At 62.0% G+C, this 240,483-nt stretch overlaps 13 protein-coding genes and 1 non-coding gene across 16 annotated transcripts; 8 read left to right on the top strand and 6 right to left on the bottom strand.

The window, feature by feature from the left end:
- The first annotated feature begins 4,127 nt into the window (after positions 1-4,127).
- Positions 4,128-7,681, top strand: RFC5 (replication factor C subunit 5). The gene is made up of 11 exons (XM_054172998.1): positions 4,128-4,182; positions 4,423-4,487; positions 4,634-4,770; positions 4,867-4,946; positions 5,381-5,454; positions 5,562-5,721; positions 6,549-6,630; positions 6,736-6,865; positions 7,077-7,154; positions 7,250-7,304; positions 7,410-7,681. The coding sequence occupies exons 1-11, from the start codon at positions 4,151-4,153 to the stop codon at positions 7,504-7,506; spliced, it is 990 nt and encodes a 329-aa protein (XP_054028973.1). The 5' UTR covers positions 4,128-4,150; the 3' UTR covers positions 7,507-7,681.
- Positions 7,682-8,716: 1,035 nt separating this feature from the next.
- Positions 8,717-14,461, bottom strand: WSB2 (WD repeat and SOCS box containing 2). Of its 2 annotated transcripts, none has more exons than XM_054172955.1 (9): positions 14,261-14,461; positions 13,939-14,110; positions 13,085-13,320; positions 12,766-12,897; positions 12,320-12,420; positions 11,212-11,384; positions 10,897-11,010; positions 10,379-10,486; positions 8,717-8,933 (listed from the first exon to the last, which is right to left on the bottom strand). In XM_054172955.1, exons 1-9 carry the CDS (start codon positions 14,274-14,276, stop codon positions 8,771-8,773), a joined length of 1,215 nt encoding a protein of 404 aa, XP_054028930.1. In that variant the 5' UTR covers positions 14,277-14,461; the 3' UTR covers positions 8,717-8,770. The 2 variants fall into 2 exon arrangements, with proteins under 2 accessions (XP_054028930.1, XP_054028928.1); XM_054172953.1 differs by having other exon boundaries at positions 13,085-13,317; positions 14,261-14,329.
- A 2,317-nt stretch (positions 14,462-16,778) lies between these two features.
- RASAL1 (RAS protein activator like 1) lies at positions 16,779-24,543 on the top strand. Its single transcript, XM_054173272.1, has 19 exons — positions 16,779-17,038; positions 18,549-18,605; positions 18,695-18,808; positions 18,897-18,958; positions 19,041-19,170; positions 20,161-20,242; positions 20,323-20,460; positions 20,635-20,723; positions 20,861-20,987; positions 21,070-21,223; positions 21,443-21,507; positions 21,644-21,756; positions 21,952-22,144; positions 22,229-22,366; positions 22,889-23,033; positions 23,421-23,593; positions 23,685-23,822; positions 24,193-24,328; positions 24,419-24,543. The coding sequence occupies exons 1-19, from the start codon at positions 16,974-16,976 to the stop codon at positions 24,541-24,543; spliced, it is 2,244 nt and encodes a 747-aa protein (XP_054029247.1). The 5' UTR covers positions 16,779-16,973.
- Positions 24,544-26,200: 1,657 nt separating this feature from the next.
- On the bottom strand, positions 26,201-36,912 carry DTX1 (deltex E3 ubiquitin ligase 1). Its single transcript, XM_054173120.1, has 10 exons — positions 36,753-36,912; positions 34,547-35,312; positions 29,695-30,355; positions 28,943-29,004; positions 28,351-28,512; positions 28,116-28,177; positions 27,797-27,955; positions 27,520-27,681; positions 27,343-27,432; positions 26,201-26,481 (listed from the first exon to the last, which is right to left on the bottom strand). The coding sequence occupies exons 2-10, from the start codon at positions 34,803-34,805 to the stop codon at positions 26,257-26,259; spliced, it is 1,842 nt and encodes a 613-aa protein (XP_054029095.1). The 5' UTR covers positions 34,806-35,312; positions 36,753-36,912; the 3' UTR covers positions 26,201-26,256.
- A 4,670-nt stretch (positions 36,913-41,582) lies between these two features.
- Positions 41,583-52,534, top strand: EMID1 (EMI domain containing 1). The gene is made up of 15 exons (XM_054173040.1): positions 41,583-41,763; positions 44,688-44,801; positions 44,904-45,010; positions 47,278-47,364; positions 47,468-47,529; positions 47,653-47,779; positions 48,250-48,348; positions 48,507-48,644; positions 48,823-48,909; positions 49,021-49,073; positions 49,174-49,227; positions 49,315-49,359; positions 49,440-49,484; positions 51,199-51,289; positions 52,402-52,534. The coding sequence occupies exons 1-15, from the start codon at positions 41,627-41,629 to the stop codon at positions 52,530-52,532; spliced, it is 1,377 nt and encodes a 458-aa protein (XP_054029015.1). The 5' UTR covers positions 41,583-41,626; the 3' UTR covers positions 52,533-52,534.
- Positions 52,535-54,552: 2,018 nt separating this feature from the next.
- Positions 54,553-81,965, top strand: EWSR1 (EWS RNA binding protein 1). Of its 2 annotated transcripts, none has more exons than XM_054173009.1 (17): positions 54,553-54,634; positions 58,787-58,823; positions 59,822-59,873; positions 61,481-61,604; positions 63,960-64,146; positions 66,876-67,043; positions 68,460-68,674; positions 70,323-70,503; positions 75,541-75,578; positions 76,170-76,202; positions 77,771-77,889; positions 78,602-78,731; positions 79,041-79,163; positions 79,249-79,426; positions 79,710-79,807; positions 80,231-80,504; positions 81,803-81,965. In XM_054173009.1, exons 1-17 carry the CDS (start codon positions 54,559-54,561, stop codon positions 81,840-81,842), a joined length of 2,073 nt encoding a protein of 690 aa, XP_054028984.1. In that variant the 5' UTR covers positions 54,553-54,558; the 3' UTR covers positions 81,843-81,965. The 2 variants fall into 2 exon arrangements, with proteins under 2 accessions (XP_054028984.1, XP_054028985.1); XM_054173010.1 differs by having other exon boundaries at positions 63,948-64,146; positions 75,544-75,578.
- A 1,463-nt stretch (positions 81,966-83,428) lies between these two features.
- On the top strand, positions 83,429-91,277 carry GAS2L1 (growth arrest specific 2 like 1). The gene is given in 7 exon segments (XM_054173011.1): positions 83,429-83,606; positions 84,887-85,549; positions 88,753-88,860; positions 89,064-89,160; positions 89,425-89,569; positions 90,076-90,291; positions 90,293-91,277. Coding segments are annotated over 6 exon segments (2,145 nt in total). The 5' UTR covers positions 83,429-83,606; positions 84,887-84,898; the 3' UTR covers positions 91,221-91,277.
- A 2,524-nt stretch (positions 91,278-93,801) lies between these two features.
- Positions 93,802-124,902, bottom strand: AP1B1 (adaptor related protein complex 1 subunit beta 1). The gene is made up of 23 exons (XM_054173049.1): positions 124,878-124,902; positions 118,427-118,489; positions 117,244-117,349; positions 115,479-115,614; positions 112,617-112,862; positions 110,650-110,840; positions 109,595-109,816; positions 107,439-107,559; positions 107,113-107,208; positions 106,255-106,370; positions 105,000-105,165; positions 104,118-104,216; positions 102,332-102,591; positions 100,762-100,963; positions 99,920-99,940; positions 99,544-99,573; positions 99,283-99,435; positions 97,898-98,043; positions 97,301-97,430; positions 96,658-96,742; positions 96,150-96,236; positions 95,397-95,551; positions 93,802-93,987 (listed from the first exon to the last, which is right to left on the bottom strand). The coding sequence occupies exons 2-23, from the start codon at positions 118,461-118,463 to the stop codon at positions 93,913-93,915; spliced, it is 2,880 nt and encodes a 959-aa protein (XP_054029024.1). The 5' UTR covers positions 118,464-118,489; positions 124,878-124,902; the 3' UTR covers positions 93,802-93,912.
- Positions 97,727-97,831, bottom strand: LOC128898550 (small nucleolar RNA SNORD125). The gene has a single exon (XR_008462884.1). It is a non-coding gene; the product is annotated as a small nucleolar RNA SNORD125 (small nucleolar RNA).
- Positions 124,903-127,490: 2,588 nt separating the features above from the next.
- On the top strand, positions 127,491-132,166 carry NEFH (neurofilament heavy chain). The gene is made up of 4 exons (XM_009909663.2): positions 127,491-128,303; positions 129,329-129,528; positions 130,104-130,228; positions 130,577-132,166. The coding sequence occupies exons 1-4, from the start codon at positions 127,505-127,507 to the stop codon at positions 132,153-132,155; spliced, it is 2,703 nt and encodes a 900-aa protein (XP_009907965.2). The 5' UTR covers positions 127,491-127,504; the 3' UTR covers positions 132,156-132,166.
- Positions 132,167-133,566: 1,400 nt separating this feature from the next.
- Positions 133,567-146,695, bottom strand: THOC5 (THO complex subunit 5). Its single transcript, XM_054172908.1, has 20 exons — positions 146,620-146,695; positions 145,830-145,936; positions 145,304-145,447; positions 144,478-144,591; positions 143,782-143,879; positions 142,751-142,897; positions 141,815-141,929; positions 141,284-141,416; positions 140,252-140,329; positions 139,902-139,942; positions 139,038-139,137; positions 138,580-138,688; positions 137,021-137,122; positions 136,764-136,860; positions 136,332-136,446; positions 135,319-135,422; positions 135,107-135,194; positions 134,226-134,341; positions 133,860-134,050; positions 133,567-133,670 (listed from the first exon to the last, which is right to left on the bottom strand). Exons 2-20 carry the CDS (start codon positions 145,923-145,925, stop codon positions 133,607-133,609), a joined length of 2,052 nt encoding a protein of 683 aa, XP_054028883.1. The 5' UTR covers positions 145,926-145,936; positions 146,620-146,695; the 3' UTR covers positions 133,567-133,606.
- An 888-nt stretch (positions 146,696-147,583) lies between these two features.
- NIPSNAP1 (nipsnap homolog 1) lies at positions 147,584-153,062 on the bottom strand. Its single transcript, XM_054173185.1, has 10 exons — positions 152,980-153,062; positions 150,390-150,517; positions 150,197-150,242; positions 149,803-149,897; positions 149,573-149,643; positions 149,325-149,465; positions 148,734-148,765; positions 148,528-148,622; positions 148,347-148,430; positions 147,584-148,001 (listed from the first exon to the last, which is right to left on the bottom strand). Exons 1-10 carry the CDS (start codon positions 153,021-153,023, stop codon positions 147,937-147,939), a joined length of 801 nt encoding a protein of 266 aa, XP_054029160.1. The 5' UTR covers positions 153,024-153,062; the 3' UTR covers positions 147,584-147,936.
- A 5,028-nt stretch (positions 153,063-158,090) lies between these two features.
- NF2 (NF2, moesin-ezrin-radixin like (MERLIN) tumor suppressor) lies at positions 158,091-214,321 on the top strand. Its single transcript, XM_054172992.1, has 16 exons — positions 158,091-158,303; positions 167,875-168,000; positions 169,415-169,537; positions 172,487-172,570; positions 178,621-178,689; positions 179,734-179,816; positions 180,470-180,545; positions 181,082-181,216; positions 184,163-184,237; positions 185,576-185,689; positions 191,210-191,332; positions 191,689-191,906; positions 193,907-194,012; positions 200,153-200,283; positions 203,035-203,194; positions 214,218-214,321. Exons 1-16 carry the CDS (start codon positions 158,190-158,192, stop codon positions 214,266-214,268), a joined length of 1,788 nt encoding a protein of 595 aa, XP_054028967.1. The 5' UTR covers positions 158,091-158,189; the 3' UTR covers positions 214,269-214,321.
- A 9,019-nt stretch (positions 214,322-223,340) lies between these two features.
- CABP7 (calcium binding protein 7) lies at positions 223,341-234,206 on the top strand. Its single transcript, XM_054173050.1, has 5 exons — positions 223,341-224,048; positions 230,325-230,468; positions 231,995-232,107; positions 232,990-233,143; positions 233,273-234,206. Exons 1-5 carry the CDS (start codon positions 223,940-223,942, stop codon positions 233,398-233,400), a joined length of 648 nt encoding a protein of 215 aa, XP_054029025.1. The 5' UTR covers positions 223,341-223,939; the 3' UTR covers positions 233,401-234,206.
- The last annotated feature ends 6,277 nt before the right edge of the window (positions 234,207-240,483 follow it).

Raw genomic sequence — 240,483 nt, 5'->3', positions numbered from 1 at the left:
GATGATGCAACAAGGGGGTGCTGGTGTAAAGGGGGGTGCTGCTGCAGTGATGGGAGGGGGAGGGGAACAAGAAGAAGAAGAAAAGAAGATGATGATGATGAAAGAGAATGAGGAGGAGGAGAAAATATTAAGAAGATGAAGATGGACAAGAAGAAGAAAAGATGATGAAGAAGGAAATGGAGAAGAAGAAAAGACAAAGATGATTAAAAAGAAGATTAAGATGGAGATGAACAAGAAGATGAAGATCAAGAAGATGATGAAGAAGAGAAAGAAGAAGATGATTGAAAAGATGAAGAAGATGAAGAAGAATAATGATATGCTCTGATATACAGAAAACCAGGATGCCAGACTCTCATACCTGAACTGAAAACATCCAGGTGGGATGGAAATAAAAAGGGGGAGTCAGAGGGAACTGCCCAGAGCTGTTCCCTTGAGCCCAGCACAGGTGGCCAAGAAGGCCACCAGCATCAGCATCCTGGCCTGCATCAGCAACAGTGTGGCCAGCAGGAATAGGGCAGTGATGGTGCCCCTGTACTGAGCACTGGTGAGGCCACAGCTTGAATACTGGGTTCAGTTTTGGGCCCCCAGCTCCAAGGACATTGAGAGGCTGGAGCAGGTTCAAAGAAGGGCAACAAAGCTGGGGAAGGGCCTGGAGAACAGGGCTGAGGAGGAGCAGCTGAGGGAGCTGGGGTGGTTTAGTGTGGAGAAAAGGGGGCTGAGAGGAGACCCTCCCTGAAAGGAGTTTGGAGCCAAGTGGGGGTTGGTGTCTTCTCCCTAGGATCAGGTGACAGAACAAGAGGAAATGGCCTGGAATTGGGCCAGGGGTGGCTTAGGTTGGAGATGAGGGGAAAAAAATCTCTTTGCTGCAAGAGTGGTCAGGGACTGGCACAGGATGCCCAGGGAGGTGGTGGAGTCCCCATCCCTGGAGGTCTTCAAGAAATGTGTGGCCATGGTGCTCTGGGGCATGGTGTTGGGTTGATGGTTGGACTGGATGACCTTAGAGGTCTCTTCCAGCTGAAACTATTCTACACTTCTACATGTGGATGGGGCTGGGACACAGTGGGGCACTCTGCAGACCACACAGGTCCAGGGCACAGGTCCACCAAGCAGGTCAGCAGCAGCTGGTGGGGACCCTGCTGCAACCATGTCCCCCAGGGAGCCAGTGTCAGCCAGGCTGTGTTCCCAGATTCTGGTTGTACATCCATAGGATATAGCCATACAGATAGGATATGGCCATACAGATAGGATATGGCCATACAGATAGGATATGGCCATGGATATCCATGGATATCTCTATGTTCCAACTGGGTGTTTTGGATGAGGTGGGTGGGCAAAAGCAGTACTGCAGCAGCTGGGTTGCACTGGAAGGAACTGGTGGGCACTGGCAGGTCCCAGGGGAGAAGCATCCTCCTGCTCTACTGCCTTTTCCTCTAGGAAGGCCAACAGGCACTGGGGGGATGCTTTTCCACTTGGCCCATGGTGGGGATGTGATGAATGCCAGTGGCTAACTGGAGCATGGGAAAAACCCACCCCCCACCCCGCCATGCTGGGAACGTTCCCTCCTGGCTGCTGTGGTGCCTGGAGCCTCTGGATAAAGAGCTGGGAGATAAGAGCTGGGGCACTCTGTGCTCAGCTCATTGGCAAGCACAACAGACCAGTTCTGGCCCTCAACCATGCCAGCCCTAAGCCCACCGCTGCTGGGGCTGCTCTCCCTAGTGCTGGGCACGATGGGGTGGAGACATGGGAGGGGAGAGCAGGGGAAGGGGAAAGGCAGGATGCTGGGAGCAGGCGGATCAGGGCTCCCCTGGGCATCCTCTGCCTGCACTGCTGCTGCTGCCCCTCACCACCAGCACCACTGCTGCACAAAGTGTCCCACAGCCCAGTGTCTGCCCTGCAAAACACAGACACAAAGGGAAGCACAGGAGAGCGAGGTAAAGGGGAATTAAGGGGGTGAGGGGGTAAGGAAAGGGAGATAAAGGGGAATTAAGGAGGGGAGGGGGTAAGGGGGAAAAAAGAGGGGGAGAAGGGAATAAAAGGTGGAAGAGTGGGAAAATGGGAGGAAAAGAGTGGGGAAAAGCAGAAAATGGGGGGGTAAGGGAGGAGAAAAGGGGAAAAGAGAGGACAGGGGGAGAAAATTGGGGAAGTGGGGAAAAAGCAGGGGAAAAGGGAGGGTAAGGGGGGGAAGAGGACAAAAAGGGGGCAAAAGGGGGGGGAAGGGGAAAAATGGAGAAGGGGAAATGAAGGGAAATACAGGGGAAAAGGGGGGCAAAATAAAGAAAAGCAAACAAAAACAATGTTAAATAAAGCAAAACAAAGTGAAACAAAACAAAACAAAACAAAAATGAAGGGAAATAAACCAAAGCAAAACAAAAATGAAGGGAAGTAAACCAAAGCAAAACAAAAATGAAGGGAAATAAACCCAAGCAAAGTGAAGTAAGATAAACCAAACCAAAGTGAAATAAGAGAAACTAAAGCAAAATTAAAGTGAAATAAAGCAAAAATCAAATCCAAGAAAACAAACCACAGCAAAGCACAGCATCACCTTAGCAATTCCTGGGGCCTTGCTGTCCCCAAGAGCTCGGTCACCACTTTGCTTTGGTGAACTCCAGCACCTCACTCTCCCTAAGCCCATGCCCACAGCCATGCTCCAGCAGCTCCCAGCACAGCACTTCCCTCAGGAACATGCCCACAGCTTCATTTGAGCAACTCCCAGTGCTGTGTTCTCCTCAAAAGCACAGACCTGACCTGGCCTTGGTGAGTGCCAGCACAATGCATCCCCCGCCAAACCATGCCCACAACCCAGTTTGGGGGGGCTTCACTACCCTTACTACTGAGGGGCTGGAGCATATTCAGAGAAGGGCAATGAAGCTGATGAAGGGTCTGGAGGTCTGCTGAGGAGCAGATGAGGGAACTGGGGGAAAAGGAGGCTGAGGGGAAACCTTCTGGCTGTCTACAACTCCCCAAAAGCAGGTTGGAGCCAGGTGGGGGTTGGTCCCCCAAGGAACAAATGACAGGACAAGAGGAAAGGGCCTCAGGTTGCACCAGGGAAGGTTTAGGTCGGATGTTGGAAGAAAATTCTTCACTGAAAGGGTTTTGAAACACTGGAACAGGCTGCCCAGGGAGATGGTTGAGTCCCCAGCCCTGGGGGGGGGGGGGTGGTTAGAAGAGGCAGAGATGTGGTGCTGAGGGGCACCAGCCGTGGCAGCTAGAGAACGGTTGGACACTATGATCTTAAAGGTCTTTTACAACCAAAAGACTTCCATCGTTCCATGACTCCAAACACTCCTTTAGCACTTCCCACCGCTGCTCTCTCCCAAAAGCACATCCACGGCTGCACCCGAGCAGCTCCCGGTACCCAGCTCTCCACAAAGCCCTGCCTTTAGCACTGCCCAGCAGCCAGAGTTTACCCCAGCCCTGCTCCACTGCCCCCCCAGCCTCCGCTCCAGGACTCCCCCAGCCCTGCTCCTGCCTCCCCCTCGCCGCGCTCCAGCCCCCTCCCCCCCCCGCAAGCCCTGCTCTATCTCCTCCCAACCCTGCTCCGGTTCCCCGCCCCCCCCAACCCCACTTCAGTTCTCTCCCAAAGCTGCTCCGGTCCCGCCCCAAGCCTGCTCCGGTCCCCCCTGAGCCCTGCTCCGGTCCCGCCCCAAGCCTGCTCCGGTCCCCCCCGAGCCCTGCTCCAGTCCCGCCCCAAGCCTGCTCCGGTCCCCCCTGAGCCCTGCTCCGGTCCCGCCCCAAGCCTGCTCCGGTCCCCCCCGAGCCCTGCTCCGGTCCCGCCCCAAGCCTGCTCCGGTCCCGCCCCAGCCCTGCTTCGGTCCCCCCCGAGCCCTGCTCCGGTCCCGCCCCAAGCCTGCTCCGGTCCCCCCCGAGCCCTGCTCCGGTCCCGCCCCAAGCCTGCTCCGGTCCCCCCCGAGCCCTGCTCCGGTCCCGCCCCAGCCCTGCTTCGGTCCCCCCCGAGCCCTGCTCCAGTCCCGCCCCAAGCCTGCTCCGGTCCCCCCCGAGCCCTGCTCCGGTCCCCCCCCAGCCCTGCTTCGGTCCCCCCCCAGCCCCGCTCCGGCTACCCGGCAGCCCTGCTCCAGCCCCTCCCCGCTCCGCTCCCCCCGCCCCCGGTCTCGCTCCGCCCCGTCCCGCTGCTCTCGCGAGGCGGCGGGGGATGGCGCGAGCGGGCGGCGGGAACCTGCCGTGGTACGACCGGGACCGGGGCCGGGGCCGGGAAGGGGGAAGCCTGCCCTAGGAGGGCCGAGAATGGGACCGGGACTGGGATCGGGATCGGGATCGGGATCGGGATCGGGATCGGGATCGGGATCGGGATCGGGGTCGGGAGGGGGAGCCTGCCCCGGAACCGGAGCGGGACGGGGGGGTGAAAGCAGCGGGAACCTGCCCCGGGCTGAACTCCCCCTCCTCTGCCCATCCTCCCCGGTGCAGGGTGGAGAAGTACCGGCCGCAGGCGCTGTCTGAGCTGGTGTCCCACCAGGATATCCTCAGCACCGGTAAGGAACCCCCCTCCCGGTAAACAAATAACCCCCTCCCCTCCCGGCAAGTAACCACGGCCCCAGCGAGTCCTCCCCCTCGCAACACCCCGGTGGGGGGCACCGGGCACCCCCCAAGCCCATTGCCCCCACCCCCCGCCCCCTAGTTCAGCGGTTCATCAGCGAGGACCGGCTGCCCCACCTCCTGCTCTATGGCCCCCCCGGCACTGGGAAGACTTCCACCATCCTGGCCTGTGCCAGGCAGCTCTACCGGGAGCGGGAGTTCGGCTCCATGGTGCTGGAGGTGAGCTGGGGTGGGATGGCATGAGATGGGATGGTGATGGTGGGGTTGCCCCCCACCCCTGGGTACATCCTCGGGACCTACCTCCTCTCCCTGCAGCTCAACGCCTCCGATGACCGGGGCATCGACATCGTCCGGGGGCCCATCTTGAGCTTTGCCAGCACCAGGACCATCTTCAAGTGAGTTGGGGGCCAGGGGAAGGGTTGTCTGTGGTTCCCCAAAGCTCCCTCTCCCCTTGTCACCACCACAACCTGCCCCAGCACTCAGCGTGGGGAGTGGGCTTGGGAGTGCTGCCTGGCTGGGCAGTCAGGGTGGTTGGGAGGTCAGTTGGACTTGGTGAACTTGGAGTCTCTTCCAACCCGGTTGTTGATGCTGTGATTTGACTCTGATTCTGTGGAAGGAGCCAGGGGTGCCCAGCAAGCAGGGAGGATGATGGTGGTAAGGATGAGTGATGAAGACGGATGCTGCTCTGGAGAGGAAGGAAGGGCTCCTTGGGAGCGCTCAGTGGAGGGGGGGTGGGGGGAATCACGCTGGGAGTAAGTGTCCCTCACTCCCTTTCCAAGCACCAAGCCACCCAGGACCAAAGCCACCCCTTTTGCTCTCCCTCTCTAAGGAAAGGCTTCAAGTTGGTCATCCTGGATGAAGCTGATGCCATGACCCAGGACGCTCAGAACGCCCTGAGGCGAGGTGAGGTGAGGGGCTGCCGGGGCCCCGGGGCTGCTCCACCCCTTCAGCCCGGCAGGGGCTGGGAGCCCGCCTGAGGCCCCGCCTCACCTGCCCCCTGCTCTTGGCAGTCATCGAGAAGTTCACAGAGAACACCAGGTTCTGCCTCATCTGCAACTACCTCTCCAAGATCATCCCTGCCCTGCAGTCCCGCTGCACTCGCTTCCGCTTCGGGCCCCTCACCCCCGAGCTGATGGTGCCCCGGCTGCAGCACGTCATACAGGAGGAGGGGTGAGCCAGGGCTGGCAGGGCACAGACCCTGGCTTAGGTTGGAAGGGACCTTAGAGATCATCTACTCTGACCTCCCTGCCACAGCCAAGGAGGCCTCTCAGCCAGACTTGGGTGCTTGAGGCCTCATCCAGCCTGGCCTTGAACACCTCCAGGGAGGGGACATCCACAGCCTCTCTGGGTAACCCATTCCAGAGTCTCACCACCCTCAGACTGAAGAACTTCCTCAGCTCCAGTCTCACCCTGCTCTGCCTCAGCTTCCAACCATTCCCCCTTGGCCTGGCTCTAGACACCCTTAGGAGCAGTCCCTCTGCAGCCTTCCTGCAGGTTCCCTTCAGGCATTGGAAGGCAGCTCTCAGGTCCCCCCAGAGTCAGGCTGACCACCCCCAGCTCCCTCAGCCTATCCTCACAGCAGAGCTGCTCCAGCCCTTGCATCATCTTTGTGGCCTCCTCTGGACTCACTCCAGCAGCTCTGTGTCCTTCTTATGATATGGACACCAGAACTGGACACAGTATTGGAGGTGGGGTCTCAGCAGAGCAGCCTCAAGAGGCAGAATCCCCTCTCCTGCCCTGCTGGCTCGTGAGGAGCTCCTCCTCAACCAACAGCCCCAAGGCTTTCTCTTCAGGGCTGCTCCCCCTCTGCACCCTGCCTGGGTTTGTGCCTGGGGTTGGCCTGACCCAGACACAGGACCTTGCACTGTGACTTGGGGGGTGCCCCCCTGGCATCCTCCACAGCCCCATTCCCTGTCACAGGGAGGAGCAGTGGGCTGGGTTCTCTATGGTTTCATTTCCCTCTGGCTCCCTGGCAGCCCCCAGGTCTTGTTTTCCAGGGTGGATGTGACGGAGGATGGGCTGAAGGCTGTGGTGACCCTCTCGAGCGGCGACATGCGCAGAGCCCTCAACATCTTGCAAGTAGGGACCACGGCGGCAGCCCCCTCCTGCCCTGCAAGCCAGCAGCTGCCCTGGAGGGGTCACTAGAGGAGCCCTTCATCCTTCCTCCACCCTCCTCTTCCTCAGAGCACCACCATGGCCTTCGGGAAGGTGACAGAGGAGAATGTCTACACCTGCACAGGACACCCCCTGAAGTCTGACATCGCCAACATCCTCGACTGGATGCTGAACCAGGACTTCTCCACTGCCTACCGCAGTATCCTTTCCCCTCCACCAGCCCTGGGCTTCCCTCCCTGCTGCTGGAAATCCTTTTTGCTGGGGTTTCCCCATCCTGTGACCTCCAGCTCTGGATGGGGGAGGCAGGGGAGTGGTCACCAGGGAGGGTGCTGTGGGTGGTGGTAGGGATGAGGAGCAGGACCTCGCAGGGAAAGACCTGGACGAAAGCCCTTCACTCGCTCTCACCTTAGAAATCACAGAGCTGAAGACACTGAAGGGCTTGGCCCTGCAGGACATCCTCACAGAGATCCACCTCTTCGTGCACAGAGGTGAGGACTCGTGGGGAGGGCTTCTGGCTGACCTCGAGGATGCCAACCACCTCTCCCCATGCACACCACCACACCCCCTGTCCTTCTCTCCACAGTGGATTTCCCACCCTCCATCCGCATCCAGCTGCTGATCAAGCTGGCAGACATTGAGTAAGCATCTGCTCAGCCCCACCCCAGTGCTGCCCCCCAGCACCCCCAGTGGGTACACAACCCCCTGAGGGAAACCCCCAAACCTGCCCTTGCCCCCTGCTCCAGGTACCGGCTGGCTGCTGGCACCAGTGAGAAGATTCAGCTGAGCTCCCTCATCGCAGCTTTCCAAGTCACCAGGGACCTGATCGTGGCCGAAGCCTGATCCCTGCTGACTGGCTCCCTGCTTGCAATGCCAAGAGGTGGGAAGGGACCATCAGCCCTGTGCCCAGAGCTGCTCCCTGCAGCGCTCTGGTGCCTTCTTACAAGCTTTGAGCCCACACTGAGGGCACACAAAGTTGGGCAATGTGTTTGAGCTTCACCCATAAATAAAGCCTCCTCTAAAGCCCACCAGGTTCCACTTGTCTTTTCCCCACCCCCCCTGTACACCAAGGATCAAAGGGGCGTGGTGGAGGCTCACCCCCTGCCCTCATCCTGCTCCCAGTGGTGCCACACAGGCCGAGGTCCAGCTGCTGTCACCAAATCCCCAGGTGCTTACAAGCTCCATCACTCATGCAGCCATGCACAGCAAGCTGCTCCCAAAGCAGCTTCACAGGAGCCACTCCCTTTCTTCTCCATCAGCCGGGGTCACAACTGAGCACTTGCCATGTAGGGGACTCGAAGCACATGCTGTCACTCCAGACACCAGGGAGACAACCTTCCCATCACCCTTGAAGTGTGGAGACTGGGCTGCTGGAGTGCCAAGCTCCAGGGCAGAGCAGAAGGAATGGGAGCTGGACCTGTGTCCCACCTTCACAGTGGACTGATCCTTCCCAGCACATCACTGAGCACTTACTGCTCTGCTGCCCAGTGAGTGCTCACTGCCACCATGACATCCATGGCAAGAGGGCTGGAGCAGGCCCTGCCAGCTGTCCCCAGGCCACCTCTACCAACCAAGAGGAGGAGACGTGAGGAATCACTTTTTATTCTGTCCTCGCTGTCATCAGGTCCACAGAGACCAGCTTGGGTTTGTCCAGCTCCTGCCCAGCCCAGGAGTGGCTGGGCCTGAACTCTGGGGACTAAACTGCAGGACAAGCTGGTCCCACTTAGGGAGGGTTTTCTGGGGCCAGCTGTAGCCCTGTGTGCTCATCCCAACGACACAAACTCCGCCGGGTCTGCAGCCACTAACCGTCACCCCCACAACATTGCACTTGGAAGCAGAAGCACCTGACCCAAAGCTTGCAGATCACAGAGGTGGGGACAGGGGGACCTGTGTCAGGCCACCACAACCATGCCCCTTGCCCTCTGCATGCCTGTTTTCTGCTGGGTTCTCCTATGATAACACCCCCAAATCCCTCCACATTGACAAAGACAGCCCCGAAACGAGGGCCACAGCAACCCTCCTGCTCCACGGCTGTCGGCGAGGCGGCGCTGCGGAGGTTGCCTCCTCTTGAGCCCGGCCACAGTGAGCCTCTGCTTCCCACCTGGCCTCAAAATGTCCTGTAAGTGAGGAATTCCTTCAGCTTCTTGGGAATGGGGAGTGCCAGGACCTGGTAGGTGGTGAGGAAGGTGCGCAGAGCCCTACGGCACAAGTGCTTCAGCGACGACAGCACCCTGGGAGCAGTCCAGAACTGCACGTGGCCATCTCTGGTCCTGCAACGGGACCCAAAGGAGCTGTGAGCACAGGGCAGACAGACAAGAAAGCTCCATTGTCCCCCTCCACCCCCCAGATATCCCCAGCTTGCAGCCTGGGGGTTAAGGCTGAGGGAGCTGGGGGTGTTTAGGCTGGAGAAGAGGAGGTTCAGGGGAGACCTTCTTGCTCTCTACAACTCCCTGAAGGGAGGTTGTAGCCAGCTGGGGGTTGGTCTCTTCTCCCAGGCACCCAGCACCAGAACAAGAGGACACAGTCTCAAGCTGTGCCAGGGGAAGTTTAGGCTGGAGGTGAGGAGAAAGTTCTCCACTCACAGGAAGAGTAATTGGCCATTGGAATGTGCTGCCCAGGGAGGTGGTGGAGTCACCCTCTCTGGAGGTGTTCAAACAAGGCTTGGATGTGGCACTTGGAGCCATGGTTTAGTTGTCAGGAGGTGTTAGGTATTAGGTAACAGGTTGGACTTGATGATCTCTGAGGTCTTTTCCAGCCTGGTTGATTCTATGATGCTTCTCCAAAGGGGCAAGCAGAAGAGGACCAAGTTGCAACCAGGGCAGTTTTAGGTTGGACATGAGGAACAATTTCATCCCTGAAAGGGTTGTCAGGCCCTGTCCCAAGGAAGCAGCTCAGTGTCCTTCAGGATGTTCTTTGGGATGACCACAGGTCAGCCATAGCCATGCCAAATGGAAAAGGACCTGGGGCTGTTGGTCAAGAGCTGGCTAAAGCTGAGCCAGCTTGTGCACAGGCCAACAGCATCCTGGCTTGGATCAGAAACACTGTGGTCAGCAGGAGTAGGGCCCTGTACTGGGCACTGGTGAGGCTGCACCTCAAATACTGGGTTCAGTCAGTATTTGGAGCCCCTCACTCCCAGGAGGACATTGAGGGGCTGAAGCCTGCCCAGAGAAGGGCAACAAAGCTGGTAAAGGGTCTGGAGGACAGGGCTGGCAAGAAGGAGCTGAGGGAAGAGGGATGGTTTAGTCTGGAGGCTTAGGGGAATCCTCACTGCTCTCTACAGCTCCTGAAAGGAGGCTGGAGCCAGGTGGGAGTTGGTCTCTTCTCCCATGGAACAGGACAAGAGAAAATGGCCTCAAGTGGAACCAGAGGACACTCAGGTTGGAGATGTGGCACAGTTTCTTCCCTGAAAGCATTGTCAAGGCCTGGCCAGGGCAGTGGTGGAGTCCCCATCCCTGGAGGGGTTTCAGAACCAGAGAGATGAGGCACTGAGGGCCATGGTTTAGTGGTGCCCTGGCAGTGCTGGCTGAAGGGTTGGACTCGAAGACCTCAAAGCTCTCTTCCAAACCCAACGATTCTCAGATCCAAGGATTCTAACCACACCTCCCCCAGCTCAGGAAAGCAACCTGCAGCCCAGGGAAGCCCAGCAGGTGCTGAGAAGACCCAGAGCTGGAGGAGGAGGGAAGAGATCCGTGCTTCTCCTCTCCCACATACGCACCCCGTGGCGATGAATCCGCCGTGTGGGAAGTAGATGCAGCACAACCCATTGGTCATGGGCGCGAAGGCGACCGGAGAGCGCAGCTCCAAGGCCCAGATCCTCAGCAGCCTGGGGAGACAGGGAGAGGACACCCTGCCAGGCCCACCCCCACGCAGTGCCTGCAGCTAGAAGAGAGCCTCTGGAGAAGGATTTTCAACCCAGGGGCTCAGAGTGTGCCAGGAGAGTCCCAACACAGCAGCAAATGCCCTGTAGAGCTGAGCTGGAGGCAGAGCTTGTGACTGTGCCACGGGGCACAGCGAGGGGGGCAGTTCATCACTGAGAGGTGACCTTGCTCCTCTTTGTCACAGCCAAGCTGCCATGTCCCAGGCAATCCAGCCTTCCCCTTTCTGCTGGGCACTGGTGGGGACCTGGCAAGTGACATCTGCGCCCCACCAGCACATCCTGAGCTCCTGGTTTGTTTTAGAGGCGTCCTCCTGGGACCTTCTTTCTGCTGAAGGTCCCCAAGAGGGTTCACTCACCTGTCATCTGCCACTGTGGCCAGGTAGAGGCCCTCAGGAGAGAAGCAGACAGAGCGCAGGGAGCTGGTGTGGACTTCGCCGCTGTAGTCCACTGCTGAGTGCAAAGGGACGTGGCTGTGGAGGGAGGAGAGCAAGCCCAAGGTCAGCCCCAGGCCGACCTAATCCCAGCAGGTCTGAGCCCCCCTTCAACTGCTGGAGACAGGAGGGAGGTGGTGGCTGTGCCCAACTAGAAGAGAAGGCCACGGTCAGCCCCAACAAGGCCCCCCCCAGCAGTGCTCTGCGCCCCTTCCCCGGTCCCTCAGCAGCCCCCCGTACCGCAGCGTCCGCAGCTGCTCGCCGGTGTAGGGGTCCCACATGATGACACAGGCGTCATAGGAAGCGGTGACAAGGAGGGCCGAGTCTGGTGAGAAGTCACAGGACACCACGCTGCTCTGGTGGCCCTCCAGCCTCCGGATGAGGGTGTAGGACTTCATGCTCCACAGCAGCGCCTGCGGGACACAGGCGGGGGCTGAGGCTGGGCGCATCCCCGGGGTGGGAAATGAGGGCTCTGCTCTCAGCTTCTCCATGCGAGAGCAGGCTGGAGAGGAACAACCCCAGGCAGCAGTACAGACTAGCAGTCATCCTGCTGGGAAGCAGCTTCATGGACAAGGACCTTGGAGTCCCAGCGGACAGTAAACTATCCGTGGGACAGCAATATGTCCTTGTGGCCAAGAGGGCCAATGGCATCCTGGGGTGCAGCAAGGAGAGTGTGGCCAGCAGGTCTAGGGAGGTTCTCCTCCCTCTCTACTCTGCCCTGTTGAAACCACACCTGGAATACTCTGTCCAGTTTGGGGTCCCAAGTTCAAGGGAGACAGGGAACTGCTGGAGGGAGTCCAATGGAGGCTACAAGGGTGGTGAAGGGACTTGAACATCTCTGCTATGGAGAAAGGCTGAGAGCCCTGGGGCTGTTCAGTCTGGAGAGAAGGCTGAGGGGACCTGATCAATGTCTACAAATACTAGAGGGGTGGAGGTCAAGATGAGGGTGCCAGGCTCCTCTTCAGATGCCCAGTGATGGGACAAGGAACAATGGGGCTAAGCTGGAACCCAGTAAGTTCCACCTCAGCATGAGAAGAAACTTCTTTGGTGTGAAAGTGCTGAAGCCCTGGAGCAGGCTGCCCAGACAGGTTGTGGAGTCTCCTTCCCTAAGGATTTCCAAACCTGCCTGGATGTGTTTCTGTGGGACCTGCCCTAGGAGATCCTGCTCTGGCAGGGGGCTTGGACTGGAGATCTCTGGATGTCTCTTCCATCCCCTGACATTCCAGGATTCTGTGCAGAACCAGAATGGAGGAGGGCCTGTCCCCTTCTCTTGATGGGGACTTGGGAGGAGGAAGGGGAGCCCTAGATTCAACGGGACACAGGACAGCTCCCTCCCAGAGAGACTCACCGACTTCTCTCCAGCCACAGAGCAGAGCATGCTGCAGTCTGGGGAGATGGAGCAGCAGTAGACCCACTGCACATGGCCTGACAGCACCTGGATCTGACGCCCTGGGGACACACGAGTCATGAGAGGCAAGCAGGACAGACAGCCCTGGGCCCTGGCCCTGCTCTCCCCTCTCTCTCCTGAGAGGGAGCACATATGGGGCTGGGGCTTTCCCTTCAGCAGACACCAAGCTCTGTCCATCTGCATCTTCCTCCTGCACATCCCAGGCCCCACCTGGGAGAGGATGGTCCTCGTCTGTGGTGCAGAACTCTCCCCTTCTGACTCAAATACTGTCCCCAAAGAGCTTCTCCCACCTACTGAGGCAGTTTTCTCCCCAGCCTTTCCCACAGCAAAGCCCAGTCTCAGCCAGGCACGACCTAGCACCTGGGATGTCTCCTTGTGCTCCTTACCATCTCTGCTCAGGTCCCAGACACGCAAGGTCTTGTCCCGCGAGGCTGACACAAGGATGAGGCTTCCATTGGGAGCGAAACTCAGGTCTCTGACAACGTCCTGGTGCCCCAAGAGGCTGAAGAGGAGGTGTCCTGCAGAGAGAGCACATGTCTTGCCATGGGAAACAAGGAGGGGCCCTGGGACAGGGAAGTGTTCCCACACACTCCAGGGAAGTGTTTCAGGGAAGGATGGAGACAGGATCTCCTTCCCAGAGGGAGCAAGGGGAAAGAGAGCAGCCCGAAGCCAGGACTGCTCTTGCTGTCAGCAACAGCCACTCACCCGTCTGCACCTCCCAGACCTTGATCTGCCCATCATTGAGCCCAGTGGCCAGGATCAGACAGGGGAGGCCCACGGTGCAGGTGGGCTCTGTCCCTCCTGCCTCTGCTGCTGGCCAGGCACTGAAGGCCAAGCCCCACACGATCTGGCCGCACTCCAGCGTCTTCTCCTTGGCCGCCCCTCGGCTCCTGGCCTCCGCCTTGCCCCCGCGGCTCTTGCGCTCGGAGCTTTTGCAGCTGCTGGGGGAAAGGTGAGCAGCACAGAACCACAGGCTGGAGAGGGTTGGAAGGGACCTCTGGAGATCATCCAGTCCAACCCCCCCACTAAAGCAGGGCACCCACAGCAGCTTGCCCAGCAGCACAATGGCATGGGGGGGTTGGAAGCTCTCCACAGAAGGAGACTCCACAACCTTTCAGGGCACAGCCTTCTTCATGAACCCCAGGAGCCCATTGGCCTTCTTGGCCACGAGTGGACACATTGCTGGCTCACTGATGAACTTCTTGTGCCCCAGCACCCCCAGGTCCTTCTCTGAGGAGCAGCTCCCCAGCAGGTCCCCCCTCACTTGTACTGGTGCAGGGGGTTGTTCCTCCCCAGGGGCAGGGCTCTGCGCTTGCCCTGCTCGAACCGCATGAGGTTCACCTTTGCCCAGCTCTCCAGCAGCACAGCCTGACAGGGTGCCAGCTGCTCCTCCCAGTTTGTCTCAGCAGCAAACCGGCCGAGGGTCCGCTCTGTCCCCTCGCCAGGTCGCCGGCGGGTTTGTTGAACAAGCCCGGCCCCAGCGCCGACCCCTTACTCACGTACATCCACCCAGGGGCCCCCCAGCACCCCCCTGCCCATCCAGCCGCCCCCTGACTCACAGCTCGGCCTCCTCCAGGGGCCAGGGGATCAGCTTGACCACGCAGTGTCCCTGGGACCACGCGAACCAGGAGCCATCGGGAGAGAAGGCCACGCTCCACGTCTCGCAGCTGGACTTCCAGTCGTAGCGCTGGGGCCGGCCCGGCTTCAGCTCGGCCAGCAGCACCGGCTCCTCTGCGGCGGGACACGCACTGAGCCCCGCAGCGGCACGGCCCCGCGCCCGCGCCCTCCCGGCCGGGGAAAAGGGGGTCCCGGAGGGGGCTCCCCCGGCCCTCGGCCGGCCGGCCGCGGTCACGGCGCGGCCCTCCCCCCGCCCTGCCTCACCTCCGCTCGGCTTCATGGCGGCTGCCAGCCCGGCGCTGCCGCTCCGCTCGGCCCCAGCCCGGCCCCAGCCCGGCCCCGTCGCTCCGCCCGGCCCCGGTCCCGGCCCCGGGAAGGCGCCGCCGGGCGGGCCCAGGCCCACGACCCGGCCCAGGGCGGCGGCGGCGGCGCGGTGAGCGCAGTGCCCTGCTTCCTCCTCCTCCGGCACCGCCCCGCCGCGGCCCGGCCGTTACCGGGGGGACCGGAGTGCCCGCGGCCGCGCCGTGCCCGGGACCGCGCCGTGCCCGTGCCCGGGACCGCGCCGTGCCCGTGCCGCTCCTCCCCGGGCTGGGGTGCGGGCACCGGCGGAACAGGTCGGACGGCAAACAAAGGGCCGGACCGCGGCTCCGGGGACGCCTCGGTCCTCCTGTGCCACCCCACGGCTGCAGGCTGGCACGGACACACGGGGGCACAGCGCCCACACAGTGACCCCCCCCGAGAGCGACCCCCCCAGGGACCCAGCACCCACACAGTGACACCCCCGAGAGCGACCCCCCCAGGGACCCAGCACCCACAGAGTGACACCCCCGAGAGTGTCCCCCCCAGGGACCCAGCACCCACACAGTGACCCCCCCCGAGAGTGACCCCCCCCAGGGACCCAGCACCCACACAGTGACCCCCCCCGAGAGTGACCCCCCCAGGGACCCAGCACCCACACAGCGACCCCCCCGAGAGTGACCCCCCCCAGGGACCCAGCACCCACACAGTGACACCCCCGAGAGTGACCCCCCCAGGGACCCAGCACCCACACAGTGACACCCCCGAGAGTGACCCCCCCAGGGACCCAGCACCCACACAGTGACCCCCCGAGAGTGACCCCCCCAGGGACCCAGCACCCACACAGTGACCCCCCCGAAAGCGACCCCCCCAGGGACCCAGCGCCCACACAGTGACCCCCCCGAGAGCGACCCCCCCAGGGACCCAGCGCCCACACAGTGACACCGCCGAGAGCGACCCCCCCAGGGACCCAGCACCCACACAGTGACACCGCCGAGAGCGACCCCCCCAGGGACCCAGCACCCACACAGTGACACTCAACCTCCCCAGCAGTGGCACCCCAGCACCCCCATGGTGAGACCCCCCCCCCCCCGTTCAACAATGGCATCCCGCCAGGGACCCAGCACCCACGCAGTGACACCCTTCAACAGTGACAGCCCTGCTCCCTCAGGGACCCAGCACCTGCATGGTGACATCCTCCTGCAGTGGCACCCCCCTGGCTGTGGAAACCCCAAGGACCCAGCACCTCCAGGGTGACACCCACCCCATCAATGACCCCTCTTAGTGACCCAGCATCCACATGGTGACACCCACCTGGCAGCAGCACCCCAAGAACCCAGCACCCACACGGTGACACCCCACTTGACCCCTCAGGACCTGGCACCCACGCGGTGACAACCTCATGGCAGTGACTCACCCAGGACCCACCCAGTGACGTCCCTTGGCAGTGAACCCCCAAAGGACCCACCAGAGACCCCCCCACATTCCAGCAGTGACACCCCTGGCACCCAGCACCCACAGAGTGACCCCCCCCCGGCAGCGACGTCACCACGGACCAAGCACTTGCGCAACGACTCGCCCCTCCCTCTGGGACCCAGCACCTGCAGGCTGACACCCACCCCAACAATGACCTCTCCTAGGGACCCAACACCCACATGCTGGCACCCTCCTGGCAGTAGTACCCCGAGGACCCCCCACCTCCTGGGTGCCACCCACCCTGGCAGTACCTACCGTGAGTCACTGCAGGAGACATCTGGCCAGCCACCCCCGCACCCCCGGAATTCTCCACCATTCCAGCTCCCCCCCGCAGTGCCCCACACTGTGCCAGGCGGCGGGGGAGGGGGGCTACACCCCAACAGGACAGCAGTGACAAAGGGGAGCTTGCCCCCCTCCATCTCCCCTGGCTTGGGGTCCTCATTGCAGAGAAGCCAGGGTGGAGGGAGCCGGGGGGGGCGGGAGCATGGGGGTACGGGGAGCACCACGGTGTTGCACCCACCCACCAGCACCACAGCATGGGATGTCCCCGGTTTGGCTCAGAGTGTCCCTCGCAAGGGTGGGGGGCACAGAAATCAGGGAACGAAGTCCTATGGGGAGCCTTGGGGGATCCCTGTGCCAGAAGCCCCCCTCAAGCGGGTTGCTTCCCTTCCCCTACCCCAAGACCACCCCGTGCCTCCCACTACTACTTTGGGGTGCAGGCAGAGATCCACCCTGGGGACAGTCCCTTGTGCCCCTCTGCTGGGAGGGGACAGAAGCTGTCTCTGTGTGTGTGCCCCCCTCCCATCTGGGATGACCTTGTGCCTCAGTTTCCCCATCACTAGAGCCGGGGCGGGGGGAGCTTTGCCCATGCTGCTGCTGCGGCTGGCACACGGGGAGACCGCAGGGTGAGCGACGACCAGCGGCTGGCGGCGGGGTGGCACCGGGCCAGTGGGCACCCATCTCACTGGCTTCTCACTCGCTGCTCGGGCGCAGGTGGGGAGAGAAGCAGCCAAAAAAACAACCCAGAAGAGGAAAAAGGAAGAAGCGACGGCGAGAGAGACGGTCGAGGAGGAGGAGGAGGCGGAGGACGGTGCCCGCAGCCCCACCGGCGGCGAAGGTGGAGGGGCGGCAATCAGGACACCCCCGGGGGCGCCCGTCGGGGCACCCCAGGGACTCCTAGGTGCTCGCCCCGAAGTTCTCCGGCATGGCCAAAAGCAGCTCCCTGCACTGCCGGGTGCTGGAGGGGAAGGACCTGCCCGCCAAGGACGTGTGAGTGGCTCGGGGTGGGGTCCCCCTGTCCCCCCTGCCGGGGGTTGTGATGGGGGGTGGGGTGCTGGGGGCGCTGGGTGCTCTGCTCCCCGTGCAGTTTTGGGGATCCCAGCTTTCACCCATGCTGGCAGGGACACACTTCCCTGAAGTGGGGGGCTGGGGGTGGTAGGGGGGTGCCAGCCCCCCAGACCCCCCAGAGCCTATGCCCCCCCCAACCCCCTGAGCATCCCCTTGCTGCCCCCCAGCAGGGTGGCTACAGGGTATCACCCCAAGGCTGTGGGGAGCACTCGGGGGGCACAGCTCCCCACAACCCCACATACTCACTGAGCAACCATGCTCTTGGGCAAAGGGGGTAGCAAAGGGGGAAGGGGAGAGTGGGAGGGGAGGCAAGGAGACCCCCTGCCTGCTCCTGCCCCATGGATACGCCTCAACAGACCTGGCAGTCCCGGACTTGTCCGGATGTGCCAGCCTGGCACCGCTGGCCACTCCCAGGGCCAGGCAGCCGGCCATGGCACACACAGCAGGGTCTCCCTGCCTCAGTTTCCCCACCCAGCTGGGGTCACAATGCTGTGCTGGGTGCCCTGCTCTGGGGGTCTGAACGCAGTGGGGAGATCTGGACCTGCCAGCATGGTACCCCTCTCAGTCCCCCAAACCCAGCCTGGGGCTGCAGGGGGATTCAAAGTGACCTGCTCCCGTCCCAGGGCTCCTGGGGCAGTGGGAGAGAGGAACTGCCAGCCCCACAGTGCCCTGCCACAGTGTGCCCTGCCAGACTGGCTGGGTCATGGACTTTGCTCTGCTGGGAGGTGCTGAGATACCCCTGGGGATTACCACCACCATTCATTAGCCACCACCACCACCCACGGAGCCCACAGCTGTGACCAGCACCTTCCTGTGGCCGGGACAGAGAGAGGCTGGGGTCGCCTCCCCCGCACCACTCAGGCTGTGGCTCCGTGGTGCAGCATCTCCTGTCACCCCCTGCCACCAGCAGCAGGGGATTTGGGGCTCCAGCACCGGCCCTGCGTGCTGAGCCAGGGCTGCTGTCCCTCTCTGCTGGCCCGGGTGACACAAATCAGCGGGGAAGTGGCTTTTCAGGGACCAGCTACAGAGCCCCGGATCCAGCCCTTGTCCCCTCCATGTCCTCCCCCGCACAACAGGCTCTGGGCCAGGCCAGTGTCACCCTGACATCGTGTGTTGCCACAGAAACTTGGGCTTGGCTGTGCTGCTGGCAAGACACCGGTACCCACGGGTGGGGGGCGTGGGGACGCAGGGCCATGGCTCAGGGTGGCCCTCAGCAGGTCCCCCTAGGTCAGGGAGCAGCAGGAGAATTCGTGGTCCCCATCCTGGTGTCAGCTGTGAGGCTGGGCTGAGACTGGGCAGCTCAGCTCCCCACCTAGAGCTGGTGCTTCCCTGCTGGGATTTGAAGTGGTGCTCAAATCCAGCCCCCCCGGGCCGGGTGTGGGGACCCCCAGCTCGGGTGCTGAACCTGTCGCACCCTCATCCCTCTGCCCAGGTCTGGCTCCAGCGATCCCTACTGCGTGGTCAAGGTGGACAACGAGGTGGTGGCCAGGTAGGGGGGGGAAACACTGTGGCACCCTGGGGAGGGGAGGTGTGGGGATGGGCACTCTGCCTGGGGGTGCAGCCAGCTCTCCATCACAGGACAGCCACGGTGTGGAAGAGCCTGAACCCTTTCTGGGGTGAGGAATACATCCTGCGCCTGCCCTGCGGCTTCCACAGCTTCGCTGTCTACGTGCTGGATGAAGACACCATCGGGTAAGGCAGGCGAGGTGGTCCTGGCGGGCACCGGGGTGGCACGCCCCCATCCGTGGGCTCAGTGCCCGCCGTGTCTCTGCCCTGGCAGGCAGGACGATGTCATCGGCAAGGTCTCGCTCAGCCGCCAGCAGATCTTGGCCGAGCCGCGGGGTGAGTGGGGTCGTGCTGGGGAGGGGGCTGCTGGGGGGGCCCAGCCTGGCGCCATAGGGTGCCCACCTCGTTCCCTTGGCAGGTGTGGACAGCTGGCTCAGCTTGGCACCTGTGGACCCAGACAAGGAGGTGCAGGGTGAGATCCACCTGGAGCTGCAGGTGCCTGAGCGGGGCCACCCACGGGTGCTGCGCTGCCACCTCATTGAGGCCAGGTAGGGAGGGTGCTGGCAGGGCATGCCAGGGGGTATCACCACCCCTTGGGGTCTTACTTTTGGCTGGTGAGGTCTGGGCAGCAGGAGAAGGGGAGGGGATGAGAAGAGAGGTGGCACAAGGCTCTGAGAAGGGTCCCCACTCTGTCCTGCTTGGGGGCATCGATGATGCCAATCCACACGTCACAGTGCCACGGGGTCTCAGCTGGGAATGAGCAGCTGTGGGCACTGGCAGCCTTGCTCTGGGTCAGGGAGACAAGGAGCAGAGCAGGGGAGCCCAAATGGGCCCTTTCAGACCAGCTGGCCCTTGCACCCAGTTTCTCCCCTTTGGCTTCTCCTTTGCTGGAGCCTGTCCAGCCCCATCTGGATGTGTTGCTGTGTGACCTGTGCTGGATGCTATGGTCCTGCTCTGGCAGGGGGGGTTGGACTCGATGATCTCTGGAGGTCCTTTCCAACCCCTAACATCCTGTGAGCCTGTGGGGAGCAGCTGGGAGCAAAGTGGGGTGAAACCCAGTTTCTTTGGCTTCAAAATGGGGGGAAACTGAGGCAGGCCCCAGGATTCCCCTCTGCTCTTGGGGGGGAGGGGGGGTGGGCACACGTGTGCCCGCATGCATGTGCCTGTGCCCACACACGTGGCTGCCAGCCGGTGGGGAGCAGGGAGCAGAGGCAGCATCCCACTGCCATGGCAACTGAAGTGGGTACCAAGGCAACAGGATGGCCACGGGGACAACAAGGAAGGACAGCAGGGCCCCCCTGCCATCCCCATTCCCACCCCAGTCCCCAGTGCTATGCCATTTGTCCCCAGGGACCAAAGGAAGGGGTTGGGGGCAGGAATGATGGAGACCTACTCTCACCAACGTCCCCCCCCAGCACCCCACTGGTGCCCAGTGTGCCCAGATGAGCTGGGAGAAAAAAGGAGACACAGGGCTGCAGGGACTGTGCTGGTGGGGACCTGTCTGCTGCAACCCCCCTGACCCTAACACCTCCACACAGGGACCTGGCCCCCCGGGACCTCTCTGGCACCTCAGACCCCTTCGCGCGGGTGTCGTGCTGCGGGCACACGCTGGAGACGGCCGTGAGTCAGGGCGCTCGGTGCTGGGAGCCCGAGGCTTGGACACCTCATCCCCCGCAGCCACTGGTCGCTGTGCCCAGCAGGTGCTGAAGAAAACTCGCTTCCCCCGCTGGGACGAGGTGCTGGAGTTCGAGCTGGCAGAGGGCGAGCTGGGGGAGGCCGTGCTGAACGTGGAGGTGTGGGACTGGGACATCGTGGGCAAGAACGACTTCTTGGGACAGGTGAGGACCTCGGGGCACGCTAGCATGGGGCAGGGGCCTGGGGGAACCCCCATTGCCTCCCTCTGCTTGGGGTCTGGGTGACCCCCGGAGGAGGGGACCTCACTAGGGGGGTGCAGCACAGGGTGCTCTGGTGCGTGTCCCTCCCCACCCATGACCTTGCCTCTGGCCTCCCAGGTCGAGTTCCCCCTGGACACCATCTGCAGCAACCCCACTAAGGGCTGGTTCCAGCTCCTGCCCTTCCCCAGCACTGCTGAGGACCACGGGTAAGTGCAGGGAGGGGGCAGGCAGCTGCCTGCACCCTCCACGAGCAGTCCCCCAGGACAGCTGTGACAGGATCCCTGGGGGACCTCTCCGATGGCTGATGGAAGGCCCTGACCCAGCCCCTCCTGTGCCGTTGCAGGGGGCAGCTGGGTGCCCTGCGGCTGGCAGTGCGGCTGGTGGAGGACAGGGTGCTGCCCACCCCCTACTACCAGCCCCTCATCCAGCTCCTCACCGAGCCCATCCTGTGCCCAGGCCAGGTGGGTGATGTGGGGTAGGAGGACCCTCAGGGGTGGCTGAGGACCACCCCGGCATGGGGGCCCCGCCGTGCCCACCCTGCCCTCCCCACAGCCCCTTGCTGGCACTGCTCTGGCCGTCCTGGAGGAGGTGACCTCGGGGGACAGCCGGCAGGATGTGGCCACCCAGCTGGTGAAGATCTTCTTGGGACAGGGGCTGGCCGTGCCCTTCCTGGACTACCTCACCACCCACGAGCTGGCCAGGACCAGTAAGTGCCAGGGCTGAGAGCACCACCTGCACCACCACCCCAGCAAGGAAACTGGGTTCTAGGGTCTCCCCAGACCCCCACGGGGAGCAGAGTGGGGGCCAGCAGGGGGGAGGCAGGATAGGTGGCACATTTGTGAGGGGTGGGGCACACCGGGGGGGCTGGGACACCAGTGTGGGCACAGGGTGTGCCCACACTGCCACGGCCTCTGTGCTCCTCCAGCGGACCCCAACATCCTCTTCCGCTCCAACTCGCTGGCTTCCAAGTCCATGGAGCAGTTCCTGAAGGTGAGCAGGGGAGGAGATGGCAGCCAAGCCCCTGCTGCCCCCCTCCCGCCAGGGCATCAGGGCACAGAGCTGGCTTGTGGGGAGCAATCCGGGGGGCAGTCTGGGGGCAAGGACAGTGACCTGCCATTCCTTGCAGGTGGTGGGGCTGCCCTACCTGCAGGAGGTGCTGAGGCCCGTGGTGAACCGCATCTTCGAGGAGAAGAAGTACGTGGAGCTGGACCCCAGCAAGATGGAGCTGAGCCGCGGCAGGTGCGCACAAAGGGGCGGCTGGTGACACACCTGGTGCCTGGCACGTCCCAAGCCACCTCCATCCTGATGTCCCTTGCAAGGAGGGTGTCACCCGTCGCTGCTGAGCCCGCGAGTCACCTCGGCAGCTTGCGGCCGGCTCGGGGCGGTCTGTTCTTGGGCAGCAGGTGGCCCCCTGACCAGGCGGCGTTCCCGCAGGAGGATCTCCTTCAAGGGGTCCCTCTCAGAGGCACAGGTGCAAGAGAGCAGCCTGGAGCTGCTGAAGGGCTATCTGGGGGACATCGTGGATGCCATCGTGGGCTCAGTGGAGAAGTGTCCCCTCCTCATGAGGATGGCCTTCAAGCGGCTCCGCAAGAGGGTGGGGGAGCGATTCCCCTCGGCACAGCACCAGGTGGGACAGGCACTGGGGCTGGGACTGGGGGGGGTCCACAGGCCACTGGGACCACCGGCCCCAGCTGTCCCTGTCCCTGGCCAGGAGGTGCAGTACTTCTCCATCAGTGGCTTTCTCTTCCTTCGCTTCTTCGCCCCTGCTGTCCTCACCCCAAAGCTCTTTGGGCTCCGGGAGCAGCACGCTGAGCCCCGCACCGGCCGCACGCTCCTGCTGCTCGCCAAGGTACGGGCACTTGGGGGCACTGCGAGCCCAGGGAGGGATGGAGACAGCCAGGAGAGAGGGAGACCCTGGGGAAAGATGGAGACCCTGGGAGAAGGGATAGGAACCCTTGGGAGGCATAGGGATTTGTAGGGAGGGAAGTGGACGCTGTGGAGAGATGGGGATCCATAGGGATGGGGGGTGCTAGGGAGGGATGGCAAGACCAGGTAGGAGAGGGAGACCCTGGGATGGGGACCCAGGGAAGGGGCGGGGATCCCAAGGAGCACAAAGCCATTCCTGCCCTCATGCCACATGCCACAACCTGGGTCCTTCCCTTGGCACTCAAGGCCAGCCCTGCCCACCATCGGGCCATGCCACCACGAGTTGGGGCAGTGGCTGGGTCCCATCACCCCCTTGGCTGCTCTGCTTTTTCACTCTCCTCCCCAATTGCCAAGCCCCTGGAGTTGAGGGGAGAAGCCAGGGAGGGGGTTTGCCCCCCACACCGCGGTGGGTACATCAGTGTGAGCCCTTCCTGGCGCTGGGCAGGCGCTGCAGAGCATTGGCAACCTGGGGCTGCAGCTGGGCCAGGGCAAGGAGCCGTGGATGGCCCCGCTGCACACTGTCCTGCTGCCCAGTGTCACCCGTGTCAAAGCCTTCCTGGACAGCCTGGTCAGCGTGGAGAGCACCGAGGGTGAGCGGGCACCATGGGCTCAGGAGGGGCACAGCCGGGGTCAGGTCTAGCTATGCCAGGGCCCAGCACAGGGTGGGGACATCATCCCTGCTGTCCCCTGCATCCCGGGAGCACCCCTGGAGAGGGAGCCCCACTTGGTGCCATGAAATGGCCAGGGATGGGCATCCTGGGACTGGGGGAGGTGGTGACACTTGGGGCACCACTGGGGTGGGTCCAGCCGTGCCAGCACCCAACACGGAGTGATGCCATCGTCCCTGCTGTCCCCTGCATCCGGGGAGCATTCCCAGGGAGAGGAACCTGCTCCGTGCCGTGAATGGCCGGGGTGGGCTGGGGGAGGCGGTGGCACTTGGGGTGACGCTACTGCTGGCCATGCCACAGCCACAGCAGGCGAGGGGCTGGTGCCACCAGCACTTTGCCACCCTATGGGCACCATCAAGGAGGGGTACCTGCACACCCGCACAGCGGGGGGACCCAGCCTGCTGCCCCGCTTCGCCTTCAAGAAGAGGTACTTCTGGCTCAGCTCCGAGGCCCTCACCTACTCCAAGTCCCCCCAGTGGCAGGTGGGTGCTGCCCCCTCCCCGTGACCCCCCCAGCCCCGGGCTGGCGTGGGGACACGGGAGCAGTGAGCAGCGGGCGTCTGGGGGTCCCCAGGTGCGCTGCTCCATCCCCGTGCCTCAGATGCGGGCGGTGGAGCGGGTGGACGAGGCCACCTTCCAGCACCCCCACGTCATGCAGATCGTGGCACAGGATGAGGCTGGGCAGCTCCACACCACCTACATCCAGTGCAAGGTGGGTGCCCCCCCAGTGCCACTCTGCACGCCAGCCTGAGCTCCCTGCAACCCTCCCACCCCAGGACCCTCCACACTCCCAGCCCTATGTACCCTGCAGCCACTGGGGTACCCTGGCTCCCATGGTGCCATCTCCACACCAGGTCCTACTTGGACATCTTTGCCATCAAACTCTCACTTCTAGTCACCTTGCCCTGGTGCCCATCACCATCCCTGGTGCCCACCATCACCCCTGATGTCCACCTCTGATGGAGACTCCATTGGCATCACTCCTGCCCACCCACCCCCTCTTCGTCCCCGCCAGCAGCCCCCAGCACAGTGAGCCTGTGGGTGCCTGTCAGGAGTGCCACCCTCCCTCCCTGTCCCCACAGAGCGCCCAGGAGCTGTGGCAGTGGCTCTGGGCACTGCGACAGGCCAGCAGCACCAACGAGGCCATGCTGCCCACTTGTCACCCGGGCACCTTCCGCGCAGGCCGCTGGACCTGCTGCCTGCAACCTGCCTGCGCCGGTAAGGCCGGTGGGCAGCCCGGGGCGGGGGTCCAGCTGGGCAGCAGGGGCGGGGAGTCCCCAGCGTTTCAGCTGCCGCTGTTGTTGGCAGCACCTGGCTGCAGCCGGACCCACGGAGCCGTGGCACTGGGCGAGTGGAGTGAGCCCCTGGACCCCGCGGCAGCAGCACAGACCCTCTACGGGCACCTCCGGAGAGCGGGGGCCCGCCTGTGGTGAGGCTGGGGGGTGCCCAAGGGACCCTGCCTGCTGGCAGGCAGCGTGCTGAGGGTCCCTCTCCTGCAGGGCACAGGACTCTGAAGGCAGCGCAGCCGCTGAGCCTCCCTGCCCGGGGCATGCAGGTAGGGGCAGGTGGAGGGGAGTGGGCATGGGGACCATGCAACCCTGGGTGCTGCTGGGGAGACCTCTGCGTGGGGCTGTGGGTGCACGTGGGCATGGCTGGGCACACACAGGCACATTCCTGTGCACACATAGAGCACACGCTTGCACACACCTGCCCATGCTTGCACAAGCATTTGCATGCTTGCACACACATTCGCATGCTTGTGCATGCTTGCACACGCATTTGCATGCTTGCACACACATTCGCATGCTTGTGCATGCATGCACACACTTGCACACGCATTTGCATGCTTGCACACACATTCGCATGCTTGTGCACGCATGCACACACTTGCACACGCATTCACAGGCTCGCACACACATGCACACACTTGTGCACACCCGCATCGCTCCGCGGGTCCCCTCCAGCAGGGGACAGCAAATCCGCGGGACACAGCCACGAGGCCGCCCGCCCAGATGCGCGCACACGGGGACGTGCACGGCCGAGCGCGCACGGAGGCAGGCGCGGCGGCGAGCACGGGCGCACCCGCACCCGGCTTCAGACACAAACACGGGGGCACCCCCAAACACACTCCATCCCCACTCCCCCGCGGGCCACTGCGGAGGAAGGGGCAGGGAGAGGTGGTGAGACTGGGGAGGGGCAGTGGGACAAGCTGGGGGCGGGGAGCAGTGTGTAGTGCGGTGGGATGGGGGGCGGGGGGGATATGAGGGGACATAGCAGTGGGGGGGGACGCTGGAGGGGGATGTCAGGGATAGGTGCTGGGAGGGTGCTGGGTAGTAAGGATGTACCCCAAACGGTGCTGGTGAAGGTACCGTGGGTGGATGCTGGTAGGGGTAGCTGAAGGTGGGCCGGGGCGGGGGTGGTGGTGGGTGCTGGAGAGAGGTGCTGCGGGGGTGCAGAGGGTGGGTACTGGAGGGGTGCCAGGGGCTGAGTTCTGACCTTGCTTGTGGGGCACAGAGGACCCCTTCAAGGGGCGGCTGCAGGCTGTGCTGCGGGACCTGGACATCGCCCATGACACCTTCGCCCGCCAGGAGACCCCTGGGACAGCTCTGAGCCCCTCAGCATCCCCGAATCCCTCCCTGCCAGCCCAGCATCCCCACAAGGAGTGACCAAGACCCACCCTCGGCATCGCCCCACGGGGACCCACCCTGCAGCGACGCCACACGGCACCCCGGGAGGCGCAGGGACCGGAGCGGGGACGCGCTGGGGACAGGCTGGGGACAGTGGCCCAGCTCAGGGTGTATTCTGTAACACAGAGATGTAACACATGGCACCGGCTCTACGCGGTTCCCTGGGGCAGCGGAGGGTGGCACGGGTGGCACGGGTGGCACGGGCGGCTGAGGCGCGGAGAGGCCACAGGTAGAAAAAAGAAAAGCACCAGGCCACGATGCTATCGCCACGGGAGCAGGGCGGACGGGACGGGGGGAGGGCGGACAGACACGGGGCCGTGGGGGCAGGTGGCACAGGGCGGCCCAGGACGCGGGACGAACCCGCCCGGCAGGGCTGCGGCGTCGGCAGCGAAGCGGCGCGGGCGGCACGGGCGGGGGCGTGGTGGGACGGGGGGCTGGGGGCCGCCCCTCGCCCTCGCCTCAGTCCTTCAGGTTGGCCTCGGAGACACCCTGGGCCATCAGCTCGGCCAGGACGTTGTCCAGGTAGTTGGGGTCGGGGTAGCCGTGGCCCGTCAGGTTGGAACCAAACTCGGTCTTGTGGTGGATCTCGTTCCACACCACCGTGTCCGACTCCCCCGTGGTGTTGGAGGTGCCGATGGTGAAGATGAGCCGACGGTCCCAGGCCACGATCAGCAGCTTCAGCACCTGCGGCAGGCGGCCGCGGGCGTCTCTCGCCCACCCGGCACCCCCGGCCCTCCCCCAGCCCTCCCCCTGCCTGGCACTGCCCAGCCCCAGCACCCCGGGGTGCAGCAGCCAGCCCCAGCATGGTGCCTGCATGGGGCCACCCTTCCCTGTGGCACAGCTCAACCCCTACCCCGGCCCTGCTGCAGCCTCCCCATTGCTTTCCATACTTTCCTATTCCCTTTCTATCCCACACCATCCATTCCCTTCCCATCCTGTCCCGTCTATTCTCTTTCCATTTCATCCACATCCCATCCCTTTCCCTTTCTCCTCCCATCTCATTCTCATTCCCATTCCCATCCCCATCCACATCTCATCCCATCCCATCCCTCCCCATTCCCTTTCTATCCCTTCCCATCCCTTTTCTTCCCATTCCATCCTCTTCCCATTTTATCTGCTTCTCTTTCCCCACCTTCACTTCCCCTTCCTCATCTCTTCTGTTCCCGCCCTGTCCCATTCCCATCCCATTCCATCCCATCCTATCCCAACCCACCCCTTCTCTTCCTACCTCATCTTATTCCTTTCCTATCCTATCCTATCCTATCCTATCCTATCCTATCCTATCCTATCCTATCCTATCCTATCCTTTCTCTTTTCTCTTCTCTTCTCTTCTCTTCTCTTCTCTTCTCTTCTCTTCTCTTCTCTTCTCTTCTCTTCTCTTCTCTTCTCTTCTCTTCTCTTCTCTTCTCTTCTCTTCTCTTCTCTCTCTTCCTCCCTCATCCCATTCCTATCCCATTCTATTCCACCCCTTCTCTTCCTCCCTCATCCCATTCCCACCCCCTCCTCTCCTCTCCCGCCCCGCGCCGGCGCTGCTGTGCCGCTCACCTTCCTTCCCTTCTCGTTGTCGGGCAGGTAGCAGTGCCGGGGGAAGCCACGGGCTGTGAACTTCTTGCCAGGATTGGGATGCTCCGGGCCCTGGGTAAGGGGACAATGGGCTGAGCGAGTGGCACAGGGTGTGGGCACCCAGCCCGGGCAGGGGAGGGTCCCGGGGTCAGCACGCACCTGGATGCCAGTAGGAATGTCGTAGACGATCCGGATGGTTTTGGAGTCGGTGTAACCAGGGAGGGAGTGGGGGATGAGGTGGAACTCCATCTTCCCGGGGGGCTGTGTGCCAGTCTTCTCTCCATAAATGGCCTTACAGGTGGGGCACTGCAGGCTGCCATCCTGCATAGGTACCAGAGTGGGCATCGGGGAGGGCATCCACCCCCAGCACCCACACTCACAGGGATGGGTGACTCTGGGGAGGGTGTCCCACCTTGGGGTGAGGGTCCCGGCTCACCTTGTTGCCGTTGTTGTACATGGCCAGGAGGCAGAGGAGGTGGTACATGTGCCCACACTTGCCCAGCTTGCCCACCAGCTCCGGCTTGATGCCCCTGTGGCTGAGGACACCCTCGTAGCCAGAGGAGGTGACCAGCCGCTCCATGCAGATGGTGCAGTCCTGACGGGCACACGATGGGCATCAGTGTCCAGGTGGAAAGAGGAAATTAGCTCCCAAACCTGTGCCCACCACAGTGGGCTGCCCATTCCCTGCCCCCTCCTCTCTCCATGGCCAAGCCCCACAGTGGGCTGAGCTGCAGTGCCCAGGGGTGCCCGCTCACCTCATCCGGGGGGTTCTTCACCTTCTGGATGTAGCGACGCACCACGTCCTCGGGGGTCTTGCCTACCATGGGCAGAGGGGGGGAGAGGAGGAGATGCCATCAGAGCCCCAAACCCTTCAGCCAGACCCTTGGGGGTGCCACCCCTGTGGGCAGCAGCAGCGCCTGCGCCTCAGTTTCCCCTCCTGGCAGGGGCTGGCAGGGCCAAGAGCGCACAGGTGCCCTGGCAGCTCCTTACTCTTTTTGAGGTGCTTCTTTTTGGTTTTCCTGCAGATGCCATTGACTCCTGGCACAGGTTTGATGTCGCTCTTGCTGACAGGCGGAGGGTGCAGGATGGGCTTGGGGGCACGGGTCAGGCAGACGGGCAGCCCAGCGGCACACATCAGGATGCCAGTCATCCCTGCACCAGGGAACAGCTGCTGTCTGGCCAGCCAGCCCACCAGCCAGCCAGCCACATGTCTGTCTGTCCATCCATTTATCCACCCACCTACCCATCCATCCATCCACCCAATGTCCATCCGTCCATCCAGCCCTCCAGCCACACATCCATCCACAATATCTGTCTGTCCATCCATTTATCCACCTACCTACCCACCCATCCACCCACCCACCCAATGTCCATCCATCCATCCACCCACCCACCCATCAACCCATCCATCCATCCATTCACTCATCCATCCACCCACCCACCCATCCACGCTTCCACCCAACATCCATGCATCCTTCCCACCACCTGGCTGTGCCTCAGCCCAGTGCCCTGCTCCTCCTGCCCTCCAGCCCCATGATGTCACCTCCCAGTGGCACTCAGCTGCTGGCAGGCTCCCCCTTACCTGCGAGGGCAGGATGGACAGGGCCAGTGCCATTCAGGTTCTTCACTGGAAGGGCTGGCACCCTGTGAGGAGATGGGAGGGGATAGGGCTCAGCTGGGCTGGCAGGGTTGGCACTGTCCACCCCCACTGGGCTTGGGGCTGTGGTGACAGCCTGGTGCTGAGAGCCCTGAGGGGACACCAGGTTGACCCACCAAAGAGGTGTGGCCATGAGGGCTTGGGTGCCAGGACAGGGATACTCACTGGGATGCCCCACTGGGGGTCTGCTAAACAACTTGCATAACTCCCCAGTTATTCCCATCTGTGCAGGGGACACTGAGGCTGTGGTCCCCATGTACTCCCAAGAGACCTGCCTGGTGGCACCAGGCCATGGGATGGTGTCATTCACTCTCTGCAGAAGCACAAGTCCCCTGGAACCAAGCACTCCATCTCCTGCAGCTGGCATGGCATGGTATGGCACAGTGTGGCACAGCATGGCACAACACAACTGCACAAATCACCCCAGAGGCAGAGATCCAGCAGATCACCTGAGACAAGATGAGCCAGCCGCTGGGGTTGTCCCCAGGGTGGGCATCCTGGGGCTGGAGGTGACACAGGAAGTGCCAGGGCTCCTTGTGCAAGCTGACAGCAAGGGACAAGGCACCTTCGTCTTCCCTTTCCCCCCATCCTGCGTACCCACTCCTGTGCCCACCTCGCCTGGCATCCCCCACAGCCTCGCTGACGCCACCACCATCCCCTTTCCCCAGCCTCCTTACCCCGGGGGGACGGTGGCCCGGGCGCCGAGTCCAGCCCCGCGCTGGGTGCCAGGCTGGTTGAGGTTGTTGAGCCCGGGCAGCGGTGCCCCGGCAGGCACGCTCTGGCCGGGGGCGAAGGCTCCGCCGGGCACCCGCAGCCCTTCCCCCTTGGCTGTTCCGCCCGCCACCGCCACCGTCCCCGTCCCCGCCGGCCACAAGGCCCCCCCGGCAAAGGTGCTGCTCTGGCGGACGGCTCCCGGGTAGAGCTTGCGGCGCTGGGACGCCAGGATGGCGTTGGAGGCGGCGCGGGTGCTGTTGACCAGCAGGCACTGGGGGCAGGAGCAGGGCGTCCCGGTGCTGGAGCCCACCGGCCACGACTGGGACTTGGGGATGGAGCCCATGGTGAGGGGGTAGGCCAGGTCCATGCGGCGCCGCAGCCGCCGCTTGCGCTGGGTCTGCCGGTTCATCTGCGACATGCTGCTGAAGTAGATGAGGTAGCAGAAGCCCAGGGAGGAGAGGTCCAGCCAGGGGTGCTGCTTCTCGTAGGCGTTCTGGATGGTGATGCAGATGTCCATGTCGTAGGGCGTCCAGGAGTTGTTGTCGTTCTCCCATTCCCACACGATGCCCTTCCCCGGGGCTGAGGAGGGGTCATAGAAGTTCCTCCGGACGGGGCGCATGGTCCCTGCGGAGACATGGGGGAGGGGGAGAGGGAGAGGGGAATGTGGTGTGAGCAGGGCTCCAGCACTCTGGGGTGCTGGCAGAAGGTGCTGCAGGTGCTCATGTCCAGTGTCCAGCCCAGCACCCCACGGGGATGGGGACAGAGAGGTACTGTGGGGTGCAAGCAGCTTGTTCTTGCCCTTCATAGAGCACCCTGGGCTGCTGGTGCAGGGGCCCACACCTCATCCACGTGTGTGTGTCCAGTGCCCACCCAGCACCCCACAGGGATGGGGACTCAGAGGCACTGCGGGGTGCAGGCGCCCCCTCTCACCCTCCTGAGAGCACTGCGGCGTGCCAGAGGGCTGATGAGCAGCAAGAGGCAGCCCTGGCCGCGGCGTGTGGGGGATCGATCGGCGTCTGCAGGGCTGAGCCTCCCCGGGGGAGGCTCAACAACCCTCCCTCAGCGGTGTCGGCTCAACAACCCTCCCTCAGCGGTGTCGGCGGTGTCGGCTTGGCTGCCCGCCGGGATGTTGGGATCACAGCCTCAGCCGCCACGGGAAGGGCGATGCTGCTCAACCTCCATCATCTTTTTTTCCATCCCTCTGATCCAGGCCCACCTCCACCCTCCCTGGATGGGGTCCCCTCGCTCTCCCTGCGTTGTCAGGAGCGTTTCCCGGTCACCAAGGGTTTCCTGCCAGCTGCTGTGGCTCTGGCTGGAGCTGGCAGTCACGGGAGCCCTGCGTTGTCCCACATGCACCGCCAGATCCTGGCCCCTCGCTGCTTGTTTTGCAAGCCAGCAGGATGCCACAGCCGCGTCTGAAGCTCTGCGTTGGGGGGGAGGCTCCCCAGCCCCTTCCTCCAGCCCTGGCAGTCCCCCTGCAGCATGGTGCCTCTCTATCCCCTCAGCAGCACCGTTTGCCCAGCCCGATTAACGACGCTAATAATGGTCATTAATCATCAGCTGCATTGGGCAGCAGAGCCTGGCCCCAGCTGCTGGGTTGTGCTGAGCCAGCTCGGCCCCATGGCTGGCAGGGAGTCTGCTTGTCCTGCTCTGGCACCCACAGAGAACCCACTGCCCGCTGCTGGCCCCATCCTAAATCCCACTGCTGGCTCACATCCACATCCCACTCCTCACCTGGCCACATCCTGCTCACAGCCCTGCCCTGCATCCCATTTGGGTTCACATCCACGTCTGCCTCTTTCCATCTGCGTCCTCCATCCTCCTGCCCATTCAGGCCCCCATCCTCCAGACCACTCACATCCATGTCCCACATCCCAGCACCCTTTGGAATCGCATCCCACCGCTCCTCGCATCTGCATCCTGCAGCCCACGGCCTGCATCCTGCTCACATCCATATCCTGCAGCTCACTGCTCCTCGCAACTGCATCCTGCATCCATCCTGCTGCCCACTCGCAGCCACATTCTGCATCCTCCTGCCCACTCACGTCCACAACCCACTCCTGTCTCTGTCCTGCACTCCCCCCTTGGTCCTTACAACGGCCTCCTGCATCCCACTGGTCCTTGTACCCTGCCTCCTGCTTCCTGCTCGCAGCCATATCCCACACCCAGGATCCCGCTCAGGACCCACAGCCGCTGCTCCTTGCAACTGCATCGCACATCCTGCTGCCTGCTCACAGCCACATCACTCCTCCCACTGCCCACTTACACCCATGGCCCACATCCTGCAACCTGCTCACATCCATGGCCCACACCCACTCACCCTTCCACTGCATCCCTCATCCCCCTGCCAGCTCACATCTACATCCCTCATCCTGTTCCTTCCATATGCATCCCACCAGTCCTTGCACTGCATCCCATGGCCTGTGGTCCACTTGAAGCTGCATCCCATATCCCACTGCTCCTTCCATCTGCATCCCACATCCCAGCAGTCCTTGCACTGCATCCCATGTCCTGTGGTCCATCTACATCCTGCATACTGCTGGGCCTTTCATCTGCATCCCACCAGTCCATGCAGCTGCATCCCATATCCTGTGGTCCACTTGAAGCTGCATCCCACATTCCACTGCTCCTTCCATCTGCATCCCACATCCCACCAGTCCTTGCATCTGCATCCCTCATTCTGCAGCCCATTTGCATCCTGCATCCCACTCACCTCCATGTCCCACGCTCACTTGTCCTTGCAGCTGCATCCCATGTCCTGTGGCCCACCTGCAGCCACATTCTTCATCCCACTCACATCCATGTCCTGCATCCCACTGGTCCTTGCAATTGGATCCTGCATCCCCCTGCCCTCTCACATCTACATCCCACACCCTGCTGCTCCTTCCATCTGCATCCCACATCCCACCAGTCCATGCAGCCGTGTCCCATGTCCTGTGGTCCACTCACAACAGCATCCCACATCCTTCATCCCACTCACATCCATGTCCTGCATCCCACTGGTCCCTGCAACTGCATCCCACATCCCATTGCCACACTGCAGAAGAGGAGAAGGAGAGGCCACCCTACCACACACAGCTCTGTGTCCCTGAGTGCCACCAGCTGCCCAACCACCCCTGTCCCCTCCGCCGACAGAGCCCAGCATCCCCGGGGCCACAGGGAGGGGACACACGTCCCGGCTGCTCAGAACAGGTTCACCTCATTTCACACTGTCTCTGTTTTACCTTCAGTTTGTCCCTCCCCAGCCATGGCACAGACCAAGCCCTCAGCCTCCTGTGTCCCCATGGCACAGCAGGCACTGGGAGCACCCTCATTTGTGTCCCCAAGTCCCGCAGTGCCCTGCTGCTGCCAGAGAGGTGTCACCCCCCAAACCCAGCCACGGCCTCACCATGAGGAGCACCCAGCCTGACGGCCATGGGCTGCAATGCCAGGTGCTGCTGGCAGGTGATGGGTCCTGGCTGAAGCTGACACGACCTGGCATGGAGACAGCCAGGGTGTCCTGGTGGCACCCACAGCCCTGAGTCAGCACAGCCACGGCCACTGGCACGACCCATTGGGTCATGCCCGCAGCGCAGCCACGCTGACACAGGGCCGCAGGTGCCAAGTTGCCCTTTGCCAAGCCCGTGACTGGCAGGAGAATGATCCAGAGCCAGGCTTGACGACAGAAGCAGGGTGGCAGGTCCCTGGCTCAGTCCCCAGCGCGTCATAAGAGCCATATCCACACGCAGGGTCATTCACCGTGGCCGGTGACCAGGAATGATGGCATCGGAGGCTGGATAAAGCGGCATGGACAGAGGGGTGGCCCCTGCGTCCCCCCAGCCTAGCCTAGAAGTGTCACCTGGTGTGTAGGTGACACACCGTCCCTTTGCCTGGCCTGGGGGTCAGATCCTGCCCTCAGCTCCCCAGGGATGGGGAGGAACAGCCAGGAATGAACTGGAACTGTCAAGTCCCTCGTGGCACAGCTGGCACGTGCTCATTTAGTGGGTCACACCAAGATGGGGACACATTTAATGGGGTCTGGGCTCAGTGCTGGCGCTGGGACTGGCTTTGATTTCCCCTGAGGACACGTGGCCTGAATGCATGCTGCACCACAGCACCATCAGCTGCGTGGCTGCAACCATCCTGGTGCCCACCACAGCTCCCAGTGCCCGAACTGGGGCCTCCTCAGTTCCGTGGGAGCCTGGACAGGAGAGATTTGTGGAGCATATGGGTGGCCAGTGGGACAAAGCACCTCATGGGGGATGGGAGGGGATGGAGAGAATCTGGGACATGTCCCACTGGGACAGGGGTCCCTGGTGCCAGGGGATGGTGGGGAGAGGGAAAGGCAAGGCCAGGAAGGGTCTTGCTGGGGGAGCAGAGCCCAGGACGAGGAGAGAAAAGGAATGAGTGAGACAGATGGACAGAGAGGAGGGGGTGTGCAATGGGATGGAGGGACAGATGGACAGGCAGATGGGTGGGAAGTTGGATGGGTGGATGGATAGATAGATGGGTGGATGGATGGAAGGATGGGTGGATGGATGAATGGATAGATGGAGAATGAAAGGACAGAAGGATGGATGGATGGAAGGATGGATGGATGGATGGATGGATGGATGGATGGATGGATGGATGGATAGATGGATGAAGAATGGAAGGACAGAAGGATGGATGGATGGATGGATGGATGGATGGAGGGATGAAGAATGGAAGGACAGAAGGATGGATGGATGGATGGATGGAGGGATGGAGGGGTGGAGGGAAGGAGGGATGAAAAGATGGCAAGATGGCAGGATGGAAGGATGGGTGGATGCTGCAGGCTCAGCACCATCCTCTTACCCGTGTCCTGCCGGAACTGGTGCATGGACTGGAGGTCGATGACGTAGGGCGCCAGCTGGACGTCGACCTGGCCCAGCACCACGCTGCCGCGGGCGTCCTCCTTCAGCACGTTCTCGATGTGGTGGCAGACAGCGGCCGAGTAGGGCCTCCAGCGCCCGTGCTCGTTCAGCCACTCCCACACCACCACCCGGGCCAGGTTCTGGGGAGGGAAGCCCAGGCCGCCGGAGGCCAGCATGGCCCCCGAGCCCTGCCGTGCCATGTCAGGGCGACGGCGGCTCAGCCCCGAGCCGTGTCCCAGCACGGGGGCGTGGGGGTCACCCGGAGCCCCTCCGGACCCGGCTCCTGGCTCCCGCTGCCTGCAGGCTCTGGAGCTCAGCAGAGCGAATGCTGCGGGGCTCTGCAGAGGAGGGTGCTGCCAGCCAGGTCCCCGAGGTCCCCAAGCCGCCTGGCTCTGCTCTCTCGAGGCCACTGCGCCGGGCCGGGGCCATCCATCACCCGGCACGTCTTCTTCGGCCCTTCCTCCTCCTCCTCGAGACGCTGGCAGGGCTCAGGCTCCAAAAAGCCACCAGGACCCCCTCGGGTGGCGCTGGCTTGAGGGTGGCTGGTGGCTGCAGATGCTGGTGGGGACACACACCAAGATGCTGTCCCCGAGACACCCCCCTCCTCTGTTTCCTCCTCTTTGTGTCCCACCACCTATGTCTTCGGTGGCTCCAGAGCCGTCCCCACCACCCAGCACATCGCTGGTGGCGAGTGAGTGGGGTATCACCTGCAAAACAGAGCCACGGCAGCCGTCACCCTGGGTACCAGCGCACGGGTGGCAGCTGGGGGACAGACCCCGTCACCCCCCCAGAGCCGGCGAGGCCGCTGTGCCCGCAGCCCTGGCAGTGTGGGCTGCCTGCCAGCCCTGGCCAGCTGCCGGCCTTCAACGTGACAGCAGGGACAAGGGGGACGAGGGGACCCTCCTCACGGCCCTGAGGGGCTGGCAGGGGTCCTACAAGCCCAGGGAGCTCTACAGCTCCCTACCCAGGCAATTTGGGTGCCAGGGGACCCGCGGCCCCCCGAAGCCCGCTCCAGCCACCGCTGATTTATGATCTGCACTGCAGGCATTGGGCTAGGGGCGAGCGCAGGCCACTCGCTGCGCCCCCCGGCTCCCTCCGCCAGCCTCTTGGCCACCCACGGCAGCCTTCAGCCCCACGGGTGGGTGGTTGTTGGGGGGAGAGGGGGGTGGAGCAGGGCGGGAGCGGGGCGGGGGGGTTGTTGACAGCCAGCTAGCCAGCCGCACGGTCACGGCCAGGCACACACAGACACACGGACACGGAGCCACGCATGGGCACGCGCGCTGCCACACGCACGGTGACACAGGCAGGGGGACCGGCAGGGACAGACAGACAGACAGACACTGGGACCCACAGCAACAGCAACACCACCCCACCCCCCCGCCGCCCCCCCGCCCCGGGCCACACGGACGCACACACACACACCACATGCACCACCACGGGTGGGTGCAACACGCAGCCTCACCCCGCCACACGCGTGTGCGCCAGCCGTGACCCCGAGCACCGCCGGCTCCCCAGCCCCGGGACGCCCCCACCCCCGACTCAGGACCGAGCAGCGGGGATGAGCCCCGGTGCGAGCCCCCCCACACACACCGTAGCTCGAGGCCCGGCTCCTCGGGGAGGGGGGAAAGGCCAGGCCTGGCCCCCGGTGCACGGTCTGCCCCGGTCCCCTCCGTGCACGGTGCCCCCACCACCACCCCCCTCAGTGCATGGCGCCCCCAGCCCCACGGTGCACGGCCGTTTTCGTCGTGCCCCCTCCGGTGCACGGCAACCCCCAGCTCCCCGGTAGCACGGTTCCCCCACGGTGCACAGTCCTTCCCACCCTTCCCGGATGCACGGTGTGTTCCCCCCCGGTGCACGGCAGCCCCCAGCCCCCAGCGCACGGTTGCCCCGGTGCATAGTCCCCTCCTCCCGGTGCACAGTCCCCGCCAGTGCGCGGTTCTCCCTCTCCCGGTGCACGGTAGCCCCCCGGTGCACGGCAACCCCTAGTCCCAGGGTCCATCTCCCCCCCACCCCGTGCACGCTTAACCCACGGCACACGACAGCCCCCGGTGCACGGTCCCGCCGCCGCCCACCCCCCCGATCCGGTCCCCCCCGCCCCGCCATGGCCGCCGCCGCCGCCCGGCATCGCCGGCGCCCCGCGCCGTTACCTCCGGCAGCCGCAGCCGCAGCGGGACCCGCAGCCGCACCGGGAGCAGAGACGGCGGCAGCGGCGGGAGCGGGAGCGGGAGCGGGACCGGGCGGCGGCAGCGCTCCGCCAGCGTCAGGCAGCTACGGCCACCGGTTGTGGCGCGCACGGCCGCGCGGGCACGAGCAACGGGCACCCGCACCGAGGACACGCGTCAGGATCGGGCATCTGCACCGGGCATCCGCACCGGGAACGGGCATCCGTGGAGGGGAACACGCAACTGGCACCGGGACTGGGCAGATGCACCGGGGACACGCAGGAGGGACCGGGCACGCACACCAGGCACGGGCACACGCATCAGGGACGGGCACACGCACCAGGGACGGGGCATCGGCACTGGCCACACGCAGCAGGGACCAGGCAGATGCACCGGGGACAGGCAGGAGGGACCGGGCACCCACACCAGGGCCGGGCACACGCACCAGGAACGGGGCATCTGCACTAGGACCTGTACCGGGATCGGGCACCCGCACCAGGGCTGGGCAGCCACGCTGGGCACCCACACTGGGGACATGCAAAGGGAACTGGGCACTCACACCGGGTACCCACACCAGGGCCAGGCACCCATACTGGGGATGTGCACAGGAGACTGGGCGCCCAGCACAGGACCAGGCAGTGGCACCCACAGGTGTGTGCTCAGACACGCAGGGGGTGACATGTCCCCGTGGGAGGGCTGTGCCCTGGCTTGACCCCCCCCGGGCCGGGGGCCACACACTGTCCCTGGCTCAGGGGATGTGGTTCCTGCACAGGGGCACCTGAGGCACAGTCAGTGGCAGCAGGTCCTAAGCCACGGTGACATCCCAGTGTCTGCCCTGCTTGCACACATCAGCCCTGGCCCCAGGGGCTGTGACTGCTGAGGGGCAGCTCTGGGGACAAATCTGGGGTCAGGGACTTTGTCAGCTGGATTCTACCTGCAGAGAGGAGAGATTTGGGGACAAATCTGGGGGCAAAGGGACTGCCACCCTGCCTGTGCTTGTAGAGAGGACAAACCCGGGCACAGGGGAGCTGACGTTGTGTCCGTGGAGGGGCAGGCCTGGGGACAGATCTGGGGACAGATCTGGGGTGGAGGGTTTGTGAGCCTGCCCCTGTCCACGAGGAGGGAAGATGTGGGGGGCACAGGGACTGCCACTGTGGCCAGGGTCATACAGAGACACATTGGGGATGGGTGGGGGGACAGAGGGGTTCCACCTGCAGAGAGGTAGACTGGGGACTGGGACTGGGGTCTGAGGGGCTGCCACTGACTGTGCCTGCAGAGGGGACAGATCCGTGGACAGGGCAGCTGGCACTGCCCACGGAGGGACGCGATGGGGACAGAGGTGTGGTCACCCCGGCTGTGCCCGTGGAGGGACAGCTTTGTGGACAGAGTTGGGGCAGAGGGTTTTTCATCCTGGCGGTGCCCACGGAGAGGGCAGACCCGGGGTGGGGGACAGAAGGGCTGCCGCTGGGGCCAGGCTTAGGGAGGGGCAGACCGGCGACAGATCTGGCGACAGAGGGGTTGTTCCTTTTGGCCTCTGGTCGCATCCTCCCCCCTGACGTGAAAGGGACACTCGGGGAACTGGGGCTGGCCCTGCGGGTGGCCAGAGGCCAGGCAGAGATGGCCACGGCGGACTCGCAGTGCCACCTGGTGGCTCTGGCCGTGTCTCGTGGCAGCCCAGGGTGGCACCGGGCGGGGGGAGGGGGGTCCCCGCTGAGGAGGGCAGCAAGCCCCCACCCCCTGGGCTAAGCAGAGGCTGAACATGGTCCAGCAGGGGGACATCCACCTGTCCCTGTCCTCATGGAGAGCCCGGACTGGGCTCCCCGTCACGGGCAGGAGCCACCCGCTGCCCATCCACGCAATGAGCTGCATCCAGGTCTCATGCTGGGAGCCAGACCCAGGGGAAATGGGGCCGGGGGCTGGCACCCTGTGCCGTGAGTCAGGCAGGGGTGATGTTCATGAGGGCATGGAGCCGGGGCAGGGACATGGCATGGGGACCTGGAGTCAGGGCAGGGAGCTGGAGCTGGGACATTTTGTGAGATACAGAGCTGAGATGGGGACAAGGAGCGGGGGCAGGGACATGACAAGGTGACATGGGGACGTGGAGTTGGGCCCCAGTCCTGGGGCAGGGACCTAGAGCTAGGCATGGCATGGGGACATGGACAGCAGCATGGACATGGCACAGGGACCCGGCAATGGGCTGAAACCCACCTGAGGAGTGCTGGAGGGATTCAAGGCACTGAGCAGAGGGGTGAGGGGACCTGGAAATGAGTGGGGGGCACTCAGGGTTACCCATGAGAACAAGGTCTTGGGCAGCCTGAGGCAGGGTCCCCTGTGTTCAGCTCTGGAGTGGGAACAGCCTGGGATGGTGCCCACTTTGGGGGACAAGATAGGGGACACCAGTGCCTGATACAGCCTGTCCCCACCCAAAGGCCCCCCCTGGGTGCCTGGCAGCAGCCTTGTTTAGTCTGAGGAGCAGAGTGGGTGGCCTTGGGCTCCTCCAAGCACCCACCAGGGCCACCAGCACGTCCCAGGCCCTGTGACAAGGACATGCTGGGGGCCAGGCTGGCAGCAGCGCTGCAGGGGGGCGTGGGGGTGTCAGGGAGGCACTGAGGACACCCTGTGCTCTAACCACCAAGGGGATGGGTGCCATCTTGGCAGGGAGCTGGGGAGATGGGTGCTCCCAGGTGTGGGTGTGAGCTTTGGGGGTGCTGTGCCAGCTCCCCACTTTGCCCCCGTGCCCACAGGATGGTGGGGGAGGGCAGAGGGTGCACTCCCACCTCCACTCCTGTATAAAGTCCTCCTGACCCACTTGTCACCCCCCCCCCAGCTCAGCTCCACATGCTGGGGGGGCAGGCAGAGCACTGGTCCCCTTCTCACCCCCACCCCCACCCCATGGGACCCTGCTGTCCCCTGGGGAAAGGACACCCCCCCACCCCCACCCCCCCCCACCTGGGGCTGAGGATGCTGAGTGGGGAGGGAGAAGAGGGATGAGCCCCCCCCCACATCTGGCAGGGTAGGGGGATGGGGGGCTCCTGGGGTGCTGTGGGTGTGGGGACATGTCCCCAGACAGACAGACACACACACATAGACAGACATGGGGACACACACGGTGCCTGTAGGACCCCCCCACACGCATACCCCTCCCCCCCAGCAGGACCACCCACGCGTGGCCATGCAACACACACCCTGACACGGGGACCACACACGTGCACACATGGAGGGCCAGCTGCAGACAGACAGACAAGCAGACAGCCAGCCAGCCATGTGTCTGTTGGCACAGCCATGCCGTGTGCACATGCATGAGCACACGCGTGGGCACGCAGACACGCATGGCAGCGCAGCCTGGCAGACGTGGGCACACGGCTGCGGGTGAGAGGACAGCCAGGTGTGCACACACGTGATGTGTGTGTGATGTGCACAGGCAGGGGGGCACATGTGTGTCCCCAGGCACAGTGACACACACGTGTGTGTGTGCCCAGGCACAGTGACACACTCACATGTGTGCCCAGGCACAGTGACACACACGTGTGTGTGTGCCCAGGCACAGTGACACACTCACATGTGTGTGCCCAGGCACAGTGACACACTCATATGTGTGCCCAGGCACAGTGACACACTCACACATGTGCCCAGGCACAGTGACACACTCACACGTGTGCCCAGGCACAGTGACACATTCACACGTGTGCCCAGGCACAGTGACACACTCATATGTGTGCCCAGGTACAGTGACACACTCACATGTGTGTGCCCAGGCACAGTGACACACTCATATGTGTGCCCAGGTACAGTGACACACTCACATGTGTGTGCCCAGGCACAGTGACACACTCATATGTGTGCCCAGGCACAGTGACACACTCACACGTGTGTGCCCAGGCACAGTGACACACTCACATGTGTGTGCCCAGGCACAGTGACACACTGACACGTGTGCCCAGGCACACTGACACACTCACATGTGTGTGCCCAGGCACAGTGACACACTCACATGTGTGTGCCCAGGCACAGTGACACACTGACACGTGTGCCCAGGCACACTGACACACTCACATGTGTGTGCCCAGGCACAGTGACACACTCACACGTGTGCCCAGGCACAGTGACACACTCATATGTGTGCCCAGGCACAGTGACACACTCACATGTGTGTGCCCAGGTACAGTGACACACTCACACATGTGCCCAGGCACAGTGACACACTCACACGTGTGCCCAGGCACAGTGACACACTCACATGTGTGTGCCCAGGCACACTGACACACTCACACGTGTGCCCAGGCACAGTGACACACTCACATGTGTGTGCCCAGGCACAGTGACACACTCACACGTGTGCCCAGGCACAGTGACACACTCACATGTCCCCAAGCACACAGAGGCACACAGGTGAACCCTTGCACGCCCACCCACACCTGCAGACGCAGACACACGTGCAAGCGTGCCTCCACGCACACAATCACGCACACACCCGTGCACCCTTGAGTCTGCACACGCGTGTACCCCGCGCACATGCGTGCAGCCAAGCACACATGGAAGCACACGCGTGTACTCACGCATACACACGCACGCATGTCACACAGGGGGTCCCCATCTGTGCCCCCTCGCCCCCTTCCTGCACCGTTCCCCGCCAGGTTTCCCTGCCCCGATCCCGGTCCTCCCCTGCCGGTACCGCCAGCGGGATCCCCGGGCCGGCGGGGCGGAAGACGGGGGGCGGGGGGGCGAGAGGGGTCCCTCCTCCTCCTTCATCCCTCCTCCTCCTCCTTCATCCCTCCTCCCCCTCCGACCCTCCTCCTCCCCGTCCCCTCCCGCCGCTCGGTGCCGGTGGCCGGGCAGCGCCGAGCCCCAGCAGAGCGGCCATGGCGGGGCTCTGCCGCCGCTGCCCTCCCCTGCCCGTGCCCCTGCGGCTCTGCCCGCTGCTGCTGCTGCTCCTGCTCCTGCCGCCTCCCGCCGCCGGCTCCTGGAGCCCGGCCCTGCTGCAGCCCGCTGCCCGCAGGTACTGGCACCGAAGGGGGCACCGGGGAGGCAGCGGGTAAGGGAAGCGTGAGGCATCAGGGAGCTCCGGGCACCGAGTGCCGGACGCGGTGAGACATAGGCTACCGTGGGGCTCCGGTTACTGGGTACTGGCCGCGGGGGGCATCGGCTACCGGGAGGCTCCGGGTACGGAGTACCGGAGACGCAGGGAACATCGGACACTGGAGCTCCGGGTACCGGGCACGGAAGGGCATCGGGTACGGGGGGGGGGGAGGGTCTAGATGCCAAGTACCGGTCACGGGAGGCATCAGGGATCCCCCCGGCACCGAGGGCTGCGGGTGCTTGGATGCTGGGTACTGGGTACCAGGGAGCAGCAGGCACTGGGTACCGGCGGCAGCAGGGCAGGGGCTGCTCAGTCCGTTCCGGGAGAGCTGGGAGTTACTGGGGGGGTACTGGGGCCAGCAGGGTTGACTGGGGCTGGGGGTTGCTGGAGGGTTACTAGGGACAGCAGGACTTACTGGGACTTACTAGCGGGTTACTGGGGCTAGCAGGACTTACTAGAGGGTTACTGGGGCTAGCAGGACTTACTGAGACTTACTAGGGGGTTACTGGGGCTAGCAGGACTTACTGGGGCTGGGGGTTACTTGGGCTAGTGGGATGCACCGGGGTTGGAAGTTCCTGGAGCCAGCAGGACTTACTGGGATTTACTGTGAGGTTACTGGGACTAGTAAGACTCACTGGAGCCAACGTCACTGCTGGGTCACCAGAGCTACCAGGGCTAGCATAGCGCTGGGGCTGCCTGGGCACACTGGCACTGCTGGGGCTACTGGAGCTGCCTGGGCACACTGGCACTGCTGGGGCTGCTGGGGCTGCCTGGGCACACTGGCACTGCTGGGGCTGCCTGGGCACACTGGCACTGCTGGGGCTACTGGAGCTGCCTGGGCACACTGGCACTGCTGGGGCTACTGGAGCTGCCTGGGCACACTGGCACTGCTGGGGCTGCCTGGGCACACTGGCACTGCTGGGGCTGCTGGAGCTGCCTGGGCACACTGGCACTGCTGGGGCTGCCTGGGCACACTGGCACTGCTGGGGCTACTGGGGCTGCCTGGGCACACTGGCACTGCTGGGGCTGCTGGGGCTGCCTGGGCACACTGGCACTGCTGGGGAGTGAGTGGCTCCAGCCCTAGGGTCCCGCTCCTGTCTGGGGAGTAGTGGCGGCAGGGGCAGCCGCGGTGCCCTGTTTAGGGGGTGCTCCGTCGTCCTGCCGTGGCAGAGCACTGCGGGTGGGGGGTGCCGGGGGGGGCGGGGGGGTTGTTTACAGGAAACCCTCGGCCCTGGCCGTGTCTCCGGCTCCGGATTGCCGGGACCTCCCGGTTCCGCCCGGGTCGCGAGGAGACGGGCAGAAGCTGCCTCATTTCCCCTTCCCCTCCCGGCCAAGCCCAGGAAGCCCCCAGTGCCTTGGCACCACCCTGCTGTGCCCCCATAGTCTCCACAGTCCAGCACCCAGCTCTATCTCACCACCCAGCACCCTGCCGACGTCCCCTTCACTCCCCCACAGTCCACCACCCACCACCCTGATGCGTCCCACCTCGCAGTGCCCCCCACCCTGCCGTGTGCCCCCCACCCTGCCCTGTGCCCCCCACTTCCCCAGTCCAGCACCCAGCACCCACCACTCCGCCACTGGCACCAGGGAGGCCCCCAGCCCCCATCGTATCCATCCCACTGGGGTTCCGTGTGCCAAGCTGGGAGGGGGGACCATGCCAAGAGGCTGGTTTGGGGAAGGGGGGAGTGGGATTTGGAGCCAATCCCACCGTGGGCTTTGCCCCAGGCGGGCACGTGCCCTGGCAGCAGAGCCCAGGCCTGCTCGGTGCACCAGAGCTGGCACAGCAGCCGGGGGGCTGGGTCATGCTGGGCCATGCGAGCTCTGGCATGCTGATGCCCGCCAGCTCCTGCCCCGCTCTCTGGGAGGGCAATTTCCCTTCCTGCCTCTGCCAGGCAGGAGGTGAAACGAGCTGGGACCCATCCTTGTGCCCGCGGGCACCCGCCACAGCTGGCGCTGGCATCGCCACTGCATCCTCGCCCCAGGATAGTGTGGCCACGCGCCAGCGCGGCACCCGCGGCATCCCCATGGCGAGCATTGTCCGCTGGCTGGGTGCCCACCCAGTGGGCACAACGCCAGGGGCTGCCACCCCGGATAATGGCATCTGGAGGTGCCAGACTGGGCTTACTGGGGGACACTGGGACCTCACTGAGCACGGTGGGGCAGCAGCAGAAGCGCGGCGACAGCCTCGGTGCTTTCCTGCTCCTGGCACAAAGCCTGCCTGGGTCGTTGCCCGGCCGGAAAGCCCTGTGCCACCCTGCTGTGCCCGCCCCCCTTCCCGGCACCTCCCAGACAATTGTCCCTGCTGTCACCGCCTCCCTGCTCGCAGCGCTGCGGCCGTCCCAAAACCCTCAGATTTTGACCCAAATTGCACAGCCTCAGAGTTTGGGGCCACCAAGGGTGCAGCGAGTCCCTGCCAGCTGTGGGGATGGGGGCACTCAGCCTCACGGCACCGGTGGCACGGGTGTACCCCCTCTGCAGGCGGGAAACTGAGGCCGGGCAGGGTGGGCAGTGCCTGGCATGAGGAGCTGACATGGGGCGGAAGAAAAGAGCCTTTGTGTGGGGTGGGCCGGGGGCATGGGAGGGCTCCAGACCCCGCTCCACGCCAGCTGGGGCCAGTGCCAGCCCGGGAATGCAGCAGGAATGCAGGGCCCTAGCTGCCCCCGGCATGCCAGGGCAGTCTCTGCCCCTTGGGCACCACAATGGCCGTGGGTGGGCACCTCCTGGGGCAGTGCTATGGGGTGGGACCCCCTGGGCTAAACACGCACAGACCCCCGCCGAGGGGCAGCGCCACCTCTGCCAGTCTCGGCGTGCCCCTGCGCTGGTGCCACCGGTTTCCCTTCCAGCAACTGGTGCTCCTACACGGTGACACGGACGGTGTCGTGCCACGTCCAGAACGGCACCTTCCTCCAGCGGGTCTTCCAGGGCTGCCGTTGGCCCCTGGCCTGCGGTGGGGGCAGGTGAGCCGCGCCACCAGCGTCCCCTAGCGGCGGGCAGCCAGCACCCTGGGCTGCCCCAGCAGCGCGGGCTGGGTCTGAAGGCGCTGCCCCGCTCTGTGCCAGCAGCTACCGCGCCGTGGTCCGGCCCATCTACAGGGTGAGCTACAAGACGCTGACGGCGCTGGAATGGAGGTGCTGCCCCGGGCACTCCGGGGCCAACTGCGAGGAAGGTGGGATGGGAGCCACCTTAGCCTGCTCCTCCTCGCCGCCAAGGTGGGGTGGTGCCAACCAGGGGTGGCGGCTGGGCAGGGTGGGGTGGGGAGGGCTGGACAGAGTGATGGGTGGGTGGATGAGTGGGTGGGTGGATGAGTGGGTGGGTGAGTGGGTGGGTGAGTGGGTGGATGAGTGGGTGGGTGGATGAGTGGGTGGGTGAGTGGGTGGGTGGGTGAGTGGATGAGTGGGTGGGTGGATGAGCCACCTGGCCTAGTGGAAGATGTCCCTGCCCATGGCAGGTATGTTGGAACTAGATGACCTTCAAGGTCCCTTCTAATCCAAACCATTCTATGAATCCATGGATGGAGGGAGGGATGGACAGAGGCATGGATGGATGGTCCTGAGTGGATGGATAGATGGAGGATGAGGGAGGGATGGAGGGATGGATGGATGCTCCTGAGTGGATGGATAGATGGAGGATGAGGGAGGGATAGAGGGATGGATGGATGGTCCTGAGTGGATGGATGGATGAATGGATGGATGGAGGAGGAGGGAGGGAGGGAGAGAGGGAGGGATGGATGGATGGTCCTGAGTGGATGGATGGGTGGATGGTGTTCTCATGGATGGATGCTCCTGTTGAGTGGCTGGCTGGCTGTACCCACGAGGAGATGCCCACCCCTCTGCCCGCTGTCCCTGTGTGCAGCCGGGTGGCAGCCAGGCAGCTGCCAGCCTGTGGGTGGATGAATGAGTGCAAGGCTGTGCCATGAGTGGTGGGATTGGCACTGCCACCTCAGCAGCTGGCTCCAGCCTCCTCCTCACCAGGGAGGGGGTCTTCTTTGTCCCCATTGTCACCCGTGTGGCACTCCCTCCTTCTCCCCAGAGCCCCCAGCTGCGGGTCCCCAGCCTGGGCCCAGCTCCAGCACGGGGGGGATCTGTAGGTGGCACCCAGGGGTGGGGACGCCCTGGGGACAGCGGGGCGGCCCCGAGGGCCTGCAGGACAGTGGCTGGCACAAGGGGCTGCGGAGCCAGCTGGGTGGCAGCAGCGTAGGGGGGAGCAGAGGGGGTCTCCTCCTCCTTCTCCTCCTCTCTGTGCGTGCTTGGCTGGGTGCCCCACAACTGGCCCCGCTTAGGCGGCGCTGCCTGTCCCCTGCAGCATGGCGGTGGCTGGGCTGGCAGCGAGGGGGCTGCGGGGGCTCTGTGCCAGGCACCCCTTTCTTGCCATGCCAAGCGGCCCCAAGTCACTGTTCCCAGGGTCCCTCGGTGGTGACAGGGGGCTGGGACCCCCCCAGCGGGTCAGAGTCCCCAGGAATATGCTCACACACACCACCCCCCCCCCCGCCCAGAGGGAGCCCCTCCAGCCGGGGGTTGGGGGGGGCTTGCTGGGAGGCCATGGTGGGGATTTAGGGGTGGGATTCACAGGAGTATGGGGGGAGGTGGGGGGAGCCTGGCTGAGAATGGTGGGGTGGAGGGGATCTGGGGTATGGTGATGGGGGAGGTTGGGAGTTCTGCCTGAGGGCTGTGGGCTGGGTTTGGGGGCTTCTGGGTCAGGACTTCGGGTGGGTTTGGGGGGGGGTGGTCTGGGGGTGTGTGGCCATGGAGGGGGGATCTGAGGATGTCTGGGGATGAGAATCAGGGGTGGGTTTTATGGGGGGTGGGTTTTGTGGGGTCTGATGCAGGGTTATGAGGTGGGTTGGGGGGAATCTGCTTTGGGAGGGGATCTCTGTCAGGACTGGGGGGGGGTTCTGGCTGAGGCTTGTGGGGTAAGGTTGGGGGGGAGAATCTGGCATGCAGTCCTGGGGGGCTGGTTCAGGAACATGGGTGGGATCTGGGGGTGTGGCATGTAGTCATGAGGGGTTGGGGAGATCTGGCTGAGGACCCTGGAGGGGTTGGGAGGGGATGAGGCTCAGGATGGGTGAAACTGAGGCCACCTGGCTCAGAGTTAGGGGATGGGTTTGGGAGATCTGGGGGTCATGGTAGGGGGTCTGAGGGGGTCTGGATTGAGGAGTGTCAGTGGGTTTTGGGGGGTCTGCCTCAGGGTTCTGGGTGGGATTGGGGAGGGTCTGGGTGCTCATATGTGTGTCCAAGGGGGATCTGGCTGGGAGCTGTGGGTGGGTTGGGGGGATCTGTCCTGGGGCTGTGGATGGGTTGGAGGGAGGTCTGGCTGGTCACAGAGCGGTTTGGAGCCATGGGGGGGCCTGTTTTGGGGTGGGGGCAGCAGGCTTTCCCAGCCCTGTGACCTCTGGGGGGGGATGTCCCCTTCCTGACCCCCCCCTGTGCTCAGCAGAGGCTCACACCTTCCTCGCCCTGCGGGACCCCAGGCACCCCAGCACGGCCCCACGCCGCCCCCCCCTGCGCCCCACGGCCTTCTCAGGTGGGTGTCCCCTCCCTCCCCACCACATGCTGCGTCAGGGTGGGCCGAGGGGTGGCTGCCCCCCTGGCCAACCCCCCGTGCCCCCCACTTTCGCCCCCAACAGGGTGCCTGAACTGCAGCCACGTCGGGGAGCTGACAGCCAGGCTTGCCACCCTGGAGGCACAGGTGAGCCCCCACTCAGCCTGGGGGGCAGCCACCTCCCCACCCCTTGAGGGCCACAGGAGCCCAGGGGAGGGGTCACCTGGTGGTCCCCCCACAGCGTGGCACCCACCCTTCTCTCCTTTCCAGGTGGCTCGGCTCTCGGTGGCCGAACCCCTCAGCACCCCAGCCCCCAGGAGCAGCACCCTGGGCAGGGGGGCAGACACTGGGCAGCTCTGGGGGTCCCCTGCTGCTCGTGGGAGCCCCGGAGGTGATGGTAAGGCAGGGAGCTGCCCCCCACCCCCTCGAACACCCAAATCCAGGTGGCAGTGCCGCCTCCTGTGGCAGCGGTGGTGGTGGCAGTGCCACTGCCCTGGGCGATAGCAATGTCGGGGCGGGGGGCACAGCGTTCCTGGAGCCCTGGACCCCAGACACGCACGCTGTGGGGTGTCCCCAGGGCGGGTGGTGACACTGAGCCACACGTGAAGCCCAGCCCACCTGTGGGGGGTGGGTTGAGGGGCTCTGTGTCCACCCTTCTCGGTGCTTCAGCTTGGGGCAGGCTGAGGGCACCAGCGTGGGGTTGGTGCCCACGAGGTGACCCCAGCCCCGGACCGGTGCTCTGCCCACCCACACCAGGGCCGCAGTGGGTGCTGGGGCGTGGTGGTGGGGACCCAGCGAGGGTCGGGGGGGCACCCACCGAGGGGCTGTGCCCCAGGATGCTCCCCTGAGGATGCTGCTCACCCGCAGGGAGACCCAGCTCACGGGGCCCCCCCGGCCCCAAGGGAGACGTGGGAGGCCGGGGGCCGTCGGGTGTTCCTGGGGTGAAGGGTCCGGCAGGGCCACCAGGTAAGTGGGGTGGGGGCTCCTAGAGCAGTGCCCAGCTCCGGCCGAGCACCCCCTCCCGCCAGAGGCTGCGGAGGGGCAGCATCGGAGCCGCGGCGCTGCCCGGCCGCAGGAGCTCAACAGGCACCCCCCGCTCTTCACCCTCCTCTTCCTCCCTGCAGGTCCCCCTGGCCCCCCAGGACCCCCCGGTCGGGATGGAGCAAGGGGGCTCCCAGGAGAGAAGGGGTTACCCGGGCCCCCCGGCCCCCCCGGCCCCCCTGCCCCGGTGGGGCCGGCGATCCCTCGCATGGTCGAGCCCAGTAAGGAGGGAGTGGGCTGGGGGTGGGGGGTGAGGTTGGAGTGGGAGGGAGACCCCCTCCCCAGGATCTCGGGGGACATCTGGGGTGGGTGAATCACCCGGGCTGGGGGTGACATGGCCAGATCCTGCTCGGCTGGGGGTGCTGGGACCCCTGCCCACCACCCACGCTCCCCCCACAGGGGACCCTCTCCTCTCCAACACCTTCATTGAAGCTGCTGGGGGCATCGTGGGGCCTGCCGGACCCCCCGGACCCATGGGGCCAATGGGTGAGTGTGTGTGTGACCCCCCCCCGCATTCCTTGCCCTCTCCCAGCACTTTGGGGGTGTTCCAGTGTGGGACCCCCTGGCAGGGCTGAGCTGGGTCCCCTCTCCTTGCAGGTCCTCCTGGCCCCCCAGGTCCCATTGGGCCACCTGGCCCCCCAGGACCTGACGTAAGTGCTGGCAGTGCCAGCGTGGGGGGCACAGGGCGAGCTGAACCCAGCCTCCCCCTCCCCCCCGCTGGCTGACGGCAGCCACTTTGTCCCTGCACAGGGCAGAGCTGGGGCCCCCGGAGCTGCTGGCCCCCCCGGGGAGAAGGGCGACAGGGTGAGTCCCTGCTGCCACACCAGCTGGGGGGGTCCCCCAGGGTGGCTGTGCCCCCCAGCTGCTGATGGACTCTCTTCCCCCCTCCAGGGTCCCCAGGGCCACCCGGGCAGCCGTGGGCAGGACGGGGCACAGGTACGTTGCTGGGTCGGGCCCCCCCGGGCTGCAGCCCCCCGTGCCCCCCCCTGCCAGGCCCTCTCCTTTCTGTGTTTCAGGGTGAGCCGGGCCCCAGGGGCGAGCCGGGCGAGAAGGGCACTTGGGTGAGTGGCAGCAGGGTGGCAGCGGGGGCAGGGACACGGCTGCTGCCTGGGGCTGGCCCCGTGGGTGCTGGGCGGAGGGGGCTGTGAGGGGCGTGGGGGGACCCCGACCCTCCCACATCTTATTGCTGGGACCCTAACAGTGGCATGGGTGTCCCAGGAAGTGCCCAGTGCCCATGTGGCATCCCTGGGACCCCAACAGTGACATAGGGGGACCCCAGCAGTGCCCAGTGCCCTTGTGCCATCCCTGGGCCCCCAGCAGTGGCATGGGGAGTCCCCAGCAGTGCCCAGTGCCCTTGTGCCACCCCTGGGACCCCAACAGTGACATAGGGCACCCCAGCAGTGCCCTTGTGCCATCCCTGGGCCCCCAGCAGCGGCATGGGGAGTCCCCAGCAGTGCCCTTGTGCCATCCCTGGGACCCCAGCAGCGGCATGGGGAGTCCCCAGCAGTGCCCTTGTGCCATCCCTGGGCCCCCAGCAGCGGCATGGGGAGTCCCCAGCAGTGCCCTTGTGCCATCCCTGGGCCCCCAGCAGCGGCATGGGGAGTCCCCAGCAGTGCCCAGCGCTCCATGTCTCACCCCTGGGGGTGGGTCACGCCATCACCACGACCCCCTCTGTGCCTGGGCAGGCTAATGGGGTGCAGAGCCAGCCCCACCCTGGTACCCCCTGGCACAGGAAGGGGCACAGGGTGGGTTCAGGAGCCACCCCCCGGGGGGACCCCCGCTTCCTCCCCCGGTGCTGCAGTGAGTCGGGGGGTGCTGGGAGGCGGGGGGGGACGGGACACCCGTGCCCCCCTCTCCAGGGGAGGGGAATGGGGGCCGTGAGAGGGTGCAGGGCGCCCCCTCAGGCCGTGCCTGTCCCTCCTGCAGGGGGAGGGTTTGCACCAGCTCCGCGAGGCGCTGAAGATCTTAGCAGAGAGGGTTTTAATCTTGGAAACAATGATTGGGCTCTACGGTGAGTAGGAGGGGGCCAGCCCGGCCAGGGGGGTCCCCCACTTCATGAGCTGGCCCCCACCAGCAGGTCACCAGGGTCTCCACGATGCCACCGTGGCTCGCTGATGCCGTGGAGCAGTGGGGAGGGGTCCCCTGGCACCCTACCCACTCTGCCATGGTGTGGGGGGCACCAGGGCAAGGCATCAGCCCCACCCTGGCTGCGGGGTGACATCATCACCCACACCCTGGCACCATGCCCAGCACAGGAGACTGTTCCATAGGGTGAGGGCCACCCCCAGCTGGGCATCCCAGGAGCTGTCCCCCCCCACCCCCCCAGGCACTGCCCAGGCTGCCCACCTCGGGAAGGGACACTGGTGACAGTCTGTCCTGGGCACAAGTCGGTGCCCCCCTCCCCCAAGGAGGTTGGGGACACGTCCCCCAGCATGTGCAGAGGCTGGGCACGCCAGGGGGTGCCAGAGGGGGCACCTCACTGGGCCATAGCAGGGCAGGGGACAGCGGTGTCCCCTTCAGGGCACTGCCAGGGTCAGCAACGCAGCCAGGTCAGCGCGAGGGACCCCTGCGTCCCCCCTGGGACCCCCACGGGAGCCCCCCCTGGCAGCCCTCTGGAGCACCCACCTGGGAGACCTGGCACCCCCCGTTCCCATGGCAGCGGCACCCCCGGCTCAGGGGGCTGCACCCAGGCTGCGCCGTGCCCGCCGTGCCCGCCGTGCCCGCCGCGGGGCCCAGGCGCTCTCTGCTCTGCTCTGCTCTCTCACTCTCCCCCAGGCCAGTAGCTTCCAAACCCTCCTGCGGCAGCAGGCCCGGCTGGAGGTCCTGGCTAGAAGGGTCACCTTGCTGGAAGCCATCATCTGGCCAGGTAACTCTGCCACCCTCCCTCCTCTGAACCCCGCCAGAGCCCGGCGTGCCGTGCCCCACGCACGCCCCCCGGCAGCGGGCACGGGGGGCTGCAGCCCCTGGAGGCAAGTCACGGGGCCAGGGCAGTTCATGGAGACCCTCCTGGACTGAGAGATGGCCATGGAGACCCTCCTGGACTGAGAGATGGCCATGCAGACCCTCCTGGGTCAAGGGGAGCCCTGGATCTCCCCAGGGAGCCCTTCTCAAACCAAGGCAGGACACAGAGACCCTCCTGGGTTGAGAGACGGCCATGGAGACCCCCTTGGGTCAGGTGAAACCTTGGATCTTCCCAGGGAGCAAGGGTGACCACAGAGCCCTCCTCAGTCCAGGGGAGAGCCATGGAGACCCTCCTGAGCAGAAGCCACCGAGATCCTGGATCCAGAGAGAATCCTCTTGGACCAAGGGAAACCTTGGAGCTCCTTGGGCCTAGGGAAACTCTGCCGCTCTCCAGGGACCAAGGGAGACCATGGAGCCTGTCTCTGACCAAGGGGCACACAGGGGCACCCTCCCGGGCCAAGAGAAACCTTAGAGCTCCTTGGGTGAAGGGATACCCTGGAGCTCGGTGCCAGTGCCAGCACAGAGCCCCCCAGGGCCCAGGGAGCCCCTCCTGAGGCAGAGCAGCTCCTGGAGCTCCCAGGGACGAAGGGAGGCCACAGAGAAACCCTTCAGCCCAGGGAGCTCCTGGATGGGAGAGCCTCCAGCACCACCCACGGCCCAAGGAGCCCCCAGTGCCCAGCCAGCTCCATGCCAGGGTGCCCAGCAGGCTGCCACTGGGTGCCCCCCACTCTCTCTTCCCCACCCTGCCTCCCCCTTCCCGCTGCGCTTCTTGCAGGGGGGACCCCAGCTCCGGGGGTGCCGGCTGGGGGTGCCAGGCAGGGGTGCCAGCTGGGGGGGTCCTCATCCGTGTCCCCCAACCCTGCCCCCAGAGTGCTGGGCGGGGGGGAGGGGGGCATCAAGCCCCCTTTCTGTGGGGCAGGAGACTGGGGTGACACTTTTTGGTGTGGGGGGGACAGGGGGACACATCTGCTGTGTGGCATTGCCCTACCTGACCTCTCTCTCTCCTTCCCCCCGCAGAAGCAGAGGCTGGCTCAGGCAGCGACCCCCCAGGCACGGTGGCCCCCGGACCCCCCCGTGCCAAGCGTGGCAATGGCCACCCCCCGTACCGCATCGTGGCCCCCCGCCAGCGGCCCCCCAGCCCCCAGTGACCCTGCCCTGGGGAGGGGGTGGAGGTGTCGCTGCCACCCCCCCCACCCCTCAATCCTGTGCCCACCACCGTGCTGGGATGGGCAGGGGCATCCCCCCTGGGGGAGGCAGGGTGGGTGTCACCCCCCTCCAAAGTCCCCCCAGCCCCCCAGGGCACTTGGTGCTAGCTGGTGGCACGGCGCCAGCCCCCCCCAACGCTTTGCCTCCCCATTGGTGCTGCCTGAACCCTCCCGGGGGGGCAAAGGGGTGCCAGGCCCTTCCCCCCTTCATACCCTTTTTGCCCCCACCCCCCTGTGCAGCTCTGGGGGTGCTTCAATCCTGTCCCCCAAAGCCACCTCTGAGCTGGGACTCAGGCTCAGAGAAGGGGGGGGTAGGAGTGGGGACCCCCCCCCTGTGCCACAAGCTTTGTCCCCACTGCTTGGGGACCCTCAAGGTCATTAAACGCCTCTGAACCCCTGGCCTGCTGTGTCCCCTGGGCCATCAGGGACCCCCCTGGGCGCTGTGGGCAGCTGGCTGCTGGAGCTGGCCTCCTCTGCCCACTCTGGGTGGCCTGGGGACAGCAGTGGGGTGCCACGGGGTGTGCCAGGGGCTGCCAGCAGTGGGGAACCTGGGGAGCTGGGCTGTGTGACCTGCAGGGGACCTGGCTGTGGTGGGACACCCGTGGGCTTTGCAGCCAGGTGCCACCTGGCGATGCCCTTCCACCCACCGGGCACCCACTCCTGCAGTGACACCCACGGGACACCTACTGACACCCAGGGGATGCCCACCCGTGTCACGCAATCCACGGGACACTCACCCACATCACACCACCCCTGGGACAGCCACCTGAGCCACACCACTCCTGTGGCACCATCCGCCCCATGCCACCCATAGGACACCAACCACCACTGCACCACCCACAGGACCCCTGCCCATGCCACACTGCCTCAGGGGACACCAGGCCATGTGACATGACCTTTGGGGGCACCCACCCTCACTATGCCCCCCATGGGACACCCGCCTATGCCATGTCATCCCTGGAACACCCACCCAGGTCATGCCACCCGCAGGACACCTGTCCATGGGACACCTGCCCATGCCACACCACCCATGGGACACCTGCCCATGCCACACCACCCATGGGACACCTGCCCATGCCACACCATCCCTAGGGACACCTGCCCATGCCACACCACCCATGGGACACCTGCCCATGCCACACCATCCCTAGGGACACCTGCCCATGCCACACCACCCATGGGACACCTGCCCATGCCACACCATCCCTAGAGACACCTGCCCATGCCACACCATCCCTAGGGACACCTGCCCATGCCACGCCACCCATGGGACACCTGTCCATGCCACACCATCCCTAGGGACACCCTGTCCATGCCACACCATCCCTAGGGACACCTGCCCATGCCACACCATCCCTAGGGACACCTGCCCATGCCACGCCACCCATGGGACACCTGCCCATGCCATGCCACCCATGGGCCAACCCTGCTGGCACTGTCCCTGTGGTGTCCCCGCGGCTCCCTGGGCCACCCCTGCCGGCAGCGGGCGGGGTGACGTCACAGACGATGCCACAGGTGACGTCACTGCGCCACGGTGAGCTCAGGCAGGGTGCGGGATGCCACAGCCTGTGCCGAGCCCTGCGCCGCTCCCCTCGACACCCCCCACGTGTCACTGCCCCCGGGGCCTTCCACCGCTGCGTGACGTCACAGCGACCCCACGCACAACGCCGTGACGCCGGGCGATGACGTCACGCCGCAGCCCCGCTCCGCGCGGCTCTTGCGCGACGGCCCCTAACGCCTCGGGGCGATACCAACGCACAGCACGGCGCGGGGGTCGCGCCCAGCACCGCACCGAAACCGCGTTCCCGAGCCGAGCCGCCCCCTCGTGGAGCCATTTCGGTTCTCGACGAAGGACGAGAGGCACGGGAAGGGCCGGAGGGAGGAGCGGGAAGAGCGGCGGGTGCGCGGCAGCCCGAGGTTTCCCCCCGCCGCCGCTGCGGTGGTAGGCGCCGGCTGGGCCGGGCGGCGCATGCGCAGAGCGGGGCGGCGCCGGCGGCCGGACGTTGGGAGCGCGGAGGAGGAAGGCGACAAAATGGCGTCGACGGGTGAGCGGGGCTCGGGGGGGAGTGGGGCCGGCAGGGGCTTCCGCGGGGGCCGCCTCGGCGGGAGACGGTGCAGCCGGGCCGGGCCCAAGCTAGGATCGGCCTAGCCTGCGCCTGGGGCCGGGGCGGGCCGAGGGGAGCGCAGCGGGGGGGAGCGCCTCGGGGCCAGGCCGTGGCCGTGGCACGGCGGCGGGACGAGGCGAGGCGCCGGCCCTGAGGCTCTTTCCCGGCGGGGCTGCGGGCTGCCGGGCCTGCACCCAGCCCGACCCCCCACCGGCACCGTTGTTCACCGGCGGGTCCAGGCCCCCCCGGTGCCTCCCGGGGTTGCAGTGCCCGGATCGCCTCCGCCGTGTAGCAGTTAAAGGGTTGTGGGCCCTCGGCGGGCCGGCCCCGGCACATCCTCTCGGCTGGGCTCTCGCCGGAGCTCACCGCGCTTGCTGAAGGCTTCCTTCCCGCCTCCAGGCTCTCTGGCGGTGTCCGGGACGGCTTGTGGTGCGAATGTACTTTATTTAAATAATAAAAGCCGTGAAGCATCCTGAAAGCAAAGGTGTTTGTCGCACGAGGGCTCCGGCTGCTCGGGAGGCGGAGGGCTCACACCCCAGGCTCACCCCGGGCCGCAGCAGCGCCAGCCTTAAAGTAGCTTTAAAGCCCCACAGCCCCAGGTGGGATCTGCCCCTTAAGGGGGGGGGAGAAAATAATATCACAGCCAGGGAGCGTGAGGGGAATAGGCTGAAATATGACCTTGGAGCTGTTTAACAGCTCCTGTGCCCCCCAGAAAAAGAAAGTTTAACTGAAGAAACCTGTGCCAGTGAAACTCCCCGAAGGGGGGTGTGAAAAAGACCCAGCTGGCTTTCAGCAGTGCAGGGGAAGGTTCTGCCCTGGGAGCTGCTATTTTTGGCTGTGCTATTGTGCTCTTGAGCCTCGTGAAGTGGTAGGATGAAGATTAATTTCCCCCTGGAAATGCAGGCTGGGAGATGGTGGTGTGGAGGGAGGTGGTTTTTTTTTTCACTTAATGAGCCATAATATTTCCTTTCATGTTTTGCCTTCACCTGAATTGGAGCAAGGCACAGGAGAGGCACTGATGGAGGCAAACTGCAGCTTCAACACCTGGCTTGAGAGTCCCTCCTGCCCTGGGGGTGTTCAGGGCCAGGCTGCATGAGGCCTGGAGCATCCTGGGCTGGTGGGAGGTGTCCCTGCCCTTGGCAGGGGGGGTGGCACTGGATGACCTTTAAAGGTCCCTTCCAACCCAGACCCCTCTGTGACTCTCTGCAGTGCTGCAAAGGTGGAAGCCTTGTGGCTGCATGGGAGTGGGGAAGGCTGTGAGAAGGGGATGGGTGTTCCATGGAAGACCAGGAGTGTAGTAGCTCAGGGGCCCAGCAGCTGCTTGGAAGGGTGGTGGGCTGCGGGGAGCCTGCCAGCAAGGGACTGCAGAGCTCCATGCACGGCAGCCTGGCTGCTTTTTGACGACCTGGGGGTGCAGAAAGTGAGACTGAAATGAGCAGTAGGGAGGTTTTGAGGGCTGGATGAGTTGGAGAAGAGAAGGCTCCAGGGAGACCTCAGAGCAGCCATCCAGGACCTGAAGAGGGCTGCAGGAGAGCTGGGGAGGGGCTTTTGACAAGTGCCAGGACGAGAGGCAATGGACTGAAGCTTGAGGAGGGCAGATTGAGACTGGAGATGAGGAAGAAATTCTTTGCAGGGAGGCTGGGGAGAGACTGGCACAGGCTGCCCAGGGAGGCTGTGGCTGCCCCCTCCTTGGAGGTGTTCAAGGCCAGGCTGGATGAGGCCTGGAGCAGCCTGGGCTGGTGTGAGGTGTCCCTGCCCGTGGCAGGGGGTTGGAACTGGATGGTCTTGAAGGTCCCTTCCAACCCAACCCATTCTGTGAATCAGGGAACATGCTTGGGCTGGGGGAGGCAGGGCAGGGGGAGGCTGCCCAGCAAGGTGTGAGCAGGTGGTAGGAAGGCTGGATGAGAGGGGGATGGGTGGTTATGTCTTTAGCACCCAGAATTGAGAGAAGGCTCCAGGGGGAGCTGCCTCAGAGCTGCCTTCCAGTGCCTGAAGGGATCCTGCAGGGAGGCTGCAGAGGGACTGCTCCTAAGGGTGTCTGAGCCAGGCCAAGGGGGAATGGAGAGCAGGGTTAGCCTGGAGCAGAGGAAGAAGCTCTTCAGTGTGAGGATGGTGAGGCTCTAGCATGGGCTGCCCTGCATGGTTGTGGCTGTCTCCCCCCTAGAGGTGCTGAAGGCCAGGCTGGATGAGGCCTTGAGCACCCAGGCCTGGTTGAGAGCTGCCCCTGTCCATGGCAGGGGGGTTGGAGTCAGTGCTCTCCCAGGTCCCTTCCCACCTGAGTCGTTCTGTGACCCAGCAGAGCTCAGAGCCACCTGCAGGCCTGAGGGGGGAGGGAGGGGGGAGAAAAGCAGCATCCCCAGACCCCAGCTGGATGTCTCCAGATGCAGGCTGCAGGACAGGCAGGGGAGCAGTGCCAGAGCAGTCTGAGCAGAGTGTGGTGGGAGTGAGGAAAGCCTTCAGTGCCTGTTGCTGTGAGTGGGATTCCAGGCCCCTTCCTTCTGTGCTCCTGCCGATTCCTGTGCTGGGCTGCAAGGCTGAAGGCTGTCAGAAGGCACTGTGGGGAGGCCTGGGCCTTTGCTTGTCCTTCCTGCAGGACCAGCAGAGGAAAGGACAAAGAGGGAAAAGCCTCAAGTTCACATCAAGGGGTTTGGAGCAGCAATGAGAAAGCTCTGTTGGAATCCTAGAAGGGCTCAGGTTGGGAGGGACCTTGGGGAGCATCTGCTCCAACCTCCCTGCCATGGGCAGGGACACCTCTCAGCTAGAATTGGCTGTTCAGGGCCTCAACCAACCTGGAGACATCCACAGCCCCTCTGGGCAGCCCACTCCAGAGCCTCACCACCCTCACACTGAAGAGCTTCTTCCTCAGCTCCACTCTAACCCTGCTCTGCCTCAGCTTCCAACTCTTCCCCTTTGGCCTGGCTCAGACACCCTTGGGAACAGTCCCTCTGCAGCTGCCTGCAGGATCCCCTCAGGTCCTGGCAGGCAGCTCTGAGGTCCCCCTGGAGTCTTCTCCTCTCCAGGCTGCACAGCCCCAGCTCCCTCCTTTGTTAGGGATGAATCCAGCCAAGAAACAGGAGGAGAGGAGAGCTGTTAGGGTTAATCCAGCCAGGAAACAGGAGGTTCTGGTCTGTGGTCTTTTCACAGTGGTTCCTGGTGCTCCATCACCTTCAGCTGTGACTGAAAGGAGTCCCTGGCAGCCTCAGGGTAACTGAAGGTTGTAGGAAGTTGTCAGCCAGGTTCCTCAAACTGATCCTCAAGTTTTCTGGCTGAGATCTGGGTGTCCTGAGGTGGTACTGTGATGCAGACACCAAAAGCTCTGCCCACATGGGACCTGGCCTGCTTAAAACTCTGCTGACACCCAGCCTGTGGCCCCAGCAGCAGAGGTGAGCAAGGTTTGAGCTCATCCTAATCCCTGTGCTCAGGACGTGGTGGCCCAGGGTGGCTGGGGTGTGGCTGGCAAGGTGTGAGTGATGGAAGCTGGAGGTGCTTGGGGCAGGCTGGGCAGCTGGCAGCCTCTCACTTTGTCACCACCACGTGGATGCATTTCCCATTCCCTCCAGCAAAGGCTTTTCCTGCTTGGAGCTCCAGGATTGTCATTCCCCTCCAGAGCAGGGAATTGCTTGGATGGGGCAGGGTGGGGGAAGGAGCAGCAGCCAGCTGCCCTCAGACCCTGCAGGGGGCAGGTGCTGGGGCTGCCCGGTTTGGTTCCTCACAAGCTAAAGAGGAAGAGGGGAGGGGATTCCCACGGAGCCCTTTGGAACCAGGCTGGGAGGGGGCTTAAGTGCCCTTCTTTGTTCCAGACCACCTCCTCTCCCCCTGCCCTGCCCCCCTTGGGTGTCATCCAAGGTGGCAGTGGCAGCAAAGCAGGGTCATTGGAGATCAAAGTCGCAGCAGTTAACAATGAAGGGAGGAGAGGTTTTGTTCCCTTCGGAGAGGCTGCAGGAGTGCCTTTACCTTGCAGGCCTTTCAGAGAGGGCTTTACAGCAGCTCCTGGAGGCTGCAGGGGAAACCCCACAGCTGCTCTGCTCTTGCCCTGCTCATTTTGCCTTTGTCAACCTATTTTTTCTGCTTCTTTTCCCTGTTTTCTTCTAGATTATAGCACCTACAGCCAAGCTGCAGCCCAGCAGGGGTGAGTAACTCCATGCCTTTGCTCCTCTCTCTTGTAAAGTAGATTGCCTCTAAGCATCTCCACAGTTGTGCTTTGCTCTTCACTGAGGTTTGTCCATAGAATTGTCAGGGTTGGAAGGGACCCCAAGGCTCAGCCAGCCCCAGCCCCCTGCCCTGGCAGGGACACCTCACACCACAGCAGGTTGCTCACAGCCACCTCCAGCCTGGCTGCAAACACCTCCAGGCAGGAGGCTTCCACCACCTCCCTGGGCAGCCTGTGCCAGGCTCTCACCACCCTCCTGGGGAACAACTTCTTCCTCACAGCCAATCTCAATCTCCCCACTCCTAGTGCTGCTCCATCCCCCCCAGTCCTATCCCTCCCTGACACCCTCCAAAGTCCCTCCCCAGCTTTCCTGCAGCCCCCTGCAGCTCCTGGAAGGCCACAATGAGGTCTCCTGGGAGCCTTCTCTTCTCCAGCCTGCACAACCCCAACTCCCTCAGGCTGTGCTCACAGCAGAGCAGCTCCAGCCCTCTGCTCCTCCTCCTGGCCCTTCTCTGGACACCTTCCAGTCCCTCCAGAGCCTTCCTGGCACAGAGGCTCCAGAACTGGCCCCAGAGCTGCAGCTGTGGTCTGAGCAGAGTGGAGCAGAGGGGCAGAATCCCCTCCCTGGCCCTGCTGGCTGTGCTTCTCTTGCTGCAGCCCAGGCTGTGCAAGCCAGCTCCCTGCTGGCTCCTGCTGAGCCTCTCCCCCCCCAGCACCCCCAGCTCCTGTTCTCCAGGGCTGCTCTCCAGCCAGCCCCTGCCCAGCCTGCAGCAGTGCCTGGGACTGCCCCGAGCCGGCTGCAGGACCTTGCCCTTGGTCTGGTTGAGCCTCATGCTGTTCCTTTGAGCCTTCAGGTGCTGCCTTGCAGCAGAGATCCCTCAGCTGGGTGCAGGCTGCCTGGTGTGGTGGGTGGTGAGGGTGAGCTGGAGAGGGGCTAACTTCATCCTCCTTGCTGAGTCTCCCCATTGCTCCTGCAGCTACAGCGCCTACGCCCCGCAGCCGGCGCAGGGCTACGCACAGACCGCTCAGGTAAGGGCAGACAGGGCGCCAGGGGAGGGCTCTGGGCTGCTTGCTGAAACACATTTCCTGCTCTGAACTCCACTGGGCTCTGCCAGCCACACTGAAACCTGAGCAGAAGGTGAAAATCTGGCCTGGGAAGTCGGTTTGAAGCTTCAGAGTTCAGGGCAGAAGCGGTGAGCTGCCCTCGGAGCAGGGGGGATGGACTGGGAGGAGAGCAGAGCAGCAGCTCCCACCTGCACCTGCAGTCAGAGCTGCACAGGGGGAGGGCATTTGCCTGGGGGGGGCTCTGGGTGTCCTCACTGGAGCCTTATTTGCAGCCATGACCTAGCAGCCTGTAGCAGTGTTGTTTGCATACACACATCTCTCAGATTGCATCAGGTTGGGAGGGACTCTCAAAGGTCATCCTGTCCAACCCCCTGCAGGCAGCAGGGACAGCTCCAGCCACAGCAGGCTGCACAGGGCCACAGCCAGGCTGAGCTTGGATGTCTCCAGGCATGGAGTCTGAACCCCAGCCCTGGGCAGCCTGTCCCAGTGTCTCCCCAGCCTCCCTGTGCAGAACTTCCTCCTGATGTCCAACCTGCCCCTGCCCTGCTCCAGTTCCAAACCATTGCCCCTCATCCCACAGCCCCTTCTGAGCAGTCCCTCCACAGCTTGCCTGGAGGTCCCCTTCAGATACTGAAACAAAGCTCTAAGGTCTCCCCAGAGCCTTCTCCAGGCTGCACAGCCCCAGCTCTCCCAGCCTGTGCCCACAGCAGAGGTTTTTGGTCCCTCTGATCATCTCTGTGGCCTCCTCTGCACCCTCTCCATCAGGTCCATGTCTCTCTTGTGTTGGGGATCCCATAGCTGGACACAACCCTCCAGGGGAGGTCTCAGCAGAGGGGCAGAACCACTTCCCAGCCTCCTGGCCTTGCTGCTCTTGATTCTCATCCAGCTCTGTTCTGTGATTCAGAAGACAGTAAACAGAAATCAGAAGCAGCAACTGGGGAATGGATTGGTGGCATACTGGAGGCATGCACTGGTACCTCTAGAACCAAATGGAACTGGGTGCCCAGATGTAATGTTTGTAAATCTCAGGGCTGGGGGGCAGGAGGCAGGGCACAGGCTCTGCTCAGCTGCACCCTGCCATAGGCCAAGGGGCAAGGGATGGAAACTGCAGCCCAGGAGGTTGCAGCTCAGCAGGAGGAGCAACTTCTGCCCTGGGAGGCTCCCAGAGCCCTGGAGCAGGCTGCCCAGAGAGGTTGTGGAGTCTCCTGCTCTGGAGCCTCTCCAGCCCCATCTGGATGTGTTCTGTGTGCCCTGTGCTGGAGTCTCTGCTCCTGCTCTGCCAGGGGCTTGGACTCAATGACCTTCAGAGGTCCATTGCTACCCCTAAGGTCCTGTGAGCCTCATGCTGCTGACCTCAACTCCTCAGTGCAGCCTGGCCAGCCCCCTCTGTAGATCCCTCCTCCCCTCCCAGCAGCCCACCACTCCCTCCTCCCCTCCCTGCCTGCCTGCCTCCCGGCTCGGTGTCACCCCGCAGCCTGCCTGCACCCCCGGAGCAGTGTCTGTCTGTGTCTCTGGGTGGTCTCTGGGTCAGTGCTGCTCACCAGTTCCACCTCTCTTGTCTCTGGGGGCAGACCTACGGGCAGCAGAGCTATGGGACCTACGGGCAGCCCACCGACGTCAGCTACACGCAGCCCCAGACCACCGCCGCCTACGGGCAGACTGCCTACGCCACGTCCTACGGGCAGCCTCCTGCCGGTAAGAGACTGCCCCCTGCCGGCCGCCCTGCCCCCTGCCGGCCGCCCTGCCGGCCGCCCTGCCCCCTGCCGGCCGCAGCAGGCAGCACTGCCCACCTCCAGCCCAAGCCAGGCTGGCTTACTGCTGCCAGAGGGCCTCCCTCCCTCCCTCCCTCCCTCCTGCGGAGCCGGAGCGGAGCTGGTGTGAAACGCTGCGAGGATGGAGGGGGCTGGGGGGGGTGAAGGGATGTGGGAAGGCTGAGGGAGGGGATTCTGCCCCTGTGCTCTGCTGAGACTGCTCCTGGGGCACTGTGCCCAGCTGGGGGGCTCCCAGCACAAGGAGGATGTGGGACTGCTGGAGCAGGTTCAAAGGAGGCCACCAAGATGCTCAGAGGACTGGAGTGCAGGCTGGGGGTTAGGGCTGTGGAGCCTGGAGAAGGCCTGTGCAGCCTTCCAGTACCTGAGGGGGGCTACAGGAGAGCTGGGGAGGGACTTCTGACAAGGGCTTGGAGTGACAGGAGGAGGAGCAATGGCTTTGAACTGGAAGAGGGCAGATTGAGACTGGAGGTTAGGAAGAAATTGTTTGCAGTGAGGCTGGGGAGACTCTGGCACAGGCTGCCCAGGGAGGCTGTGGCTGCCCCCTCCCTGGAGGTGTTCAAGGCCAGGCTGGATGAGGCCTTGAGCAGCCTGGGCTGGTGGGAGGTGTCCCTGGCCATGGCAGGGGGTTGGAAGTGGATGATCTGGAAGGTCCCTTCCAAGCCAACCCATTCTGTGAGTCTGACAAGTGCTTCCCTGGTGGTTTGTGCAGGTGATCTCCTGGTGGGAGACAGCTCCCTCTCTAGCTGTGATGTTTGCAGGCTGGCAGCCCTGAGGTGTGGAAGGCAGCCTGTGACATTCAGCAGTGTGACAGGAGGCCCAGGGCAGGAGCAGCAAGGCAGTGAAAGTGTGCAGGGGCTCCTAGGGTAACTGTGACAGGTGAGAGGAGAAGCCATGGAACAAGGCAGCAAAGCTGGGGAGGGAGAGCAGGGCTGGGGAGGAGCAGCTGAGGGAACTGGGGTGGTTTAGTCTGGAGGAGAGGAGGCTGAGGGGAGACCTCACTGCTCCCTACAGCTCCCTGGAAAGAGGTTGCTGTGAGGTGAGGGTTTGGTCTCTTCTCCCTAGGATCAGGGGATAGAAGGAGAGGAAATGGCCTGGGGTTGTGCCAGGGGAGGCTTAGGCTGGGAAGGAGGAAAAAGTTTTTGCTGCAGGAGTGGTCAGGGATTGGCAGAGGCTGCTCAGGGAGGTGGTGGAGTCCCCAGCCCTGGAGCTGCTCAACAAATGTGTGGCCATGGCACTGGGGCTGTGATTTAATGGCCATGGAGGGGTGGGGTTGGTGGCTTGGGCTCAATGACCTTAGAGGCCAAACAGTTCTGTGATTCTCTGCTAGCAGGGACTGGCCAGGGGGGGCTTGGGTGGGACATGAGGAACAATTGCTTCCCCTTGAGGGTAGTCAGGGACTGGCCAGGGGGGGCTTGGGTGGGACATGAGGAGCAATTGCTTCCCCTTGAGGGTTGTCAAGGCCTGGCCCAGGCTGCCCAGGGTAGTGCTGGAGTCCCCATCCCTGTGGGGTTTCAGAGCTGTGGAGGTGTGGTGCTGAGGGCTGTGGCTTGGTGGTGCCCTGGCAGTGCTGAGGTAATCCTTGGACTGGATCTTAAAGCTCTCTTCCAACCACAACCATTCTGCACTCCCAGGATTCAAACCAGAAAGCTCCAGAATGACTCTGGGGGCAGAAAGCTGAGGTTTGGGTCTTTTGTAACTGCTGTGCTGTGCAAACTTCCTCCTCTCACTTCTCTTCCTCTCACCCAGTCAGTGAGCAGTGGGGAGGGCCCTGGTTTGTGGCTGGGACTGGCAGAGGCAGGCAGTGCCCTGCTGGCAGCACTGCTGGTCTGCAGAGTGGGGAACTGAAACAGCTGCAGCCCAGGGAGCCCAAAGGTGTGAGTGGAAGGGGGAGTGCCACAAGTGCCCTGGGTTCACAGAGTGATAGAATGGCTCAGGGTGGAAGGGACCTCAGAGCTCATCCGCTCCAACCTCCCTGCCATGGCCAGGGACACCTCTCAGCCAGCCCAGGCTGCTCCAGGCCTCATCCAGCCTGGCCCTGAACTCCTCCAGGGAGGGGGCAGCCACAGCCTCCCTGGGCAGCCTGTGCCAGAGTCTCCCCAGCCTCCCTGCAAAGGATTTCCTCCCTCTGTCCCGTCTCAACCTGCCCTCCTCCAGCTTCAGCCCGTCGCCTCCCGTCCCTGGGCACGAGTCCCTTCCCGGCTGCCTCCCGGCCCCGCTCGCAGTCTGCGGCGCGAGGGCGGCTCCCGGGCTCCGAGCTCCCGACCAGGCTCTCTCCTAGGTTACAGCACCCCGACCGCGCCCCCAGCCTACAGCCAGCCCGTGCAGGGCTACGGCAGCGCCGCCTACGACACCAGCACCGCCACGGTCACCACCACCCAGGCTTCCTACGCCGCGCCCTCCGCCTACGGCACCCAGCCCGCGTACCCTGCCTACGGCCAGCAGCCCGCCGCCTCCGCCCCCGCCAGGTACCGCCTGCCCGCCCTGCGCCCCCGCTCCCCTCCTGCTCCTCCTGCTCCTCCTCCTGCTCCTCTCCCCGTCCTGCTCCTCCTTATCCTCCTCTCCCCGTCCTGCTCCTCCTTATCCTCCTCTCCTCCTCCTGCTCCTCTCCTCCTCCTGCTCCTCTCCTCCTCCTGCTCCTCTCCTCCTCCCGGTCCTACTCCTCCTCACCCTACTTCTCATCCTAATCCTACTCCTCCTCTCCTCATCCTCCTCCTATTCCTCCTCATCCTACTCCTCTCCTCATCCTAGTCCTACTCCTCCTCCCCCTACTTTTCCTCTCCTCATTCTACTCTTCATCTTTTTGTCCTACTCCTGCTTCTCCTCATCCTACTCCTCCTTTCCTCATCCTGCTTCTACTCCTCCCCATCCTGTTTCTACTCCTCCTCATCTTACTCCTCTTCTGGTCCTACTTCTACTCCTTCTCCCCTCATTCTACTCCTTCTCCCCTCATTCTACTCCTTCTCCCCTCATCCCAGTCCTCCTCTCCTTGTTCTACTCCTTCTCTCCTCATTCTTCTCCTTCTCTCCTCATCCTACTCCTGTTCATCCCACTTCTCCTCACCTACTACTCCTCCTCTTCCTCCTCCCACTCCTCATCCTTCTCTTCCTCCTCCTGTGAAGGCTCTGGAGCAAGCCCCAGCACCCAAGCTGGTGCCTGCTGGTGTTGCTCACCCCTGCGCTGCTCTCCCTGCCGGCTGTGGGGGCCGGGGGCGGCTGCGTCGCTGCCGGCTGCAGCAGTGTGGTGACTCAGTGCCGTTACTGGCAGAGGAGGAGAGCAGCCAGCAGCCAGGATGGGCTCCTGGCTCAGAGCAGAGCAGCTACAGGACCTGTCTGGCTTGGTCTGCGGTCCCAGGGTCAGGCAGGATGCTGCTACCTACCAGCACTTCTCGAGCAGCGCAGGAGGCAGTTTCCTGCTGACATCCCTCCTGGCTGGGCACCCAGGGGTATATTTAGTGTCATTGTTTGCTCAGGATGTGAAAGACTGCAAACACCTCATGGAAAGTTGGTTAGGAGTGAGTAAAAACTGCTTTGTTCCTTTACCTGGTGTTGTAGCAACCACTCCAGGGAGGAAAGGCAGAGCTTGGCACAGCTCAGGCTGTCAGATTACACTTCTCAGGGTGAATTCTGACACCATCTAAAGTCACTTTTTCCCCCCAGCTTGTACAGCAAAAGGAGCTTAACTCTTTCTGCTCTGCTCTGATGAACACTTAGAGACCATAAACAGCATGGGACAAGCAGAAAGGGACATGTGAGTCCCATGCAAAGGTTCTCTTTCTTTTCCAGGCCTTCAGAGCTCATGCTCAGAATGGTTTGGGTCAGAAGGGACCTTTAAAGGTCATCCCCATTCAGCCCCCCACATCCTTCCCTGAATGTGGGGTAATAGCTGCTTGCTGTGGATTCTAAACCAGACAATGGCTCCTTTAACTGCCAGCATTTCTGCCTGCCTCTGAGCTGGTCGTGTCCCAGAGCCAGCTCAGAAGGGTGACCGCACTGCTGACCCCCCCCTGCCCCTCTCACACCCTCCCCTTGGCTCCAGAGCCAAAGCCTCAGTCCTTGGGTTTCATAAGGTGTCCAGAGAGCAGAGGCTGTGGTGCTGGGTGCTCCTTAGCAGCTGGCAGGGGAAATCCCCAGCCAGGAGGTGCTGAAATGTTCAGTGTTTAATGAGGGTGTATCAGGTGCTGCCAGAGTGTCTGACACCGCTCTGCTGCCAGCTTGGAACACTACCCAAGGACCTGGGGAGTGCTCTTCTGTCTGGGGGCATCTGAGCCCCTGCTCTGCTAGCCAGAGGCATGGAATCATAGGATGGTTTCTGGTGGAAAAGACCTTGCAGATCACCCACCCCAGCCAGTCTCTGACTCTGCCAAGTCAGGTGCTACATCATGGCCCTTAGCACCACATCTGTCTGGCTTTTAAACACCTCCTGGGAGGTTCAACCACTTCCCTGTAGCCTGTTCCAGGACCCTTCCAGTCAAGGAGTTTCTTCCATGTCCAGCCTAAACCTCCCTTGGATCAGCTTGAGGCCATTTCCTCTTGTCCTATCATTTGTTCCTTGGGAGAAGAAACCAACCTCCTTTCAGGGAGCTGTGGAGAGCAATGAGGTCTCCCCTGAGCCTCCTCTTTGCAAGACTGAACAACCCCATTTCCCTCAGCTGCTCCTCACCAGCCCTGTTCTCCAGCAGCCCTTCCCTGGACCTGCTCCAGCCCCTCAAGGTCCTTCTCAGAGTGAGAGGTCCAGAACCGAGCCCAGTGTCCAAGGTGCAGCCTCACCAGCGCCCAGCACAGAAGCACAAACGCTTCCCTACTGCTGGCCACACCATTGCTGGTGCAGGCCAGGCTGCTGGTGGCCTTCTTGGCTACCCAGCTCATCTTCAGCCATTTGTCATGCAGCACCCCCAGGTCCTTTTCCCCTGCTCAGTTTCCAGCCACTGCCCCGGGCCTGGAGCGTTCCTGGGGCGGCTGGCACCCAGGCGCAGGACTCCGCTCTTGGCCTTGTTGAACCTCATCCCACTGGCCTTGGCCATCGACCCAGCCTGGCCAGCTCCCTCTGCAGCTGCTTCCTACTCTCCAGCAGCTCAGCACTTCCCTCCCAGCCTGCTGTCCTCTCCAGACTCGCCGGGGGCTGCCAGGTGGCGGACAGCGATGCGGGCCGCGGGGGCGGGCTCGGCACCCATGTGTCCTTCTGTGTTGCCCCCTAGACCCCCGGATGGCAGCAAAGCAGCAGAGAGCAGCCAGCCCCAGTCCAGCACCACAGGCTACAGCCAGCCCAGCCTGGGCTACGGGCAGAGCAACTACAGCTACCCCCAGGTGCCCGCCAGCTACCCCATGCAGCCGGTGGCTGCGCCGCCCACTTACCCTCCCACCAGGTAACCTCCTCCTGGGGCTGCTCTCAGCTGGGGCAAGGGGAGCTTCTGGGGGGGTTTTGGATGGGAAAAGGAGGTTTGGGAGGAGGGAGCTGTTGGGGTGCTGCTGGTTGTGGTAGGGAAAATGGGTCTGTGGCTGAGTGTGTAAGGATCTCTGTGTGCACACCCACGAGGGCATACGAGGGACCTCCGAAGGTCATCTGCTCCAACCCCCTCTGCAGTCAGCAGGGGCATCCTCTGCATGCCCAGAGCCTGTTTGAGCCTCACCTTGAGTATGTCCAGGGATGAGGCCTCAGCTACCACCTTGGGCAACCTGTTGCAGTGTTCCACTACCTTCATGGTTGGAAGAGACCCTTAAGATCATCAGGTCCAAGCCATTAACCCACCACTGCCATCAGCACTAAACCACATCCCTCAGCAACACATCTACACAGCTTCTAAACCCCTCCAGGGATGGGGACTCCAGCACTGCCCTGGGCAGCCTGGGCCAGGCCTTGCCCAGCCTTTTGGGGAAAAAGGTGAAATGCTGGCAGATGGCTTTAAGATTTTTCCTAGGCATGGAGAGTGCTGCAGTGATGGTTTGCATCCATGGCTTGGATGAGGGACTCCTCTTTTCTCCTCAGGCATCTTGAATATGCTGATACTGACTCTAAAAGTCTGTGGGTTTTAAGCACCCCAAAGCCCTTGGGGCCCTGGTTTATTAGCCTAGAGCTGAAAATACTCCAGTGCCAAGGCAGAAGTGGAGCCTGTTGTCTGTGCTGCCACTGATTTTTTTGCCCTGGTGCTTCTGCCTCTTCTTAGAGATGTCAATAAATTGGGACCAGTCAGATGGATTTTGCTTTTCACAGTCAGCCAGGTTTGGCTTGGCTCCTGCCACCAGAGCAGAGACTGGTTTGGGTCAGAAAGGACCTTCAAAACTCATCCAGTCCAACCTCCCTGCAGTCAGCAGCAACATCTGCAACCAGAGCAGGTTGTCCAGAGCCCCAAACGACCTCACCTGGAATGCTCCCAGCCATGGGGCATCTCCCACCTCTCTGGGCAGCCTGGGCCAGGCTCTCCCCACCCTCAGTGGCAAACATTTCTGCTTTCTCTGCACTCTCAGTCTCCCTCTTTTAGTTTCAAACCATCACCTCTTGTCCTGGCACAGCAGGCCCTGCTCAGAAGTCTGTCTGACCTACCCCTTTCAGCACTGCAAGGCCACCAGAAGGTCTCCCTGGAGCCTTCTCTTCCCCATGCTGAAGAGCCCCATGGCCCTCAGCCAGGCCTCCCAGCATGACTCCGCTTTGATAAATGGTTTACAGCCCCACATATGGTTTTTAATGGCATTACCTCCATTATCTTCTGGCAGGAGCCCCTCCAGCAGCCTGGTGCCAGGGGATTGTCTCACCCTTCCATCCCTTTGATGCTCTTCTCTTGCAGCTATCCCTCCACACAGCCCAGCAGCTACGATCAGAGCACTTACTCGCAGCAGAGCAGCTACGGGCAGCAGAGCAGCTATGGGCAGCAGACCAGCTATGGGCAGCAGAGCAGCTATGGGCAGCAGCCTCCACCAACCACTTACCCACCGCAGACAGGATCCTACAGCCAGGCCCCGAGCCAGTACAACCAGCAGAGCAGCAGTTATGGCCAGCAGAGTGAGTGGGAGGGCAGGAGGGGGGCGAGCTCCCTTCCTTCCGCAGGGTGGGCTGGCTCCAGAGGGGGCTGGGGTCTTCATTTGGGTCTGAAGCTCCCAGCTCTGTCAGAGGGAGAGGTGACTTTTGCCCTGTGTCAGTGAGCAATGGCTTGGTGGCAGGTCTGGGGCAGGGGAGGAGCACAGCAGCACAAAACCCTGTGGCTGGACTTGGTGGGAAGAGTGCTCTTGGGCCACGCGGCCGCCCTGCAGGGCTCGGGCTGCTGGGGCTAAGGAGAGCTTGGTTCTGCACATGGCAGTGCTGCCTCTGCCCTTCCTTGGCCTGTCCTGAGTGTGTGCTGGGGCTAAGGAGAGCTTGGTTCTGCAAATGGCAGTGCTGCCTCTGCCCTTCCTTGGCCTGTCCTGAGTGTGTGCTGGGGCTAAGGAGAGCTTGGTTCTGCAAATGGCAGTGCTGCCTCTGCCCTTCCTTGGCCTGTCCTGAGTGTGTGCTGGGGCTAAGGAGAGCTTGGTTCTGCAAATGGCAGTGCTGCCTCTGCCCTTCCTTGGCCTGTCCTGAGTGTGTGCTGGTGCTGAGGGCAGGTGCAAGGGCTGAGAAAGGGGACAGGCACTTTTGACCCTTGTTGTTCAACAGAGGTCTCTTCTCCAGTCTGAAAGAGCCCTGAGTCAACCCTTGTTGTTCAGCTCCTGCATCAGCCACCTGGGTGAGGGACAGAGTGGACCCTCAGCAAGTTTGCTGATGATCCCAAACTGGGAGGAGTGGCTGACACCCTGCCAGGCTGTGCTGCCACTCAGTGGGGCCTGGCCAGGCTGGAGAGCTGGGCAGAGGGGAACCTCTTGAGGTTCAACAAGGGCAAGTGTAGGGTCCTGCCCCTGGGGAGGAACAGCCCCCTGCACCAGTACAGCTGAGGGGGCACCTGCTGGGAAGCAACTGTGTGGAGGGGAAGGACCTGGGAGTGCTGGGGCACAAGTTTACCATGAGGCAGTGATGTGCCCTCATGGCCAAGAGAGCCAATGGTCCCCTGGGGTGCATGCAGGACGGTGTGGCCAGCAGGTTAAGGGAGGTTCTCCTCCCTCTGCTCTTCCCTAGTGAGGCTGCATCTGGAGTCCTGGGTCCAGTTCTGGGCTCCCCAGTTCACAAAGGAGAGGGAATTACAGGAGTCCAGGGGGGGCTCCAAAGGTGCCAAAGGGCCTGGAGCATCTCTGCAAGGAGGAAAGGCTGAGAGCCCTGGGGCTGCTGGGGAAGAGCAGCCCCACAGGGGATCTGAGCAATGCTCAGCAAGAGGTAGAGCCCTGGGGGGGGCACAGGAGGCTGGGGCTGGGCTCTTGTCAGTGGTGCCCAGCACAAGGGGCAGTGGGCACAAACTGGCACCCAGGAGGTTCCATTTGAAGAGGAGGAGAAAGCTGTTTGTTGTGGGGGTGCTGGAGGCCTGGAGCAGGCTGCCCAGAGAGGTTGTGGAGCCTCCTGGTGTGGAGAGCTTCCAGCCCCCCCTGGGCACTGTGCTGCTGGGCAGGCTGCTGTGGGAGCCCTGCTGGAGCCAGGGGCTGGGGCTGGATGATCTCCAGAGGTCCCTTCCAAGCCCCACAGCACGCTGGGGCTCTGGGGCCCGCTCTCCCTTGTCGCTCCCTGAGACGTTTGTTGTGACCCTCCTCAGGTTCCTTCCGCCAGGAGCATCCCAGCAGCATGAACGTGTACGGGCAGGAGGCTGCAGGCTTCTCGGGCCCAGGAGAGAGCCGGAGCCTGGGCGGCCCCGAGAGCCGGGGCAGGGGCAGAGGGGGATATGAGCGCGGAGGCATGAGCAGAGGTGGGCGGGGAGGAGGCCGCGGTGGAATGGGGTAAGAGCAAAGCTTTTCTCCTTTTTCTCTAATCCTGGTTCACCCTTAGGATCTGAGGTGCAAAGAAGGGACTGAAAGGTTGACCTTCCCAGCAGCGCGTCCCTGGGGGGGAGCATCAGCCCTGCACAGGGCTGAAAACGCTGCCTTGTATCCTGGGAGACGCAGCAACAGGATCTGTGCATCCTGTCCTGTGGCTTGGTCGGGTCCCCGGGTGGGGGTGGGGGAGGGGCATCAGGGGTATTGCCAAACATGGAACTTTCAGCTCCCTTCTTGGTGGTGCAGAGGGGAATCCTCTGCTGGGTTTAACGGTAACTGCGGATCGAACACACACAAACCTCCAGCAGCCCCAGGGCTCGCTCCCTGGCCCTCAGCAGGGGGGGGCTTGGCAGCTCAGGTATGTACAGGGTGCTGTCAGCCCCCCCGCAGGCCGCCAGCCTCTTACCCCCACGGCAGCACGCGGCGCCCGGGCCAGGTGGCTGCTGTGGAGGCCGTGACTCTGAGTGACCCCCAGGAACCCCCAGGGCTGGCTTGGCTGCCAGGACTGCTCCCCCTCGGAGCCTTGGGTGCTTTAAACCGCTTTGGCCATTTTAACTGATGGCAGAATCTGGTTTGGTCAACCTGTGCCTGCAGGTCAGCAAGCGTCTCCCTGCTGGGATGTTTGGTAGTGGCGAGGGAGGAGGACTGGTCCTCCCCTGCCAGGCTCCTCAGAGAGGGACAGGGTGGCTTTGTGTGTGTTCCTTCCCTTCGCCCCCGTCGCTCAGAGCTATGCAGAGTGTCCCTGGGGGGGGCGGGGGGGGGGCGCCGCCGGCCCTGCCCCCGGCACAGGGCGGCCACGACCGCAGCCTCTCCTCGGGAGCCAGCTCCTGCAGGTGTCTGCCCGCCTGCTGCAGCCCCAGAGCTGGGCAGTGGCTGGTCCCATTCTGCATAGCTCTGCCCAAATGAATTGGTGTGGCCTGAAATCTTTATCAGAGAAAGAAAGAGCTGCAGTGCCTGGAAAGGGAAGGGGAAAAACCACCAAAAGCTTGGCCTGGCCTAAAAGTGGCTCCAATTGGCTGGAGGGGGACAAGAGGTCTGTGGTCCTGCATAAAGATTTCACACCCACCACCTGGTTTCTCTCTCTCTTTAATGATTGCAAGTAGATGTGGACACTGGAAATGCCTATCATCACATCTCAAAATGTCTAGCCCCTTTGGAGCTCCGCCCTCACCCCAGCAAACATTTGGTCACCTCTCTCGATTGCCCCCCCCCAACCTGAGCTGGCCCTGCCTAAGCCATTCCCACCTGACTGAGAGCCTGGCCAAGGCTCCCTTGTGGCCAAGGCTTTCCTTGTGGCCAAGGCTCCCTTGTGGCCAAGGCTCCCTTGTGGCCATGGCTCCCTTGTGGCCAAGGCTCCCTTGTGGCCAAGGCTTCCCTTGTGGCCAAGGCTTCCCTTGTGGCCATGGCTCCCTTGTGGCCAAGGCTCCCTTGTGGCCATGGCTTCCCTTGTGGCCATGGCTCCCTTGTGGCCAAAGCTCCCCTGTGGCCAAAGCTGCCCTGCTCTATGGACTGCAGGCTCTTGCTGTCCCTAGAGGAGGCAGCCTCCCCGGTGCCAGCCCTGGGGGCTGTGTGTGCAGCCCGGGGCCTCCCTGAGGCGCGCTGTGGTGATGGATTTCAGTGTCCTTGGCAGGTAAGGAGCCGGCTGTGGTTGGGGCGAGCTCTCTGTGTCTCTCTCTCTCTGTTCTCTCTCTGTTTTATTGTTTTTGTTTTTGTTTTTGTTTTTTTTTAATCTATCAAAGTAAATTCTCTTTTATTATTTTTTTTTGTTGTTTTCTTTTTGTTTTGTTTTGTTTTTTTGTTTTTTATTTGTCATTGACTGGGAAAGTTAAAAAAAAAACCAAACAAAAAAAAACCCCAACCAACAAACTCTTTGCTTTGAATTTTCCTTGGCTGTGTTAAAGATGGAAACTTTTTAACATGCTTTGTCGCATTTATATGCTACAGGTTACAAAGTGAGAGCCTTGTTTACACCTCAGTACTTAAAAAGTACCCCGTACTCAGTACTCAGCCGGCAGCATAATGAAAGTGGGACTAGACACGGTGTCCATATGGAGAGGAAAAATAATCCTAGACTCTTTGGTTTTGATATTTTCCTTTTATCCCCCCCCTTTTTTTTTTTTATCCCTCCCCCCCCCCACCTTTTCCCCCCCTCCCCCTTTTTGTTTTGGGTTTTGTTTTCTCTCTTCCCCCCCACCCCCCCCCCCGCCCTTCCTCGTCTCCATTGTGTACCCGGAGCCCCTTCTGTCACTTTGGTTTTACCAAACCCAGCGACACCGAACCTCTCTCTTTTGGTAATTAAAATAACCAAACCCAACCACCCACCCCCCCCCCAAACAAAAAACCAACACCAAACCAACCCAAACGGCGACAGCCAACCCCCCCCACCCCCCACCCCCCCAAAAAAACCCAACCCCAAAGCAGCAGAGGAGGTACTCTGTAGAACTGGGTAACAGCCATCTGTGTTTTTCAAAGAGAGACAGTGACCCTCTGGTGTGTACTTTGAACTTGGACTAAAAAGAAACCCCAAGGAGGTGGAAGCTGCATGCAACAGCTGGGGAATGTGTTGACCACGATGCTTCTTTTCCTTTGGCCAGTATTAGAGGTGCAATACTTTGCTAGAAACGAGCCAGCGGCGCTCTCCCTCCTCTGCTCGCCGCCTGCCACGCTGCTCTGGGCTCACCCAGGCAGAGCAGAACAGCCCCCCTCCAAAACACCAAAACCAAGGAGAGAAAAACGCCTTGGGGGGGAGATAATTTCCTCATGGGGTGGTATTCTTCCTCAAGGACTCATCTATTCCCTCCAGGAGTGCTCTGTTTCCCTCCAGGGGTGCTCTGTTTCCCTCCAGGAGCACTCTGTTTCCCTCCAGGAGCACTCTGTTTCCTCCAGGGGTGGTATTTTTTGTTTCCCCCTCCAGGAGTGATATTTTTTCCTTCAAGGAGTGATATTTTCTCCCTCAAGGGGTGATCCCTGTTCTTTCCCTCAAGGGGTGACCTTTTTCCCCTCCTGGCACCCCACAAGAGGGCCGAGCTGACCCCTCAGCCGCAGCCCCCTGCGAGAGCCGCGGCGGCGGCGCGCGCCGCCCAGCCGTGCCCACAAAGCTGCCCCCCAGGCCTTGGCTGCCCCCTCCCTGCTGCTCTGTAAAGGCCTCCCTCTGCCGAGACCTGTTCCAAACGTGTGGGGGTGGAGCGAGGTTGGGCGCAGGAATGTCCAAGCAGCTGAGGAGCTCGGTGCGGTTAGGCCTCGCGGTCTGGTTGTGCCCCTGCTCCCTTTCGATGCTGTTGGTGTCGGGGACGCCGCCGGCTCCTTCCGCTCCGGTGCTGCCACAGGCTGAGGGGTGCACCTTTACGTCCACACAGAGGGGAGGGAGTTGACTTGAAACAGCAAACTGAGCCAAACCAAACTGAACCAATCCAGATCGAATCAAACCAAACCAAATCAAACCAATCCAAACCAAATCAAACTAAACCAATCCAAACCGAACCAATTAAAACCAAAACCGAACTGAACCAAACCAATTCAAACCAAAACCGAACTGAACCAAACCAAATCAAACCAAAACCGAACTGAACCAAACCAAATCAAACCAAAACCGAACTGAACCAAACCAAATCAAACCAAAACCGAACTGAACCAAACCAAATCAAACCAATCCAAACCGAATCAAACTAAACCAATCCAAACTAAACCAATCCAAACCGAACCAAATCAAACTGAACCAATTCAAACCAAACCGAACTGAACCAAACCAAATCAAACCAAAACCGAACTGAATCAAACCAAATCAAACCAAAACCGAACTGAACCAAACCAAATCAAACCAAAACCGAACTGAACCAAACCAAATCAAACCAAAACCGAACTGAACCAAACCAAATCAAACCAAAACCGAACTGAACCAAACCAAATCAAACCAATCCAAACCGAATCAAACTAAACCAATCCAAACTAAACCAATCCAAACCGAACCAAATCAAACTGAACCAATTCAAACCAAACCGAACTGAACCAAACCAAATCAAACCAAAACCGAACTGAATCAAACCAAAACCGAACTGAATCGAATCAAACCAAAACCAAACCGAACTGAACCAAACCAAATCAAACCAAAACCGAACTGAACCAAACCAAATCAAACCAAAACCAAACTGAACCAAACCAAATCAAACCAAAACCGAACTGAACCAAACCAAATCAAACCAAAACCGAACTGAACCAAACCAAATCAAACCAAAACCGAACTGAATTGAATCAAACCAAAACCAAACCGAACTGAACCAAACCAAATCAAACCAAAACCGAACTGAATCGAATCAAACCAAAACTAAACCGAACTGAATCGAATCAAACCAAAACCAAAACCGAACTGAACCAAACCAAATCAAACCAAAACCGAACTGAACCGAATCAAACCAAAACAAAACCGAACTGAACCGAATCAAACCAAAACCAAACCGAACTGAACCAAACCAAACTGAACTGAACCAAACCAAATCAAACCAAACTGAACCAATTCAAACCAAACTGAAACGAACTGAATCAATTCAAACCAAAGCAAACAAAACCAAACCAAAAGTCAACCAAACCAAACCTACCAAAACCCACCCCAAAGCCAAAACAAAAGGGAAGCCAACCAAACCAAAAACCCCAGCCCAAGGGCCAACTTCTCCATAACCAGGACGGTTTTTTAGCCAAGTATTGCACTGCTAATACCCCTCCCAAGCCACGCACAAGGGGGTGAACCGACAAGCCGAGCCAGACAAGCCAGGTTGTCTGATACATGCATAGAGGAGGCTGGAGGGAGCTGCCCCGAAGAAAGGCAATAGTTGCCAAGCTGAGAGAGTGAGAGAGAGAGAGACTGAGAGAGAGAGAGAGCCAGCTGCATTGTCTGGAGATGTTTGTTTAGCCCAGTGCCCATCCTCGCCGTGAGCCGCAGCGGCTCCGGGCGGCACTGCCTTGGTTTTTAAAAGGGAAAGGCCTTCATTTCTTCGTTTATCCCCCCAGCAGCGCTGGAGAGCGAGGTGGCTTCAATAAGCCTGGTGGTAAGTTTTTGAGCATTACAATGGATAGTGTTTAAAAAAAAAAAAAAAAAAATGGAAATAACAAAAAAAAAGCATAAGTGATGCAGCCAGTGTTAATTGTTGTTAGCATACCGAAACCCAAAGGGAAAGCAAACGAGCCACTGCTGTAACGCCAGGTGCCGGCAATGCCTCCGGGGTGTGCGGTGACAAAGGGTGCCGACAACAAAAGGTGGAGCGAGCCTTTTGGGGAGAGTAACTGCAGCTGTAAGCAAATGATTTGGGTCAAGTAGCCTTTGTTAATGTTAACCGGAAAAAAAAAATGGAAAAAAAAAAAAAGAGATTGGCCTGGTAAAGCATTGCAAAAGAAACCACCACCACCCCCCCTGCCCCCTCCCCCCGAGCCCAGCGTCAGAGTGGTTAATGGTTTGAGAGGCTGCTCGAAGGGAGCAAAGCGATCGCCACCGCAGGTAGAAGGTTGCATTGCTGCTGGTGCGGGGCAGCCCCGGTGCCATTCACGGTGGTGAGCTGTAGCTAGAGTTGTGTGTGTCGGCCCTGCCGCCCTCCCAGCCCCCCGGCTAACACAGCTTCTTGTGCTTCTCTCCCGCCCGGCAGGACACATGGAGGAAGGACCGGACCTGGACTTAGGTAATTGCCGCGGCCGCCCGCGCGCTCCGAGCGGCTCCGCCGGACAGCCCCCACCCCGGCTCCTGTTTCGAGCCTTGGAACAGGCTGCCCGGGGGGGTGGTGGAGTCACCATCCCTTGGGTGGTGTCCCCTGGCTCCAAGGAGCTCTTTCAGGTTGTCTCAGGCATTGGAACAGGCTGGCCATAGAATCAGTAAGGTTGGAAGAGACCTCAGAGATCATCAAGTCCAAGCTGTCACCCAGCACCTCCTGACAGCCAAACCGTGGCTCCAAGTGCCACATCCAGTCCCCTCTTGAACACCTCCAGCCATGGGGACTCCACCACCTCCCTGGGCAGCACATCCCAGTGGCAAATTCCTCTTTCTGGGAAGAACTTTCTCCTCACCTCCAGCCTCAACTTCCCCCTGCACAGCTTGAGACTGTGTCCTCTTGTGCTGTTGTCTGCCCAGGGTGGTGGTGGAGTCACCATCCCTGGAGGTTGGTGTCCCCTGGCTCCATGGAGCCATTTGCAGCATTGGAACAGACTGCCCAGGGTGTTGCAGTCAGCATCCCTGGAGGTGTTCCAAAACACATAGACATGGCACCAGCTGCCTTCCAGTACCCGAAGGGAAGCTGCAGGAAGGCTGCAGAGGGATTTTTCCTGAGGGTGTCTAGAGACAGGCCAAGGGGGAAGGGTTTGAAGCTGAGGCAGAGCAGGGTTAGACTGGAGCTGAGGAAGAAGTTCTTCAGTATGAGAGTGGTGAGACTCTGGCATGGGCTGCCCAGAGAGCTTCTGGATGCTCCTTCCCTGGGGGTGTTCAAGACCAGGCTGGATAAGGCTTTGAGCACCCGAGTCTAGTTGAGAGGCATCCCTGGCCATGGCAGGGAGGTTGGAGTAGATGACCTCTAAGGTGACTTCCAACCTAAAGCATTCTGTGTTGGGCTGACAGTTGGACCTGATGCTCTTGGAGGTCTTCTGCAACCTTCATGATTCTTTGATTCATTCATTTCATGATTGCTGGCTCCTCACAGCACCTGGGCTACTGCTAGACCACACGTGGTTGTGAGCTGCTCATCCTTCTCCCTGGCCCTCTGGGGAAGCTGCTTCATGGCTGTTGGGTTGAGAGAAAGCCTCAGCTTGATCCCATAGCCTCCTCCTCTCGCCCCTGCCATGCCCCCAGCTCTTTCCTTCCTCTCCCACAGGCGTGGCTGGGAGTTGTGTGTCAGCTTCCAGCCGCGGCACAGCGCTGCGGAAGGGGGAGGGCAGCACAGCCAGCAGGGTGCATGGCCGCGTGCAGGGGGCCTGCAGGACACCAGGGTCTTCTCCAGGTCCCACCTCGGGTGTCTCCTGTTGGAACCAAGCAGTTTGGCCGTGTGGTTGTCCTCACTGTCTGTCCCTCTGCAGCAGCCAGGTGCAGAGCCCTGGGTGGAAGAGGTGGTGCAGAGTCACCTCAGCGCCTGGGTTTTGCTGTCATGTGGCCACTGAGAGTGAAGCCACAGCTGGCTGAGGGTTGACCTCATGAGGATGACTCCACTGTGTCCTGTCACTGCCTTTCCCCTCCCACAATGACCCCATGAATTGTCTTCTCCAGGCCCACCCATGGATCCAGATGAAGACTCAGACAACAGCTCAGTTTACGTGCAGGGACTGGGTGACAATGTGACCCTGGAGGATCTGGTAGACTTCTTCAAGCAGTGCGGTGTTGTCAAGGTGAGGGGGGCACAGGTCACCCTCCAGCTGGCATGGCCATGGAGAAAGATGTGGCCCTGACTTGATGTAGCCCTGGGCAGCCTGATCTGGCTGGAGGTGTCCCTGCTCTCTGCAGAGCACTTGGACAAGATGGCTTTCCAGGGTCCCTTCCAACCCGAGAGGCAATCTGTGAATGGCCTTGCCCAGCCCCTCCTGCCCTCACAGTGCCCCTCCTGCCCTCACAGTGCCCCTCCTGCCCTCACAGTGCCCCTCCTGCCCTCACAGTGCCCCTCCTGCCCTCCTCTCCCTGCAGCCTCTCATCTCCAGGAGCTGGCAGGTCTCTGCTGGTCGAGCAGTAGGATCACCACAGCTTGGAGCTGACCTGCAGCTCAGGCTGTCCCCAAGAACCTTTGTGGTGTTTGTCCCTCCACAGTGTGATCAGTCATGGAGGAAGTGCCTCTGTGGATCTGCTGCTGGTGGGAGAGCAGAGGGGCACCTGGGGAGTGGTGGGTGAAGGACTTGGGGACCTGCCAGGTCCCCTTTGGGCCAGGCAGCTGCTCAGGGCTGCTTCCTTCATCTCTTGGGCTGTCCAGGCTGAGGGCCCTTTGTCTTGCCACGAAGCCACCGCAGCAAGGCTTGGTTGGCTCGAGCCAAAAGCAGGAGCGAGCAGAGCAGATCCCCCCTTGGCTCATGGGGAGCTGTGCCTTGGGGTGACCTGCTGCCACCCTCCTAGGTGAACAAGAGGACTGGGCAGCCCATGATAAACCTCTACATTGACAAAGAAACTGGCAAGCCCAAAGGAGATGCCACCGTGTCCTACGATGACCCCTCCACCGCCAAAACAGCTGTGGAGTGGTTCGATGGTGAGTCCCTGGGTGGCGCTTCGGGGTGAAACCACTTCGGTTCTCGTGTCAGAACTAACCTCTTGCACAGAGCCGGCTCGAGGTGCTCAGGCCCTTGCCCGAGCGGGTCTGGGTTTAACTGGCAGGGATCAGCGTGGTGCTGGGGCTGTGGCTGTCCTCAGCTGCCCAGGCCTCTGGCCCCTGCCGTCTCCTGTGGCAGGAGGTTCTCAGATTCAGACCTTGGGAGGGATTTTCAGTGTGGTCCTTGATGGGGTGTGGTGGCATCACAGCCCCGGAGCGATGCCCTCACCCTCTTGTGTTTGCCCCCAGGGAAGGACTTCCAGGGCAGCAAGCTGAAGGTGACCCTGGCACGGAAGAAGGGCCCCATGAACAGCATGAGGGGCGGGCTGCCCCCCCGGGAGCAGCGGGGGATGCCCCCTCCCCTCCGCGGAGGTAATGCCCAGGCCCTGGCACCAGCTGTGCCCTCTCCTCCGGCCGTGCCCAAGGCCGCCTGGCACTGACAGAGCCTTCCTTGCAGGTCCGGGCGGCCCGGGGGGCCCGGGGGGGCCCGGCGGCCCGAGCGGCCCCATGGGGCGGATGGGCGGCAGAGGCGCAGAGCGGGGAGGCTTCTCCTCGCGGGGGCCGCGGGGGTCCCGGGGGAACGCCTCTGGGGGCAGCGTCCAGCACCGAGCCGGCGACTGGCAGTGTCCCAACCCGTGAGTACCGTCCCTGCGCCCCCCTCTGCCCCGTGTCACAGTGGCTGTGCCGAGCTGCCCTGGTGACCGCAGCCGTCCCTTACCCTGGAGCCCCGGGAAAGACCTTTTAGTGCCAGGTGCTGCCCAGGGTAACTTGCTGGGCCCCCAGAGGAGGCTGCTTTCTCCCCACCTTGGCACCAGCTTGCTCCAGGCGCTGCTGGCCAGCTCGGGTGTCCTTCTCCTGGCACTTCCCAGCGCTCCTGGAGCACCTGGCCAGGCTTTGCCAATGGATGTTTTCCCCCAGGGGCTGTGGAAACCAGAACTTCGCCTGGAGAACGGAGTGCAACCAGTGCAAGGCTCCGAAACCTGAAGGGTTTCTCCCACCCCCCTTCCCCCCGCCAGGTATGTGAGCTGCAGGGTTGCCAGCAGGGCTTGGAGGTACCTGGGTTCCCCACCCCAGCCCCAGGGAGCTGCTGCTGCTGCTGCTCCCCTCCTTGAGCTGTGAAATGGAGGCAGGCAGCGTTCTGCCCACGCTTCCCAGCTGCTCTGGAGCTGCCTGCCTCTTCCTTGGGGCTCTCTGTGGTTCCCCCAAGCACTTCCACCTTGTTAGGCAGCAGCCTCCTGGAGAGCCCTGGCTCTGAGGAGAAGCAGGCCGAGGTGTGTGCTGCCTTGGATGCCCTCAGGGTTCCCAGCTGCTCCTGGGCCTTCTCCTGTGCTTGGTGCTGGACCTGGGTGTGCCAGGTTCACCGGGATGGGCTGAAGGAGAGTCTGTAGCTTCCACGCTCTCCCCTTGGAGCACCCTGAGCCTCTGCTCCTCTCCCCCAGGCGGTGACCGCAGCAGAGGTGGCCCCGGGGGGATGAGAGGTGGCCGAGGGGGTGGCCTCATGGACCGCGGGGGACCCGGCGGCATGTTCCGAGGAGGCCGCGGCGGAGACCGAGGGGGATTCAGAGGGGGCCGCGGCATGGACCGAGGAGGCTACGGAGGAGGCGGCCGGCGAGGAGGAGGAGGAGGACCTGGGGGGCCCCCAGGACCCCTGATGGAGCAGATGGGAGGCGGCGGCAGAGGGGGGCGGCGCGGGGGACCTGGCAAGATGGACAAGTACGTACGGGGTGGGGGCAGAGCGGCTGGGCAGGGGGCAAGCCCCGGCCCAGGCCACCTGGGAAAGGCACTGGGTGGCACTGGGGTGGCACTGGGGTGGCACCGGGCATCTGCAGCAGCACCCAGTGCCCAAGGTGGATTTGGGTGCCTGAGTGAGGGGGCAGATGGGTGTCGGGGGGAGCAGGTGCTGGGGTGCATGGATGCTGGGGGGAGCTGGTGGGAGGAGTGGGTGATGGGAGGAGTGGGTGCTGGAGGGAGAGGGTGGGGGTGAGTGGGTGATGAGGGGGTGCTGGAGCGAGAGGGTGGGGGTGGGTGGGTGATGAGGGGGTGCTGGAGCGAGAGGGTGGGGGTGAGTGGGTGATGAGGGGGTGCTGGAGCGAGAGGGTGGGGGTGGGTGGGTGATGAGGGGGTGCTGGAGCGAGAGGGGGTGGGTGGGTGATGAGGGGGTGCTGGAGCGAGAGGGTGGGGGTGAGTGGGTGATGAGGGGGTGCTGGAGCGAGAGGGTGGGGGTGAGTGGGTGAGGAGGGGGTGCTGGAGGGAGAGGGTGGGGGTGAGTGGGTGATGAGGGGGTGCTGGAGGGAGAGGGTGGGGGTGAGTGGGTGATGAGGGGGTGCTGGAGCGAGGGTGGGGGTGAGTGGGTGATGAGGGGGTGCTGGAGCGAGAGGGTGGGGGTGGGTGGGTGATGAGGGGGTGCTGGAGCGAGAGGGTGGGGGTGAGTGGGTGATGAGGGGGTGCTGGAGGGAGAGGGTGGGGGTGAGTGGGTGATGAGGGGGTGCTGGAGGGAGAGGGTGGGGGTGGGTGGGTGATGAGGGGGTGTTGGAGGGAGAGGGTGGGGGTGGGTGGGTGATGAGGGGGTGCTGGAGCGAGAGGGTGGGGGTGGGTGGGTGATGAGGGGGTGCTGGAGCGAGAGGGTGGGGGTGAGTGGGTGATGAGGGGGTGCTGGAGGGAGAGGGTGGGGGTGAGTGGGTGATGAGGGGGTGCTGGAGGGAGAGGGTGGGGGTGAGTGGGTGATGAGGGGGTGCTGGAGGGAGAGGGTGGGGGTGAGTGGGTGCGTGGCTGCTGGCGTGACTGGGTGCTGAGGTGAGTGGGCCGTGGGTGAAGCAGTAGCAGGATGTGGGCAGCAGAGGAAGCAGACGCGGGGGGAGGGCGCCCTCCGCTGAGTGGATGCCGAGGCGAGCAGCTGACTGAGGCGCGCAGGGGCGGCAGGGCAGGCGGGCGGAGGAGCCGAGGGTTGGTGGGGCCGGCAGGTGCGGGGGGCGAGGACCCTTCCCCTGACCCCCGCCTCCTGTGGCCCGCAGGGGGGAGCACCGCCAGGAGCGCCGGGACCGGCCCTACTGACGGCAGCGCCGCAGCTGCCTTTCCTACCAGATTTATTTTTTAAACCAGACAAATGTTTTAAATTTATAATTCCATATTTATAATGTTGGCCCCCACAACATTATGGTTCCCCCCGCCCCTCCCCCCCCCACTTTAGTATTTTTCACCGGTTGTGGAGAAACATTAAAGCCGAGTTCAAGGGTAGCGTGCCGAGTTATCTTTTATCCCCCCCCCGCCCCTCCCCCTTTTGAAGCCGGTTGTTTAACGAGAACTAAACCCCCGCCCCCCGCCCCGTGTCGTGAGCATGCTGCGCACCCCCCCGCGGCGGCGGCCAGCTGTGAGCCTGTGAACGGTTGTGACGGTTTTCTAAGAAATAAAATTCCCGTGTTTATAACCCAACCGCTGCCCGACTCTCTTCCGAGCCTCCCGCCCGCCCGGGGGGCGGCCGCCGTGCCCCCCCCGGCGCCGTGCCCCCCCGGCGCCGCCCCGCACGCCCCCGGGGCGCGGAGACCTGCACCGAGCCGGGGAGCGATGGGGCCGCCCGAGCGTCCCGGTGCCCCGAGCCTGCAGCTGTGGCATCCCCAGCACCGCCCCGGCCGCAGCACCCACGGCGCCCACCGGCCGTGGCGTCCGTCAAGCACACCCCCAGCACCGTCATCCACTGCCCCCCAACCACTGCCCCCCCAACACCCCCTCAGCACCTTCAGCCCCCAACCACAGCCCCCTCAACACCTCCACCCCTCCAACCACAGCCCCCCCAACACCCCCTCAGCACCTTCAGCCCCCAACCACAGCGCCCTCAACACCCCCTCAGCACCTTCACCCCCCCAACCACAGCCCCCTCAACACCTCCACCCCCCCCAACCACAGCCCCCCCAACACCCCCTCAGCACCTTCAGCCCCCAACCACAGCCCCCTCAACACCTCCACCCCTCCAACCACAGCCCCCTCAACAGCCCCTCAGCATCTTCACCACCCCAACCACAGCCCCCTCAACACCCCCTCAGCACCTTCACCCCCCCCAACCACAGCCCCCCCAACACCCCTTCAGCACCTTCACCCCCCCCCAACCACAGCCCCCTCAAACCCCCACTCAGCATCTCCACCCCCCCAACCACAGCCCCCTCAAACCCCCACTCAGCATCTCCACCCCCCCAACCACAGCCCCCTCAACGCCCCCTCAGCACCTTCACCCTCCCCACCCACAGCATTCCCACCCCCCCCATCCCATCTCGCCCCCTCCCCAAGCCAGAGCACCTCAGCCGCGCTCTCTGCGCATCCTCAGCCTGCCCCCCGCGAAGGGCTCCGCAGCGCATCCCCATGGGGGCGAGCCGAGCGCCCCCCAGTTCCCAGGGCTGCAGCTCCCCGCCCCGCCGTGACCGCGCTGCCGGTGCAGGGAGGGGTGCGGAGCGTGCAGGGGGGTCCCCGGCTCACTCCGCCGCCGGCCCGGGCGGGGCGTGTGCGGCGCTGTCGCCGCCGGCCCCCCCGGCCCCCGCTCCCGCCGTGTCCCCGCCCGGCCCGGCCCGGCCGCCGCTCCCGTCCCGGCCCCTTCTGGGCCGCCTCCAACTTCCCGGCCGGGGCCGCGGGCAGGCGGCGGCGATCCCGCTCCGCTCCCGGTTCCCTCCGGCCCCCTGCCCGGGCCCGGCGGCGGCGGCGGATGGCGGCGGGGGACTGCGCGGGGGCAGCGGCAGCGGCGGGGCCCCCCCGGCGCTGGAAGCCGCGGCCCGGCCCGCGGCGGGGAAGGGGCGGGCGGCGCGGCCCGGCCCGGCGGTAGCGGAACCGGCGGTGAGTGCGGCGGCGGCGGGGGAGGGGAGTGGGGGCGCACGGTGGTTGGGGGGGGTTGTCCCTGCCCCTGTGTCCCCCACACCTCGGCCCCGTCCCCCCCCAGCCCCCCTCCCCCTGTCGCCGCCGCTCCCTCCCCCCGCATGTTTCCCCAACAAGTCGGCAGCTGCCTCGCAGGTGCGGACCCTCCACAGCCCCTCCCTGGGCAGACAGACCGCAGGAGACCCCCCCGGCACAAAGGGGACCCTCCCCAGAGACACCCCCACGAGAAGGACACGCACCCCAACCCCCCCAGCCCCCTCCTCCCAAGAGAAGAGGGGCACTCGGGTATAGAGATACTGCCCCCCCCCCCCCAAGAGAGACAACAGACCCAGACCCTCTCAGCAGATAGCCCCCCCCAAGGGAAGCCCCTCTCCCCCCCCGCAAAGACACCCCCCCGCGTTCCCCCCCGTCCTTAAGCAGAGGAGCCCCCACCCTTGAGCACAGCCCCCCCAAGCCACACAGTTCTCCTCTCCTCCTAGCAGCAGTAATGTCCTACCCCAAGGCAAGGCACATCCCCCCAGGGTGTGGGGCTGGGGGAGGGTAGTGGGGTGTGGGGGGTGTCTCCCTGCCCCTGCCAGCGTGGTCCCTGGGGGTGTCACCTGCTCACAGGGTGGGGACAGCTGCCATGACTGGGCAGCTTTGGCCCTGGGAATGGGGAGCACTGGGGACAAGTTATCTATTAACCCCCAGGGGGCAAAGGGGACAAGGTGTGGAGGGAGGGGACAAGGGATGGGGTGACGTGAGATGGGGAGGGGCACAGGGTGGGGGAGTGTGGGGGGACAGGGTTGAGTGCTATGGGGTGGGGGGCACACTGGGGTGGAGGAGCCAAGAGGGTGGAGGAACACGATGTGGAGGGGACACAGCATCGGGGGGACATGGGGCTGGGGACCCAAGGTGGAGGAGACACAAGGTGGGGGACGTAGAGGGTGGGAAGAACATGGAGTGGAGGGACAGGGGCTGGAGGCAACATGGACTGGGACAGAGGCAGGAGTGCCATGGCTGCTGGTGGAGGCAAGGCAGGGTCTGGAGGTGGTGGTGGTACCTCTCCTGCTCCTGAGGGCCTTACCCATGGGTGGGGGGAGCTGAGGCATGGAGGACTCGCCAGGGGGTGGGGGTGTGACACTGGGTGGCCAAACTCTGCTTCTGGAGGAGCTTCTGGTGGCAGGTGGGGGCTGGGGGCAGGGGCAGGGTTGTTTCCCGGCTGCAGTGGTCCTCACTGTCTCCCCCCCACTCCCATGCAGCCGGTAGCCACCATGGCTGACCCCAGCCACATCCAGTCAGCCGCCTCCAAGAGCATCCGTCCCTTCCGCTCCAGCGAGGAGTACCTGGAGGCCATGAAGGAGGACCTGGCCGAGTGGTTCAACACCCTCTACGACCTGGACCTGCAGGCGGACACCTTCCTGGAGAGCCTGGAGACCGGCTGCCACCTCTGCCGCCACGCCAACAACGTCAACCGCACCGCCCTGGACTTCCAGCGGCGGCACCCCGAGGCGGCCGCCCGCGTGCAGGTGCCGCGGCAGGAGGTGGTGTTCCAGGCCCGGAACGTGGCGCCCGGCTCCTTCGTCGCCCGCGACAACGTCTCCAACTTCATCCGCTGGTGCCGCCAGGACCTGGGCATCCAGGACGTCCTCATGTTCGAGACCAACGACCTGGTGCTGAGGAAGAACGAGAAGAACTTCGTCCTCTGCTTGCTGGAGGTGGCCAGGAGGGGCTCCAAGTTCGGCATGCTGGCCCCCATGCTGATCCAGATGGAGGAGGAGATCGAGGAGGAGATGAGAGACCAGATGGCCTGCGGCGCGCCGGGCGCGCGCCAGGAGAGCCCCGGCGGGCACCCCGCGGCGGGCGCCTGCCCCGGCAGGGCACGGCCCATCTCGCTCTGTGACCTCAGGAACCTGGACGAGCTGGTGAGGCGCTGCGGGGGGAGGGGGCAGCGGGCAGGAAGCCTCATGGCCCGGGGGAGCTCCTCCCTCTCCACCTGCGGGAGCTCCTCTCTCCGCCCACCCAGGCTGTCCCTGGCCCATCCTCTCCACCCACCCACCCAGGCTGTCCCTGGCCCATCCTCTCTGTCCACCCACCCAGGCTGTCCCTGGCCCATCCTCTCCACCCACCCAGGCTGTCCCTGGCCCATCCTCTCCACCCACCCACCCAGGCTGTCCCTGGCCCATCCTCTCTGTCCACCCACCCAGGCTGTCCCTGGCCCATCCTCTCCATCCACCCAGGCTGTCCCTGGCCCATCCTCTCCACCCACCCACCCAGGCTCTCCGTGGCCTGTGGGATGTACTTCTCCATCCACCTTCCCTGTCTCTCCATGGCCTGTAGGAGGTTCTCTGCACTAACCCACCCAGGCCCTCAAAGGACCATGAGAGGTGCCCTCCATTCACCCACCCAGGCTCTCCATGGCCTGGGGAAGATCCTCTCTCTCCATCCATCTGACCAGACTCTACATGACCCATGGGAAGTCCTCACTGTCCACCCTCCCACCCAGGCTCTCCATGGCCCATCCTCTCCACCCACCCTCCCACTCAGGCTCTCCCTGGCCCATCCTCTCCATCCACTCACCCAGGCTCTCCCTGGCCCATCCTCTCTCCATCCACCCACCCAGGCTCTCCATGGCCCATCCTCTCCATCCACCCACCCAGGCTCTCCATGGCCCATCCTCTCCATCCACCCACCCAGGCTCTCCGTGGCCCATCCTCTCCATCCACCCACCCAGGCTCTCCCTGGCCCATCCTCTCTCCACCCTCCCACCCAGGCTCTCCATGGCCCATGGGAGTTCCTCTCCACCCACTCAACCAAGCTCAGCAGAGCCTCCTGACATCAGGAACAGGGTTATTTTGGTGGCCATGGCTATAATCATAGTGAGAGACATGGGTGTCACCCTTGCCACTTCCTCCCCTGGGTGGCAGGGGGGGGAACAGAGTGGTCCTCACCCCAGGAACCTGCTCCTGTCCTCCTCCTCCCAGCCCCCTGGCACCGGTGTCCCCAGGGACAGACAGTCGGCCATGGGGACACGCCGCGATTCGGGGTGTCAGGAAGGGTTGTTGGGGGTGTCCCCTCCACAAGGTGGGGTGCAGGGACCCCCCCAGCCTGGGGCCAGGAGGCTCAGGAGGGATTAGAGCCGGGCTGGGTGCAGGCCGTGTCCCGCGTGCGAGGCAGGGATTAATGCAGGGCCGGGGGGGACACAGGGCTGGGCTGGGGGGGCTGCCCTCCCCTGACTGCCTAAGCTCAAAGCTGCTTTTTAATTGAAACCCCAATTCCTCATTAAGTTCTGCAGCCACCATGCTCGGGGCTGGGAGGGTGTATAGGGAACATCCTGCACCCCCCACTCTGCAGAGTGCCCCCCCTGCAGATCCCCCCCCCTGCAGATCCCCCCCCCTGCAGATCCCCCCCCCCGGGCCCAGCACTGCCAACCCCGGCTGCATTTTTCCCAGCTGCGTAATTCCTCACCATTGGCTTTTATGGGCAGCGCTGGAGCTGAGGAGGAGCCTGAGGGGCCACATCCTGCCCAGCTTGTCCCCACGTCCCTGCACCCCAAGGGGATGGCAGCAGGGTCAGGACCCCCCCTCCCTGTGCCCCGGTTTCCCCCACCCTCACCCCGGTTGGGGCTGACCTTTGCACCCTGAATGGGAATCACAGCAGGCAGATCCTGCCTCAGCTGGACACTGCGACGGGCAGAGCTGCAAAAAAACCTCCCAAAAGTTACCAAATAGCCCCAAAAGGTGGGGGGGGGGGGGGGGGGGGGGGGGGGGGTGTCCAGCCCGGAGCAGGGCAGGATGCGGCCGCGTCCCCATGTCCCCTCCTGGCGCCCAGCCTAATCCCTGACGTCAGCCTGGGCAGGGCAGCCGTCCCGGATCCAGCAGGCAGCTGGCAGGCAGCAGCAGGGCAGGAATGGAGCTAGCATGGAGCAGGAGTGGGGCAGGAGCGGGGCAGGAATGGAGCTAGCATGGAGCAGGAGTGGGGCAGGAGTGGGGCAGGAGCAGGGCAGGAATGGAGCTAGCATGGAGCAGGAGTGGGGCAGCAGCGGGGCAGGAATGGAGCTAGCATGGAGCAGGAGTGGGGCAGGAGCAGGGCAGGAATGGAGCTAGCATGGAGCAGGAGTGGGGCAGGAGTGGGGCAGGAATGGAGCTAGCATGGAGCAGGAGTGGGGCAGGAGTGGGCAGGAGTGGGGCAGGAATGGAGCTAGCATGGAGCAGGAGTGGGGCAGGAGCAGGGCAGGAATGGAGCTAGCATGGAGCAGGAGTGGGGCAGTCTGTGGGGCAGGAGCGGGGCAGGAATGGAGCTAGCATGGAGCAGGAGTGGGGCAGGAGTGGGCAGGAGTGGGGCAGGAATGGAGCTAGCATGGAGCAGGAGTGGGGCAGGAGTGGAGCAGGGCAGGAATGGAGCTAGCATGGAGCAGGAGTGCGGCAGGCTGTGGGGCAGGAGCCAGGCAGGAGCGGGGCAGACGTGGAGGAGGAGTGGGGCAGGCCATGGGGCAAGAATGGAGCAGGAATGGGGCAGGCAGCGCAGCCATGGGGGTGGGAGGGTGTCACCTGGCAAGCCCCCCCCCCCATGTCTGCCCTTTAGCCTTGTGTCAGATGTGGAAGTTTGGGCGGGGGGGCAACAAAAAAGAGGCTTTAACCTCTCCCTGCTGGGAGATGTTGAGTGCAGGGGGGCACTGGGGGGCCCTACCCCACATCAGGGTGCCTGGGAGGGGCACACATCCCCTCTGGTTTGGGCATTAGTGGGGTTGGGCTTGGGGAGGTGTTTTCTCCTCCTTCCCCATTTTGGGGCTGCTCTGAGCCCCCCACATTGGGGGTTCACAGGGTGGGTGGGCTGCACGTGTGGTGCCAGAACAGGGCTGGGTCTGTTCTCAGCCTGCTCAGGGAGGGGCCAGCACTGGGAAGCCCCCCCAGGCCCCTCTCCTACAGCACGTGGGTGCTCCCCAGTGTTTGGGGCTCCCACCCAAACCCACCTGGCCGAATCCTGGCAGGTACAGGCAGGAGGGCAGCTGCCAGACTGGGTGGGGGGGAACGTGGTGGGGGGGCCAAGCTCTATATAGCCCACACCACGTTCACCTATGCACAGGGGGGGTCTGCACCCCACCAACCCCTTGCTTCTCTGCTGGCAGGTGCGGGAGATCCTGGGCTGCTGCTCCTGCCCCTCCCAGTTCCCCATGGTCAAGGTCTCCGAGGGGAAATACAAAGTGGGCGACTCCAACACCCTCATCTTCGTCCGAGTAAGAGCCGCCGCCGCGTCCCCCACCCCCACCCCAGGACCCCCTTCCTTCCCCTGCAGGGGACCCAACCTGAAGGACACCACGGAGGGGTGGGCCCCAAGCTGCTTTTACTGCCCACAAGACACCCCACACGGGGGATGTCAGGTGCAGGGGAGGCCCTTCGGCCCTTCTCACAGGGTGACAGGCAGTGGCTTGCCCCTCAGGTGCTCAGGAGCCACGTGATGGTGCGTGTTGGCGGCGGCTGGGACACACTGGAACATTACCTGGACAAGCACGACCCCTGCCGCTGTGCCTCCCTGGGTGAGTGCCCCCAGGGACACCCACTGGGCGCTGAACCGCTCCCAGCTGGCCCTGGGGCTCCTCTCGCTGGGGCTGGGCTGATCTGGCTGAAAGGATAAAGGCAAAACCAAGGGGAGTGAGGCGAGTTTGGGGCCAAATTAATTCCTGAGGTGATTAGTGCACAGCCTGGGAAAGCTTGGCTGGGAGCGGTGGGTGCCAGCACCCCGCGAGGGCGGGCCGAGGGGGGAGGGATCCCCCCTGACCTCTCATCACCTCTCCGTGCAGCTCACCGCCTGCCTCAGCCCCGTGCTTCAGGCTTCTCCCCCCAAAAGCCGGCTCCCAGCACCCTCTCCACCACACCCCACGCCCCCAGCCCCAGCACCCCTCGCCGGCCCCGTGCCACCGGCCCCCCTTCGGGTGGCACCCTCAGGTAGGTCACCCGCGGCTGCCGCTGGGGAGGGACAATGCCTCAGCCCTCCCGTGGGGGCTGAGGCCTGGTGTGGGGCTGAGGCCTGGTGTGGGGCTCAGAGCTGGGGTAGGGGCTGAGGCCTGGCGTGGGGGGTGAGGCCTCGCTGCCTTCCTGTGCAGGCAGTTTGTACGGGGGGGGGTGGAGGGTGTTGGTGTAGCCAAGGAGAGCGAGATGGGGCCCTGGAGGCGGGGGGGGGAATGGGGGATGCAGTGGAGGGGCCACAGGGGTAGGGTAGGGTGAAGGGGGTGCAGTGGGTGAGGCAGGGGGGAGCACGGGGCGGGGGGTGTGAAATGGAGGGGCAGAGGGGTGCGAGGGGCGGGGTGAGGGCAGCAGCAGTGTGGGGGTGAAAGGTGCGGGACAGGAGGTGGGAATCGGCTGCGCAATGCCGGGGGGCAGGGGGGGGGCAGTGCCGCTCCTTCCCACCCCTGATCCCGCTCCCCATGTGTCCCCCCTCCCGTCCCCCCCAGGCCCCGCGAGCAGACCCGCGCCCGCCGCTGCTCCGGCGACAGCGACTCCTCGGCCTCCTCGGCGCAGAGCGGCCCCGCGGCCCCCGCCCGGGACGGGGCCGCCCCCCGCCGCCGCGACGCCAGCCGCGGGGGGGCGCCGCCGCCGCCGGCGGCCCGCGAGGCCGCGCCCTCGCGCCCGGAGGAGCGCGGCCGCTCGCGCGTGCCCAACGGCCCCCGCCCGCGCCGCGCCGCGCGCCCGCAGCCAGGGCCGCGCCGCGGGCCCGCAGCCGCTGCTGCTGATCAGCCGCCGCCGGGACGGGCAGCACTCGTGGACGCGCGCCGAGGCCGCCGCCCGCGCCGCCAGCCCCGCCCGCGCCCGCGCGCCCGCGCCGCGCCGCGCCTCGCTGGAGGAAGGCGTCAAGGGCGCGCGGGCGGAGCGGCCGCGTGGCGGCGGCGAGGCCTGGGAGCGGGAGCTGGAGGAGCTGGGCCGGCGGCTGCGGGCCCCGCTGCGCCTGGAGCCCGGCCAGGAGCAGCAGCTCTTCCGCCGCCTGGAGGAGGAGTTCCTGGCCAACACGCGCATGATGGCGGAGATGGAGGACCGGGAGAGCCCCGCCGCGCCCCCGCCGGCCCCCGGCGCCGCCGACTCGGCCTACTGCTCCTCCTCGTCCTCCTCGTCCTCCCTCAACGTCTTCGCCAAGGACGGGCGGCGCAGCGGCAACGGCGCCGGCCCCCCGCCGCCGGCCGCCCCCGAGGCGGGGGACGCGGGGCGCCGGCCGGCCCTCTCCAGCTCCTCGGATGAGAGCAGCTGCTTCCCGGCCTCCTGGGAGCCGCGGGGAGGCCCCGAGTCCGACACCGACTGGGCGCCGGGCGAGGACGAGCTGGCGGAGGAGCCTCCTGCCGTGGCCCACGGCCCCCCGGGGCCCCCCGAGCCGGTGCCTTGCGCCCCCGCGGCCTCCCCGCGGCCCTGCGCCAAGCCCCGGCAGGACACGCAGCCCCACATGAAGCCGTCCAGGATCCCCACGCCGCGGGGCTACGGGGCAGCCCCCCGGCCCGCCAGCAGCGGCGCCAAGCCCTGGGGGGCTCTGCACAGCGTCCTCTCCTCTTTCCTGGAGCCCGGCTGGGCCCCGCGGGAGCGGGAGGGGCTGGATGAGGACGCCTGGCCGTGAGGGGCCCGGCCGGGTGGCCGTGGGTGGCGAGCAGGATGGGGAGAAGCCCCCAGCAGCCCCGGGGACGTCAGAGAGCTGCTGCTGGCGACGGCACCTGCCTGGAGAGGCCTGGAGCGGGCGAGGGGCGCCGAGCTGGGCCGGCCCTGCAGCCAGGGCTCTGGCACCTGGGGACTGTTGTCACTTGGGGTTGGGCCCTGCAGGGAGCCCCCCGTCGCAGTCGGGCAGAAGGAGCTCTGGCTGTGCCCCAGGCCCGTGGGGACCAGCCCCAGGCTGGGTGGCCGGGGGGATGGTGGCCGGGGGGATGGTGGCTGGAGCAGACAGCTGTGCTGTGGCTTGGGTGTCTGGGAGCAGAGCTGGAGAGCAGTGAGCTCCTCTGAGCTGTGTCTCTTCACCCCTCCTCACTCTTCTTTCCTTGTTTTCCTTCTTGTCATCTCCTTGACTGCATTCCTCTCCTTTCCCTGTCAGCATCATCTCATCTTGGCCTTCCTGTCCTTCTCATGACTTCTTTTGCTCACCTTTTCCTTCTTGTCTCCCTCCTCTTTCTCCTCCTCTCCATGACTTGGGGACATGCAGCTTGCTGCCACAACCTGTATGTCAGGGCAGGGGTGGGGGTCAGCTCTTCCTCTCCAGCCCCCTGAGCAGCTGGCTGGCTGCAGCGTTGCCCACAGCATGTTTGTGTTCCTGACATAGGACAGGGCTGGGCCTGGAGGTCCCCACCCAGGCCCCTGTGCCCCCCCTACCCTGCTGGCCCTGCATGTCTCCCCAAGCCAGTAAAGACCAACAGAGCTGAGCCCACTGCCTCCAGTCATCTGTCCTGGGGGTGCAAGACCCTCTGAGGGAGAAGGGACCTGCCAAGGGAGGAAGGCTGTGGGGCAGCTGGCAGAGTTGGGAACATAGAGAAGAGCCAGGGTGAGGGTAGGTTCCCATGGTCTACACCCCTAGGGACACCTCAGCTGCATCTGGGAGCCCTCCAGCTCCCCAGAGCTCTTGGAGGTGGCTGCAGCCAAAAGTGCCCTGTGGGCAAGGGCCTGCTCCTGAGAGCTGTTGGCCCCAGGGGGAACATGACTGGGGGCAGCCTTGGCAGGTTGTGGGCTCACCACAGGGCTCCCAAAGCAGTGTGACTACCATGCTTACCAGCTGCCTGCCCTGCCTCTCCCCTGGGATCAGTGCCAGCCCCCTGCAGGGTGTCCCAGAACAGTGCCAGTGCCCCGTGGGAGGCTCCAAAGCAGCACCAGCAACCCCTGGGGTGTCCTGCAGCAATGCCAAGGCCCTGGGGAGCAGCCTGGAGCAGTGCTGGTGCCCCATGGTACTATCCCAGCGTGCTGCCAGTACCCCACAGGGTGCCCCAGAGTGACTGTGCCCAGCAGGGTGCCTGGCAGGGGCAGGCACTGTCCCCCTGCAGGGAGCAGCTGTGACCCCTGCACCTGTCCCCCAAGGAGGGGCTCAGAAGCTGGGAGGGGTCCCTGGACCCCCAGCCAGGAGAGGCTGTGGGAGCTGAGCACAGGGCTGCCCCTCACCCTCCTCAGGGACCATCCTGTCCCACACTTTCCCTTGGCCCCAGGCCCAGTGCTGGGCAAGCTGCTGCCTCAGGCCTTGCTGAGCCAGAGGCCAGGGCCACCAAGACCTGGAGAGGACTTTATCAGCTGGCTGGGAGGGCAGGGCACTGCCGGGAGGAAGCTCACAGCATCCTGCTTCCTAAGGGAGCAGCAGGCCCTGGCCCTGGGCAGACTGAACACAAGGCAGCAGCAAGAGATTGAGACTTCATATATTAGAGATTTCCTGCACCAAATGCTTCTAGGTGGGGGGGGACCCATGGCTTTATTCTGGGGGCTGGGGGGGGAAAGGAGCAGTGTCACCCCCAGGGAAGGTGGCACCTCCTCTCTGGCACCCATGGGTGACAGCAGGGAGCAGAGGGAGCTGTGGGGCTGGGAGGTGATGCTGGGAGCCCTCCCAGGCCCTGGCTGGGGCTGGAAAATCCTTCCCCTCCCCTGCACTTCGAAGTACAGCCTCAAATTAGGGATCCTGAAGCCCCTCTGGGCCCTTTGGAAGCAGCTCCCATGGGGAAGAAACCTTCTCCAGAGGGCTGGGGGCTCACCCCCAGGGCTCCTGAACCAGGGGGAAACGCAGGGAGAAGCAAAGACACTGGGGAAGGAAGAAGCCAAATCTGTGTCCCGCCTGCTCTGGGTGCAGCAGACCCCAAATCCAGGGGGAGCTGCAGCCAGAGCCACCCCCTCCCACAGCACTTTAGGTCCCCAAAGAGGCTCATGATGAGCTGAGGGGTGCTGAACCCTCCCCCAGAGCCCTCCCTGGGCAGCAGGGAGGGGGGAATTTCGCAGGGGGGAGGGGAGCAGCCCTCCCACCCCCACCCCCCCCAGCAGCGGGAGGGATGCAGAGGGTGGGACAGGGCTCTGGGAGCAGGGCAACACCAGCAAGGAGGGCACTGCACCACACACACCGATTGCTACAGGGATGCAGGGACTGGCTGGGACACCCCCCCGGCCCTCCTCTGCTCGTCCCAACCCCACTGGAGGGGGGAGCAGCACCGGGGATGGGAGCTGGAGCTCCATTTCTGGGGCCCCGGGGCCGGTCTGGAATCGGCAGGGAGGAGAAGGGAGACATGCAGACGGGTCCTGCCCCACCCCGCGGGCGGGAACGGGACGGGAGGAGGAGCAGGAGGGGCTGCAGCTGCCCCTCAGTTCTTCAGGATGGTGTCATAGGCTTGGTAGACGTACTGGGACACCTCTGGCGCTCGGCATTTCAGGGACAGCTGTGGGGAGAGAGGAGGGGGCGGCGGTCAGGGCACCTCAACCCCCAGCAGCCAGCCCCGGAGTGCGGAGCCCTGCATGCTGCAGCAGCCCCGGCGCCGATCGGGGCCGGATAAAGGAAAGCATTCAAGGCACCGAGGCCCCTGAACACCCTCCCCTGGGCTGCTGGAGCTCCCCCCCGGCAGAGACAGCCACATGCAGCACAGACAGAGAGGGCAGCAGGGCAGGCAGAGGCGCAGGAAGCATCTCCTGGGGGTTGCTCTGGGGCCTGTAGCTTGAGGGGGAAGGGTTCCCCCTCAAGGCATCTTCCTCTCCCGAGCAGCAGGAGGCCCAAAGGGTTATTTGCTTGACAATTAAATGCCTCTGAACTCAATCAGCTTCACAGCCCAAAGGGAGAGCTCAGGAAGGAATCCTCCAGGATCAGGGTTTGCAGCTCTCCTCACCCCAAGTGAAGCCAAGGAGGGGGATAGGAACACCTCAGCCCTCCAGAGCATTCCCTTGGGATCAGGGTTTGCAGCTCTCCTCACCCCAAGTGAAGCCAAGGAGGGGGATGGGAACACCTCAGCCCTCCAGAGCATTCCCTTGGGATCAGGGTTTGCAGCTCTCCTCACCCCAAGCAAGCCAAGGAGGGGGATGGGAACACCTCAGCCCTCCAGAGCATTCCCTTGGGATCAGGGTTTGCAGCTCTCCTCACCCCAAGTGAAGCCAAGGAGGGGGTGGCAATGCCCTGACCCTCCAAAGCATTCACCTCTGGCAAAGCTCTGGCACCAGCCTCATGCCAGCACTGCTGGGAGGGAGAGGCACCAAGAGACACACACAGGGCTGGCAGGGCAAGCCATCAAGGAGCAGGGGGGAAGGAGCAGGCAGCAGGCAGCAGCAGCCCAAAGCCAGGGGGAAAAGCACTCTGCTAACCTCCAGGTCCTGCACCAGCGGGCAGGTCGGCGCGGGCAGCGGGCACGGAGACACGGAGAGGTGAGTCAGGGGGGCACAGCTCATGGCCACCCACAGAGACCCACTGCCAGGGAAGAGGGGTGGGCAAGGGGCTGGGCCAAGCAGGGTTTGGGGGCTGGCTCATGCCCAGCGTGGGGCCTGGGGCGTGCAGCTGCCCGGCACACAGGCAGAGCTGGGGATGCCCCAGGAAGGGGCCAGGGCTTGAACGGCTGAGCTGGCACCTCCCTGCTTCCTGTCACTGCCACCACAGGGCCACCAGCAGAGAACAAGTGCTGCTGCACAGACCACATCTCACCCTCCCCATGGCAGAGGGACACCAGGACTGGCACAGACAGCACCCTGGGATGGTGAGGGGCGAGAGGTTCCACCACCACAGGTGTGCCAGAGGAGCACCCACCCCACCCCAAGCTCTGAGCAGAGAGGGGGGAAGGCACTGTGGGCAGCAGGGCAAGGGCTGTACCGTGAAACTGGGATTGCTGGGCTGGATCCTGAGCTCTGCCAGCACCCAGATGCCGTTGGTGAGCTTCAGGGACTGGTAGAGCATGTCCTGGCCCTCCACGTTCCTCTTGGCGATGGTGAAGATGTTGCTGCCCTGGAGCTTGCTGCTGACAGCATCTGCAGGGGCAGGGGAGAGCTGCTGCTCAGTGCAGGGCACTGGGCTGACCTCCTGCTCCAGCTTCTCCTCCCCTCATGCTTCCCAGGACATCCAAACCCTCCATCCCCAGGCAGGGAGGAGAAGAGCTCTATTCATCCTGGCTCCCAGGTCCTCCCCAGGGGCTCTTGGCTCCACCAAGGTCTGCTCACTGCTGCCAGCAGGACTGAAGGGACTTGGCTGTTCCTGCCTGGGGCTTGCACATCCCACTTGGCACCAGATCTCCTGGAGAAGGAGCTGGAAGGTGAGCAGGAGCCAGGGAGCCTGGTCCTGGTCTGTCTGTGGGCTGGCCAAGACAGGCTGAGCAGCATCAGGGCTGCATGACTCAGTTCAGCCTCTCTGCAGCAAGACTGATGCCAGGGTGGGCAGAGGACCTGTGCCCAGCAACAGGGATGTCCCCAGCAGGCTGCCAGCTTTCTGCAGGGGCAAGCAAGGCAGCAGCTCCTCCCCGAGACGAGCACAGAGAGCTCTCCTCTCCGTGCAGCCTGGGCTGGGGTGACTGGGCCCAGCTGGTCCCCAGGCACGAGCTGAGCTGGGTGCCCCTGAGGGCTCTGGACCCACCTGCACTGAGGGCACAGTCTTTGATCTGGAACTGGGCCTCGTTCTCGTTGGGGATGTCCTTCCAGGTGGCCAGGAACATCTGCCGCTCTGCCGCGAGGAACCGAGGCGGCGCCGTCAGCGAGCCCCGGGGGGCCGCGCTGCCGGGCCACTGCTGGGCACCCTGCCCTGCTGCCACCCCCTCCAGGCCAGCAGCAGGAAGGCCACCTGCTTTGGGGGGTTAGGAAGCTATGCTGGCATGGAGGAGAGGCTGGGGAGTGCCTCAGGCAAGGCAAAAGCAGCGGCAGGTGAAGCTCTCCCTGGCAGGGAGGAGTCGGAAGGTAGCTCAGGCCACCTCAGGCAGCCACAGCTGGGTCCTGACTCCATCCCTGTCTGCTCCAGAGTGCCAGGGGCACCTGGCTCCCAACCCCATCCCCAGGACTGGAATGTGGTCAGAAGGATTTTAGGGGGTAGGATGGCACCACACAGCCCAGGAGCAGAAGCCACAGCCTCCAGCACCCCCCCAGCTCACCCATCTTCCCATCCTCCACGAAGAGGATGTGCAGGGGGTACAGGGTGCTGAAGTAGAAGACATCAATGTTGTTCTTCACTGCAACCTGGGATGGAAAGGGCATGGGGAAAGTCAGCATCTCCTTTGATCTACAGCAGCTGAGTGCTTCCCAAAACAAGCAACCCATCCCATCCCCTCATCCCAACCCATCCCATCCCCTCATCCCATCCCATCCCAACCCATCCCATCCCAACCCATCCCAACCCAACCCAACCCATCCCACAAGCACCAGAGGCAGGGAACTGGCAGCTTCCTGCAGCATACAGGGGAAAAGGGGCAGCTGCCAGGGCTCTACCCCCTCAGCCTTCTCTCCCAGCTCCCTGCTGGAGCTGCAGCTCCACCACCTCTCCCCATGCTGGGACACTGGGAGCAGATCAAGGCCAAGGCTCAGCTCTGCTGCTGTCAGGGAGCACCTTCCAGGGTCCCCAGAGGAACCCTGTGTGGAGCTGGGTGGCAGACTGAGCTCCAACAGCAGAGGGGAGGAGCTGAGCACTTCTCGCCTGGTTCCTGCCATCACACCTCCCTCCAGCTCCCTCCAGGGACTACAGCCACCCTGGGGCACCTCCTGCTCCCTGCTGGGACCCCCCCCCAGGCCATTCCCCACCTGGAGGTTGTTCAGAGGATCCATCTTCATGACAGAGCCAACAGTGTTCAGTGGGAGGGAGATCTCCACAGACTGGTTGGGGGCGAGGGGTGCATGGACCTGGAGAGGAGCTGCTGGAGCTAGCCCAAAGCTGCAGAGGCACCCAGGGAGGTCAAGGGAGGATCAGTCTCCATCAGGATCATCTCCCTCCCCACCTCAGGAGCATCCCTTCCCATCTTGCTGCCTCTGCCCAGTCCAGGGCCAGGCTGGCTGCTGCTTTGCCCACCGTGGGGCAAGCACAGGCAGCTCCATGGCTCCCCCTTTCCCCCCAGGCAGACTCCCCCCCATTCCCAGCATTCCTACAGCATCCCCTCAGCACCATCCCTGCTGTGTCCCTCACACAGGAAGCATCAGCTCAGGAGGACAAATGAAGGATAGTCAGGCCCCAGAGGAGCAGCCTCTTCAGTCAACTTCTTAGAGGCTTTGGTTTGAGGTTCATCACCACCACAGCCATCAGAGAGAGAAGGATCATCATGGGAGGCTGATTCCAACCCACTTCCCAGCCCCTGGCTCCACAGCTGACCCCAGAGGTATCACTCAGGCCAGGAGGGAGCTCACCTGTTGCGATTGAACTGGATGGCAAAGTCAGACATGACCTGCAGGGCCTTGTTTGTCAGCACCAGGTCCATGGAGATGGAGCCCACCTGCCTGCTGAAGGTGCCAGAGATCTCCAGCCCCTTGGCTTTCATGGCAGGGAGCCAGACCTGGGTGAGGGAGACAAGAAACCCCTGGGGCTGTACCCAAAATGAACCCTTCCCAGGGCTTCCACCACTGTCCCAGGGGTGCCCAGGGACAGCACAAGGGGCAGAGGGCACAAACTGGAGCCCAGGAGGTTCCATCTGAACAGGAGGAGAAAGTTGTTTGGTGTGAGGCTGCTGGAGGCCTGGAGCAGGCTGCCCATAGAGGTTGTGGAGTCTCCTCGTGTGGAGAGCTTCCAACCCCCCCTGGGCACTGTGCTGCTGGGCAAGCTGCTGGGGGTGCCCTGCTGAAGCAGAGGGGCTGGACTGGAGGAGGAGCTCCAGAGGTCTCTTCCAACCCCTACCATGCTGGGATTTGGTGCTTTCCAGCCTGGCAGAGCCACAGAGGGAGTTTAACCCAAGACTGTGGCACAGCTGCCAGCACCGGGGCACAGGCACAGCTGCTGCCAGCACCGAGGCACAGGCACAGCTGCCGCCAGCACCGGGGCACAGGCACAGCTGCCGTCAGCACCGGGGCACAGGCACAGCTGCCGCCAGCACCGGGGCACAGGCACAGCTGCCGCCAGCACCGGGGCACAGGCACAGCTGCCGCCAGCACGGGGCACAGGCACAGCTGCCGCCAGCACCGGGGCACAGGCACAGCTGCCGCCAGCACCGGGGCACAGGCACAGCTGCCGCCAGCACCGGGGCACAGGCACAGCTGCCGCCAGCACCGGGGCACAGGCACAGCTGCCGCCAGCACCATGGCACAGGCACAGCTGCCGCCAGCACCATGGCACAGGCACAGCTGCCGCCAGCACCGGGGCACAGGCACAGCTGCCGCCAGCACCGGGGCACAGGCACAGCCGCCGCCAGCACCGGGGCACAGGCACAGCCGCCAGCACCGGGGCACAGGCACAGCTGCCAGCACCGGGGCACAGGCACAGCTGCCAGCACCGGGGCACAGGCACAGCTGCCAGCACCAGGGCACAGGCACAGCTGCCAGCACCGGGGCACAGGCACAGCTGCCAGCACCGGGGCACAGGCACAGCTGCCAGCACCGGGGCACAGGCACAGCTGCTGCCAGCCCAGCCAGGGCTGCAGGATGTCGCTGCCGAGTCCTCCACACATCCCCCTGACACCAGCCCCCAAAGCAGAGATGGGACTGGACACCCTCTGCCTAGGTCTCTGTGCCACCCTGGAGAACACACTGAGCAGCCCAAGCTTTGGCAGCAGCTCTGGCAGCCCTGGGGGTGTCCCACTCACCGTTTTGGGGGCCACATAGGATCCTGAGAGGGTCCCCACCCCACCGGTGAGGTCGAAGAGGTCTCCCAGGCCACTGCCAAGGGGCGCCCCGAGGTTGGCAGGCATGCTGGTGATGGGTGCTGGTGCAAAGGTGCCACCACTGCCTCCACCTATCTGTGGGAGGCAAGGAAGGGAGTTATGAGGGGGCACCACGGGGCAGGGGGAAGGAGGAGGAAGAGGAGGAGGCTGCAGAGAGGGGCTGAGGAGCAAGGGCACACTCACAGAAGGGCTGCCTCCCACCTCGCTTCGCAGCTGCAAGAGAAGAAAGGGGCATCAGCAGGGCAGGGGCTGCCACACCAAGGGCACAGGGGTCCCAAGGAAAGGGCCTCTGAAGGGCACTCCAAAAAATCCCAGGAGAGACCCCTGAAGGGCACTCCAAAAGCAGCAGTGAGAGCCAGCACGTGCCCAGAGCCAGCAGGGCTCCAGCTGCAGCCTGGCATGAGACCCCAACCAGGAGCTGCCTGGGGGCCTGGCTGCTCCCAGAGGGGAGCAAAGTGCCACTGGGGCACCGAGGTGGAGGCCCCAGGCTGCCTGAGGTGGGGGCAGGGGGTGGGCACGGTGGAGAGGGCTCAGGCAAGGCAAAGGGCTGATCCATTACCCCTTCAGACTCGTCGCCCATCTCCAAGCAGAAGCAGGCAAGGTGCAGAGAGGAGGCAGCCACATGCAGAGACAAGCCAGGAGAGAGGACAGAGCCACACCAGAGAGAGGAGAGAAGAGCAGGAGGGAAGAGAGGTTAGTCCCTTCAGGCTGCCAGTGCAGCCAGCTGCCTGTCCATGGCTGCCCCAGAGCATGAGCAGGGTCTTGTTCCCCCCCCCCCCCCCAACATCCAGCAGCTGCCTGCTACCAAACCCTGTGAGCCCAAAGAGCCAGGGCAGCACCAGGGGCACTGATGGACCAGGAGGCTGCCTCTCCTTGGGGACAGAGAAAACACCAAGCTCTTCTCCTTAGAGAAGCCCAGCCCAGCCCCTGTGGGGCAGCAGGTCCCAGCCAGAGGTTTCCATCCCTCCTTTCTGGGCTTGCATCCCCAGGCCAACCCAACCCCCCCAGGGCTCCTGCTGTCAAAGCACCCAGGGGCTGGGAGCGGGCACACCTCAGCCCAGCCCTGCAGCAGCCTGGGGGCTGGCCCTTGTCTCATGCAGGTGTGGGGCTCAGCAGGGTTACAGGGAAGAGGAGCCACCCCTGCAGCACAGCATGGCCAGCAGGAGCATCCACACAGACCTCAGGTCCCCAGAGGGAAGCTGCCTGGGGGCACCAACCCCTGCCCCGCTCCAGCTCTCCGAGGACAGGAGGAGTAAGGGGGCATCACCCCTCTGCCTTCACCCCCCGGGGAAGGCAAGCACCAGCCTGGCCCTCCCCTGGGCAGACAAGCCCGAGCCCAGGAGCTGCAGGCAAGCACCAAAGCCAGCAGCAGGGCAGCCAGCAGGAGGGGCTGTGACATACCAGGCTCTCCAGGCCGCCCCCGAGGAGGTCCACGGCCCCCATCTGGACGGGGGAGGCGGCGACGGGGGGGCCGCTGGCCGGGGGGCCCAGGTCCAGGTTGAGCAGGTCCCCCAGCAGGTCCCCCTGGCTGGGGATGACAGCTGGCTGCTCGGCGGCCGGCGCCCCCGAGGGGGCGGCCTCGGGGCTCTCGGCGCTCTCCATGCTGCGGGGACAGAGGCAGAGCGGAGAGCTGCCGGGGAGCTGCCAGGGCCCAGCACGGGCAGGGGCCTCCCAGCTGCCTCAGCCCAGCACGGGCAGGGGCCTCCCAGCTGCCTCAGCCCAGCACGGGCAGGGGCCTCCCAGCTGCCTCAGCCCAGCACGGGCAGGGGCCTCCCAGCTGCCTCAGCCCAGCACGGCTCCACACACCTCCCCAGCGGGACCACCCTCCCCCCGAGGCCCAGGCCCATCCCTCGGCCTCCTAAGGCCAGCACTGAGCTGTGCCAGGGAAGTGCTGGTGCCCCTGGGGCTGGGCTGCTGGTTTGGACTCTCAGAAGGCTTTCCCAGCCCAAACAATTCTGTGACTCTGGGGGCTTGTGCCTGGGGAATTTTGCTAGTGGGCAGGAAGCTCCTGCTGTGGGTCCTGCAAACACCTGTGGGAAGCTCCTCCAGCTCCAAGCTGGAGCCAGGCTGAGCCAACCAGACCTCAGAGGAGAAAACTTGCTGGGCAAGTCCTTTGGTTGGGGAAGCTCTTTTGTCCAGAGAGAAGTGGGACAAGAGAAACACAACCATGCCAGGCACTGAGGCCAGGGGGAAGGAGGGGAGGAGCTACCCAGTGATCAGGACAAGGAACACCAAGGCTGAGCTGGAAGCCAGCAAGTTCCACCTCCACATGAGCAGAAACCAATTTGGTGTGAGGCTGCTGGAGGCCTGGAGCAGGCTGCCCAGAGAGGTCGTGGAGTCTCCTCTGGAGACTTTCAAGACCCACCTGGATGTGTGTGACCTGCCCTGGCTGACCCTGCTCTGGCAGGGGGGGGTGGACTGAATGAGCTCTGGAGATCCCTTCCAGGCCCTACCCTTCTGTGATTCCCCTTGGGATGGGGACCTGGGCTCAGCTCCAAGCACAGTGGACACAGTCAGCTCTGCACAGTGCCATGTGTGGCCACCAAGGCTGCTTGGCTCAGCACCCAGCCTGCCCACTGCAGGGATCCAGCCCTGGAACTCCCTGCCCCTGGAACTCCCTGCCCCCAACCTGCCCCCTGCAGGGATCCAGCCCTGGAACTCCCTGCCCCTGGAACTCCCTGCCCCTGGAACTCCCTGCCCCCTGCAGGGATCCAGCCCTGGAACTCCCTGCCCCCAGCCTGCCCCCTGCAGGGATCCAGCCCTGGCTTTGCAGAGAAACCCAGAGAAGCCCAGCCCCATCCCATGCCAGCCCCATCCCATGCCAGCCCCATCCCATGCCAGCCCCATCCCACGCCAGCCCCATCCCATGCCAGCCCCCCCCATCCCCCCCATCCATCCCACGGCTCCCATTCCCCGCGGCGGGGCGGGGCAGGGCGGGGCAAGCCCCGGGGGGGGGGGCAGGGCCACTCACGAGCCGGTGCGGGGGGGCAGGCTCTTGTGCACCACCCCCCTGCTGCCCTCCACGAAGGCGCTGGGGGGCTTGTGGTAGACGGAGGCCAGGGTGCCGATGTAGCAGATGAGCTCCTCCAGCAGCGTGGGCTCGATCAGGTCTGTCTCCTCCGAGATCAGAGGCTTCTCGGCCAGCACCACCTCCTTGGCGGCCACCGGGTCGGTGGAGAGCAGGCGCCAGTAGATGTAGCCGCGGTCCCGCAGGTCGGGGTTGTCGGAGTCCTCGGGGAAGCAGCAGGGGGAGCAGGGATGGAACCGCTGCCGAGGGCGAGCTGCGGCCGCCCTGGCCACGGCTAAAGGCCTCCCGAGAGGCATCGCTGGGGCTGGGGAGGATCTACAGAGGGATCTGTTGCAGCCGGCCGGGGGTGTCCAGCATGGAGAAGAGGAGGCTCAGGGGAGACCTCGCTGCAGCCAGCTGGGGGTAGACCTTACTGCTCTCTACAGCTCCCTGAAGGGAGGCTGCAGCCAGCTGGGGGTTGGTCTCCCAGGCACCTAGCACCAGAACAAGAGGACACAGGCTCAAGCTGTGCCAGGGGAAGTTTAGGCTTGATCTTGGGAAGAAGTTCTTCACAGAAAGAGGGATTGGAATGGGCTGCCCAGGGAGGGGGTGGGGTCAGCATCCCTGGGGGTGTTTAAGGAAGGCCTGGATGAGGCACTTGGTGCCATGGTCTGCTTGATTGGATGGGGTTGGGTGATCAGCTGGACCCCATGATCTTGGAGGTCTCTTCCAACCTGGCTGATTCTGTGGTGTGGCCAGGCTGCATCGATGGAGTGAGGTCAGCAAGGACAAGTGGACTTGGGTCACAACCACCCCATGGAGGCTCCAAGCCTGGGGTAGAGTGGTTGGAAACTGCCCAGTGGAAAAGGACCTGAAGGTGTTGGTCAGCAGCAGCTGAAGAGGAGCCAGGCTGTGTCCAGGAGGCCACCAACATCCTGGCCTGGATCAGGACTGGACCATGGCAGGGATTGTCCCCCTGTGCTCAGCAATGGTGAGACTGCACCTCAAATATTGGGGTCAGTTTGGGGCCTCTCACTCCAGGAAGGACATTGAGGGCCTGGAGCAGGTCCAGGGAGCAGCAAGGAGGCTGGGGAAGGGTCTGGAGAACAGGGCTGGTGAGGAGCAGCTGATAGAAATGGAGCTCTGCAGCCTGGAGGCTGAGGGGAGATCCCCTAGCTCACTACAGCTCCCTGAATGCAGGCTGGAGCCAGGGGGGGGTGTGGTTTCTTTTCCCAAGGAACAAGAGACAGGACAAGAGGAAATGGCCTCAGGATGCACTGGGGGAGGCTTAGGTTGGGCTGGAGGAACAATTTGCTCCCCAAAAGGGCTGTCAAGGCCTGGAAGAGGCTGCTCAGGGCAGTGCTGGAGTTCCTGCTCCCAGAGGGTTTCACAGCCCTGTAGGTGCAGTGCTGAGGGATGTGGTTTAGTGGTGCTCTGGCAGTGCTGGCTTAGTGGTTGGATGACCTTAAAGATCTCTTCCAACCAACCAATTCTACCAGTGTGTTTCTGTCCCACCCCTGCTGCACAGAGGCCAGCCCAAGCTCAGCAGGGAAAGAGCCCAAGATGCCTCCTGTGCCACAGGGGATGGTGGCCTCACTCTCCAGGACTTAAACCTCTCAGCTCTTCCAGAGTTAGGCTCCAACTATCTGCCTCCTGCCACGGCTTCTGCACCAGCCAGCCACTGCCACTGCCTCAGGGTGGGTGCTGAAGGCCAGGGAAGCTCTTTGCTCACACTGGAGCTGTTACTCACCTGTGTGGCCAGGCTCAGCACCTGCTGCACCAGCTCCTGGGTCTCAGTGGGCTTCTTCAGGAACAGCTTCACAATGGCTGTCAGCAGCTGCAGCTGAACCTGTGGGCAGACAGGCAGGGACAGGGACAGACAGATGACACCTCTGCTGGGCAAGAACAGGTGAATTGTGCCCACAGGTGCTGCCAGGACCCAGCCCCCAGCAGCCATTCAGGGCAGCAGGCACATGGGGACAAGTGTCAGGACACTCTGCATGGCTCCCAGCCAGGTCTGCAGCCCTTGCAGGCTGCTTACTGCACCCTCAGCCCTCCAAGGGTCACCCCTAAACCACAGCCCCAAGCCCCACATCCAAACCACCTTCGAACACACCCAGGCTTGGGGGCCCAACCACCTCCCTGGGCAGCACATTCCAAGCCCTGACCACTCCTGAGGGGAAAAAGTGTTTCTTAATGCCCAAGGTAAACCTGCCCAGCTCAGCCATTGCCTCTTGTTCCATCACTAATGGCCTGGGAGCAGAGAGCAGCAGCAGCCTCTCCACCACCTCCTTGCAGGGAGCTGCAGACAGCAGTGAGGTCTCCCTCAGCCTCCTCTCTTTCACACTAACCATCCCCAGCTCCTTTAGTCTCTCTTCACCAGATTTCTTCTCCAGGCCCTTTCCAGCTTCCTTGCCCTGCCCTGCCCTGGCTCCAGCACCTCCACAGCTCTCCTGTGCTGAGGTGCCCAGAGCTGGACCCAGCACTGGAGCTGTGGCCTCACCAGAGCTGAGTACCAGGGACCCTGCTAGAGCAGATTTACACTGCACTTCCATCAGCAAAAGCTTTGTCCCAGTGTCAACCTTCAGCCAGCTGGTCCTGCTGGTGGCCAGAGCAGGCCACCCCACTGCACCTGGGTGCTCTCATCGTGGAAGCCCTCCAGGAAGCTCTCCAGCAGCTCGTCGGCGTTGTCGATGCGCTCCGCGTACTCGCCCACGATCCAGATCATGGCTGCCCGCGCCTCAGGCTCGTCCAGGGAGTCCAGGTTCTCACACAGGGTGGCAATGACACTCTCATACCTTCAGGGAAGAGGCCACACCTTCAGTGAAGGCAAGAAACCCAAATCCCAGCTCTGCCCTAACTCCAAACCAGGGCCCACAGCCCTCGGCGAGAAGCAGCTGGCGCCGAGGGCACCACTGAGAGCTTCTCCCAGCTGCCTGCGGCTGTGCCCTCTGCCCAGGGCTGCAGCACCGAGTGACACTGCCCAGGCCAAGCCCCCTGCAGCCCCACAGCATGGTGCCTGCTCCTCAGCCCCACAGCATGGTGCCTGCTCCTCAGCCTTGCTGCTGAATGAACTTCTCAGCCCTGCTCAGCTGATGTCCCTCCTCTCTGCAGCAGCCCAGAGTCAGCAGCAGCTCTGCTGAGCTCCTGTGGGTCACTAACTCCATCACCAGCACAGGACTCCCTGCCCAGGCAGTGACCAGCATTCACCCAGGGAAGCTGGAAGACTCCCCCCTCCTGCTGCCCTCACCCCAGCATCAGGAAGCTTGAATCAAGAGCCAGAGATGGTTTATGCTGACTTGAGGATCCTCAAGGTCTCTGACAGCTCCTATCTGTTTGGATCATCTCTGGATTGAAGCTTGAGGAGGGCAGATTAAGACTGGAGATCAGGAAGAAATTCTTTCCAGTGGTGGGGGTGAGACTCTGGCACAGGCTGCCCAGGGAGGCTGTGGCTGCCCCCTCCCTGGAGGTGTTCAGGGCCAGGCTGGATGAGGCCCTGAGCAGCCTGGGCTGGTGGGAGGTGTCCCTGCCCGTGGCAGGGGGCTGGAACTGGATGAGCTTTGAGGCCCCTTCCAACCCAACCCATTCTATGAATCTACCAAGCTGGGGCTGCCATCATCAGGGGGCTGAGGGTGCTCCTGGGGCTGGGGACAGCTCTCCTGCTGCCAGCTGAACTCCTGGGACAGCAGCACCTCCTGGGGACCACAGCCCCAAACCAGCATCAAACCCAAGGCCACCTTCGCTCCGGGCAGATTCACCCCAACCATCCCACCAGGAGGCCCCCCCAGCACCTGGCTCTCTGTAAGGGGTGCCCCAGCAGAGCAGAGAGGAGGAGGAGGAGGAAGGCCCTTGGGGCAGGAGCCCCCCAGGGCCTGCAGGCCGCTCACTTGTTGGGGTACTTGCGGAAGATGTCCTTGATGACCACGATGGCCTCCTGCACCACGTAGTTGACCTTGGTCTGGATGAGGTCCAGCAGGGTGCTGACACAGCGCTCAGCTGATTGCTGTGGGGAGGGCTTGCTCACTCAGCAGGCTCTTAGCAACCTTAGCTCCCCCCACCAAAGCCTCACTGCCCTTCCCACTCCCCTCTGCATCTCCCCCAGACCCACCCCACACCGATGTGGTTTCCCCTCCCCAGCCAGGTCTGGCTCCTGCTCACCCCCCTGCTGCATGCTCCCAGAGCCTCCCCTCCCAGCACAGCTTTTGCTCCCTCATCCCACAGGATGCATTGCAGGGATGAAGCACTGAGCCCAGACCTTGCCTGGCTGGGGCAGCAGCACCTTGCTCCTTGCTTTAGCTTGGCTCTGCACAGCCAAGGGCTCAGAATGGACATCAAGGAACAAAGAGCTCAGGTCATGGACTTTCAAGACCCTTCTGGATGCATTCCTGTATGGCCTGCCCTGGGTGGTCCTGCTGTGGCAGGGGAGGTGGAGTGGGTGATCTCTAGGTGCCTTCCAACCCCTAGCACTGTGAGACAAATCCCACTGGAGATGCTGGCTTCAGTGCCAGGGGAGGGGATCCAGGCTCAGCTCTCGGTGGGAGGCAAACCTGAGCCAGCTCCACTGGGTCTCCTCCAGCGCCCTTGCTGGTGCTGAGGGCTTTGTCCCATGTGATGGAGGATGCTTTGCAGTGAACCCAGGGCAGGATCAGCCAGCTCAAAGCTACACAACCTCGTCTGGGAGTTGGCCTGGGCCATGCTGGAGAAGCCAGCCCCAGCCAGCCCCAGGGCAGCAGTGCAGTCCTCACCTCCACCTTGATGGCACAGCGGCCGATGGCCCTCACTGCCTTCCTCACAAAGTCCACATCCACCTCGGTGGCATATTCCTTCAGCTCTGCCAGAACCTGCCAGAGGAGAGAAGAGAAGGCAATGAGAGCCTGGCCTGGCACAAGGAAAGCCACCAGAGAGCAGCCAGCAGGCAGCCAGCAGGCAGCGACCCAGCAGAAGCTAACAGGGAGGGGCGGCCGGGAGCGGCCGCCCCCCGCGAGGCTGGGTCTGGGGTTACCCAGGTGAATGCCCTCCTGGTGGGGCTGTAAGCCCCTGCTGCCCCCCACCCTGGTGCCCAGAGCCTGACCTGAGCAATGTTGGCCTGGGAGGCCAGGCGGATCATGATGTCCAGCTTCTCCAGCTTGACGTAGATGGGGTCGTTGTACTTGACAAAGAAGACCTTCATCTCGTGCTTCAGGATCTCTGGCCTGCAGCACAAGAGCCAGGGACTAAGGCACTGCCCTTCACCTGGCACCACAGAGGCACCTGCCAGACACCATGGCTTTCTCCAGAGCTTTCTGGACACCAAACACTGCTGTTGAAAGGTTTCTTCAGTGGCAGGAGCAACGTGAGCCAGCACCGAGCGCTGCCAGCCCAGCCCCAGCCCTGCCCCGGGCTGGGCCCCAGCAGTGTGGGCAGCAGGGGCAGGGAGGGGATTCAGACCCCACCTGCAGAGCTGGGCACAGCTCTGGAGTCCTCAGCACAGCCAGGGACCTGTTGGAGCAGGGCCAGGCTGGAAGCCCTCTGCTGGGAGGCCAGGCTGAGAGAGTTGGCCTTGGGCAGCCTGGAGAAGAGAAGGCTCCAGGGAGACCTTCTGGTGGCCTTGCAGTGCTGAAAGGGCTGCTCAGAAAGCTGGGGACAGACCTTGGAGCAGGGCCTCTTGTGCCAGGACAAGAGGTGATGGTTTGAAACTGAAAGAGGGAGATTTCAGAGTGGGGAGAAGAGAGAAGTGTTTGACACTGAGGGTGCTGAGAGCCTGCCCAGAGGTGGGAGATGCTCCATGCCTGGAAGCATTCCAGGTGAGGTTGTCTGGGGCTGTGATCAACCTGCTCTGGTTGCAGCTGTCCCTGCTGAGTGCAGGGGGATTGCCCTAGATGACCTTTAGATGTCCCTTCCAACCCAAACCAGTCTGAGCTCTGCTCCCACCTTCAGGTTCTGCCCCAGGCAGTGTCTAGCAGGCAGAAAGGCAGCTCTCCTCTTCAAGATGCACACTGGCCAGGGGATGGATGGGGATTTATTCTCCTGACCCTGCAGCCAGCTAAAGCCCCAAGCCTGTGCAAATCCATCCCTCCCTGAGCCAGTTCCAAGCATGACTCAGCACTCCTCAGCTGAGCCTGGAGCTGAAGGCTCAAGGACACAAGCTGGGGAAACCCAGAGCTGGAGAGTGAACAACTGTGGGCCAGGAGGCCACAAGGACAAGGTTTGAGGGCCCAGCCAATGCCAAGGAACTCAGGACTCTGTCCTTTGGCTCCTCTGGGCCAGCGCTCGGGGGGACGGCGCAACCTTGCTGCAAACAAGAGCAGCCAGTTGTCTTGCCAAGGCTGGCAGGGATGTCTTGTGGAAAGCAGGGATGCAAACCCACAGCCCAGGGCTAGGCTGGACCTTTCTCACCTCTCTCTAAGCTGGGAAAGAGAGAGGCCAGGAACAGCTCCGAGCAGCCAAGCTGTGCCACGTCCCCGCTCGCAGGGACACTAATTGCTTTCCACTTCTCCCAGCAATTTCTGCTATTTTTAAAAGACAACCCCAGAGCTGACTGGTAGGACAACAAATCAGCTGATCAGGGCTGTCACCCTGGAGCACAGCTCCCCAGCTGGCCAGCTCTGCTCAGGGTACACGTGAGGGGCTTTGGACACCTCCTGCCCACCGGCGACTTCAGACCAGGAAAGGGACGAAAGGACTCTCAGCACTCGCTCCGAGAGCATAGCTGCAGAGAAATGAGCTGACCTCACCTAAATCCCTCACCACATGTTCCATGACTAAGCCAAAGTCTCAGTTTTTAGCTTTTCCACCCTTTGCTCACCCAAAGAAGCAATAAAGAAGCCCTTCCTGAGGATCCCAGCTCAGCTCCCTGCCTCACTGCGTTCTCTGTGCCCAGAGTTTGGGTTTTAAACAACAAGAGGAACAAAACCACCCCAAGCAAACAACAAACCCAGCAGCTGAAGCCCCAGCACCACAACCAGAGGGACTGCAAGAGGGAATGGTGGAGCCAAGCTGTCCCTCCAACCACATTAGAACAGAATTAACCAGGTTGGAAAAGACCTTGGAGACCATCCAGTCCAACCTCTCCCCCAGCACCATCTGATCAACTCAACCATGGCACCAAGTGCCTCAGCCAGGCTCTTCCTAAACACCTCCAGGGATGGTGACTCCACCACCTCCCTGGGCAGCACATCCCCATGGCCAATCTCTCTTGCTGGGAAGAACTTCTTCCTACCCCCCAGCCCAAGGCACCGAGGCACTCACCTCTTCTGCACGATGAGGTTGATGTTGCGGAGGGCCACGTACTGCAGCTCGGGCTCTGCGGAGAGCAGGGTGACCAGGGGTGGGGCCAGCTTCTTCAGCAGTGTCCCATAATAATCCAGGTCCTTTGACAGCATCTCCATGAACTTCATCAGCACCTTCACTGCAGACAGCACCACTGCTGAGTTGGCGTGGGACAGCCTGGGCGTCACCCGCTCGCAGATGCTGGAGGCGTCCCGGGCGAGGGGAAGGGGAGAGAAAAGGAGCACAGCTCAGCTCCCAGGCACTGCAGAGTCTGCAGCAAGATGGCTCAGCAGCTCCAGACCTCCCCAAGAGGTGCTGGACTGCTTCTTAAACACCCTGGGGAAGGTTATTTAATGCTCAGCAAGAGCTAAAAGGGTAGGGGGCAAGAGGCTGGGGCCAGACTCTGGTCAGTGGTGTCCAGCAAGAGGGCAAGGGGCAGCAGGCACAAACTGGGACCCAGGAGGTTCCATCTGAACAGCAGAGGGTGTGAGGGTGCTGGAGGCCTGGAGCAGGCTGCCCAGAGAGGTTGAGGAGTCTGCTCTGCAGAGATTCCAACCCTCCCTGGCCATTGTGCTGCTGGGCAAGCTGCTGTGGGTGCCCTGCTTTAGCAGGGGGCTGGACTGGTTGACCTGGAGGTTCCTTCCAGCTCCTGCCATTCCATGAGTCCCAGCCCCTGCAAAACCCTATTGCAGTGACCCCTTTTCCAAGCTCCTGAGTCCCTGCTGTCCCTTGCTGCATGGCAAGGCCACACTTTGAAGCAGCAGGAGAAGCACAGTCCCTGTGCCAGCACAGGGACAGGACTCATTATGGGACCATGGCCATCTCCAGATGGCTGTGCCCAAGGCACAAAGGCCAACAGATGCCCACTGTCCCACCTCCTGCAGCAGGACTCCAAGGGTCAGGAGGATAAAGATGCTTCTCAGAGGAGAAGGAGCAGTGCCAAGCCCTTCAGTCCATACCTGCCTGCCCACCTTCCCTTCCCAGCCCAGCTCTGCGGTGCCCTGAGGGCAGCGCTGCCCCAGCAGCTCCCTCACCTCTGGGCTTCCCGGTCATCCTTGGGCATGTAGTTTGCCAGGCAGTCCAGGATGAAGATCTGGCCCCACTCAGTGCACTCATTCAAGGCTGTGAGCAGCTTGTTGATGGACTGAGGGTTGAGGTCCAGGAGGTTACTGCTGGGGTGAGACTCTGCTATTTCCGAGAGCGCTGCGACCGCATTGGCCACTACCTGCCAGAGGGGACAAGGACAGGTTAGGGGACACCAAACCAACAGCCCTGGGGAAAGCTGCTGTCAGCAGATGGCCACCTCCCCTACAATGACAGGCTGAGGGTTGGGGTTCTTCAGCCTGGAGAAGAGAAGGCTCCAGGGAGACCTCAGAGCAGCCTGCCAGTGCCTGAAGGGAGCTACAGGAGAGCTGGGGAGGGGCTTTTGACAAGGGCTGGGAGTGACAGGATGAGAGACAATGAAGGTTGAGGAGGGCAGATGGAGACTGGAGAGTAGGAAATTCTTTGCAGTGAGGGTGGGGAGACACTGGCACAGGTTGCCCTCCCTGGAGGTGTTCAAGGCCAGGCTGGAAGAGGCCTTGAGCAACCTGGGCTGGTAGGAGGTGTCTCTGCCCATGGCAGGAGGTTGGAACTGGATGACCTTTAAAGGTCCTTTCCAACCCAAACCATTCTATGAATCCTCTGTATCAAGGCCTCACATCCCAGCAACATCTGGGCACCAGCTTCTCCTCCCCAGCAGCTGATGCTCAAGAGATGAGCAATCCCCAGCAGCACAGCCCCACCACCCACACTCCACACATGTTCAGCAGGAGCCAGCCTTGGCCCCAAGCCCAGCAGGGAGCAGCCTGCTTCCCTCTCCTTCCCCAGGCAGCTCTGAGGAGCCTCCAAGGCTTTCTGCAGCAGCTCCTGGGCTTGCTGCACTGCCTGTGGCAACATCTGGAGAGCAACAAAGGCTGAGGGTAAAGAACCCCTGGGGAAAGCAGCTTTGAAGTACTTCATAAAAAGAGTAATTGGCCACTGGAATGTGCTGCCCAGGGAGGTGGTGGAGTCACCACCCCTGGAGGTGCTCAGAAGAGGCTTGGATGTGGCACTTGGAGCCATGGTTTAGTTGTCAGGAGGTATCACAGCATCAGTCAGGGTTGGAAAGGACCACAAGGATCAACTGATCACCCAACCCTAATTAATCAACCAGACCATGGCACCAAGTGCCTCATCCAGGCCTTCCTTAAACACCTCCAGGGATGCTGACCCCACCACCTCCCTGGGCAACCCATTCCAATCTCTCTTGCTGTGAAGAGCTTCTTCCTAAGATCAAGCCTAAACTTCCCCTGGCACAGCTTGAGACTGTGTCCTCTTGTTCTGGTGCTGGGTGCCTGGGAGAAGAGACCAGCCCCCACCTGGCTACAACCTCCCTTCAGGTAGCTGTAGACAGAAACAAGGTCTACCCTGAGCTGGCTGCAGCCTCCCTTCAGGTAGCTGTAGGCAGAAACAAGGTCTACCCCCAGCTGGCTGCAGCCTCCCTTCAGATAGCTGTAGACAGAAACAAGGTCTACCCTGAGCTGGCTACAACCTCCCTTCAGGTAGCTGTAGACATAAACAAGGTCTACCCTGAGCTGGCTGCAGCCTCCCTTCAGGTAGCTGTAGGCAGAAACAAGGTCTACCCCCAGCTGGCTGCAGCCTCCCTTCAGGTAGCTGTAGACAGAAACAAGGTCTACCCCCAGCTGGCTGCAGCCTCCCTTCAGGTAGCTGTAGACAGAAACAAGGTCTACATCCAGCTGGCTGCAGCCTCCCTTCAGATAGCTGTAGGCAGAAACAAGGCCACCCCTGAGCCTCCTCCTCTGCAGGCTAAGCACCCCCAGCTCCCTCAGCCCATCCTCACAGGGCCTCACGTCACTCCAGGCCAGGCCGGCTGAGGCCTCGCGCGCCAAGGCCCAGCCGAGGGGCGTCAGGAGGCCTCTCTCCGGTCTCGGCCAAGCCGAGGGCTCGAGGAGCCACTCACCATGGGGTTGGAGTCGGAGATGAGGTCCTTGAGGGTGTCGAGGAAGCCCTGGTCCTCCACCAGCTGGGCGTTGATGTCGTGCAGCTTGGCCACGCAGACGGCGGCGGTCTTGCGCACGTAGGGGTCCTCGTCCTTCAGGCACTTGCGCAGCGGCTCGCACAGGTACTCGGTGATCTTGTCCACGCGGATGCAGCCCATGGTGCGCACGGCCAGCGCCCGGATCAGCGGGTTGGGGTCCTCGCAGTCCTGCGGGGAGGAGAGCGGGCAGGGGCCGCCGCGGCGCCGTGAGCCTTCACTGGGAGTCAAGAGCTCAGGTGGGGGCCAGGCTGAGCAGCTCTCCCCCGCTCCCCCCTCCCAGCAGAGAGCGGGGAGAAGGAAGGAGCAAATCCACCGAACGATAACCTGGAGTCGGCTTGGGAGCAGAGAGGTCAAGAGTCGTCTTTAAACCATGTACATAGGACAACAACAGGGAAGGTTCACAGGGGCAAGGGACAAGGATGGATGGCAGTGGGACAAAAACCAAAGAGAGTAACACAGAACCAGGCTTTCTCTGAGGAGGCACAGAGGCAGCAGGGAGAAGGATCAGGTCCGGCCACGTGGCTGAGGAGCAGGAGGGCAGCTGCAGCAGCTCTCACCCGGCAGAGGCAGGAGCCAAAAGGAGAGCTAACAGCTATGATGCCCTGCTTTTATACCCTAGCTGGGCAGGGAGGGGGCAGTGGAACAGACTCAGCTCCCCAGGGGGAACGCCCTGCAGGGAGGGCAAAGTGCCCACAAGCCCTCCCAGAACGGGCGTTAACCCACCCCAGCCTCGCCTGGCGCGCCGAGCCTCGGGGCTGGGTTTCAGGCTGGGCCTTGAAACTTTAGCTACAGGTTTTGAGCAGGGAAGTGGAGAACCAGAAACAAATCCCCGCTGGGTGTGAAAAGGAGAAGCAAAGATTGCTCTGAACAAAGTCACTGGGGACGTGTCTGCAATGAGAGACAGGAGCTGGACCACAACAGCTCCTCCCTTTCCCTCTTCTGATCTCTGGCTGGTTTTGCTTCGCTCGGGAGAGAGAACCTGCTCCTGGCTGGCCTTGGCTAAGTCTAACTCCTCAGCTCCTTTCACAGAATCAATAAGGTTGGAAAAGACCTCAGAGATCATCAAGTCCAACCTATTACCTCATCCCCAATACCTCCTGACAACCAAACCATGGCTCCAAGTGCCACATCCAAACCTTTCCTGAACACCTCTCCAGGGATGGGGACTCCACCACCTCCCTGGCAGCACATCCCAATCTCTCTTGCTGGGAAGAGTTCCTTCCTAACATCCAGCCTAAACCTCCCCTGGCACAGCTTGAGACTGTGTCCTCTTGTTCTGGTGCTGCTTGCCTGGGAGAAGAGACCAACCCCCACCTGGCTGCAACCTCCCTTCAGGTAGTTGCAGAGAGCAATAAGGTCTCCCCTGAGCCTCTTCTCCAGGCTAAGCAACCCCAGCTCCCTCAGCCTCTCCTCACAGGGCTGTGCTCCAGGCCCCTCCCCAGCCTCACTCCCCTTCTCTGGACATGTTCAAGTGTCTCAATGTCTTTCTTAAACTGAGAGGCCCAGAACTGGACACAGGACTCAGTACTCTCTTGCTTGGAATCACAGAATGTCAGGGGCTAGAGGGGACCTCCAGAGATCATCCAGTCCAACCCCCCACCCCGGTCAGAGCAGGGTCACCTAGAGCAGGTCACACAGGAACTCATCCAGGTGGGTCTTGAATATCTCCACAACCCCCCTGGGCAGCCTGCTCCAGGCCTCTGTCACCCTCACAGGGAAATAATTCTTCCTCCTGCTTCCATGGAACTTCCTCTGCCTCAGCTTCCACCACTGCCCCTCGTGCTGCCGCCGGGCATGGCCGAGCAGAGCCTGGCTCCATCCCCTTGGCACCCACCCTGCACCCACTTATAAACACTCATGAGGGCACCCCTCAGTCTCCTCTTCTCCAAGCTGAAGAGCCCCAGCTCTTTCAGTCACAGGCATCAGTGGTGGCTCTCACTTAGGTACCTGAAGCCAGGAGGTTTCAAGGCTCAGCTCCCCAGAACAGGCCACCCAAGAGAGGGCTTTGATCTCATTCTGCAACCTGGCACCCACAGAGCTTCATCATCACTTCTCCCTCCAAGCACACCTCCAGGCACCCTGCTTCAGGCATCACCTTCACCAAGTGCCTGCAGCCACCCTGCAGAACAGCCACTTGGCCTGCCTGGGAAAGGCATCTCTCAGGTTTACTATGGGATTTTTACTTCCCAAAGAGCCAAACCTCCCTCTAGTGCCCACCAGGCCTTTGCACAACGTGCTTTGACACTTTCCTGCTTCCTCACATGCTCTGCAGCTCCCAGCTCCAACGAGCAGATCACAAGGGCTTCCTGAGCTGCAGAGACTTCAGCACATGAGCTCACATGATGGCAGTCCCACCACAGGAGCTGCCCACAGCCCAGGCTCCCACTGGCAGCAAGTGGCACAAGGACAGCTGCCAAGAAAGTGTTTTCCTTCTGCATTAGTGGCCAGATTTGCTTCGTTATCCAGAGCTGGGGGAGCCACTCCTGAAGGGAGAGGCTCTGGAAACCTGCCCACACCCTCTCCTTTCACACAGCCCCAGCAGGAACCTCCGGAGACTACAGCAGGGGCACCCACAGCAGCTCGCCCAGCATCACAATGGCCAGGCAGGTTTGGACCCTCTGCAGAGGAGGAGACTCCACAACCCCTCTGGGCAGCCAGCTCCAGGGCTGTGCCCCCCTTTGGAGCAGGCTGCAGAGCAGCTCGGTGCGGCGGCCTCCGGCGGCGGCGCGATGCAGCACCCCGCGGCGGCGCGCGCCGCTGGGGCACGCAGCCCTCCCCCCTCACCTTCACAAAGGTGTTGACTGCCATGATGGCCATGTCTGGCTGGCTCTTGGCATAGTTCATCAGATAGAGGTAGACCAGCTTCTTCAGCTCCAGGTTGTCTGTCTGCATGCAGTTCACCACGTCCGGGAAGAGAGCGCTGAAAGGCAAGGCACAGCCACGCTGACGGGCGGGGGGAAGGAGACCCCCACACCTCCCCAGGCATGTGGCCATCCCCTCCCCAGGGCTCAACCTACTCCTGAAGGCAGCAGACCCCAGGCTCTCACAGAAGCTGAGCCCACCCTGCAGCAGGTCTGGTTGAAGAGGGACAGGGACCTGCTGCAGAGAGCCCAACAGAGGCTACCAGGATGAGTGAGGGACTGCAGCACTGCCCTGGGAGGAGAGGCTGAGAGCCCTGGGGCTGCTGAGGCTGCAGAGGAGAAGCCTGAGAGGGGATCTAAGGAATGCTTCTAAATCTCTGAGGGCTGGGGGGCAGGAGGCAGGGCACAGGCTCTGCTCAGCTGCAGCCTGGCATAGGCCAAGGGATGGAAACTGCAGCCCAGGAGGTTGCAGCTCAGCAGGAGGAGCAACTTCTGCCCTGGGAGGCTCTCAGAGCCCTGGAGCAGGCTGCCCAGAGAGGTTGTGGAGTCTCCTGCTCTGGAGCTGCCTGCAAGGAGCTGGGAGCTTCCCCTTCCCAAACCTGCTCCTGCTAAGAACCAAACAGCCTGGAGCTGCCAGAGATGCTGGCTCACCACAGACCATCCAGACTGTGAAAGACACAGACAGCCCAATCAAACCACCTGAGGACAGGCAATCAAGGTCCCAGGAGGGTTATCCCTCCCTGACAGATGTCCTGTGGCTCCTGGAGGCTTCTCAGCCACTGCAAGCCCAGCAACCATTACTTACAGGATCAAACCCAGGGCACCCTAAGCCTGGGGCACTGCCCTTTGCTGGTCCTCTTGCAGCAGAGCTGCCACCCACGTCTGCTGCCCTCAGCCCAGGCTGAGCCAGCCTTCCAGGGAGGGATGAGCTTAGCAAACTGCTTCCTCCCAGCCTAAAACCCACACAACCCTCCCAAAACCAGGCTGGCACATTGCTTTTCCAACCCATGCAGCTTCTGCTGAGCCCTCAGGCAAGTCCCTGCCACGCCTGGTGGCCAACTGCTGAGAGGGCTCTGGGAGCTGGGGCCACAGCAGTTCACCGAGCACTGACCCAGGCTGTGCTTCTCCCTCCACCTCCTCTCCAGTGGACTGTGAAAAGCACAGTGCTGACATCACATGTAAGCACCAAGGGTGTGCAGGGCCAGGTCAGTGTGGGGAGGAGGAACACAGAGGCCACCTGCTGCTCCTGCAGATGGACACAGGGGAAGGGGGAGGGGAAGGGGGAGAAGCAGCTGCCCGGCCTCTGGGACTGGAGTGGCTGCCAAAGGCTGACGGACACCGCAGCAGCCACTGCCCCTCTGCTGTGAAGGCTCAGAGGGAGGTTCTGCTGCTTGTTAGCAACACTTGAAGGAAGCAGCAATAATCCCACCAACTGCTCTGGCAGCCACAGCAATCCTCTTTCAGCCAGCTTACCCCAAAGCCAGGCAAGCCCCTGCCTGCCAGACGGCCACGCTCCCACGAACATTCTCCTCCCCTGGCAGGTGGTAAAGCTGTGGCCAGGAGCTCACCCAGGCCTTGCCCGAGATGAAAACCAGCACAAAACCTTCCCTTGAGGCACCAGCAAATGGGAGCCCCCCCAGTGGCACCCAGGCACCCTCCTGGCATGGCTTGGCAGCCCTGGCACACACCTGACATCTTTACCGACGGTCATGGAGGCGATCACCTTCTTCACTGCCTCCTTCTTCTTCTCCTTCTTGTCACTGTTCAGCTCAGCTTTCAGCTCAAATATCTCCCCTGAAGGAAGGGGAAAAGGGAGAGCTCAGGGTTAGGGGATGGGGCACCCACCCCCTCTGCTGGCTGCTGAGCCCAGGAAAGGGTCAGCTTAGCCCCCACTCATTGCATGCTGTGATTCCCTTGCCAGCCTGGGTCCTCCAGGCTGCCAGGAGCTGGGAAAGGGGAATTCAACTCCCCAGATACCTCACTGAGGGCTGGGGCTGCTCTGAGGGCTCAGCTCTGATCCATGGAAGCAGAGACAAGCTGCACATCCTTGCACCTCCTCCAGCCCCTGAGAGAGCCCTGGAGGGCTGCAGGGATGGGATGTGCCACAGGAGTGACAACCACCAGCGCCCCACAGCCCCAGCACGGGACGCAGGGATTCTTAGGTGGCTCTTTTGGGCTGTGTGGGGCTTATCACAGCACAGAGCAAAGCCACAGCCCCCCACATGGCTGCTGTGAGCCCTGCCCTACCTGGGGAGCCCACCACAACCCCAGCAGGCACCAGTGGAGCCAAGAGAGGTGGATTTTGGGAAGCCCACACAGGAGGTGGTAGCTCCTAAATCCTGCTCTGCACGTGCATGGCAGCAGCCCCCAGCCCAGCCTCTTGCTGGAGCCACCTTGGGCTCCTGCCCCAGCCCAAGGGCATTGCCTGCTGCTCAGTGGAGCCATGCTGAGCTCTTTAGTTACTCCTGGGCAAGCAGGCTGAAGGGGAGGATGCCACGTGGCTTCCCTCCCAGTTAATTCCTCTCTCTGGCAAGTGCTTAAGGTGAACACTCCCAGCCCAGGGGAGCTCTGGGTAGGGATCAATTCCCACAGCTGCTGCTGGGCTGCTGAGTGCAGTAACTCAGGTACCAACAGCCCTGTCTGGGTCTGGGGGGAGGTGGTGACAAGATGCTCTGACCCCATGGCAATGCAGGAGCCAAGTTGGCTGCATCAGAGCAAGCTGTCAGCCACAGCATCCTGCATGGGCTCAGCATTCCCAGGAGAGCTGGCACCTCCCTGCAGGGATCAGCCCTCCCCAGCTGGCCTTTAGGGGTGCAAGAAGAGCCTGGATATGTGGGAAAGTCTGTGTGAGCCTCCTGCTCCCTCTCTTACCTTTCTTTGTGGTGGTGAAGTACTTTGAGTCTGTCATGGTGGTCTCCAGCTGGCAGCACGTCCCTGAGGGAAAGGCAGAGCAGAGAGGTTAAGGGTTGGGAGCTTCCTGAGTTTCCTTGCTGGAGTCACTACCCAGAGCTCTGGGAAGGAAAAGCCAGGGGAGGGAAGGAGCTTGGGACCTCATGGGAAGAGCCACACTAAGATGAAGCACCCAGAGAAGCCCTCAGCTCCTAATCTCTTGGGGAGAGCAAGCTCCTTGCAGCCATGCTGGCACATCACAGGCTCTGCTGAGGAGCTGTTCACTAACAAGGAGGAGGAGGAGGAGGAAGAAAACAGTTGCTGAAAACAGCAGCATTTACCCCTGCTCAGGCTCCAGCCCCAGCTTGCTTCTCTCACCAGCAGCTGCTTAGCTTGGCCCATCCAGAGGGGTAGCCTGCAGAGGGCTGAGTGCCCTATCCCTTAACCCCAAGCTCTCCCTTTCCCCCTTCCTTTAGGGGAGGCATCAGAGCTGAACTGAACAGTGACAAGGGCTGGGCAGCTCTTGTGCCCACTCTGGGGGCTCAGTGATCTCCCCTGAGTTTCTGTCTCCCCATCCAAGAATCCCTTCTCCAGGGAGAATTCCTCCCAAGCCCTTACTCACAGCTGCCTGGAAAGAGGAACTGAGCAAAGGCTGAGGCTCAGCCCAGTGCCAGAGTGAGGGCAAAGCATAGCTGAAGGTCCTGCCAGCACCCAGCAGGATCAAAAGGAGCCTGCTCCCAAATCCAGCCCTTCTCCAGCAGTGTTGCTTTAAAAGCAGCAGGTTCCCACCCAGCACTTGGGGCTGCATGATATAATTCAGGCAGTTTAGGGCAGAGCTGTGGCTTGGCAGGCTGAGGGAGCCTGAGGTGCAGGCAGCAGACAGCCCCTTCCTAAAGGTCAGGGAGATGTCTTTTTTGGGGCTGTTTCAGCATCTTGCCTGCAGCAGGCAGATTGTCCTTGAAAGCCTGCAGTGGCCTTGCAGCCTGGGAGGGGCAGCAGCAGAGGAAAAGGGGAGAGGAGAGGAGAGGAGAGGGAGGAAAAAGCAAGCTTGCAAACCTTTTTAAAATGCAAATGAGCCTCTTGAGAGCCAAATGCAGCAGTGCCCTGAGAGCACACCAGGGGAACTGCCTCCTCTGTTCCCTGTCCAAGCTGGGGAGGGATCCCCAGCAGGGATGCAAAGAGAAGCTGGAGAACATTTGGGGGCTGAAGCCGCCAGGAAGAGCACACAGAGCAGAGCCAGCTCGGCAGGCAGCGAGAGAGGAAGAGTCTGCATGGGCTCAGGGCTTGCCTTCAGTGCTGGCAGCACAGCCTTGCTGTTCAAAGGCTGCAGGGACGTGGTGCTGAGGGCCATGGTCTAGCACCAGACTTGGCAGGGTTAAAGAATGGTTGACCTCAGAGATCCTAAAGGGCTTCTCCAAGCAAACGACTCTGTGATGCTGTTGGCGGGGGGGGGGGGGGAAGGTGCCACCCAGCTAGCCCAGCCCTGCAAGGCTGCCCTGAGAGCCAGCAGCTTCCTGGGCATGAAGCCAAAGGCTCCTCCCTGCTTCAGTTACCTGAGCTTTCTGGAGAGCCTTGCTTTGCCCCCTAGGTGGAGAGCTCTCCAGCCAGCAGCGGGAGCGCCGGGGCTGCGCTGCAGCAGCTCTCTGCACCTCCCTGCGGCTCCTGTCCTGCGAGAGAGGGAGGGAGGAAAGGAAAGGAGGATTTACTGCAGCCCCTCCAGCCTGGCTCACAGTCAGCCCCTCCAGCCTGGCTCACAGTCAGCCCCTGCTCTGCAGAAGTGCCTGGAAAGCAAACTTGAAGCCTACCAGGGCTGAATCAAGCCTGCTGCCCTCCTGCGGCTTCCCGGAGCCGCTGGCCCCTGCGGCACGTTGGAGCCATCCCCCAGCCCCACTCATTGCTGAGACAGGCAGGGCCACCCACCTCCCCTGCTCCTTTCCTCCCTGCACTGCCAAGAGCAGCCTCCAAAACTCAAACCACAGCCTCCTCCTCCAGCCTGAGCCCCGGAACCAAGGCAGAGCCCTCGCTCGCTCCCCACAGCCTCCCCGGCGGCACACGCCGGTGCCCGGAGCAGGGGGATGTGAGGCTCCAAGCGCCACCAAAGCTGGGTGCTCAGCACCCTGCAGCCCCCCCACAGGGAGACAAAGGTAATCACCAGCTGAAGGATGCAACCATCGCTGGCACAGCCCTGCTGAAGTTGAATTCCCCAGAGCTCAGCCCTTGGGCAGGCTCCAATGCTGCTGCCTGGCTGCAGCCTTCAGGAGGGCACAGGAAGTGGTTCAGGGACTGCAGAGCAGCTCCTGCGCTGCCCCAGCTCGATCCCTCTTCATCTGTGTGCAGCTTGAAGCAGGCAAAGGGACAGACAGGGCAGGACCCAGTGCCCCAGGCTGCAGCCCAACAGTAAATCCAGCAGATTTCCAGCACACTGGAGCAGAGGGGGTGTCAGATCCAGGGCCAACAGCCCTAACCTTGTTTGGACAGATCCTGCCGGTTCAGAGTCACCACAGCACGCTGCAAATGCTCTGCCCTTGCTAAACACCCTCCCCTCAGTGAGCCAAAAGGGGCAGCAGGAGCTCCTCTGCAGGCAGCAAGATGCAGAGCCAGGAGCAGGCATCTGCTCCCCAGGCTCCAGCCATTCCCACCCAGCTCCTTCCAGGCTGGGAGGAACACCCCAGGACTCCCTGATCTCCCAGGAAGGAGCTGAGCAGGGCAGCAGCAGCACTCAGGAAAAGCAGGATCCAAGCTGGGCAGCCACAAAATGAAGTCCCTGACCCTGTGGAGGCTCAGATGTTAGCCTGCTCTCCTGCCAAGCTGCTCTCCCAACAGGATTCAAGGAGCTGAAAGTGTCTGCAGGGACTTGGTGGCAAAGCTGGGTGTTGGTGGGGAGCACTCAGAGCTCAGCCACACCTAGCTCAGGCTCCTCTTGAGGACAAGTGGCACAAACCCTCACCCCCTCACCCCTCTGGGGATGTGGAGCAGGGCAGGAAGGACCTTGCAGCATCTGAGCCCTACTCTGCTCTTGGGAGGTCCCCACAGCCAAGAGGTGGCAGGAAACCTTCTCTCCAAAGCCCTTGCTCAGGGTGAAAGCAGAGCTCATGGCATCAGCAAGCCCTCCTGGCAGGTGCCATGGCTTAGGTTGGAAGGGACCTCAGAGATCATCTGCTCCAACCTCCCCACCATGGGCAGGAACACCTCTCAACTAGACTTGGCTGCTGAAGCCTCATCCAACCTGGCCTTGAATGCCCCTAGGGAGGAGGCCACATCACTCTGCCTCCCACACATCCCTTCCACCTGCCTCAGGGTGGAAAACACCCTCCCCATTCACACAGCACAGCTCAGCCATCCCCTTCCTCCCAGCTGCCAGGCCAGCAGGCTCCCAAATCCATCTGTCCTGGGGGAAGAAGCTGCTCCTAAGCCTGGGATAAGAGCAACAGCCAGGGCATGGAGCCTCTCACAGAGGCAGCAGGGACACCAAACCAGCACTGGGGCCACTGCTTCCCTCTTTGAGGGGAAGAGGAGAACTTGTTGGCAGTCTCCAGCTACTTTTACCACCCTGCTTCAGGCCAATTCCTCCATCCTTGAGGGCCAGGATGCTGCTGACAGGAGCCCTTCAGCTTCCAGCAACAGAACCTGGCTGCCTAGGAAGAGATGTGGGGAGGCTGCCACTGCTCTTCCTGAGGAATGAGTCACAGAATGTCAGGGGCTGGAAGGGACCTAAGAAAGCTCATCCAGTCCAACCCCCTGCCAGAGCAGGGTCACCCAGAGCAGATCACACAGGAATGCACCCAGGCAGGTTTTGAGTATCTCCAGAGAGGGAGATCCACAACCCCATGAGCCACCAAAGCATCTCACCAGCACTTAGACCCCACCCAGCAGAGCCAGACCTCTGCTTGTCACAGGAGAGGGCTCCCTGCAGCCTCACTGATCCTTCTACAGACTCTGTGACAGCCCAGAGCAGGAGCTCACGAGCCAACAGTGAGCTCTGATCAACCCTGATGAGACAGATGGGAAGGAAGGAGGCAAAGGGAGGGAGGATGCACCCACTCCAGCCCCCTGCAAACACACCTCAGGGGCCTGTGCTTCCCTTCCCCTCCACTTTACATGCCAGAGGAGCAGGAAGTCCAAGGGTGAGCTTCTGGGAAACAGCTTGCCCTGCAAACAGGGTCAGCTGAAGGTGAGCAGGGGAAGAAAACCCCCACAAGCAAGGAACACTTCCTCCTGCAGCTGCAAACCAAGAGCCTGAGGCACAGCTAAGGACAACTGAGGCAGACAGAAACCACCCTAAACATCGAGCTGTGGGGCCTTGACACAACCAGCCCCTGGAGAGCTGAAGCAACCTTCAGTCAATGCAGAGTTGGGGCCAAGCAGGCTGAGGTGGGGAGGGCTCCCCACACCTCCCAGCAGCACTGTGTGCCCCTAGCCTTGGGGAGCAAACCCTGCAGAGCAGTGGGGAAGAGAAGGACCCAAGAGGCTTCTCCTTACTCTCAGAACCACAGACTGGGCTTGGGTTCTAGGGAACCTGCAAAGCTCATCCAGCTCAACCCCCCTGCAGCCAGCAGGGACAGCTGCCACCAGAGCAGGCTGCTCAGAGCCTCACACACCTCACCTGGAATGGTTCCAGGCATGGAGCATCTCCCACCTCTCTGGGCAGCCTGGCACAGGCTCTCCCCACCCTCAGTGGCAAACATTTCTCCCTGCTCTCCACTCTCAATCTCTGCCTTACAGTTTCAAACCATCCCCCCTTGTCCTGGCACAACAGGCTCTGCTCCAAAGTCTGTCCCCAGCTTTCTGAGCAGCCCTCTCAGCACTGCAAGGCCACCTGAAGGCCTCCCTGGAGCCTTCTCTTCTCCCAGCTGAACAACCCCAACTCTCTCAGCCTGGCCTCACAGCTGAGGCTCCTCTGGCCCTGCTCTGGAGTGCCAGGGGGGAACTGCAGCAGCACAAGCCCTGAGGTCACCTGGAGTAAGGATAACACCGCTGATGTCCCTCCCAGAATGCCAGCTGGGCACCCTCAGAGATGCTGAGGATCTTGTTCTGGAGGTGCTGGGACACAGCAGCAGCCCCAGGGACAGCTTCCCACAGCACAGGGCACATTCTCCTGCAAAGCCAGGCTCTGCAGGGCTCCAGGACTGGACACCACCCAGCCTGCCTGGAGCCAGATAAGGACCAAGACCTCTGGAAAGCCCCTGAGGGCATCCCACAGTGCCAATTTCATTTACTGCAGTGGCTTGAGCCACAGGGGGAGCAGCCCTTGGCCCCACAGCCAAGTCTGGAACGTGGCAATCCAACAGCTCTCCAAGGCCCCCACTGGAATCTCACACCCTGGGCCAGAGCAAGTGGGAAAACCCCACCTGAGCCCCACTGCTGCTCAGGGAGGGCATCCCTGCCAAGGCTCACAGCTCTGTAACACAGAAGGCACCTGTGGAGCAGGGGAACACCTGTGAAACATTTCCTTTGAGCTTTAGTACTGCTTCCAATCAAGTTTAGGGGGTTCCCCCCGAAGCCTGCAGTGAGCACAGGATATGAGACTGAGTGTCTTCCCTCACTCAGTCCATGCCCAGCTCCCAGCATGTTCCTTGCCCAGCAGAACCCAGTGTCAGCCTCTCCCCACAGATCTTCACAGAGCCTCTCCATCAGTGGCCCTGAGAAGTGAGCACCAGCAGTACACAAAGGCTGTCAGGCCCTAAAGCCACCCCAGCTCCCCCTGCCCCACCGCACAGCACCCCAGCATGCATCTCCCCCTCCACCAAAAGCAGCCAGCACCCCACAGCCCCCAGGCTCCGTGTGACCATCAGCTCTCAAGTCCTTTCACCTCCTGCCCCAAAGCAGAGGGCTCCAGGCTCTGCGCTGCCAGCCAGGGCCCAGGGCCGCTCCGGCCCTGCCTGCTGCAGTGGAGAGGAGGCAAAGCGACCATCTCGGGCCTCGCAGCCCAGCGGGTGCCATAGGCAGGGCAACCCACGCTGCCCACCAGCCCTGGTGTCTAGGAGCGGCTCCGGCTGCAACAGGCTCCCCTGGCTGCTGCAGCGCTGGGGAGCACGGCCGGGGGGAGAGGAGCCGGCGCCGAGGCGGCTCTGAAGAGCAGTTCCAGGCCACGGAGCTGCGGAGGGCATGGGCAGAGGTACAGCCCCAGGGCCCACAGCCTGCGAGGCGGCCCGGGGCAGGCGAGCGGGAAGCCGGACAGCGGCCCCGGAGCAGGGGGAGACAGGGGTCCGGGGCAGGAAGATCCCGGTCCCGGGACAGGAAGGGGAACACGGCTCCAGAGCAGGGCAGCGGGACGGGCCCGGGGGGTACGGCCCCCTCCGAGGCGGCAGAGGGGCCGGGCCCGGCCCACGGCCGCTGCCCGCAGCAGCTCCTACACCGCGCACGGCCACGCGGCGGCGCCGCGGCTGCCAGCTGGGCCCCACCACCCCCGGCCCGTACCGGCCCCGGCCCGTACCTGCCACAGCCGCCACCCGCTGCCACCGGCACAGCGGAAGTGAGCGCCGCGCGGGGCAGAGCTTCCGGGGCGGGGCCAGGACAGGTGGGGGCGGGGCCAGGGCGGGGGCGGGCCGGGAGACGAGGAGCGGGGATAGGGGAGGGGGGCAAGGCTTAGGGACAGGGGAGGGAGATAGGGGAGGGGGACAGGGCATAGCGACAGGAGAGGGAGATAGAGCACAGGGATAGGGGGAGAGGGACAGAGCAGATGGAAGCAGAGAGATGTGGGCAGCGGGGACAGCACGGAAGGTAGAACAAGGGGTAGGACAGGGAATAGGGCATGGGGACAGGGGAGGTGGAGCAGAATGATGTAGGGACAGGGTCACAACTTGTCACACCTTGTCACCCCCTATCAACTGTATCCCCTACAGGTTTCACAGCCGCTCCCCCACTCGTGGGGGACGACGGGAGTAGGGAGACACACAGGCTGGTGGTGATGACCTGGAGCAGGCCACAGACAGCAGCTGTTCTTCCCCACAGAGCAGGGTGGCTGCAGAGGACAGTGGTGGCAGCATGGCCCTGGGGACAGGGCTCCCCTGCCATCCCAGCAGGCTCTGCAGCACACTGGGGGGCTATGGCTATCACCCTTCCAACCCCCGCACCAGGAACCCCAGCCAGGGCCAGCGGTCTGCTGATTGGATACACTGACGGTACCCAGATGCTGATTGGCTGGGTTGGATGCACTTGGGTGCTGATTGGCGGGGCTCTGCTTACCAGGGGGCAAGCTGGGCCTTAGGTGCCTGCTGATTGGTTGAGCTTTGTGTGTGTTGATTGGCTGTGCTGATTGGTCAGCTGAGCCAGTGGTGCTGGAGGTGATCAGTTTGGACCTGAGCTTTCAGAGAGCCTGAAGAGAGCAGAGAGTGAAGCAGGGCAGATGGGAGCTCAAGGAGTGGAGATACCCCCAGGTGGCACTTCCCGTGCTGGAGCTGCACGTTCTCAAGTTTTGAGCCAGGTGTTTCCAGAAGCTGAGCACAGCACAAAAGTGAAGATTTGGGGGTCAGAAGATAAGTGAAGTTTGTCCCCTCAGATTTCTTGGGGCTATGAAACGGTTACCGAGGAGCGGTGAGGACAGACAGCAGCGTTCAGTGCTGGCACTGTCCCCTGCTGGAGACGAATCAGGACGCTGTCAGCTTTGAACCCGAGCTCTTTGCCAAGCCTGGTTAAAGATCTTTGTGGATCGTCGTGGGTTAGACGCTAAGGTAAAGGCAGAAGCTCACATTTCCTGAGGCTACCAAATGGTTGCCAAGAGCTTTCAAGGATGGGCAGCAGCATTCAGTGCTGGCACTGCCACAGGAGGAGAATAGAGCACAAAGTGAAGCACCGTGAGATAGGGAGGTAAAGGTAGCATCCCCACGTTTGTGTGGGGTCTATGTAGTAGTTGCCAAGGGTCTGTAAGGATGGACAGCAGCAGTCAGTGCCGGCACTTTCCCTGGCGGAGCAGGAGCTGGACGCGTTCAGTTTTGAAGCTGAGCTCGTCCTGGTCCCTGGTAGAGCAGCCTGTGAAGTAGAAGGGCTCAGAAGTGGTGGGACCCACAGTTTCCAGGGCTCTTCTGTTCAGCTTCTGCCCTACTCATCCCAGCCCTATGTCCAGCACCGCCTCAATTGCAGAGCCAGCTCCTGCCCGCCCCGTGTCCGGCCCCCGGAGTGCTGATTGGCTGGGCCTGCTGACTGGCCGGGTGCTCCGCGAGTGCTGATTGATCAGGCTGCCTTAGAATGCTGATTGGTTGCGAGTGCTGACTGGCCAGGTGCTTCGCGAGCGCTGATTGGCTGTTGGCCGGGCGGTCCGTACCTGCGGGCGCCCTGGGCTCTCCCAGCTCACTTCCAGGGCAGGTTTGGGGTGGGGCTGCAGTGGGAGTCACCCCGCTGCCCTCTACAGCCCTGGCCGCCCCCGTCCTTGCTGGAGTGCCCCCAGCCCGGGTGAGGCGGGGGGGGGGGGGTCCTGGTGGCCCGCTTTGGCACCCGGGTGGCCACGCCCCAGCTAATAGTAGCCCCCAGCAGGGCCCAGGGGTCCACGGAGTTGTGGGGTGCTGGCACTGAAACACACACACTCCCGCTCAGGGTCCCTGCCCTGGCACCCTGCTCGTGAGAGGGCATTGCCTGTGTTCCTCCCGGGGGTCCCTCCACTCTCCTTCACCCCGCGGCGGGGCCCTGCTCTGTCCTGGGTGGTCTCTGCTCCATATCCGGGGGTCCCGCTCTCTTCCCGAGGATCTCAGCTCCACTCCCGGGCTCCCATTTTCTATTTCTGGGGATTCCGCCGGTTTGTTCCTGGGGGTCCTCACTCTCTGGCTGGGCGTCCGGGCTCCCGCCCCGGCGGTCCCATTTCCCCGCTCTCTCTCCCCGGAGGTCCCGCTCCGCCGGGGAGGTCCCGCTCCGCTCCTGTTCTGCTGCCGAGGTGGTCCTCGCTCCTAGTCACGGGTAGCTGCACCCCGCCCGGTCCGTGGCCGTGTGTCACCCCCCGCGGGGCTGCGGCGCAGGGCGGTGCCGGTGTTGGTGCCCATCCCCGTTGCCGGTGGCGGGGCGGAGCGGCCGACCCGAGCCCTATAAAACGGGGAGGCGGCGACGGTGCCGCAGCGAGGGCGGGGGTCAAGCATGAGCCTGATGCTGGAGACGCTGCTGGGCCCCCCGGGGGGGCTCCGCAAGGACCCGGGCCGGCTTCCCCCGCGCTCCGCCGCTTCCTCCAGCGGCTTCTACTCGTGGCCGGGCCCGGTAGTGGGTCGGGCTCGGGGGGCGACGGTAGTTGGAGGCGGCAGTGGAGCCGCTTCCTCCACCGAGAGCCTGGACTCGCTGAATGGCGAACCGCGGGCGCGGAATGAGAAGGAGCTGCTCCAGGTGCTGAACGATCGGTTCGCCGGTTACATCGAACGGGTGCGGGCTCTGGAGCAGCAGAACCGGGCGCTGGCGGCGGAGGCGGCGGCACTGCGGCAGCAGCAGGCTGGCCGCTCGGCCATGGGCGAGCTGTATGCCCGGGAGCTGCGCGACATGCGGGGCACGGTGCTGCGACTGGCAGCGGAGAAGGGGCAGCTGCGGCTGGAGCGGGCCCGCCTGGCTGAGGACGTGGCCGCCCTCCGGGGGAGGCTGGAGGAAGAGGCCCGGCAGCGAGCAGAGCTAGAAGCGACTGCCCGCGGGCTGGCCCAGAGCTCCGCGCAGGCGGAACGGGCTCGGGGCCCGCTGGAGGAGCGAGCCCGGGCCCTGCGGGAAGAAGCGGAGCTGCTGCGGCGGCAGCACCGGGCGGAGGTAGGAGCGTTGTTGCGGGGAGCCCGACCCGAACTCCCCGCCGAGCCTCCCTCCGCTCTCCGCCCCGGGGTCACCGCCGCTCTCCGTGACCTGCGGGCTCAGCTGGAGGGGACGGCGGCTCGCAGCACCCTCCAGGCTGAGGAGTGGTTCCGTGGTGAGTTTGTGTGTGTCGTCCTGCGCCGCATCCCGCGCAGGGGTCAGCCGGTAGCACCTGTCCCGTCCCCGCGTCCTCCCCGTACCCAGGGGAACAGGGACTCCCCTTACAAGTCGTGCTCCGAGAGGGCGTTGGGGTAAACTCTGCCTGGGGGAGAGCAGACACATCCCCACCCCCTCCCCTTGTATGCACAGTGTAACCCCTCCCTGGGGAGTCCAGCTACACCCTCGTCAGCCATATGTCTGTGCCCCAGGAGGGCATTAGCGGCCCCCCCTGTATATACTGTGCTTTGAGGGTGTGTTAGGGTACCTCTGCCAGCAGCTCCCTGCTGTCTCCGACTCCTTGCACTACGTTTCGGGGAGGGTGGCACGGTCACTGCCCCGCTCACCCCCATATTTTCGGGGTGCCGCCCTCCCCCCCGTACCGCAGGGCGCCCTTGGTCGTCCCCACCCGTTTGCAGCAGGGCCAAGGTGGTTGCGGCAGGTTGTGTGGCAGGGGGGCACACAGAGGGGTGGGTGTCGCATCCTTGGGACGGGGTGGGGAGCAGCAGGGCGTGTCCCTCTGCGCTGGGGTGGGGCAGTACGGTATGGGGGGGGGTCAGCACCACGGACAGCGCCGTGCAGCACCACGGACAGCGGTGGGCGCTGTCCCCCCCCCGCGGCCTCTCGTCCCTCCCGGTACCCCGGGGTGGCTGCGGAGAGCTGCGGCAATCCTCCCGCACTTGGCCCCGGGCCGGCCGTGGCAGGGTGTGGCCGCAGGGCGAGAGGGCAGCTGCGGAGGGCGCCGGAGACTGTGTCAGGAGCGGGAGGGGATGGGGAGGCTCTCGGGAAGTATCTGCGGGGAAACAAGGCCCGGAAGGAGCCAGCACCCATCCAGCCTCCCCTGCCCGGGCACCTTCAGCTCGCTGCCGTGCTGCAGGCACAAGCCAGCGACACCAGCACAGCCAGGGAGCCTCTGCAGAGGACAAAGCCCCAGGGGACAGGCCGTGATAAAGAGTTTGAGTTCCTCTTCCCTACCCTGCGCAGTGAGGCTGGACAAGCTCTCAGAGGTGGCCAAGGTGAACACGGACGCCATGCGCCTGGCCCAGGAGGAGATCCTCGAGTACCGCCGCCAGCTCCAGGCCAAGACCACCGAGCTCGAGGCCCTCAAAGGGACCCAGGAGTCGCTGGAGAGACAGAGACAGGACTCAGAGGAGCGTCACCAGGCAGATGTCCTGTCCTACCAGGTAAAGGGGTGCAGTGGGCAGCCTCTGGCAGGGGCTGTTGGGCTGCTGGGTTGCATGTAGAGCTTCCCCAGCTCCCGCTGATCAGGTACCCACAGCCTGAGGGTGCAGCCAGACTCTTGTGTCCCTCACTCATGATGGAGTTGTGCTACCTGTGTGGGTCACAGATGCCACCAAATGTGTGCCCCAGAGCTGGGAGTGGCACCAGAGAGGGCTGCACGTGGCTGGTGGTGGCCATGAACTGAAAACATTGTTCCCATCCCCAGCAGCCTCAGACTGGGGTTTGGTGGCCACCAGCCTCAAGCCTAGAAAGTCCTCACAGCTGGTCCTTGCCAGAGGGAGCTCTGGAGGGGGCCAGGGACTTGGGTCTCAGCTGAGGTGGTGCATGATGAAAACCTCCCCTGGATGAGTCCTCTTCCTTCTGTGTCTGCAGCCCCCTCTGTGAAGGGCACTGGTGCTGGGTGAGCAGCACCCCCCTGGAGCCCCACGGGACTGTTTAGGGGAGCTCTGTGTCCCTTTCTCCTGGAGATTGCCCCCATGCCCCCCTCCCTGTCACCAGCTGCTTGCTCTGCCCACAGGAGACCATCCAGCAGCTTGACAGTGAGCTGAGGAACACCAAGTGGGAGATGGCAGCTCAGCTCCGGGAGTACCAGGATCTGCTCAATGTCAAAATGGCCTTGGACATTGAAATTGCTGCCTACAGGTAAGGGGTGGGCAAGGGGAAGATGGGAGGACCTCAGTGCTGGTCCCAGTTCCTGGTGCTGGCTTCTGGGGACACTTGTGAGGGCCCTTCTTGGTGAGGAGGACACTAGCCCTCCTCCACGATCATGGTAGGCAACATCTGACTGGGTGCCTCAGCCCTGAGCATGGCTTATTGGAGGGTGGGAACACCTGCACTGCCCAGGCTGTAGGAGGAGTTGGGTCAACCTCTGAGAGCAGGGCAAGGAGGGAGATGGAGCTGCAGGGCATGGCTGGCACCTCCTGGTCATGAGAGGTGAGAGCTGGATGAGAAGCAATCGCTGACTGCCCTGCTCTGGTCTCTTCCTGGCAGAAAGCTCCTGGAAGGGGAGGAATACCGGATGGAGGCTGGCATTGGGATGCTCTCCTTCCCTGAGGTGGTCCCCAAGGCTCCCAGCATCACCACCAACATCAAGGTGAAGAGTGAGGAGCTGATCAAGGTGGTGGAGAAATCAGAGAAGGAGACAGTGATTGTGGAGGAGCAGACAGAGGAAATCCAGGTGACTGAGGAGGTCACAGAGGAGGAGGAGGCTGAGAAAGAGGCTGAAGAGGAGAAAGCTGAGGAGAAAGAGGAGGAGGAGGAAGAAGAGGAGAAAGCTGAAGCAGAGGGTGAAGAAGAAGCCAAATCTCCTGCAAAAGAGGAGGCTAAGTCCCCAGAGAAACCTGAATCCCCTTCTAAAGAGGAGCCCAAGCCTCCAGCAGTCAAGTCCCCTGAAAAGCCACCAACCCCCTCCAAGGAGGAGCCCAAGACCCCAGCAATCAAGTCCCCAGAGAAACCCCCAACCCCCTCAAAGGAGGAGGCCAAGAGCCCAGCTGTGAAGTCTCCAGAGAAGCCCCCAACCCCCTCAAAGGAGGAGGCCAAGAGCCCAGCTGTGAAGTCTCCAGAGAAACCTGCACCCCCCTCAAAGGAGGAGGCCAAGACCCCAATAGTGAAGTCCCCAGAGAAACCCCCAACCCCCTCAAAGGAGGAGGCCAAGAGCCCAGCTGTGAAGTCCCCAGAGAAGCCTGCACCTCCCTCAAAGGAGGAGGCCAAGAGCCCAGCTGTGAAGTCTCCAGAGAAGCCTGCACCCCCCTCAAAAGAGGAACCCAAACTTCCATCTATCAAATCCCCTGAGAAGCCCCCAACCCCCTCTAAAGAGGAGGCCAAGAGCCCAGCTGTGAAGTCCCCTGAGAAGCCCCCAACCCCCTCTAAAGAGGAGGCCAAGAGCCCAGCTGTGAAGTCTCCAGAGAAACCTGCACCCCCCTCAAAGGAGGAGGCCAAGACCCCAATAGTGAAGTCCCCAGAGAAACCTGCACCCCCCTCAAAGGAGGAGGCCAAGAGCCCAGCTGTGAAGTCCCCTGAGAAAGTCAAATCTGTGAAGGAGGAGGCCAAGTCTCCCCAGCAGGAAGTGGCCCCAGCCAAGGAGCCCACCCCCTCCCCTCCAAAGGAGCCAAAAGCCCCTGCAAAGGAAGAGCCACCCAAGGAGGTGAAGGCTCCCTCCAAGCCTGAAGAGAGCAAGAAAGAGGAAGCTCCCAAGAAGGATGTCCCAGCCAAGGTGGAGGAGAAGCCCAAGGAGGAAAAGGCAGCTGCTGTGCCCGAGCCTCCAGCCCCAGTCAAAGAGACCAAGTCCAGCCCCAAGGCGGCAGAAGAAAGCAAGGCTGAGAAGGTGCCAAAGCCTCAGCAGGAGGACAGCAAAGCAGCTGTGGAGAAGGCAGAGGAGCCCAAGAAGGAGAAGGCAGAGGAGCCCAAGAAGGAGAAGGCAGAGGAGCCCAAGAAGGAGAAGGCAGAGGAGCCCAAAGCTAAAGCCAAACCCAAAGAGGAGCCCAAAGCCAGTAAGGAGCCCCCCAAGGCCGAGGCTCCTTCCAAGGAGGCCAAAGCCCCGGAGCCGGTGCCCGCGGCAGGGAAGAAGTGAGGGGGAGCCAGGGAGCCCCTGGGAGCTGCTCTGCTCCCCTGGGTGGGCCAAGCTCCACCACAGCAGTAGGTCCTTGAGCGAGATGCAGCTGGGGGGGGCCCAGCCGGTGTGGTCTGCCGGCAGCTTCCTTCCCCCCAGAGCCACATTTACACTTGAATTATAACCCGGAGAAGAGCCTGGGGGCAGCTTCTCCACCAAGTGCATTATTTATGTATGTGCAATCGATGGCAGAGTGCTAATGCTTGGGGTGGGGGTGGGTGCTGGGGTGATGACTGTCCCTCCCAGAGGTGCCCCAGGCATTGGGCTAGGGAGGTGGGAGGGAGGGGGGGAGCAGGCTGGATGCTGCAGGGATGCTCACAGACACACAGTGCACTAGGAACCTCTGCCCACTCTTGTTTGCTTACTCTGCAATAACCAAATAAAGTGCTTCAGAGAGACCTTCTGGCTCTGCTGGCTCTTGTCTGGGGTGGGGGGAGGAGGGGATGACTAAGGAAGGCAGGAGAGCCTGGGCTAGGGGGGATGGGATCAGTCACCCAGGGCTGGGAGGGGACCTGGGGCTTTCCATCACCTCCACTTCCTCCTGAGGGAAGGCTCAGTTGCTGCTGGGGGTGGGCTCACCCCACAGCAGGCAGAAAGGAGACCACCCTGTGGGCCTGCAAACAGGGCCAGCCCCCCACCAACTGCTCTGCAAAGGATTTTACTGGTTGGCTCTGGTTTGTTCCCCATCTTCCTCCTCTTTTTAAAGCAATTCCCAGGGTGGGGTAGGGCCTGGTGTAACCCACATGCCACAGCACTGCAGAGGGTGGGGAGAGGGTCTGTCAGCTTCCCCTGGGGAAGGCATCACCCTCAGGAGGGAAATGGCCCCCAGGGGATGCTGACCTTGGCAGGAGGGACCCCAGCTCGGGCTGCAGGGCAGGCCCCACAGTGGGGAGCTGCAAGGTTTTGGGGGTGCTGGGATTCCTCTCACAGGACCTTGCTCTGCTGTGTCCCCCCACCAAGGCCAGGGATGCAGCAAAGCTCCCCCCTTGCTGCAGGGATTGTGCAGAGTCAGCTGGCTGGCAGCCAGGGAGGCAAGGACAGGCTGAGGCTGCAGTGCGGGCTCCGGAAGGGACTATTTATAGGCAGCGCAGTTTTTAGCCACCTCAGTTTGTTCTGTGCTCTCGAGGCCCTGTGCTGGAGGGAGGGAGGGGAGGAAGCAGGCAGAGGGATGCACCAGCTGCAAGCTGCCTGCCAGGACCCAAAGCCAGGGCTGCTGCAGTCCTCAGGGCTTCTCCCCACCCCATTCCTCCACGCCGATGGGGACAGCCCCCTCAGGTCTTTCCTTCAAACTCAGCCTTTAATCCCTCTGGCTACAAAACCATCCCGTGGGGGATGAGGCCCCCCACGGGCAGGATGAGGCCCCCCACGGGCAGGATGAGGCCCCCCACGGGCAGGATGAGGCCCAGCGGTGCTCAGCGATGGCTGAAGAAGCCCTGGGGGTAGTTGAACTTGAAGGGCTTAAGGCGCATGGGACCCCTGGAAGAGAAAAGGGAGAGGTTGACCTGCACGGGTCAGGAAGCCCACAGCACCCAGAGGAAGGGCCTGAGACCCCTGGGGGCAGCCAGAGGAGAGACTGCAAGGCTGGCATCAGGGGGCAGCAGTGCCAGCAGGGTCCCTGCCAGCACCCCTGGCTCCCTCCTGGCTTGTGGCCGCCCCAGCTCTCACCTGACCAGGCGCAGACACATCTTCTCCTGGGGAAACTCCTTGGGCCCCTCCACGCTGGGGTCATGGGGCTCTGTCTCCAGGTAGACATCCAGCACCATACAGAGACGCTGGAGCTGGTTGGTGAGCAGCTGGTAGCCTGGCTTGGGACCCCACAGCTCCTTGTAGTCCACGTTGACCTCGCTCTCCATGGCCTGGCAGAGGAACCAACAGGCTGCAGGCTGGGGCTCTGCTCTGACCTCCCGAGACCCCTGGCTGCAGCTGCTGGACCCCAGGGGCCTGTGTCCATCCTGCTGGACCCAGAACTGCTGGGGGACACTCCCCAAAAGCCAGTGGCTCTGCAGCCTGCCCCTCAGGCCCCAGGGTTACCCGAATGTTGTCGTCGTTGCTGCTGGTCCGTTCTCCCTTCCAGTTGAGGCAGAGGCTGAAGACCGGAGGCAGCGTGGAGTACCCAGGGTTCACCACCACGGCAGCCTGCAGCTTGGCTGGGCAGAGAGCAACCACACAGCCCTTTGGGTTGGAGGAGGCCTCCAGGATCACCAGCTCCAAGCCTTAACTCAGCACTGCCAGGGCACCGCTAAACCATAGCCCTCAGCACCACATCCACACAGCTCTGAAACCCCTCCAGGGATGGGGGGGGACTCCCCCCTGCCCTGGGCAGCCTGGGCCAGGCCCTGGCAGCTCTTTCAGGGAAGAGATTTTTCACACACAGAATCAACCAGGTTGGAAGAGACCTCCAAGATCATGAGGTCCAACTGATCACCCAACCCTATCAACTAGACCATGGCACTAAGTGCCTCATCCAGGCTCTTCTTAAACACCTCCAGGGATGCTGACCTCAGCCCCTCCCTGGGCAGCCCATTCCAGTCTCTCTTGCTGTGAAGAACTTCTTCCCAAGATCAAGCCTAAACTTCCCCTGGCACAGCTTGAGACTGTGTCCTCTTGTTCTGGTGCTGGGTGCCTGGGAGAAGAGACCAACCCCCAGCTGGCTGCAACCTCCCTTCAGGTAGCTGTAGACAGCAAGAAGGTCTCCCCTGAGCCTCCTCTTCTGCAGGCTCAGCAGCCCCAGCTCCCTCAGCCTCTCCTCCCAGGGCTGTGCTCCAGGCCCCTAATATCCAACTTAAAGCTCACACCACTCACAGCCCATGGAGCCTCCAATCACAGGAATGTCCCATGAGGACCCCCAGAAGCTGCCCTGGGGGTGCCTGGGGTGGGAATTAGGAGGTGCCAGGGGAAAGCAAGGCACCTACCTGTTCCTCTTTCTATCAAGGCCATGTAGTAGAGGTGAGTGTCCTCAGCCAAGCCAGCCTCTATCACATCCTTGGTGTAGGGCAGCTCCTGTGAGGAGAGACCAGAGGAGGAGAGGGGAGACCTGAGGAGGGGTGGGGAGACCCAAGGAGGAGAGCAGCTGCTGGCTCCAGGTGGGAGCTGGAGCAGAAGTGGCCTCCTGCTTGGCACCTACTGCATAATCCTCGTAGGGAACGGCTGCCCACTTCACCAGGCGCGAGACGATCTTGGTAGGGAAGAGATGCTGGCACTCGCTGGAGACTGGCACAACACCATGCTCTGAAAGCAAGGACAGAGCCACCTCAGCAGGGCAGGCTTGGGGACAGAGCTACCACTGTCCTGCCTGCTCCAAAACAAGGACCAGGTTATCCCTGTGACACCCTCACCGGGCAGCCAGAGCGGAGCAGGCCTGGGCTGGCATCTCGATGGAGCTCACAGCCTTGGAGCTCATGCCCAGCCTGCTCAGGGGGTGCACATGAGGGGGGGTTAGGGCTACAAGGGTGCTGAGGGGCCTGGAGCACCTCTGTGAGGAGAGAAGCCTGAGACACCTGGGACTGTTGAGCCTGGAGAAGAGCAGCCCCAGAGGGGAGCTGAGCAATGCTCAGCAAGAGATAAAGGAGCTGTGGGGGCAAGAGGCTGGGGCCAGGCTCTGCTCAGTGGTGCCCAGGGACAGCACAAGGGGCAGAGGGCACAAACTGGAACCCAGGAGGTTCCATCTGAACAGGAGGAGAAACTTGTTTGGTGTGAAGGTGCTGGAGGCCTGGAGCAGGCTGCCCAGAGAGGTTGTGGAGTCTCCTGGTGTGGAGAGCTTCCAACCCCCCCTGGGCACTGTGCTGCTGGGCAAGCTGCTGGGGGAGCCCTGCTTTAGCAGGGGGGTTGGAGTGGATGACCTCCAGAGGTCTCTTCCAACCTCCACCCTGCAGGGACTCTTTGGTTCACCCCCTGCTCTGGCCTGAATCAGGGACAGCCATTCCCAAAGGGGTGCAGGGCACTGGGAAGGGGGCACAGCCTTTCCCTCCCTCTCGAAACACAGCAGCCCTCACAGCCCTGCCACCACCGAGGACAGAGGGGCTGACTGGGAAGGCTGAGGGTGGCACTGCAGATCAGTAGCACCATCACAGGTGGCATCAGTCACCCTGCCACTGCAGCCCCTGTCCCCAGGCACAGACTGGGGAGCCAGGCACTCACCAAGGGATGCAAACTGCTTGTGCAGAGCCAGGCGGGACTGCAGCCTCGAGCGCAGCAGCTTCACCGTCAGCTCCATGTGGCTGGCACTCAGAGAGTTGTCTGCAGTGACTGTGTGCTGTGGGCAAGAGGGGACATCACTGTCATGCCAGCCTGTGGGCCCCCACAGCCCAGGAGCCACTCCACCCAGCCCTGGGGACAGGCACAAGCTGCAGTAACCGCTCAGTGCCCAGGGCAGGGCTCGACTGTCACACATGGGAGAGGAAACAGGTTGGAGTGGCCCCAACTCCAGAGACTTGTCCCAGCCAGGGGTGGTTTGAGAGCAGATGGTGACAGCAGGGTCAGGGGGAATGGGACAGGACACAGCAACTGGCCCCCAAACCTCCCCTAACCCAGCTCAGCCCTGTGGTGGAGAGGGAAGGAGGTGTCACATGCCTGAGGCTGATCCTTGGGGAAGTGCAGGCCGCCCAGCTTCTGCACCCACACATAGGGGTGTCCCAGCTCTGTCACGTAGTCACTCAAGGTCAGGATGCTGTGGGGACAAGGAGGAAGGGTTACACCACCCCACTGCATTCCCTGTCCCATCACTGCTGCTCCTGGCAGCCAGCTAGAGGGAGCAGTGCCCAGAGCCCACGCGATGCCAACCAGCAGGACGCTGGCACCAGCTGGCCAGGCCAGGCTGCCTCACTCACCCCACTTTATCAAACTGGAACTGGTTGGCTGGGTTGGGGGTTTTCCTCCCATGGTCTCCTGGATAGAGGCAGTTGAGGATGGAGTCTGGGGAGAGCAGGTCACTGGCAGGAGAAAGGGAGAGATTAATCAGCACCAGCCTGGGCTCTGTGCCTCTCTGGGGCAGCCACTGACAAGCTCCAAGCCCAAGGAGAGGGATTACAAGCTCTAGGAGTCTGGTTTCAAGACCTAAATTGCCCCCAGTTCTGCTCCAAAGGCAGATCTGTCTCCTCCCTGGCTGTGAAGACAGAAATCACAGCACAGCAGATCCTGCTGCCCAGGAAACTGCTCACTCCAGTGCAGTAACTGCAACCCCTGCTGACGGGCACGGAGGAACCACCAGCACGAGCAGGGCACAGCTCTTTGTCACCCAGTGAGCTGAGGCAGGGGAATTCTGCCTCATCAAACACAACTCTTCATGTCTGACCTTGCTCACAAGCCCCACCAAGCAGAAAGGGCTGCAGGATTTGGGGTCTGGCTCAAGGCAGAGCCTCACTGGTTTGGGGCCAGCTGGGAGGAAGGGAGCAGCCTGCACAGGAACCCTGCAGAGAGACTCTGGCTGTGGTCAGGGAGGGGTTTGGGTAGCTGCAGGGAAAAGAGAACAGCAGGGGGACTGAGAAGCCTCACATGGGACAGGCTGGGAGGCATTAACTTGCTTCTAGGTAGCCCAGACCAGTCTCTCTCACCTCCCTCTTCCTCAGGCACCTCCTCTCCTCCTGACCCAGGGAGAGCCACCAGAGCCAGCAGCTGATGGGAGCTTGCTGGGCAGGTTCCCACAGCTGCCATCTCGGCTGCTCCTGCCACAAACTGGGCTCTGGTGGTGTCAGGGGAGCCCAGGGAGGGGCAGCTCCAGCCCTGGCACTCAGCACAGGGTGACCCACAGAGCAGACAGGCAAAGGGAGCTGCCAGGCACAGGCTGTGGGAGGGAGAAAAGCAGCTGCCAGAGAGTGGGGGAATGTGACAAGAAAGGGAGGATCTTCTCCAGCTCCTGGTGGGGCTGGTACTGCTTCCCTCAGAGGGTCCCAATCTCCCTGGCCTGGCTTCTTGTGGCAGAGGAAGAGGATGGCTGAGAGGTGGCAGCATGGCAGGGCTCTGGACAAGGCCCTGGAGCTAACAGGAAGGATGCTGCAGGGCAGAGGATGGACTTGAGAGGATTACCTTGAAAACCCTCCCCAGAGGCAGAGATGCTCTTTGGGGGCTCCTCTGTCCATCAAAGGACAGGCCAGGAGAGCACCTGGAAACCACAGCTCTGCACTAAGATCCCTGAAGGAGCCCCAGGGGAGGAACTGAGGTTAAAACCTCCCCTGTCAGGAGCAGGCAACTGAGCAGGGAGTTTCTGTGGCCCACTGAGTGCAGGAGGCATGGCTCAGCAGAGAGGGACACTGCCACCACATGCTGCTCTTGGCTCTGCAGCACTTGTCCAAGGGGTAACTCTCAGCAGAAGACAGCAGGACACTGAGGCAGGACGCTGGCGGCAAGCGGAGCGCTGCCTGCAGGCTCAGCACCCTGGGGCCCTCCTTACCCAGCACTGATGGCTGCTGTCAGCTCCATGGCAGTGGTCACCTTGGCTTTCACTGTCATGACATTGAGGTTCATCAGGTAGTAGAAGGTCAGGTGCAGCACATTCTCATCTGCACCAACAGAGAAGGGACGAGGTCGCTGCCTGCTCTAGCTTGGAACGCTCTGCAGAGGGGGACACACACCCTCCCCTGCTGGGACAATGGCCTGGGGAGTCACCAGCAACTGTCACCTCCCACCCCACCAAGCCAAGCTGTGTCAGGCCTGAGGCCCCAGCACAAAGGAGCAAAGCTCTCACCTGGGGAGAGGAAGCTTCAGAGCAAGGTCACTCCACCAGCACGGGTGAGAGGAGCTCATAAACCCCCTTGCTCCCCTCCTGTGAAGGGCTGGGACAAAAGCCTTTCTGCACCCCAGGCTCTCCCCAGCTGCTGTCACAGCCCAGGGGCCCCCAGCCCTGCTCACCCTTGCACTTCAGGTCGATGGTGACGGCCAGGGGGTGCCGCTTCAGCATCTCCTTGCGCTTGTCGTCCAGCTGCACGCCCAGCGTGGGCCGGCGCCGCTTCTGGGCAGGGCCAACAGAGCTGTCAGAGCCTTCTCCTGCTCCTCAGCAACCCTTCCCTCCCCTCCCACTGCTCTTTCCTTCCAACCTAGCTGCCCAGTCCCCACGGCCACGGAGCAGCCCCAGGCAGGGAGGGGAGTGGGACCCCCGGCCCCGCCGCAGGCTGAGGACCAAGCGGCTCAAGTTCCTATTGCCCTTCAGCTCCCAGCAGTGCCCCTGCCCCACCCTGGGAGATGAGGTCAAGGGCCCAGAGGCTTCCCCACCACGAGGGGCAGAAGCTGAGGATCTTCCTAGCCCCATACCCCAGGCACAGCCCTCCCCTTGGCTTCCATCCTGGAGGCAGCCAGCGCCTATGCCCTCTCCCCTCTCTCCAGGAGGTACAACCTGGAAGCCCCAGATACTGTCCTGGGGATGGACACACAGCCCTGCCTGACAGATGGACACCAGCCTGCAGCCAGCCTCCCATGCCCCAGGCTGTCCATACAAAGTGGAACAGCTCCAGCTGGAGCTGCCAGGTGGATGTGAGCAGGGTGGGATGTGAGCTGGGCAGCTCTGTACCCAGCTTCTCCTGCGCTGGGGCCAGCAGCGGGGAGGGGCAGCTGCCTCCTCCCAGGGAGCAGCTGGATTTGAGGTCAGTGCCCCTCACAGAGCACAGGCTCCCAGACCCACTGAGGCTCAGCTCTCCCAGCACCTCCCTGTGAGGAGGCACAGGCTGCTCTGCCCATGATCCAGGGGAGGACAAGGAAGGGGCCAGGGCCGTCCCTCACCGTGGTCTGCTCCTCCTCCACGTCCGAATCGCTTTCATCATCTGTGCAAAGAGAGAGGTGGAAGGAAGGACCCCCTGGGGCTTGGTGCCTTTCCCACCACCACCCAGACCACCACCCCTTTTCTGCAAGGCCACAGCTCCCTCAGAGGCCACCAGCCCCACAAAAGCAGCACGTGGATACACAGGACCTGGGGGGGACACCTCTCGGAAGGAGCAGCTGAGGACAGAAGGGACCAGCTGCAAGGGACTTGGCCAGCAGTGCAGCCACCTGCATGCAGCCCCCACCTGCACTGCTGCAGCACTCAACCCCTCTGCCTGCAGCCTGCCAGTGGCCACCCCACCCCAACTCACCCTGGGAGTCCTCAGGTGGCTTGTACAGGGCTTTGGCTTCCTCTACACTGCCTTCAATGGCCACCACGAGCTTCTTGTCTACAGAGGAGACATGGACAGCAAGTTGAGAACCCCACTTCTGCCTGGGGGAGGCTGGGAGAAGAAAGCAAGCTCCAGAAGCCTCCTGCTTCACAGCTGCAGGAGGTCAGAGGAAGCTCCAAGGAAGTTTGGTGGGAAGAGGCAGCTGTCCAGGGAGCTCTGTGGGGCCACCACAGCTCCTGGGTGGGATGAGCTCAGAGAAGGGAAGGTGCTGGGTTTTGAGGGACTGCCCCTGGAAACCATGAAGGCCAAACCTTTATGAGGAGTCCAAGGGGGCTGGGGCTGGCTGGCACAAGCAGAGAGTGAGGAGCTGTAGCACCAGGGCTGCAGGGGCTCACTAGTAGGGACCTGGTGTGGCCAAGTGCCATGGTGTGGTCCTTCCACATTCCTGCACCACCTGCCTCACTTCAGGTGGTGTGAGAGCAGGTGGGGGTGCAGCTCTCACAAGACAGCCCCCTCCACACAGGAGATGTGGACAGCCCAGAGAGATCCTTAGCCCTGTTAGGAAATCCCTCCCCACTCAGAAGGCTTCAGACAGCCCCTGGAAACCCAGAGCTGCCCAAGGAGACAAAGGCTGCCAGGGGAGCTGCAGGGAGCAGGGCCTGTGAGGGCAAAGGCATCTCCTGCTCTGGAGGCACCCATGAGTAGCACAACACAGCACCCACAGGAGGTGACAACTCAGGGGCTGCAGGGACATCCCTGGTGACCTTGAGAAGGGGGAGCTGTGGAGGGGGGAGTGAGCTTCCCAAGCAGTTCTTCCAGCCAGGGAGCTGAGCAAACAAGGTGTCAAATGCTGCTGCCTCACTGCGCCTGTCCTGAGGCCACCCTGCTGCCCTGGGCTCAGCAGAATCTGGCTGCAGAGCAGCTGGGAGGACAAGGACCTCCCAAAGCGTCCCCAGAGCCGTGCTTTGAGTGCCAGCTGGGCCCAGCTGACCGTGCTCCCCCGGTGCTCACCGCAGGCCTGGCCGTAGGCGCTGGCTTGGACGAAGAGGACGTAGAGAGGCGGCGGGAGGTGCCGAGCCGTCTCGTACTGCTTGTGTGCCTGGTCGAACGGCATGAAGAGATACTCCTGGACAGGCAGAGAGGCCTGGGGGAGGAAGAGGGTGAAGCTTCACCACTGCAAACAGAGCAGCTGGCCCTCCTCCCTCCCTCCCTTCGCCCCAGGACGGCAGGTGAGGGCTGAAGGCGGCAGGGCAGGCCTGCTGCAGGGCGAGCCCCCAGGGAAGGGCTGGCAGCTCTCCTTCACTGGAAAACTCCGGGATCTGAAGATAACCCAGTTCCTCCTCCTGTTCCTCCCTCCCAAGGCAATCACAAGGGGCTGAGGCCATGTGTGGCTCTCCAGGGAAAGGCCCATTTAAGGACTTCTCCATCTGCAGCTCTGCCGCATAAACAAGGAGGCTGGAAGCAGCTCTGCCCCTCAGGCCAGCCTGACCGGGAGCCAAACCTCTCCCAGAGGCCTCCTCCTGCCCCTGCAGGGCTCCACACCTGCATGATGCTGTTGAGGCGAGGCTGGAGGCTGCTCAGGTACTCCTTCTTCACCTCAATCTCCTTCAGGATCTTCTCCTTGCTGGTCAGGCACTCCTTGTACTTCTCTGCCAGCCTAGGGGGAGGAATTTGGTCACGGCCACAGCTGGGAGCTCAGCTCTCCTGACCTGGCCAAAGTCACTGCAGGAACCAGGAGAGCTCAGACAGGGTGACAGAAGAGAGCTCTTCACACCAAGGTCAAGGGGAGGCAAAAAGAAATCCATCAGAGCTGGAAGGCCAACAGGGAGAGAAAGTGGAAGCTCAGCCTCATGTTATGCTCCAGGAAGGGACATCAACCAGGCCTGCCCTCAGCAGATGTGCTTCCATGCCAGGCTCTGCTGCCAGCAGCAGCAAGAACAGAGCCCTGCTGACCCCACCAAGCTCCTGAAGAGGCTTCTACACTTTGTCTCACCAGAGCCACTCCACATCATGTCAGCTCCTCACTGAATCTCATGAGAGGGAAGGTTTAGTGCACCAGCAGGAGCTCCTCCTGAGTACAGAGCCCAGGATCATGCAAGCTCCCCAGGACCCTCCAAGCCCTGGGTACATCACCTTTAAGGGCAACATGTTCAGGCTCCTGATTGCCAACCTCTTGCACAGCAAGCCCAGGAAAAGCTGGGTGTGGAAAAGCTGGGTGTGGAAAAGCTGGGTGTGGAGCTTGCTGCCCAGGGCAAGGCAGTCTCCACTCAGGCCCTTGCTCCCCACCATGAGAGCAGGCAAAGCGCAGAGGAAGCCCCTCCGAGGGGGAGCCACTGAGAGGCTTCAGTTTCCAAGCAGAAGCAGATTTGTGCTGGGTCAGCAGGAGTTCCAAACCTTTTCCCAGCCACGTTTGCACCACCCCTCACCCCTGCTGGCAGCCCTGGGGGGTGACACCCCAGCAAGAGCTCCGGGGCCCACCGCTTGCGCTGCTCCAGCTCCCAGTCCAGGCGGGCCAGGGTCTGCTGGTGGGGCTCGGCCAGGGTGATGGCAGGGCGGCTGATCTCGGGGGGGGCCTCCTTGTAGAACTCCTCCAGGCTCACCAGCTCGATCTCCTCGTGCTTGGACCTGCCAGGACACAGGGGTCACAGCAGGGAAGGGTGGGAGGTGCTGCAGCAGGGCCCAACTCAGAACGCAGAACCAACCAGGCTGGAAAAGACCTCTGAGCTACCACCCAGCACCACCTGACCAACCAAACCCTGGCACCAAGGGCCTCAGCCAGGCTCCTCTCAAACACCTCCAGGGATGGGGACTCCACCACCATCCCAGTGGCCAGTCTCTCTTGCTGGGAAGAATTTCTTCCTAACCTCCAGCCTGAACCTCCCCTGGCACAGCTTGAGACTGTGTCCTCTTGTTCTGATGCTGCTTGCCAGGGAGAAGAGACCAACCCCCAGCTGGCTCCAACCTCCCTTCAGGTAGTTGTAGACAGCAATAAGGTCTCCCCTGAGCCTCCTCTTCTCCAGGCTAAGCACCCCCAGCTTTCCATGACTGCCCAATCCATTTGTGTGAGCCTTGTCCTTTTGCCCCTTTTGGGGCAACAGAGCAATCTGTCCCTCTCTGAACTGGGACACATGGAGACCCCTTCCCCACACCACTGACCACAAGCACCACTCAGAGCACAGCCCTCCTGGCAGCAGCTCAGAGTGGTGTCCTACAGCAGGCTTGGCTTCTGGGAGAGAGCAGAGGACAGAGTCCCTGGAGGGATCAGCAGGGCCACAACTTTTGGCATGTGCCTGTTTTCTCCTCCACTGTCCCTCTGTCCCAAGAGGTATCTGCTCCCCTCCTCCCTACAGCAATCTCTTCCCAACCCCAGCCTCCTGCATGGTGGCATCTGGAGCACCCACTCTCCTCCCACAGCAGGCTCAGGCAATGTGGCAGGAGATGCCAAAGGCTGGAGGCCTCCCCCCAGTCTCACACTGCTGCTGCTCCACCTGCTCCTCAGCCAGACTCACTTGAACTCCAGGCACTTGGTGATCTCTTTCTGCAGGTGCATCACCTCATAGAGCAAGTTTTGGAGCTGTAGGTGGTAGGCATCCACCTTCTGCTTTGCCTGGAACCCCAAGATGGCAGAGGATGAAGCTTTGACCCCTCCCTCCCTCCCAGCACACCAAACAACCCACAGGAGTCCCCAGCACACACTCCCCACGAGACCAGCCAGAGGTGATGGGGTTAGGCTGGGCAGCAATGTTTTCCAGGGTTAGAAACCCAAACCATCAGGACATTAAACTGATTTTGCTCTCTCCCAGCTCATTGCAGGGACAAGGCATGGAAGAAGCAGAGCTGCTGGGGCACCCAGGCCAAGTCCCCTCCTGTCCCCATAGCTTCAGTGGCACAGTCAGTGCTCAGCTCTCCCAGGTGCCTGGGCAAGGAGCTTGCAGGCCAACTGTGCACACATTTCTCAGGCTTGCAACACTGCAGACTCTGGAGACAGAGCTTTCCCACTGCCCAGGGCAGCAGCCAACACCACCCCTGCACCACTCCTCCTCACCACAGCTCCCACTTCACCACAGCAGCCTCCCCACAGAGCTCCGCTTCAAACCGCGCGCCCCGGCTGGCCTCTCGTTCCCCTCCCACGTCCACACACACAGGGTCCAGGCAGCCAGAGCACCATCCCTGGCCCAACACTGCCCCCCCCAGCCCTGCTGCACCTCGTGGGTTTGGTCTCTGCCCTTCTTGAGGCGGATGTGAGCCAGGCGGTTCAGCTTCTTCAGGGTCATGAAGTGGACGCAGCTCTGGATGCGCCGCTCGTCGATCTCGGCAGCCTGAGGGGCAGCAGAGGGCTGTTGGCAGCAGGAGAGACACCAGCACCACAAAGCCCCTTGGCTGCAGGGCCTCCTGTCACAACCAGGGCTCTGTGCCTCACTGAGGAGTCACCATGAGTGTCTCCAGAGCCACAGCACGGTGCATAGCGTGCTCTGGGACCTCCGCAGCTCATCCAGTCCAAGCCCCTCTGCACCCAGCTGGGACACCTCCGCTGGATCAGGCTGCCCAGAGCCCTCAGGTTGCCCCCAGCCTCACCCTGAATAGCTTCAGGCATGGGGCCCCAACCACCTCCCTGGGCAACCTGTTCCAGTGTCCCACTACCCTCATGGGCTTGCTCCTAACACCCAGGGAAGTCCAGGCCACTCCAGGGGCTCAGGCTCACTCCAGTAATGTCTCCTGGAGATAGGAACAGAGGTGTTTGAGCCAGAAGCACCCACCCTGCCCTGGAGGGGCTCAACATCTCTCCTAGGAGTCCTTAATCCATCAGCATGACCTCTCAGGAGCCCAGGCCTGCTTCAGAACACCTTGTTCTGTGTAACATCTGCTCAGCCAAGCCCAAGCCCTCAGCTCCCTCCTGCTTCACTCCACTGAAGGGAGCCTGCTCCATTTTCGGTCTCTCCCCAGCAGGCAGGGCAGCTTCTACTCCCATTCCTCTCAAGATTCACCACAGAACAGAAGACAGTAAATCAAGGACTGAAGGCTTCTCCTTACATTGTCCTTGATGCCTCTGCTCTTCAGCTCCTGGATCTCTGCCATCAGCCTCTGCAGCTCCTGGCAGGTCTCCCTGTAGAGTTCGTAGTCTTTGATGGGGTCACGGAGATCCACCTCACACTCCTCACTGTAGTACCTGATGTCCTGCAAGGGCAGAGAGCAGCTCCTGCAGCTCACTCCTTCCACTCAGACTGCTGCCTCTCTTCATGCCACACCCAAGGAAACTTTGCAGATGAGGGAGGACTTGGTTAACAGCCTGGGATGCCCCTGGGTTAACAGAGACAGGGGAGCCTCCACCTCTGCAGACTTTCACAGCCCACCTGGGCATGCTCCTGTGTGATCTGCTTTAGGTGACCCTGCTCTGACAGGGGGTTGGACTCCATGGCCTTCAGACACCCCTCCCAACCCCTGCCTCTGCGATTCCCAAAGGGGAGGATAAAGCCAGCACAGATGGGGTGTGAATCCTGAGAGTCCTCTGAGCACAGGTGGGCTGTGCCTGTGCCTGGGGGGCACGGAGGGGCCTCACCTGTTCAGCATCAGCCTTGCCTCGCTTGCCCTCCTGGGGGCCCCCATCCGTCCGGATCACTTTGGGCTTCCTCTTCTTGCTGGAGTCCGATGACATGGTGCTGCCAGCTGAGGGACAAGAGGCAAAGCTGGCCCTGCTGGGCTAAAGCCACCGGGCCCAGTGAGCCCCTGCTGCCCACTCCCTGCTCACCCAGCTGCAAGCCTGCACCCCCAGCGGCCTCCCCCGTTCCAGCTCCCACTCTGGCCATGGACACACAGCACAGCTCGGGGGCTTCTGCTCCTCCAGAGCCTCCTCCAAGGCTCCCAGCACACAGGGCCCCCAGGGACTTCCACTCCTGCAGAGCCCCTCCAGACCTCCAGCCCACCAAGCCAAAGGGTCTCCAGAGCTCCCCAGCACAAGCAGCCCAAGAGTCTGCAATCCTCCAGAGCCCCCCCAGCCCCGCAGCACACTGACCCCAGGGTCCTGCATGCCTTCAAGAGCCACCCCCCAGACTCCGAGCACACCGGGCCCAGGGGCCCGAGCTCCTCCAGAGCCCCCCCGAGCACACCGGGCCCAGGGGCCTGCAGCCCTCCAGAGCCCCCCCGAGCACACCGGGCCCAGGGGCCTGAGCTCCTCCAGAGCCCCCCCCGAGCACACCGGGCCCAGGGGCCTGAGCTCCTCCAGAGCCCTCCGAGCACACCGGGCCCAGGGGCCTGCAGCCCTCCAGGCTCCCAGAACGCAAAGCTCGGAGGCCTCCGCTCCTCGCGAGCCCTCCCCAGCCCTGCACAAGGAGCGCAAGGGTCTCCCCCACCTCAACTCGGCCCCGAGACCCTCCCGGCCCCGGCACTCACGGCGCCGTTCGCCTCCGCGCCGCCGGAAGTGACGCCCGCGGAGCAGCGGCCGCGCCGGAGAATCGCGCCCCCTAGTGGCCGCGACAGGGAGCTGCGCCCTCCTAGCGGCAGAGAACGGCGTCCCCTGGCGGCCGCGGCAGGTAACCGCGTCCCCCGGCGGCCGCTCGGCCCGAAGGACCGCGGGCGCCGCCCGCCCGGCTGAGGCGGGGGTGCAGCCCTGAGGTCCCCCCGCGGTGGGACACGCGTGGCACCCTGGGGCCCCGGGTTCCGGGGGTGTCCATCGGTTTGGAGCGGGGAGGCATAATGTGGGGCTCTAGATGGCCTCAGAGGGGTCCCCAGTCACACTGGGGGCATCCAGGAGCTTGGGAAGACATGCCATGGGGTCTCCCGTGGCACCGGGGGCACACTGCGGCTTCGGCGGGCATGGTATGGGGTCCCCAATGGCACGGGGGACACTCAGGGGCTTGGGGGGGGGGGTCACATTATGGGGTCTGCAGGGCACTGGGGGTGTTGATGTGTTTGGGGGGGGACATAGTATGGAGTCCCAATGGCATTAAGGGGTGTGGGGTCCCCAGGGGTACTGGAATTGTCCCTGGGTTTGGAGTAGGGGCAGGGTGGTACGGGGTGGCACTAGGAACACTCAGAGGATTGGTGAGGGGAAGTCAGGGTACCAGGACAATTGTGGGTGGGGGTCTTTTGGTGCAGGATGTCCTCCTGTCCTCCTCTTTGGTGGTGGGAGCACCCATGGCATGGGGCAGGGTGTCTCCCTGGGTAAGAGCAGCTTGGGAGGGATCTGCTACCCTTAGCAGGGGGGGCAAGTACCCCAGGGGGGGCAAGTACCCCAGGGGGGGCAAGTACCCCAGCGAGGGCCAGGCATGGGCACATCAAATATTTAATTGGCAATGTCCCCCAGGGGGGCAGGCTCCTGGCAGGAGAGGCACCCACTGGACCCATCAGGAATAATTAAGACCCCCACAGAACCTTTACAGCCCCATCCCAGGCAGTGCCCTCCCCTGCCACACTTGGGGACCCACTGCAGGTTGGGGGGCTCCCACCCTTCAGACCCCCTCCCTGCTCTCATCCTCCACAGGGCACCCCAAAATGGGGAGGCCTGGGTGCTGAGGGGGTCAGTGCCCCTCTCCAGCAGGGAGCTGGGGTGCAGGCAGGGAGCGAGTCCCATCGCCCCCAGGTGCAGAGAGACGCCCTGGTGCAGACCCCCTGGTGCAGGCCCCCTGGTGCAGACCCCCTGCTGCAGACCCCCTGGTGCAGACCCCTGCTCACTGCAGGGGGGAGATCTTCAGGGGGATCATGATCCGCGACTCCATGGTCCGGATCAGCGGCACTGCAAAAGGGAATGAGAGACAGGTGAGGGGGGGGGGACGTGCCCAGGGAGGGCAGAGGGTCTCTGGTGCAGGGAAGGGGTCCCCCAGTGCAGGCAGGGGGTCCCTAGTACAGGGAAGGGATCCCTCAGTGCAGGCAAGGAGTCCCCAGCACGAGCAAGGGTCCCTGGTGTAGGCAGAGGTTCCCAGCATGGGCAGAGGGCCCCAGTGGTGCCACAGGGTTTGCAGTGCAGGCAAGGGGTCCTCACCCTGCACAGGGGTCCCTGGGGCAGGCAGAGGACCCCAGTGCAGGCAGGGCATCCCCAGCATGAGCAGGGCTTCCCAACATGGGCAGGGGTCTTGCTCACCAGTGTAGTAGACGTTCTCATCCCAGCCCCTCTTCCTCCAGGCTGCATTCCTGGTCTCCTCCCGGGACTGCAGGTCCTTGTAGGCTGCAGGGAGGGGACAGCACTGGTACCCAAGACCCAGCACGCCCCCAGCCCCCACGGTGGGGGTGTCCCAGGGTGAGGTGGGGGTCGGGGGGCTCACCCCAGAGGTGGTGCACGACGTACAGCTCCCCGATCTGGGAGAAGAAGCCTCCCACTGCCTCCTGGTTCTCCTGCCGGTACTTGATGGCCCGAGCCCTGCAGGCAGCAGCAGACATGGGAGGGGGGACAGGGGCCCAAGGGCCTCCCCCTGCTCCAAAGGGACCTTCTCCCACCCTGCTCCCCCCATGCTGGGTAACAGACACTTACCAGTTGTTGCCCCATTCAATCATGGTCCCTGGCTGGGAATGGAGGAGGGAAAACCAGTGAGAAGCATCACCCCTGCCACAGCCAGTCTGTCACCACAGCACCCACTTCTGCCCCATAGCCCCCCAGCCTGCCCTATAGCTTCCTCCCACCCCATAGCTCCCCAGCCTGTTCCATAGCCCCCTGAGTCTGGCCCACAGCTCTGCCTACTTCCCAGCCTGCTCCATAACCCCCCAACAGCCCTACAAGCCTGCTGCATAGCCCCTCCTGCCCCCTACCTCCTACCCACCCCCCAGACCCCACACTCTGCCCCATAAACTCTTCCCACCCCATAGCCTCTCAGCCCCCCCCAGCTTGCCCCACAGCCTCTCCTGGAGCCATGGAATGGTTTGGGTTGGAAGGGAGCTTAAAGATTATCCAGTTGCAGGGACATCCTCACCTAGATCAGGATGCTCAGGGACCTGTCCAAGCTGCTCACCTCACAGCCTGCCCTGCCCCACAGTCCCCTCCCACCCCACAGACCTGTCCCCCAACCAGCCCAGCACCTGCCCTCCCCAAGCCCCAGGCAGGAGCCCTACTCTGGCCAGCCCTCACCTTCAGCTTGTAGGTCCTGAGCTCGTAGATGTTGGGTCCCTGGCGGGGCAGGGGCTCGTTCCAGAAGCTGAACTCCAGGAGCAGCTGGTTGCGGCGGGACAGCAGCATCCGGCTCCTCTCCTTACGGAAGTCCAGGTACTCCTGAGGACAGCCCCAGGCAGGGGTTTTGGGGTGGGGGTGGGCATGAGATGGGCCAGGGGGGTGGTGAGGGGCAGAGCTCAGGCTGTGTGCCCCCATCCCAGCAGTACCTTGTTCTGCTTGAGCTTGTTCATGCAGTCCATGAGCGCTGGGTACCCGCCCGAGAAGCGCCAGAGGTGCACTGGAAGGAGAGCAGGGGGCTGGGGAGGGGTGGGGCAGCACCCCAAACCACACCCACACCCCACCCACCCCTCCCCAGTAGCTCATACCCTTCTCCTGCCACATAACAGGCAGCCCCCAGGGTGAGCTGAGCTCTTTGCCTCCGCTCTCAGCCCCTCACCTGCCTGGTCCTGCTCTCCATACCACGTATTCCAGTTGCCCACCAGGTCACAGGGGTAGTCGGCATCCACGTGGAGCTTGGGCAGCACCTCCTCTCTGCAGGGACACACTGGGGTCAGCCTGGGGGCTTGCAGGTGCCCCAGAATGCTCCCAGTACCCCCTTTTGCCCTCCCAGCCCAGCGTGGGGGGTCTGGGCACAGAGGGTCTGTCCTAACGGGGCCTGGAGCAGCCCTGGGGTGCAGGCACTTCACAGGGAGGAAAACCGAGGCGAGGAGCAGGGGCACAGATCCCTCCAGGATCTCAAGCAGCTCTGCATGAGCCTGCCCAACCCCCTTGCTCCACGGCAACACCCTGCTGGCACCCCAGGAACCCTCCCCACGAGCGGTGGGGCTCACGTCAGGCTGTTGTAGGCATCCAGGCACTCCGGCTTCACGTTGTGAACTGCAGGGAGGAGAAGGAGGCTGCCAGGGTGGGAGCCAAGGCGCTGGGGGGCAGGGGGGTCCCCGGGGGCAAGAAGCAGCCAGCACAGCAGGGTGCCCCCCATCTGTGCTGCCTTCCCCAGCACTGCCCCCCCGTGGGGCCACTCACACTGGATCTTGTAGAGGCTGCTGGTCTCCTTCTTGGAGAGGAGGTTGGAGTGGGCGTCCTTGCGGGGGTCCACCTTGTGCACAAAGAGGGAGCGGAACCAGCTGCCCTCGGCGTCCCTCGAGTACCCCCTGCGAGACAGCAGGTCAGGAGAGGGGGACCCCCCCCCCAACAGCACCCCCTAGCTGCAGGGGCGCTGGGGAAGCACCAGCTGGAGGGCAGCAGGGGAACTGAAGGCCACGCTGCCGGTCCTGGCTCCACAGCAGCTGCCTGCACCGTCCAGCGGCCGGGGAGCGCTGTCCATCTCTTGTGCTGGGAGAGCTTCCAGAGCAGGGAGCCCAGCTGCTCACCCAGCACTGCCAGGCCACAGCCCTCAGCACCACAGCTCCATGGCTCTGGAGCCCCTCCAGGGATGGGGACTCCAGCACTGCTCTGGGCAGCCTGGGCCAGACCTTGACAACTCTCCTGGTGAAGTTGTTCCTCATGTCCAACCTAACCCTCCCCTGGGGCACCTTGAGGCTGCTTCCTCTTCTCCTATGGCTTGTTTCTTGGGAGAAGAGGCCAACCCCCACCTGGCTCCAGGCTCCTCAGGCAGTTGTGGAGAGTCAGAAGGTTCTCTTCTGCAGCCTAAACACCCCCAGCTCCCTCAGCTGCTCCTCACCTGTTCTCCAGACCCTTCCCTATCTTTGCTGCCCTTCTCTGAACCCTCTGCAGCACCTCAACATCCTTGGAGTGAGAGGCCCAAGACCGAACTCGAGATTCAAGGTGTGGTGAAATGATGCCAAATGGTTTCCAGAAGTTTCCCAGACGTGGAGCATGCTCCTGTGACCTCTCACTTGCCTCCTTACACCTGGCTTTGACCAGGGGCTCACCTCTTCCCCTCAGGCATCTTTAGCAGGCTGGTGCTGACCTCTGAAGTGTGTGTTCTGAACCTCTCAAAGCCTGAGCTGTGTGATGGCAGATGGGCTATTGTCCATCAACTGATAAAAAAGGTCTGTGCCAAGGCAGAAGGAGAGGCTCTGGGTTGCAGGGCCACTGGTGTTTGCCCTGATAACTCTGCCTCCTCTTAGGGTATGAATAAATTGTGACCAGTCACGTGGATTTTGCTTTCAGAGGGCTGCCAGGTTTGGTTTGGCTCCTGACACCACACCAGACTCCCCAGAACTGTATGCTGGTTGGTGCTGGGAGGTCATCCAGCCCAACCCCCCTGCAATCATCTGCAACCAGAGCAGGTTGCTCAGAGCCACAAACAACCTCACCTGGAATGCTTCCAGGCAGGGGGCATCTCCCACCTCTCTGGGCAACCTGGGCAGGCTCCCAGTACCTTCAGTGTCAAACCTTTCTCTCTTCTCTCCAGGCTGAATCTCCCTCTTTCAGTTTCAAACCATCACCCTTTGTCCTGGCACAGCAGCCCCTGCTCCAAAGTCTGTCCCCACCCTTCTGAGCAGCCCTTTCAGCACTGGAAAGCCACCTGGAGGTCTCCCTGGAGCCTTCTCTGCTCCAGGCTGCCCAAGGCCAACCCTCCCAGCCTGGCCTCCCAGCAGAGGGCTTCCAGCCCTGCCAGCATTGCTGTGACCTCCTCTGGTCCTGCTCCAACAGTCCCTGTCTCTGCTGAGGACTCCAGAGCTGGACCCCCTCAGATCGCGATGGGTTTGAGCCCACCCTGAGCCAGGGCTCCAGGCTGGGAATGGGCTGAGGAGCACAGCCCCTAACCAGCCCCCGAGTCCTCCAAGGACCCCCCCAGCCCCCAGCGCCGGGGCACCCTCCGCGGCGGGGCAGCACGGCCAGACCTTTGCCCACCTGGTGAAGCATTAACAGACCCGGGGCGGCGTGCCAAGACCTGACCCCGAGGGGAACCGAAGAGGGGGTGGGGGTGGAAATCAGGGCCTCGGGGAAGAGAATCGGGGCCGAAGGCCGGTCCGGGGGGGAGCTCAGCTCAGAAGAGCCAGGCTGACGGCGGGGGTCTGCACACCGCCAGGGCACGCCCACTGGCACACCCACCGCGCTGGGGGGCACTGGGGGGGCACTGGGAGATTCTGGGGGGGATAGTTGGAGGTACTCGGAGCTAGGCGGGGTGGTGCAGGGGGCTACTGGGAGGCACTGTGTGATGCTGGGAGGCAGTAGTGGGATACTGGGAAGCACTACGGGGATACTGGGAGGCACTGACGGGGTACTGGGTGACGGAGGGAGATACTGAGAGGCAGTGGAGGATGCTGGGATGATGCTAGGGAATACTGGGAGGCACCCAGTTGATAACGGGAGACCGGGGTGATACTGCAGGGATACTGGGGAGCTGTGGGGCGGGCACGGGGGGACACCAGGGAGCAGTAGGGGCATGTGGGGGTGATACCGGGAGGCACGGCAGTGATACTGGGAGGTAGCAGGGGGATGCTGGGGGCCACTGGTAGGCACCGGGGTCTTACAGAGGCGATACCGGGATGCACCGGGGAATGCCGGGGGCAGCAGGGCGATGTGGGGTGATACCGGGAGGCACTGGCGTGATGCTGGGAGGTAGTACAGAGATGCTGAGGGACACTGGGAGGCACTGGGGTGATCCCCTCCCCCGGCCCGGCCACCCCCCGGCTCCGCTCACCGCGCTCCCCGCCGCAGCACCACGCTGGCTCGCGCCGCCGCCATCTTTCCCCGCAGCGGGGCGGGGCTTGGCGAGAAGGGGCGCGGCTAGTGAAATCCCCCGCCCCCTCCGCCCGGCCCCGCCCCCGAGGGCGTGGCGCCCCCCCGGAGCGCGGCGCCCCCCATCTGTCAGAAGCTGGCTTGGAGGAGGGTGATTCTGATTGGCCGCCGCGCCCCCCGCCCGGCCGCACCTTCTCGCTCCCAGCCACGCCCAACCTCCCCCGCCCGCCGCAACGGCGAAGTCTCATTGGCTGACGGTGTGAAAGTGGTGCCCCGCGAGGGCGCGTCCCGATCCGAGGCTTCAGGCGCCAGCAGCCAATCAGGAGACCCAGGTGGAGAGCGCAGTGTCTGATTGGCTGCAACGTCTCGCTCAGCCGCATCCGGGCCGCTGCCGGCCCGCCGCTGGGCGGTGGCTGCTCCGGGGAGGCCGGGCTTCGGATGACTCCTCCCTGCGGGGGGCGGGGTCAAGAGGGGGCGGGGCCTGCGGGGGATTCCCCCATGCGGGCAGCGGGGCAGGGATTGGGATCTACCTGCGGCTGTTGCGGCGGGGACTGGGGGTCCCCGTGCCGTCCCCCGGCTCTGCTCCGGTCCGCCGGACCTCATCTGGGCCGGGGCCACCTCCTGTGGTGCAGGAACTCGCGGTGAGGGCAGGATCCAACCGCTGCTGCGGCCTGTGCCAGGGCTTTCCCCTACAGTCTGCCCCAGCCTGCCCTACAGTCTCCTCCTGCCCCATAGCCCCAGCCTGCACCATAGCTCTTCCTCCCGTCCCATAAACTCCTCCTGCCCCATAGCCCCTCCTGTTCTAGAGGTCCTTCAGCCTGCCCCAGCGCCCCCTCCTGCCCCGTACCCTCCCGGTGCCCCTCACTGAAGTCACCTTGCTAGAGGGCAGTGGAGGGACCGGAACACGAAGAGGAGGAGGCGTGGGGGGGAGCCCCAGCTCCTCTCCCAGGGGAGGATTGGGCAATGGGGGTGTGGGGGGACCTGTAGTCTTGGGTTCCTCAGGTGTCTGCAGGGAGAGTGGGGAGCTAGGGGGAGAGAAAGTAGGGATTAAAGGTTTTGCCCCTCAGACCCTCCCAAATCCTCTCTGACCCCCAAAAGCCCTCAACTCCCTTCTGCCCCTCCTGTTCCCTCTTGAACCCTCAACCACCTCCTGGCCCCTCACTTCCCCCAAACCTTCTGTGACCCCCTGAGACAGTCCTAAATCTTCTCTGTGACACTGCTCCCAACCTCAGCCTTCAACCACCTCCTACCCCCAGACTCTCTCAAGTCTTCTGTGACCCTCCTACACCCCACCAAACCCTGGGACCCCCAAAGCCTCCAGCCACTTCCTGCCCCTCAGATTCCCCAAACCCTCTGTGCCCTCCTCCAGACATCTCTAAATCCCCTCTGAACCCCAAATCCCCCCATGCCCTACCCTCCAGGCCCCTGCCATGACCCCCATGTCCCCTAGCACCCCTCCTAGCCCCTCAATGACTCAGCCCCCACCCATGCCCTCTCACCGGGGCAGGGCAGCCGCCCCCTGCCGCAGGGCTCTGACCCACTCGCTCCGCTCCTTGGGGGTCTCAGCCCCCAGGCAGTACGTTCGCATCCCGGGGTGCTCGGCCTGAAAACATGGAGGGGACACGACCCATGGCGGGGCCCGACCCGGGATTTGGGACCCTGTGTCCCGCCCTGCCGGGACTCACCGTGAAGAGGAACCGGGGGGCACGGGCGGTACGGGGCAGGATGCGGATCTCGTAGCCGGGCAGGGGGAGGCCACCCCGCACCCGCTGCTCGCTGCTGTCTGCGGGGGGGAAGAGGGAGGAGCGCGGCAGGGAGCGGACAACCCTCAGGAACCTCCCCATCGGCACCCCGGCACGCCCAGCCCCACCGGGGAGGGATGCCAGGGGTCTGCTCCGAGCCGCACCGGCTGTCCCCAAGCCTCTCAGGGGCCTTCAGACACCCGCCAAGGAACCCTTCCCCCCTCTAGGACCTCTGATGTCCCACTGACCCCCGAATTCCCCCCTAGGGGAACCCTGCCCCCACAATCCTCTGGAGATCCCAGACCTCTTGAGAGACCCCCAGGTGTATCAGGGACCCCCAGTTCCCCAGGAACCCCCAATTCCCCAGGAACCCCTGAACATCACCAGGGACCCCTCAATGTTCCAGGGGCCCCCAGTCCCCCTGGATCTTCCCGGGTATCCCCAAAGCCCTGGGGACTCCAAATGCCCCAGGGATCCCCAACCGACCATGGGAAACCCTAACTCCCCATCCCCCCCCCGACCCTCAGCTACTCCAGGGATCTCTGGCTCTTCCAGGAATTGCAGGTGACCCAAGCCCCCCAGGGTGTTCTGCTCCCCATCTCCCCAGGCTCCCCTGTCCCCCCCCCTCACCCAGGTAGTAGTAGAGGCAGAGATCGACCAGTACAAACCAGCGCCGCTTCCAGAGCCGCAGCCCTGAGCTGTCCTGGGGGAGAGGGACGGGACTAAAGCCCCTCCCCCCGAACCCCATCATCTCCCTGGGACTCCCTGCTACCACATCCCCGCCAACCCTCCTGACCCCCCCTAGCACCCCTCACCCCCCAGCCCATAAGTCCACCTCAGACCCCTCTAAAACCCAGCCCCCCCCCCCAAGATCCCCCAAACCCTCTATCTAGTTCCTCACATTCCAAAGCCTCACACTTCAACCCCCCAAGCCCCATAACCCCCACCCAGCACCCACCACCTCAGACTCCCTCCACAGCCACCCACCCCTCAGCACCCCCCCAGGCCAGCCCAAATCCCATAAACACCTCCCACACCTCCCCCAAACTGCATAACCCCCTAGCACCCACCACGACCCCAGACCACGTACCCCAGGACCTCTCCCCCCTCTGATCCCCCAAACCTCAGAACCCCCTCTCCCCTACCCCAGACACCCCCAAACCCCATCCCCTCCCCAGAAACGCTCCGCCCACACCTGCTTGAGCAGCCAGCCCCTCAGCACGGGGGGGTCCTGGGGGTCCCTGCGCAGCGCCTGCTCCCCTTTACCAAAGGCGTGAACCCGCGGCACGGCCCGGCACGGCTGCATGGGGAGGGGTCACCAGGGGCGGGGGCACCGAGGAGAGACCCCTCAGCCCCGCCCCGCCCCGCATCCCCTCGGGTTGCCGAAGTCCCTACCAGCCCCTTACCCGAATTCACCTGCAGTCTCCATATGCTCCTCCCTTGTGCCTCATAGGTCCCCATGGACACCTGGGCTCCCTTGCCCCCCCCATGGCGCCCCATTACCCTCTCCATCCCCTAAGTCCCCCTTCCCAGTACCTCATGACCCCATGGCCTCCTTCTGGCACCCTATGACCCCCGACCAGATTCCATGACCCCTCTATAGCTCCCTCTAACCCTGTCTATAGCACACTATGACACCCCCATGCTCCCCCAGCTCCCCGTGCCCGTCCCACCCCCCAAGCCCCCCATCCAGTTCTTCATGACCCACACACAGCACCCCATCAGAGCCCCTCCAGCCCCCATGCCCCACCCACAGATCCCTATGCCCCCTCCCTCCAGCACCTCAGGGCTCCATTATCCTCCCCCCTCCTATATACCACCACCGACCCCACCCCCCACCGCCTCTCTCCCAAGCCCCCATCCCACTCCATGTGTCCCCCTGCCCCGTGCCCACCTGGGTGCCCGGGCCTCGGGTGCCGGCGTGGGTGGGGGCCCGGCGGGGGGATTCTTCGCGGTCTGCCATGGTGGGGGTGGGGGGGTCCTGCGGGGGCAGCGCGGGGGGGATCAATGTCCCCATTGTCCCCGCGGGGACAGAGGCCTCGTTCTTCCCGCTGCGGGGGCGGGGGGCAGCCTGGGGCCCCCCCGAGCTGGCCGCAGTTCCCGTCCTGTGTTACCCGTCCTGGTCCCAGTTCCCGCTCTCTTACTCCACACTAGTCCCAGTTCTCATCCTGTTATCCCGGTGCTGGTCCCAGCTCCCGGCCCATTATCCCTTGAGCTGGTTCCAGTCCCATTTTCTTACCCTGGTGCTGGTCCCAGTTTCCATCCCATCATCCCAGTGCCAGCCTCCATCTCCTGCTCCTGGCTCCCTTAGCGCAGCGCTGGTTCCGCTCCCAGCCCCGTCCCGTTACCCAGCCCCAGTCCCAGTCCCGTGCCTGTATCCCGGTCTTGATCCTGGCTCGCTGCTTCCCGTCCCGTTATCGCGGTACTGGTCTCAGACCCGCCCCGTTATCCCAGTGCTGGTCCCGGTCCCGTTATCGTGGTACTGGTCCCAGTCCCGTCCCGTTATCCCAGTGCTGGTCCCGGTCCCGGTCCCGTTATCGCGGTACTGGTCTCAGACCCGCCCCGTTATCCCAGTGCTGGTCCCGGTCCCGGTCCCGTTATCGCGGTACTGGTCCCAGTCCCGTCCCGTTATCCCAGTGCTGGTCCCGGTCCCGTTATCGTGGTACTGGTCCCAGTCCCGTCCCGTTATCCCAGTGCTGGTCCCGATGCCGTTATCGCGGTACTGGTCCCAGTCCCGCCCCGTTATCCCAGTGCTGGTCCTGCCCCGTGGCCCCGCCCGTCGGTCCCCGTGTCTGCCCCCGGTGGGGCGGGGACACCCCACGGCACCGGGGACATCCCACAGGTCACGGACAAGCACGATTAGGGACACCTTCGGTCAGGGGCACCGCTCGGTTACGGACACCCCACGATCACGGATCCCACCGTTCACAGACCCCCCCCACATCCCGGTCACGGATCCCCGTGGCACCGTTGCGCCGGGGGGGGGGGGGGTGGTCCTAGGACATTCGACCGCTCCCGGGTCCTAGTGCCCCTCCCACGCATGCGCGTGACACTCCCTCTTCCGCCGGCAGCAAATTCACTCCGCCGGCCGCTAGGGGACGCCAATGGCCTGCCGCACTCCTTCCTTCTCCCGGCACTGGGTGTAGTCTTAGTTTCGCCCCACCCCGCCCCGCCCCTCCTCTTGAGCGGCATCCCGTTTCCCCAATCATAGCCTCGTCCGCTCCCTTTCTTCCCCCCCACTCTTTTTCTATTGGCGGTGGCGCCGCGCGATCCGCCTGACCGGGGCGGGAACAGGCCTGCCCGGAACCAATGGCAGGCCGGAGGGGGCGGACCCAGCGCGGCGCGGCCCGGAGCGGCGGGGCCCGGGCCCTCTCCGCCGCCGTGGCGCTGCCGCCGCGCTGAGCCGCGTCCACCCCCCGCCAGCCCCGCCATGGCCGGGGCCATCGCGTCCCGCATGAGCTTCAGCTCCCTGAAGAGGAAGCAGCCCAAGACCTTCACCGTGCGGATCGTCACCATGGACGCCGAGATGGAGTTCAGCTGCGAGGTGACGGCGACGGCCGGGGTGCCCCGGGGGGTCCCGCCGAGGCGGGCCGCACCCCCCCGCACCCCTGACGGCTTCCTCTAGAGAACTTCTCCTGGGTCGGGCCGCCGGTGGGAGTGGGAGGCTGCGGCCCGGTGCCCGGCGGGGAAGTGGGAGCGGGGCTGGGGCCTGGCCCGGCGGGGTCCCCGGGCTCCCGTGGGGGGCACAGGGGCAGGGATGTAGGGAAGGGACAGCGGAGCCTGTGCCCTCCGGCCTGCTTGTAATCCCCCTTCGTCCTGCTTGTGGCAGGGCTTGATCCTCGTTGTAATGCCACTTTAGGCTGCCTGCAGTCCGGGTTTATTTCCTTTTCGTTGCTGGGGGGCATTCAGGAGAGTGGTGGAGCAGGAGCCCCTCTGATCCCCACGTCTGTAGTCCTGGGGCCAGTTCAGGGCTCCCCCTTCAAGGGAATCAAGGAACTACCGGAGAGAGTGCAGTGGATGCTGCAAAGATGCTGAGGGGCCTGGAGCCTCTCTGTGAGGAGCAAAGGCTGAGAGCCCTGGGGCTGAGCAGCCCCAGAGGGGATCTGATCAGAGCTCAGCAACAGATGAAAGGATGGGGGGCAAGAGGCTGGGGCAGACTCTTGCCAGCGGTGCCCAGGGACAGGACAAGGGGCAGCAGGCACAGACTGCAGCCCAGGAGCTTCCATCTGAAGAGATGGAGAAACTTATTTGGTGTGAGGGTGCTGGAGCCTGGAGCAGGCTGCCCAGAGAGGTTGTGGAGTCCCTTTCTGTGGAGAGCTTCCAACCCCACCTGGCCACTGTGCTGCTGGGCAAGCTGCTGGGGGTGCCCTGCTTTAGCAGGGGGGGTGTCTGAATGACCCCCAGAGATCCTTTCCAACCCCACCAAGCTGGGAGAATTCAGTAGCTTCCCCTCAGTGCACAGCAGCTGTCGAGGGGAGGCCAGAGCTGATCCCAGATGCTGTGCCTTGAATGCCCTGGAGTCCAGCTCAGATGTGCCCCACTTGGCTGCAGCTGCCAGGAGCTCAGCCTCCTGGCTGAGGGGGGTGTCCCAGGGGGGCTTTGTCCTGGTGCTCACTCCTGATGTGTCTCATTTTTTCCCCTCATCCTTTCTCTTTTTTGGACTTGTGGCCATTCTTAACCATCCTCCCCCTTGCCCAGTTGCTGCCAAGCCCCAGGTCCTGGGGGGGTGTTTTGAGCTGATCTGGAGGAGCTGGACATGCAGACATCAAAAGCCACTGCTGCCCAACTCATTTTGCCTTTCATTGCAGCCAAACCTGGATGGAATTCCAGTGCCTGGAAGCCAAAGGGTGTCTTTCATCATCAATTTTCTGGCTCTTGAAATCTCTTGTCATCTCTGAAGCACTTTCTGCCCTTCCCAGGGATTAGGGATTTCTTTCAGGCAGTAGGTGCTGCAAGCTCCCCACCTTCACTCTGCCAGCAGAGTTGGAGTGGCCTGGCTCTGTTCTTGCACGTTCTGCTGAGGCTGCCAGTAGTAATGTGTGAGGAGAAGGAAGTGGTTCTTGGGTTTGGTGGTGCAGCCACTTGTCATTTCATGTTGGGATCAGGGTGTCTGTGCAGCAGGCAGGCAATGCTCTTGGGTGGGATTTGGTCCCAGGCACAGATCCAGGCTGGGTGAGGAGTGGCTCAAGAGCAGCCTGGAGGAGGAGGCCTTGGGGCTGTCAGGGGGTGACAAACTCCCCAGGAGCCAGCAGTGGTCCCTGGCAGCCCAGAGCCAGCTGAGTGCTGAGCTGCAGCCAGAGCAGGGAGAGCAGCAGCACAGGGAGGGGATTCTGCCCCTCTGCTCTGCTCTGCTCAGCCCCCACCTGCAGCACTGCCTCCAGCTCTGGGGCCCCCAGCACAAGAAGGACCTGGAGCTGCTGGAGAGGCTCCAGAGGAGGCCATGAAAATGGTCCTGGAGAACCTCCCCTATGGGGACAGGCTGGGAGAGCTGGGGCTGATCAGCCTGGAGAAGAGAAGGCTCCAGGGAGACCTCAGAGCAGTCTCCCAGTACCTGAAGGGAGCTACAGGAAAGCTGGAGAGGGACTTCTGACAAGGGCTGGGAGTGAGAGGATGAGGAGCAATGGACTGAAGCTTGAGGAGGGCAGATTGAGGCTGGAGAGTAGGAAGAAATTCTTTGCAGTGAGGCTGGGGAGACTCTGGCACAGGCTGCCCAGGGAGGCTGTGGCTGTCCCCTCCCTGGAGCTGTTCAAGGCCAGGGTGGATGAGGCCTGGAGCAGCCTGGGTTGGGGGCAGGTGTCCCTGCCCATGGCAGGGGGCTGGAACTGGATGAGCTTTGAGGTCCCCTCCAGCCCAAGCCAGTCTGTGACTCCATCAATCTATTTTGTTGTTCATCCTTTCCATCTTTAGGCCTTTGGCCATCCTTAGTCATTCCTCCTGTGGTGGCTGCTGTTCCTTTTACCCAAGCCCTACCCTAGCAGCCCAGCTCCCTGGCCAGGTCCCTGTCACTGCCCCTGTGCCATAGTTGTGCAGCCCTGGGGGAAGCTCTTCAGCCTTGAGCCCAAGCTGGCAGATGGATCAGACACACCCTGTGGCCTGCAGCAGCTGGGGCTGCTGTGAAGGAGGGAGCAGGATGGTGGCCCAGAGAGGGCCTTGGCTTGATCCTGACCACAGCCACCCATGGTGGGACCAGGAGCTGGGAGCAGAGCCTGCCCCCACTGCCCCAGCTGAAAGGCAAAGGGCTGGGGAAGCTGATGCCCTGGGGGAGGGCCAGGCTCCTTCCTGGAGGCACCCAGCCCCTCTCCAGAGGTTCACTGGGCTGTGGCCCTGGAAGGGCAGCTGAGAGGAGCCAGCAGCACTGCATTGCCCCCAGTATCTGTGTGTGCATCCATGCAGGGAGCTTCCTCCAGTGGGAGTGCTGGGGGGGCTGGAAGCCCTCTGCTGGGAGGCCAGGCTGGGAGGGTTGGGCTTGGGCAGCCTGGAGAAGAGAAGGCTCCAGGGAGACCTCCTGGTGGCCTTGCAGTGCTGAGAGGGCTGCTCAGAAAGCTGGGGACAGAGTTCTGAGCAGGGCCTCTTGTGCCAGGACAAGGGGGGATGGTTTGGAACTAAAAGGGGGAGATTGAGAGTGGAGAGCAGGGAGAAATGTTTGCCCCTGAGGGTGCTGAGGGCCTGTGCCAGGCTGCCCAGAGGGGTGGGAGATGCCCCTTGGCTGGCAGCATCCCAGGTGAGGTGGTGTGGGGCTGTGAGCAACCTGCTGTGGTTGGGGTTGTCCCTGCTGGCTGCAGGGGGGTTGGACAGGGTGACAGGATGGGGGTTGGACCTTGGAAGGTCCCTTCCAACCCAAAGCAGTCTGTGAGTGTGTGACCCCCCCTGCTCTGCTGCCTGGCCCTGAGCTGCAGCTCCCTCAGTGCAGAGCAGGGAGCCCCAGCTCCTGCCCCTGCACTCCCCCTCCTCCTGCCCCCTCCAGGCCCTGCTGGGGATGCTGTTCTGTGCCTCATCTCTGTCAGCCTAGCCCAGAGAAATTCCCAGCAGCCTATTTGCAGGAGATTAAACCTGCTTTGCATCTGTTTGCTCTGCAAATGGCTTCACTAAATTGAGCCTAAATCTGGAAGTAATTCACCCAAATGAAAGTTTAATCTCTCTAACATGACAATGATGCTCAATAATCACAGGTGAGGCCTTCACTTCCCAGGCTTCTAATTGGCTTGGGGAGATCTGGAAGGCACAGAGTGAGTCTCTGCCTTTTGTTGCTTCCATGCAGGCTGTTGGAGGCTTGCTACCTAATTAATTGATAACATCTGGAGGAAGGAGAGATGTTTGCACAGCTCTGAACATCCTCCTGTTCAAGCAGCTCCAAGAGCAGCCTCAGATAGCCCCTCTGGTGCCTGTGCTTGCAGAGCAGCTCAGGAGGAAGATCTCTAATGTGGATGTTAAACAACAAAGGGCTGCAGCACCTCTGCCATGAGCACAGGCTGAGGGAGCTGGGGGGGGTTCAGCCTGGAGAAGAGAAGGCTCTGGGGGGAGCTCAGAGCTGCCTGCCAGGACCTGAAGGGATCCTGCAGGAAGGCTGCAGAGGGACTGTTCCTAAGGGTGTTTGAGCCAGGCCAAGGGGGAAGGGTTGGAAGCTGAGGGAGAGCAGGGTCAGAGTGGAGCTGAGGAAGAAGCTCTTCAGTCTGAGGGTGGTGAGGCTCTGGAATGGGCTGCCCAGAGAGGCTGTGGCTGCCTCCTCCCTGGAGGTGTTCAAGGCCAGCTTGGATAAGGTGTTGAGCAGCCAAGTCTGGCTGAGAGGTGTCCCTGGCCATGGCAGGGAGGTTGGAGTGGATGCTCTCTGAGGTCCCTTCCAGCCTGAGCCATTCTGTCATTCTGTCAGCCTCACCTCCAGGGGGGTGCCAGAGCCTCCCTGGGCAGCCTGTGCCAGGCTCTCCCCAGCCTCACTGCAAAGAATTTCTTCCTCCTCTCCAGTCTCCATCTGCCCTCCTCAAGCTTCAATCCATTGCTCCTCATCCTCTCACTCCCAGCCCTTGTCAAAAGTCCTTCCCCAGCTCTCCTGTAGCTCCCTTCAGGCACTGGGAGGCTGCTCTGGAGCCTCCCTGGAGCCTCCTCTTCTCCACTCCCTCAGCCTGTGCCCATGGGGAGCTTCTCCATCTCTCTGATCTTCTCCATGGCCTCCTCTGGACCCACTCCATCAGTTCCATGTCCTCATGGTGACCTTAAAGATCTTCTCCACCCTTAATGCCTCTAAGAGCCTCAGCCTGTGCAGGTGGCTTTGGGAACTGCTTTGCTTGGCAGGACCCTTTCTCACCCCTCTCTATGCAGGCTGCTTGCAGCCCTCATGCCCTGGCCCCCATCTTCTGTAGCCCTTGCCCTCCCTCCCTGTCCTCCCCCCATGGCAAGGGCCTCTCCCAAGCCTTGTGCTGGTTCTGCAGCAGGTTTCTCCTTGTCTCTGGGCACAGTGAAGGGTGACAGGGAGGCTCTGTGCCCTTGCCTGCGAGCTGGGCATGAGTCTTGGTGCAGGTTACTGCATCATGCAAAGCCTGTTAGGAGCTGCCAACCACCAGGGCTCTGCTGGGGGAAAGATGATGCCAATGAGCCCTCCTGGAAGCACTCTGCTCTAGCCACTGGCTGCTGAGTTTTAAGTGTTTAGTGCTGTTTGGCTGATAAATTGGGAGTGCTCCCTGCTTAGTCAAGGGCATAAATCCCAGCTCTGTGCAGCAGCAGCCTTGCAGCCTCAGCCTGGCTGTGGAGCAGCTCAGCCATGCTGCAGCCACTCAAGGAGCTGGCAGAGGACAGCCCCCTGGAGTGCCAGCAGGGCAAGCCTAGGGCAGGACCCTGGGCAGGGACAGCCCCCTGCAGCAGTGCAGGTGAGGAGGGACCTGCTGGGGAGCAGCTCCATGGAGAAGGACCTGGGAGTGCCTGGGGACAAGTTGCCCATGAGCCAGCAATGTGCCCTTGTGGCCAAGAAGGCCAATGGCCCCAGGGGTGCTTGGAGTGTGGCCAGCAGGGTGAAGGAGGTTCTGCTGCCCCTTGACTCTGCCTTGGTGAGACTGCATCTCGAGTCCTGGTTCCAGTTCTGGGCTCCCCAGTTCAAGAGAGACAGAGAACTGCTGGGGGGAGCCCAGGGGAGGCTCCAAGGCTGCTGAGGGGCCTGGAGCAGCTCTGTGAGGAGCAAAGGCTGAGAGCCCTGGGGCTGAGAGCCTGCAGAAGAGCAGCCCCAGAGGGGAGCTGAGCAATGCTCAGCAAGAGCTAAAGGGCTTGGGAGGGCAAGAGGCTGGGGCTGGGCTCTTGTCAGTGGTGCCCAGGGACAGCACAAGGGGCAGAGGACACAAACTGCACCCCAGGAGGTTCCCTCTGAACAGGAGGAGAAACTTGTTTGGTGTGAGGGTGCTGGAGGCACCTTCAGCAGGCTGCCCAGGGAGGTTGTGGAGTCTCCTGCTGTGGAGAGCTTCCAACCCCCCCTGGGCACTGTGCTGCTGGGCAAGCTGCTGGGGGTGCCCTGCTGGAGCAGGGGGGGTTGGAGTGGAGGATCTGCAGAGGTCCCTTCCAAGCCCCACCAGGCTGGGCCCCTGGGACCCTGTGCCCCAGCTGTGCCGGCAGGAGGACGCAGAGCTGCAGCCTGAGGAGCCAGGCGCTGGAGCTGTGTCCTCTGGCTCGGGCTGAGGCTGTCCTGCTGTGCCTTCCTTTCCCACAGCATCCTGCTGGCTGCTCTGGCATATGGCTGAGAGGTCTTTGTGGGATTTTTGTCCAGCTCCAAGCTCTTTGTTTTGCTATCAGGAGCTGGTAGTGGCTTGTACAAATCGTCTGTGTGCTTCAGCCGGCAGCGGGGCGCAGAGCCGCGGGCGGAGGATGGGGTGGGAGCTGCCAGCCCAGCCTTGGACGGCAACTCTTCCATCTCCCCAGGCCTCGGAGGGGTTGGGTTTGTGTTTTACGAGCGGGCAATGTGGTGGTTAATGAGGGGAGGCAGGGTGAGGAGGGCTGAGGTCCTGGCTGGCTGTGCAGCTCGGGTCCGAGGGCGCCGCTCGCATGCCGATGGTTGGTTTGAGCACCGAGGTGTGGGGAGGCAGGCAGGGGGTGCTGAAACAAAGGTGGCTGCTCTCCCATTGATATATCTGATGGAGGTAAGTCAGCATGGTGGGGGAGGCTGGCAGCCTGGTGGGGGAGGCTGGCAGCCTGGTGGCAGGGCTGGAGCTTCGGCAGCAGCACTAAAGAGCTGTCCGTGCCGGAACGGCGCCGTGACGGAGGGCCGCTGGGAAAGCCGGCGGCAGCAGAGCTGCAGGGGGTGGGGGAGAGGGGGAAAAAGCCAGCCAGCACACAGATCTGCTGTAATGCTCACTGCTGGGCTTCAAAATGAAGCCTGGAACGGCTCAGGGACCTCAGAGAGCAGCTGCTGCACCCTCCGCGGCGCAGGCGGCGATGCCTCTGCCCTGGGCACCTGAGCCTGCACCCAGCCTGGCCTGCAGTGCCTCCGGGCAGGGGGCATCCACAGCCCCTCTGGGCAGCCACTTCTCACAGAACTGTTAGGGTTGGAAGGGACCTGAAGGACCCTCCAGCTCCAAGCCCCCTGCCATGAGCTCATCCTGAAGATCTTCCTGGGTGTGGAAGGGCAGCTTTGCTGACACAGCTGCTGTGCAGTGCTGAGTGGGGTTTGGCTGCTGCCTTGGTGGGGGAGCCACAGCCAGTGGAAATCCCAGCCCCAGGGACACGGGGGGGGTGTTCCAAACACCAGTCCTGTGGGGTGTGGAGTGAGCATTGCTCCTTGAATCGAGGTGCCCCTTGAATACAGGGGTGGGATTTGGGCCTCTCGCCCCAAGAGGGACACTGAGGGGCTGGAGCTGGGCTGGGGAAGGGCAGCAAAGCTGGGGGAGGGTCTGGAGAGCAGGAGTGGTGAGGGGCAGCTGAGAGAGCTGGGGTTGTTCAGCCTGGTGAGGAGCAGCTGAGAGAGCTGGGGTTGTTCAGCCTGGAGAGGAGGAGGCAGAGGGGAGACCTCATGGCTCTCTACAGCTCCCTGAAAGGAGGCTGGGGCCAGGGGGGGGTTGGTCTCTTCTCCAAAGGAAGAGGTGAACAGGACAAGAGGAAATAGCCTCAGGCTGCACCAGGGGAGGTTTAGGCTGGGTATGAGGAAGAGAAAGGTTGTCAGGGCCTGGCCCAGGCTGGTGGTGGTGGAGTCCCCATCCTGGAGGGGTTTCAAAGCCCTGGATTTGTGGTGCTGAGGAACAGGGTTTGGTGGTGCCCTGGCAGTGCTGAGTTAACACTTGGACTTGCTGAGCTGAAAGGTCTCTTCCCACCTAAAGGAGTCTGTGATTCCCTGCCTGAGGAGGAGCTGATGCCCTCAGCCTTTGCCCTGGGAAGGTTGGGCTCCACCACCTCCCTGGGCAGCACATCCCAAGGGCCAACTCCTCTTTCTGTGGGGGAAGAACTTTCTCCTCAGCTGGGACTCAAACTCCTTGTGCTGGTGATGAGTTGTCAGTGCCTGTCACTGTTGGAAGCCTGGGGGTTTTGTGCAGCTTCCCCTTGCAGCTTGGAGTGTTTGCCTGGGCAGCTGCCTTTGCTTCCAGCTGGGCTGGGCTGGGCATTTCCTCTTGGGAGGGGGAATTTTCAGCCCACCACGGTAATGTTAGGCTGTGTTCTATTCCAGGCCTGGCAGCAGGGGGGGTGTGTGCCCTGGGAGAGGGGAGAAGCCGGTGAGAGGGAGAAAAGCAGCGAGATCTTCATCCCCTCTCCTCCAGCAGCCCGGCGCTGAGCTGTCCTGAAGGCTTTGCCCACCAGGCGGCACTGGGTGACAGCAGAGAGGCCTCAGGCTCCCAGCCCTGCCTGAGCATCAATGTTGATGCTGTCCAGGTGGCAGCAGGATTGAGTTGTAGTGACAAGGAGAGGTGCCCAGAGCCTCTTGCCCCCGGGGCTGGGAGTAATGGCCATATGTCTCGCTCCAGCAATTGCTTCCACCCTGCAGATGGAAGAGCAAAGTGGCTTTGGCATGTTAGATTGGTCTGCTTCGTGTCCCTCCTCACCTTCCTGCCTCTCAGTGCCTTCTGTCTGGAGGAGCAAAGATTGCTGGAAGGACACAGGCTGTGAGCAGGACCAGAGCTGCTCCTCTCACCAACACAGAACCACAGGGTTGCCAGGGCTGGGATCACAGAGTGTCAGAGGCTGGAGGGGACCTCGAGAGATCATCCACTCCAACCCCCCTGCCAGAGCAGGGTCACCCAGGGCAGGTCACACAGGAACTCATCCAGAAGGGAGCTCAAGGCTCAGCCAGCTCCAACCCCCTGCCATGGGCAGGGACACCTCACACCACAGCAGGCTGCTCACAGCCACCTCCAGCCTGGCTGCAAACACCTCCAGGCAGGAGGCTGCCACCACCTCCCTGGGCAGCCTGTGCCAGGCTCTCACCACCCTCATGGGGAACAACTTCTTCCTCACATCCAATCCCAATCTCCCCACTTCTAGTGCTGCTCCATCCCCCCCAGTCCTATCCCTCCCTCACACCCTGACACCCAGCTGTCTTGTAGCCCCCTGCAGATCCTGGAAGGCCACAATTAGGTCTCTTCTCCAGCCCCTTTTCTCCAGCAGAAAAGGCAGTTTGACTTCTGACTCTTTACAGCTGCCTGGAAGGAGGTTGGAGCCAGGTGGGGGTTGGCCTCTTCTCCCAGGGCACAAGCAATGGGATGAGTGGAAACAGCCTCAGGTTGCCCCAGGGGAGGTTTAGGTTGGACATGAGGAACAATTTCTGCTCTTTGAGGGTTGTCAAGGCCTGGCCCAGGCCACCCAGGGCAGTGGTGGAGACCCCATCTCTGGAGGGGTTTCAGAGCTGTGGAGGTGTGCTGCTGAGGGACAGGGTTTGGTGGTGCCCTGGCAGTGCTGGGTTAGCAGCTGGACTCTGTGGTCTTAGAAGGTCTCTCCCAACCCAAGTGATTGTGTGATTGCTGGGGAAGGAGGAGTTGGTGCTGGGCTGTTGAGACCAGAGGGGAGGACATAAAGCACACTTCATGAGGTTGTTCCTTTCCTGTCCCAGCTATGCTCTCACAGGCATCACAGGGTGGAAACCAAATGGATTTGCTTGGGTGGAGCTGAAGTGCTGAAATCCTTGCTCGTGACTCTGCTCCCTGTCTGCTTTCCCCCAGGTGAAGTGGAAAGGGAAGGATCTCTTTGATCTGGTCTGCAGGACCCTGGGACTCAGAGAAACCTGGTTCTTTGGGCTTCAGTACACCATCAAGGACACAGTGGCCTGGCTCAAGATGGACAAGAAGGTTGGACCCAAATTCCTCCTGAAGGGGCCTGGTGGGGTGGCAGAGGAGCAAGGGCTTGCCTCCCCTTTCTTTGATTGCCTGGGGTTGTGTGCTGTGTGGTGTTGAGTGGGGTGAAGCCAGTGTGATCCTCAGCCCCATGACATCTGCCAGTCAGACAGGGAAGGGCTGGCAGAGGAACCCCACCCCAGCTCCTGCTGAGCTGTGAAGCCTCAGGCCCTGCACACTGAACCCCCTGGGGCAGTTTGGAGACAGCCATGCAGGGATGCTGGACTGCTGTCAGGGAGACCCAGAAGTCTCTTCTGTGCCCCTGAATGACAGAGGTTTAGTGGTTGGGCCTTAGAGGTCTTCTCCAGCCAGAACAATTCCATGGGGAGAGTGAAGCTGCACCTTGGCTGCTTCTGTTGTTGAGATCTACCAGCAGCTGGGGAGAAGGAACAGCAGAGGAGTGAAAAGGAGCTGGAGGGAAGGGAGGGAATGCTCCCCAGGTGTGCTGGGGAAGAGAGAGAGGTGGTTCTGTTTGCATCCAAGGGATGTTACCCTCCAACCAGATGACAACACCTCTGCTACAAGGACAGGCTGAGGGAGCTGGGGCTCTTCAGCCTGGAGAAGAGAAGACTCCAGGGAGGCCTCAGAGCTGCCTTGCAGTACCTGAAGGGAGCCCACAAGAAGGCTGCAGAGAGACTGTTCCCAAAGGATGAGAGGCAGTGGTTTGAAATGAGAGAGGAGCAGATTGAGACTGGGTATTAGGAACAAGTCTTGCACCATGAGGCTGCTGGAACAGTGGAAGAGGTTGCCCAGGGAGGTGGTTGAGGCCCCATCCTTGGGGATACTCAAGGTGAGGCTCAACAGGGCTCTGAGCAGCCTGACCTAGTGGAGGATGTCCCTGCTGGGTGCAGGGGTTAGGGCTGGGTGAGCTTTGGAGGTCCCTTCCAGCCCAACCCATTCTGTGATTTGAAGGTAATGGAGGCTGTGAGGGAGGGCTGGGAGTCTCCCAGGTCACACCAGGGTTTTAAACTCACAGAAACCTGTGCTGGCTGCCAGCACAGCAGGAAGGTGGTGAGGAAGGGCACTGGGCAGAGTGAGACAGGCAGGTGGGGCGGTGGCGTGGCAGGATTGCTCTGCAGGGCTGGGAAGAGCTGCCAGCAGCTCAGGCTCAGCCTTTGCTGCCTCATTTCTCATGCTGTTTGTCTGTGTTTGTTTCCCTCTCTCTTTGGGAGCTGTCAGAAATGGCTTTTTTTGGTGAGGGTATTTTTTAGCTCTGCTTTCTGAAGTGCTTAGGTTGGTCTGTCTGCTCTAGATGTCTGAAGTGCTTGACAAAAGTTGTGCTGATCTGAGCAGAAGGGAAGCTGTGTTTTGATCCAAGAGTGCTGAAGAAGGTGGAAAAGAGGAGCTGATGGCTTCCTGTATCCCACAGGTTCTGGATCATGATGTTCCAACAGAGGAGCCTGTCACCTTCCACTTCCTGGCCAAATTTTATCCTGAGAATGCAGAGGAGGAGCTGGTCCAGGAGATCACACAGCACTTGTTCTTCCTGCAGGTAGGAGCCATCCCCAAGCCCTGGGAGCCACCCCCAGGGAGCAGGAGCCAGGATGAGCAGGGGGGCAAGAAGGCTCCAGGGTCAGCAAGCTCCTCAGGGGAATGTGGATCCTCACTGCTGCCTGCACACCTCCAAGGGAAACCTTAAAATGGGTCAGGGATGATCTGTCTGGGTGAAGCAGCCACAGATGCCCAGACTTGCAGAGCTCATCAGGTGGCTGTCAGGAGGGATTAGGTGCTGTGTAACAGTGCTGTCTGGTAGCTCAGGAGCTCCCTGGGGCCCCCTCTGCAGGGCACAGGGGCCAGCTGTGCTGAGGGCTGCTAGGTGAGGCAGGGCAGTTTCATGCTCCAGGGCAGACTGCAGCTGGCCTGTGAGCTGCTCAGGCTGGGCAGTGAGGTTCACCTCTTTGCACAACAGCCTCTGGAGAGGTGGAGCAGAAGAGAAGCCCAGATGCACAGCTCCAGCAGAGAGAGCAGAGGCAGAGGAGGGGAGAGCCAGCAGTGCCACCTGCCCCAGGGGCTTTGTGCCCTGATGCTAAGCATTTGGGGAGTGGTGAGCACAGATTGGTAGAGTGGTTGGGGCTGGAAGGGACCTTCAAGATCATCAAGTTCCAACCCCACTGCCGTGGGCAGGGACCCATCCTCAGGCTCTTCAGTTTAAAGTATGTTGGAAGGGTTGGGTCCTGGGGAAGCAGCACAGCTGATGGTGTGGCAGCAGTGCTGCATGGCTGGTGACAAGGAGCTTCTGCTGCAGGAGCTCCTTCAGGCAGGCTCAATGAGTCTGTGTGCTGTGAAGGGCTGCAGTTACAGGGAGCAGAGCAGTCCCTGCCAGGCCCCTGGGTACCTGTTGGGATGTTTCAGCTCCTCTCTGCCTGCTCCAACCTAAATTCTGTGCTGCCATTGGGTGAGGCCTGGCCAGGCTGGAGAGCTGGCAGAGGAGAACCTCCTGAGCTTCAACCAGGGCAAGCCTGGGTCCTGCCCCTGGGGAGGAACAGCCCCCTGCAGCAGTACAGGGGAGGGGGGACCTGCTGGGGAGCAGCTCCATGGAGGAGGGCCTGGGAGTGCTGGGGGGCAGCAAGTTCATCAGTGAGCCAGCAATGTGCCCTCTGGCCAAGAAGGTTTCCTCCCTCCCCTCTGCTCTTCCCTAGCAAGACTGCATCTGGAGTCCTGGGTCCAGTTTTGGGTTCCTTAGCTTGAGACAGCCCAGTGGAGGCTCCAAAGCTGCTGAGGGGCCTGGAGCAGCTCTGTGAGGAGCAAAGGCTGAGCCCTGGGGCTGAGAGCCTGGAGAAGAGCAGCCCCAGAGGGGAGCTGAGCAATGCTCAGCAAGAGCTAAAGGATCTGTGGGGGGCAAGAGGCTGGGGCCAGGCTCTGCTCAGCGGTGCCCAGGGACAGGACAAGGGGCAGAGGGCACAAACTGGAGCCCAGGAGATTCTGTGTGGGGTGGAGGAGAAAGTTGCTTGGTGTGAGGCTGCTGGAGGCCTGGAGCAGGCTGCCCAGAGAGGTTGTGGAGCCTCCTTGTGTGGAGAGCTTCCAACCCCCCCTGGGCACTGTGCTGCTGGGCAAGCTGCTGGGGGTGCCCTGCTGGAGCAAGGGGGGTTGGAGTGGATGATCTCCAGAGGTCCCTCCCAGCCCCCTCCCTGCAGGGCTTCTGTCACTCTGCAAAAGAAGCTCTAAAACCACAGGAGGCACTGGGGGTGTTCACATCAGAGTAGAGGCAACCTGGCTTTGGGTGCTCTTGGAGTCATCACTGGAGGCTTCCCTGTGCCCTGCTCACCAACTTCCTGGCACTCCTCACTCTTGCAAGTTGTCTTTGTTCTCTGTTGCTGAAAGGTTTGCAAATGCAAAGTGTTGCTGTTTGTTTCCAGGGCCTGTCTCAGGCACTGGGCTCTCCACGGAGCTATTTTTAAGTGTCCCATTTGCCTTGGGCTTTTATCCTTGATGAGGAGGAATGCTGCTGGCACCTTGGCAGAGGGAAATCAGAGAGGAAAAGCAGGCAGAGCCCTGCTTTGTGACTGCAGAGGGGGACTTTCCTGCCAGGATTGGTGGTGCTGAGAGGAGCCCAGGCCCCTGTAGCATGTCCAGGGAGCAGCAGGGGCCCCCCAGGCTGGGGAACTCTCCTGGCTTCATCTTAATGCAGGAGAATCTCTCCTGGGATCCTGCAGTAACCAACTCTGAGGCCTCAGGGCATGTTAGGAGTTCAAATGGATGCTGCTGCATCTCTGTGCCAATCCACTTCAGTCTCCCAGGAAATAGCCTGGGATGGTTTTGTCCATCTTTCCTCAGGAACATGGGATGTGCAGAGCCCAGGCACACCAAGCATGAGAGCTTTAATGTTTTGATGCACAGGAGCCAGGCAGTGCAACACCCTGGCTGTGGGGAGCAGCTCCTTGGCTCTCCTGGCAGCCTGTGCAGGGCCCTGCCTGCTGCTGACAGCCCTGCCAAGGAGGTGACCTGCAGCTGGAGGGGGATTCACCTCCAGCACAGGAGCTGAGCACTGACTCAGAAGGAGGCCTGGGTATGGCAGAGCAAAGCCTTTGTGTGCTCAGAGGCTCTTCTGCAAGCTGCTCTTTCACTCAGTGGTGTGTGGAGGTGTCCTTTCAGTGCACAGCTTGGGCCTGCAGAGCTTCTCTCTCCATCTTTACACCCAAGACTTGCCCCCCCACACTTGCCCCCCCTTTAGCAGTGGGCTGTCAGTTCAGCCATTTTCCACAGCTACATGTAGCTTTTCCTCACCAACCTGTCTGCAAAGGTGGCCTGTGGGAGCCTGAGCCCCTTCCTTTCCAAGCCACCAGGAGACTTCCTGGGTCTGCAGCGTGGTTGGTGGTGGGGGAAAGGTTAACTGTGTGGCTGCCGGCTGCAGGGAAGCCAAACTGCAGCTGTGTGCTGGGACAGCCACACTCTGCCCTGCTCCACCACAGGAGTGTGATGTGTCTTGTGCTCATCCCTGCAGGTGAAGAAGCAGATTCTGGATGAGAAGATCTACTGTCCTCCTGAGGCCTCTGTTCTGCTGGCCTCCTACGCTGTGCAGGCCAAGGTAGGAGCAGAGGAGGCTCTGCAGGGCCTGCTGCTGCCAGCGCTGGGCTGGCATCGTCCCTGGGAGGAGAGGTGCCCACTTCCCAGGGAAGTTCAGGCTTGGGAAGGAAGGGAGGAGGACCACACCAGCACTGTTCCTTCTTCCTGCTGCTGGCTCCTTGGGCAGGCTTTTGCTTTCTCATGCCAGGGCTCCCTAGCGAGCGCTGAGCTCGGGAGCTGCGGCGCCTGCTCGGGAGAGCCTTAGCTGCTGGAGCAGGGGGATTCCCCAGCCCATGGCTTTTGGGGATCTCCTCCCTGCTCTTGCCATCACAGCCAGAGGCAAACCAGCCCTGGGACTCCCAGCTCTGCTGCTTCCCCAGGACACTTTGTCAGCGTGGTTGCTGCCTCGCTCTGAGCTCTCCAGCTGGGCAGCTAAGTGTGGCTGCAGTGTTTAAAGGCTCTGCCTGGTTGTTCCTCCCTTGATCCTGGGTTTGAGCCTGCTTGGTTGGCCTTGCTGGGCAGAGGGGAAAACTTCCCCTCATTCTTTGACTGAGTGCTGCTCAGAATCAGTGTTCAGCTGAGGGACTGTGTTCCATTCTGGAGCACACAGCCTTGGACAGCTTGGAGCAGCCTGCAGCAGAGGGACTCCTGGGGCAGAGATTGCAGCCTGAGCTTTGGAAGCAGGAACCTTCTGGCAGGAGTTGAAGTGATTTGTCCCTGGGTATGCCCAGCATGTGCTGCTGCTCAGTTAAGAAGCTGTTTAGCTCATCCCCAGCTCCTGTGTGTGTGTGGAGGATGTCTTTGAGAAAGGAGTGACTGGAGCCCTGGTACCACCACAGCTCCTGCTTGCAGCTGGGGCTGACTCTGGGAGGGAGCTCTAGGGAGCTGTTGTGGCTCACAGGACCACAGGCTGGTGGCCATGCCCTGGGTCCAGTCCACCTGCCTGGCCTTGAGGAGCAGTTAGGAGAAGGAGGGTGGCTCTGATCTGACTCAGCTGACAGGGCAGGGAAGCAGGTTTGACTCTGCTGAGAGGCTTTCCAGCCTGGTTTTCATGGCAGAATCACAGAGCTTGGCAAAGACCTCCAAGGTCATTGAGTCCGAGCGCTGGCCCAGCACTGCCAGGGCACCACCAAAGCCTGGCCCTCAGCACCACATCTCCAGGGCTCTGAAACCCCTCCAGGGATGGGCACTCCAGCACTGCCCTGGCCCAGGCCTTGACAGCCTTTTGGGGGAAGAAGTTATTCTTCATGTCCAACCTAAATCTTCCCTGGTGCAACGTGAAGCCGTTGCCTCTTGTCTGACCCCCACCTGCCTCCAGGCTCCTTTCAGAGTGTCTCCCCTCAGCCTCCTTTCCTCCAGGCTGAACAGCTGCTCTTTCCTTAGCCACTCCTCACTGGGCTTCTTCTCCAGCCCCTGGCCCAGCTTTGCTGCCCTTGTGCTCCTTGGTGTGCCGCTCCCCTGCCCGTATCAGGCATCGCTTCTCCTGCTGCCCCTCTGGGCAGCCTCTCCTTTGGCTTTTTGTCTCAGCAAAGGAGCAGGCTGAAAGCACCTCTTGGATACTGGGCTGGGAAGAAAGATGTTTCAGGTCATCTTCTCCTAGTTAAATAGGATAATGATGTCCTGTCTGGACAAGAAAGTGGCCGCTGAGCAGAGTAATTTCCCTAATAAGGAGGTGATTTGCATGATTAGAGGCATAATGGCCTGACACAGCGGTGTGCCTGCAGCTGTGTGATGGACAGCCAGGTTGGGCCCTCCTGTGGCTGCACACTGCAGCAGGAAAGGAAGCTCCTGGGTCACAGAAATAAAAGCTGCTTTATTTCTGTGCTGTGGTTCATTGGGGAAAATCACTCTGCTCTCCCCCTCCAGCCCTGCCTGCAACCCACCCACGCTGCCTCCAGAGGAGGGAGATCAGGTTTTAAATAGCTGGGAGGGACGTGGGATCTGCTGAACAGAATGTCCTGGCAGAAAATGCTATCAGCCAGGGGGATCTTGCCCCCCAAATGCAGAGCACTGCCATGCTGCAGCCCTCTCAGCACCTCACATCTTGCAGCCTTAGCAAAGGACTCTGCTATTTTTGGGGTTTCCCCTCGAACAAACAACATTTGGTGCTCACAGAGGCAGAGCCTGCCTGGGTTTATCCTGTGTGAGGGAGGGAAAAGCAGCCCCCACCTGTAAGCAGGAGTGGTGATGGTGCAGGTCAGCTACAGGAGCTGAGGTCCCCTGAATGTTCTGAAGGAATGGTTTAATTGAAAAGGTCTTTAAAAGTCTGTCTGAGAGGCAGGGAACTGCTGGAGAGAGCCCAGGGCAGGCTCCAAAGCTGCTGAGGGGCCTGGAGCAGCTCTGGGAGGAGCAAAGGCTGAGAGCCCTGGGGCTGAGAGCCTGGAGCAGGGCAGCCCCAGAGGGGATCTGAGCAGAACTCAGCAAGAGCTAAAGGAGCTGTGGGGGGCTGGAGGCTGGGGCCAGACTCTGCTCAGTGGTGCCCAGGGACAGGACAAGGGACAATGGCACAAACTGGTCCAGGAGGTTCCATCTGAAGAGCAGGAGAACATTCTTTGGTGTGAGGGTGCTGGAGGCCTGGAGCAGGCTGCCCAAAGAGGTTGTGGAGTCTCCTATGGAGAGCTTCCAACTCCCCCTGGCCACTGTGCTGCTGGGCAAGCTGCTGGGGGTGCCCTGCTTTAGCAGGGGGGTTGGAATGGAGGCTCTCCAGAGGTCCTTTCCAACCCTCACCAGGCTGGGGGTCTGTGACTGATGTGAGCCAAGACCTCCTGTGCTGCTGGAGCCCTGTGTTGAGCTTTGGCTGGGGGCTGATGGATGTTCTCCAGAGCCCTGCCCAGCGCCAGCCTTCCGCTGCGGCCCGGAGGTACTTTTCACCATGGGAAAACCTCTCCAATCCCTCCTTAGCCCTGGTGATCCACACTGGATCACCACACAAAAGCCTCCTGCTAAGCCTCTTTTGATGTCATTTCCATCACCTGAAAGTGATTTCCTTTCTGCCTCTCCGAGGTTATCAGAGCTGTTTCCTTGAGTCCAAGGGCAGGAGCTTGAACAAGTCCAAGTGCTGGGCCCTACACACTGGCCACAGCAAGCCCAGGCAGTGCCACAGGCTGGGGGCAGAGTGGCTGAGAGCAGCCAGGCAGAGAGGGACCTGGGGGTGCTGGTTGACAGTAGGGTGAACATGAGCCAGCAGTGTGCCCAGGGGGCCAAGAAGGCCAAGGGCATCCTGGCCTGCAGCAGGAACAGTGTGGCCAGCAGGAGCAGGGAAGTCATCCTGCCCTGTGCTCAGCACTGCTCAGGCCACACCTTGAGTCCTGTGTCCAGTTCTGGGCTCCTCAGTTTAGGAAAGATGTTGAGGTGCTGGAAGGTGTCCAGAGAAGGGCAGCAAAGCTGGGGAGGGGTCTGGGGCACAGCCCTGGGAGGAGAGGCTGAGGGAGCTGGGGTTGCTTAGCCTGCAGAAGAGGAGGCTCAGGGGAGACCTTCTTGCTCTCTCCAACTCCCTGAAGGGAGGTTGTAGCCAGGTGGGGGTTGGTCTCTTCTCCCAGGCAAGAAGCACCAGAACAAGAGGACACAGTCTCAAGCTGTGCCAGGGGAGGTTTAAGCTGGAGGGGAGGAGAAAGTTCTTCCCAGAAAGAGAGATTGGCCCTTGGGATGTGCTGCCCAGGGAGGTGGTGGAGTCCCCATCCCTGGAGGTGCTCAAAAGAGGCTTGGATGTGGCACTTGGAGCCATGGTTTGGTTGTCAGGAGGTGTTGGGTGCTAGGTTGGATTTGATGATCTCTGAGGTCTTTTCCAGCCTTATTGATTCTGTGATGCTGTGAAACCAGGCTGCTTGGAGAGGTTCCATAGAATCACAGAACTGTCAGGGTTGGAAGGGACCTCAAGGCTCAGCCAGCCCCAACCCCCTGCCATGGGCAGGGACCCCTCACACCACAGCAGGCTGCTCACAGCCACCTCCAGCCTGGCTGCAAACACCTCCACACCACCTTCCTGGGCAGCCTGTGCCAGGCTCTCACCACCCTCCTGGGCAACAACTTCTTCCTCACATCCAATCTCAATCTCCCCACTTCCAGTTCTGCTCCATCCCCCCCAGTCCTATCCCTCCCTGACACCCTCAAAAGTCCCTCCCCAGCTTTCTTGCAGCCCCCTGCAGATCCTGGAAGGCCACAATGAGGTCTCCTGGGAGCCTTCTCCTCTCCAGCCTGCACAACCCCAGCTCCCTCAGTCTGTGCTCACAGCAGAGCAGCTCCAGCCCTCTGCTCCTCCTCGTGGCCCTTCTCTGGACACCTTCCAGCACCTCCAGATCCTTCCTGTGGTAGGGGCTCCAGAACTGGGCACAGAGCTGCAGCTGTGGTCTCATCTTGTTTCACCCCAATGTGTCTTGGGCTTGGCTTTAGAAGCTGTCCCCCTCTGCCTTGTGCCTCCTGAGCTGGGGCTGCTCAGGAGAGCAGGGAGGGGAGGGCTGTCCCCCTGGCAGGAGGAGCGAGTTGAGCAAAGGTCGGTGTGTCTGGTGTGCTCAGGCAGCCTTGCTGCAGCAGCAGGGGGATGAGCATGGCAGGATTTTGTCTGGCTGCCTCCTGGCCCCTGTCCTGTCCTGAGCTGCTGCTCCCTGGCAGGCTGCTGCGCTCGCAGCCCGGCCCCGGGGGCACACGGAGCTCTGCAGCCTCTTCTCCAGAGCTTTGGTTTCTCCTTCACTTTCTCTGCTGCCAATCCAAACACACACCACTTAATTACTGCAGCACTTAACAAACCTGAATTGGATTTCAGCACACAGTGGAGCCAGGGAGCAGAGCTTCCCTGGGGCAGTGAGGCCTGCCAGGAGGCTGCCAAACTCTGGTGGCTTTCAGGTTTCTTTCTTGGGGTGGTGAGCAGAGGAGCCTCCAGCAGCCTCACCCTGCCCCTGGGATGGAGCAGGCTCTGGGATCAGGGCTTTGTCTTGGCTCCCTGTCCCAGTTGGAGGGCAAGGACCTCCTGAGAAGAGAAGGCTGAGAGGTGCTGGGCAAGCTCATTGCAGCTGTGCTGTTAGCTAGGGAGGTTGGAGCAGATGATCCTTAGGGTCCCTTCCAAGCTGGCATTTTGGAGTACTGTACCCACTTCTGGGCTCCCCAGTTCCAGAGGGACAGGGATCTGCTGGAGAGAGTCCAGAGGAGGCTGTGAGGATGATGAAGGGATTTGAACATCTGTGCTGTGGAGAAAGGCTGAGAGGCCTGGGGCTGGTGAGTCTGGAGAGGAGAAGGCTGAGAGGGATCTGATCAATACCTATAAATATCTGAGGGGTGGCTGTCAGGAGGAAGGTGCCAGGCTGCTCTGTTTGGTGGTGCCTGTGACAGGACAAGGAGCAATGGGCACAAGCTGCAACCCAGCAAGTTCTACCTCAGCATGAGGAGAAACTTGTTTGGTGTGAGGGTGCTGCAGGCCTGGAGCAGGCTGCCCAGGGAGGTGGTGGAGTCTCCTCTGGAGACTTTCCAATCCCAGCTGGATGTGTTCCTGTGTGACCTGCCCTAGGAGATCCTGCTTTGGCAGGGGGGGTTGGTCTCAATGATCTCTGGAGGTCCCTTGCAAAGCCTAAGATTCCATGACTCTGTGACCTCTCAGCTGTGGAGCCTTACCCTGCACTGGAGGAAGCATTTTCAGGGCATGGGAATTGGAGGAGAATAGAACTGTTGGGCTGAAAGGACCTACAGTGATCACCTGCTCCAGCTGGTGGACATCAGCTGATGGTGGCTGTGAACAGGCAGTGGACATCAACTAATGGTAGACTTCAAATGGTGGTGAACATCAGCTTGTGGTGGACATCCAGCTCACAGTGGACATCAGCTGATGGTGGGAAGCTTTCCTCTGCTCCCCACTCTGCTGCCTGAGCAGAAGGAGGCTCTTCGTTTCCATCAGCAATCAGATGACAAAGGAAATGTGGCTGTGAAGCTTGCCAAGCAGTGAATGTCCTCTGCTCTGCAAGGGGCAGGGTGGAAGGAGGCTGCCTCTGCTGCCTGCTCCAGGGGTGGGTGTCTGAGGGTGCAGAAGGGTCTCCCTGCCTGCTGCTGCTCACATGGGCTGGGCACAATGTCTCTGCTTCCTTCCAGTACGGAGATTACGATCCCAACGTCCACAAAAGAGGCTTCTTGGCACAGGAGGAGCTGCTTCCAAAGAGGGTAAGAAGCTTGGCTGGGTGGAGGAGTTGGTGCCCAGAAGCCTTGGTGGTGGTTGGTGTAACAGAGCCTTTCACAGGGGTCTTTGTGGCTGCCCCTGCTTCCCTTCCCTTGGGCTTCCTTAGCAAGCCAAGAAGATGGATCAAGGGAGGAGAGTTCAGCCTCCTTCAGGGCAAGCCCTGGTATCAGTCCAGGCTGGGGGCTGAAGAGCAGCTCTGAGGAGAAGGACTTGGGGTGCTGGGGGGTGAGAAGCTGGATGTGAGCTGGCACTGAGCACTGCCAGTCCAGAGCCAGCCCTGCCCTGGGCTGATCCCCAGCAGTGTGGGCAGCAGGGGCAGGGAGGGGATTCTGCTCCTCTGCTGTGCTCTGCTGAGACCCTCCCCCTGCAGGGCCAGAGGAGACCACAGCAGTGCTGGCAGGGCTGGAAGCCCTCTGCTGGGAGGCCAGGCTGAGAGAGTTGGGGTTGTTCAGCCTAGAGAAGAGAAGGCTCCAGGGAGACCTCCTGGTGGCCTTGCAGTGCTGAGAGGGCTGCTCAGAAAGCTGGGGACAGACTTTGGAGCAGGGGCTGCTGTGCCAGGACAAGAGGTGATGGTTTGAAACTAAAGGAGGGAGATTTGAGAGTGGGGAGAGAAATGTTTGCCACTGAGGGTGGTGAGAGCCTGGCCCAGGCTGCCCAGAGAGGTGGGAGATGCTCCATCCTTGGAGGCATTCCAGGTGAGGTTGTGTGAGGCCCTGAGCAACCTGCTCTGGTTGCAGCTGTCCCTGCTGGCTGCAGGGGGCTTGGGCTGCCTGTGGTTCTGTGATATTTCAGTAAAAGCAGAACCTTCATCCTCCCTGGTTCCATCATGGTGGCCTGTGGAGGGCTGGCCTGTGCTGTCTGCTTGGGAGGGTTGAGGCAGCTCTGGGCACAGCAGGGCTGGGTGGAATGTTGCCCATCTCCAGGTGGGACATGGTGCTGGGCAGGGGGTGCTTGGAGCTTGCTTGCTGGCTAAGGAGACAGTGGCAAGAGCAGCAGTGTGACCTGCTCTGTCTTTCCATGTTTCTCAGGTGATAAACCTGTACCAGATGACTCCAGAGATGTGGGAGGAGAGGATCACAGCCTGGTACGCTGAGCACCGGGGCAGAGCCAGGTCAGTGTGAGCTGTGCCGGTGGCTTGGGCTCAGTCCCTTCCCTGAAGAGTCAGCAGGGTTTGGGGAGCCTGGGCAGGCAATGGATGGGCTCTGGCAGGGTTGAGCCAGCACACCTCTGCAGCAGGCTTCTGAAGAGCAAAAGCTCTTTGATTGCTCTGCATGACCCTTGGAGGCCAAGGGGGTGCTTGAGAGAGTTCAGGAGAGATGCTCACTAAGGAACCACCCTCAGAGGGGAAGGGAGGGCTTCAGGCTGCTTTTGGGGCCAGGGAAAGGAAGGAAGATTCAGACTGATGAGGTCTTGAATCCTCAGGTGGTGAAACTCTCCTTAGGGGTGGATGAGCTTGAAGCCATAGATCTACAATGGGGGCCTCCCAGCAAGGGATCTCCTGTTTGTGCTGGAGGGCCTGGGGGATGGAGTGGAGAGAGCACAGCATCTCTCCAGACAGGCAGCAGCAGCCATTAAGATGCTGGTGAGCTGCAGAGTGGGATTTGCTGTTGGGCTTTATTGATCCTGCCAGCAAAGACAGGCTTGACCTGTGTGACAGCAGCAGCCCAGGCTTTAAACCCTCCTGAGTGCTGAGGATCAGCAGGAGCAGCTGTGTGTCTCCCTCTGATCCTACCAAGTGTTGTAACACTGGCTGTGCTTTGACAGAGATGAAGCTGAGATGGAGTATTTGAAGATAGCTCAGGACCTGGAGATGTATGGAGTCAACTATTTTGCCATCAGGGTGAGTGCAGGCTGTGGTCACCTTCCCCTGCTGGTGTGGCTCTTGGGTTAGTCTCCATCCTTTGTGTGGCTGGGAGATGGGATGAGTGGAATATCAGAAGGCCAGCAGAGCTGGCTTTGGAGGGGCCAGGAGATCTGGCTTTGGAGGGGCCAGGAGATCTGGCTTTGGAGGGGGCAGGAGACCTGGCTTTGGAGGGGGCAGCAGAGCTGGCTTTGGAGGGGCCAGGAGACCTGGCTTTGGAGGGACCAGCAGAGCTGGCCTTGAAGAGCCAGGAGACCTGGCCTTGAGGAGCCATCACACCTGGCTTGGAGGGGGCAGCAGAGCTGGCCTTGAGGAGCCAGCACACCTGGCTTTGGAGGGGCCAGGAGACCTGGCTTTGGAGGGACCAGCAGAGCTGGCAGGTAGCTGCCAGGGAGGCAGGAGCTCTTTTCACACACACCCCAGTGAGGGATCAGTGCTCAGGCCTGGGGGATGGTGCTAGCAGTGGTCCATGTCAGACCTGCTGAAGGGATTTCTGCTCTTCCTCTTTTGTTCAGAATAAAAAGGGCACTGAGCTGCTGCTTGGAGTCGATGCCCTGGGGCTCCACATCTATGACCCTGACAACAGGCTGACCCCCAAGATCTCCTTCCCCTGGAACGAGATCCGGAACATCTCATACAGTGACAAGGAGGTATGCAGACAGCTCCCTCCCCTCCTGAGAGCAAGGGGGACACCACTCTGCCTTCCAGTGGTTTCTCTTAGCTGTGCTGCTGTCAGCAGCTCAGCTAAGGGCAGCCCAGCTTCTCCAGGCAAACCCTTCTGGGCTTTAGCAGGAGCTGTGTGTGTGAGAGGTCAGCTGGGAGCTGCCCCCCTGGCTGTCAGAGTCTTCAAACCCTCTGGGGAAGGTTTGCAGTAAACCAAAATTGCTGCCCATGTAAGATCAGAGTTCAGAAGCTGAGACCTCTGCTTTATTTGGTCTGTTATGGACTACAGTGAGGTTATTCCTGGCCAGAAGGCCTCTTGCCTTGTCATTACTTCACCCTCAGGCTGCCAGGCTTGGACCAATGCTGGAATCCTTTTAGGAAGCTGAGGCACTGAAGCATTCTGTGGAGATGCAGAATGTAAATGCCACAGAAGCCCAGCATGGTGAGGCCTGGAAGGGACCTCTGGAGATCAGCCACTCCACCCCCCCTGCTAAAGCAGGGCACCCACAGCAGCTTGCCCAGCAGCACAGGGGCCAGGTGGCTTTGGAAGCTCTCCGCAGCAGGAGACTCCACAACCTCCCTGGGCAGCCTGCTCCAGGCCTCCAGCACCTGCACACTAGAGAATCTTCTCCTCATGCTCAGATGGAACCTCCTGGGCTCCAGTTTGTGTCTGCTGCCCCTTGGCCTGTCCCTGGGCACCACTGACAAGAATTTGCCCCCAGCCTCTTGCCCCCCACCCTTTATCCCTTGCTGAGCGTTGCTCAGCTTCCCTCTGGGGCTGCTCTTCTCCAGGCTCAGCAGCCCCAGGGCTCTCAGAGCTGCTCCAGGCCCCTCAGCATCTCTGGAGCCTGCCCTGGGCTCTCTCCAGCAGCTCCCTGCCTCTCCCATATCTCTTCAGAAGATTGGAATCTTCTCAGGGGTCGGCCACCAAACCTGGCTGGCAGCAGTGGTGAGATGGGCTGTGAGGGGAAGCTGAGTTGCTCAGCTCTCACTTGAGAGCAGCTCAACACTGCCTTCATGATAAGGAAGAAAATGAACTTGTTAATTAAAAATTGTTCCCCTATTCAAACAAGATATTGATCAAGGGAAGAGCTGAAGGTTCCTCCTCAGCTCTCTCTCGGTGAGTTCTGTAAGCAGCAAAGCTCTGCTGGAATTCTCTTCCTTTGCTTTGGTGTTTAAAAGCAAAAGAGCTTCACAGAGCTTGCAGAGCAGCCAGCACTGGGTGCTGACTGTCAGAGGCTCTCCTGCCTGTGGCAGAGCAGTGGAGTGGGGTCACAGAATCACAGGATGGCTCAGGTTGGTAAGGGACCTCAGAGCTCGTCCACTCCAACCTCCCTGCCATGGCCAGGGACACCTCTCAACTAGACTTGGGTGCTCCAGACTTCAACTAGCCTGGCCTTCAACACCCCCAGGGAGGAGGTGTCCACAGCCTCTCTGGGCAACCCCTTCCAGAGTCTCCCCACCCTAACTGAGGAACTTCTTCCTCAGCTCCACTCTAACCCTGCTCTGCCTCAGCTTCAAACCCTTCCCCCTTGGCCTGGCTCTGGACACCCTTAGGAACAGTCCCTCTGCAGCCTTCCTGCAGGATCCCTTCAACTATTGGAAGGCTGCTTTAAGGTCCCCCTGGAGTCTTCTCCTCTCCAGGCTGAGCAACCTCAGGCAGAAGTGAGGGGGTTGAAGCCCCAGGCCTTGACATGAGACTCTAAGAGAGCTTTCTCCTGGGGGAGCAGACTGCCAGCTTCCATCAGGTCAAGCATCTGTGTGATGAGTGGCCACAAGCAGCCCTGACATGATAGTGACCAGCTTGGTAGCTGGGTAGGACAGCCCCATTGGCACCAGAGGGGGCTTTAATCTGCCCTGACAAAGATCAGGAGGACCTGGAGTCCATCTCCAGCAGGATTTCTGCTGTTGCTTTCAGTGACTGCTGGGGGTTCTGCTGGAGCCCCCAGGGATGCTCACACCTGGCTGCCTGCTCTTACAGATGGGCTCTTAAACTGCCAGGAGGAAGCACTGCCAGGGCATGTGGTGCTGAGCCCTTTCCTGGCAGTGCAGCAGATGACAAATGGACCTGCTCTAATGCCTGCTCCTGAGCTGCCTCCTCAGCCTTCCTCCTGTGGCCTGGGGGAGGGATGGGAGAGCTGTGTGCCTTCTGCAGACGTGGGGTGGAGGAGCACTCCAGCTCCTCAGGCATCCTTTTGGTAGTTCAGAGTCTGCTTTCTATGCATCCCACAGGTCTTGAGCCTGGCCATGCCACCCCTGTCCTCCTGAGAGACTCCTCCTGGGTCTGGCCATGCCACCCCTGTCCTCCTCAGAGACCTGCTGTGGGGAAGCCCTTTGGAGAGGATGAGCCCAGGGCACGGTTAGAGCTGTTGGGTTGGCACAGGGAGTGTGAGGACAAGAGAGAGGGAGCAACAGTTGGAATTGTGGAGCAGTCTGGTAACAGCTGACTTCTGGAGAGCAAAACAAGGGGCAATGGGCAGAAGTTGAGGCATAGGAAGTTCCATGGAAACAGGAGGAGGAATTACTTCATTGTGAGGGAGACAGCAGCCTGGAGCAGGCTGCCCAGGGGGGTTGTGGAGTCTCCCTCTCCAGAGATATTCAAGACCCATCTGGATGTGTTCCTGTGTGACCTGCTCTAGGTGTTCCTGCTCTGGCAGGGGGGTTGGACTGCAAAGGACAGCAGCTGTCTGCAGGTGGGCAGGTGGGCAGCACTCTGCTGGCTCTGGCTGGCAGAGCAGCCTCTCCTCGCTGGCTTTTGATAGCTGCTCCCTCCCTCGGCTAACAGCCGGGGGACAGCTCCCAGCCTTGCTTGTCTGACCCTCCTCTGAGCAGAGCTTTCAGTGAGGCTTTTATAGCTGGGGTTTTATTAATGTGTTGCTCTGTGATAGCTCTCTCTGCCTCTCCATTGTTTTCCTCTCTCCTTGCCTCCCCAGTTCACCATTAAGCCTCTGGACAAGAAGATCGATGTGTTCAAATTCAACTCCTCCAAGCTGCGTGTGAACAAGCTGGTGAGTCTGCAGGCACAGGCAGCTCCACTGCCTGCAGCTTGCCCTCCCAGCTCTGGGAGGGAGCATGCTGGCCCAGCTGGGCTGGAGATGTGGTTGGGTAGAGCAGATACTGCTCGCTCACAGCCTCTAGAAGAGGAAGGGGGAAGCTGGAGTGAAGCTCCTGGGCAGCAGCTCTCCCCCTCTCCTGGTTTTGTGCTCCCTTTCTGAGCTCTCCTGGTTGCAGCTGTGTGGTGGAAGCACTTAGTAAGTAACACTTTCTCCTCACCCTCATCTTTGCTCCAGGTCCTCTTCTCCTGTGGATCTTGCCCCTCCTGCCCTGTGATGCAGCTCTCCCTGGTTTGGGATGCAGCACTATCAGGCTCACAGCCCTGGCTTCTCCTAGGCTGGTCCCCTCTGAGGACACTCCTTGGACAGGGCTGGAGGGGGCTGTTCTGAGCTGTTAGAGCCCAGTTTGGACTTGGGATCTGGAGGAGTTCTGATCCAGCTTCTGGAGGAGCTGTGCACTGTGCTGTGCTGCACAAGGCACCTGCAGAAGGCAGAGGAGGAGGATTTTTACCATCCTTGCCAGAGGGGGAGAGGACCTTTGCTGGTGTCCTGTGCTTCACATGCCATGGGGAAGTGGAGCACTTGTCAGGTTCATAGTCCTGAAGCTCCTCTGACTCCAGGGAACTTGTGGCCACATGAGCCAGTCCTTCAGAGAAGAATCTGAGCTTAGAAACCTGCTTTTCCTGCTGAAGAGATCCTTTACTCCTCTCTGTGCCCACCCCTTTGCTAACCCTCCTCTAGTGTTGCCTCCTTCCTTGCCCTCCTTGACTACCACAGGAAAGCACACTGCTGCTCAGAACCCTCCAGCCAAGGTTCCTGAAGATGTGCAGGGAGGTTTTTGACAAGTGGGAGTGGGTTTCCTTATCTTTTGTTTGCTTTCAGTCTCAGAACTCGAAGCATGCAGTGGGGAGAAGGTGCAAGTTCACCTTGAACCTAAAGGAAGGGGACACTGAGAACCAGGGAAGCACTTAGAGCTGTAGAAGTCCTGGTTTGCTTGTTTAGGCTGCTGCCTTTTCAGGGCTGGTAGGAGGCTTGCCAGAGTCGTGCTGTGCTGCCTGCACAGAGAACTGAAAATGGCTTTCTGCAAAGAGCTGCTGGTGTTTGGGCTGGGACTTGGCTCCTGCCCCTCATGTGGGTAGCAGAGCTGCTGTAGGGTTTGAGATGAGGGGGTGGAAGTGCTTAGAAGCACCAGCCCAAAGCAGCTCTAGTGTTTCTGTGTCAAGAATACAAACCACCTCACTGGCATCACGTCTCCAGCTCCTTCTCTCCACTCTTCACCCTTGCCTGGAATAGATTCTCCAGCTGTGTATTGGAAACCACGACCTGTTCATGAGGAGGAGGAAAGCAGACTCCCTGGAGGTCCAGCAGATGAAGGCACAGGCCAGGGAGGAGAAAGCCAGGAAGCAGGTGAGAGACATCTCCTATACCTCTAAACTGTGAGCCAACATCAACAGTGCAAATGAGCTTGGGAAGGAGCAGCCCCCAGAGGGACATGGAGCACATGGTCCAGCTGAACATCTCTCAGCACCAGTGACCCTCAGCTTGGCTCTGTGGATTGGTGGCAGCCCAAGTCCAGCCCCTGCACTCAGGAACAAAGCTGGGAGGATGGAGGGAAGGGAGAAGCTGAGCTGGGCACCCTACAAATGTGTGCATGCATCTCCCCTGCCTTGGAAAGGGGCTGAGGTCCCAGGCTGGAGAGGCCACAGAATCACAGAGTCCTTTAAGGTCATTGAGTCCAACCATTCCCTAAGTCTGCTGCTAAACCATATCCCTCAGCACCACATCTCTGAGTCTCATGAACACCTCCAGGGATGAGGATTCCAGCACCTCCCTGGGGAGCCTGTTTCATACTTGGAGAATCCATTCAAGGACAAAGTTCCTTCTTATGCCCAACCTAAATCTCCCCTGGTGCAGCCTGAGGTCGTTTCCCCTTCTCCCATCACTTGTTCCTTCAGAGAAGAGACCAACCCCAAGCTCACTGCAGCCTCCTTGCAGCTTTTACAAGGTGTGGTGCAACTCAAGGCAAGCTTCACACCACCCAAAAGCCATTTTCATAGAGTGGTCTGGGTTGGAAGGGACCTCCAAGGGTCACCTAGTCCAATTCCCCTGCAGTGAGCATGGATGATGCCACCCCTCTGCCCTGCCCTCCCACTCGACCACCCAGCTGGGGGACAAATGATGCTTTGGACCTGGGTTTAGGTTGGCCATGAGGAAGAAGTTCTTTGCCATGAGAGTGGTGAGATCCTGGAACAGGGTGCCCAGGCATGTGCACATCTCCCTGGGTTTGGATGCAGCACTACTGGGCTCACAGCCCTGGATTTTTCCTCTAGAAGAGGAAGGGGGAAGCTGGAGTGAAGCTCCTGGGCAGCAGCTCTCCCCCTCTCCTGGTTTTGTGCTCCCTTTCTGAGCTCTCCTGGTTGCAGCTGTGTGGTGGAAGCACTTAGTAAGTAACACTTTCTCCTCACCCTCATCTTTGCTCCAGGTCCTCTTCTCCTGTGGATCTTGCCCCTCCTGCCCTGTGATGCAGCTCTCCCTGGTTTGGGATGCAGCACTATCAGGCTCACAGCCCTGGCTTCTCCTAGGCTGGTCCCCTCTGAGGACACTCCTTGGACAAGGCTGGAGGGGGCTGTGTTGAGCTGCTAGAGCTCAGCTTTGGCCAGTCTGCTGGAGTTGGGATCTGGAGGAGTTCTGATCCAGCTTCTGGAGGAGCTGTGCACTGTGCTGTGCTGCACAAGGGAGAGGAGGATGCTTTTACCTTACCAGAGGGGGAGAGGACCTTTGCTGGTGTCTTGTGCTTCACATGCCGTGGGCAAGTGGAGCACTTGTCAGGGTGATAGTCCTGAAGCTCCTCTGACTCCGGGGAAGTCATTTATGACTTGTGGGATGGAGGGGGGCCACATGAGCCAGTCCTTCAGAGAAGAATCTGAGCTTAGAAACCTGCTTTTACTCTCGAGCTCTGAGAGCCCAGCTTTGGCCACTGTGCTGGATTTGGGATCTGGAGGAGTTCTGAGCCAGAGTCTGGAGGAGCTGTGCCCCCTGCTCGGGGCTGTGGGTCTCCCCCCCTGCAGACACCCAAGCTCAGGCTCGGTGTAGCCCTGGGCAGCCTGCTCTGGCTGGGAGGCGTCGCTGCAGACCGCGGGGGGCAGATGAGCAGAACGACCTTTGAGGGCCGCTTCCAAGCCCAGCGGTGAGGCTGGAGGGAGCCTGTTGCGGTAATCGCTTTCAATTAACGCAGGGGCTGGGCTTTGCGGGAGGTGCTGTGCGCCTCCTCCCGTCGGCAGGGGCTGAGGGAGGGGGTGCGCAGCCTGCATGCGGATGGCTGCCGGCCTCCTGCCGCCGCCGCGGCTCAGCCCCGGCCTGCCCGGCCGGCGCTGTGGGGGCAGCGGCGTGCAGCCCCTCCGCGGCTCTCGGCAAATTGGATTGCATGAATCATTGTTTGCTGCTCGCGGACCTGCTCTCTACTCGCTGAAACCTGCACAGCTAAGCCCAGCGCCGCTGCTGCTCGGAATGTAAATGGCCCTGGTGCCGGAGAGCTGGCAGGGAGCAGCAGGGGAGCGCGGGGCGGGCGCTGGTCCCCAGGAGAGCTGTGTGCTCGGGGGGTGCTGGATTCTGAGCACGGCCACGGGGTGGGGAGGTGCTCAGCTGAACTGGAGAGGTGATGTGGCTTGGCTTGCAGGCACCTCCTAGGGCAGTTCACCTTCCTGTGGCTCACGGAGCGGCAGGAGGGAACAGAACATGAATCAGAGTGGCTCGGACTGGAAGGACCCTAGAGAGCATCTGCTGCAACCTCCCTGCCATGGGCAAGGACACCTCAGCTAGACTTGAGTGCTCAAGGCCTCATCCAACAATGCCTTGAAGACCTCCAGGGAGGAGGCATCCACAATCTCTCTGGGCAACCCATGCCAGAGTCCCACCACCCTTGTACTGAGGAACTTCTTCCTCAGCTCCGGTCTAACCCTGCGCTGCCTCAGCTTCCAACCATTGCCCCTTGTCCTATCTCCAGACACCCTCATGATAAGTCTCTCTGCAGCCTTCCTGCAGGTATTGGAAGGCAGCTCTTAAGTCCCTCCCAGAGTCTTCTCCAGGCTGAACAAGCCCAGCTCCCTCAGCCTGTCCTCATGGCAGAGATGCTCCAGCCCTTGGTTCATCCTTGTGGCCCTCCCCTGGACTCCCTCCAACGCTTCCTGTCCTGGCCAGGATTCCAAGGCCTTTCTTCATGGAGCTGCTTTCCAGCAGGACAACCCCAGCTCCTTTTTCTCTCTCTCCCTCTCTCCTGCCTATCCTTCTTGTGCCAGGAGTTCTTGCTGCTGCTGCTCCCGAGTGGGCTGCAGCTCCTGACGGTGATAGATGTGGAGAAGCTTTAGCGGCCGGGAGCGGAGCAGTTGTAGCAGTGGGTGTGCTGCTCTCGGGCACAGCTGGTGGCCAGGCCCCACAGCAGTCTGCCTTGTGCCACTCATTTCCCTTATTAAACCCAGCAGGTGGCCACCACCACTGCCACTGCCACCGCTGCCACCGCCGCCGCCGCCGCGCTCCAGCTGCCCAGCGCTGATTTGTAACTCTCCCTTCCCTGCTGCGCTGCTGAGAGCAGCCCTGCAGGAAGGGACTTGGGGGTGCTGGTGGGGGAGAAGCTGGGCAGGAGCCAGCAATGGGCACTGGCAGCCCAAAAGGCTCATGGCAGCCTGGGCTGCAGCCAAAGCAGTGTGGCCAGAGATGGAGAGAGAGGATCCTGCCCCTCTGCTGGGCAGCAAAGATGATCAGAGAGCTGGAGAGCCTCTGCCATGGGCACAGGCTGGGAGAGCTGGGGCTGTGCAGCCTGGAGAAGAGAAGGCTGCAGGGAGACCTCAGAGCTGCATTTCAATACCTGAAGGAGGCTACAGGCAGGCTGGGGAGGGACTGTTCAGAAGGGGCTGTGGGGATAGGCCCAGGGGCAATGGTTTGGAACTGGAGCAGGGCAGATTGAGGCTGGACATCAGGAGGAAGTTCTGCACAGTGAGGCTGGGGAGACACTGGAACAGGTTGCCCAGGGCTGTGCTGGAGGCTCCATCCCTGGACATCTTCAAGCTCAGCCTGGCTGTGTCCCTGTGCAGCCTGCTCTAGTTGGAGCTGTCCCTGCTGCCTGCAGGGGGTTGGACAGGATGCCCTTGGAGGCTGCCTTCCAACCCAATGCAATCTGTGAAACTGTGTTCATTATCCCTGGCTCCCTTCAGGTGCTTGGCTGGTGAGGAGGCAGTTGTGGGGCACAACACTCTCAGTGTGTTCTTGGAAGAATTGGCAAGTTCTGGTGGGTGGTCTTGAGTGTAGCTTTCATGTTCCCCTCCAGGAGAAGTGTTGCTCTTTTCTCCAGGCTGAGCTAGAGGCAGGGATTTATTGTGTCTAGTATCTGAGAGAGGTGGTGGCACTCTTTATCACCTCCCCTGAGAACCACACACTGGGTTGGGTTGGATGAGACCTTCAGAGATCATCCAGTCCAACCCCCCTGCAGTCAGCAGGGACAACTGCAACTAGAGCAGGTTACTCAGAGTCCCAAACCTCACCTGGAATGCTTCCAGGCATGGGGCATCTCCCAGCTCTCTGGGACAGGCTCTGTCTCAGCCTGGCCTCCCAGCAGAGGGCTTCCAGCCCTCCCAGCATTGCTGTGGTCTCCTCTGGCCCTGCTCCAACAGGTCCCTGTCTGTGCTGAGGGCTCCAGAGCTGGCCCCAGCACTGCAGGGGGGGTTCTCAGCAGAGGAGAGCAGAGGGGCAGAATCCCCTCCCTGCCCCTGCTGCTGGGGATCAGCTCAGGACAGGGCTGGCCGTGGGCTGGCAGCGCTCGGTGCCAGCTCACGTCCAGCTTTTCACCCCCCAGCACCAGCAGCTCCTTCTCCACAGGGCTGCTCTCCATCCCATCACCTCCCAGCAATATAAATGAGTGGAAGTGAAGCTTCCAGCATGGCAGGTGAGATGTCTGATCAAAAGTAGCAGCTATCTGCATCCTTCAAACTGCTGCCTTGTGGTGTGTCTGTATCTGATGCTTTGAGGATGCCCTCAGACTGCCCTTCAGCCCAGCCTTGCTGTCTCTTCAACTGGCTGTAAGGAGCTGTAGGTGTAGCTGCAGCTCTTGGGACCCTCCTTGTCTGAGTGCCCTGTGAGTCAGCACAGGAGGCAGCTGTCTGGGGACATCATCACTTCCAGGCAGCTTATGTGACAGTGCTGTGGGTAACAGCTTGATGGGAGGACAGGGGATTGTCTCAGGAATGGCACTGCTCCATGGAGCACCCCTCCTGGTGAAGGTCCCTGTCTGGCTGAGCAGAGAGGAGGCAGCAGGCCAGTCCTGTGCCCCAGCCCCCACCCTATGGAGAGAATCATTGAAGGGTAGGGGTTGGAAGGCACTTCTGGAGATCATCCAGTCCAATCCCCTTGCCAAAGCAGGGTCACCCAGGGCAGGTCACACAGGAACACAGCCAGATGGGTCTTGAAAGTATGCAGAGAAAGAGACTCCACAACCCCTCTGGGCAGCCTGCTCCAGGGCTCCAACACCCTCACAGCAAAGAAGTTTCTCCTCATGTTGAGGAGGAGTTCCAGTTTGTATCTGTTTCCCAGTTGTCCTATCACAGGACACCATTGAGAAGAGCCTGGCACCTTCATCTTGACACCCATCCCTCAGATAGTTACAGATGTTGATCAGATCCCCTCTCAGCCTTCTCCTCTCCAGACTAAGCAGCCCCAGGGGCTCTCAGCCTCTCCTCACAGGCAGTGCTCCAGGCCCTCAGTCATCCTGGTAGCCTCCATTGGACACTCCCCAGTCTATCCCTGTCCCTCTTGAGCTGGGGAGCCCAGACCTGGACACAGAACTGCAGATGTGGTCTCAGCAGGGCAGAGCAGAGGGGCAGGAGAGCCCTTTCTGAGGTGTGTTGCTTCTCCTCGCTCTGCCCCGTCCCTTGTTCCCAGATGGAGCGGCAGCGTCTGGCCCGGGAGAAGCAGATGAGAGAAGAGGCTGAGAGGACAAGGGATGAGCTGGAGAGGAGGTTGATGCAGTTAAAGGAAGAGGCAACGATGGCTAACGAGGCTCTGGTAGGTCCCTGGGAGGCTGCTCCCTGAGGCACCGCAGCTGCTCCTCACCCCCTGCGCTCCTGAGGCACTTTCGGGGGCAGGCTGCGGCCGTCCTCCCTTCTCAGGCTGTTGGTGGATGGTGACCAGGAGGCTGGATGGAGTTGATCTCATCCTGCTGGCCTGCTGTGGGAGGAGCACAAAGGAGGAGGATTTGGGCTGGAGCCTGGGTGCATCCAGGTCTTGGTGGCAGAAGACTGCAGGCTTTGATGGGAGGGAAGGGACTCTGGGCTGCGGAGTGCAGCTCCAGGCTCTTGCTGTGAGCAGCTCTGGGGGGACGCTGGGTGTGCCCCGTGGCTTAACCCTGCCTTCATTCTCAGATGAGGTCTGAAGAGACAGCAGACCTGCTGGCTGAGAAGGCTCAGATCACAGAGGAGGAGGCCAAGCTGCTGGCTCAGAAGGCAGCTGAGGCTGAGCAGGAGATGCAGCGGATCAAAGCCACGGCCATCCGGACCGAGGAGGAGAAGCGGCTGATGGAACAGAAGGTGCTAGAGGCAGAGATGTTGGCACTGAAAATGGCCGAGGAGTCGGAGAGGAGGTCAGAGGGTACCACCTTGCAGCTGCCTCTGCTTTGCTTTCCAACCCCCTCCTGGCTTAGCTGAAGTGGTGGCTCCTGCCTTGGGCCAGTCCAGCCAACGGTTTCGACGTGAGCCCTTGGCCGTGCGCGGCGGCAGAGGGCCCCAGGGCTCAGCTGGTTGCAAGCTCCATCTCCACTGTTTGCCACAGACAGGCTCGTCCCTGGGTGGGAAATGGTGCTGCTGGAGCACTGGTGGCCCTCATCTTTCCCTGGCTTGGAGCTGGAGACCCTTCTCTGAAGCCTTCTTTGGGAGAGTGGCCCTGCTGAAGGCAGCAGGGGAAGGGGAGATCAGCTGGTGTGGGAGAGCGTTGGACTTCACGATCTTAAAGGTCTCTCCCAGCCAAAGCAGTTCTGTGAGCCTATGATTCTGAGGTCCTTGGCACTCTGCCTTCCACCCCACTCACACCCTGACAGCAGCAGCAGCAGAAGCCAGCTCTACTTTTGGGTTCTTTCTGCAAACACCCACTGCATTCCCCGAGGTGTTTGACAACACTTGGGTTGCTTTTCCCTCCTGGATGGTGGATCTGCCTTCCAGAGTCTCTCTTTATTCCTCTGTTTCCCCCTCAGTTGTTTAGTTTTCCTTTACAAGGCCTCTGGTTCAGGTTAGCTTTGAGGTCTCCCTTGCTCCTGGAGTGCTTCCTTGTTAAAATTGCTGTTGCCATCCTCTTGATAGCAGAGCCCAGGTCCCAGGGTGCACCTGGTAGCAAGCAAGTGAAAAATCATTCTTGTTCCCTTCCAGCTGATTACACCTTTCCACATGAGAGTTTGCTCTGTGCCGGCCCTTGTCCTTCTCTTCCTGTCTTGTGAAGTCTCCCCTCAGATCTCAACCTGGCAGAGAAAGCATCCTTCCCTCCTCTGGCTTCTCCTTGTTGAGAGCTGCTTGAGCCTCAAGGGTAAACACTCCTAGAATCATCAGGCCCTGCAGGCAGGCAAAGCTTTGCAGTCCTGGGTGCTTCTTCCTTTTCAGTGTAGTAAATAATCATTAGTACAGGTTTAGTTGTCAAAAAGGCTGCCCCTCCTGCTGCACAGCCAAGATTCTGGAGTTGCTCTTCCAGCTCTGGCACCTTGCCATGGTTCTCCAGCCTTAGCCTTGCTCACTGGTGCACAGCCCATGCCAGAGCTGTTTCCCATGGCTTGGCTTTCTGTGCTGCTGAGGACATCCCACAAGCCACTGGTTCTGCTCTTTCCCTGCTCTGATGATTTCCTACTTTACAGCTTGCTCTGGGGCAAATCTCAACCTGTTCATAGAACACAGAATGGGCCAGGCTGGAAGGGACCTCCAAAGCTCCTCCAGTCCAACCTCCCCACACTCAGCAGGACATCCCCAATGAGAGGCCCAGGGCCTCTTTGAGCCTCACCAGGGCTGGAGCCTCAGCCACCTCCCTGGGCAGCCTGTTGCAGTGTTCCAGCAGCCCCACAGGGAAGAACTTCTTCCTGATACCCAATCTCAGTCTGCCCTGCTCTAGTCTGGAGCCATTGCCCCTGGTCCTGTCCCTGCAGGCCTTTGGCAACAGTCTCTCTGCAGCCTTCCTGTAGCCTCCTTCAGGTCCTGCCAGGCTGCTCTGAGGTCTGCCCTGAGCCTCCTCCTCTCCAGGCTGAACACCCCCAGCTCCCTCAGCCTGTCCTGGTAGCAGAGCTGCTCCAACCCCTGATCCTGTTCATGGTCCTCATCTGGACCATCTCCATCAGGTCCAGGTCCTTCCTGTGCTGAGGGCTCCAGAGCTGCACACAGGGCTCCAGGTGAGGTCTCCCTAGAGCAGAGCAGAGGCAGAATCCCCTCTCTGGCTCTGCTGGCAACGCTGCTTTGGGTGCAGCCCAGGCTGTGATTTGCCTCCTGGGCTGCAAGCTCACACTGCCTGCTCCTGTCCAGCTTCACCTCCAGCCCTGCAGTCCTGCTTGTCCCTCTTCTGCTTCCTCTGAGCTGGGCTCTGACATGTGCTGCTTGCTGTGGTGCTCTGCAGGGCGAAGGAGGCTGAGCAGCTGAAGCAGGACCTGCAGGAGGCTCGCGAGTCGGAGCGGAGAGCCAAGCAGAAGCTCCTGGAGATCACCAGCAAGTCCTCCTACACGGTGAGACAGTGACCTGTGGCACACTCCCCGGGCCCCAGCCCTGCTCTGCAGCCTGCAGGAGCCTCCTACCCCTCTCCTCTTGGCACAGAGGCAGACAGAAGGCTTCAGAGAGACCCTAGAGCTGCATTTCAGTATCTGAAGGGGGCCTGCAGAAAGGCTGGGGGGGGACTGGGAAGGGTCTCTGCTGATAGGCCAGGGGGCACTGGTTTGAAATCAGAGCAGGACAGATTTAGGTTGGACATCAGGAGGAAGATCTTCACAATGAGAGTGGCAAGATACTGGAACAGGTGTCCCAGGGATGTGGCTGAAGGCCTGTTCCTGGAGAGATTCAAGGTCAGACTTGTGGCCAAGGGCAGCCTGACCTTGGTTGGAAGTGTCCCTGCTGACTACAGGGAGGGTGGACAAGATGACCACACCTGGAATATTGCATCCAGTTTTGGCCTCCCCAGTTCTGGAGAGACAGAGAACTGCTGGAGAGAGCCCAGGGCAGGCTCCAAAGATGCTGAGGGGCCTGGAGCAGCTCTGTGAGGAGCAAAGGCTGAGAGCCCTGGGGCCACTGAGCCTGGAGAAGAGCAGCCCCAGAGAGGAGCTGAGCAATGCTCAGCAAGAGCTAAAGGAGCTGTGGGGGGCAAGAGTCCAGGGACAGCACAAGGGGCAGCAGGCACAAACTGGAGCCCAGGAGGTTCCATCTGAAGAGGAGGAGAAAGCTGTTTGGTGTGAGGGGGCTGAGCCCTGGAGCAGGCTGCCCAGGGAGGTTGTGGAGTCTCCTGGTGTGGAGAGCTTCCAACCCCCCCTGGGCACTGCAAGCAAGCTGCTGGGGGTGCCCTGCTTTAGCAGGGGGGTTGGAGTGGATGATCTCCAGAGGTCACTTCCAATCCCACCCTGCTGGGCTTCTGTGAGAGGGAAAATGAATTCAGCAAACAGGTCAGAGCTGCACTTTGGTGGCTCAGGTGGGGACTGCTCCAGCTCAGCACTAGCCCTTAAAACAGGGTTAAAAAAGCTTGAGGAGAGAGGAGGTCCTTGGTCTGGCTTGGCAGGCTGAGCGTTGTTCAGAACCTGTGCACTCATTCTGTGGGCATAAACTGCAGTTTATCTGTGTGCTGGGGAAGAAAACCTTCCTTGCAAGGAGGTTATTCCATACTTGCCCATTAAGAGGGTTTCACACCTTCCCCTGCAGCAGCTGCTCCTGCTTGCTGCTGGGGACTGACACTCCAGACTGCATGGCCACTGCTCAGACCTGTCTGGCACTTCTGTCCTCAACTCCTCTGATGGTGCTGCAGGGCCTGCAAAAACCCATCAGGAGCTTCCCTCCAGCCAGCTCCCACCTGTCACCACCCCCAGGCTGGCTGCCTGGCTGTGCTGAGGGCTGAGAGCTCGGCGGCATCCGGAGCCAGCCCTGCTGATGGACCTGGAGCTGGCAGCTGAGCTGGTGCTGAGGCTGGCATCTGTACCTGCAGGCTCCTTCATGCAGGCACAGACAGGTCTGGGTTGGAAAGGACCTCTAAAGGCCATCCAGCCCAACCCCCCTGCAGCCAGCAGGGACAGCTGCAACCAGAGCACAGCGGCGTTGGACTGGGTGAGCTTTACAGGTCCCATCCAACCCAAGCCACTCTCTGGTTCTGTGCTGCTGCTGCTGTGTTTGTGTTTGGGGGCAGAGGAGAGGGAGGTGCTGGGATCTGGTTCCTGTGCAGCACTTCAAAGAGGGCCTTTGGGTGAGCCTTCCTCCCCTGCCTGCTCACTGAAGGACCCAGCAGGCAGCTCAGGGGAGGGAACAAGCCCAGGCTGGCCTGGGGCATGAAGCAGCTCTGAGAGCTGCTGTTGGGAGGCTCATCTCCCTCAGGTGGATGGCAGCTCTGACAAACAGTGCACACTTTCAGCTCCTCTCTTCCTTAATGAGGGCTTCATGCTCAACTTGTTCCCTTCTGTACTCTTAGGGCTTGTGCTGTGATGTCCCCTGGCTCTGAGACCTAGACAGGACTTCCCTCAGGGGATCAAGAGCAGGAGGGGGACTGGCTGGATGTTGTTGCAGGCAAGGCAAGCAACAGTTAAATCTTCAGGGCTTTTTTTTCCCTTTTCCAGTTTCCCACCCTGCTTCTTTCAAGCTTGTGTCAGTGTCTTTTTAGTCCTTGAAGCCCAGGCTGCCTTTGTGGTGGGACTGGTAGGTGATGCATGAGAAAGAAGATGTGAAGCTGACTCTCAGGCCATCAGGACTGGCAGAACAATTCATTCTTTACTGCCTTGCTGACAGCTCTTTGCCTCCTTCACTGCCCTTCAGGTACCACTCATGGCAAGATGAAAGGCAGTCACAGCCTCTTGGATCCTCTTGAAGCAGTAAGCAGCTGTCTTAGGCTTGCCCAAGTGCTTGAGGAGTGAAGGACAGGCAGCAGCAGCAACAGGAGGAGCTCTGCCTGCAGAGGAAGCCTCCTGACACCGCTTGCCCTGTGCTCCCCCTGCCTGGCTCTGTGCTGCAGAGGGATGACCTCTGTCAGTGCCATGCCTGCCTGCTTAACTGCAGGCAATTGCTGTAATGCAGTACCAGGGTTAAGCAGTTTGTTTCAGGTGAGGAAACACAGATTGGAGTAGGGCTGTGTGCCCTTTATCAGATGCCTGTGTGGCAGTGGCACTCCTGTCCCCTGGGTTGCAAATCTCTGCCCCTCCCGTGGGGCTTGCCCTGCATCATTGCAGGTGGCAGGGGAGTGCTTGGCTCTCAGTGTTGCACCTCAGTGTGCTCTTTAACCATGGAAGCATGGAATGTTTGGGCTTGGAAGGGACCTTCAAAGGTTATCCTCAGTGAGCAGGCAGGGGAGGAAGGCTCACCCAAAGGCCCTCCATGAAGTGCTGCACAGGAGCCAGATCCCAGCACCTCCCCCTCCTCTGCCCTCAACACACACACACAGCAGTGTGACTGCAGGGTCATGGACTGGTTTAGGTGGGAAGGGACCTGTAAAGGTCATCTAGGGCAACCCCCCTGCAGCCAGCAGGGACAGCTGCAACCAGAGCAGATTGCTCACAGCCCCAGACAACCTCACCTGGAATGCTTCCAGGCAAGGGGCATCTCCCACCTCTGGGCAACCTGGGCCAGGCTCTCCCCACCCTCAGTGTCAAACATTTCTCCCTTCTCTCCAGGCTGAATCTCCCTCTTTCAGCTTCAAACCATCACCCCTTGTCCTGGCACAACAGGCCCTGCTCAAAAGATTGTCCTCAGCTTTCTTTGCTCTTCCCTTACTCTTCCTCACTGCTGCTGCTCTCTGATTTCTCCCAGGTTTTCCTTGCTGAGGACAGCCAAGAAGTGTCTGTGGTAACCCTGACAAATTGGTGTCTGCACTTAATGGTTGCAGCAACTGAAATTCCTGTTACTGCTCTTGCTTGGGCTTGTTTTTAAAGCACAACTCACTGAGCTGGTGCTGGCTAAAATCCTAAAGGTTATTTGAAGGCCAGCAGGCTGCTCCTGATGCTCCTGGCTGCCCTGCCTGGCAGAGCTGGGAGAAGCTCACGTGGGAAGGGCTTTGCAAACAGCTCTGTGGCTTACATGGGAAGAGAATTGAATCTCCTCCTAGCTGGAGCACCTCTGCCATGAGGATAGGCTGAGGGAGCTGGGGGTGTTCAGCCTGGAGAAGAGGAAACTCTGGATGGACCTTTGAGCTGCCTTCCAATAGCTGAAGGGATCCTGCAGGAAGGCAGAGAGGCTGTTCCTAAGGGTATCTGAGAAAGGCCAAGGGGGAAGGGTTTGAAGCTGAGGGAGAGCAGGGTTAGCCTGGAGCTTAGGAAGAAGTTCTTCAGTCTGAGGGTGGTGAGACTCTGGTATGGGTTGCCCAGGGAGGCTGTGGATGTCCCCTCCCTGGAGGTGTTCAAGGCCAGGCTGGATGAGGCCTTGAGCAGCCAAGTCTGGTTGAGAGGTGTCCCTGGCCATGGCAGGGAGGTTGGAGTAGATGATCTCTGAGGTCTCTTCCAGCCTAAGCCATTCCACGATCCATGTAGTGCTGAAATCAGGGGAGGGCTGTGGCAGAGCTGTCCCCTTGCCCTGGGGACTGGAATTCAAACACTCTGCTTCCAGTGCCTGCTCCTGAATCCATGTGGCTGTATCCTGCCCTGGAAGCCATTGCACAGGGGAGCAAGAAACCCTCTTTCCTTCTTCTGTGAGTCTTAACTTTTGGGTGCTGCCTTGTTTAGGCTTGTCCTAGGTGGTTGCATCCCTGCTTTGCCTCCTGAGGGTGAAGGGAGTGCCACCCCTGCCGGCTCTGTGCAGCCAGAGGGCCGAGCTGGGGGCCGGCCCTGGCTGTTTGTGCACGCCAGGCTGGCAGCGAGGGAAGGGGCAGGTTATTGTGCAGAGTAAATCTGTCACCACAGGTCCTGGGGAGGCAAAGCTCACTGCAAACCATCCCTGGAGCAGCCCAGATAGGAGAAATGAGGGAAAGAAGCTGGAGCTGAAGATCTGGGTCGCTGGAGCTGGTAGCTTAACACCATCTCCTGCCACCCCCCCAGGCCAGGCTGCTCTGGGTGTGTTGGTTTCATTACAGGGATCACTTAAAGCAAGCAGGAGCAGCTAGCAGCGAGGTGGGTGCCTTTTAGGTGCTGGGCTGGATTTCTCCTGTCCAGAATGAGGGCTCAGCACACTGGCAGAGGCTCTGACTCAGCTGCAGGCACATATTCTGCTGTCTGAAGCCACTGTGCCACCCTTGACATGTGCCACCGCTTGCGACCTCGTGTAACGTGTTGGGAGAGCAGAGCGATGGCTTGAGCCAGGCCACTTATCCTCTGCTGGTAATGAGGTCATTTGTTAGAGCTGTGACAGGGGTTTGGACTGGGAGAAGGGACATTTTTTTAGGGGAAGATAAAAATCTGAGTGTGTGTCTGTGGGGGATGTCACAGCCTTTCCAGGAGGAGGAATGTCCCAGGCTCCTGCTCGGGGGCGATACGAATCGTTCCCTGCCTTGCCTCTGCGTTTCCCAGCAGTGCCTCCTGGCTGCTTGGAACTGCAAACTGCTGCCAAGATAAAAGTGTGTCAGCCTGGGTTGTGGACCCTAAGCTGCACCCCAAGTTAAGCCTTGGGGTTAGGTTGCTCTTGGTTCATGCTTTGGGGGGCAGTGAGGTGCAGGACCCTGCTGTCACACACACAGAGTCTTGCATTGCCGCTCTTCAAACCTTGTGCTTCACCAATGTGATTTACACAGAGGCACAGACGGCACCAGCTTGGAAGGGACCCTCCAAGGGCATCTTGTCCACCCCCCCTGCAGTCAGCAGGGACAGCTCCAACTAGAGCAGGCTGCCCAGGGATCCATCAGCTCTGATCTTGAAAGTTTCCAGGGACAGGGCCTCACAACCACATCCCTGGGCAGCCTGTCCCAGTGTCTCCCCAGCCTCACTGTGCAGAACTTCCTCCTGATGTCCAGCCTGAATCTGCCCTGCTCCAGTGTCAAGCCATTGACCCTCATCCTATCACTGCAAGCCCTTCTAAGCAGTCCCTCTGCAGCCTTCCTGTAGGTCCCCTTCAGATAGTTAATGTTAGATAGCTGTCAGATAGCTCTCGAGGAGCGACTTCTGCCCAACATTGTTGTCAAACTGAGATTATGCTGAGGTGTGTCAACAGGTTTTGAAGGCAGGGGTTGGTTTGTGTCCTCTTTATCTCTGCAAAGAGCAGAGAGAGGAGCAATAGCTCTGAACTGAAGGGGGAGTGGAGCAGGAGGGGGCTTTCAGGCTGGGCTGGTGCTCGGAGCACCGGGCACTGCAGCACCTTGGAGTGCTCAGCATCCTCTGTGCTGAGATCAGCAGCTGGTCAGAGAATCAGCCAGGTTGGAAAAGACCTCAGACATCATCAAGTCCAACCCAATACCTAACACCTCATGGTCTGCTCTCCAGAAGGTGTGAGGCTGGGTCAGACAAACCAGGTGGTGGTTCCTCAGGACCACCTCTGCCCCTTCCCCTTCCCCGGTGAGATCCTTCCCGCGCGCCTCCGCTGGCGGCCGGCGTGCCCCCACCCCCTGCCACCAGCGTGGTGCCACCTGTGGGAGCAGCAGCTCAGGGTGTTGCTACAGCACCCTGTGCTGGCTGCTGAGGTGGTGCTTTGATCCTCCCTTGATGCTGCAGAAGGTTTGCTGCAGGATTCCTCCACAGTGGTTCATCAGCGCTGTGTCTCTCTCCAGCAGGCCATGAACTCGAGCACGCCGCCGCTGCCGACAGACCTGCCCAGCTTCAACCTCATCAACGAGAGCCTCTCCTTCGACTTCAAGGATACAGACATGAAGAGGCTGTCCATGGAAATCGAGAAGGAGAAGTATGTGGCATGCATCCAGGCTAGGCCAGGGCTGGGATGTCAGGGGGACCTGAAGAAGAGCGCAGCCAGCAGGTCAAGGGAGGTTTCTTCTCCCACTCTGCTCTGCCCTGGAATATTGCATCCAGTCCTGGCCTCCCAGTTCTGGAGAGACAGGGAAGTGCTGGAGAGAGCCCAGGGGAGGTTCCAAAGATGCTGAGGGGCCTGGAGCAGCTCTGTGAGGAGCAAAGGCTGAGAGCCCTGGGGCTGCTGAGCCTGGAGAAGAGCAACCCCAGAGGGGATCTGAGCAATGCTCAGCAAGAGCTAAAGGAGCTGTGGGGGGCAAGAGGCTGGGGCCAGACTCTGCTCAGTGGTGCCCAGGGACAGCACAAGGGGCAGAGGGCACAAACTGGAACCCAGGAGATTCCATCTGAACAGGAGGAGAAACTTGTTTGGTGTGAGGCTGCTGGAGGCCTGGAGCAGGCTGCCCAGGGAGGTTGTGGAGTCTCCTTGTGTGGAGAGCTTCCAACCCCCCCTGGGCACTGTGCTGCTGGGCAAGCTGCTGGGGGTGCCCTGCTTTAGCAGAGGGGTTGGAGTGGCTGATCTCCAGAGGTCCCTTCCAAGCCTCACCACGCTGGGACTCTGGGGTTTGTGCCTCAGTTGCCACAGGGGCAAGCCAGCTCTCGTTGGGGCTGGAAGTGTCTGTGTTGCAGAGACAGCCAGCAGCAGCAGCCTGGCTGCTGGGGCACTGAGCTGGTAGCTGAGTGTCCAGAGGTGCTGGAGGCAGCTGGGATGTGTGCTGAGGTCCCCCCCCTGGGGCTCTCATCCCTTCCTCCTGGAATCTGCGTCCCGGTTCGCCAGGAAAGCTGAGCGCCAGCAAGCGTGGCTGTGGTGAGCAGCTTTGAGCTGGTGCTCCCCTGAGGGGGGAGGGCAGCCTTCAAGATTGCCAGTTGAGCTGAAATCAAAGCAGAGCAGATTCTAATCTCTGCAGGAATAATGTGCTTTGTTCCTTGACTTGGGGGGTAGATCAAAGCCAGAAGGGCTCTCCCATAGTTCTCTGGCCACAGCTTCCTGGGGGCTGGAATGAAACACCCTGGGACCCCAGAGGGTGGTTGGTTGTGCCTCTGCTCAGGCCCCTCTCTGCCTCCCCCAGACACTGGGCTAGAGGCAGAGGTTAGGGACTTTCCCTGAAGCCAGAAAGAAACAGAGAGAAGCTGACAATAACAGGATAATTCCTGGTTCTGTACCCAGGTTGCTAACTAGGTCATCCCACTCTCCTGAGCAGGAAGAGCTTGGCTCTGCTGCAAGCTGAGAGCTGTAGCCTGCTTCTGCTGGCTGCTCCGGGACTGTTCTCCTTCCTCAGGTGCTGAGCTAAACCCTGCTGCAGGTTTTGGCACTCTGGGAGGGTTCTTGTTAGCCTGCTGCTGCTTGGACCTGGCTCTCAGTGTTTCATCACAAGTACAGAGCTGGTGTGGTGTGATTTTTCTCCAGTCCATGCTGCACCATGCAAGGGCTGAGCCCTGACAAGGGCTGGCTTTGGTGGCTTGGGGTTTTTTTTGTCTTTCCTTTTTTGGGAGCCTTTTCTCCCTCCCAGGCATACTGTGTGTCTCAAAAATACCTGGTGTCTTGGGGGCAGTGCTTGCTCCCACACAATTCTACAAGCTCAGTGCTTCTGAACCATGAGAAGGCAGTACAGGAGGGACCTTCCTCACTGCCAGCATTTGTGCTGTTGAGTTTGTGAGCTGGGCTTGAGCGAGGGTGTGGTGGAATGGAGCTGAAGCCAGCACCATGGAGACTGAAACTGTGTGGTCATGGTCCTAGAATCACTGAATGGTAGGGGTTGGATGGGACCTCCAGAGATCACCCAGTCCAACTCCCCTGCCACTCAGGGCAGCTCACACAGGAACACATCCAGGTGTGTTTGAAAGTCTCCAGAGCAGGAGACTCCACAACCTCTCTGGGCAGCCTGCTCCAGGCCTCCAGCAGCCTCACACCAAAGAAGTTTCTCCTCATGCTGAGGTGGAACTTGCTGGCTTCCAGCTTAGCCCTGGTGTTCCTTGTCCTGTCACAGGGCACCACCAAACAGAGCCTGGCACCTTCAACCTGACAGCCACCCCTCAGATATTCATAGACATGGATAAGGTCTCCTCTCAGCCTTCTCCTCTCCAGACTAACCAGCCCCAGGCCTCTCAATCTTTCTCCAAGCAGAGATGTTCCAGGCCCTTCATCATCCTCACAGCCTCTCTTGGGCTCTCCAGCAGATCTCTGTCTCTCTGGAATTAGGAATCCCAAACTAGGATGCAATATTCCAGGTGTGGTCTCCCCAGGCATGGACTGGTTTGAGTTGGAAGGGACCTCTGAAGCTCACCCAGTCCAACCCCCCTGCAGCCAGCAGGGACAACCCCAACCAGAGCAGGTTGCTCAGAGGCACAACCAACCTCAGCTGGAATGCTTCCAGGCATGAGGCATCTCCCACCTCTCTGGGCAGCCTGGGCCAGGCTCTCACCACCCTCAGCATCAAAAATGTCTTCCTCTTACCAATATATTGATGAAGATATTGAGCAGCAGTGGCCCCAGTGCAGACCCCTGAGGGACACCATTGTCACCCATCTCCACCTGGGCATGGAGCCGTTGACCACCACCCTTCGGATGCCATCATCCAACCAGTTCCTTACCCACTGCACACTTTCCCTGTTGCAATTCTGCTGTCAGCTGCCAGAGTCTCCCATCACCACGTGCCAGGACTAAGCCAGGTCTCTGTTGGTTTCCTGCTAGGGTGGAGTACATGGAGAAGAGCAAGCACCTGCAGGAGCAGCTGAACGAGCTGAAGACCGAAATCGAGGCGCTGAAGCTGAAGGAGAGGGAGACAGCCCTGGACATCCTGCACAATGAGAACACCAGCAGAGGCAGCAGCAAGCACAACACCATCAAAAAGGTACCAGAGGGCTCCAGTTTGTACCTCACCTGATGAAACCCCTTTAGCACCAGCCCCCCCTTCTGTTTTGCACAAGTTGTTATAATAAAAGTGGTTTTTTGTTAGGCTTTTCTCCCCTGGCTGCTTAGCTTGGAACCAGGGGACTGCAGCTGCTGCTGCCCTGTGTGTGCACAACCAGGAGACAGCTGCACTGCTGCGTGGAGGGAGGTTTGCAAAGGGCTCTCAGGGTCTGAAGGTCTTGCTGAACCTTAGCCAGAAATGCCCAGGGGTGCTGTTAGAAGGGATTTGCAACCCTGGTGGTGCTGGGAACAGGAAAACCCTTCCTGCCCAGTGCAGGCATTCCCTGCAGGTGTTGCCAGGGAGCCACACTGAGCTTGTCTGGGGAATAATAGGGACAGAAATACTCCTGGCTTCCTGGCTCTCAGCAGCAAAAGCCAAAAGCTTCATCCTCTCTTTTAAGCTGTTGTGAAGAAACCTGTAGTGCAGATTCCCATGCTGGCAGCAGAGTCTTTCACTGGCAGGGGGGTGGGGGAGCTGCCTGCAGCCTGTGCTGGGGACCTCAAAACCACCTGCTTTAGAGGAGTGGCTTAGCCAGAGAGCTGAGGTCTGGCTCTGCTAGCCCAGAGTCACACCTGAGAGGTGCCCACAGAGCCCATTCCTTGCTTTCCATCCCATTCTTCTCCTCTTGCTTAGCAGCTCTGCTGTTCTCCCAGCTGGGCTCAGGGCAGTGAGGGGCTGGGGGCACATCCACAGCTGGTCCAGTGGGATGGAGTGCTCAGCCCCACTCACCCCCAAAGCCTTTCTGACCCTCCCAAAGCCTTTTTTTGTGTGTTTGGTTTTACTCCCACCCTGCAGAGGCTTTTCCCCAGCTGGTGTCCTGCCAGCAGCCCTCCTTCTGAAGGACTTCAGTGTAGCCCAGGATGGGCCATAACAGCCCCAGGCTTTCAACCCAAATCCTTCTCTCTCTGCTGCTCCCAGCTGAGAGTTCTGTCTGGACCGATTTGAAGGCACCAGCTCGTGGTGGCTTTCATGTCTGGGAGCCTGTGATCACTGAACTGGGGCAGGGAAATGGATCTAGCAGATCTTGCTCCCTGGTTTCCCCGTGCTGGCCCTGAGCTATTCAGGTTCCTGTCCCACCAGAGCAGAGGATATAAACAGCTTCACAGCCCCTTTGGTCGTGGCAGGCTCCAAAGGCATTTCTGCTCCCGGTAGGTTTGGGCAGGTCCTGTCTGCGTGCTCAGAGTCCTCAGTTGAAAGGGGAAATGCTGAGCCGCACACTTGTGCCAGAGGCCGGGGGATGGGCCCATTTGTCTCACTTAAAGGCGGTGGCTGGGACTTCATTTCCATCTCTGCCGGGGCCGGTGGCTGCAGCTGGCTCTCTGCAGCCAGTCTTCTGCTGCTTTGAAGCTGGAGCGTCTCCTTGTCTCCTCCCAGGGGAGGGGACCCGAGCTGGCTTGGCTCCTGCGCCTCAGCCGGCAGGAGCAAAGGCTTCCACAGCAGTCTGTGAGCCGAGCACACCAGGAGGAGAATCCCAGGCTGCTTTTGTTGGCGCCACCGGGAGGTCAGGAGGGCTTTGGCTTTGCAGTTGTGATGGGAAGGGAGTGCAAAACCCAGGTTCAGCAAGGCTGGGACGGTCCCAGCCCCTTGCCCCACCTGGAGGCTGCTGCTGGCTTCCCTCTGAGCAAGCTGCAGAGTGCACCACATGCAACCACTCCTCTCACAGAGGACTTTCCTCTTCTTCTTCTTCTTCTTCTTCCTCGTTTTGTTTTGCTGGTTTAGCCTCAAGCCCAGGGCAGAAGACCTATCTGCATTTGAGACTTCCAAGTAGGTTGCTGCCAGGTACTCTGTGTGGGGTGATGGGATCACTGGCTGTGATACTAACCCCTGCATGAGCTTGCCTGCATAGCCAGCTCCTGCTGCTCCCACCCCTGCCACGCTTCTCACACAGGCTCTGGTGCTGGTCAGGCTGGGCTGGCCACAGCCCAGCACCCTGCTCATGGCCACCAAGGACCTGTGCAGCACAGAATCACACAATGCTTTGGGCTGGAAGGGACCTTAAAGGTCACCTAGGTCCAACCCCCCTGCCATGGCCAGGGACACCTGCTGCTACAGCACCCTGCTCAAGGCCCCATCCAACCTGCCTCTGAACACTTCCAGGCCTGCAGCCTCCCCAGCTCCTCTGTGCAACCTCTCCCAGTGCCTCACCACCCTCATGGGGAAGGATTTCTTCCTCATGTCTAATCTCAGTTCAGCTTCTCCCAGTTTGAAGCCATTACCCCTGCCCTGTCACTCCATGCCTTGCCACAAGGCCCTCTCCAGCCCTCCTGTAGCTCCCTTCAGGCACTGGAAGGCTGCTCTAAGGTCTCCCTGGAGCCTTCTCTGCTCCAGGCTGCCCAAGCCCAACTCTCAGCCTGGCCTCCCAGCAGAGGGCTTCCAGCCCTGCCAGCATTGCTGTGGCCTCCTCTGGCCCTGCTCCAACAGGTCCCTGGCTGTGCTGAGGACTCCAGAGCTGCCCCAGCACTGTATGGAGGTCACAGCAGAGGGGCAGAATCCCCTCCCTGCCCCTGCTGCCCACCCTGCTGGGGATCAGCCCAGGGCAGGGCTGGCTCTGGGCTGGCAGTGCTGGGTGCTGGCTCCTGTCCAGCTTTTCACCCCCCCAGCACCTCCAAATCCTTCTCCTCAGGGCTGCTCTCCATCCATTCTCCACCCAGCCTGGATCTGTGTGTGTCACAGGCAGTCACCCTGCCCAGCCCTCCCTCCCTCAGCAGCCTTCTCAGCCTCTCTGCATCCATCCCTCCACCTGATCCTCCATGCTGGGAAGTGCCTTTCTTGGCAGAAGTTGAGTTGGCAGCATCAGTGGGGGGAGTGCAGGCTCAGACACTTGAATAATTAACCATGCCTGTTGTGCTCTGCTGCCAGTGCCTGGGAATTGAGTGGAGGTGCAGGGTGGCCTTTGAAGAGTTCTTTAATGAAGTGAAGCAAGACCTTCCCCCTTGCCTGCTGCAGAAAGGAAGGGAGGGGTTGAAAGCAAACCCAAACAAACAGAGCACAGCAGCTCCTTGCTGCCCAGACTGGTCCCAACAGTCCACAAATGCCTCCTCTGTCGCCATGCAGCAGCACTTGGAGGTGTTCACAGCATCACAGGATGCTAGGGGTTGGAAGGGACTTCCAGAGATCATCCAGCCCAAGCCCCCTGCCAGAGCAGGAGCAGAGACTCCAGCACAGGGCACACAGAACACATCCAGATGGGGCTGGAGAGGCTCCAGAGCAGGAGACTCCACAACCTCTCTGGGCAGCCTGCTCCAGGCCTCTGGGAGCCTCCCAGGGCAGAAGTTCCTCCTCCTGCTGAGCTGCAACCTCCTGGGCTGCAGTTTCCATCCCTTGCCCCTTGGCCTATGCCAGGCTGCAGCTGAGCAGAGCCTGTGCCCTGCCTCCTGCCCCCCAGCCCTCAGAGATTTAGAAGCATTCCTTAGATCCCCTCTCAGGCTTCTCCTCTGCAGCCTCAGCAGCCCCAGGGCTCTCAGCCTCTCCTCCCAGGGCAGTGCTGCAGTCCCTCACTCATCCTGGTAGCCTCTGTTGGGCTCTCTGCAGCAGGTCCCTGTCCCTCCTGAGCTGGGGAGCCCAGGGCTGGGTGCAGTGCTCCAGGTGAGGTCTGAGCAGGGCAGAGCAGAGGGGGAGGAGAACCTCCCTGGCTCTGCTGGGCACACTCTGAATGCTGAGTGTGCTGTCAGCCTCTGCCTGCTGGAGCAGCATCACAGCAGCCTCAAGCAGATGGCTGGGGACACAGCCAGTGTCTGCTGGTTGCTCTTGGGGCCAGGCTTGGGTGGGTGTCTGGGGAGGCTGCTCTTGATCACCATCACTCTTTGGGATGCCAGCTGTCAGAGCCACCCTCCTGCCTGCCTGTCCCCTGCTCCTCCAGCATGACTCCAGCTCTCCCAGCGCTGTGTCTCTTCTTTCCAGAGCCTGCTTTGCCCTGGGGATTTGCCCTCAATCTGCAGGCTGTGTGCAGAGTATCCACTCCCTGCTTCAGGAGGGTGACCTTGAGGAAGCTTTCTTGCTCTTTCCCTGAGCATGGCTCCTGCACTCCCACAGAGTTCAGTGAGTTTTGGCTAGGGCAGGCAATGACTTGGCTGTTGCTCATCAGGGTGGGTGGCAAACCCAGTGCTAAGCACCTTGGGGAAAGGCTTTTGTTGCTGGGGACCTGCAGGTGACCATGGAGCAGTTTCCCAGCACCTTTCCAGCTACACAGATTGCATCAGGTTGGAAGGGAGCCCCCAAGGGCATCCTGTCCAACCCCCCTGCAGGCAGCAGGGACAGCTCCAGCCAGAGCAGGCTGCACAGGGACACAGCCAGGCTGAGCTTGGATGTCTCCAGGGATGAAGCCTCAACCACCTCCTGGCATCCCTGGCAGTGTGTAAGAAAAGCCTGGATGAGGCCCTTGGTGCCATGGGCTGGTTGGGTGACAGGTTGGAGCTGATGACCTTGGAGGTCTCTTCTGACCTGGTTGATTCTGTGCAAGTCTGTGATCAGGTTGTCCAGAACCCCCTCCAGCCTCCAGGGCTGGGGCTTCTACCACCTCCCCGGGCAACCCGTGCCAGTGTCTCACCAGCCTCAGGGTAAAGAACTTCAGCTTCAGTGCCTGTGAGGAGCCCCCTCCCCTCCCCTCCCCTCCCCTCCCCTCCCCTCCCCTCCCCTCCCCTCCCTTCCCCTCTCCTCCCCTCCCCTCTCCTCCCCTCCCCTCTCCTCCCTTCCCCTCCCACCCCGCGGTGAAGGCAGCTGCAGGGTGCGCTGCTGCTGTGTGACCTCTGGGGCTTGTTGCCTGCCTTTGAAGATGCCTGCTGAGTGTCTCATGCTTAATGACGTGGTTACCATGCTAATCCCTTCGGATGAGCTCTGTGGGCACAGCACCAGCACCTCGGCTGCAAGCTGATTTCCCTGCGCCCGGGGCTGGTGCTGCCGGCTCCGGCTGCCTGGGCCCCGGCTGCCTGGGCTGGCACTGCCTGGGCTGGCACTGCCTGGGCCCCAGCTGCCTGGGCTGGCACTGCCTGGGCCCCGGCTGCCTGGGCCCTGGCTGCCTGGGCTGGCACTGCCTGGGCTGGCACTGCCTGGGCCCCGGCTGCCTGGGCCCTGGCTGCCTGGGCTGGCACTGCCTGGGCTGGCACTGCCTGGGCCCCGGCTGCCTGGGCTGGCACTGCCTGGGCTGGCACTGCCTGGGCCCCGGCTGCCTGGGCTGGCACTGCCTGGGCCCCGGCTGCCTGGGCTGGCACTGCCTGGGCTGGCACTGCCTGGGCTCCGGCTGCCTGGGCTGGCACTGCCTGGGCTCCGGCTGCCTGGGCTCCGGCTGCCTGGGCTCCGGCTGCCTGGGCTCCGGCAGGGCTCTGCCGCTTAGGCTGCAGTAGGAGATGGGAAGCTCCACTCCTTCCTCGGATCCTCCAGCGCAGGAAGGCTCCCAGGACAGGCTGCTGCTCTGCCCTCAGCCAGGCCTTTGGCTGCAGGGCCTTTTCTTCTCGCACAGCCATGCTTATTTGCGGCGATTTAAGCCCTGTGATGTACCCAGGCCAGGAGGAGATCTCCACGCCTGTGCCCAGACAAGCAGCTTTGTCCTTTGGCAGGGCTGTGCTCCTTCCACAGACCTCTCCCTGCCAGGCTTCCCCTCCAACACAGCATCTCTCTGGGGCTTCAGCTCGCTCCGTGGGGCTCCTGCAGGCCCCGGTGCTGAGCTGAGCTGCTGCCGGCTCTGCTCCTGCCGGCTCCTCTCCTGGCTGGTCCTGGTTGTGGTGCAGCATTGCCCTCAGCTTCATGGAGTCACAGGATGGTTTGGGCTGGAAGGGAACTTAAACATAGAGCATTTAGCCCCAGCCCCCTGCCATGGGCAGGGTGACCTTCCACCAGCCCAGCTTGCTGCAGGCCTCCTCCAGCCTGGCCTTGAAACACCTCCAGGCAGGGGGCAGCCACAGCCTCCCTGGGCAACCTGTGCCAGAGTCTCACCACCCTCCCTACTCTCCAGTCTCAATCTGCCCTCCTCAAGCTTCAATCCATTGCCCCTGGTCCTGTCACTGCAAGGCCTTTGTCCAAAGTCCCTCCCCAGCTTCCTTGTATAACAGGAGATGTTTTCCAGCTGTTGAGACACTGGAGGTGTGGATCAGCTACCTCAGATCTGTTTGTCTCTCACCAGCAGCCCAGCCTGGGCTCCCTTCAGCAGCAGGCCACAAGCAGTTGTGTGCCACCCCACTCCTGCAGACACAGCAGTGTCCCCTTTGGGTGTAGGTGATGAGCTGCAGCTGTTGAGCACAAGGGCAGAGCAAAGTGGCCCTCTGCAGGTTTGTCTTCACTCCTCTCACCTTCAGGGTACATAGTCCTCTACAGCAGGCCACTGGTGAGTTAGTGGTGGGCACTGCCATCCCAGTCTCCTGTGATGCTGCTGTGCCACCACCCAGTGTCATGAGGCTGCTGCATCAGCTGGGCAGGCAGAAGGGTTGCAGGAGAGAGAGGCTGTGGAGTCTCCTTCCCTGGAGAGATTCCAGCCCCCCCTGGCCACTGTGCTGCTGGGCAAGCTGCTGTGGGTGCCCTGCTGTAGCAGGGGGGTTGGACTGGATGAAGCCCAGAGGTCCCTTCTAACCTCCACCATGCTGGGAGTCTGTGGGAGGCAGCTGCTGGGGCAGACAGCTTCCCTCTGCCCTTTTCCAGCCTGCTAGAGATCACTTGAAGGTGTCCCTCAAGGGCTTCAACTGATCCTCTGGGGGCTCTTTGTCATCTCCTGGAGACTCCTTTCCTCACCTCTCCCCTCCTGGGCCCTGCAGACCCCTCTGCTGCAGTGGTGTGCAGGGGGGGTGCAGCACATGATTGTGCCTCTGGAGCTTCACCTCAGCACAAGAAACTCTCCTGAGGTGGGAAGGGCAGAAGGAGGGAGCCTGGGTGGCATGGAGCAGGCTGAGCTGCATGCCTCAGGTCATCCTTTTCCCTGTGGCAGCCCAGACAGGGATGAGCTCCCCTCTGGATCTGCAGCATTGCTGGGGAGGGGAAGGCTGTGTGCTGCAGAGCAGGCACACCACCAGCCAGGGGCTTCCTGGAGAAGCAGCAGAGGCATTTCCCATCCCCTTGGGAGCTGCCAGGGCAGGGAGGAAGGACAAGTAAGGACTTCTTGCCCTGCCTGGCACCCAGCTTGGACACAGGCAAGAGCTGGGAGATTCCCAGTGAGCAGAGCAGCTCTGGACACCTCTGGGCACACATTTTCCAAGCACAGGAGGAGATGGAGGCATCTCCCACATGGATCTCACCCACAGGTACCTGTGTGTCCACTCTGCTGAGACCCCTCCTGCAGTGCTGGGGCCAGCTCTGGGGTCCCCAGCACAGACAGGGACCTGTTGGAGCAGGGCCAGAGGAGGCCACAGCAATGCTGGCAGGGCTGGAAGCCCTCTGCTGGGAGGCCAGGCTGGGAGGGTTGGGCTTGGGCAGCCTGGAGAGGAGAAGGCTCCAGGGGGACCTCCGAGCAGCCTTCCAGTGTTTGAAGGGGGCCCCAGGAGAGCTGGGGAGGGACTTTGTACAAAGGCATGGAGTGGCAGGATGAGCAGCAGTGGCTTCAGGCTGGAAGGAGCTCAGTTTAGGCATTAGGAGGAAATTCTTCCCCGTGAGGGTGGTGAGGAACTGGCACAGGTTGCCCAGGGGAGCTGTGGAGCCTCCAAGCCTGGAGGTGTTCAAGGCCAGGCTGGATGAGGCCTTGAGCATCATGGTCTAGTGGGAGGTGTCCCTGCCCCTGGCAGGGGGTTGGAACTAAATGATCTGTGAGGTCCCTCCCGACCTTCTCCACTGCTTCCCACCCTGCTCCTCCTCGGAGCTGGGAAGTGCAACTCCCTGGCAGCTAAAGTGGGACACCCAGCAGCCTCCTTCCCTTGTTTACAAAGGAGGCAGAGGAAACAAGGCAACGTCAGGCCTATCAGCTATTTTTGTGGCAGCCTTTGAAAAGTGTTTCCTTCAACTGGAGCATCATCTTCTGCCTTTCAAAGAGCCTCATCAAAGCCTCGGGGGCCGGGGAGAAGTTGTGCTGGGGAGAGAATAAACGGCAGCGTGGGAGGAAGGGAGCAGCGGCTGCCGGGGGGGGGAGGGCTGGGTTCGGTTCCAGAACAGGGCAAGGGGAAGGTTGACCTGGCTGGCAGGGCTTGGGAGAACAGGTAGGGATGGAGGAAGATGAGCAGGGGGGGCAATGAAGGAGGATTTGGTGCGGGCAGCACCGGGCAGGGGCAGCAGATCTCCCTCCCGGCAGCAGCAGCACGGTGCCCCCAGCATCACTGCCACGAGTCACCCCCTCCAGCCTTGCCAGGCTGTGGGGTGGACCCAGGAGATGAGGCAGGCTAAGCCTCTCCCTGTTGCTTGGGACGATGGGGAAAGGCCTTTCTCCTGCTCTGTGCCCCACTCCCAGGGGCTGGGGGCTCGCTGGGGGCCTGGGTGGATGCTCTCTGTTGGGGCTGCAGGCCTGGCACCGGTTCAGCACTCTGCTGATTGGGTTAGCCACTCCAAACCACATTTGGCTGTTGAGGGGCTTATTGCCTTGCTTCTCTTTGTGGTTCCTCAAATCAAATCAGTCCAGCAGCCCTGGGTAGGAGCAGAGCTCAGAGGAACCCCAGTGCAGGAATGCAGGGAGTGGGACTCTCCCCTTCCTCCTATCTTGATTCACTCCAGCTCTGGCTGCTTAATTGCACTCCCTCCCTCTCCCTCTAAATTTTCTTTGATGGCTCTGGGAGTGCACTTGGAGCCCACCCTCCCTCCTGCAGGAAGGAGATTATCATAATACTGCTTGTAAATCAAGTTTTTTCTCTTCCCCCCCTCCCCCCTTCCCCCCCTTCCCTGCACTGACGAGAATGTAACTTGCTCTTAATCACTCTGCCTCTCCTGCACAGCCTGGGGGGCAGGCACGGAGAGTTACTGCTCCTTGCCTGGCTGGGCAGAGGGGACACAGAGGGTGCAGGGAGCGTGCAGAGGGGACACAGAGGGTCAGAGGGGACACAGAGGGTGCAGAGGGGACACAGAGGGTGCAGGGAGCATGCAGAGGGGACACAGAGGGGCAGAGGGGACACAGAGGGTGCAGAGGGGACACAGAGGGTGTAGGGAGTGTGCAGAGGGGACACAGAGGCTGCAGAGGGGACACAGAGGGTGTAGGGAGCATGCAGAGGGGACACAGAGGGTGCAGGGAGTGTGCAGAGGGGACACAGAGGTTGCAGAGGGGACACAGAGGGTGTAGGGAGTGTGCAGAGGGGACACAGAGGCTGCAGAGGGGACACAGAAAGTCAGAGGGGACACAGAGGGTGCAGGGAGCATGCAGAGGGGACACACAGGGTGCAGAGGGTTTGCAAAGGGCCTGCAGGCCACCTCAGGGCTTTTCCCTGGCAGATGAAGAGGCTGGGCCAGGGCCATTCTCTCCTCCTTGCTTTATTGATGCTGCAAAGAGCCGAAGCAGCTGCCCTCTGTGAGGGGCTGGGATTTCCCTGCAGAGCTCCCACTGCAGGAGACGGAGAGCGAGCTGGGCCGCAGGGCACCTCCCTGGACCCCTGCAGTGCTAGGTGGGCTCAGTCGAGCTGCCATGGGGCTCACTGCCCTGAGGAGCTTCCCGTGGCTCTGCCCTTCCTCCTCCAGCGGGCCCCTGGGGTTTTGTGGTGGCACAGCCACGCCACCGGCAGCCCTCACCCGAGCGCGGGGAGCTGGGCTCGCCCTGCCTGCCGCTGCTCAGCGGCGACAAATGCCAGGCTAGGAGAAAGCACAAGCAGTGTGTGGGGGTTCCCTGCAGGATCATGGGCGCTGGGGGGGGGTCACTGTGCAGTCAGGAGCAGCCCTCATTTCCTCCCTGTGTGTAATTGTCTGTGAGCAGGCAGCTGCTGGAGTGCTGCCAGGCAGCTCCCATCCCAATCCCCACCGCGGCGGCTGCCGGAGGAGCCTTTGCTCCAGGGATGGTGGAGGCAGAGCAGCCTGAAGGTGCTGGCTCCTTCCTCTGCCCAAGCTCCCACTGAGCCCTTAGCCATAGCCCAGCTCCTGCTGGTGCCAGGTGTGCCAGCTGTGCCCATGCCCTGCTGCTGTGATGCTTTTCCAGTGCCCTCTGGGTTACTGAGGAGAAAAGCAGCACAGCCTGGGCCCCTGGGCTGAGACACATCCAGAGCTCCCCACGGGGGTGATGAGAAGTGGGGGTGCAAGGTGGACACCATGGGTCCCTGCTCTGTTGCCATCAGCATCCCTCTGGGCTGGTGCTGAGTGCCACCAAGCCGTGGGGCATGGTCCTCTTGGCAAGGCAGAACGTGCTCCTTCCTGGGGGAGCTCTTCCAGCTCCATCTCTGCTCCCACAGCTTCCTGCACCTCACTTTCCCTGGACAGGTAGAAAACACCAACATGAAACATCTCAGGGAGCCTTGAGAAGCTGTGGATGAAAGCTCCTGGTGGCATCTCTTCTTCCTCCTTGTGCCTGGTTGGGAGCTCTGCCTCCCTGGCACTGCCTCGGCGCTCGCTCAGGGGGGCCCTGGGCTCACAGGCTGCTTTGGGTGGGAAGGATCCTTTAGAGGTCATCCAGTCCAACCCCCCCTGCAGCCAGCAGGGACAGCTGCAACCAGAGCAGGTTGCTCAGAGCCCCAACCAACCTGACCTGGAATGGTTGCAGGGGTGGAGCATCCCCCACCGCTGTGGGCGACCCCCGCTGAGTGCAGGAGGGTTGGGCTCGGTGGCCTTCACAGCTCCCTTCCAGCCCCAGGCATTCCATGACCGCAGGACAATTGTGCCCCTCAGCAGCCCTTGCTGGGATGGGAGGTGGTGGTGGTGGCCACGGAGGGGTCCTGCAGCCCACCCTGCCTCCCCCCACGCTGCGCTTGGCCGCGGGGCTGGGAGCTCGGGTGCCGCATCCCTGCTGCCGCCTCCCCCCGGGGCGGTCGGGACGGAGGGGCAGGGGCAGAGCCCCCCCCCCGCTCAGCTGGGGGTGCAGCTGGGGCTGGGTGAGGAGGAGGGGGCTCAGCCCTGTCCCCCTTCAGCCCCCCCCTCTGCTCTCTTGCAGCTCACCCTCCAGAGCACCAAGTCCCGCGTGGCCTTCTTCGAGGAGCTCTAGGAGCCGCTCCGCAGCGCTGCTGCCAGCTGCAGCCTCTGCCCCTGGCACCGCTGTGCCCAGCCCGGGCTGGGCAGCTGGGCCTCACCCCCCGGGTGCTGCCAGCCTCTGCATGCCAACGGACCCGTGCCCTGGCTGCCCACGGACTGCCTGGTGTTCCCTGGCTTAGTGCCCCTCCTTCCTCCCTTGCCCCTCTTCCTTCCCAGCCTTTCCCTTCTCCTGGCTTAGTGTCGAGGCGCTGGGGTCAGGGCTGCAGCTGCGCTCCCCCCACAGCCTGGCAGCCCGCTGAGGACTGCGCCCGAAGCTCCCCCTGGCAGGGCTGCCGTGCCACCCCCTCTGGGCTGCCTTCTGCTGTGGGCACAGCCTGGAGCCCGTGGTGCCTGGCTCTCCATTAGAACCCAGAGCATGTGCCAGTGGAGTGCTGTAAATCAGGGCCCCTGGCGCCGGCTCGCCCGCAGCGGAGAGCGGGGGGACAGTGGCGGTGGGCACCTCGGGCTGTAGGGGCAAGGGTTGCTGCAGCCCCCAGGGGAGCAGGCAGGGCAGGAGGTGGGGAGGAAGTTCTCCTCCAGCCCTCTGGGAGGCTGAGGGGCAGGCAGCAGCTGGTGCCAGCCAAACGATGCCTTCTTTCCTGTGAACTGTGACAAACCAGGCAGCTGCGGTTCAGGGGGGGCATGGCTGGGCTGTTACTGGGCACCCAGGTTCCTGCACCCCTTACATGCAGCATGGGCTCCCCAGCAGCTCCTCTGAGCCCCCACTGGGCGCTGCCTGTCCCTATGCAGGTGCCTTCACTCACAGCTCCAACGCCCCAGCAGCAGCAGGGGGCAGTGGGGCTGCCCTGACCTCTCCTTCACCACCCCCCCAGCAGTGGCCAGGGGGCAGTGGGGCTGCCCTGACCTCTCCTTCACCACCCCCCCAGCAGTGGCCAGGGGGCAGTGGGGCTGCCCTGACCTCTCTTTCGTGTCTCCAACCCAAACCCTGCCCTTGGCTCAGGGGGAACCTCCCTTCCAGGTGCAATTCACTCCTTGAAGGAGACAGTGCTGCCCCAGGGCATGCCCTCAGGACCCCCAACTCCTCCTTCACTCCTCCCCTGACTCCCCCCCAAGCCACCTCCCGGGGGGGTCACCCAGAGCACAGCCCAGCCCCAACCCCTTCTTATTTAAACCCCTGCTGATGCACTCCCCACCGTGTGGGGCTGGGGGCAGCTGGCCGTGGCCTGGCTCAGCCACGGGCCCTCCCCCCGGCCCAGGAGGAGCTCCAGTTCCTCTGGTTTAATAAAAGTTCCAAGCACTTCGAGGGGGAGCTTGGCCCTCTTGGATCTTCCTTGCTTCGGGGCAAACCTCCCCGAGCCCTTGGCTGCCAGAGGCGGGGGAGTGGAGCGCTCCGGGCAGCTCCCATGGGGGGTGGGATCCTTTCCCCCTTCCCTACTGCTCCGGGGGGGGAACCCTCAGGGCTCTGCTAGCCCTGCCTGTAGCAGGCTGCTTCTCTCCCTCTTGGGGGGGTCGGGGGTGACCCCGTGTTTGCCTCTCCCCGGGCTCTGCCTGCTCTCAGCCTCCCTGCAGCGCATCCCGGCGGCGCTGACCTCCTGCTTAACTACGGCTAAAGCCCTGCTGGGCAGCTCGGGATACGGCCGGGCTGCACCCCCGGCACCGAGCCACAGCCACCGGCACCGAGCCACAGCCACCGAGCCACAGCCACCGGCACCGAGCCACAGCCACCGAGCCACAGCTGCCACCGAGCCACAGCCACCACCGAGCCGCCGGCACCGAGCCACAGCCACCACCGAGCCACAGCCGTCGCCGGGGCTCCACCGAGCCGCTGCCTGTGCCGAGCAGCACCAAGCTCTGGCGAGACCCAGCTTGGGGGGAGGAGGAGGAGGGAGGCTGCTCAGGGCTCCCCCCGCCCCCCAGTGACTCGCTGGGCTCAGTGATGGATGTCCTGCCTTGCCCTGCTGCGAGGGGACACAGGGGGGCTGCTGGGTGACCAGCAACCCTGAGAGCAGGGGGGATCAGGGAGCTGGTTTGGTGCCCACCTAAAAGGTGCTGGGCAGGTGAAGGCCTTCTGGGGGCCAGCAGGGACCGATGGGGAAACTGAGGCAGGGGTGCTGATGGGGCTGCTGGCCTCATTCCATGCAGCCATAACTCACAGCTTGCCACTTCTGTGCCCACCCCACACCCCCAGCTGCCCCCTGGGGTGCTGCCTGGGTGCCTGTGCAGGTGTGGTCTCCTCTGGGGGGTGTGAGCCTCTGTGTGAGCCTCTGTGTGTGGGGACACCAGGGAAGGGTTTGCACAGGGCACAGGAGTTGGTACAAGGGGTGTGCACAGGGGTCAGGGCCATCCTTGACACCAGTCCAGGCTGGGGGGTGAGAGGATCCCTGCAGAGAAGCACTTGGGGGTGCTGGGGGGGTGAAGAAGCTGGGCAGGAGCCAGCACTGGGCACTGGCAGCACAGAAGGCCAAGGGCAGCCTGGGCTGCAGCCAAAGCAGTGTGGCCAGAGCTGGAGAGAGAGGCTCCTGCCCCTCTGCTCTGCTGAGCAGCCATGGGACCCCTCCACATCCCTGGTCCTGGGGCACCCAGGGGTGCTCCACTCCCATGTGTGTGGTTTGGGTCCCAGCTGCAGGATGACTGCTCCTCAGGGGCAGCACCATGGGCACCTTACTCCTTCTGTGGCTGGTGGCTGCCAGCCCCACGCTGTCCCCCACTGTCCCCATCCAACACTGCTGGCATCAGCTGCTGGCTGGCACAGCACTGCCCTCTGTGCCACTCCACCTTCTGCCCTTCCCAGCCTTTGGTCTTCCAGGGGGGGAAAGGGGAAAGGCAATGAGATGAGGAGGGAGAGGACTGGGCACAGGCAGCCTGGCTGGGGGCTTGGCACCAGGGCCACCCTGCTCCCAGCAAAGACCTGGCCAGCTCAGTGCATCTCCCCCTGCCCTGGCAGCTCCCTGGGGCAGCCATAGAGCTGTGCTGAAAGGCTCAGCAAGTGTCCTGTTGGATGAATTGGAGGCTTCCTGGGCCAAGAGGGAGGCCTGTGGGGGAACACCACAGCTCTGGACCCCCAGAACTTCTGGCTGGTTCCAGAGGTGCCCACTCGGCCCCAGGCAGAGCACCAGGGAGGGGGTAACCTGGGGGTCACCACGGGGGTGACATCAGGAGCTCATGGAGCTGCTCCAGCCCCTGGTCTCCTGCTGAGGGTGAAGCACTAGAGGCTACTCAGGCTGAAGGAGGGGATGCTGGGCAAGGTGGGATTGGGGTGCAAGCCCACACCACGGGCTGCAGGACCCCGTGCAGGAGCACACAGGGGGTGCAGGATGCTGTGGTGTGGTGCAGGGCCATGCAGTGGAGGGCAAGACCTCATAGCTTGGTGTAGGAGCACACAACACACTCAGGACCAGCTGGTGCCCAGGAGAGCTCAGGAGCTGCTGCCCTGGGAGCACAAGGGCTGAGCATGGCCCAGAGCAAGCTGCTGCTGCCAACCAGGATATGGCCAACCCTGGCAGGGCACAGCCCTGGAGAAGGAGATGCCACCTTGTCCAGGATCCCACCAACCAGGATCCCATCCCTCCACCCTCACTGTTAATTTCCCCTCCCCTGTTAATCCCTTTGGGCATCCTCATCCCTCTTGGTGTCCCTGGCATCTGCTGACACCGCTGCTTGGTGGGGGCTGGACCTGGGTTGGGACCCCTGGAATGTTGTTGCCATCACTTCCTCCCATCAGGACACAGCTCCATCTGCTGTAGGGATGTGGGGCACTGCCACACTCCTGCCAGGATGCTTCTGGCTTGGACATGGTGGTGCTGGGGACCACCAATTTCTGGTATCCTGGCATCAGGCACCACCTGCCCCTGAGAACCCAAACTAAATGAGGTCCCCAAAGCCTTCTCCCTGCCCTCCCCAGCTGCACCAGCTGCCTGCAGCCCTGCCCACCAGGGAGGTGCTGAGCTCCCCAGTACATCCCAGCGTGGGGATGGCCACAGCCACACCGTGAAGCAGCCCCCCAGAACCTCCCCTCTGGGGGTCACCACAGCTGGGCACTGGCAGCTGGCACAGGGTTAACCTTGCTGCTGGGGACATGGGAGCCATCCCTCCTGGGAGCCATCCCTCTTCTTCCACCAGGCCTTGGTTTAGGAAACATTTGACTAAATGCCCAGCTGGCAGCCTTGGCCCCAGGAGATGGATGGCACCGCCGGCGCCTCCCAGGGCTCGGTGCCAGCCGGTGACTGTAATGACACAACGGCCACCCCGGGCCTCTTGTGTCCCCTCCCTGTGCTCAGCCTGAGTGATGGTACAGCCCAGAGGACCTGTGCTGCCACCTCCCACCCCAGCATCCTCACTCTGGCCTGGGATGAGTTTGTCCTGGGGGATGAGGGCAACCGGGCTGAGGTCTGCACCATCCCCATCCCTGCCAGGTGTCCCCAGCCCTGTGAACTATCCCAGCCCTGTGAGGGATCCCCAGCCCACCCCCATGCCATTCCCAACCCCATCCTCATGCCATCCCCATCCTATCTCCATCCTCACCCCTGTGAGGGATTCCTATCTTCATCCACATCTCATCCCACCACCCCCATCCCATTTCATCCCATCCCCCTCTGATCCCATCCCACCATCTCCATCCTTTCCTGTCCCCCCCTGTGAGGGATCTCCATCCCATCCCTGTCTCATCCTCATCCTATCTCCACCCCTAGGCCCATCCTACCTTCATCCTCATCCCCATGCCATCTGCATCCTCCCCTTCATCCCCATTCTATCCCATCCTCATTTCCATTCCAGGCTTCATCCTCATCCCTATCCCAGCCCTTCTCCTCATCCCCGTTCCACCTCCTGCCATCCTCATCCTCCCTCCTGCCATCCTCATCCTCCCTCCTGCCATCCTTGCTAGATTCCCTGTCTCTGCAAGAATCCCACCTGGAGGTGTAGCAGAGCCCAGAGCTGCCAACCTCAGGATCCTGGCCCAGGCCAGGGGAGAGCCCAGCACAGGAATCTGCTAAATCCAGGGGTGGTGGTGGGGAGCGAGGGGGGAACCTCCTCCTGGCCGGGGGGTTGGGAGCAGGCTCCGGGGGAAATGAGGAGGAGAAGGTTAAATTAAAGACACATCAGCCCCATCCCAGTCCCAGCACAGCCTCCTCCCTCTTCAGTTCATCCCCAAACCTTCCTGAGAGGAATTAAGACGATGCTGGGATGTGAATCCGGGAGCTCTGGAGAGCCTCACAGAGCTGCAAATAAGATGCAGAATGCCAGACCTGGATCCCGCTTCTCCCACCTCGTTAGTGGGAGCGGCTAATTAGGAGACGGTGCCGGGAGGGTGCTGCCGTCACGAGGAGGGACGAAGGGATGGGGACAGAGGTGGCACTGCCCTGCCAGCCTCAGCCCCGGGTGCAACGAAGGGAAGGCTGTGAAGAGGAACAGCTCCTGAAACAAAGGAGGAATTCTGCAGAGGAACATCGGCAATGCCCCGGGGGGGGAGGGGGGATGGGGAAGGGGGGATGGGGAAGGTGTAAAGCACCCGGCTGGGGCTGGGAATGGCAGCCCAAAACGCTGGGGGCTGGGGTCACCTCATTCCTTGCCTCCACCCCATCATGGCAGGAGCAAGGTCGGAGGGGTCCAGTTCCGAGCTGCTCGCCGCAACAGAAGTGAGGGAATGGAGGGGAGGGGGCTGAGGGCAGGGCGGTGAGGGACAGCGCAGGTCCCATCCCTCATCCCATAGGGAAGAGGGTGGTGTGGCCAGGCAGGGTGCGGATCTCCATCGCGGCTCAGGGAAAACACCCAAGACCACTCTGCTGTTGATCCCTCGTGAGCAGAAACCCACTCAGGACTTCAAAGGCAATTAAGCCTCTGTCTAATTCTGCTTTTCCCCCGGGGCCGCCCCCGCTCACGCCCCTGTCCCGCGGGATGAGCAGCGGGAGCCGGGACTGGCTGCTTCCCCATCCCCGGGGAAGGAGGCTCTGGGTGCCCCAGGAGTCTGGAGCGTGGATTGCTCCTGCGGGGACTGGCGAGGAACAGCTCAGGAATCTGCCGAGATATCCCTGCTGGGGCTTGGGCGTGAGAAATTAATGAGCTTCCAGCCCGGGGCTCCGTGGGCAAGTGGAGAATTAATTGGGAGGGCAGCTTCGTTAACATGGAAGAGCTAATTGATCCACTGAGGAGCAAGGAGCAGGTTTCCAATGAGGCTGCTTTGCCTTTTTTGGGGGGGACTTGTTCCCCCCCCCCCCCCCCCCAAATCCCTTATCACCGTCACCATCGTCCTGCTCAGGGCTGTGCTGGGGCTTCAGCCACAGGATTAGGCACCGGAGGGTCCCCTTGGGATGTGTGGCCATGTGTCCAATACCATCCCAAGCTACAGTGAAAGATGGAGCTGGAAGAAACACAACCCCCCCGGCAGCCCACCCCCGCCTTGCACCCCCCCGGAGCCAGGACAGCCCGAGGGGATGGATCCTGCCCCGGGAGCTGACACCCCGCGGCAGAAGGGGGTTGATCACCCCCCGAAACTGGCGGCTCGGAGCCTGGCCGCGGTGCTTTTCCACTGCTGAAGGAAGTCTCTGCCAGCTGAAAAATGGCCTAAAGGGGACCCCAACTGGTTACAGCCAGCGGCGGCTGCACCGGCAGCGCTGCCAGAGGTGCCGGGGGCACGGTGAGGGTTTTGAGGAGCCCCCCCCAGCGCCTCATCGGTCCCGGCCAACGTTCCCACTTGGGAGGGGGAAGGCTCAGCATGGGGCAAGGTCACAGCTCCCCAAAATTCCCAGCGGCACTGAGCTGAGTGAGGCACCGGCCGAGGCCGAGCGGTGGCCGTGGCGGCTGTGGCATCCCGCGGGGGCTGTGGCATCCCGCGGGGGCTGTGGCATCCCGCGGGGGCTGTGGCATCCCGAGGGGGCTGTGGCATCCCGCGGGGGCTGTGGCATCCCGAGGGGGCTGTGGCATCCCGCGGGGGCTGTGGCATCCCGCAGGGGCTGTGGCATCCCGAGGGGGCTGTGGCATCCCGCAGGGGCTGTGGCATCCCGCGGGGGCTGTGGCATCCCGAGGGGGCTGTGGCATCCCGCGGGGGCTGTGGCATCCCGCAGGGGCTGTGGCATCCCGAGGGGGCTGTGGCATCCCGAGGGAGCTGTGGCATCCCGAGGGGGCTGTGGCATCCCGCAGGGGCTGTGGCATCCCGCGGGGGCTGTGGCATCCCACGGGGGCTGTGGCATCCCGAGGGGGCTGTGGCATCCCGCGGGGGCTGTGGCATCCCGAGGGGGCTCTGGCATCCCGAGGGAGCTGTGGCATCCCGCAGGGGCTGTGGCATCCTGCAGGGGCTGTGGCATCCCGAGGGGGCTGTGGCATCCCGCAGGGGCTGTGGCATCCCGAGGGGGCTGGCTGAGGGCTTTGGAGCAGCAGAAACCAGGCTGAGAGATTTTTGGAGGTCCTTGTGATGGTCCCAACAGGAGAAGCACATCTGGAGCCCTTCCCACCCCTGCCTCAGTTTCCCCATTGTTCTCCAGCATCTCTGGGGTTTGGATGAGCCCCCAGGAAGTGCCACCTGCACCTCCCTTTCTCTCTCCCACCCCAGTAGAGCTCTGGGGACATTTACCCTCTTTGTCCCCAACCCCTTCATCCCACCACAGCAGCCTCCAGCTGGAGAACAGCTTGGGCCTTGTGCCACTGTGCCTAGACAGGGAGATGCCACCAAGGCATGGGGGACACTGTGACCCCCCTCTCCCAAAAGGCTGGGGTCCCCTCACGCAGGGAGATGGGCAGGCAAGGCAGGCAGTGGGATTTGGACGGAGGGAGATCCCAGTCCTGGGCAGCATCCCTCCCAGGCACCAGGGTGCAGGCAGGTGCCAGGGATGCCACCAGGCAGTGTCACAGGGAGACGCCAGCCCAGCAGGGGAGCCCAGCTGTGACTGATCAGCGACCTGTGAACAAAGCTTGGGGGGAAGTGGGGAGAGACTGGAAATGGGGATGGGGACCAAGGGCTTAGCTCCTGGCTCCTCTTCACTCCCCTCCCACGGCTCGTGTTTGCCCGGGCACAGGAGCCACGGTGGCCAGGGTGGCCCTGCCACCCCACAGCACCCTGGGGACTTTGGCATGGCGCCGTCCTGGCCCAGGCTGCTGCACAGAGGGACCTCGGGCCGGTGATGGCCTGGGGGGCTGCCTGCGAGGACCTGGAAGTGACAACCAGCCCGGCACAGGGTGCCCTGGGGTGACTGATGACGGCCTGAAGTGCTGCATGCAGGGCCCTCGGGGTGGTGGCAGCCTGGGGCACCATGGACGGGGACCCAGGGATAACAACAGGCATGGGGTGCAGCCTGTGGGGACCTTGCAGTGAGAGCTGCCCTGGCACAGGGTAAGGTGTGCAGGGACCGTAGGGTGACAACTGTCTGGGCACAGGGTGCTGTGTGTGGGGACCCTGGAGTGGTGGCAGCCTGGGGTGCCAGGTTCCAGGAGCTCGTGGTGACAAATATCCAGGTATGGAGTGCTGCATGTGGGCACCTCGGGGTGGGGGCAGCCTGGGGTGTCAGGAACAGGTGGTGACTGCCTGGGCATGAGATGCTGTGTTTGGGGACCGTGTGGTGACAACTGCCATGGCCGAGGGTGCTGCGTGCAGGGACTTTGAGTGCTCTGTGAGGACCTCGGGGCGGCAACTGCCTGGGCACAGGGTGCTGCGTGCAGGGACCTCGGGTTGATGGCAGCCTGGGCATGGGGTCCGGTGTGTGGGGACCTCGTGGTGGCAGCTGCCCGGGTTCGGGGTGACACAGGGACCCACCAGCTCTGTCGCTGGCACCAGCGTTGCCCTTGTCCACCCACCAGGACCCCCCGAGCCCCTGCACCAGCCGGGTGTTCCGGCAGCACCAGGGCAGGATGCGGCCCGGGACGCTCCCGGTGTGACAGTGACATCCACTTTGCCGCAGCTCCCCCTCCCCTTACCCCCCTCCCCGTGGTGGGGGGAGGCACCACCCCCGCCCCCCACTCCCGCCCCCAGCCCCATTTTCAGGCGGGACCATTCAAAACCCGCCCGACCCAGCCGCTCGCCCCCCCGCTCCCCCCCCCCGATTCCGCTGCCGCTTTGCCGGGGCCGCAGCCGAGGATGCTCCGTTCACCGGCAGCGGCGGCGGCTGGTGGGGAGCGTGTGCGCGGCGCCGGGGGCTGAGCCAGCGGCGGGGAGCCGAGCCCCGGGACACTTGGGAGGAAGAAGAGGAGGAGGAGGAGAGAGGAGGAAGAAGGGGCCGCCCTTGGCCTCGGCCCCGCCATGCCGGGCCCCACCGGGGAGCGTGGCCCGGTGGCAGCAGCACCCCGAGGGCTGTGAGCGGCCGCGGGTCTGGCCGGGGTGGGGGGTGTGGGGGGGCAGCCCCGGAGCGGCATGGCCAGCCCCGACCCCCCCGCTGCCGCTGCCGCCGGGATTTAGCCGGTGCCTGGATGCTTTCGCCTCCCGTTGGCACTTCGGGAGGGCATGTCCCTCCGGGCCCCGCCTGCTCCCTGACTGCCCGGTGAAGGGCTTCGCCGCCAGCCCCGTCCCGCCACCGGCCCCGGAGAGGGGGAAGCGCCCGCCCGCCCCGGCCCCGCTGCTCCGGTGGGTGCCGGGCGGGGGGGGCGCCGGGCACCGGTAACTTGGGTTTTAGCGTCTCCTCCGGTACCGGCTGGGGACAGCCCCCCCGCTCCGTTTCTTGACGGGATTTGGGTTAAAACTTCGGCTTTTGGGGAGCCCCGAAGATGCCTTTCCACCCGGTGACGGCGGCTTTGATGTACCGGGGGATCTACACCGTCCCCAACATCCTCTCCGATCAGCGCCCAGTGGAGATCCCCGAGGACGAGCTGGAGGGTGAGCGGCTGGGGGAAGGGGTCGCGGGGGATGGGGGGGGGGGTGTCCAGGGAGCATCCCATGTGGGGTGCAGGCGGAGGGTATCATCCCTTGTGGGGTGCTGAGGGGGGCTGCGGTGGGGGGCATCCTATGCGAGGCGCAGACTGGGGAGCGGGGGGGGCAAAACCCCTTGTGGGGAGCTGTGGGGCTTGTGTGCGGGCCGTGGCGTGGGGGCTGCAGGTTAAGGGGGGGGCATTTCTTATGAGGAACTTGGGGGACACCCCATATGGGGTACTGGAGGGGCTGGGAGGGGCATCCTATGTGAGGTGCAGGCTTGCCCCCCCCCCCCCGGTGAGGTGCTGGGGGAATGGGGGAAGCATCCCGTGTGAGGCACTGGGGTCTGGGGGGGGCATTGCACGCAGGGTGCAGGCTGCGGGGAGCATTCCTTGCAAGGCGCGGGGGGCAGCCCATGTGGGGTGCTGCTGGGGCATCCAGCTGGGGGGGGGGGGCGGTAGGAGTCCATCCCATGTAGGGTGAGGGCCGCCGGGGGGGGGGCTGCATACGTGGTTTGCAGCGGGGGCCACCCCATGTGGGGACTGGTGGGGCTCATCCCTTGTGGGGTGCGGGCTGAGGGAGGCTGCCGTTCCATACGGAGCAGTGGGTGCTGTGGGGATGGGGTGCGCGGTCGTGTCCCCCCTCCCCGGGAGGCTGGAGGCGAGCGGGATGCGGATGGATGAAGGGATGGATGAGGAGGGAGGAGGGGAGGGAGGGAGGAAGGAAAGCGTGGGAGGGAGCCGGGCAGCGGGAGAGGGGGGTGAGGTCTGGGCGGGGGGGGGTCCCGTCCCCGGTGTCGCTGCCGTGACAATATGACACAGCAGGGACCGGCGGTGGCGGCGCGGGGCTGGACCCCCCCGGCGCGGCAGGGCCACCTTCCCCGCTGTCATATTATGACAGTGGCTGCCGGTGCGGGGGACCCCGGCGGGGCTGGCACCGCTGGCACTCCTGTTCCCCCCACCCAGGGTCACTCACCCCCCCGCCCCGCGGGGCACGGCGGCCCCAGGCAGTCCCGGTGCCAGGAGGAGCGACCGCTGGGGCTGTGCCCACTCATGCCATGAGCGGGGCCGGGCTCAGCTCGCTAGCCCCAAAATGGCTTTTCCCACCCCAAAAGTTTGCCGTGGCGGCCAGACGGGCGTTGCCGGTGCCCCCATCCCCCCTCCCGAGCTTGGGGGATCCCCGGGGAGCCCTGCTCTGCTGGGGAACGCAGCACCCCTGGGGCCCATCCCTGCCCCTGGCACCAGCACAGAGAGGGACACCGGGGCAAGGGCTGGGGAGGGACAAAGGGAGCTCAGTGATGAACCTGCAGACTCAGGTGGGGTCCGAGGGGGGAAACTGAGGCACGGGGCCTCAAGGCTAGGGGTAAGAGGACTCCTACCCCAAAGCCTGGCCAGGAGCTGCCATGTGCAGGCAGGGAGATGGGGGCACGGTGAGTGTGCCAGAGCTGTGTGAGAGTGTGAGTGTGAGAGAGTGAGTGTGTGTGTAAGTGTGAGAGTGAGTGTGAGTGTGTGTGTGTGAGTGTGAGAGTGTGTGTGTGAGTATGAGTGTGAGTGTGAGAGTGTGTGTGTGAGTATGAGTGTGAGTGTGTGTGTGTGTGTACTTAGTGCCCTGTTCCAGCCTGACTGCAGGGGCTGCTCTGTGCCGACTGTGTCTGTGACCCCCTGTGTGCAGCTCCACTGCTCCTGGAGGTGCTGGGGGGGGGGAGAGGTGCTTGGGTGCACACATGGTGGGCACGTGTCTGTGTGTCTGTCTGTGCACATGGAGAGCCTCACTGCAGGGTGTCTGTGCATCTGTGTGTCTGTGTGCACAGGGACAGCCTCACTGCAGGGTGTGCATGCACCAGCACAGCATCAGAGCAGGATGGGTTTGTATGCACAGCCCTGCTGCAGAGGCTCTGTCTGTCTGTGCACAAGTAGAGCTCTGCCCAGGGTGGGCTGGGTGTGTGCACACTCAGCCCATCTCTGCACTGGGGCTGCTTGTGTCTGCCTGTGCACACACAAGCACAGCATCGCTGCAAGGTGTTTCTTACTGTGTCATGTGTGCCCCAGCAGAGCGTCACTGCAAGGTGTTTGTGTCATGTGTGCACCAACAGAGCGTCACTGCAAGGTGTTTGTGTCATGTGTGCCCCAGCAGAGCACCACTGCAAGGTGTTTGTGTCATGTGTGCACCAACAGAGCACCACTGCAAGGTGTTTGTGTCATGTGTGCCCCAGCAGAGCACCACTGCAAGGTGTTTGTGTCATGTGTGCCCCAGCAGAGCATCACTGCAAGGTGTTTGTGTCATGTGTGCCCCAGCAGAGCATCACTGCAAGGTGTTTGTGTCATGTGTGCCCCAGCAGAGCACCACTGCAAGGTGTTTGTGTCATGTGTGCACCAGCAGAGCATCACTGCAAGGTGTCTGTGTCATGTGTGCCCCAGCAGAGCACCACTGCAAGGTGTTTGTGTCATGTGTGCCCCAGCAGAGCATCACTGCAAGGTGTCTGTGTCATGTGTGCCCCAGCAGAGCATCACTGCAAGGTGTTTGTGTCATGTGTGCCCCAGCAGAGCACCACTGCAAGGTGTTTGTGTCATGTGTGCCCCAGCAGAGCATCACTGCAAGGTGTCTGTGTCATGTGTGCCCCAGCAGAGCATCACTGCAAGGTGTCTGTGTCATGTGTGCCCCAGCAGAGCACCACTGCAAGGTGTTTGTGTCATGTGTGCCCCAGCAGAGCATCACTGCAAGGTGTCTGTGTCATGTGTGCCCCAGCAGAGCGTCACTGCAAGGTGTTTGTGTCATGTGTGCCCCAGCAGAGCACCACTGCAAGGTGTTTGTGTCATGTGTGCCCCAGCAGAGCATCACTGCAAGGTGTTTGTGTCATGTGTGCCCCAGCAGAGCGTCACTGCAAGGTGTTTGTGTCATGTGTGCCCCAGCAGAGCATCACTGCAAGGTGTTTGTGTCATGTGTGCACCAACAGAGCACCACTGCAAGGTGTTTGTGTCATGTGTGCCCCAGCAGAGCATCACTGCAAGGTGTTTGTGTCATGTGTGCCCCAGCAGAGCACCACTGCAAGGTGTTTGTGTCATGTGTGCACCAACAGAGCATCACTGCAAGGTGTTTGTGTCATGTGTGCACCAACAGAGCACCACTGCAAGGTGTCTGTGCACACACAAGTGAGCAGCAGCAAAAGCAGTGTGTCTGTGCACAGTAGTGCAGCAGCAGTGTCTGTGCACACAAATGCAGCAGTGGTGTGAGCAGTGTTCACACACAATTGCCTTGCTGCAGGGGGTGCACACAAATGCAGCACCACTGCAGGGTGGCTCTGTGTGTGCACACCAATGCAGTGGCACTGCAGGGTGGCTCTGTGTGTGCACACCAATGCAGTGGCACTGCAGGCTGGCTCTGTGTGTGCACACCAATGCAGTGGCACTGCAGGGTGGCTCTGTGTGTGCACACCAATGCAGTGGCACTGCAGGGTGGCTCTGTGTGTGCACACCAGTGCAGTGGCACTGCAGGGTGGCTCTGTGTGTGCACACCAGTGCAGTGGCACTGCAGGGTGGCTCTGTGTGTGCACACCAATGCAGTGGCACTGCAGGGTGGCTCTGTGTGTGCACACCAATGCAGTGGCACTGCAGGGTGGCTCTGTGTGTGCACACCAGTGCAGTGGCACTGCAGGCTGGCTCTGTGTGTGCACACCAGTGCAGTGGCACTGCAGGCTGGCTCTGTGTGTGCACACCAGTGCAGTGGCACTGCAGGCTGGCTCTGTGTGTGCACACCAGTGCAGTGGCACTGCAGGCTGGCTCTGTGTGTGCACACCAGTGCAGTGGCACTGCAGGCTGGCTCTGTGTGTGCACACCAGTGCAGTGGCACTGCAGGCTGGCTCTGTGTGTGCACACCAATGCAGTGGCACTGCAGGCTGGCTCTGTGTGTGCACACCAGTGCAGTGGCACTGCAGGGTGGCTCTGTGTGTGCACACCAGTGCAGTGGCACTGCAGGGTGGCTCTGTGTGTGCACACCAGTGCAGTGGCACTGCAGGCTGGCTCTGTGTGTGCACACCAGTGCAGTGGCACTGCAGGCTGGCTCTGTGTGTGCACACCAGTGCAGTGGCACTGCAGGCTGGCTCTGTGTGTGCACACCAGTGCAGTGGCACTGCAGGCTGGCTCTGTGTGTGCACACCAGTGCAGTGGCACTGCAGGGTGCCTTGCTGCAGGGGCTGCACACCAGTGCAGTGGCACTGCACAGCCTGTGCCCTCCTCACTGCAGTGCCTGCTCTCACTCTCCCTGAGTGGGCAGACTCCAGGGCACTGTGGCAGTGCACTCATCCTGACACAGCACCCATGGGTGCTGACAGGCCCCGGGGTGCCCCCAGCCCAGGCTCCCCTCCTTCAGCAGCCCACCTGTGGCTGCAGGGCTGCGGGAGCCGCAGACTGGCCCCGTGGCGAGGTGCCAGGCTCCTGGGGTGCTGCAGGGCAGATGTGCTGCACCTCTCCTCTCACCCTCTGCTTGTGGGGGGACCTTTGTGGCACCTGGCTGCCCTCCCAGCCCTGCAGCCACCCCTTGGGGGTTCACATTGGAGCTGGGTGCTGCTGGCTCAGTGGAGGAAAGTCAGGGTGCCCCAGCTGTGGGTGGGCAACCTGTTGGGGGCCCGGGTTGGCCACTGGTGGGACACATCCTTGCCTTGCCCCCATGCCCTCAGCCACACGATGGGGAGCAGGTGATCCGGGATGAGCAGCCCCAAAAGATGAATTCTGGGGGTGGCTGGACCAGAGCAGGGCTCCCCACGGGCACAAAGGGACTCGGGAGCATCCCCCATGTTCAGGCAGGGGTGCCGGCCATGGAGCTCGGGCCCAAACCCTCCCAAACCCCTCAGAAGATGTCACCAACTGGCTACCACCCAGGCAGGGACATGCCCACGTGCTGGGGCTCGACAGCACAGCCCCGTGTGGGTTTTTATCTCCCCAGCCCCGATGTTCTCAGCTCCAGTTTCTCTTGCCTAGCTCCAGCACAAAGCCTCTGCCAGCAGCCGAGACCCAGTGCCCGCTTACACTGCCTGGTGCCCGCAGCCTGGCTGCACGGTGAAGGAAGAGGGACCCAAACCCCTTGCCCTGGCTTCCCCCTGTTCCAAACATGAGCTCCCCTGGATCCCCTGGGGGACCCCCAGCTCTTCCTCTCGGGGTGCATCCAAAAGGCTCCCAAAAACAGAGCAAAGCCCTAAGTGAGCAGGAGGTGGGATGGAACCGGTGGGCACCGTGAGGCTTCTCACAGAGCCACAGAATCAATAAGGTTGGAAAAGACCTCAGGGACCATCAAGTCCAAGCTGTCACCCAACACCTCCTGACAGCCAAACCATGGCTCCCAGTGCCACATCCAGTCCCCTCTTGAACACCTCCAGGGATGGGGACTCCTCCACCTCCCTGGGCAGCACATTCCAATGGCCAACAACTCTCCCTGGGAAGAACTTTCTCCTCACCTCCAGCCTAAACCTCCCCTGGCACAGCTTGAGACTGTGTCCTCTTGTTCTGGTGCTGGTTGCCTGGGGGAAGAGACCAACCCCCTCCTGGCTACAGCCTCCCTTCAGGTTTTGGTTGGATGACAGCCAGCACCATGCCTCAGTTTCCCCAGTGCCCTCCCACCTCCCTGTCACCTTGCAGGGACCTTCCCCATGTCCACGGGGCTCATTTTGAGCCAGAACCCCCCAGCCCTCCCACTTTCTCCCCCTCTCCATCCCATCTTCCTCTGCATGAGCTGAGCACCCAGGTCTCCTGGTACACCTCTGGCTGAAGCATCACACAGCTCCAGCACCCACCCTGTAACCCTCTGATGGGGCCCTGGGCTCCCCAGGGTGCAGGGATGCTCCCTGCCATGGGGTTCCCTCACTCTGGTGGGCACCCCGAGCTCAGGCATGGCCAAGGAAGCTGCTCTGGGGGCAAGATGCTGAGGTTCTGGGTTGGGGAGGGCTGGGTGGTGGCAAGGGCAGGGTGAGTGCTGCAAGTGGGTGGCCAGAGTTGGAGCAGAGATCTTGGGGTCCATTGGGGTCCTCCTGGGGAGGTTGCAGCCTCCATGGGGAGGCTGTGGGGCACCAGCAGCCGGTGACACCCCGTGTATTTCTCTGTGTGTGTGTCCTGCCATGCCTCACTTCTCCCTCTGGAAGGGGGGAGCACTACAGAGCACTGTCCGTGGGGAACCTGAGGGGCCCTAGGACCGGGGGGGAGGGGGTGGCTGGACTCATCCCTGTCTCCTGGACTCATCGCTGTCTCCCCCTCACAGAGATCCGTGAAGCCTTCAAGGTGTTTGATCGGGATGGCAACGGCTTCATCTCCAAGCAGGAGCTGGGCACGGCCATGCGCTCCCTGGGCTACATGCCCAACGAGGTGGAGCTGGAAGTCATCATCCAGCGTCTCGACATGGACGGTAGGACCCCAGCGCCCCGCCATGGGGACAGGGCTGGCACCTCCAGCACCCTTCCCTTTGTTGAGACCCCGGTTTCCCTCATTCCCACCCCACGGGGTGGTGGCTGCGGGACCGGGCGCAGGATGCAGGATGCAGAAGGGTCTGATCCAGGCTCGGCCCCCTGCCCAGAGCCTCCTATTCATCCATCATCCTCATCCTCATCCTCATCACCACTACTGCAGCTTTGCTGGGGACTGAAGGATCCCAGAGCACTCGGCAAACCCGCTGGGACCCGGCTGCCGGGGCTGCATCCTGCGCCCTGGGTGGGATCCCGCCCTGGGGGCCATGCCCTGCTCAGCCACGCTCCAGCACTCGCTGCCACTGTCGCCCTGTGTCCCTGTCGCTGCTGCGCTCACTGGGACCTTCAGGAGCTGCTTAATTTATTGGTTTCCTTCCCCCCCCCATTTGAAAGCCTTTCCGGCAGCGCTGCCAGGCGCCGCTCCCTTCATTACTCATCGTTAGTGCCGCCCTGACAGCCCCGGCACCGGCAGCCTCCGCAGCCCCGGGATGCGGCCACCCCACGCCGTGTGCCCTCCTGGCACCGCGGCCACCACAGGGGGTCCCCACATAGCTCTGGGGGCCCAGCCAGAGGTGGAGTTCCAGCTGGTGTCTGGGGTCCTGGATGGTGTTGGGAGTCCCCAGCTGACACTGACAGTCCCCAGCACACGTTGGAGGTCCCCAGATGGCACTGGGGAGGGGGGGGTGGGGGCAGACGGCACTGAGGGGTCCCTAGGTGACATTGAGGGTTCCCAGATGGCATCAAGGATCCCAGATGGCACTGGAGACGCTGGGCAGTGTGGGGCACCCCAGCTAGTGTTGGGGGACCCCAAGCTTTGTTGGAGGTACTTATCCAGTGTGAGGTCCCTGGTTGGTTTTGAGGGTCCCCATCCAGTGTTGGGGGTGCCCAGATGGCACTGGTGATCCCCAGCTCACACTGGGCATCTCCAGATGTCACCAAGAGTCCCAGGTGGCACTGGGGACCCTAGAGAGTGTCAGGGATCCCAGCTGGTGTGGGAGACCTCACATTTTATTGGAGGTACACACCCAGTTTGGGGGTCTCCAGACGGTATTGGGGGTCTCCAGACAGCATTGGGGAGCTCTAGATAGCGTTGGGGATCTCCAGAAGGTACTGGGGCCCTGACACTGAGCCCCCCCTAACTTAGCTGGAGGTCCCCAGCTGGCATTGGGGTCCCTTAGCTGGTTTGGGGATTCCCTGACCAGCCACGGGGTCCTGGCTGATATTGAGGGTCCCCAGCCAGCTTGGGGGTCTCTGGCTGGTGAAGTCCAAGGTCCCATCATAGCAGCTGCTGGTCCAGGCCATCACAGATGGGCTTCAGTGGCTCCTGGGTGGAATGGGGGAAGAGGTGCTCCGGGCACTGCCTGACCTCCCCAGGAGCCCTGGCCAGGGCCGGTCAGTGAGGGGACAGTGGTGCCACACGTACCCCCAGGCCCAGGCAGGGGGTGATGGCCACCCCCATCTCTTGCAGGTGATGGGCAGGTGGACTTTGAGGAGTTTGTGACGTTACTGGGGCCCAAGCTCTCCACCTCGGGCATCCCAGAGAAGTTCCATGGCACCGACTTCGACACGGTCTTCTGGAAGGTAGGGACCCCCCAGCCCCCACCCGGGGGGCACCCAGGGCTCTGGGGGACGGCTTTGGGTCAGGGCTGGCATTAGCATTAGGGTCAAGGCTGGGTCTGAGGTTAAGGTGAAGGTTAGGATCAAGATCAGGGGTTAGGGTCAGGGCTTAAACTGGTTTAAGGGTCAGGGTTGAGGTCAAAGTTTAGGAGCAGTATTAGGGGTGGGGTCAGGGCTGGAGTTAGGGTGAAGGGGTCAGAATCAGGCTCAAGCTTTTGGGTAGGGTCAGAGCTAGAGCTGGTTTAAGGGTTAGGGTCAGAACTGGGGGGAGGGTTAGGTTTAGGATCAGGCTTAGGGTGAGTATTAGAGATGGTTTAAGAGTTAGGGTCAGATTTGGGGTCATGGTTAGGACTAGGATCAGAATTAGGTTCAGGTTAAGAATTTGTTTAAATGTTAGGGTCAATGTTGGGTCAGGGTCAGGTTTGGGGTCAGGGTCAGGTTTGGGGTCAGGGTTAGGGTCAGATTTAGGGTTGGAGTTAGGGTGATGGTCAAGGTTGGGCTCCAGCTTAGGGTTAGTTTAAGCATCAGGGTTAAGGTCAGGTTTTGAGTTGGTTGATTGGTCAGGGTTAGGTTTAGGATCAGGGTCAGAGTTAGGCTTAGGATGAGGGTCAGGGTACAGCAGCCAGAGGGCCCAAGGTATGAGCACCCCTGGGTGCCCCTCACAGGAGCAGCTCTGCCATGGGGTCAGTAGGACACCTGCCCTTTCCCTGCCCCCTGTGGGGGGGATCCAAGCAGATCCCAGCACCCGAGGGTGCCGGGGCCCATCCCCTGCCCGCCCCCAGCATCACTGTGCCCCCTGGCCGTGGGGTCAGCCCCGGTCCCCGAGCCCCTGCCCGCTGCCCGCAGTGCGACATGCAGAAGCTGACGGTGGACGAGCTGAAGCGGCTGCTGTACGACACCTTCTGCGAGCACCTCTCCATGAAGGACATCGAGAACATCATCATGACAGAGGAGGAGAGCCACATGGGCACGGCCGAGGAGTGCCCCGTCGACGTGGAGAGTGAGTGCCGGGAAGCCGGGGAGGCCCAGACGCTCCCCCCGCCCCCAGCCCCGAGGCGCGGGCATGGCGCTGGGTCCCCGCGGGTGCCCGTGGGGGATGTTGGGGTGACCTCTTTCCTCCCCTCCCCAGCCTGCTCCAGCCAGCAGATCCGTCAGACCTGCGTGCGGAAGAGCCTCATCTGCGCCTTTGCCATCGCCTTCATCATCAGCGTGATGCTCATCGCTGCCAACCAGGTGCTGCGCAGCGGCATGAAGTAACGGAGCCACCTCCACCCAGCTCCTGCCACCGACGGGGGGCCGCGCCCAGAGCGAGGAGTACCGGGACAGACAGACGTCCACCTCCACATCTGACTCAGACACACGAACCCCCGCCCTGGGACGGGAGGGGCGGGGGGCGCAACCCCGAGGAGAGGCCACCCCGCGCCGGGTCCCCGCCGCGCCGGGCGATGCGAGCGCATGGCTGCTTGCAGAGCATGGGGGGATCCGAGACCCCCAAAGTCACTGAAACGCCCCAGACCCCCCCACGCCGGACAAACCAACCCGTAAGTGCATGTCCCGTGCATGGAGCCCCGTGTGCCGCCCTGCCCTGCGCCGGGGGTGGGTCAGAGCCCCCCGCCCCGGGCGCCGGCTCCCGTCGGGCTCGCCGACACTAGCGCCTATCGCTCGGTAATCACGACACGAACCAAATCACCCCTAAGCAATACACGCGCCCGAGGTGGCTCCTGCGGCTGGGAGCGTTTGCATGGACTTGGCTGCCAAGGGCTGGATTTCACCCCCCCACCCCGCCTGTGCCCCCCACCCCGGCCCTGCGCCGTGCCTCAGTTTCCTCCCCTTCCAGATGGTTCCCCATCTGCTTGATGCACTTTGAGCCGACCCAGCCCAGGAAGAGCCGGAGCGACCCCAAGGCCGGGGAGCCCGCGCCGGCCAGGGCCACCCGCCTGCACCCCTGCCCCCCTCCCCCTGCCCAGCCTGTATGTAGCACCCACCTGGGCACCGGACTGGTTTGAGTTTGAGGCTGTTGCTCATTCCTTGGAGTTGGTTCGGGGTTGTTTTTGTCTTCTTTTTTTTGGGTCTTTGTTTGTTTGTTTTCCCTCTTCTCTTTCGTTCTCTTTTCTTCCCTTTCTTCCTGGTTGGTTGTTTCCAATCTGAAATAAAACTGGGATTTCTGAAGTGCCCTGGGCTGCTGGGGAGTGCTGGCAATGCTGGGGGGAGACTGATGGAGGAGTGGTGGATGTCAGGCAGGTGCAGAGCCATGGGAGCACCCATGGGTGCTGCTGAGCTTCTGTCAGTGTGTGTGTGAGCTCCATCTGAGCAGGAGAAACTTCCTTGGTGTGAGGCTGCTGGAGGCCTGGAGCAGGCTGCCCAGGGAGGTTGTGGAGTCTCCTTCCCTGGAGAGCTTCCAAGCTCCCCTGGCCGTTGTGACCCTGGGCAAGCTGCTGTGGGTGCCCTGCTTTAGCAGGGAGGTTGGACTGGGTGGTCCCTTCCAGCCCCTCCCATGCTGGGATTCTGTGATTGTGTTGCTGAGGCCTCCTGCCAAGGGAGATGGGCAGTGGCTATGGGTTCATGGCTCCACCACCAGCATCCTGGGGGGCTGGAACCTCCCCAGATTTGGGGCTGGAGGGGACACAGCTCCTCAGTGGCTCCCACCTGCATGCTCCCCATCCCTGTCCAGCTGTGGACCCCAGTGTGGATCCTGCTGCAGATCTCACCATGGATTCTGCCATTTCCTGGGGGGCAGAGGGGGAGCATCAAGTGGGTTTATGGTGCCCTCCCCGCTTTCCATGCCCTGCTATTTGGTGTGGGCACTTGATGAACGTTCTAAGGCCATTTGCCTCCCAAAGTGCCTCGACAGGAGGCCACACAGCAGCAGAAGCACCTTCCCCAGAACACTTTTACTCGGTGTCGTGGCAGATCTGAGGGGTGTCAGGATCTGGTCCATGGCCTGGGAGTTCAGAGTGGCTCTGGAAGGATCACTGTCCTCCAGCCAGGCTGTGGATCCTGCCCCAAGGCTGGCAGGGAGGAGAGCACCCCTGTGACTCCTGATTTACGCCACGGTGAGGTCTAACTCCTGCAGCGAGTGATGCCACACCGTGGCCTTGCCCCTGCAGCCCAGCGTGGTGATCGTGGCTGGCTGTGCTGGCGAGGGGGGAGCCACGGCTGCCGAACGGCTCACCCCTCCCTGAGCCCTGCCTGCCGAGCGGCTCACCCCTCCCTGAGCCCTGCCTGCCGAGCGGCTCACCCCCCCTGAGCCCTGCCTGCCGAGCGGCTCACCCCTCCCTGAGCCCTGCCTGCCGAGCGGCTCACCCCTCCCTGAGCCCTGCCTGCCGAACGGCTCACCCCTCCCTGAGCCCTGCCTGCCGAGCGGCTCACCCCTCCCTGAGCCCTGCCTGCCGTATGGCTCACCCCTGCCTGAGCCCTGCCTGCTGTACGGCTCACCCCTCCCTGAGCCCTGCCTGCCGTACGGCTCACCCCTCCCTGAGCCCTGCCTGCCGAGCGGCTCACCCCTCCCTGAGCCCTGCCTGCCGTACGGCTCACCCCTCCCTGAGCCCTGCCTGCCGTACGGCTTACCCCTCCCTGAGCCCTGCCTGCCGAGCGGCTCACCCCTCCCTGAGCCCTGCCTGCCGAGCGGCTCACCCCTCCCTGAGCCCTGCCTGCCGAGCGGCTCACCCCTCCCTGAGCCCTGCCTGCCGTACGGCTCACCCCTCCCTGAGCCCTGCCTGCCGTACGGCTTACCCCTCCCTGAGCCCTGCCTGCCGTACGGCTTACCCCTCCCTGAGCCCTGCCTGCCGAGCGGCTCACCCCTCCCTGAGCCCTGCCTGCCGAGCGGCTCACCCCTCCCTGAGCCCTGCCTGCCGTACGGCTTACCCCTCCCTGAGCCCTGCCTGCCGAGCGGCTCACCCCTCCCTGAGCCCTGCCTGCCGAGCGGCTCACCCCTCCCTGAGCCCTGCCTGCCGAGCGGCTCACCCCTCCCTGAGCCCTGCCTGCCGAGCGGCTCACCCCTCCCTGAGCCCTGCCTGCCGTACGGCTCACCCCTCCCTGAGCCCTGCCTGCCGAACGGCTCACCCCTCCCTGAGCCCTGCCTGCCGAGCGGCTCACCCCTCCCTGAGCCCTGCCTGCCGTACGGCTCACCCCTCCCTGAGCCCTGCCTGCCGTACGGCTCACCCCTCCCTGAGCCCTGCCTGATGCATTTTTAATGGCAAATAGATTAAAATAATAAATAAAGCCAGGGGAAGCTCTTGGTGCCCTGAGCCTACCGGTAAAAATGGTGCCCCCCACCGTGGGCAGTGCTGGGGGGCGGAGGGCAGGGGGTTCCCTGCTGTGAGGAGCTGGGGTGGAGCAGACAGTCCCTGGGGTGTCAGGGCTGGGGCAGCCCCAGCCTGCACCTGCCTGGAGCCCTGTTTGCTCCCCAGATGGGGAAAACCTCTTTCCTTGTGCCTGCCTGGGGTTCCCCACCCCCCAGCGCTGTGCCAGGGGGCGAGGGCCTCATTTTTGGGATGCCAGGAGGACTTGGTTGTGTTTCATTGATTTGGAGTTTGGGGGTGGGGTTGGGTCTGGTTCCTGGGGGTTGGTTGGTTTGGGGGTTTTGTTGGGGGGGTGGTGGTGTTGTTGTTTTTATTTTATCTTGCTCAATTTCTCCAACAAATTGAACTGAACATCCAAATGAGAAATGAAAATGGGAACTGCTCCACGGCAAGGAAATCATTTCAGCTGCCTTGCAAAGGGCTGGGGGAGGGCTTGGGGAGGGGGGGAAAGGGAGGCTCTGTGCCCATAATGAAACTCCATCCATCTCCCCCAGGAAGTTTGGGTTGGTTTAATGGACTGGCATTTCGCAGAGCAAGCCAGGGGGGTAGGGGTCTTTAAGCAGGTCTGCTGGAGAGGCTGTGAGCAAACATAAGGGAGCCTGAAAGAAATAAAAAGAGAGAGAGGAAAAAAAAAGGGGGGGGGGGAAGAAAAAAAGGGGGGAAATGAAAAAAAAAAAGAGGAAAAAATTAAAAAAAAGAGGAAAAAATTTAAAAAAAAAGAGAAGAAAAATGAAGAAAAAAAGAAAAAATAAGGGGGAAAAGGAAGAAAAAACAAAGGAAAAAAAAAAGAAAAAAGGAAAAAGGAAGAAAAATAAAGAAAAAAGAGAAAAAATAACGAAAAAAAGAGGAAAAAAGACGAAGACAAAAAGGAAGAAAAATAAAGAAAAAAGAGAAAAAATAACGGGAAAAAAAAGAGGAAAAAAGGAAAAAGGAAGAAAAAGAAAAAAGAAAAAATAACGGAAAAAAAAAAGAGGAAAAAAGAAGACAAAAAGGAAGAAAAAATAAAGAAAAAAGAGGAAAAAATTAAGAGAATTAAAGAAAGAAGAGATAAAAAAGGAAGAAAAAAAATAAAGGGAAAAAAGGAGGAGAAAAGAAGAAAAAAGGAAGAAAAATATAGAAGAAAACAGAAAGGAAAAATAAAGGTTTGAAAGGAGGAAAAAAGAGAAGAAAAATGGAAGAAAAATTAAGGAGAAGGGAAGAAAAATAAAGGGAAAAAGGAGGGGGAAAAGGGGGGAAAAAGGAAGAAAAATAAAGACAAAAATGAGGAAAAAAGAGAGAAAAGACAAAGAGGACAACTTAATTTGCTAGGAAATACAATAACATAGAAGGAAATTTAGATGAAAGGAAGAATTCCATCCCCCTCAGCTCTGCTCTGCAAAGCTGCTTAATTAATTTTAATGGGGATGGGGAGAAGGGATTTCTCCAGGCAGGTTTTGGGGATGGCAGCTCCCGGACTCAGGAGCAGCTGTGCTCAGCACCAGTGTCCCGGCCCCGCGTCCCGGCCCCGCGTCCCGGCCCCGCGTCCCGGCCCCGCGTCCCGGCCCCGCGTCCCGGCCCCGCTCTGCTCTGCCGCAGACGGCCCCGGCTCGCTGCTGCTGCTGCGAGGCGACGAAGCTCCTCGGTAATTTGATTAAATGCTCCCCAGGAAAGGGCAAAAAAATCTTCCCGCAGCTGGATGAAGGAAGGCGCTGGGGAGGTGCGGGGCTGATGGAGAGAGGGGAGGCGGCAGGGAGGTGCTGCCGGCCGGCCCCACCAGACAGAGCAAAACCAGCCCCAGCCCCCGGGGTCTGTAGGACAGAGGCCGACGCGGCACCAGCAAGTGTTTGGGGCTAGGAACGATGGATTTGGGCAAGGTTGGGCACTCTCTGGTGCTGCAAATAGTGTGAGGTGATCTCAGACCCATCCCTGTTCCTGTCCCCTCTTCTCATCCCCAGGCTTGTCTCATCGTCATCCCTGGCCCCATTTCCATCTCCATTCTCAGTCCCATCCTTATTTCCACCCCTGACCCTGTCCTGATCCCTGTCCCCATCTCCATTCCCATTCCTATCCCTTTTCCTATTCTGTTCTCATCCCTATCCCCATCTCCATCCCTGGCTCCATTTCCATTCCTATTTCCATCCCTGTCCTGTCCTCATCCCTGTCCTCACCCATGTCCCTATTCCCCCTCCCCACCCCCATCCTGTCCCCATGCCCATCCCTGTCCCCAATCCTTGTCCTCATCCCCATCCTGACCTCATCCCCACCCCCCTTCCCTCTCCCTGTCTTCCACTCTCTCCCAGCAAGAGCTGCCAGAGGACAGCAGCAGAGCCCAGCAGGGCTGCGCCTTGGCAGGGGCCCAGGACCTGCTCATTTCCCTAAAAGCTTCCCGACAAATGACTCCTGCTCCTGCTCCTGCTCCTGCTCCTGCTCCTGCTCCTGCTCCTGCTCCTGCTCCTGCTCTGCAACAGCCACCTTGGCCCCTGCCAGCACCGATGTGCCACAGCCCCGCATCGCCCAGCCTGGGGCACTGAGACCTGCTGAGCCCCATGGAGCATCCCTGGGGAGCTGGGTACCAGCTGTGCCCTCTGGGGCTGTGTGGGGACTGTTCAGAAGGGGCTGTGGGGACAGGACAAGGAGCAATGGTTTGGAACTGGAGCAGGGCACAGTTAGGTTGGACATCAGGAGGAAGTTCTGCACAGTGAGGCTGGGGAGACACTGGGACAGGCTGCCCAGGGCTGTGCTAGAGGCTCCAGCCCTGGACATCTTCAAGCTCAGCCTGGCTGTGTCCCTGTGCAGCCTGCTCTGGCTGGAGCTGTCCCTGCTGCCTGCAGGGGGGTTGGACAGGATGCCCTTGGAGGCTGCCTCCCAACCTGATGCAATCTCTGAATCTGCATCTGTGAAAACTCGATCCCCAGTCCTGGTCAGGCTGGGAATGCTTCCACTCCCAGCTTTCAGGCCTTGCTGGGAGCAGCAGGCTCAGTTTGGCTCCAGGGGAGCAAGGAGGAGCTCCGAGGGGCTGTGGCTGCCCTTGGTTTGCCCCCATCACTGTCCCTCACAGGCAGGCTGCTGCAGGTGCTCTGGGCTGCTTGGCCAGGATGTGCTTCTCCACCACATTTCAGCTGGATCTGGGAAGAGGTTTTGGAACCATGAAGCTTGTGGGGGCTGGGTGAGGCAACACCTCCTGAGCAGCCATCCCCACAGGGATGTTCCAAACCCAACCCCCCCCAGCTCCCTGGGGCTCTCTCCTTCACGGTGCCAGGGGCACAGGGATGCACATCAAAGTGGGGAGAGCAGCCACCGCCCCCACTCCAGAGCATCCCACAGACCCTTTGGGGGTTTGTTTTCCCCTCTCCCCCCACCTAATTTGGTCTCCATTCCCCCCCTAGAGACTCCCCCACATAGGTGCCCCTTGGGTGCTTTGTGCCCAGCTCCTCCAAGGGGAGGCAAGGATGGGACACAGGCTGATGTCACATCCTTGGAGGCCAGGCCCTTGGGTCCCACTCCCCGAAGGTAACCAAGCTCCAGGCTCAGCAGAGCAACCGCAGTCACAGTGGGGAGGATACAGCCACCCTTCAGCGTGGCTCAGAGCCTCCAGGCAGGGCAGGTTTCCCTGCTGCAGCAGGGCTCAGGCAGGTCTGTGCCCAGCTGCACCGCGGTGCCACCCAGCCCCTGCCCCTGCCCAAGCTTCATCCCAGCTCCGGGCGCGCTCGGGCTGAGGGCTCCTGATGGCCATCTGCCCACACCCCGAGGCGGCAGCTCTGCCCCACGCTGGGCAGCTGAGCGTGCTCCAGGCCAGCTTTGGGCAAAGGCAGCTGGCTCCTGCCTGAGCTCTTCATGAATCTGGCCCCACCAGCTCCGTGCCCGTGCCAGGCCAAACCTGAAATGCACTGGCAGAGGGTGCAGCCTCCTGGCCGCGCTCCGCGGAGCTGCCGCCGGCTGCCGCCTCCCGCACGCCCGGCTGAGGATGAGCACCCACCAGAGAGCCAGGGCAAGGGCTTGGGCTCATGCCTGCCCTCCTGGACAGGTCATCAGAGGGCTGCAGAACCTCCACGCTGGGCAC

This window comes from Dryobates pubescens, chromosome 25, assembly GCF_014839835.1.
Source record: "Dryobates pubescens isolate bDryPub1 chromosome 25, bDryPub1.pri, whole genome shotgun sequence".
NCBI classification, from domain to species: Eukaryota; Metazoa; Chordata; class Aves; order Piciformes; family Picidae; genus Dryobates; species Dryobates pubescens.
This window is presented reverse-complemented; position numbering and strand designations above follow the sequence as displayed.

What these genes read in the sequence shown, in the direction of transcription:
- THOC5 (XM_054172908.1), bottom strand. Translation starts at nt 145,925, where the DNA reads ATGTCATCGGACTCCAGCAAGAAGAGGAAGCCCAAAGTGATCCGGACG. An exon ending in TTCCAGTTTGATAAAGTGGG is followed by an intron (nt 136,861 to 137,020) that starts GTGAGTGAGGCA and finishes TTGTCCCCACAG; the next exon opens with CATCCTGACCTTGAGTGACT. An exon ending in CTTGATAGAAAGAGGAACAG is followed by an intron (nt 134,342 to 135,106) that starts GTAGGTGCCTTG and finishes CTCTCTGCCCAG; the next exon opens with CCAAGCTGCAGGCTGCCGTG.
- EMID1 (XM_054173040.1), top strand. Translation starts at nt 41,627, where the DNA reads ATGGCGGGGCTCTGCCGCCGCTGCCCTCCCCTGCCCGTGCCCCTGCGG. An exon ending in CTGGCCTGCGGTGGGGGCAG is followed by an intron (nt 44,802 to 44,903) that starts GTGAGCCGCGCC and finishes GCTCTGTGCCAG; the next exon opens with CAGCTACCGCGCCGTGGTCC. An exon ending in GGGTCCGGCAGGGCCACCAG is followed by an intron (nt 48,349 to 48,506) that starts GTAAGTGGGGTG and finishes TCCTCCCTGCAG; the next exon opens with GTCCCCCTGGCCCCCCAGGA.
- WSB2 (XM_054172955.1), bottom strand. An exon ending in CCCCTGGAGGAGGCCGAGCT is followed by an intron (nt 13,321 to 13,938) that starts GTGAGTCAGGGG and finishes CCTTTCCCCCAG; the next exon opens with CAGCTGCAAAAGCTCCGAGC. An exon ending in GGCGGATTCATCGCCACGGG is followed by an intron (nt 8,934 to 10,378) that starts GTGCGTATGTGG and finishes GTCCCGTTGCAG; the next exon opens with GACCAGAGATGGCCACGTGC.
- DTX1 (XM_054173120.1), bottom strand. Translation starts at nt 34,805, where the DNA reads ATGGCACGGCAGGGCTCGGGGGCCATGCTGGCCTCCGGCGGCCTGGGC. An exon ending in CCAGTTCCGGCAGGACACGG is followed by an intron (nt 30,356 to 34,546) that starts GTAAGAGGATGG and finishes ATGTCTCCGCAG; the next exon opens with GGACCATGCGCCCCGTCCGG. An exon ending in ACAACGAGAAGGGAAGGAAG is followed by an intron (nt 26,482 to 27,342) that starts GTGAGCGGCACA and finishes CGCCTGCCGCAG; the next exon opens with GTGCTGAAGCTGCTGATCGT.
- RASAL1 (XM_054173272.1), top strand. Translation starts at nt 16,974, where the DNA reads ATGGCCAAAAGCAGCTCCCTGCACTGCCGGGTGCTGGAGGGGAAGGAC. An exon ending in CCACGAGCTGGCCAGGACCA is followed by an intron (nt 21,224 to 21,442) that starts GTAAGTGCCAGG and finishes GTGCTCCTCCAG; the next exon opens with CGGACCCCAACATCCTCTTC. An exon ending in CAGCGTGGAGAGCACCGAGG is followed by an intron (nt 23,034 to 23,420) that starts GTGAGCGGGCAC and finishes CAGCCACAGCAG; the next exon opens with GCGAGGGGCTGGTGCCACCA.
- CABP7 (XM_054173050.1), top strand. Translation starts at nt 223,940, where the DNA reads ATGCCTTTCCACCCGGTGACGGCGGCTTTGATGTACCGGGGGATCTAC. An exon ending in CCCCGAGGACGAGCTGGAGG is followed by an intron (nt 224,049 to 230,324) that starts GTGAGCGGCTGG and finishes TCCCCCTCACAG; the next exon opens with AGATCCGTGAAGCCTTCAAG. An exon ending in CCAGCGTCTCGACATGGACG is followed by an intron (nt 230,469 to 231,994) that starts GTAGGACCCCAG and finishes CATCTCTTGCAG; the next exon opens with GTGATGGGCAGGTGGACTTT.
- RFC5 (XM_054172998.1), top strand. Translation starts at nt 4,151, where the DNA reads ATGGCGCGAGCGGGCGGCGGGAACCTGCCGTG. An exon ending in AGCACCAGGACCATCTTCAA is followed by an intron (nt 4,947 to 5,380) that starts GTGAGTTGGGGG and finishes TCCCTCTCTAAG; the next exon opens with GAAAGGCTTCAAGTTGGTCA. An exon ending in ATCAAGCTGGCAGACATTGA is followed by an intron (nt 7,305 to 7,409) that starts GTAAGCATCTGC and finishes CCCCTGCTCCAG; the next exon opens with GTACCGGCTGGCTGCTGGCA.
- AP1B1 (XM_054173049.1), bottom strand. Translation starts at nt 118,463, where the DNA reads ATGACAGACTCAAAGTACTTCACCACCACAAAGAAAG. An exon ending in CTTCACCACCACAAAGAAAG is followed by an intron (nt 117,350 to 118,426) that starts GTAAGAGAGGGA and finishes CCCTTCCTTCAG; the next exon opens with GGGAGATATTTGAGCTGAAA. An exon ending in AACCTCATCGTGCAGAAGAG is followed by an intron (nt 107,560 to 109,594) that starts GTGAGTGCCTCG and finishes CTTGTGCTGCAG; the next exon opens with GCCAGAGATCCTGAAGCACG.
- NF2 (XM_054172992.1), top strand. Translation starts at nt 158,190, where the DNA reads ATGGCCGGGGCCATCGCGTCCCGCATGAGCTTCAGCTCCCTGAAGAGG. An exon ending in GGCTCAAGATGGACAAGAAG is followed by an intron (nt 168,001 to 169,414) that starts GTTGGACCCAAA and finishes TGTATCCCACAG; the next exon opens with GTTCTGGATCATGATGTTCC. An exon ending in GCCGAGGAGTCGGAGAGGAG is followed by an intron (nt 191,907 to 193,906) that starts GTCAGAGGGTAC and finishes GGTGCTCTGCAG; the next exon opens with GGCGAAGGAGGCTGAGCAGC.
- EWSR1 (XM_054173010.1), top strand. Translation starts at nt 54,559, where the DNA reads ATGCGCAGAGCGGGGCGGCGCCGGCGGCCGGACGTTGGGAGCGCGGAG. An exon ending in CCCACTTACCCTCCCACCAG is followed by an intron (nt 67,044 to 68,459) that starts GTAACCTCCTCC and finishes CTTCTCTTGCAG; the next exon opens with CTATCCCTCCACACAGCCCA. An exon ending in GGAGGCCGCGGTGGAATGGG is followed by an intron (nt 70,504 to 75,543) that starts GTAAGAGCAAAG and finishes TCCCCCCAGCAG; the next exon opens with CGCTGGAGAGCGAGGTGGCT.
- NIPSNAP1 (XM_054173185.1), bottom strand. Translation starts at nt 153,023, where the DNA reads ATGGCGGCGGCGCGAGCCAGCGTGGTGCTGCGGCGGGGAGCGCG. An exon ending in GTGCTGCGGCGGGGAGCGCG is followed by an intron (nt 150,518 to 152,979) that starts GTGAGCGGAGCC and finishes GCTGTCTCGCAG; the next exon opens with GGGGTACTCGAGGGACGCCG. An exon ending in TGAGAACGTCTACTACACTG is followed by an intron (nt 148,002 to 148,346) that starts GTGAGCAAGACC and finishes TCCCTTTTGCAG; the next exon opens with TGCCGCTGATCCGGACCATG.
- NEFH (XM_009909663.2), top strand. Translation starts at nt 127,505, where the DNA reads ATGAGCCTGATGCTGGAGACGCTGCTGGGCCCCCCGGGGGGGCTCCGC. An exon ending in CAGATGTCCTGTCCTACCAG is followed by an intron (nt 129,529 to 130,103) that starts GTAAAGGGGTGC and finishes CTCTGCCCACAG; the next exon opens with GAGACCATCCAGCAGCTTGA. An exon ending in ATTGAAATTGCTGCCTACAG is followed by an intron (nt 130,229 to 130,576) that starts GTAAGGGGTGGG and finishes TCTTCCTGGCAG; the next exon opens with AAAGCTCCTGGAAGGGGAGG.